Genomic DNA, 208720 nt, shown 5'->3' with positions numbered 1-208720 from the left:
TATGTGTTTTTCTCACTGTACAGCAGTGACACTGTTACTATAATTAGAACATGGTTGCTCTGTAGCAACATCTAGTGCCAGCGAGAGCACTCGCAGCACCTTTTCCTTTCCTGGCTACAATCCACGGAGTTGCTGGTTCTGCTGGCACAAAGCCACGGAGAAGTGAGACAGTGAAATGTGATGGACTGTGATTTGTCACTAATTCCCACTGTGATCCTGGCAAAATTGGTTCTTCTCTTTGCTTCAGTTCCCCTGGCTGTGAGCCTACCATGGGGAGATGTTGTGAAGATGAGTCAACAGTCCAGAGCTGCCTTGATCACAGTCGTTGAGGAGTGTGATAGATCTGTCAGACCCCATCCTTGGGCAGCAGTGTGTTACTGGAGAGGGATGGAGCTGAGTCCCAGGCAACAGAAAAACCTTAACTCTGACGGACCAGGAGGCACGTGCATGGGGTAGCTTCAGTGCGAGAGCTCCTAGCTGCAATCAGCAGCTCGTCTGTGCCTGCGACACCTCTGTGTCCTCTGGATTCGTGAACTCTCCGTGCAAAATGGAAGGTGGCAGAGGGTGAGGCTCTAGGATTTGCATAGAGGGGATTCGTAGCCAGGTTGGGATGGGCGACAAGCGCTCCCGCTCCTGCTACGAGAGCGTGTCTCTGCCAGTGCATTGGCTTTGAAGCCTGTGGAAGATCTAGTGGCCAGTCTGAGGAGATCACAAACTCTCTTCTGGCATTTCTTGCTGCTGGCCCAGAGCCCTGTGACAAACGTATCGACAGCTCGGCCATACATCAGCAACCCAGTCGTCGTCTTGCTGCTTCACAGCCCCTGGGAGGCGAGTGGGGACGCTCAGGGCAGGTCCCTGCTGCTTGGTGGCTTTGGGGGCAAGGGGCTCTTAGAGGTGGTGGCTCTCAGCAGGTGCCTTGTGCCAATTCTCAGGAGCGCAGAGCAGCCAGCCGGCTCTGCGTCCCCGAGCCGAGCGCGGGCTGGCTGCCGTCCTGCCCGCAGCCGCGGCGTGACGCAGGCTTCTCACCTCTCGGCTCCTGACGTCGCTCCGCGATGGCACATGTCGTCCTCATAAATACAAGCTGCCGGCACTGGGGCTGCTCGCCGTTAACAGGCAGCCTCGCCGTTCCCATGGCAACGCTGCTCCGGCAGATTGATTGTGCGCGGAGATTTCCAGCAGCTTTCTCCTCGGGTTCCTCGCTGCTCCCGTTTCGGGTGTCGGGTTGAGCAGAGATGAACCAGCCGGGGGTGGATGTCGTTTGTGCAGTGGCCTCGCAGTCACGAGGCGGCCTAACGAGGGGTCCTGCTGGGAAGGGCCCCGCTTGGGCGTGCTCGGGGGAGCTCTGCTAGCAAATGACCTGCTTCTCTCTGCCCTGAAGCTCTTCCCCTATTTATAGCTTACGAAACAGTGCTGCGCTGCCAGGGCCCTCCGAACCGCGGCTCGCTCCCTGGCGAGGCCGGGAACGCGCTGTCCTGCTGGTGCTGCAGGGGGCTGCCCTCCCCCCACCGCCACCTCTTTGCAGGGTGCACCCGGACAGCCCCCCCCTTGGGTGTGGGGTGGAGACTGTGGGGCTCCTGGGGTGGGGGGGCACCCGGAGAGGCTCCCAGGGGTGCCCCAGGGGAGGGTGTGCACTGGGGGGGGGGGTGTCAGTGTGCATGCAAAATGCATGTTTGCAGGTGCAAGGGCAGCTGCAGCTGTGCATCCAGGGGGGCAGGTGTGCACCCCCAGGATACGTGTGTACCAGTGGGGGGTAGGTGTGCACCCCTGGGCTGATGTGCATCTCGGGGCAGGTGTGCACCCCGCGGGGTCGACGTGCATCTCGGGGCAGGTGTGCACCCCATGGGGTCGACGTGCACCCCCGGGGCAGGTGTGCACCCCCGGGGCAGGTGTGCACCCTGGGTCGATGTGCAGCTCTGCAGCAGGTGCGCACCCCCGAGTCGACGTGCATCTCGGGGCAGGTGTGCAGCCCGCGGGGTCGACGTGCACCCCCGGGGCAGGCACTCGCGTGCGCCCCGCCGAGGGCAGTCCCGCGCGCCGCGGGGGCAGCTGCGCTCGCACCTGCGCGCGGCTCCGCGGCGCTCCGCGCGGCGGGGCCGGGCAGAGCCGAGCCGAGCCGAGCCGGGCACGGCCCCCGCCCTCCCGGCGGCGGCGCGTCCGCCCGCCCCCGCGCGCGGTGCCGCCCGCGCTCGGCTCTCCCGGGCGCGCAGAGCCCGCGCCGCGCTCCGCGCTCCGCGGCGGCGGCTCCCGGCGGGGCGCCATGGCCGGCGCGGCGCGCCCCGGGCCGCCGGGCAGCGCGGAGGCGCGCTGAGCCGGGCCCCGCGGAGCGGCCCTCGCTGCGCGGCCCGCGGAGGCTATGCGCGGGGCACGATGATGATCGACACCCAGGTGAGCTGCGCGCTTCCCCCCGCGCCTTGCCCCCCCCCCGGCCCGCGGCGCTTGCCCGGGGCGAAGGTGCCGCTCCCCGCGGCTCCCCGCGCCGCTCCGCGCCTCGGGCCGCGTCCGCGGGGCCCTGGCGGCCTCGGGGGGCTCCTGTTGGCCGAGCCCCTCCGGGGACGGGACGGGCCGGGGGGGCGCCGCGGAAGCGGGGCCGAAGGATTTGGGGTGAAAACGGGACGGTTCGGCGCAGGGTCCGGCCGGCTCCGCGGGCACGGCGGGTTCCTGCCCCTGCCCCGTGTATCTGCGGGGCCGCGTTTAACTGAACGGGACCGAGCGGGCGGGGGCTCTGCGCCCCCAACCCCGCCGCAGCTTTCAGGCAGGGTGAGGCAAAGGCACCGGGTCGGTCAGCCGGGGGGACGGGGTCCCGCGGGGGCGGCGGGAAGGGAAGCGGGCGCTGCCGGCCCCTGCCAGCCCGCGGGGGCGAACAGCGGGAAGGGCTGATCCTGTGATGGAAAAGTGAGTTGGGATCCATTTTTGGACTGGAAAAATGTGCGTACGGTGCCTCCTTGCACACCAAACGGGTCCATTTAGTCCGGGCCTCGTTTGCCTTGATCTGGACCTGTAAGCAAAAGCGAAATTAGCTCTGTGGAGGGGTGAGTGTTGTGGCAGGAGCTAGTGCGGTTTGGGTTGTGGCTTTTCTCTTTGGAAATGGGGGCTGGCAGCTGAAATAGTGGGGTTTGGTTCTTGGCCCTGCCGGGGATCGGGGTGTCACCTTGAACAAGGTCACTCTGCTGCCCCGGTTGTGGACTGGGGAGACCAGTCTGGCCGAGTGCTGGAGATGGAGAAGAGCACAGGTGTAAAGCTTGGAAAAAAGACGTGCAGGAGTTCGCTCTCCCTGCTGCATCTCTTCCGCCAGGCGCTGCGCGTTGCGTTCCTACGGAGTGCTGCGTGGTGAGGACGCAGCTCCAGCCTCCCCTTCCCCGTTCGTGGTTACGCGACCTCTGTTTTCTGCGTGGGTAAACTGAGGCTTGCAGAGGCATTCGTTGCGAGCCGCGCGTGGGCAGTGCCGAGGGCGTCAAAGGTGAAGTCCTGGCTCCCTTTGCGCATCCTCTTTGAAGAGGATGAGCTACGTGGTGGTTTCAGGGGGTGCCATACGTCAAAGGCCAGTTGTGTCTCAGACTCCCAGTTAAGAGGAATTTCCAGCTGCACCCGCAGCCGCACCCTGCCAGTTCTTATGGCTGCGCAGCTACATTTTTCGTGCCTCGTAAATGTTTCTCTCCTTGGTTGCTAAGGGAAAGACCCACACAAACAACTGGGAAAACCGAGTGCTGCAAAGTCAATAAGCTGAGCAAACAAGGAGGGTTTTTTTCATCTCTGATCTAAGTGCTGCAGGTGCTATTCAGGGCGTTGTGACACGTGAAAGAAAAGGTTCGTGTAAATTTTAGACTGATGATGTGCTTTTAAAACTGAAACGTGCATGTGAGCAGATGGGGCCTTCCATCCCAAAACAAGACCCCTGGAGCTGGTGACAAAACTGTCCTCTCGCCCCCCTGGCCGGCGGCTGGGGCTCGGGAAGGGGGGGCTGTTGCAGGGGTGGTTTCAGGGCCGGCTGTGTGTCAGCTGGCCACAAGGACCTTGTGTGCAGGTGAGCAGGGCTGCAAACGAGTTGATATTGGTGTCTGTCTTGCAGTCCGAGCGGAGGCGGAGAAGGGAGCCGTGTCTGAAGTGACTCTGAAGTTAACTCCTGGTGGTGCGAGAGGCGCTTTGCCGCGGCACCGAGGCAAGCTGGCAACAAGTGCTCCGGAAGCAGGAGTCCAGCTGGCAGCAGGGTCCGGGAGGGAGCTGGCGGGAGACGCGAGTCGCTGCCCGGTGCGGTTCGGCTGCTCCATCCGGAGCTCCCGCGTGTGCATGCGTGCGGACAGGGCACGTCGGACGCGAAGCGGTTGCTTCCGAGGATGCAGCGCCTGCTGCAGGCTCCGGAACGACTCTCTGCTCTCCGTGACTCTAATGGCTGATCTGACACCCGCTAGCTCAGTGCAGTGTCTCTCCTTCGGGGTCGGTTTGCTCTGCGAGGTCTCTTTACGGCGAGGGAAGGGAGGAGGTGTTTTGGGGGGACTCGGCTTTCTCTGGGCATCTTTGGGATTGTGTTTCATCCAGTGCTTCCCAGCGTTTCCACTGCGCCGTGCCCCACGCAGCGCGTGGCGATCGGACCGTGAGAAGCAGGGGCCCTGGTCTCGTGGGGGTAATCTTAAAAGCAGCTTGCACTATCCGTTAATGCTGGATAAAGCTTCGGGTGCCTTTCCCATTGCTATAGCAACACGCATCTCTCGGAGGCTGCCGGTGTGCTTTCCAGGCCCCGTATGCAGAGGAACCGCTTCAGCTGCCACCAAATCGCCGTTATTTAGGGAGCGAAGGTTGTTAATTGGCAGCGGCCCACAGCCGCTGAGGCTGGAGGCGTGAGAAACCGAAATCAGCTCCCTTAGGCTGATGCTCTGCTTTCAGCTGACCCCCTGCGCCAGGAGTTTCCCTGGGATGGGAGGGTGGCAAAGTGTATGTGGAAGCGTGCAGTAGCTAGGGGCCAGGATCTGTTTTTTTTTTTTTTTTTTTTTTTTTCTCCTTTCCTTTTGTTTTTTCCAAAGGAGCAACTTGTGAGAGTGTCGCCTGGCTCGCCAAGGCTTGCTGGGGATGGGGGGCTGCCTGCTTTTCCGCCTGCCTTGCTTCCGCGCAGGGGCTACCGGGGCAGGGGAGGGGTTCGCCTGGCTTTGCCAGCGGGTTTGCTTCTTCCTCAAACTCGCGTGCGTGTCGCTAAGCGGGGCCGGGGGGGCCCTCCGTGCCCTGCTCTCCCCCGTCGTGCTGCCGCTCGCTTTCCCCGCGCGAGCCAGCGGCGGTCCGCGGCCCCGGGGGCCGGGCCGCGCGGCAGATGGCACTGTTGTTTGCGCGGCGAATTGTCGGCTCCTTCCTCGGCCGTGCTGGGGTCAGCGGCGAGCGGAGCAGGGGCAGGGCGGGCGCTCCGGAGCCGGGCTCCTGCGCGGGAGCCGCGCCGTGGCGGGAGCCGATGATTAACGCCAAGGCGCTCCGTCCCGGGAGACGGGAGGCGCGATCCCGAAGCCTCGGCGAGACCTCAGCAAGGCCACGGCAGCCGCTGCGTCCCTCCTGCCTGGAGAAGGCCTCCGTTCAGGGCTCCCTTTGGTGCCGGCTCCCAGGGAGCCCGTCCGCCGGCTCTTCCTGGAGCTCCCGTCCCGGCCGTCCCTGGAGAGGTGCCTTTCCTGCCGCGTCTCTGCTGCCGGTGCTCGTGCAGCAGCGTTTAAACGTGTGGGTGAAGGCAGCGTGGCCCTGCCGCGGCTCCTGACCCATGGCCGGTTCCCCTGCTTTGGTTCCCGGCGTCCAGCCCTCGTGACGCCCGGCAGGATTTCACCCACCTTTTTTCCCTGGGAATTTGCGCTTTTTGTTGAGTGGTTTCTCGGGGTCCGTTTGGCTCCCAAGCGGCCCTGGCTGTGGCTGCACCCCGGTGCCCAGCGCCCACGGAGCGGGCTCCCTACTGGGTACCAAACGTTTGCTTTCTTCGACGATTTTCCCCCGTACTGTAAGATTTGGCCGTGGGTCAAAGGCAACGTTTGCAGAGACGCGCTGGCGCTCGCAGCGCGGCCGCGCGAGCCCGGTCGTGGCGCCCCGAGGGCGCGTGCTGGCTGAGGTTGCCCTTTGCCTTGCTCAGGCGGGTCTATAAAAGCAGAGTCTGGATGGGACCCTCTGGGTTTCTCAGGACATCCGCTTTTTCTCTGCGTCTTTCTTCCTCTACGGGGTCCCAATCTGCTTCCCGCTCCCTCGCTGTAAATCCCCGGGGGCAGGAAACCACCTCGGAAAGTAGCCGGCCAAGCAAAAGGGGCCGGGAGGCCGCGGAGGTGCAGTCCTTTTGCGAGCAGCCCGCCGGCCCTTGGCGACCCTCGGCAGCCCGCGGTGCGAAATAGGAGGCCCGGCAACGCGCAGTGGCGAGCGGGGCCGAGGCGGGGGGGGGAAGATGCTGATAAACGCTTCCAGCATCTGGAGGACGCGCGTTTCTGCCGATCTGCCTTCCTGCCGCGTGGGAAGCTGGGCCGGGGGGGGCTCCGGATGAGACCAGGCGCCCCGTCCCGCTGCCTCTCCGGCCCCACGGCCTCCCCGTCCCAGCCTGTCGCTTAGCAGCCTCTCCTGGGGGGCTTTTCCCTTCCCGCGTGGCGTTTCCACGCAGCTCCAGGGTCCCTGGGGCTGGCGGAAAAAACAGGCTTTTACATCCTGTGCAAGCCAGAGATCTTTCACATTGGCTGTCATCACAACCCGGGCGGACAGATACGATCTTGAAGCGTCTTGCAAATGGAAAGACTTTGAAATATATCCTTTTTCCTTAGGAAGTGGCAGTGAAGTTCACGTGCTCCCATGAGATGTTTAGATCTTTGGCTAAAGCGGCACCTTTTTTGACGGGAAACTTCTATAAGTACGAACAGGGCGGCGATGTTTTGGGGGAGATTAAGCAATATTTTCCAGTATTTCAGGGGCCAAATCCTGCAAACTTGCATCTGGGGGCACCAGTGCAAGGCTGCCTCGCTCCTGCACAGACGGGGCCGGGGATCTGCAGCCGGGAGCTTGCAGCCAGCTCCGACGGGTGTCGCAGCCCCGCTCCAGGAAATCCCCAAACGCGGGGGAAGCGGGCGCTGGGCTGGGTGGCTTCGTACGAGTCCCCCCCGCGCTGCTCCCGGGGCTGCCTGGAAGGGTGTTTAGTTAATAGGATTATAAAGCTTTCCTGTCGTTAGGCAACAGAAACGAGTGGGCGGCCTCCGGGGCCGGGTCTCATCCGACTTGCAGCGTGCGGGCGCTAGGCGGCCGTGCTGGGCGCTGGGAAGGGCCCGAGGGGCTGCAGAAAGGCCCCCCGGGGTGGAGGGGGGGCTCCTGGCGCGGCAGGTTCCTGCCGAAAGCGGAGGAGCTGCTGAACGCCCGCTGCCTCGTGACCCGAAGGGAAAACTGGTTTTCCTCCCTCTTGATGCTTGTTAGCTGTCGCTTTGCGTGGGTGGTTGGTGCTCTGCACGTGTCCGAAAGGCCGTCTCGCGCTCCGCCAGGGCTCGGTGCCGAATTAGTTTTGCCTACGTGGCTGTTGGAGGGAGCCCGGGAATTTGCTCGGCACGGGCCGAGAGCGGCACGAGGGGCGGCGCGTCCTCGCTTTCCGCGCTGCAGCGGGAAGCCGAGGAGACGTCCTGAGCTCCGGAGTCGATGTGCCTCGATGGGGAATTCCAGAAGCGATCCCTAGGCATTAAAGATCAGTGGGATTTGTTCTCGTAACGTATTTGGGACAAGACAGACGGATGTCTGCTGGGGTGTGCAGAAGCACCTTTGAGCTGGATACCAAGCTGCCTTTGATTTTCGCGGAGAAATAGGCATCCTCCTTGTTCGTGCTCTCCTGCTGCTCCTGCTCGGCAGCCACGTGCGTCCTTGGGCCTCTGCAGGCCCTTCTCGACCCGCCCCGCCGGCTTGCTTCAGAGGGATGCTTGCAGGTTGGGATTTCCGTGTTTTCCAAAGCAGATTTCCTCTTTCTGCTACTGGTGAGTATCAAAGGGGAAGAACTGTAGGGATTTTCCATTTGCCTTGTGCTCCTCATGCTGTTTTGTTTCCTCCTTGCTTTTCTCTCAGCGTTGCACAGTGAAAATAAACCATTCAGTTTTTGCGTCGTTTCTCCCCAGCGTGGCGTTCCCGCGCGCGCGCAGGATGCAGCGACGTTTGGCCTTGCAGACAATGCCTGGAGTTGCGGTTTCCTTCAAAAAACAAATACGCTATTGTGTTTTGCTGTGGGATTTCTTTAATTTCGTGGAAGCCTTTGATGCTGGATTTCATCAGGCGCTGGAGTCGGCTGGACGCGGGTGGGTTTTGGCCCCCGTGAGCGAGTCACTTGATGCAGGCAATGATCTGCGCGGTGGGAGAGGTTGGCCGCCAGGTTTCCGTTTACGCCATCGCAGCCGTGCCGGGCACCAGACTCCACGTGCCTGCGGATTCGCCACCGAGTCTCGCATCCGCCTACGCAAAGATTCAGTTGTCGTCCATCGCGGTGTGCCCGAAACAACGTGCTCGCAAAGGCGTTACGGCGCGGATGCGCCTTCGGGTCCCCTCGTCGGGTTGGGAGCGGGCTGCATCCAGCGCAGGGGTCACGGTTTATTTGCCCTGCAGCTGCTCTGCTCCTGCCAAGGCTCGTACTGGAAAACAGTTTTCCCAGTAATGGTTGCTAAGCAGCGAGGTCTCCTGATGGGTTTTATCTGCTCAGCTGGATCTGCAGGAAACAATAAAGCTCGTGTGAAATGAGATGGGGAGGCATCAGCGGCAGCGCAGGGCTTTCCCTCCCTGCCAGAAGTGGCAGCTGGGGCAAAGTGACTCCGGGGGGAGGTTCCTCCTCCGCCCCAGGCTGGGCAGGGCGTCCCGGGCTGGGGGCTGCCCCGTGTCCTTTGCCTGGGGCGATGGGTTTTCTGTTACCTCCACGGTTGTGCGTTTAGGGTGCTTTGCTGTCGCTGGAGGATCCCGGCTCACAGCATGCAGTTTCTGCTCGTGCCAGCCAGGGGCGGCGGGTGGGGTGAAGCCCCCGTTCAGAAGTGCCTGCGGCATCGCCCTGCCGGGGGCTTGATGCTGGGGGAGCTTTGCCTACTGCAGCTGCTGAAAGTCTCTGGATGAGAAATTCCTCGAAGCCACCTTGCAGACTTTTGTTGAGGGGCTGCTGTGTTTGCCGGTGGCTTTTGTGCAAGTCTCTGGGAGAGCTGGTGGGTGGATGTGCGAGACTTGGCTCCTGGTGAGGAGGCCTGGGGAGGTTTCACACCAGCTCTGAGGTGACATGAACACCAACAGCATCTCGGTGGTTGGGCTTCAGCCTTCCAGGCACAGCACGCCTTTGCGTGCCGTCAGCCCTCTGTCCACAGTGACCTGTGGCTGTTGGTTTGAGCTGGTTCTCCTGAGTGGTCATTCCTTCGTCCAGCCTGTTTATGCTGGTGGTTCCTCTGCTCCCGTTGGCGCTGGCCTCTCCTGGGACTTTGAAGTTTTGTCTTCCTTTGCGGTCTTCCTGCGTGGCTTGTGACTTTTCCAGAAGGGTTATCGCTTTGGCATCTTTGTGGTGGGAGGTCTCTGGGCCCCAGCAGAGCAGAGCCTGGGCCCACGCCAAAAGCATGTAGCAACCTCTGCTGTCCCTCCCTTGTGGTGACCACAGGGTCCGGGGGAGACCGGCAGAGCCAGGCAGACGGGACTTCTGCAGAAGACTTCCCCACCTCCTGTGCCGAGACTTCTGTTCCCGTGGGAAAGCTCAGCACCAGCACGGTGGCTTCCCGACTACCGTTGTCCTCAAAGATCTGTGCCCATCTCAGGGTGCTGGTGCAATCACTTATGCAGGCGCTTGCTCGTTGGCGGGTGCAACGCCGGGCTGGCAAAGCCCAGCTTGTTACTGGAAAGCTGCTGCTGGAGGGGCACGTTCAGCTGGGTGCTCTCGGGGGAAGGTCGAGTGTCCTGGAGCTACGGCTCGGGCTCGGGTTTGAATCACCTTTCCTGCAGCCCGAGGTCCTGCCCACGCTGGGAGCAAATTTCATCACTGGTGACGGCAGCATGAAGCGTGGGACCGTCGTCTACGGGAACGGGGATCGGTGGAGTCACCAGAACGTAACGCGCGCCGTGGTGCGGTGGCTCCGTGCCGGGGGTTTCCCGCGCTGTGGCTCTCTCCCGCTGGCGCGGGAAGGCCCGGCGCTCCCCGGGAGCTGGTCTGGGAGAGAGCGCCCGCGTGCCGTCGCGCTCTCCCGTCGGGACGGCTCCTCGCCCGACTCCCGATGGGGGCGGTGACCTGGGGGGGATCAGGTCTGCGGGGACGTCCTGGGTCCCGGTACACGTGTCGTGTAGCGTCGTGTGAGCTGCCGGAGCGCGGTTTTCAGACTGCTGGTCTGGTTTGCCTGCCCTTTTCTAACGGGGAGCCGTTCAAAAGCCTTTTCTCCGCTGGTGGTTGAAACTTTTGCCCAATTTGCAGTTAAAAAATTATTTACAGTTGCTTTGTCCCTGCATGGTCTCGGTCTGGCTCGTCCGTTAGCTCTGGCTCCCGCAGCGCGCTCGCGTTTCTCCCGCAAAGGGCCGGGCCCCGCTGTGGTCCCGCGCCCGGGCGTTTTGGGACGGCGCCGAGCCCCGACGGCAGGCAGCAAGGACGCGACGCTGGCGCGGCAGCCGGTGCCTGCCTCACCTGGGTGGCGCTTCTCGTGCAGAACCGACCCGCGAGCAAGGCGTTCACCAACGTTCACCTCTCGTGTGGCGCGGCTCTTGCAGAACCGTAGGGTTCGCAGGCGCTCTCCGCACGTGAATTATTCAAGCCTCGCTGCGGTCTGCGGAGCATAGGAAGGCGTTTGCCTGAGACTGCCTTAACGATGCAAAGCAGGGCTGGAAGGAGGGAAGGGAGGAGAAGGGGAGGCTCCGGCTACGCGCGTTCGTGCTCCGTCTCGCGCACACACACGCTCCCTGTCATCCTTCCAGCTCTGCCCGCCACAGCAGCCAGAGGGAAACGCCGTAGCTGCCGCAGACGCGGTTTGATCGTAATCGGAAGGCAGCAGCAGGCAGGACCTGTTGTGCCTCCGAGACAATGCGCGGGCTGCGCGAGTGCCGTGCATGCCGATGAGGCTGACGGCCTCGCGCCGGTGCAGCGCGGCCGCCGGAGCCGGCCTCCGAGGCTGCCCCGGGAGAGGGGAGGAGAGGCTGGGGGGGGCGGCGGCGTGCCGTGGCACGCTCGCAAAGGGCTGTTTCGCAGACCTCGGGAGCGCTGCTGGCTGCTCGCACGCAGGCACGCGCTTGCTCACACGCGCGCACACACAGCCTCTTGGTGCGGCTCCTTGCCGCTCTTTGATTTGCAAGGAAGGAAATAAGACGTCTCGGAGCAGCAGAAGCAGCAGCTGCTGGCAAGATGTGCCGACAAAATTGAGCAGCGAGAGCTCTCCAATCTGCTTGGCCGCCGGGGCTGGACCTCCTCCTGGAAGAGGAGCGGCGGCGGCGAGCGGGAGGATGAGCAGCCCCTCCATGCCCGGGAAGATGGAGGCGAAACCTTTGTTCAACGTGCAGAAGGCTCTGGTGCAGCCCGTGCAGATGTGCATGTTGGATATCCCCCTGAGCGTGCAGGATGATGATGTAAGTGGGAGGCGAGCGAGCTGCCAGCCGCTTTTCGGCGCGGGGGACAGGGTGGGCGTGCGAGGGGCGGCAGAGAGGTGCCGCGACCCCACCCCGGCGCCATGCTGGTGGTGGTGAAGTTCTGGCAAAGTTGAAGGTGCCGCGAGCCGGCGCCGCCTCCAGATGTGACGGCTTCCTCTCCGAAGCGATGCATTTGGAGGCAGACTGCGTCTTGCACTTGCAAAACCCAGAGCAGCAGAATGAAAGGAGGAGTTTGGGAGGGAGGGGAAGCGTTCCTCAGTGCTAAGAGACTGGTGGTGTCGCTTGGTGCAAGAGGGAGCGTTTGCTGCGCGTGCACGTGGTGTCGCCGCCATCCTGGGGTGGCTGCCGGGTGGGAAAGGTCCAGAGGCAGATTCGGCTGCAAGGCTGAACTCTGCACCCGCCTCGGCCGCTGTCTTGCCAGCTCTCGCTGCTTCACCCAGGCTTGGACCCTGCTCCCTGCTGCTGTGTTGCAGCTGCAGCAACATAGGATTTGGTCCATGAAGCAAAAATTCTTGCTGGCTGCAGCAGTGGGGCAGAGATGTGGAGATGCGCTCCGGTGAGGGACGTGGTGGAGGTTCCTGTTGTCACCTTAACTCTGCCCCTCGCAGAAATACACCACAAAGCTGACTGTGCAAGAAGGGACCGCGCAGTAAAGCTACCGAACAACCTGAAACAGGGGCAATGCTTTCCAGAGGCGTGCGGGGGGCACCTGGGCTGAACGATGAGTGCCCCGCTGTGCGAGGAGTTTGGATGTGATCCAGGCTCTGTTGAAATTTGAGGCAAAACTTCCTTTGATTTCAGAGCAGGGGAAGCTCGTGTTCTTGCTGTGTGTGTTCAGTGCTTGTACAGTCACTGCAGGGGCCTTAAATCTGAATTTTCTTGATGGTGAGCAATTAATATATCATGCTTAGTGTTTCCTTCTCTTAACCGTTATCTATATGTTTAAAGAGCTGAAATGACAAACAGGAACGCGCTCCCTTCCCTTGGAGGAGAGGATTTGGCGCGGGGCCGTGTCGGATCCCGGCGGGGCGGCGAGCAGGGAACGGCGCCTTGCCGGGAGCCTCCTGCATTTCGCGGCCCCGCTCCCCGGCAGCGGTCCCGGAGCCCGCTGCGGAGGCGGCTGCCTGCGCCGCGGCTGGGGAAGAGCCCGCGACGAGCGCGGCCGGGGCGCTGGCGGCGGCCCCCGCGTGCCGACCTCGCTGCGCGCTCTGTTGCAGAAAGGCAAAACAATTTTTAGGGCGTTGCGCGCTCTGTTTTAGGTTAGTTTCAGATTTTTGTTTTGTGTTTTTTTGCTGTTGTTTTTATGTCCCCCCCACACACACCACCACCACCTCCGGAGCTGCGGGCCGCCAGCGGGCTGCGGGCGCTGCCTCGCCGCGGGGCGTCGGTACCGTCGGCAGGACGTCCCCGCGCAGCCCTGGCGCCGCGGCCGGGGCGTTTGCTCCTCCGCGGAGGACGGAAGGGGTTAGCGTTTTCCTATGGAAACTCGAGCTGCCATGAGATCACGCGGTGAGCGCAGGCTTCCTTCCAGCACCCCCGTTCCCGCCGCGGCTCGGGCTCGGGCCTCATCCTGCTGGCGAAACGCCCGCCGCGGGGGAAACTCCACGGGGGAAGTCCGGAGTGGCGCTTCTCTCCGCGGAGCAACGGGGAAACTCCGCTTCCCGCGCGGGGCAGAGCGCCTCCCCTCTCACCCGCGCTTCTGGTCTCCGCCGGGCCAGGGGGGGGAGGCGTGCTGCCGTTTTTCCCCCCCCGGAATTAAGCAGGTTCAGGCTCGCGAGCCGCCTGCTGCTGCCGCGGCGGCTTGGAGGAGCGTGGGAACCCTGTTAGGCGGGCACGTGCGGGGGCCGGCACCCCGAGGGAGCTCTAATCGGAGATGAGGGTCTCCGTTTCCCGACGCCAGAAATCCCTTCCGACAGGGAGAGAGCGAAGAAGCGCTCGAGCTGGGGACGTGCTAGGGGACGGAGCTGCAGCCTGCTGCGCCTCCGCTCCAGCGGCGCTCTCCGTCCCTCCGTTTCATAATTCAGCCGGAGCAATTGCAAAATTTCCCGGAGAGCCTCTCTTGCTATTATGGGGAGGGATTTCCAAAGCTTTGCTAATAAAAGAGCAACAGTTTCTATATCTGGGAGATGGGGAAATCAATGAATGGACTGTTGCAAGTGATATAACGGCTTTTTGTGGCATCTCGGGCAGTTCCCCAGTGTGATGGAGCTTTATGGTGCGCTGTTTTGTCAGCTTAATTGGCAATATCCGCTCTTGGATAGAGCCCGAGCCGCGGGGCTGGTGGGGACGGTGCCGCCCGGCGCAGGCCTGGCACGTTGCTGCTGCCCGGCCCCGGGTTGCAGAGCGAGGCGCCGTGCAGTTACCCCTCTCTCCCACGCCCGGGAAGCGGCGATGAGGAGTTATCCGCTGTCCAAAGGGAGCGGAGCGCTGGCGGAGCCCGGGCTCAGGCGCTTGCCGTTCGGACGCCGGCCGGGCGCTCTCGCACCTCTGTTTCTCCTCCCCTGCGACGTCCTCCTACGTGCAGTAAGTTTGACTTCAAAGCGGTTAGCGAATGTTTTCCACTCCAGTGGGCTAATTAGTTAAATTACATTTCACATGCTAATTTATTCCTCTAATATTATTATTATTTTTTCTCAGCACGCTAGCACATAGGAGAAGATAAAAGCTTAGTTTGACCTTAGCACCGGGCGCGGAGGAGCCGGAGATGGGAACAAGCGATCGGTTCCCAGGTTTGCCGTGGCGCAAGGTTGTTCCCTGCCGTCTTCAGGACCCGTGTTCGGCTGAGCTTTAAGGGTGGTAGCTGACTGCAGCCCAGCCACCTTGAGCTTAACATCGTCCTCCGGCGTGGGGAAGAAAAACTTTTAACCGGGGGGCTGAGCGGTGCGGGGCCGGCGCCGGCATCGCTGCGCGCCGAGCGGGCGCGTGAGCCCGCCGCTGCCGGCGGCCCCGCCGCGAAGCGAGGGCTCCGTCGTGTTTATGTTGAAGGCTGTTTCTTTTCCACTGCCTCCGCACGGTAGATGTTATCGAGAGGGAGGAGCTGAAAACCAGAGCCGGGACCGTTTCCTGGCCACGACTGCAGTCGAAAACAACAAATCCCTCTATCCTTACCCTCGGCCAAACTCTCCCTCCCCCTCGGGTGAATCATCGCTCCGCGTCTTCAGAGGCGGCTAGAAACTATGGGAAAAGCCGCCCAAATTGGGTTCGTTCCTCGACCTCGAGGACGAGAATCCCGGAGCGCTGCGGAGCCTCGGGATCCCCCGCGCGCGGAGCGGAGCCCCTCCGGCGCGCTCTCGGCGCGCGCGCGCGGGGCTCCCGTGCCCCCGTCCGCACCGGTGCCCCCGTGCCGGAGGCGGTTCGTTCGCCTCGGGGGACGGAGAAGCGTCGCGGAGCTCGCCTTAAAACTGAGCGTTTACCCCGGGCCGAAGCGGTGGGGGGAAAGAGTTACGGTGGCGGAGAGCTGCGTGCGTGCGTGCCGCTGCTCGGCCCTTCCCGGCGCCGGCCGGAGCGGGAAGCGACGGAGCAGCCCTCGCCGCCGCTGGGAAAGAGCGATGGGTGCGATTAAAGCCGCGCTAGCTTTCCGTGTATTGCGAGCGCGAAGGAGCTGACGTTTCCGGTAATTGTTCGGTCTATCTGCTTTCGGGGTGTTTTTATAAGTGATCTCGTCGCAGCCACGCTTGTTAGCACTAGCTGCAGACCAGAAATCGCGAAGAAAATTGGGTGAAACGCCGCGTGCCGGATCCTCGGCTCGTGCAAGGCGAGGCGCTCCTCGCGGGGCCGCCGAGCGCCTGGCCGCGCGGTTCCCCGTCGTCCGTCCCCGCGCGTCACGCCGCGGAGCGGGGCTCCGGCACAGCCGGCGTGGCCCCGGGTCTCGCTGCGTGTTGGCGTCCCCCCAGCGCAAGGCTTTTAACGGCACGTTTTCGGTATTAAGGTCGCTGAAAGAAACGTCTCCGTCCCAGCCCTGGGGAGGTGTTTCTTCAGCCCCGCGCGCCCAGCGCAGGGACGGTTCGAGCTGTCGTCGCGCGCCGACGCGGTAATGCGAGGGACCACCACAGTCTGGTGGTTTGGGGCGGCTGGAACCGGTGATATTTTGTATTTTTGACTGCCGGCTCGTGCCTGCCCGGCGTGGTGCTGGGGCCCCCGGCCGAGGTTTTGGGCGCTGCCTCAAAGCGAGGGACGGTCGTCAGCGGTGCGTCTCGAGCCAGCACTCCTCCGTGGCTCTGTGCTGAGAAATTTCCTCCGCCTGAAAATGAAGTCTTGAAATTAGGAGCCCCAAAGGTTATCTGGGTCTGGAGGCTGCCTTGTCGTTCGTGAGTCACCCGACTCAGGCTGTTGCAGGCGTCTCCCGGGCGCCCGCGCTGCTCCTCGCTTCTCCCCCAGCTCCTTTGGCCGGTGCTCGGGACGCGGCAGCGCCCTTCGGCCGGGCCCCTCCGCGCCCTCGGAGCTCCTCCTGGCAGCCCGGGGACGGGGAACCCCCGGTCCCACCTCGTCGGCGGTTACCATCTGCGCAAAGCGCGCTGCGGCTCGGGTTCGACGGCGCTGGCGGGACGAGGCCTCGACCGGGAGCCGTGCAGGGGCCGTTCGGGCTGGACGGCGCGAGGGTCTCGGCAGCAGCTGGCTGCAGCCTTAGCAATGGGGGATCCAACGCTGCGGCCCAGGAAACGCAGCCAGCCTGAATTTCCCACTGCCCTGCTGGTCTGCAAGTCCCACCGGCCCCGGCTTGACGAGCAGCTTCCTTCGCTCGCCGCTGACCCTGCATCCGTCCGACGCTCGGGGCTCAGATTCCAGCTTTTCCCTGCAGTTACGGGAGGGGTAAAAAAAAAAAAAAAAGAATTTGTAAAACCCCCTTTTCTGCCGAAGTGAGGCTGAAGCGCTCGCGGTGTCTGCCTGCCTGCGTCCTCTCGCCCCACGGGACTTCTGAACCTGCTGGCCTGCTTCGCCCACGTTCGGCAGAGGTTTCGCAGATAATTAAGCTGGTGCAGATATGATGCAACTAAATGGCTGAGCAGAGGGGGGCAAAGAAAAATCTTATAAAGGCCTCAAAACATCTGTAGCATGAGTTCATGTATTATTAGACACCAGAAAATCCACGTGGGAGATGCTTCTTACAAACACTTTAACCACAAAAACATTTTCGTTCTCAGTTCGTACATTTTTAGGCACCCCAGACTGCTTCAAGACGCAAAACCCTCGGAAACGGGACAGAAGTAGTTTCAGTGCTCACAGGGTGACCTTTTTATTTTAATGAAAACTGAAATTCTCCGGCACTCAACGTGATCCCCGGAGCCAAGCGTTTAAGGAAAAGCAGCATAAATCATGCAACTCGAGGTGAAAACGGGGAAGGTCGGCGGCACGGCTTGGCGCAGCTCGGCACGGCACGGCTCGGCGGGGCCCGCGAGGGAGGCCTGGCCCGGGGCCACCGCGTGCGGCGTCGTTTGGAGGACCGCCGCTCCTCCCCGCCAAGACCCAGCACCAAAAGAGGTTTGCTGCCCGCGGAGAGACGCTCTGAAATAACTTCCCTTTCTAACACAATACCGAGCGGAAACCTTTCAAAGCGCTCGTTACCGAGGGGGAAATAAGTGTTTTAAACATCCTTTGTCTCAGCGTCTAACAATACCTGGGAACATTAAAAGACTTTTACGATTCCTGTAGGCTTTTCGCCCGCGTTGGTGCTCGCGGCCGCTGCGCAGGGCTCAGCGGAGGGGCTGGACAGCACAGCTTTCCCTTTCCAGCTCTTCCCAGGCTCCTTCCCGGGGCAGGCAGCGGTAGGAAGCACGTGCTCCGGCTACTCGAGCAGAATATTTCTGCGTCCGCTCCTTGCGTCCCAGCCCACGCGAGGGCGAGGCTGGGCCCTGGGGCCACGGCGCGGAGGAGACGTGGAGGCGCCGGTCCTGCTCCGGCCCCCCGGCTGCATCTCCCGGCCTGCCCGCGCTGGAGCTCCTCGCGCCGGAGCCGCTCGCTCCGGGCCTGCCGCCGCCTCTCCCAGCCGCTCCCTTTAGGTCACGTCACCTTTTCCGTCCGCTGGAGCCCGGCGCCGAGGTTTCGCTCCTCGCTTCGGGCCGAGGCAGCTTCCCGGCGGCTTTCCGCCGTGCCCGCGTCCGGAGGCGCGCTTGCCCTGGCGCTTGTCCCGCTGGAGTCGATACGGGGCCGGTGCCGGGACATCCTCTCCCGTGTCCCCCGTTAATGGGGGAACCGGATCTCTTATTTAAGTCACCTCAGTTATTTACCCGTGGTGTTGATGCACTGTACTGTTGCTTCGCTTACTGTCAGGATCTGGTATTTAAATCTATCGCATTTTGTTCCTGCACTGAATAACTCTGCGTTAAACCTAGCCTGTTTTATCCCGCTAGCAGCAGTATGTAGCTTTTCGGACGGATTTGGCGCTGCAGCTTGCAGCCCCCGTCGGTTCCGCACCTAACCCGGGCCCCGGCCGCGGTTCAGCCTCGGGCGACGCGTCGGTGCTGCCGTGTCCCGCGTCCTAGCCGCCTCGCGGCCCCGTGCCCGGCTCAGATGCCTCGTTCCAGCGGCAGGAAAACGTTGCCGGGAGCTGGGTCGGAGCGCGCGGCGCTGGCGTTTCCAGCGGTCGCGTCCCCGTGCCCGGCGCGGGGAGAGCAAGCGGCGGGGAGCCGCCGGGACCCGCGCTCGCCTGGCTGGAGCCTGGCTCTGTGTGTGTGTATATATATTTATATATAAAATATATTACATATATTACATATATTATATTTTTCCCTTTCCGTGCAGCCGCCCGGCCCGGCCGCGGGCAGGGTTTGCTCTCGCCTGGTGCTTCGGTCTGGCGGGGGGCTGCTGCGGGGCGGCACCTCGCAGGCCTCAGCAATGCCCGTCACTCATTGCTGTGCGGATTTTGCTTATTTAATAGAGATTCAGCTATTGCTCCTGGCCAAGTAGAGTGAGAGGAAGGTGCAGGAGGGAGGAATAGCCACGCGTATAGAAAATCCACCGTGTGCCTCGCTCTGAAGGCTGAAGAGAGGGGATTAAGTTATGCCCTGTAAATTCCTTTATAGGTTTATAGGGTCGCTTTTGGGAAGCGATGCAGCTCGAAGGCGGACGGGCTTCGTTGCACGCGTGTCCGTAGCCCGCGGGCGCTGCGGGGAGGCGACTGCAGCCCGCGGGGCTCTTGTCGCCTTGGGGCGCTCTGCTGCCGAAACCGCCGCCCTCGGGACCTCGTACGGCACCAACGTTCAGCAGATCTGGGTTGCGTCTTGTGTCTTGAGGGGCTGCGCCTGTTCCCTTCTTTCCTTGCCAATTTTGGTGGCCTCGTAACCTTTCTCCTCTTTTTTTTAATCAGTAATTTCTCTTTTCCCTGCTACTGTGCAGAAGACCCTTGCATGCAAGCGTGGAAACGTACTACAGTGACTCTCTGAGCACCTGGGAGAATTAAGTGGCTATAAACTGATTGCTAAGCAACGGAGAAAAATGTTTTCCTGCCTTTTTTTTTTTCCTTTTTTTTTCCCTTTTGGTTACGGTCACCTTAGGTTAAAAGAGCTGGCTGAAATATTCCAGCAGAAAGGTGATAGTGAGATAAAAGCTGCCTTTAAAGATGAACAGCTCAAGAAATTATAATAGTCTTTACCAGAGGAGCTCCAGTGCATCTGCGGCGTATCAGCCTTCGGCAGCCTTGATGCCTGCTGAACTCTTGCACTCTGCTGAAAATTATAATTCTGCGGCACGTGGAAAGGAAAAACGCCAGAGTCTGGAGCGCGTGGAGCTTGCTGGGACGTGGGAGAAGCTGAAACCGGGACTCCCCTTCGCTGCGGGGACGCAGAACAGCGAAGCTGCCGGGGGCACAGCGTCCCGCTCGCTCGCCCCGCCGCCAGCGGCCCCGGCTGCGAGCCTGCGCCCTGCCAAACGCTGCCGCGTCGCTTGGTGCTCTTCCCAGGAGCGCGCCTGTTAGCTTGGGCTTTCTGGGGTGTATTTTAATGCTAGGGGCTGCGTTCTTTGCCTCGTGGCTTCCTGAGTAATTCCTGTCCCCTCAAAGCGATGCGCTCTGCGCTGTACACAGCCGCGCTGCCTTTGCTGTTAAGGAGTCGGGCGCCGTTCCCCAGAAATGCCCCCGTAAAGCGCACCGTGGTCAGCAGCTTCCTGAAAGCCGCCTCGATTCCTCCTCCCCCCGTGCTGGCCTTGCTCTGCTGCGTTTTTAGAGGTCAGCAAGTTTGGCAAACAAAGGTTCGTGTTGTCGCTCGCCGCTCTCATGCAGGATGCTCAGATACCACGGCAAAGGGGACGGCAGAAGCACCGGAGTAGAAATATTCTTGCAGGCTCTGCAGTCTGCGTCGCCCCGGCTGGTGGTGGGGAGCCCGCGGGAGATGAAACGCGGGCGAAGCCGCGTGCTGGGCGCCGGCAAGCCCTGACCGCTGGCGGGTGGCCGGGAGGGGGGTGCTGTGCTGCGCTAGCCTTTGGGCACGCCTCGGAGGGCGGCGTTCCCAAAGGAGCACGGCGCTTGCTCCGGAGGCGCCCGCGGAGGACGCGGTGTCGCAGCGGGGCAGCGGGTGCCCCGCAGCGGAAAGGGCACCGAGCGCCAGGGGGTCTGAGCGAGGCAGCACAAAGCGTTTCTGGTGTTGCCCGAGGCCGGCGAAACGGCCCCGAGAAACGCCCAAAGCCTGGAGGCAGAGCTGGGCCGGCCAGGATCGGAAATGCCGGGCTGAGTGAGGGCTGGCAGTGGTTGTTGCTCCCCAAATTTGGGGAAAAATGCTCTGATCTGAGGTCTGATTGTGCCAGCCAGCGCAGGGACTTCATTTTTCCTTCGTAGAAAAGCTCCAAGTTTTTTTTTTTTTTTTTTTCCTGATCCTGGAATAGCAGAAGAGGTAGTGCTGGTTTATTATTATTATCAACGTTTTTATAATCAAGTCTTTCAGCTGAGCCAGGGCTTTGGAGAGGCGGGGGCAGTGGGAATGAAAACCTTTCACATCAAAAGTTGAATATCCGAGAAGCTGCTTTAGGACTCGATGCAAGCAGTAACGAACAGCCAGACTCTTAATTAACAACTCTTTTCGCTCGGTAGCACTCTTCCTCCGAAGTGCCTTCCTAGCAGCACAGAAAAGGGCTTCCCCGGCCCCCGCAACGCGGGGCAGCGTTATCGCCGCCACGTTAGAGCGAGCGGCGGTGATTTCCTAGCCTGCCTGGTGCCAGAACCCGGAGCGGAGGCCGGATCAGGTTGCGACTCCCACGTCAAACGCACCGGTTTCCATCGGAGACGGGTGACTCGGGTCTCGGCTCGCCTGCAAAAGCCGCTCTCCGTTGGCCCTTCTGCCTGATTTACCGAGCGGCCGAGCCAGGGGCCAGGAGCCTGCGGCGGATGGGTGCAGATCTGTGGTTTCGAGGTGCTCTGGCGTTGGCTGCGTGGGTTCGCGTTCGTTCAGCCCAGTGCTGATTGCAAAGCGGTGGAAAGAAAGTGAGGGATTTCCTGCAGCCCTCAGTTCCTGTGCTGGGCTTTATTTCTGCTCCCGGTAAAGCCAACGGGACGTTTGCAGCTGACGTCAGTGCAAAACGCTCGGTGTGTTGTGAAAAACTTTTTCTGAGTTGCCAGGTCAAAAATGATCTTGTATTTGTGTGTGCGCGTATACATTTATATATATTTAATGAATCCCACAATCGTTAATTATCTTCATAAAGCTACTGCACCTGGAGTCACGTGCATATAAAGTAATGGCATCTTCTAGATATTCTCCAGACCTTCATGATCATAGATGAAAAACCTGAAAATGTGATCTGAGTGTTCCCTTTCAGCTCTATGCTTAAAAGCAAATAAGAAGCCCTGAAAAGTTATTTGTTTTGAATCTCACGGTTTTCAAGAGGCTCATGATTGCTGAGTGTTTGGGGTTAGCTACGCTGAGCAAACATCCTGAAGGTGGGCTCCTGACCCCGCTTTAAGTGTTTTGCTTTTTGGACCAAGAAGGTTCCCAGGAGAGGAGAAAGGAAACTGGCTGGCTATTTTTAAGCCCTTGCAGTTGGCTTCCTGCTTTATATTATTTATTATCCATTATCAAAAGTGTTTCTCCTCTGAAATTGTCGCTAGTGGTCAACCAAGAGACCAGTGGAAATTACCCATCGACTAGAGCTGCATCTTTCAGTAGAGGTCAAACAAAGCCAGAGTGTGTTTTTTTTTTTTTTAGGGGTTTTGCCAGCTGAAAATGATTAGTGCTTTTATATATTATGTGCACTGTGGTAGTGCCAAACAATTCCAGTTGTGGGCCGTAATTTCATTGCCCGGAGTGCTGAACCCAGAGACCTCCGCCTCTCTCCCAGGGACCTCGCGGTCTGGAGAGGCAACACCGACCTCCTCCAGAAGTCACGCGGCGGCTCCGATTTCTCCGTGGCCGAGCGACGAGGCACGCGGCCGGACTCGTTTCGCAGCGCGTCTCGCGGCGTTGCGCGGTTTCCACGCCGCGAGACGAGTCCACGGCCGCCCGGCTGCGGAGCGGCGTCACCTCCGCCCGGCAGCTGTAAGCGCCGGGGTGAGCTGGGGCCAGCGGCGCTAAAGCCAGCGTCGCCTCCGCGAGAATATCCCTTGGGATAGTCCGGCGGGAATATCCCCGTTCGCCCAGGGAGCTGCCCGGGTGCAGGGCTGGGTCGGTGGAAGTCCCGCCGTCCCTCTGCCGTCTGGACAAGCGGGGACAATAACCCGCAATGGCTTCGTTCATCCTCCTGGCCTGGTAAATCGGCGAGTTTAAAGCCTGTTGCGTTGCTCGCAGCGTTGCCCATCCCTCGCTGCCCGGGCAGGAGCTGCCAGAGCCCTGCCGGAGCCGGCGTGCCAGCCGGGGCGCCGCGGGCCTGCGAGGCCCCCGGCAGTCTGGTGTTATTTCAGCTGGGTGGAGAGCTGAGGCATAAAAGCCTGGTTTCTGGTGGTGTCAGCAGCAGCTGCCCGGCCCCTGCGCTTCGGTTATCGGCGGCGCATGAGGAGGGAGGGAAGGAGAGGAGCTGGGGAGGGCGCGAGCGCGCAGTGCTCGGCGGGGGGAGCGATGGATGGCCGGCAGTTTTGCCTGTTTCTCTTTGCCTCTGAAAACAAAGTTGCGTTACGTGATTTCAGTATCTGCTTGGAGGCTCAGAGCCGCTTTAAATTAGGATCCATCACCTCCGCCCCCCCCCTTTATTTTTTTTTATTTTGGGGGGTAGTGGCCCCCGCAAACCGCAGGGGTGCTGTACGCAGCTATAGCTCGCATCACCCATCTCCCGGGACCGGTTCGCTGTCGGCGGCGCCTCCTCGGCCGCTGCCGGGCTCGGACCGGGCGGGCCGCGCCGTGCCGCGCCGGGCGGCCGCGGGGGGGCCCCGCCGGGAGCGCCGCGGCCGAAGGGGCCGGGCCGAAGGGGCCGGGCCGGGCCGGGCCGCTCCCCCCGGGCGGGCGGGCGGAGGCGGCCACCATCCAGCGCGGCGTTTTGCAGCCCTCGCCGGCTCCGCCGCGGCCCCGCGCTGCCACCGGCGCTGCTCGGCGGCGGCCCGTGCCTGCTCCGCCGGCTCGCCCGGGCGCCCGGGCGCGCTCCGCTGGCGGGGCCGGCGGCGGGGGATGCGGCGGCGCTGCCCATGGTGAGCCGCCGCCGCGCCGCGCCGCACCATGCCGCCGCGCCCGCCCCCGAGAAGATGTTCGAGGGCTGCCGGCGGGCGCGGAGCCTCTGGGGCGGCGTGAGGCTGGAGGTGGCCGGCGAGCGCAGCCCCGTGGTGCTGCACAGCTTCACGCAGCTGGACCCCGACCTGCCCCCGCTGGAGGTGAGCGCTCTGGGGGGGACGGGGGGGGACCCAGCCCGCTGGAGGGTGGGTGCATGCAGCGGCACCACGCATCTCCCCCTAGTTTGGGGGCTCTGCCTCGCTAGCAGCTCGGCCAAATCCAGCCCCGAGCTAGGTAAGGTGGTGGTTGTGGGTAGCTTGGCACACGTGTTGTTGTTTTATTTTATTCGTTAAATAAATAACGTGCCCCTGCTGGGTCTTTTTGCTGCTGTGCCATTAACTGGCAGGCAGGCTGCCAAAGTGGGCTCTCTGTTGGGAGAACCCAAAGAGACACTTTGCACGAAGACGATCGGGGTGGGGGGGGGGAGAGGCAGGTTGCTAAATCAGAGCCTTGTAATATTTTATTTGTGACTCGGGCTTGCTGCTGGGGGTGGGAGTCAGCTCGGATCCTAGCGGGCTGTAAAGGCAAAAGGCTTGTCCAAGAAAGCCACATAAGCGTCATCTGGGAAGGTTACGGGCGCTGACAGGACTCTACCGGAGGATGCAAAATGTCTGTGCTCCTCCGGATTCGAGCGTGGGTGGGTCAGTGCCGGACTGGCCTCCCCAGGGTCTCACACTGAGCAGTTGGTTGATGGCAGTTGTGAGTGGAGAAGGGGACACAGGCACCCAGAATACTCTGAGTCAGAGCTGGGATTTTTTTTCCTGGCAATAGATTATCATCCTCTGCATGCCAGGAATGTCATCGGTTCTGAGCAAACATCGTGGTAGGAGACTCCCAGCTGGAGGAAGGTTTTGGCATTCAGAGATGGTGCTTTCAGGGCAATGTTGAAGTCCTGTGAGCTTCCCTGCGCAGCCGGCAGCGATGCAGGGGTTAACAGCAGCGCAGGGCAGCAAGTCTGGTTTTGTTGGGATTTAGAGCCAGCTGCAGATGTGCTTCTCCACTCTGGCTACTTCTTACTGGAGTGGAGGGGAGGGGAATCACCACTAAAACCTTTTGAGTTACTGCACAGATATCCGGGGAGGGAAGCCAGCATTTAAATGGGTGATGGCTCTTTCTCCCGACGCTAAATGATCTACCCTGTAACCTGCGGTGGTGGAAAGTCTCGGTCAGCCATGGACAGGAAGGAATTATCTCAGGCTGTGGCTGCGTTGGTTCGCCTCTGGCTCCACTGGCAGGGGCTCATCAGCTCTGCAGAGAGCTCGTGGAATCGCCATCCAGCTTATCTCCCCCCATCCCTGTCTGCCCCTGCTTCTCTCTCCTGGGGGTGGGCGTACTGACATTGTTTGGAGTACATCATCTGGTTCTTGTTATGTCTGGCAGGAAGTCCAGCCTCTCCATCCCTCGGCGCTCCGGGAGGCTGCCTGGGCCGCGCTTTTGGCAGGGAGAGCAGGAGAGCTGGGGAGGGGAGAGGAAAAGAGCGGGTGATTCAGCTTGCTGCACTCCTCGACCCAAGGGAGAGGGCTGCTGAGCGCACATAAGCCTCTTGGCGCCCTGGCCGCAGGAGGCCCTCGAGTTCGGGGGTGGGTTTGGCTGCGTCATGGGGCTGCAAAGGCAAAGTTACAGGCACTCGGGGCAGGGAGAGAGCAGCTTTGCATCCCGCACAGTTGGCACTGAGCAAGCCCCTGCTCATCCGAGGGGCCAGCGGAGCAAGGGGTCTGCCCTGTAGACGTCCTGGCCCAGAGTTCTTCTCCGTGCCGCAGCACCCTGCCTTCCTTTGATCACGGGGAGAAGCGTGTTGCTTAATGCACGGCCTGTGCATCAGATTGCTCGGATTCTCTTCCCTACGCTGAATATGTGTCTGCAGACCAGTTACTCCTTTCTCTGCCATCCCTTTGCAAGCATTAGTAAGTCTCCCAAAGGAGACTATGGGTTACTGAACAGCTTGGAGATGCTCTGAAAGCTGCTGACCTCTGGTGTGCTCTCAATTGAGGGCCTCCACATTGCTCATTAGGCCACATCGGTGTTCATTTTGCTCACTGTCAGGCTCACTGAAAGAAAAAAGAAAAAAAAGAAAAAAGAAAAAAACAAGGCCTGTGTTGTTGTGACAACTGCCCTGGCACCAGCCTCGCATGCTTCTGATCCCAGGGTAAAATTGCTCTGCAAGGTTTACCCTGGACAAAGAAGGTAGATTATTTGAGTAAGAAACCCCCCGTGGCCTGTCAGTATTTTCTAACCTCCCTTCACAGCCTTGCTCTGAGCACCCCGGGGTGCTAGCTGCAGATCCAGGGCGAGAGCCCAGGGGCTGCCGCCTCCCGCCAGCGCAGCACAAGGCTGTGGCTGCCTCGTCCTTGCTAGGATTCAGCCGTGCGAGTGCTAGTGCCTTCACCAACATCCGTTTCCAAAGGGAGGACTGGGCTAGAAGCAGTTTGCCTCCTGGCTTGAGCTTGTCCTTTGGGACAGAGCTGTTTTTGGTGGACCTGTGCCAGCTCACGTGGTTGACAGGCTGGTCCCGTAAGGATGAGAGAATCCCTGGAAAGTTGCTGGTCGGGTTATGGGGAATACGTGTCTTGTCCTTGGCCTGCTGGTGCCTGTAGAGCGACCGTTGCTGTATCCCACAGCAACATTACTGATGCCATCTCCAGTGCCTTGGCTCGAGGTGTCTTATAGCCACTTGTCATTAAGGGTTCTTGCATCGAGAGCCCTTCATAATCGCACGATGGTTTTAACAGTGATGAATAGCCTGTTTAAACTAAAATGATTGTCTGAAATGATCGACTGAGCTGCTTTGCAAACCTTTTGCTTTGACCTTTCTGGTTCAAATCCAACTCAAATCGGTGGCAAGTGTCAATTGTTCCTGCCCTGTCTAGCATCCACAAAATGAATTTGGTGGTTCTCTTTCTAGTCCTTGTTGGACTGTATGTAAACACAACTGCAGATGACACAGGCTGAAGCTGTCATGAGACTTGCTGAGCTTCTAGACAAGTGGTCAGGGTTGACGCATATTGAAAAAGTCTGTATTGTTGCTATTCTGGCTGGATTTGTTTTCTGAACAATTAAGAGACTTTCAGTTGCTAAACACATCCTTGAAAGCTTGAATTACTCAGCTCAGATGCTTTGGAGGTCAGTGCTTATTCTTTATAGCTGGGAATGAGGCGAAGGAGGGACAAAGATATCTCTTAAAAGCCATTTTCTTCTAGCTTCCTGTGGTGTGCAGGGAGGAAGATCCTTTTCTCTCAGCATGCTCTCCTCTGCGAGGCACAACGTGATACACCCCTTGCAGTTTGCAAGATGAACATCATCTGTTGGTATTTCTGGGGTGGGGATCTACCTCCTGGCACCCTTCCAGTTGGTTTGGAGCCTGGCCGGGAGGCCGCGAGCAGGCCCAGATGCTGATTGCTGGTGGCTGCTACAGAACGGGAATAACAGGGGTGGGAGGGATGTTTTATGATTATTTGATATCATTTGAGAGAAGCTGGAGAGAGGTTTCTAAATGTGTTTGTGTAAGGATCGTATTACTTGGAGATTACTGTGCTGTTCCATAGGGGTGGGAAACCTTCCGGTGCTGGGATCTTGCAGAGGTTTTAGAGGATTTAGCACCAGCCTGGCAGCCCTGGAAAGTGAAATCTGTTTATTGACAGGCAGAGGGACAACCCCACCCAGGCCACCCACACGCTTGTGCTTTTCTCCTGGGGACTCCCTGCGATGGGGGAGGAAGGAGGTCCTGTACTGGTGTGTGCGGCTCCCCGGTTCAGGCATTTATTCTTCAACCGCCTGGGTGACATTACTGGGCAGGGGGGCAACTAAATGCCATGTCGGGGTTGCCTCTCCGGGGAGCGAGGTGCTCATCATCTGTCTCGGAGCAGCAGCCCCTTTGGGGAAGGGGCTACCCTTTGGTCCTACCTGGCCCGCGGAGAGCCTGTGGCTGGGCCGTGGCGTGCAGCTGGAGTCGCATCACGGGTCTGGTTTGGGTTGTGTCTTACCTAAAGGGAGTTTGCATTTTATTTTGCTGTTGCTAGACTCAGCTGAAGGCCTGACTGCAGTGAGCTGCTGGTGGCTGCCGTCGTGGGACGAGGGATCAGCAGGAGACGGAAGGGGGAGAAAAACCCGGTGTTGGCTTTGCCAAGCCTTCCAGTGCCTGTTCTGGGTATCCCAGTAGCTTGGAGGATTTCCATGCTTCCTTGAGTTGCACAGAGGTGAAGGGAAAGAAATACTGGCTGTTTGGGGCTGGAATGAGCTCAGATTTCCTAGCAAAAGAGCGAAAGGATTGCTGTGCCTGCAGGGACAGCGCGTCACGAGCCCAGCGCTGCCGTTTTGGTGCTGGGGGGCAAACCGAGCTGGAGGGCTGGAGGAGAGCCTGCTTCTCGGGGCCGCCTTGGTTGGTCTAGACGCAGAAAGGGCTCTGCCACCAGCAGCTCCTCCATCACCCTTTCCGGCTCTCTAATTGCCAGTCACTGCGTCCCCTGAGGGCCGTGTAATTGAAGGAGCAGAGAGCTTATTTAGGTCACTCCAGACCGCGTCTGAAGGCTGGGCATCCCCTGTTTGTGCTCTCCCTCGTGCCGTTATCTCAGAGCTGCCGAGTGACTGTTTATCAAGCGGTCGCTTTCCTTTTTATTTAAATATATATTTGCGGGGCTGTTTCAGTTCTCAAATATTTCTCCATCTCCCACGGACCCAGCAAGAGGGGGGAAAAAAATGTCGTTGCTAAGGAACGGGATTTGGATACAATGCTGGCTGAGCCGCGGCGCGGAGGGGGGGAGTTTTACCAGCAATTTCGGCGGGGGGGGCTGCGGGGAGGGGGAATTCCAGCGCCCGCGCTGGGCGCCCGAGGCCGCGCGTTGCTCCCACGGCACGGCACCTGCAAGGTCCGCGCGCCGGGAGTCGGCATTCGAGGTGCGAACGGAGAGCGCGGTGCAAGGGCTCATCCGCCCCCTCCCCGATCGATTAAATTTGTTTTTCCACTGCTGTTAACGTGCCTGGTGCCTAATTAGACCCAAAGACGGCGTTTGTGGTCAGTCCGAAATGTATGCGTGGTTCGCTGCGGGTGTCCGCGGGACCTTCTTTCCGCAGTGAAAGCGCCTGCGCGCTGGAAGACGAGCCCCGTGCGCACGCCGTGGTGCCCAGCAAGAGAACCGCGTCCTCGCTGCGCTTGCCTTGGGGACGGACGCGCGCGCCGCGGGGCTCAGCGCGCGCTCTGCAGTGACCACCCGCTTGAGCCGCCGAGCTGCCGCCTGGCCGCCTTCCCCTCCAGGTGACTTTGGTCTTACCGCAAATGGCCTCGAAAGGCCGCGGCCGCCCCGCCAGGGCGACGGCGGGGGCCGGTAGATACGCGACAGCTCAACATCGGCGGGGATGAAGCACGCGCGGAGGCAGGCGCGTGGCCCGGCAGAGCTCAAGAGTTTGCTTTCCTTACCCCGTCGGTATTTCGATGAGCTGCGTTATCAGAAATAGGCTGGGAGGAGGCAGCTCTCTGCCCCGGGGCAGCTTTTCAGGAGCTTTCTCGCGCCTCGGCAGCGGGTGTCGGCGGCGCCGGAGGCAAGAGCAGAGCCGCCAGACGCCCGGCTGCCTTCTCCGAGCTGACGGGGGAGGAAAAAAAAATTGTTTTGACTTGCAAACGAAGCAGATTGCATAGGAAAGTCATCGGAGGCAACTTTACGGGGAATGCTGAGGCATTATTTTTAGAGCCGCTCTTCTCCCTGCTAACCGCGGCTTTAACGCGCAGCAGCTGAGCCAAAGGCCGCCGCGGAAACCTGGTTTTTGGAGCTCTTGCTACCTGACTTACCAGAACTCCCTCCTGCGTGATGGAGGAAAACCGCCCGACGTTTCCCTGCTCTTTGGCACCTCCACAGAGCCCCAGCCACGGCAGAGCCGGGGGTCTGCCCAGCAGCCATCTCCGCTGGTTAAATGCCGTGCTAGGTTTGGGGTAACTTTGTAGCGTTGGAGCTAGCTCGAGGAAACCAGCTTTTAGCCAAGCGGGATGAAGCGAAGCAGGGGAGCGGCCGGGGCGAGCCCGCGACGCGGGGAGGAAACGCGGGGGCTGCGTCGCGCTCCTTCGCCGGGTCGCGCCCGGGAGGTCGCCTTGGGCTCAGGGCAAAGCCGGGGCTTCTGCTCGGAGGTGCTTGCCGAAAAGACTCTGCCTCTGGCCCATGGCTGGTGCTGTGGGTCTTTTCAATATTTTGGAATGGGTGTTTGGGTCAAGTTTTAATCGTGCTGCTTGAGATCCCTTCTCTTGCCGCTGCTAGCCGAGCGGGAGGGAACGATGGTCTGCACGTGCCTGCAGGGACCGTCCTGCCCTCCTGCATTGAAATCCTGATGTCCCCTGTCCCCGAGCCGAGACAGGTGATTGCTACAGGCATTGTTACGCCTTCGTGATCAGTGATCTGTTCCTTAAGTGGTGGGAGAAAATACTGTGACCCCAAAAGTCTGCGCTAGGTGGGGTTACTGGGAAGCTGGAGCAGCTCTGCAGGCAGCTGCCTGCTCCCTCCTCTGCCCGAGCCAGGGTTTTGGCTGGTCTGACTTTGGCTTGCCTAGAAATCCCCGTTTGGCTGATGCTGGGAGCAGTTGCAGGACCTGCACCTGCGGGTGTCCTGCTGTCCCCGTGTCCCCGACCCGCGGTTGCTGCAGGTCCGGCCAGGGGGCCGGGCTGGGGGTCCAGACCTCGCTGCTTGGGCTCCCAGGCACTTAACAACAGCTTGAGTTTTGTTGTTGTGTTTTGTTTTGTTTTCTCCCCGAAGGTGCCAGTTAAACTTAAGCTCTCACTTGCTTCAGCTGTGGAAATTAGAGCAACTTGGTTCGTTTAGCACCTTGATTGGAGCCCCCCAGGCGTTACCTCTTGACTCCTCTCTCCTTCCCTGCTTGTACAGCACCTAGTGCCTTGTTGGTGCCTGTTTAAGTAACGCGGCCGTGGCGAGATTTCCCTGATGGGGAAGCAGAAGCGCTCGCTCCTCCAGCTTCCCGGGGAAGGGAACAGGCCGGGGTGGGGAGGACCCTCCAGGAGGAAACCTCTCGCCCATCGGCGGCCTCCTCGAAGCGCTTGCGGGCGGCGGAAGCCGAGGCGAGAGCCCGGAGCCCTGCAGCTGGGAGGCGGCGGGTGTCAGGAGGAGGCTGGGCCGAGCCGGGCCGAGCGCGGCGGCCCGGAAAGCGCGCCGGCGGCAAACGGAGGCGCCCCGGGGGCCGGGGCAGCGGGAACAAAGGCCGTCGTTGATGCCGCCCCGCACGCAGCCCCCCGCCGCCGGCCCGCGCCGCCCGTTCGCCCCGCTTCGGCTCTCTGCGGGTGCCGGGTCGCAAGCAGACGCGGTTTCGCCCGCGCCAAGCCGAGGGAAGGTGGGACCCGGCGCTTCCCCCGCTCCAGCGGGGACAAGCTGGCACGCTGTCGATACTTTTTAAATTAATTTGTTCAGAGTGACAGGTCGGCTGAAAGCAGGGAGAGGAATGTGGCAGGGGAATATTTATTCAAGGCTGTTTCTCTGAGAATGTAAAGGCTTGATTTTGGGATAGACGAACTAATGAGCTTGCAAATGCTGATGTGTGCAAAGGACGGACATTGCCCCGGTGCAGCAACGAACAAATCTCTGCAGCATTTGTTTATGCTAAACGCCCCAAACACCCTGGTTAACCTGTGTTAAGCATAACATAAATATTAAGGGTAAGCATCTGAAGTGGGTTTTGAGGTACGTCAGCTCTGAACGCTGGCCCACGCGCTCTCCCTTTCCCAGCGCGTGTCCTGGTCCTTGCTGCAGCAGTGGCACGCTTGATGGGGGGGGCCCTGCTGAAACGGCACCCCAGGGGTGCAAGCGACAGAGCAATGCTCAGTCAGGTAGGCTTGAACAGCAAGCTCTTCGGGACACGGACCCTGGCCGCCTTTGCGTTTGAGCAATGCGCTATAGGGGTGTTGTACTGCATGTGACTTAGGTGCTACTGTACTCAAAGAAGAAAAAAAGGAGAAAAAAGAAAAAAAAAGGAAATTTTGATTTCTGCACTTTGATATTTCTTACAGATTTTCTGCTCCATCTTAGTGAAAGCTGAGCTGACTTGCAATGAGCCACTCAATCTCGATTTACAGAGCAGTGCGTATTAATTTTTTATACACCAGTTGTCACCAACCGTGTTATTCTGGTTTCACTTCCAGTAATTACCCTCTGGGCTGTAGAGGAGTTTGTAGCAGAGCAATTGCTCTTTAACTGAGGGCCAGCTGCGTCCCTCGTAGACAAGTCCGGTTCTGTGTAGGCGTTGGTGCTGAGCGTGGGTGCTGCAGAAACGTACGCTGAAGTTATCACGAACACGAAGCCAAGAAATGTGGAGCAAGCGCTAGAACTGCTGTGTTGGCTGGATCCTTTTGCCGTGAACTTGGAGAGGAAGCAAAACCTGCTGCGCACAAGTTTTCTTCTAAACTTGGGGGGCCTGCGAAGGAAGCCCTTCCTGGCACATTCCCTTCCAGGAACCCTCGGGGACATCCTCAGTGGCAGCGCCTTGGGCTGCTGCTTTTTCACTTACGATGCAAAACTCTAGGGGTTTTATATTCTTTATATTCTCTAGTGTGCAGAAAAATAGGATTTGGAGTAAAACAGTTATTTTGGCGTCTCTGGTGCTGTCACTTACAGGTGTTGTTCCCTCTACCCCGAGAAGCCCACCTGACCTCTGCAGCTCCCTTCAAAGTTGGTGGACAGCCAACACTTCTGAAAATCTTTGACTCATGATTTCCAGAGTGTAAAAACAGTGAAAAAGTTTCTCCATGTGATGAGGCTCTTAAATTCCTTCAAAAGCAAGCCCAGACCAAATGGGGCGAATTCAGTGTATCTGTCCTGCCTGGTTTCTGGAGCTAAGAGGCTTAGTCCCTAATCCTCGCTGCAGCCACTGACTCACGGCGTGCAAGTCACAGGACTGCTTTGTAACAGCTCCTGGAGCCGCGGCTTTCTCCTTGCGCGGCCGGGAGGGTGGAGGAGGCCCTGTCAGAGGGTTGTCTCCAACCGCTCCACGTTACGGGCACGGGAATTGCTGAGCTGGAGCAGACCTGAAGCCTTTCCTGGCCGGTGCTTTGGGAAGGGCAGCCCCAGATGCTGATAAAAGAGGAGTTAAAACCTCGCAAGGGGCAGATGCGGGGTGATGTGCCCCATCCCGGCATGCGGAGGAGCCTGTTGTGCTGGGCGCCGGGTACTGCTGTCCGTTCACCACCTGCGGCAGAGCGAGAGCCGAGCTCAGCGTGTCGGGAAATCCTGGCTGCGGAGCCAAGCAGCTGATGGGTGAGAACAGGCTCAGCTGTCGCCGCTGCCTCGGTAGCCTGGCAAAAACACCCCTGTTTTGCAGCGAATTTAAGTTTAGCTTCTGGCTCTTTTTCTCTTCTTTTCCTGTTTCCCCCTTTGGAGTTATTTTTTAATGGGTCCTTGGAATCGATCCTGCTCTGAAATGGCTCTGAGGTGGGCAGGAAGGAGGGCAGAGGCTGTTGAAAAACCAAAGCAAACGTGTGCGTGTCCGTGTGTGTTCATGTGCGTGTGACTTCTCGGCACTGCCACTGCACACAGGGAGCAGCCGGCCCCGGGGCGGCAGCAGCTCGGCAGTGTTGGAGCCCCCCAAGTCCTGCGCTCCCCAAAAGGAAAATAGTGTGAGATCAGTCCATAACTGGGGTCTGGAAAGTATCAGTCTGGTTCACCTTTGCCTTTCCAAACTGCTTGAGATGCACAGCTGCCTAATTGCCCAACTTTGGGTAATCCCAGGAGACTTTTTCCGGAGCAAGAGAGGAGCGGATGGGGTGATGCCGCCAGGCTGGGCGCTGGGGCCGCTCCCCCGCGCCGCTGCTGGGGCTCCTGCCTGGAGGTCCCCACCAGGAAGGGTGTTGTGCTGCATGTGCTTATTTGGGGAGAGTAGGACAGAGGGAACTTCTGCTTTTGTGGTCTTTATCTTGAGTTCACAGAACTGAGGTTGTTTTCCTTTCGCTAGATGGGGGTGGCTTTTTTTTTTTCTTTTTCCTGTTTCCTTTTACGTGATGTCGCACATTTTGGTTTACATAAGACGCCTCAAAGTTGCTGCTGCGCATTGCCTGGGTTCGGAATTTGCTCTAGTGAAATGAAAGTGCCCTGTGGGCTTGTGCAAGCCTTGGAGGAGGCAGCTCTTGGTGGGGCAGCTTTCTTTCGTTTCTGGAAAGGCCCCTTCAGCCCGTGAGCAGGAAGGCATGGCTTTGAGAAGGGACTTGGAGATCTTAAGGACCAGAGCTGTACTTTCTGTTTCGGGCTTTACCGGCCAGCTTTCATCAAGTCTCTTCAAACTTGTGCAAACACAGAGCTTAAATGAGAAGCTCCTGCTGATCTCACTGAGCCTCGGCTCTGCCTGTTCTTGTTTCTTCGCCAGACTTGGCTTCCCAGCGGATGCGGGTTCCCGGGCTGGGGATGTGCCATGGGCAGGGCTGGCGTCCGGTTTGCTCTCGCAGCTGGCAGCATTGCCACAAGAGGTGGCAGCAGCAGGCCTTAGGAATTGCCATCCCAAAATACTCTATGCTTTGTTATGTGCTAAAAGGTAACAGAGTATCATGAACATCTTAATCTTTCAACCAGCTGTTGTCCAGGGAGCATCGGTAAAAGCACTTTAAGTGGTTCTGTCTTCCATGTGTGCTGAAATTAATACCTTTTTCCAATACCGGTTCGTTATTTTGCGTCTTCGGGGGCCAATGCGCTGACCCAGGGGCACGCGGGACCAGAGCTCTTAAGACCTGGTAATTGTAAGATAATTGTCTGTGCGCGATGCGCAGTGATGTTGTCGTGCTCACATTAATCCTGCGCTTTGCTCCTGTCTTACTAAAACCACCTTAATGACTTGTCTCGAGGCCTTTTTAAAAAGCAGTTTCCTTGCTGATGTTTCGCCGCACTGTTTGGATCTTGCATCCTTTTCTCTGCAGCAGAGAGGAGAGGCGAGGGCGGTTTCCCTGCTCTTCGCCTTGCTCCTGCGCGGGTCCCTCCAGCCCTTTCCGCAGGCTTGCAAACCTGGCTAAGGCTTGGAGCTCTTCATTAAACCTCCACGTGAGGACGTGGGGTTCAGCGCTGTGCTGTGTCCTAGCACATTTGCCAGAGAGTAAAAGAGTTTATTGCACGGAGCAGGAATTCCTGCTCCGTGCAGTCACTGGCGCTTTGAAGCGTCGGCCGCGCTCCCCGTTGCTCATGCAGCCCAGGGCTATCTGCAGCTCGCCTAGGCCGGCGCTAAAACCAGGCGAGCCATCTGGTGCAGGCGTCGCGGCTCATATTTCAGGGGCTGAACTCCTGCAGAGTTCACTCACGGCTGCTTTTCCAAGAGCCTCCGCGGCGATGCAGAGTTGCCCCTGAGTTAACCAAACGTAGGTTTTTGTGCCCCTCAAACTGCAGCCCTTCAGGATGGGATTGCATACTGAACTGGAGAAATCGGGGTCAAGTGTTTGTTTTAAATATCCTCCCTCTTTTGCTGCCCATGTAGATATGCTTTGGGTCTCACTTTCTAGGGTGCTGAGTCCCTCCCATATGAATTTGGGTGGGAGATGTGAACGTCCTAAACGCCAGTGTGCTCGGAGTTGGTGCTTTCATTCAAGCTTTGCTGAATCTTTCTGCAATAGTTAAAGCCCGTGCCAGCTGGCCCCATCGCAGCCACGCGGCAGCAGAACGCCGACGGGACTGTTCACCTGCACCTCTGCTGCAGCGCTGTGCTCGGTGTTTTAGGTTGAACAGCCAGTGAAGGAGGATTCGTTTGCATGTGGTCAGCCGTGATTGTGCTGGTCGAGGCCTCACTCACGTTCCCTTTGCTTTGGGGTAGAAAACTCCTACAGATAACCGCAGTGGACACCTAAAAGCGGTAACCATTGCAGCAGTATTTACCAGCACTTGTATGTTGTAGCTCTTTTGAGACCATTTGGAAGACGGTTATCTTCAATCGACTTGCTGGAAGTTGTAGAGGGAAGTGGTGTGAGTGCCAGACCGAGGATTTTAGAGTTCTTGGCTCCTGTTAAGTGAATAAACCATAGTTGGAGGTTCTTTCTCTCCCCCAGTCCCGCTTCCTGTGTCTACTGGTGTGCAAGGAGAAAAACCTGCAATTGGTGCAGGTGTTGACCTGGGTCTTCATAGTCTCTGTCCTGCTGCTTTTTGCTTCCTTGGTTTATAACCAACATGTGCAGAATGCACAATCAGCATCTCAGAAAAACAGCAGCAGGAAAGAGGAAGCTCATGCAGAATATAAATAACCAAATTTTAAAAAGTACCAGTGTAGCAGTTCGCCTGGCCCTTGGCATGAGCTTAGCTGAAGACTGCTGGGAAGCTGCGTTCTCTGTGTGTGGTTTGCAAAGGGGGAACTTTGGGGAATATCACACAAGTCAGCAGGAAAAAAATGAATGAATCTGACAGTCTTGAATATAGGAAGGAAATGAGATTTGCTTCTACGCGCATCAGAATTAGGCGTACCCTCTGCATGTGACACAAAACACATGAGTGAAACCCACTGCAGTTATGGCAATACTTTCCACTCTGGTTGCACAGCAACTGCCAGTGATTCATTGATTGATCCTGGGACATTCTGTTCTCTCAATGTGATTTGATTTATTTATTAATTTTAATTGCATCCCAGCAAGCATCAGATTTTTTTGTTGATGCTTTGTGTCTAGAGTTCACAGCTGCTTAGCCAAATCTCTGTTGAGTTATTCTGTACCAGGGTCTGGTCATGCTGGATCTAGAGGTTTCCTCTAGCCAAAAGCCAGTGTAATGGGAAGCTACAGAGGAGAGCTGATTTGTAGGTTACATTATAATTCTAGGCAGAGAGACCAGGAGAGCTGATGTGAAGCCCTGGTCATAGCGATTTCCCTTCTCTATCATGTATGGTCTTGGGCAGTGGGCTTGCATGTCTGAAAAGCATCTACTGCTGTGTGCTGCAGAAAGGCACATAGCTAGGGGGACCAGGGGTCTTGTGGCTGCGGACAAACTGGGAGGAGATTACTTTTCTTTCTTGTTGTTGGAAGTGGTGCCTGCAGTTGGAAGAAAGACACTGTGGCTGAAACAGGATTCAGGCTGGTAGCATCACTGTAAGTCAGGTGAACTTGAGGCTTTAGCGTTGTAGGTGGCTCTCTTCGATGGCTGTGCCAGCCCTCACTGGCACTTACTTTCCAGTAAGGTTTCCCTGTGGCAGAGTCAGGAGTGATTCATCTGGCAGAGGAGTGCCTCGTTCCTGTTTGCTTTTGATGGTGAGATGGGGAGACTGAAGGTGCAAGGGGGAGAGAAGCCCAGCTCTCACCTGCCCCTTCCTTTGACGGTGTACCTGGCTTGCCTTCTCCTTGCTGAAGAGTTTAAACCCTGGCTGGTCCCGGGGTTTATGAGAGATGACAGAGCCTGGCACGTTCCTCTGCCTGGGTGCCTTGATGACGTCGTCTCCCCCACGCCGAGGCGATGTTGTGGGTGGGAGCTCTAGAGGACTGCTGGTGTGGGTGGACGTGACACAGGGCCGCGGGGAAGTGGGGAGTTGGCGTGGACTCGGCGGCTCGTTCCTGCCACTTCCAGTGCTTGAGCTGGGTGGTGTCAACCACCGGGGGTCTCAGGGCTGCCAGCCCACCAGTGCCTTGGCCAGCTAAGCTGGGAGGGTGCAGGGCTCAGACTGCCATGATCTCCAGCAGCCTGTCTCATCAGGCCTGGGGATTTTGCTGAGGCAAGAGGGAAATGTATTTTCACGTCTCACTGTCTAGGAAGGCCCAGGGGCACATGATGGTGGTGGGTGAATGGGTTTTCACACTTGAAATCCAGGCCTGTCTATGCTTGACAGTAAATTTATGCCATAGCTTATTCCAAATTCAAGTGTAGTAGCTATTCCAGGTGTAGACAACCTTAGTCCAGGTAGGATCAGAATAAAGACCAATAGGTGGACTGGTGCAGGCTCCTAGGAGGACTTCTGTCTGTCTTCTGCTGTGTGCTGGTACCTCTGCACTCTCAGTGTCACTCTGGAAGCCAAGACACCAAGGAAAAGATTTTTGATGTTCACAGTGCAGGCAAAGTTAGGAGCCTCACAACTTTTCTCGAGCTTCATCAAGCCAGACTGCTGAACGTTTTGCCAAGCTGGCATGAAATTAAATGAACAGGCTTAGTCGAATGTGGGGAAGGAGTCCAGTAACCCTGTCCAGATTTCTCCATCTTCATTTTTTACAACCATGAATAAGAGGCCTTTAAAAGTCTCCTGTTCTTTGAGCTCTCTGTGATTCCCTGCCTTAGTTTCATGCTAATAAGAAGCATTTGACTTGAGCACAGTGTAACGATAGCACGCTGATTGCTCCTATGATAATAAAAGATGGTGGTAAAGAGCAGGCTAGATGCGGGCTTGGGTCTGGCAGCTTGGGGCTGTTTGGCACTTTTTACTTAGTGTCTCCTAGGTTGACCTCTTGAGAGGTGCACCGCAAATGCGAGGACCTGCATCCTCGTCTGAAACTGTGGTGCTGAGGTTAGATGAGCTCTCATGTTCATCGGGAACATCAACCCAACGTGTCTCGTTTGCTCAGCAGCGGGTTCCTGGGGCCGCTGGCAGACCCGGCGTCATGCCCAGAGCTGGGGGGCTGCTCGAGGCTGTGCGCTCGATTCCCCCATGCATCAGGTGCATGGATGCCCAGTGGATCCGTGGGGCAGCCCACCATCCTGCTTGGTTCAAGGTGAAACGTGGGGGCCGAGGGAAGCGGGGAGCAGCATGGGACTGGGCTGCGGGCAAGACGTGGGCTGTTGGTTGATCGTTGCCACTCTGCAGTGATTTCTGGAAGCATCGGGCAGTGGGAAGGCCATGGGCTCTCCCGCTCCCCGGCGGGCAGTGTGTGCACGCGGGAGGGACCTGGCGCCGAACCTCAGCGCGGGGTAAACCCTCCCCCGGCTTAACCCGCTTGCCGCCTTCTCAGGCATTTTCCCGGTGTGGCGAGCAGTGTTTTTTGCAGCGCGTTTCACGTTTCACAGCCTCCCACCGTTTGGTGTGGGGGGTGGCGGGAGGGGGAGATCCCCGCCGCGATTGAAAGGATCTGGTTAAATCCTCTTAGCCAGAGAGCCCTGAGTCAGCAGCACGCTGGGAGGGGGCTGGGCGTTGCAGCGGGGAGGAAAACCGAGCTGTGCTCGCTGGGCTGGAGCCGCTGCTAAGGACCGTGCTGGGGCTCCGGGCCGGGGGGGGGGCGGAGGCAGGAGAGCAGCTGGCGAAGCAGCCCGGGCTCCTGCCTCGGGATCTGCCGTGAGAAGGATCCCCTCTTTCCTAACCAGATTTTAGGGAGTCTCCATCCTGCTGGAAGCAGAAAGCTGGGCTCCGTGGCCAGGGCGGGCTGTGGCCTCCCTCCGACGGCGCGTGCCTGGAGGTGCCGTCCCTGGGCGGGCGCAGGGACCTGCCTGCCCGTGTCCCGGGGTTTTCCCCTGCATTCGAGCTTCCCCACCTCAAGTTTGTCCCTCAGGGATCGGCCATGGCTACCTGATGCCTGCAGGCAGCTTGGTTTCATGGTTATTATTTATTGCATAAGGTGTGATTAGGCCGCAAGCGCCGAGGTGCTCAGCTGCCGCAGGGGCAGATTACCAGGATTACTGTCAGCCCCAGGGTGCGGTGTCACCTTAGGGGAAGGGCAGAGGCTTAGAGAGGGGAAAGCAGGTGGAGGTAGGGACGATGTGTCCGCGGCTCGGGGCACAGCAGAAGGACCATGACCCCCTGAGTTGGGGGGAGCGAAGGAGACCCAGAGCGGCTTGCAAGGGGCACAGAGCCGTGAATTGGGAGCTTTGCCCTCTGTGCAGGTCCAGGCTGGCCAGAAGGACTGATGCCACCTGGTTTGTGTGTCTGAAGGGGTGAACGAACCCCTCTGCCTCCTGGCTGTCCCCTGCAGTTTTCCGGGATGTCTCATCCGGGCCCACACGTGTATCTCTGTCACGTTTTGTCCTCCTTATCTCATGGTGTGCCTTGTTGTCCCATGCAGAGCTCCACACAGGAGATCGGAGAAGAGCTGGAGGATGGTGTGATCTACAGCATATCGCTCCGGAAAGTGCAGCTCCATCACACGGCCAACAAAGGACAGCGCTGGCTCGGGGTAAGCGGGGCTCAGCCTGCCTCCCTTCGCGATCCGCCTCCTCCACGTGCCATTTCCAGACTTTTCACTGCCAGAGACGCGGTGACCTGATGTACAAGCTTGCACGAGTCAGTACAAGCCCACGCCCTGCCCCTCTCCCCCAGGCACTGTTCGTGGTGAGAGAAGGGTTAAGAATTAGTCCCTTTTCTGTTTGTCCCTCTCGCTGCTGCTCAACAGCCTGTTTTGGCCAGGAGTCTTACCACGAGTCTTCCCACAGCTCGTATTCGCAGACAAAGCTGCTCCCCGCGGCTGTGCTGGGCTCGGACAGACCCAAGCTGTGCGCGCGGGGACATGAGGGGACCGTGCAGGGCACCGTTATTTCCATCTGCCCAACTGCATCACGTCGCAGCCGCTCGGCTGCACAGCCAATGACCCTGCCCCGGGCCTGGCTGTAACCCAGCTGTCTGCAGGCAGACACGGAGCAGAGGTGACGTGAGATGTGGCCGCTCGGGTTCATGAGGAGTGCAAGGAGGAGGTGATCATGCGGGTTACGGATCTCCTCTGCCCTTCCGCACATTCTTCATTTTTTTTCCCCTCCTGCATTTTTTTTTTTTTTTTTTTTTTTGCCCCTTCTTTCTCCTGCATTTCCTGAGCTGAAGGATTATTTGCACTGGGCAAGCCAGGAGCCAGGGCTAAGAGGGAGCTGATGTTCTCCCTACCAGAGACCCACATAGATAGACAGGGTAAGTTTAGCCCCTTTTCAGTACAAAAATTGACTTGTAAATAGAAAGAAGTCAGAGCACGGTGCAGCAGATCAGGTCTTTCCTCCTTCTTGAAGGAGGAGGAACATTGCCTGCCCTCACTTGAGCTTCAGTTTCTGTTTGAAGTGGGGATTTACCCCATAGTACAGGGGTGTCGGGAAGGGTCATGCTATGGACAAAGCATATCTCCCAGCTGCTAGAGCATCTGTGCTCCTGCCAGTACTGCTTCTGCCTTGGTGAGGTTACCAAGCAGAAGTACAGTGCCTGCAGATGCTGGGAAATGGGTTTCAGCAACATGAGGACTTTCCTGGGGCTTCCCAAGTGCTCAAGTCTTCTGCGCTGAGTTGCTGATTGTCTCTCATCCGAGGGGACCTGGCCTCCCTTTCAGCCAACTCTCTGCTTGTGATCCCTTGTGGCAGAGCAGCACCAGGCATGTCACGAGAGCCCTAGGTGTTGTGAGGCTGATCATGGTCTCACCTGGAGGAAGGCTCCGAGCCTAGATCCAAATGGCTGCAGGCTAAGCTGGTGGGGCAGTATTGCGCTAGTGCACGTCTGTCTTCATCCAGCCTACTGACTTCTGCTCCTGTCCTGCCAGTTTGAGAACGAGTCTGCCTTAAACCTGTACGAGACGTGTAAGGTGCGAACGATAAAAGCTGGGACCTTGGAGAAGCTGGTGGAGTACCTGGTCTCGGCCTTCAAGGGCAATGACTCCACTTACGTCACCATCTTTCTGTGCACTTACCGGGCCTTTGCCACCACCAAGCAAGTACTGGACCTGCTGCTCAACAGGTGAGGCTGGCCCTTGCCCCCTTGGCAGGGGAGCAGGCTTTTGCTGCTGTCAAACCGTGGGTCTTTGCCTGAATGGGATCTATCCCTTCTCTCTTAGCCCCACCAACATAAAGATTTTAAGTCCCCTGGGAAAGAGCTCTGCCTGAGCTTTCCTTGCTATTTTTTGTCATGCCATCTGCGATCCGAGCTGTCTTGCTCCCTCCCCGTCTCCTCCACATGCTTCATCTCCTTTTGCATTCCTACCCAGTGCATCTATCCATCCTGAGTACTGGGACATTGTTGGTGGGAGCACAGAGCTGGGGCACGTCTCCTGCTGTGGCAGCCTAGGGGGAGCATTGGGGAGGTTCATCCTGAGCCCCTGCCAGAGCTGGTGGGTGATATGGAGGGACAAGACCTGGAGTTGAGAGGCAGCGGACTTGAACACTCACTGTCTCCTCATTGCACTCCCACCAGATACGGCAAACTCCATGTGCAGGCGAATGGGGACCACGCCAGGCATGCTGTGGATGAGAGGATGGAGCTGAAGAAGTGAGTAGGACCTCGCTGTGGGTGTGGGCTGCATCTGTTTCTCCTGGGTTGCAGTGGCTCGAGTGGAGCCGCCTTTGGAAGGCAAAAACTTTGCAGAAGCTGGAGACAGGCTTCTTGCTGTGAGGTCAGGACTCAGAGTGTGGAAGTGGAGATGACACTGAAATGAGTTGCCGAGACTTGATCCAGTTCCCAGCTGAGGCCCCTGGGCTGGGAGGGTTTCCAGAACGGAGAAGTCAAGCTTAGCTTCTTGTTTTAAGCACAGTGCCACGTTTCCTCTCCTATCTAATCTTTTCTTGGGACTGGCTGGGCTGTTTGCCCTAGGGCAGCAAGTTAGAGATAGGTGGCTGTGGTGATAGTTCCTTAGTTGTACAACCGCACATGTTGTCCCACGCTCCTGGTCGCCAGGGTGCATGGGTGCATGCGGTTTCCAAGTGACCCCCACCTCTCACCTAAGCCTGTCCATGCTCCCCTCTCTCCCTGCAGCACCATTTCCTCCATCCTGGGTGCCTGGCTCGACCAGTACTCTGAGGACTTCCGCAAGCCCCCAGACTTTGCCTGCCTCAAGCAGCTCATCTCCTACGTGCGCCACAACATCCCCGGCTCAGATCTGGAGCGCCGAGCCCGCATCCTGCTGGCCCAATTTCAGCAGCAAGAACACAGCGAGACTGAGGCAGAAGGTGGGGGGCTGTTCCCCACTCACCGTGGACCATTTGGGGCTGCCTGTGGGGAGAGTGGTAGGTGTTGGTGATGAGGGTCTCCAGACCCTCGGGTCTCATCATATAGCTAAAGCCACTTAAACCCTAACTACAACTACATGGGGATACGTGGGGAAGTTAATCCAAGTGAACTAGAAGTGAGATTTCTAAATAGATTAGCTAATCTGCGTTTAATCCTCTGCAGATACTTGCATCCAGAATTAACATGACTGTACTTTCACCTGAGCCTAGTTTCTTGAGATGGGAAACCAGAGTGGAATCAAAAGCGCTTGAGCCTGGGATGTGGGTGTCTGCAGGGGGCTAGTGTGAGCCTCGACATGAGGGTCTGGGGGCTGGTGTCAGCCGCCATACGGTGTGAGGGCCCGGGCTTGCAGCAGCGCTCTGGCACTCAGCTTTGTACCGTGTCTCACACAGCTGTGGACCATGGTGGCTGCACGTTCCAGCTGGTGGAGGAGAACGGGCTCGGGGAGGGGAAGTCGGACTTCCTCTCCTTCTCTCCAGAAATGGTGGCAGAGCAGTTCACGCTGATGGACGCTGTGAGTATTCGTTCGACAGCTGACTCATTGGCTGCTGCGTGCTGGGGCGCAGTGCTCTGCCCACCTGCTGTCTGGGCACAGACCTTTCGTTGTCTCTTCCCTTGCTCCTCGCTGTGCCTTTTCCTGCTTGTCTGCTCTCATTCCAGAGATCTCAGAGACCCATCTCCATCCCTTTGTCTTCCAGGAGCTGTTTAAGAAAGTGGTGCCTTACCACTGCCTGGGCTGCATCTGGTCCCAGCGAGACAAGAAAGGCAAAGAGCATCTGGCACCCACCATCCGTGCCACCGTCTCGCAGTTCAACAGCGTGGCCAACTGCGTCATCGCCACGTGTCTCGGAGACCGATCGCTGAAGCCGCAGCAGAGGGCAAAAGTAGTGGAGCGGTGGATTGAAGTGGCTCGGGTAGGACTGCTCTCCGTCCTCACTGGCCTCCCACCTCGACCCCGTGCTGGGGTCTGCAGCACACAAGTCCCAGCAAGTGCCTTGAGTCTGTCTCCTGAAAGACAGCTCTGTGCAGGGGCATCCAAGTAGGGGTATGCTGCCCTTGAAAAAACAGCTTACAGGAAGGTTTGAAGTGTCACGTGATGTAGATTGGTGCAGGGCTGACTGTATTGCTTTAACACTGGGTCCTGCCGTCCCCTTGTCTGCCCCCAGGAGTGCCGCATCCTGAAGAACTTCTCCTCCCTCCGAGCCATCCTCTCAGCTCTGCAGTGTAATGCAGTTCACCGGCTAAAGAAGACCTGGGATGAGGTCCTCCGGTAAGCAGCACCTGCTGTGACGTTTCGAGGGAAAGGCTGCTGCCCCAGTGTTTCACTCTTTGTGAGGGGGGCTGATGCCGTAGGGTTGTGCTATAGCTGTGTCCCTTGAATGCATAGATGGGATCATCTCCTTGGTTCTGGCATCACCTCTTGGAGTGCGCCCAAATCCCAGGAACCAGCTTAACATGTCAGGGATCTAAGGAGGGTGAGGAAATAAAAGCAGCATTACTGCCTCCTCCCTTCCATGCGAAACACCCCTGGGATATCCCTCGAAGAGCCAGGCCCCCCTAGAGCTGCACGCGTTGACGGGGAGCACTTGGATGAGGAGTGGAGAGCTCCCAGCTGCACGGTGCTGTCGTTGCTCATTTGCCCCTTGGTCTCTCCCTGCGCAGAGAGAGCTTCCGCACTTTCCACGAGCTGTCAGAAATCTTCTCCGATGAGAACAACCACTCTCTGAGCCGGGAACTCCTCATTAAGGTATGGGGAAGCGGGCGCCCACCTCCCACGTTGCTGTATCTCTGCCGAGGAGTTTATGCTGATGCTGGCAGAATTTCCTGCCTCGCTACCCCTCTGGCAGCGCCGCCGCGGTTGAGTCGTCAGCACGCAGGCAGGACACGCCGAATCTCGGGAGCAGGCGGTGCATTTGGTGCCGGCATTTGCTGTGGGCGCAGGAGGGTCCTGTGCGACCTCCCGAGCCCGCTCCGCGTATCGGCGCGGCGGTGCGCGTGCGGGGCGGCACGGGGCTGCGCGTGGTCCGCAGAGGAACGGCTACCAAAAAAGCAGCTTGCTCGCTCGGCTCTGCCTGCGCGAATCCCGGCCGGGCCTGATCCTGCCTCCGCTTGCATTCGTGTGATCTCAGCGTTGGGAGGGACTCGACGCGCGGCAGCAGTTCAAGCCTCTGCGGGGCCCGTGGAGCGCGCCGGCTCTCGGGGACTCCTGAATCAGCCAGGGCAGCTTGTGTGCTGGCTTCAGAGGAGGCTGAGCTTCCCGCTTCTCCACCCAAAGTAATTTAGCAGGTTTGGGATAAGCCATTGGATACAATCCCCTGCGCCAGATGCCGGCTTCTCCCCAGAGGCAGCTGCGTTTTAACAGCCCGGTGCAAAGGGCAGCTCTCTCGGGCGTCCTCCCCGTTTCAGGGGGGTTGTGGAGGTCGTGGCAGGCGGCTGCAGGAAAACCCGTTCCCCACGGGGCCTTCCTCGGCGCTGCAGCCCAGCTCCCGTTTGGGGCCTGAGATCCCTGAGTCCGGAAGGGAACAAAGCATCCCATTGAGGAGCTGTTTACGCGCGGAGCCGGGAGCGGGAGCTGCGCTTCCGTTCGCGCGGGCTGTCCTCCCCGGCTGCCGCGAACAGGCTCCGCTTTGATTTCCTCCCCTGCCCCTTGTCTGCAAGGGAAGTTGTACCAATAAAAGTGGGTGTGAATTTCAGCTAATCTGTCAGTGCAGCTTCCCCCTGTGGATGTTTGTTATCTTTTGTCAAATGATCTTTTTTCCTAGTTCAACTCTGTGTTGTCTTGTAAGGTGATTTCGTGGCAATCTGTGGCTCTCTGAGTGTTTTTTTTCCTGAGGTTTTGAGCTCTTACAAAAGAGAAAAGTTCTTATAGAATGAAAGAAAAAGCTCTTACAAAATGAGGCAGTTTCTTATCTCTGTTTTACTGATCAGGAAACCTAGGCAGGGAGATAAAATAGTGCCGGGACCTCGCTAGCAGGGCAGGGTGGCACCCTGCCCTTCGCAGGCGGCACGGTGCCAGCCCGACGCGCGGGGCTGCGGCGGGGGAGCCCTGCTCCGGCGGGAGCTGCTGGGCGGGCGCTCTGACCCCCGCCTCTCCCCGCCATCCAGGAGGGCACGTCCAAGTTCGCCACCTTGGAGATCAACCCAAAGAGGGCCCAGAAGCGGCAGCAGCAGCAGCGAGAGATGGTGAGTCGGGCACAGCCGGGCTCCGCGCTCGCTCCCCACTGGCTGCCGGCGCCAGTCGGGCTCTGCGCTGACCCGGGTCGTCCCTTGCTGTCCCCGCAGGGTGTGATGCAGGGCACCATTCCCTACCTCGGCACCTTCCTCACAGACCTGGTGATGCTTGACACTGCCATGAAAGACTTCCTCGACGTACGTACCACCCTATATACCCTCTTCCTCCTCGTCTTCCTCCTCGCAGCCATCCCCAGAGCCTGGGGTGACATACAAAGGGCTGCATCCCTGTGCGTCCTCCATGCGACGCCACACCTCCCTCTGAGCGTCCTCCATGCGTACATCCTCCATGCGTACGTCCTCCGTGCGCCGGCCGTGGCGATGGCCCGCTCTCGCACTGCCCCTTGGTGGGGATGGCTCGCACTGCAGTGGCAGCAAGCCAGGCAGGCAGAGGGATATGGACAATTTTCCTCTTTGTGCTTCACACTGATGTCCAACTCTCTTTTTCAGGGAGGGCTGATCAACTTTGAGAAGAGAAGGAAGGTGAGAGCTTTCCGCTGATGACCCTATGGCTGCGGGGAGGGGAGGAGGCTGATTTTGTGCAAGCCCGGGCTATGCACGGCATCCCTTTGGGGGTGATGATCCCTTTTTTGCCTTTGCTGTCACACTCTTTATTTTGTGAGGGGAGATGCTGGTCGGTCATTCATAGGCATTTCCACGCGTGGGGCTGGGCTGTCTGGGGAGAGGGCTGAGGCTGGCACCGGGCAAGCAGAGCAGGTCTCACCACCTCCACTTCTGGCAGGAGTTTGAAGTCATTGCCCAGATCAAGCTGCTTCAGTCGGCCTGCAACAACTACAGCTTCACGCAGGAGGACCATTTCGTGGACTGGTTCCACGGCCTGGAGCGGCTGAGCGAGGCCGAGAGGTGAGCGGGAGGCAGCGCGTCTTGTCTCCTTCGGCTGCTGAAGAACAGCTTCCTCATCCTCACCGCCTCGCCAGCGTGGTGCTAGCCGCGTCGGCGGGGAGCGTGACGAGCTGAATCCCTGTTCTGTCCCCTCCCAGCTACGGGCTGTCGTGCGAGATCGAGCCGCTGTCGGAGTCGGCCAGCAACACGTTGAAGGCAAAGAAGAACACGGGCATCATCAAGCGATGGAGCGAGTGAGTGTGCTTGCGCTCGGCCGACGCGGGGCGGGAGCCCCTACGGCCCGTGGGAGCCTCCGGTTGCGCGTCGCAGGGCACGAAGGTGGCCGCTTAGCGGGGTCTTGCTCTCCTCCTTCCTCACGCCGCCCGCGTCCTTCCCTCTCTCCTGGCAGCCGGCAGCCGCCAAGCGCCGAGCCCTGTAGCAGCGGCAGCTCCCACTCGAAGTCCTTCGACCAGCTCAAGTGCGGGCAGTACTTGTGCAGCGGGGACGCCACCGACTCGGTGAGCGTCACGTCCGCCGGCTCCAGCAGCTCCGACGTGGAGGAGATCAACATCACCTTCATCCCCGAGTCCCCCGACTGCCAAGAGAAGAAGGTACGGGGCAGCCCGCAGGGCCCGGCCCGCGCCCCGGGCGTCAGCAGGCAGGTGCGCCCATCGCGCGGGGACGGCCCCTGCGGCTGGGGCCGGGGGGAGAGCGGGAGGGGGGCCCGCGGGGCTGCTTCCCGCTCGCTGTGGCTCGGGAGGCCCCTGGGTTTCCCTTGGAGCCGCAGGGCTCCTGCGTCTCCCCTCGGTCCCCCGCTGTCACGGGTCAGTGAGCTCCTCTGACCTCCCTCCCCAGCGCCCGTACGCCCCGTCTGCGGCTGACGGAGGAGCTAAACCCACCGTGTCCTCTCCGTTCCCTCTCCTCCCTGCCCCCCAGTTCTGGGAATCCACCTCTCTCTCCTCCCTGGACACATCGGGGATCGGCTCAGGCTCCAGCAGTGCCTCATCCTCTTCTGTCTCCTCCACGCCGGTGACGGCCTCCCGCACCCACAAGCGCTCGGTCTCCGGCATCTCCAGCTACTCATCCCTCTCGCTGCCCCTCTACAACCAGCAGGTCGACGACTGCTGCATCATCCGCGTCAGCCTGGCCGTGGACAACGGCAACATGTACAAGAGCATCCTGGTTAGCACGGGGCACCGGGCGGCCCTCCGGGCATGCGGGGAGGAGGCGCTGGTGGGGCTCCCTGCGTGAGGCCGCCGTCGGGACGCGGGGAGGGCTGGGACTGCTGCCGGGTTAAGGAACGCTCTGCTCTTGCAGGTAACGAGCCAAGATAAGACCCCGGTCGTTATTCGCAAGGCCATGGCCAAACACAACTTGGATGGGGACCGGCCTGAAGACTACGAGCTTGTCCAGATCATCTCGGAGGAGAGAGGTGGGTGTTGGGGTACAGGGGGCTCTCCTGGCCCAGGCTCCATCCCCATCTGGAGCGGGGGGAGCGCTGGGGCTGGGAGAGGGTGGCGGATGATGGATCCTGGTGCCTGGGGGTGGCCCCGGGCCAGCTCTGGGCCTCCCTTGGGACAAGGGCGCCTGGCTGATCCCCACCCTTGGTCGCTTCCAGAGCTGAAAATCCCCGACAACGCCAACGTCTTCTACGCCATGAACTCGGCCGCCAACTACGACTTCGTGCTCAAGAAGAGGGGCTTCTCCAAGGGGGTGAAGATCAAGCACGGCTCCAGCTCCACCCTGCCCCGGATGAAGCAGAAGGGCCTGAAGATCGCCAAAGGCATCTTCTAGCCGCAGCCCCGCTGCCACCCCTCACCGACGGGGCCTTGGGGGGGGCCGGCTGCTCCGGGGCCACCTTGGCACCGCCCGGCACGGCGAGAGGAGCCGCCCCGGCCCGCGGGACGCGGCAACGCGCCCCCCTTCCAGGGAGCCTCCGAGGCCTGGGGCGCCCGGCCGCCCGCGGCGGCCTCTCCCCGCACGAGCTCCCGTTTCAATCAGGTCTTTTTTTTTTTTTTTTTTTTTTTTTTCTACACAGGAAAGGCGGCAGGGGGATATTTCTTGTGGTTTTGATATTTTTTTTTGTTGTTGTTGTTGTCGTTTTTCTTTTTTCCCCTGTTCCTTTTTTAATCTCTCCATCCACGGTGCGACACTCGTCCAGCCGCCGGCCTGCCCCGAGCTGGATCCCGCCTCTCTGCCGTAGGTGCCTTGTGTCCGCGCGAGCCGAACGGCGACTCGCAGAGGGGCCGTCGGCCGCGAGCTGGCGCGGGGCCGTCCGCGGGAGGAGGGCTCCCCGTCCCGCCTTTGCCGGCTCCCGGGGTGCTTTTACCTCCGCATCCTTCCTCCCTGCCGCCCTGGGAGAAGCCCCTGGAGCTGGGGGGTGGAGAAGGGGGGGCAAGCCGGGAAAGGACGCGGCCGGGTCGCCGGCGGCGGTGAGCCCCGCGGAGGGAGTCCTCGAGACGGTCTTGCAGGACCCGCGTTCAAACCTGCACCAAAGATCAAACGCCGGCGGCTCCCCGGCGGGCGGGGGGCAACCTCGTGCGTCTCCGCTGAGCGAGGAGAAGCCCCTTTCTGTCCGGACTTGCGGAAAAAGGGACCTCGCGGGGCCACTCCGCCGCCGCCGGCCCCCCTCGCCCGACCCGCAGGAAGTGCCACCCTCGCACTGGGCTTTAACGAGACTCTTCCAAACACTGAACATGGAAGAAGCAGCGATGAGATTTTTTTTTTGGGGGGGGGGGGGGGAGGGAGGGGGTATAAAAAAAAAGTTTACTTTTTTTTTTTGGCAATATTTATTGGTTGTAAATAGAAGAGACAATTGTACATTTTACTAACCCAGCCTTCTCCTGCCCCGCAGTCCCTCTCCTTCCCCTTCCTTGTATTTAAAGCCGCCGGGAGGGACGTTTGTAGCAGCTGGGTCCTCCTGCCGCGCGCGGGGGGCACCGGCCCCTCCGCCCTCCCCTTCTCCCTCCTTCCTTCACCACTAACAGCTCGAGCAGGGCGCGGAGCTGCTTACGTTTTAACCACTGTCAAAAACACTAACCAAAGGGGGACTGTTTCTGTTCCTGGACCTGCTGATGACTCCGTCTCTTGTTTAAACACTTCCTTCCAGAGCATCTTTTTTATTATTATTTTTTTTTTCCTCCTCCCCGTTTCTTGTGCGTGTGTCCGTGCTGGTGTAACGCGGTCCAGGAGACCGGGCGGCACACGTTTGAGACGGCCGCCGTCGGGGCCGGGGGAGGGAGAGAGAGCGCCAGGCCCCGCGGCCGCGCATCGCCGGGGCCCGCGCTGCGCATGACGGGGGGGGGGGGGCCGGCGCCTCCCTGACGCCGCGGCACCGAGCTCGCCCCGCTCCCGCCGACCTTCGCCTCCTCTCCGCGGGCCACCCCCGCGGAGGCAGAAAGTGCCTGAGGTAAGATCCCCGCTCCAGGGCCGCCCCGGCCCGGCCCGCGCCCCGGGGGATTTTGTAACGCCGCGACGAAGGGGGCGCGCTGCCCGGTGCGCGACTTGTACACTGCAATGTAATTAGTCTTTGCAATAAAACGCCGATGCTCACGCGGCCCCGCCGCCCCGGCGGGGTGGCTGTTGTCGTCCTTTGCCTGTTGCAGGACGGACCCAGCTGTGCCGCTCGGGTCCCCGTGGAGGTGGCAGCAGCTCGAGGGCAACCTGGCCTTGGCGCGTTGGCCAGCTCTGCAGAGCTGAGTTCTGTTTTGTGTTTAACGATTTTGTGTGCCTGATTTCAGGCAACCCTGTTCTGCTGAATCTGTGAGTTGGTGGAGCTTGCACGTTTTCTGGTAGCAGTTAGTCTGATTTTACTCTGATACAAGCAGCGGTTTTAAGAGCACCCGTAACAGCTTCTCCTATGATCTGGAGACAGAGCTGTGCTGTGGTTTGAAGCATTGCACCTCCAGCACTCAGTGCTCATTTCTTACAAGCGGTTGGCATCTGTCTTTCCTTTTTTATAAACGCACAAGGACTTTGGTGGAGATTGCTTGTAAGTTCTTTAGATTCTTGAGCTCTACTGTGTAGATGGGGTCTGATAGCAGTTTTCTGCTCAGGAAAAATTTAAACATTCATGTCCCTGCAGGCTTCCAGGGCAGAGTAATAGAGAAGGCAATGGAGAAGTAAGTGAATATTGGCATAAGTGACACTGTTTTCTCTTGTTGACAAGACTAATAGGTTAGAATCCTCAGAAAATTTGAAAATATTCACAGAACGCTCTGAGGAGGTACTAGATCATAGTTTCCTAGGAAGAGCCAGAAAATTTTTTAAAAGGTTCTGAATCTGGCTCTTGAAAATATCTGCAGTGGTGCTAGAAAATTACTGGGAGAGTTCTAGATCCACAAATCATTTGAAAACACTGGAAAATACCTGAAAGGGTACAATATACAGGAATCTCTAGAAAGTACCAGGAGTTTTTCTAACAAAAGAACTGGCGTAATGCCTAGAGAACACCCAGAAGATTGCTAGAAAGTTTTAAGATCCAGTTCTTCCTTGAAAGCTCAGAGGAAAGACCTCCAACAGCATTAGGAAAATTCCTCAAAAGGCTAAAAATCCAGGAATTCCTAGAAAGCACTTGAAAAACTCTGAAGGAGGTGTTTGGGCCCAAAAAACCTGCATAGCAAAGGGAGAAATTCCTAGAAAACATGGAGTAAACTTCCAAGAAAGTGCAGGAAAAATACCCTGACATAGACATGGAGAAGCCAGAATGACTCAGTTATAAGCAAACCTTTAATGACATAGCCCTTTCCTTAAAAAGTTGTTTTTCTGAAAGCCCAGCAGTTCCTTAGCTTGTAGCTATTCCAGGGAGGCAGTAACAGCCTGGGGCAATTGCTGATAGACAGAATACCAGAAGTTCACATATGGGGATCTCAGATCCTGCTTCACTGAATCATAGCTTATATCGCTGTTGATTTCCAGGTAGTAACTGTTCTCAATGGTGTAGGGCAGCCAGCCAATGGGTACCTCTGAATACCCTTTGTTGGGATCACTGGAAAAAAAGGAAGAAGAGGTGGAGGTTAAATGTCATGATAGTTTGTCAACACAGCAAAACTTGCGTTGTCTGGTAATGATCTGGGCTGTGCTCAGGTGAGGGTTTAAATGAGTGCAAACAGAGAATTTGACACTGAGACACGTGACAGCAATTCTCTCTGCTGGGAATGACTTGCCTACCTACATTCCCCCGCCTCGTTCCCCACTAGCATCAGCCCTGGCAGCATGCAGCACCTTAACTCCTTTCTGAACTCCAGGGCTCAGAAACAAACTAACTTCAGCATTAAGTTTAAGCAGAGATCGTAAGTTTTTAAAATGTTTTTGTTGTCCCCAGTTGTTCTCTGGAGCAAGAAGATCCAAAGCAAACTCAATTCCTGGAAGATATAGGGCCCAGTTTACAACAGAAGCATGGACAGAAGGCACTCTTCTATGGGGAATTTCTCCTGAGAAGTTTAATAGATAAAAGCAGCATGTTGAAGTTTTGCTGCAACAAGCCTTGAATGTGGAACCAGAGCCACTCACCCTGTTCTGGCGAAATTGGTCCAATAAGCAATCATAGCTTTGGAGACAGTCCTGTGCTTGGGTAGGTAGCCTATGGGAGTGGAGAAGGGTTTCCCAAACACATACTGCAGGTCATCAGCATGGTCTGCCCCTACCCAGCTTGGGTAGATGGGCATTCGGGATGGCTGGGAGAACACATAGCTGTATGTCTTGGCACTCCTGGATAAACAAAAACAGACTTGCTAAGCAGCTGTGAGTGGAATGCAGAGAAAGGGATGCCTGTTCACAACAGTGGCAGAACCAGAGATTCTTCCTTGAAGATGCTTATGTACTTGGAATTGTTTAAGAAGTGTTCCCAGGAGAAAGCATCTTTCTATGCAGTAGTTTTAACTTCAGGCTTGTATCATCCAGCTTGATATATACCTTGTGGAATCAGACATTGCCAGGATAAAGTTCAGAGTTTTTTAAGAAGCAATGATTTGTTTTAATGGGGAATTAAAACAAGTTTGCAACATGATTCCTCTGCAGCATTAGGGAAATTCTTTTTGTAAAAGCTACATTTCAGTGTGTATTCAGTACCAAAAAACCCTGTCTCCTTCAAGTTCAGCACTTTTAACCTACTTCTCAGCACCTGGTGCTGAGACCATGTTTGCTGGCTTTGGGCTCTCTGAGGCAGACCTACTCACTGTGCATGCTGCTGGTGGAGTATCAGAGTCCACTGCGTGGGAATCAGAAAGATATAATCGGTAGCCACATCCACCACCGTCCTCTTCACAACCTCCTGGTCAGGGTTGTCACCCCACACTTGAGTGTAGAGAACATATGTTGAATTGGCTCCTCTCTCGCCCTTCTCCAGAGTAAGTCCTTGGATCAATTTATAGACCTCATCCCTGAAAGGACAAATAGTACCCATTACAAACCAGTAGTCTGAAGTGAGTCAAGGCTTAGGAAATGCTTTGCAGCTTCCTTTGAAGTTCACATCCAACCCTGCAGTTGGCAATGGTTTGGTGCAATAAAAGCAGATTGTATCAATCTATGTCTGAGAAGAAAGGCAGATCCTTCATGACTTTCTCAGCAGAACTGCTTGCATTCCTTTTGCCCTCAAAGGGGAGTCTCACAGGGCAGGCACTCAGGGCATCCAGGATGTGCTTGCTCTGCTCGGTTTTGCTGGCTTTTGTCAGAGCTGCCAGGCCTAGTGCTGGTGTTGAGTTCAGAAGCACTTTAAAGATATGTGGGGAGACTTCCTCCTAACTGGTCCCTTCTCTTTAAGGTACTGGTCTTAGCAATATATACCCTAAGCATCCTGGCTTGGAATGAGATCTTTTATTGAAGGTAGTGCCTGGTCCACTTGGCTCTAAGTCCTCAGAGTTTAGGGGGTGGGCAAGCTATATTAAAAATAAGTTTCCTTCTATTAAGAAAACCCTTCACTTACGCAGTGACTTTTACAAGTGGGCGGTTGATAGCAGGTACGTCAACCCCAGCAAACATGTGTCCATCCATGTTGTTGACCCCCGCAATATAGTCAATGTCAGCAGCATTGGCAAAGAGGTTCTCTGGCATGTCTGGGAGGAAGTCTCCATCAACAACAGGGGTGAGGGCAAGGTGATGAACAAGGGGAGCTGCAGCAGGAAAGACAATATAGAAGCCTTTAGGAGCTGAGAGATGACAGACCTGTGGCCTGACATACTCTATAGCTGAAGGAACTGTAGAAAGAATACACTGAAGTCATTGACAGCTTCAACAGTGATGTCAGTGCAGCCAGGACTTCACACAGCAGCAGGGTGACCATAGGATCATATTAAATGACCCTCATGCCTACGGAGAAGAGCAAGGGATCCACCAACTATGTATGGACAGATAATATCAACAAATCACCTCCTCCTTCCCCTAATCCCTTCCCAAAAATCTTAGCCAAAGAGAAAAGAGCAGAACTCCCTCCCCACCCCAAATGTCTGCACTAACTTGCTGCTAAGACAGCAGATTTGGCACAGTGCAGTTGCACAACACTGGCTTGGCCATTCTCTGCCCTAAGCAGGGCTAAATCATGGGGCTATTTACTAAGAGTATGAGGAGAGCAAGCAGGAACCTTTTGCGGGTTAGAGATCCCCCTACCCAACAAAATCACAAGCCTTCCCTACCTGCCATGATGGACCCAAGTCCTACCCTCAACCCCATGACTCAAGTGAAAATAGCAGGGTTGTGATGATTGTTGTTCTAAACTGTATTTTTAATTGCTCTTACTGCTTTCACAAAACACAGACTGCAAACAGCAGTTTCTGTGGTAAGCTTAGGCCATGCAAGCCAAGATATGGCCAGCAAGATAATTCATCTGCCACTGCGTGACAAACAGCATTCATTCAGCATACCATGGACCTGCCTATGGAGGGGGCACTGTGAAATCCCTCATTCTCCCCTGAAATACCCCCACCCCATTCCCCTTGAAAGGCTCTGTTTGAATGCTCTTGGTGATTTCCCCAGCAACTCATCCAAGTGCGCGGTGAGCCATGGATGGGGCAGAGAAGCAGTGTTGGCTGCAGACCAGGCAACTTACAGGGCAGGTTGATCAGCTCCTGGTGATAAGCCAGTGTCAGTGCTTTGGGGTCTGTGACTCGCAGGCAGCTGGCCAGGACTGTTGTGTTGTCTGTGGGGCAGCCCACATTCTGTGCAATCTGCAGAAGGAGCGAAAAAGAAACCTCTGAAGCCAAGGTCAGCACTGGGTTCACAGGGGGAGAGAGGAGGTGGTTTTTAATTTCAAAGAATTGTTTGCAAAACTCTGTGTTTGGGAGCATAGCTCCTACCTAGTTCCTTGTTACTATTTCATAGACACGAGCTTTACTTTGTTTTGTTTGTTCGTATTGTTTTGTTTTCTTCAAGCAAGGCTTTAACTTCGGGAGAGTTGCAGAAGCTCAGTGTGCCTAGGGATGGCACGGCCCCTGGCGGGCTGCTAGCCAGCATGCATCCCAGCCCACCTCTGCAGGTTGCAGTCCTGTTGCTGAGCTATGTGTTTACCTTTCGAGCCCAGGCAAGAGGGTTCTTCTGGATGGCCCAGCTGCACAGACCAACTCCACTCTGACTGATGGCTCTCTTAAACAGGCCCTTGTTGTGTGGGGACAGCATCTGTGGCATAAAAGAGAAACAGGAGGGTCTTCTGGTACCAAGTCCTGAAGAGAGCCTTGCCTGCCAGACTCAGCCAATCCCTGTCACAAGGGAAGACCCAGAGAGGCTGACAGCTCTTTCATTATTTAGTGGTCTCAGTGACCCCCTGTCACACCTCTCTCAGATCTTGCAGTCAAAGGTGAAAGATGGTGAGGAATGAAGAAAAGGAGCAGAGGGAGCTGGCAAGTAATTGTTACTTCACCAGAGATCCTGAAAGAGAGAAAACATGCTTGCAGTTGGAGGCCTGATTAAACTGAAAGGGAAGGAGGAGCTACGAAGAAAAGAGGCTCAGGATGGCTTTCCCTGCAGGAGAGGATGCTAGTCAGTGCATGGAACTCCCAATGAGGAAAGTAACCATGTTACTGCGGGGGTCCTTGCTACCATTTACAAAGCAGAGGAGCAGCTCCAATGGGCTTCTTCAATGACAACAAACCTGCAGGGAGACACTGACAGAGCCAGCAGATTCCCCAAAGATGGTAATGTTTTCTGGGTCACCCCCAAAGGCCTTGATATTCCTCTTCACCCAGGCAATAGCCATGTGCTGGTCCTTCAGCCCGTAGTTTCCTGAGCAACAGAAGGCACATGCCATTCAGCAAGGGGACAGTCAAAGCTGGAGATCGTGGCTCCTTCCACCCCGCAGCGTTAGAGACAGAGCCAGCTCCTGGCCTGGGTGCTTCTCATGTTCTAGATCTGCCATGAGACATAGTGTTGGAGCCAGAACTGGAGCTGTATGCATTCTCTGGTCTTCTTTGGACAGGGAGCACATTTGAGGGTCATGCCCTGTGTTGACACAGTGCAGACAAGCCAGGGACCAGCAACAGAGTCCCTTGAAGAGGAAGCAGCTACTGTACCTGGTGCACTCTCATCACCAGTGCTCAGGAAGCCCAGAGGCCCCAAGCGGTAGTTGATGGTGACTACAATCACATTGCCCCGCACAGCGATCTCCTCGCCATCGTAGAGGTAGTTGTCGAGAAAGTTGGCTCCCTGGCTACCTCCTAGAAGGAAGGCACCACCGTAGATCCAGACCATCACTGGCAGGTTGGTGGAGACTGGGAGATGAGAAAGAAATGCAGTGAGAGCCATGGCAGAGCAAGAAGGTGCTGCTCATCCCTGTGCCAGTTCACTAAACATCACTCTACTTGGACGCAGACAGGCCTCTTGGGGCAGATTTAAAAAAAAAAAAAAGAAAGAAAAAAGCCACTGCCTTTGTGGCATCCCACCTCAGGCAAAGTATTCACAAGGACAGCAAACCTATATGGGTTTGTCAGCCTTACAGGCTGACAAAGCTTGGGATACCAATGCAAAACAGGTAAAAGATCATCCCAAACAAACTCCTGTCCCTCCTTGCTAGAACACAGACTTCGATGTCACTGACGGAGTGCTATACAGGAGTCCCATATGCCCTGAAGACCTCTTCTCTTCAAGGACAGGATGTTTTTCAATAGCCTAGGGCCAAAAAACTCTCTGCTCTGTGCTGGGAAGAGACTGAAGCATCCAACAGTTTGCAGCTGAGGGCCATTACCTGGCATGGCTTCCTCCCCTCCCCGAGAAAATGAGTGCTTCTGTAGTTGCTCAATATGGGAACATTACTACTAGAGATGCTCTAGAGCAGTTCGTCCACAAAAGGCAACTGAGAATCTCCTCCCCAGATCTCTGCTAAGCACATACCTTGTTTCTTCTCTTGAGGGATCCAGATGTTCAGATACAGACAGTCCAAACTCCCACGGACATTGGTTTGCGGAAGCGTCACCTGCATGCAGCGTGGTTTGAAAGACGTTGCTTTCAGTGTTCCTAACAGGAGAAAGGGAAGACAGTAGGTCACCATTTAAAAGCAGCAGTTCCATCCTTCAGCTGCAAGCTATCTATCCATCCTCCCCTCCAAGAGTCCAGTACAGAGGGAACAAGGCCTCTGCAGCAACTGTGAGCTCACAGAAGGATGACAAACCAGTGCCCTTTCCTGCTGACAACTCTGGCTACTTGAGCCTCTTAGGAACAGAGGGGGACTTTCATACTCACCATGAAATTAAGAGCTTTTTTGTAGTGCTTCTTAGTATACAAAAGCAGGCAGCAACATCCCCACCCTGGTAGTATCAGACCACCAAAAACACAAAGGTATTCTGAAGCTACATCTTACCTTCCCAGCCAGGATGTGGTTGGGGATCTTCCAGAATATTTGTAGGGGCAGCAAAGGGGATCCCTCTGAAGATATCAATGTAGTTCCCAAAGAGTCCCAGCTTTTTATTCTCACCTTCCACAAAACCTCCTTCGGTGTGCACCACACCCAGCTAAATGTTGTCCCGTTGGGAAGAGAGAAAAGTAAATCCACACAGCATAACCTCTCATGCCTCTGGCTTCCCTCATTGCCAGCACCCATCAGTACCCAATAAGCTGGCTGGAGCATTCCCCTAGAAGGCCTGACTTGCAGCCTCCTTCCCTAGCTGTCCCTTTTGACCCCTATGGAAAACCGACGTAGCTGCCACTGGATATACTCTGGTACAAATGTCGGGCAGTCTATCCTCTGCAGCAGGCAGACAGCAGCAATTTCCCTGCATTTCCCAAGCATCAACAGCAGTAGTCGAGGACCTACAGCCTTCAGATGTAACCCGGGCCTGACATGATACAAGATTGTAAAAGGAGCATTTGGAAAATGGTGGTGAGAGCCTTTGGCATGTTTAGAGCAGGAGAGTACCCTACCTTTGCTGTCACGTTCTGCAGTCCCTTTTTCATGGGGTCCAAATCAGACTTTTTTTTTTTTTTTTTTTTTTTTTTTAATTCAGGCAGGAACAGGCAAAAAAAAAGTCTTGCAAAGCCATAGGAAATGGCTCTTTACTTACCGTTGCAGCCTGTGCTACCCCAAGGTAGCAGCATAAGGCAAAGCACAGACTCTCCCAGCGAGCCATGGTGCATGCACACATGAGGAGCCAGGCCCAAAATGCAGGTTTATATATATAGAGAGAGATAGGAGTGCAGCTACGTGTCCATGCACTTCTGTGACCCCGTCTTGGCTACAAAGTACACCAGAAGAGTGCCCCGGCATACTTGTCCTTCAGCTGGCTGAGGCCAAAGAGATAGGTTGGCATCACTGTGTGAGAGCCCTGCAGATGTTGCTTTTGCAGACCAGAGGTCAAACCTAAGGAAAGAGCTGAGTTTTATTAAACAAAAAAAAACAAAAAAAAACCAACCCCCCCCAAAAAAAACCAGGTTGGTTTCCTTGCATGCATGTAGTAAAACCTAGTTTAAAAGGCTTTCTTAATTTAACTCTTCATTATGCCCCTAGAACTACCATGTTTCAATTATCCAAACAGGGGTTATCCAAGTTACATTACTTATAACAAATCAAGGAGAAGGGTGATGCTATTGGAGAAAGGAAGCATTTTTTATTATTATTAAAAAAAGAAAGTGTTCTTCGGGGGAACTGGATATTCAACTTGTTAGAAATACTACATCTTCTTCTGTGTGGACAGGTGGTTTCTTAGCACCTGCTCTCCCATGGCTCAGTAAGTTAAAAATAATAATTTCCCTCTCGCAAAAGTGTAATTATGAACAGCTCCTTTTGCAGGCTCTGATAGATTTAAGCCAGCTTGCCTGACACTCCTCAGAGCCTCTTGATGAAGTGTCAGCAGTGAACTACTTCCTGTAGTTCTCCTCATGGAGTTAATTTTATTCATAGTTTCACCAGCTGACCCACATGATAGACCCAAGAATTTTGTGGTCTCCTAAGCTTAAGAAAAGGTTAATCAGTTGAATGCTGTCTAATTACAGTTGAGGTCAAGGGTGGCTAAGTCTCATATATTGGAGCAAACAAGAACAAATATGCTCTCGATGCTTTATAAGAGGCAATGAGATTTAAACTGAGGAGACCGGCCACCACGGTTGTCCAGGAACAGTTCATCCTTGTTCTGCATGCACACTGAAGCTGCAGTTTGTTAGAAGACAAGAAAAACACAAATTATGTAACAGCCACGGAAAACAGAGCAAGTGAAGGACCACTGACCTCATCTGAACTAGCAAGAACTGCAACAGTAAATGCCAGCTGGAGCTAGGCAAGAAAACAGTATCCCCATCGCATCAATTTTATGAGGGCTTTTTGGCCAGCAATTACAAAAATGTAGGCAATGGCTCCTAAACATCCAGAATGATGGCCATCAGCAGGTACCACATTCAGTGTCAGGTAAGTAGATGGCATCTTATTACAAGTTCTGCATTTCCACATCCTGTGCATGGTTGCTAATCCCTTAGCACTCAAGAAACTAAAAGGAAGAAGTCTATCCAACCGCAGCTAGGCTGCTCACTGAATTCATACGTAGTCCAGAATTTCTGTTTCCATTTCATTTTCACTCCCATCAGAAGGCTTGAAGTCCTCTTCCTCCTCCTCTTCATCATCCTCTTCCTCTCCAGACTCATATGTCAGCTGCTCTTTGCCATCTTCACTGCTTGTTGTACTTGAGAAAAGAGCTTAATTGGGAAGAAAGAGGGGAAGATATTACAATTCCTTTCTCACTGAATCCTGGGGGAATGTGCAGTAGGGTTCATAAATCAAGTGAGAGGAAGTCTGAAGGTCACAGCTAATGTACATCTTAACAGAATGTGATCAAAACCAGAACAGCTTGTTCTCCTACTCCAGGAATGCTAGGAGAACATCAGCAGGTTTGCACTATCGTGTGTCTTCACCTAGTTGATTGTAACATAATTCACTGGGATACTGTTTTTGCCCAGCATCACGCAAAAATAACTTCCTCATTTCTCCTTGTTCAAATAAAGCCATCAATAAAAAGCATTAAGTTAATTCTTGATGCCATCAACCAGTACATCTGTAAGGATAGTATCACAGGTAGCACTAGGCAAAGACATTTATAACCTGAAGGCTATGATACAGCAAAGATGAAATGGAAAACTATCACTCTGAGACATTTATAATCCCAACCCAGGACTGCAAATTCATCTCCCTCACTGTGATGAGCGGGAACAGAAAGAACACCAGATCTAGCACCATCATTTAACCTCCAAAAAAGAAGGGTGTGGATATGGGAACACTGCTGCCTCAAGGCCCACTGCAGTATCTTAATTCAGTCCACAAGCTCTTGATACCACCAGGAAGGCAGTAAGATGTTATTCAGTACTTAGAAGTTTAAAAGTACACTTACCAGGTCTTGTGGATCTGATTATCTGCTTTATCATCAGAGACATGGTATCTCGCAGATCATCACTAGTCTTTGGAAGGCACCACCCATCCCGTTCTGTGCATTCTGACTCTGCACCATCGTTCCGATGGATGATTTTCTGTAAGCTAAAAAGCAGCAAAAAGGGAGGAAGTGTTAGCCTTCTACAATCAGACACAGGCTTCACATGGGGCAAAGCAAGACTTATTTCCTTTACATTTCAGTAAGTTGGAATAGTATATTTGGTTATTCACATAGCTGTCATGAGGGAAAGAATTTCATGTGTCCATCGTATCTCTTAAGTTGCTGGTCAAAGAGAGAGAAGAATGGACTGGATATAAATAGGTTTTGAAATCTATTTTTAACAGAAGACTCTGCTGCCAGTATGCAATACCTCTCCACATTCAAGTCACAGAGCTGGTAGAACATCTGCCGATAAGGTGGTAAGGCTCCTTCTCGGAAAATGTAGATAGATTCCTAAAAAAGGGAAAGAAGGAAAAGATTTAATGTGTGTTTCTTGATATAACAGGTCAACTTTGACATAGATTGGAAAGTACTTCCTATGGGCTAGCTCAAGAACAAGGTACTTCCTATACAACAGTTCCAAGGCAAGGAGTGATGATCTGCATAAGGTAAAAGATAAAGCTAAATGAGGAATGCAGCAGTATTTCACTGCAGCCATAGTCACCACAGCACAAATGGGCAGAGCAAACATCACTTCTTCAAGCTGCAACTTTAACCATAAACTTTTACTACATAACAGTGGATCACAGGTTTCATGCTAGCAAAAAAGCAAAGAATAAAAACCCGAGACTCCTGTTACATACCTATTTTACCCTGCTGCACTCTAGGACAACCTGATAAACACATGGTGATATTTTGCACTTCACTGCTCATAAAGATCTCCAAATTTATCAGAAGGAAACAAAATACCTACTACATCTAAGACTAGGGCTGAGAGTACCAATCCCAACTTGCGGCTTTTAAGATACGCATTAAATAAACAGCAGGTTACAGTTCTGCAGTGAAAGATACAACTAGCAACTTTGCAGTTAAACGTGAGGACACCAAATCACTCACATCTCAGAGAGAAATCTGTACCCTTAAGTGGCTGACAAAAAAAGAAACATTCTTTTTTCTACTAGACTATTTCAAGATTCCTGTAGAAGAGCGTTAATACCTACCTTCAGTTTGTACCTGCTGGAGGAAGGCTTTTTTGAAGTGGATGCCCCAGAAGTACTGAGCCCTTGTTTCAGATCATGTATACTGACTGTATGACTTACTGAAAGAGAGACAGACAGACAGAGAACTTCTTTCACACTGTGGTGCTGTAATCTCACTTCTCTATTTTGATTCAACTTTGCTGGTCAGCAAAAATGAAACCAACCTAGCAACTGAGCATGTGTTGCTCATTCTGGAAAGATGTTACTGCATGGCAAACCAGTCACAAGAAAAGTGGTGAGTTTGGCTGTGTTTCAACCACAGCACATTTGTTGATGCATTTAGTACTTTCTATTTCTTTTCAAGAAGGGAGGGAATGATACTGCCCCCAATTCTGCGCTGCTCTGTTCACCAAACAGAATGTATGCTGAGTTCCCACTGTGTTGCAGTGAAGAACTACCGTACGCATTCACTGCAACGCCTTTGGTCCTCTGCTTCACTGTGTATTGTAGTTTCCTTTCCAGGACCCCATTTTGGGAGTGGAGCAGGAAATCAAGGAGTGGGACAGCTGCCCAAGCACACGGTACTTTTCTATAGTTATGATAATGCTTTTCTGATACATCTTGATTCACCTGGGTTCCCCAGGGTCCCTTCTACCTCCTACAGATGCTCTAGCTCAGCCAGCCAGGCATTCAGGTATCCAAAACTCTCACACCACTTCCCAGCAGAAAACTCTTCTACTGGTTTTAACAGCAGCACCATATTGCAACCTGAGATAAAGTTCCAGTTTTGGCTGAGCTGGAACACAGGGAAAGTTTTCACCACCTGCAACAAGGAAGAGAAAACCAAAGAAACACAAAATAGTCAGATATTGCTTCCGCTGGCTCAACCTACCTGGCTTTTTGACAGTGATGGGCAGACTGTAGTTATATGTGCTACGTTTTGCTTTCACTGGCATATCATTAGAGGCATAACCTAGAGGTGAAAAAAGAAAACAGACACTGAACTGAGGGCAAGCACCCTGCAGAATAACCCTGGGTCAATAACAGAAGTACTAGTGTGTGAAAGAAAAGTTGATCTTCACGGGATACACTGATTTTAGTGAGATGGGGAGAAGAGAGATACCAGAAAAACAAAACTAATGGCTGCACCACTCTCTCATGCACTCATCACACGACTTTTGAAAGTCATTTCCCTCAACTTGCCTTCTGCAAATTAAGACCAGGGGAATCCTATGTCCCAAGGTCTGCGACAGTGCCCTGGACAAACCGTTTTGAGATCCTTGAGAAAAAGCTACTATATAAGCAGGAGAATCTACTGCTCGGTGCCTCCCCAGAGCCAGAGAGAAGATGCCTGCTGGCATACACTTGGGCTCTGAACACATGGAGGAGAAAAGTCAGCCTGTTGTTCTCTGGGTTTGGAATGTATCTAATGAGGAAAAAAATACTACATAATATGAAATCAATAAATTTACAGAAGAAATACTGGAAACAATTGAACTCTAGAAAGATGTCCTCTCCATCAAAGAAGAAACTCAGGAAAAACTGTCTTTAGAGTTCAAAAATAAATAAAAAGAACTACAAGAATTAACCAGAAAGCAAAGACAGGGTCTCTGTGCATTGGGCCATTTTACCATATTTCATTCCACAGCGAATTCGGAAATCCAGGACTTGATAAATCTTTGCTTCAGGGTGTTTTCTGGGGTCATACCCAAACCTAACCCATAAGCTTCTCCAGGGACCTGTTAGCTGTGTAAACACACAGAGGGAGGATAGTTACTAAAGACAATACAGAGCTGTACAGTTTCTTAGCAAATTCTAGTATGTTCCCTCTTTGCCCAAAGATCTTTTTTTTTTGCCAGCTCTTTCCTCACTTTGAGCACCAGTATTCCTATACCAAAGCTAGAGGAAATCAAAGCATCTAGGTTGCAAATATTTGTGTTTTTACAAATTAACTTGCAAAGTCACAATAAAATGTTTCTATTTGGAAAATTCCTACTACTATTGCCGGATAGTCAGTCTGAGTGTTTGCTGTAACTGCAAACCAGACCAGAACCTGTTGAGCAAGCAGTTACTGAATCCTCCATGCTTTTAATTTCTGTTTAGAAGCAAGATTTCCCTTCTCTCTTTATGTAACATTAAAATCAGATTCTTAGTGGTAGGATCTGAGAAACTGTACAGAGTCAGGAAAATCCAATTGATCCTCCCTTCTCTTTACCTCCCAGGTGCCTGAAATAGGAACAAAAGCAGATATATCAAGAAACTTACCATGTAATAGGCCAAATATGGCAACAGAAGTTTCAGCTTGTCTGGATGAACACTGATAATGGCCTTGACTGCATTCCGAGACCAGACAGGACGGACTTCAAAGAGCTAAAGTAATACAGAACCAGCAGTGGAAACAGTGGGAAGGAAGTGAGTTACTAATGGCAATTTAAGTTTTTCAAATGAACTTTCTTATGTTTTAGCCTTTGGCCCACAATAACAGCTGTCAGAATGGCAACTGGCATAGCCAAAAGTAGAAGCAACCTTACGTAAGGCCAGGTGGCACAAAAAGGAACTTAGTGTACCTTTGCTGCAAAGACAGATTCAAAGCTTGACTTGCAAAGTGAAGTGAACACAGCGGTCTCAGTTTAGTCTACTGAGACTTGTCGTATCAGTCAGACTTCTGATCTGTTCTGTTGTTATCCTCAGAAAAACAGACCATTTTTATTCAACAGCCAGTCTCCACTCCAAAAAAGCTGGAGAGCTGGTCCAGCAGAAGGCAAACTGAAAAATTCACTTTCAGAACACAATTAACTCTGATGAACACAATTTCAGAGCCTTGGGTGGCATTTCAGATACAGGCCATTCATTTACTTCAGTGATGTGACTTTGTCATGCCTTATCTTATCCATTATTTACAAGGACAGCTACAGCTGTTCAAGACATCAAATATTCCCGTAAACTTGGCAGATTATGTCACCACAGCCCTTCTCCTTTGACAGATTAGGGAATGGAAAAAGCAAATGTATATTTTGCCAAGGTTACACTAGACATTTGATATGGAACTGGAATTGAACCAAAAGGCCCAGATTAAGCTCCCTGGTCTAGTCAGGTAGGTCCATATATTACTCTGCAGAAAGATTAAACAGGAAACTTTAAGTCAAGATCTCAAAACCTTCTGAGAAGCCAGTAAGTAGTTACAATTGCTAATGTACAAAAGATTCTTGAAGCCAAGAATCTTCCTGGAGGTCAAAAAAATGGCTGAATGCAGCTTTTCGTACACAGCATGCAACAGTACAGTGCTCAGTCCAGCTCAGGAATTTGTCATGTACCTTTCTCAGCTCTTCCTCCACCTTTTTATCCACAGGATTAGTGCATACTTTCTTCCAGGTCTGTACAGCAGCATCCAGTGGTTTAGCTGGGATTTCTTCATCATCAAAGTTCACAAAGATAGCATTGTGTGGGCGCCGGGCCCTGCTGAGGCCAATCAGGTTCTCACCAGATACTTGGGGATTGTTATATCCATCCCTAAGAAACGGCACAAAGGACTGGATTTGCTTTCTGCATGTGGCACGCACAGAGCTGTGGCCTTCACTGGAACATGCAGAAATGAGGTTTGTGTTCCAAATTTCCCAAAGAGAAAAGACACAGCTGTGTGAACAACAGATTTAACTTTGGCTTGACCTTTCTGTGGATTTTGGAATCACATACTGGTAATCACAAAAGATTCTTAAAAGTATTTTCCTTAAAACATTGACGAAAGAACATTTAGATTTTTTTAAAAACCTGCAAAACTACATCCAGTTGCCGTATGACAGAGCTCCCCTGTACTATTTGTCTGAAAACCCTCAGGCAGTTTATTGCTAATTTGTATGAAACATAATTGCAACACAAAAGGCTTCACTCGTATGGTTCACACCATATTTGCTCTATTGTAATTACTGAAGCTCAGGAATGTACAGGGAAATGGAGTTACTAGCTCAATCTGAAAATAAGATAGTATCTATCTGTATTTTTTCAGTTCTAGTGAAGGACTACAGTGAGAAAATGAAAGATGTGTCTTATGGGAGATATCACAGATTGTTTTGCCAGAAAAACAAACAAGAGGTCAGGAAGGAACAGCTCCAGTGAATGTGATCATGGGAACACATGGCATTGACTCCTGCACACTCTCCACTAAGCTCCATCCCACTAGAAATAAGCAGAAATCAGGGCTCACTACATCTTATATTGCATTAGTGTCCTAGGGGGAGGCAGTTATCTTCCTCATGTCAGTAGGCCACCTCACCTGACAAGTCCTCAAGCCAACTTTTTCTGAGGTTTCTGCTGCCCATGCTGTTTCCCAAGCACGCCTGCCGACATTGCACCAAATCAAAAGGGATAAAAAAAAGAAGATGGGAGTGGCATGAATGTGAAATGCATAAATGATGTATTGAATGCTGCTCTAATGCTTCAAGAGCACAATCTCATAAACCAAAATGCTGAAATCAGAATGGACTAGAGGCATCTACAAGCAACAAAAAGGAAATCTTAAATTAAAAGCTTCAATATTAGAAATATGTATCAAACCAGTAAAAGGTTTCATTGTCTGTTCATTCAGGAACCAACACAGATATTTATGATGTTGTGAGAAAAGGCACTAACCGGTGTTGTATATCTGGCCGATAAAAATAGTCAACAGGAGTGTCCAGACGTGAGAAAATTGGTGGAGGAATGTAGAGAGGTAACTCTCTATTGAAGAATTCTTCTTTCTCTGGTTTGAGCATTAGGACTTTGTCATACATAGAGGTTTGCTTGCCGTCAGGTCCAGAGTGCATTGCCAGGTACTGGAAGTCAGACATTCCTGTGAGAAACAAAAGTTAAGGCAAAGAGGTGCACTGTGAAAATAATGGTATTGCACAGAACAGTCAGTTCTCAGGGGCAGGAGCCTGACAAGTTTATGAAAAGTTTTATACAGCATGGAGGTTATAGAAGACTTGATTTTCCTTCCAGTCCTGAATTCTAAATGGAAGCATTCCCCTTTCACATAAAATGTGTTAGTCTGTAAGCCACGTGGACACAAATCAAGGTATTACCTTGAAATTTGTAAACAGTAGTGACAATCCCCAGAATTTCCATTTCAAACTTGACTTCAGTCTGAAACTGGTCTTCAGCCTCCAGCTGCTTCTTCTTCTTGGTCCTCCTCCTCACCTTGAGCAGCATGGTGGAGGTGGGGATGCGATTGGCACACACGGGATGGCAGTAGGGGTCCTTAGGGCGGAAATACAGCTCCAGCCTTTTCGCAGGGTCTGCATAGATCTACATCAGCCAGGGCACAGACACCCTCCATTAGCACCTCGGCTGCCCGCCTGCCCGCGCGCCAGGCCTCCTCCAGCCCCGCACCCTCACCCTGGAGGCCTTGAGCCTTTCTCTCCCCTGGCCACGGCAACTCCCAGCGCAGGAGGACTCGTGGATGCCGATCCTGTTTGCTCGGTGCTTCCTGGCCTGTCTCTCACGGACGGCAGCGGCCTGGAGAGGCAGCTTCATCCCCCGCCCTGCAGCCCACTGCCAAGGCCTGTCCCCGCTCAGCGGAGGGACCTGGGCCCCCCCGGGCTGCCCAGCCTGCGCGGCCACCCTGCCCCTCTCAGCGCCTTCCCGCGGGCCGGGCCCTGCGCCCCCCGCCCGGCCCTCGCTTCACCGCCTCGGCCTGCGCCCGCTGCCCGCCCCGCCTGCGCGCGGGCACCCCCTCACCCGCGACACCCCCTGCTCTCCTCCCAGCGTCCGCAGCACGGCGCCGACATCCCGCACCAGCCCCGGGTACTCCACGCACACCAGCCGCGGCGAGCGGGGCAGCTCCAGCACGGCCGAGCCCACCTCCCCCCATCGCCCGCCGCCGCCGCCGCCCGCCGCCATGGTGCCCCGGCGCCGCCCCGCCCGGCAGCCGCCCCCACCCCGAGCCGCGGCGCGAAGGTTCCGCCGCAAAACGGTTCCGCCCGCCGCGGCCCAGCCGAGCGCCGCCGCCTGCCCCGGGCTGAGGCCGCGGCAGAAAATGGCGGGCGCGGAGGGCGCGGAGGGCGCGGAGGGCGCGGGGCCTGGGCTGGGGGCCGCCGCCGCCGGTTGTGCGTCTCGGAGGTGTAAGGAGGCTGCGGGGCGCCGCGGCCCGGCACCAGGTCGGTATGTCGTGATTTGCGGCCTCGTGTTTCGCTCAGCCCTGGCTCCTCGCAGCGACGCGGCTGGTCGTTTCGTTAGTCCCCTGAGACTCCGCTGCAGGGCGGGCGCAGCCCGGACTATCCGGAGGTCCGGAGTCAGCCTCCCTCCCGTAGCTGTTGGGACTGGCTTAAAAATTGTGATTTGGGGGGAATTTTTTTTTTTTAAGTTCCTATGTCTTCAGCCTGTAGGGTGCAGTGGCACCACATTTCCAGCCTGTCCTCTGCCCTCATCAGGCTCAGAAACCGTCTCTTTCCTTGGCTCTGGCACTCCGACTTTAAGGATTGCACCTGGTTATTGCCAGACTCGAGTGGAAACCCCCCAAAAGCGTGAGAGGTGGCAGCACTGCCGCGGGAAACCATCCAGAGGAGCTGCCCTGGCTCATCTGTGCCGGCTCCTTCTCCGTGCTTACGGCAAGGGGCGCTTTCGGCCGGGGTTGTGCCCGTCCTGGCTAATACTTGCTAACTGAATGCTGTGGCTTGCACCAACAAATCCCCACTGGCACCATTTAAACATAATTTAGATGGCAGTAACTCCCTGAATGAGCTCAAGGGGAATTCAGTGCACACAGTGCCTGAAACACTGAATAAATTGAGACCGAACTAGTATCTTCCAGGAGTAAAATACTCCGGGGTTGCCATAGCGATCCGTCATTTCCATGTGCCTTGGTACCTGGAAGAACCTGCTGGCCTGGCGTTTGCCACCCATCCGGCCTTCCGTCTTTCACTTATTTCCCCCAGCTTTGCTGTGATGGCTCCCTCCATGCATCCCGCGGAAGAGCAGCCAGGCTCTGAGAGAAAATACGCCAGGCTACCAAAGCCCTGCAGCCTCCCGGAGCCCGCGGAGAAGGGGCAAGGAGCGCTAGGTTTGTCCTCTTTCCTACCCTGCACTCTTCCCACTTCACCTGAAGCACAGCGGTGGCACATCTCTGCTCTTCTTCTCAGCAAGCTCAGGCTGGATTGATGCACCCTGTTCACCTGCTCCGCAAGGAGTCGCGAATCCAGAGGGAGGGCTGGCTATGAGGCGCTCGCATTTTGCAGTTACTTTCCCGAAAGTCCTGCTCTGCTGCCAGAGCTGTCACCCTGGTAAGCTGCAGTATAAACCCCTCAGGCAGTATATACCTGCTACAAATGATGTATTTTGAAGGCCCTAAGGTTATATGTGTTTTCCATAGGTTTTACGAGCTGTACTTTATCGCTGAGGTAAATACATAAATTTTCATGAACAATACACAAATCCATAGCAAAGTAGGTCAGTTCTGCTTAGTAGTAGTTCTTCAGTGTCAAAACTTGGATCTTTGTGCTATTTAGTGATGTAAGTCGGAAAGAGTGTAAAAAACAGTGCAACACTAGAGTGAGCTTCAATTTATCCATCCACAGTATGCATACGCACAGTTCCTGAGTTCCTCTTTCTTTCTGTGCTTCCTGTTTTTGTTGCATTTAATCTAGTGAAAAGGTGCATCTTTTAAGGTGTATCTCTGTGTTTCACAGATATCAGAAGACACTCTGGGTTGAGACATTCCACAACTGTGACCTGTGCCCTCTGTAGATTGTGAACATTTTTATTTTCATTGGGATTTCATGGTGTTTTTTGGAAGAGTGAGCTCTGACTGGAGTGTCCAGGCTGAATGCTGTTAGGGTTATCTTCTAGCTAATCTCCTGCTGAAGTTTCTTCTATACTTTCTGTTCTATATACTCTGTGCCCTGAACTGTTAATATGAACTGTTAATATGTGTTCCATTTCGGAAATGGTTACAGCAGGAAACAAAATGTTTGTGGAAAAGTGCTATAGTATATAAATATAGGATTCAGTAGCCAACACTACCATAAGGTAAAGCATTATTTCTAGCTGCTGAGATGCCTTAGATAACTCATGACTTACAGAACATTTTTCCAGGAACAGTAATGTTTAAAGTCCCTGATACTGAGCTTCCAAACTATTGAAAATCTTGGTTAGCAGGGTTTTATTATTATTATTATTTGTACAGAGAGCAGGAACTCCTTCTGAAAATAGTTTGCTTAATGGAACTTTGTTCCAATACAAACCAGAATAGACTTCTGCTCTCAGTAATACTAGTGACAATTCAGATCAGCCCTGTGCAAAGTCCAGATAATGGAGGGCAAAATATACTTCATTTCCTTCCATGTTGTGTTCTCTTTTATCGTTGGCAATGTTTTAAGGTGTAAAGACTCCAAACTACAACCATATTTTTTGTGCTTTTTTTAAACCCCCCCCCCCCGAAAAGTCTTTGCAATGCCTGCCAGTCCTTGGATCACGTGACTTCACCAGCCTTTATCTCCCGCTTTTGAGCCACAGTTTTTCCCTGCTCATCTGTGTAATCTCACATTGTGATTTGTTCACTTACATGCTTATTTTTCTCCTCAAAGAAGATTTGCTGAATCATCAGGGAGGAGGCAAGAGTTCTAGAGGCAGCTGGGGGCCAGTGATAAAACCACGGCCACATCCAGTCTTCAGGGTTTGTAGATGACAACCCTTCAGTTGAAGGCCTGAGTCACATTCCCTTCCGAGCTAAGATTGCTGGGGACATTGGGATTGAGGAAGTGGGAGGTAGTGCCCTGAAATGTAAATTATTGATTCTGACAACTGAAAGGTTTTGTGTTGCCTTTCCTGCAGAATGTACAATGATGCCAGGAGAAAGCTAATGTACCTTGCAGACTAGGGACTAAATCCCACTGAGTGTCTTATGTTGGGCCTTCTGGCTTCTGTGCAAATACATAGTTAAGGGAAGGGAGATTTGACTGGAAATAGGTCAGAGTATGGAGTGCCTGGTTGTAGACACTCCACAGCAAGGTGTAGCATGAACAGAGATGTCTCAGGGCCCCCAGACATTCATGTGCCTGTTTATATTTTGTTGTATTTTGAGAGAATGCATCAAACTTCACTGGTATGACTGGTGAAATGAATTATGCAGTTATTTACATCACAGCTGGTCTGAGTTTGTCCCACTGCCTGATGATTACCGTAAGAGCTGGGAGCTAAAATGCCTCAGTTCATGTCCCAGGTTTTTCACTTACTCTCAGTATGACATTGGATAAGTCACTTTCTCTCTCGCAGACCTTCAGTTTCCTTGTCCATAAAATAGGGATAGGATGCTTCCATTTTGTGGATCCTTTTGAAATCTTTAGAAGAATGTGCTCTGTAAATGCAAAGTATCATTAATACCCCTGATTCCTCCAACACCAACTTTATGACATTACCCAGGAGACATGCAAAAATGGATGTCTCTGTCTTTCTAGCTAATTATAAGTTCCAGTTACGATAGTAAATCTCAGTTGTCCCATACACATTCACTCTGAAACCAAACCCCAGTCTCGTATTGTCTGCTCTGTCCTTAATCCAAGGTACTAGAAGATATGTTTTACCCATATTTTTGTAGGTATCTTTCAGATATCAGAAATGAAAGTCCCACTGATAGTGCATGATACATTTCCTAAGAACAGAGTTTTAACTTGAGATATTCCGCTTAAAATAGCACTTCAAGGAAGTAAGATAGCTAGTTGGTTAAGAAACAAGACTAGAAGTCCAGGTGACCAAAGTTCTATTTTTAGTTCTGTAGCAAATAATTTAAAGGGAAAATGAAGATCAGAATAGCAGATCCCAATGCAGGGGCCTTACTTCGATGCTTTGTGCAATTTGTGTGGGTTTTTTCACAATGCTGGGTGCCACTCCTGGGTAAGACTATTATACATGTGCAGCAATTATATCTTGTTCTTATCTGTAGATCTCAGAGTGTGTCTGTTTTATTATTCCCACTTTTCAGATAGGATACCTGAGACAGAGAGATGGGTCATGACTAGCTCAGGTCAACTGACAAAGGCAGAGCTGAGCTTAAAACTGTTCTTGTTTGAGCCTCATTTTCCCCTCTCCATGATGCCACAATATCACAGGGAGTTTCTGGACTCTGTTCTCTAGGCACTGTTATACCTGGGTGGCCATTGGGCCTGACTGATTCACAGTCAAGCTGTCACAGGCTGGAGCTAAATAAAGGGCTGAGCAAGGATGGCTGACTGACATGCTCGTTCAGCATGTCCACGGTCTCAGGATGGGACCATCATCTCTGACTTCCCCTTCCCCAAGTGAGGCAAGAGATAATTTGTATTTTATAGAGAGAAGAAAACACCAGACTTGGCCACTGACAAAAATCCCACCAAAGCTCCTAATATAGAAGGGTCTGGGAGGCAAGATAAAGTCCCATTGCTTTTAAATTATTCAAAAGGAAGGCAGAATCTGTGGGGTAGGCTTTTTTTTTTTTTTTTAACTCATCATTCTTGATGAGGAAACCTTGAACCTCAGACTTGCATTAGCCAACATTGAATGTGGATATTGTACTTAGAGCTTGCTTAGGAGCCTTTGATGCATGGAGGGATTAAATGACTTAGAGGTTGCTCATGGCCTGGAGAGCAGGCCCATAGATTATGGGCTGGAGCAGAAAGAACTGTGAGAAATTTGGCCCAGGAGTAGTGCAGAAACCACAGGGGTGTGATTCATCTCATGTCTACATACCCACAATTCATATTAAGCTCTCTTCTTGATCAGCAGAAGTAAGTGCTTTAAAGGCATGACTTATCTATCCTATTTTAGATATGTGCTTTAGGAGGAGCTGAATCACTCCCTAGGTATTTTACTTACCAGAAAGGGAGCCTTTGGATGACTAGCTCAAGTTGGAGATATCTTGGCCTACATTACTGCTGCAGTAGGCTTCCTGCCTCAGACAGCATGGAGGGGCTTGGGACAGCACTTACATCTAGGCATACAGCTGTGAATAGATGGTCTCAGGTTAGGTTTGGGTCTATCACTTGGGTCAGCTCTCAGCAAAATTTCCTAACATAGGCAGGACCCAAGTTACCAATTTGAATGCAGCCAAAGACTCAATGGTAGGCCTGATGCAGGACAACGGCTACCTATATGGTCTAGTACTAAATGAGTCCTAATCTGACAATAGGATGGTTTGATGAACTGAAGAAACACAATGTGTCTAAGGTGATGGTCTTGTGCCATCTCTACCCTGCTATGCCAGCATCCTCAGCAGGGAGGCCAAGTAGAGGACATGCCGTGCAGGAATTGGTCATTATCTTCCCCACCGTGGCTGAGGCGAACAGGCAGGGAGCTTGCACAGACTGTGCTTGTCCAAGGGAGCTCATCCAAACATTGGAGAGTCTCTCCATGATCTTCAACTATATTGATTTGGTTAATGCTGCCCTATTGATTTGGTTAATGCTGTGAATGGTATTTGGTATTTCCTTTTCTATTTGCTTGTTTTATTGACTGTTCTTCAAAAAAAAAGTGAAGAGGGAAACCAGGCCATTACCAGCACACACAAGCCTAGTGACTAGTGTTACTCTGAAGGGTTAGGTTTGTCCTCCTAAACCTGGGGGAGACAGCATGGGGGAGAATCGAAGAGGGGCAGTTTGCTCAGGAAGCATCTGAATTGTTTGCTGTAAATCTGACTCTCCCCTTTGGGCAGTGTTCGTAGGAGAAGGTTTGGCTGTGCATTCCTTGGGGCTCTGCATTCACATTTGCAACTTTTGTGTTGCACTTACAGGCTTATTTGCATGGATCAGGGCTTTGCTGCTCCTGCTCGGAGTGGCAGGAGCAAAGGGCTGACAGGCCTTTCCTGCCAATCTGTCTGTTGTTCAGATGAAGTGGTTGGAAAGTGCTCACTCTCCAGTTCCCTCTCTGGCTCAGGCGCTCTGATAAGGCATGGGTTGTCATATCTTGCCCTGGGAGCTGTTCCTCCTCCCTAACAGGCCCACTTTGCTGGCTGACGGTTAGCAGCCGGCAGTGCTTGATAAACTTATCAGACCAAAGCTGAGCCCAGTGCATGCTCAGCTCCTCCCCAGCCTCAGATTTCCCCATTCCTGGGGACTCTTTGCTCTTTGTCTGCTTTGCTGCCTCATAAGGTGAACAAAGATCACCCTTGGGCCACCAGGTCAAAATTAGCCTGAGGACCAGATTGAAAAAATGCTTGTATTTAAACTACTTCTTTAAAATGAAAATTTACAGGATGTTCTCAGCATCAGTGTCCTGCTCTTTCTGCTTGAATATTATTCATGAGTTGAAATGCTGCTGGTGTCTGGTTTTGTTCTGTGTATCTACTTGTCCTGTTTCTCTGCTTGTTTGGAAGTTTAATGATTTTAATGCTGGGGTCTAAGTGTGCACACTCGGAAGATTTCTTTGTAAGCAGTAATTTTACCAAATTAGGTTGCTTTCCTGGATTATGGTTCGCATTCGTTACTAGTATCACAGTAACACTTAGGAGTTCCAGCTGAGATCAAGGCTCCGTTGTGCAAGGCACCATATGTAAAAGATAAGGAGGGGCAGCCCGGTCCTGACTATCTTACCGTTGGAATAAACAAGTGAAAGAAAGGGAAGGGGAGAGGAGGAATTACTGTCCTCATTTCACAGATGAGTTGCTGGGTTTCTGTGAGCTTAACGGGGAGCTGAGCAACTTCAGAAATCCAGAGCTTGACGTTTGCCCGCAGTCATACAGGAGAAGTGGCAGATCTTGAGTCTCAGTCCAGGGTTGTAACCATAAGATCAGTGTGTGGCCATGGTGACTGTTACTTGAAGCATTCTAGTTCAGTAACTCCACTGCACAGATCTGCTTTTTCTTAAGTTTCATCTACCACAGAGGGATCTGAGTGATTTAACTACCCTTGAATTATTTTGGTGCAGCTTCTCTATTTTGTCTCTTCAGTATGGACATGCTATTCCAAGGCAAAAGTGGAAAAACAGCTCTGTTTTGCAGGCAGGATAATTGATTAAAAAAAAAAAAAAGTTTGTGGAGTATTTATTTTTTTCCCATATAGCTTTACAGGTCAAGTTCCTGTCCCTTCTCAGGCTAGGCTCTTTAACAGCAGGGAGGAATGTTTGCCCTGCACGGGAGAACATGCTTATGCAGCCGTTCCTGGGAGACCAACTAATGCTTTCAGGTTTCCACTTGTGTTTATGGGTAGAACTAACCTGCCAGTGGCAGGGTGCACCCAACATATCTCTTTTCACCTGTGATCAGCTCTGTGCAGCGCTGGGGGAATGACCTGCTGGGAGGTGAAGGGACTCTCCTTTTGTTATCGGTGAAAATGCTTTCTCAAGAAGCTGGGGGGGGGGGGGGAAGAGCAACAGGACTCAGCAAATAAATTCTTTATCCAATATGTCATTAACCCAACTGGAGCCTAATTCTTCTCTGTCTTTCCCATCGTTTCCTTCTCTCTTGCCAGCACGCACGACAACTTCAGAGAGTTTTGGCTTTGCTGGTGTTTCACGATGTGTAGGTGTACACAACCTGATGGTAAGCTCCGGTATAATGCCATGCTAGCCAGGAGTACGCCTTCTCTTCCTGCAGGTGTCCTGTGGCTCTGTCTTCATTGAGAAAAGAAATATCTATCTTATGTCTCAACTTAAATCCGTTCTTGATCATAATATTTGTGGGCTGGTGCTCTCAGTGTCTGAAAGCTGTCTGGAAGACACAGGCATCTCTCTCTTTCTGACAGCTGCCCAGAGGGATAACTTTGCATGTCCCTCATTTGCTAAACGAAACAGCCCAAAGACCAGGATTTTCTATCCCCTACGATAAAGGAATGAAGGTGTGAAGCGGACTGGGGAAATGCAAGGTTTAGGGAGGACTCAGAGAGAGGCAAAAACAATCAGCTCTTTCTTCAGCCACAAAGATTAGTTGAGATTTTGCTTTTTGTTATCTGTTTCCTTGATTGACTGGCCAGAATGTTTTTGATGCAGGGGGAGATGGTGGGAAAGGTGTTATTTTCAGAACAGTCAGGACTGGGCAGAATTTGCATGTTTGGAGAGCAAGGGCAGGGGTGTTTGTTTGAATTTAGTGAGACCAACAGCCTGATCCTGACAGGTACTGAGCGTCTTTGTGTAGCCGTTTTACGGGTTCAGCAACTCCTAGGGTCAGATTAGGTTTGAGGCAGAGTTGAGACCTTTGTAACACTGCATGCAAAGCTGGGCTCTATGCTAGCAGCAGGCCTGCCCCATGGTTGGCCCAGTGTTTGGAGCCAAAGGCTCTCACCCAGCCTGGAGTGGTGTAGTATGGATAAAACCAGATCTGCTTCCTTCCTGTCTTCTTCATATATATTTCCAGAGTTTCAAGCAGCTCAGCTGAAAGCCCAGGCTCCTGGCAGAGAGCAGAGCACTGGGAATGAGGTGCTAAACGCCTGGCAGGGGGCTTGGAACAGCTGCCTTGCCCTGCAGTCCTGTTGGGGAAGCCCAGCACAAGGGGGCTGTTACATCACAGCAGAGCACACTGTTTTCGCAGGGGCTGTTTCTCAGGATCTTTCACTTACATGTTCCTGATCTCTTGCCCCTGGGCAAGTTGGGACTCTCCCTGTATGACAGCAGGTTTCCTTGTAGTGAAAGCCCAAGCTGGGGTCTCTCCAGCCTCTTCTTCAGAAGATGGCTCTCTCTTAGGAGGGATTGCATGCAAACAAGGAGCTAGTTCTCCTCTGGGCTGCTGACATCCCTGTACCTATGAAATCTCCTTGGTTATTATATCTGAGAGGCTTAGAGATGCAGGGAGAAGCCAGGAGCATGAAAACCAGATCCAACTGAAAAAGGTGGCAAGTTTCTATTCTCTGAATAGAAACAGAAGGTCTAAGAAGCGATAGGGCTCAGGGAAGAAGGAGGTAGGCAGTATTACCAGGTGGTCTGAATGTGGCACCTTGTTACTCTTAAGGGAAGAAACTACGCTGCCTCAGCACACAGCTTGACAAGTGAATTTGCTCTTTGTTCCTTCTCAAGTCCCCTTCTAGCTTTTGCATTACTGTCTTGCTAGAGCTTTTGCCAGCTGGCCTGCTTCCATGGCCCCTGTTCCTGGAGATATGCTCCTAGAGCCAGTGGGAGTGGGTCAGCCTGGCCTCTTCTGGCTGCTTTGGCCTCAGATGTGTTGTGAGCGTGGCTCTGCAGCAGCGCGTTGCCTAGGATCACCTGCTGTATTTCTTTACTTACGGCCCATCTGTCTAAAGCAATCCTTACATCTCCTGGGGATGTGTTCACAGGGCTCCCACAAGTATAAGAGTAAGGCTGTCACTGCCTGCTCCAGGATAAGAGCTCTTCAGTAATCTCTAGGCTCAGTGACCGGGAGAGTGGTGAAAGCAGCTCCCTTCTCTGCTTGCCTGAAGTCCTGGGGAAATAAATGACAGGACTGGGCTGGTTTGCTCTTTGTAACAAGGGAGAAGCAAGCTGTAGGAGCACAGCCTTAGGGTGGCCCCATTCCAGGCCATGACTCCTCTGTCTCATGGAAATGCAAAGATAGCAATGGAAATCTAATGGATACAGTAGCCCTTGTTCAGCAGGCTCAGCTGATTTGTTTTTATGAGTGATTTTACAAGCAATCTTGCCATGGTGCTGATCAGCTTGTGTCAGCAGTTCCCTCAAGAATGGCCAGATTTGGGGAGCTTCAAATGAGAGTCAGGAACACCTGCTGTCCCCAGGACACAGACAGGGAAGTATGTGTTGATATGCCTGTGTGTTTTGGGGCTGGAGGGCATTAGCTACTGGGCAGTTCAGATGCTGACATGCTCTTTGAATATTTCTGTTTGCAGATTTTTGGACGACAAGGGAAATAATAAACACAGTTTTAATTTTTGGCAGCAGTTTTAATAAGCTGAAATGCCTTTACCTTGAGTAAGCTTTGTGCATGTGTATGTGCGGGATCATGTGTGCACCTGATGTCACAGTCAGAATTTGGTGACCAGTTCCTCAAGCCTAGGTTTTCCTCAAGTTGTACATCTTCCATGTACACCTTTCTTGGAGTCCTTGCCCTGACCACATTCTGCCATGACCCAGTATAGGGCAGCACAGTTTTAACAAGGGGACTTCAGTAACACCATCCCTTGGGCACACAGTCCTATGGTGTTTGATGGGGTTGTAGTTGCACAGCCCTATCTTGCTCTGAAGAATTGACTTCTGCCTGTTTGGGGCTCTGCACATATCTGCCTCTGAAGATGAATGTCCTCTGATCGCAGCCTTTATGAATGAGGTTCGTGGGGTGTTCTGTAGCCAATAGGCTCCTGGTCCCCACTTTTCTTCTAGTCACCCCACTATTTTTTTTTTCACTTCCAAGCTTTTGACCATATTTCTTTATGAGAACTCTGTTCTGCACGTGAATTTCCGTCTTGGATTTCCACTTGTGCATGTCAAAGCCTCAAGGCAAGAAGCCATTGTATAAGATAGTGCTGTATAAGATAGTGCTGTACTTTCTCCCTTCTCCTTTTCTCCTTCCATCCCCACTGCCTGCGTCTCCAGAGCTAATTACAAGCCTTTCTTAAAATGGATTTTTTTATATGCAGTGCTTCGTGTTAGTTCAGTTACTGAGAGGAAACAGATTTACCGGATAAATCCCAGCAGGCCTGTACATGTTGCCACTGTCTGATATATTGCAATAAAAATATACATTAAAATAAGTATAAATACATATTTACAGTGTACAAGGAAAAGCCAGGAGTACAGATACTGTTTTGAGTTTCCAGAGTGCATATTAATGACTAACAACTTAGGTACAGGATAAAAACAGGGGCAAGTTTAGGTCTTAATCTGCAGTTGAGAAAATGGCTTTGGATTTACAGCATTGTAACTGAAGATAGGAGCAGACCTCTTTTCTCCTGGCAGTAAATGAATTCTCTGTTTGTACCGTTTCTTTCTTGCCTGTGATGGCAGCTTTCCTTCTTAAGCTTTTGAAGTGAACTGATTAGTGCCACAGCCTGTTCTCCAGGCCAGTTCCTGCTCATGTCATGGTCCGATGGTGTGTTCAGGGGGGTTGTAGTCAGGGAGTGGTCTGTCCAGTGCTACAACGCCCTACTTACCTGAAAGCACTTGTCTTATTAATGCTATAATAACACTTTGCCCTTCCTCTGAAGATTTCAAGGGACTCTACAAACCTGAGTGGATGTCTCTGTGTCATCAGGTGTGGTGGAGAAATAAAAGCCCAGAGCAGTACAGTGTCTTACCAGGGGCTGTATAGTAAGAACATAGCAGAATTGAGAGAGAAACTAGCTCTCACTCACATGGTACTGAGACACAGAACTTAATAGCTTATGCCTTGTGCTCTGGCCTGGCTTTTTCTGGAGCTCACTTGGTTGCCACTAATCCAAAGATCTCTGCAGTACTATGTGGATGAGGAATGTATTCAGAGACCCCTGTTATCAGCTAGGGGAGCATCTGAGGAGCTATTTTCTTCAGTATTTTCCTCCTACTCCAAGCTAAAAATACAACCCTGTTAATTTGTCACCTGATCACAGTACATGCTCTGTTGAAAGAAAATGTCTTTAGGTGTTTGTTGCCAGAATTTATGACCTGGGCAAGTCTCTGCAAAAGTCGTCTCCAGGTTGAACACAGCTCGCTGAATGCAATCTATCTGCGTGCCCTGGCCTTATCTTCCTAACCATCAAAGCAGAACATGGTTAAGGCACCAGCTTGGCACAGATTTTTGGTGCCATGAGTCCGGGAGTTCCCACCTCCTTACCAGTCAATCTGATGAATTGAACTCTGCACACGGTGTAAATTCAGAGCGGTAGTGACCTTGGAGCAATTCCTCTGGATTTGCACTTGAGCAGGTGATGTCAGATCTGGCCCGGTATCTGCTGCAATTAAAAAGTGAGAGCTGCCCCTAGATCCTTTGCCACATACTGGGATGTGCAAGATCCTGGGTAGGTGCCTGATCACCAAAGCCAATGACATGGCTTTACCAGTCCCTAGGAGAATGCAGCAATATGACCTTAGTGAGTTGGGCAGCTCCGTGCCAGATGGAGACTCTACTTCCCTGGAGCATGCACTGGCAATGGGAGCTCCGGTAAAGACCTGGGGAAGTCCCTCATTTGAGATTGTGTTGGGTCTCTCGGTGCCTCCGTAGATCCACCTTGCGCTGGAAGCCCTTAGCACAGAGCTCACAGCTGAAGGGCTTGAAGCCGGTGTGCTTACGGCTGTGGGTGATGAGATTGGAGCTCTGGCTGAAGGCTTTGCCACATACCTGGCATTTGTGGGGCTTCTCGCCTGCAGGGCAGAGGAAACAGTAAGAAATATGTTAGCAGATGAGAGAAGGGAGTACATGGCACTTTTGCCCAGTCAAACATCTCTCTATGCAGGAACTGTGTAAACATGATGGACTTGGATTTGCTTTTATTTATTGTGAACACTTTGTTTCTCACCAGTGTGGATATAAGTGTGTTTCTTCATATCTGACTTCTGGTGGAAGCGCTTGCCACAGTACTGGCAGGGATAAGGTCGCGTGTCTGAATGGATCAGAAGGTGAGTGGACAGAGTAGAGGAACGTTTGAATGTCTTCCCGCACATCTTGCACTCAAAGCTTCTCTCCTGTTAGGGAAAGAAAATTGTGGGGTGTCAGCCTGTGGCTGCAGGACATGTGACAGAGTCCATAAAGTGTTAAAGCATTGAGAATAGTAGGCTTGATAAGCAAATCAGCTCATGGACTGATGTGCTAAGTACAGTACAAAGAGAATGAAAGGAGCATTACTTAGGCAAATGGCTTATGTCTTGTGGTCCAAACTCCTGTACCTTGTAGGAGAAGTTGAGGCACGAAAGAACCAATAGCAAAAATCGTTCCCTCCCATCCAAGAAATTCTCAAAGACAGTCTGAGATTTGTGAAACCAGAGATCTATTATCTGTGGTCGACAGAGCTCCTATCACTGTCATTGGGTGATGCAGGAAAGCCATTACATTTGTCATCTAAGAAATGCTGCTTCTCTTATAACGCAATAAATAACAGCTAAGGTCCAAGCATGCTTAAGCTTTGGCGAACTGGTTCTCTGGAAGGAGGTTACCCACCTGGGAGTGAATGTTGGTGTGCTGCTCCAGGCTTACCGCATGTCCAAAGCTTTTGCCACATACTTCGCAAGCAAAGGGCCGGGTCCCACTATGAGACCTTCGGACATGGACCTCCAGTCCATGGGGAGTGGAAAATACCTGAAAAAGAGTAACCTGGCAGTGATTTTCCATGAGGCAGCTGTGTCTCCATCTCTGTTTTCAGTCCCTTCCCTTTATTTGACTTCCATCTCATGGGCCATATGAACAGCATCATTCTCCAGTGAGGGGAATGAGCGGGTACTTGTTTCCAGCCAGATGCCTCGTGCTTTGATGTAACCCAGTGATACACTTATGCACATAATGAAAGTCACCCCAGGCCCTCCACAGCCCCAAGGCTCCCCTCTGTAACACACCTTGTTGCACTTCACACAGTGGTAGGTCTCCATGTCTGAGGAGTAATGCGTGCTGTAATCTAAAGGAGGCTCAGCACTTGGAAGGAGGTGGCTTCCATACAGGCTTACAGGGCGCTCCAAGAGGACTGACTGCATAGTGGAAGACATCTGTCGGTAGCTGTATGGCGAATGGAAGGCATCCCAAGAAAAGCTGGTTTTATAGAAGGTAGGAGTGCTTGTCGCATTAGTGCAGTCTTTGATCTGCAGCCCTGGGATGGCCATCTCTGAGTTTGTAAAGGAGAGGGAGAAGTGAGTGTCATGTCATTGCCTGCAAGCAGGCACAAGTGCAAAGGCGTCCCAACCACCTTATCCTTATGTAATGTCCTGTTTGACCTTGGGAAGGCATCAGTTACTCTTTATTCTTTGATTCAATCCCTACACAAAGTTTGTTTGATTTCAGTCTCAAGAAATTTTAAGGGAGAGGGGATGCTAAGGGAATACTAACCCCTACTAGGTTTACTTCATGCAATGCTTGAACAAGTGTCATGTGGACACCCACTTTCATCTGTATAGCATAGAATTGTGTTAGTCTATGAGGTCTGAGGGCTCACTCATCGGTTACTTATAGTCACAGCCTTCAGGGACATGCTGATCTAGAGCACAATTGTAGAGAGAAGTACAGAATGCTGTTCATGAGCTCTACCTGGGACAAGTCTGATGATCAGTGTCAAAATAAGAACTGTCATTTACCGAAAATCTAGACCCAGTCCTCAGGGCTCCACAGGCCAACCTAAACCCAACCTCTTTTTTGATTCTGGTTTTGAGTAGCTGACCTGTAGCTGAAGGGCCTGGCACCATCCTGCTCAGATATTGTGCAGGAATACTTTCTTCTTTCAGTTCAGAAGGGTCCTTTTCTTGCTTTGTAACTAGGCATTCTAGGTCCTGTCTCTTGTTGTCCTCTGGTGTCTTGTCTGCTATTGCTGTAATCACAGTAGTGTCATAGTTAGTTTATTCTATCTGATAAAAGAAGAGTCTATTAAGGGGGTTTGTGTACACATGTGCAAACTCATGCCTGGATATATATGTGTCTGTGCACAATTCCCTGAGTCAGAACCTCAGTGCAGAGGTTGATACCCTATCTAGTCAAAGCAAATCAATCCTAGAGGTCACATGCCTTTAAGAAGCATTTCCCCATTTAATATGATTTTCATTTATGAATGTAACTAGCAAACATTAACTTACTAACCTCCCCACCCCTCCTATCAGATAGTACAGAATTATTAAGCTGAATTTATGGACAGCCAAGTAGGAAAGCACAGCGAGGAGGTAACTGCTTACACAGTTGCAAAGGTGACAACAGAGCCTAATTGTCTCCTGTCCACACTCGCATTTCTCCCTGCTTGTCCCAGCCCTGAAGCAGACCAGCCAGCACTTGCTAGCAGTAGGCTTTATAGTAAGAGTCTGAAATGGACAGAGGTCCAGTGTATGTGCCTTCTCTCTGCCTGTGCGTGGAGCTGCGACTGGGGCTGCTGGAGGTCAGTGGCTATCTGTCCAAACGCTCTTGTGTTCCAGAGGGACACTGCAAATGGCCAACAGACGATGGGAAGGATTGAAATTAAAATGTCATCTCTTTTCTTCTTTAATCAAAGTTACCATAGGGCTGGACTCTAATTCCATAGTCAGGGCCAGAACAAAGGGTCAGTTGATTCTACATTTGAATAAAGCAAATTTGAATGGGGCTCAAAGGAAGATAAGTGCCCCGGCCTTCTGTTGCATGGATGACTGAGGGTGCAAAAATGCGAACCGGGAGGGGGACAGCAGGCATAGGCAGAAGGAAGGCTGGTTTGTGTTAATATAGCACATAGCAGCTGGCCCCTCATGTCTGTGTGCTGGGACTCCTTTCACAATCAGTGTTAGGGTATCACTAGTATTGTGTTGCTCTAGCTGTAAGCTTCCTTGCAAGTCATCAGGAGACAGTGGTAACACACAGAGGTAGAGAGGAAGATATCAGTCCGGAGAGTGTATGGGCAGTGAGCATAGCAAGCTAGAGATGGAGGTGGCAGAGCTGTGAGTTTGTAGAAGGCTGACAACCAAAGTGCAAGCATTTTTCCCGCTATTAGTTGCCTGAAGTTGGCTATCTTTCCCAAATATAAGTGAACAACTGCACACAGTAATCTTATATCCTGAGTCTTGAGGGAGTCCTGAGGGAGGTGGGAATCGACAATTAGAGTTAGAACTGAGAGAAAGCAGAACAGCAGCAGTTTCCATGCAGGTGGAGACCTGGCCACCAGAAATCATGTGCTCATTCAGGATTTCCAGTGCCTGTGTCTGCCCAGAGCGCTCCAGTGCAGTGGAGTGTCACTACACTGTCTCTGCAATCACTAAAGCCACAACCCAAGAGGAAACAAAGGGAGGATGTAAATTCAGTTTCAAGGTGACAGTAGGGATTTGGTCTGGGGAGCGAGGGAAAGAGGCACGCAATGGGGGGCATCAGTTTGTCCTTAGACTGACATCCCTGTGTGGAAGCCCTAAGTTGCTCTTTAACTCATTAACGTGCTCCCTTAGCTTGCCTATTGAACTATTTATTTGCCTGGGTGTATTCTTACAAGCCCAATGGATGGATTGACTCACCAGTGGAGGGAGGGGTTACTGGATCCCATGTGAATGTAGGCAGGTCATCTTCCACAAAGCGGTGCTGATGATAGGTGTGAGCCTTTTTGCTCTTCACCAAGAAGGAACGTGGCATTTTCCATTCACTGCCTGGGCAGAAACACAGAATAACTGCAGGTAAATCTCTGTGGTTCGTGGAGTAATTTCTCACTTGTTCTCCTCACAACCTCAGCTCTGTATGCAGCAGTGATGAGAAATAAAACCCTTCTGCTGAGGAAACATATAATTCATCTGAAGGGTCCCTCCACCCAGTCAAAGACAAGGAAGTGACTGCTGGAGTTTAGGCACTTGATGGATCTCAACTCTGGGGAAAACACAGCTCTGGAGGGGGTTAAGAGAAAAAACTTATTGCAAGATATTCTTTGACACTGAAGGTAGAGATGGGACTGCGGATTACAGTGTACTCCATTAAAAAAAAAAAAAAAGCTCACGATCTACCTCTAGATTGAGGCAAAGCATTAACAATATCTTTATATTATAGGAGGAGAAGCAGGCACGCTTAAGTGAGTGACATGCTATAGACCAAAAATGTTTCCATGGCAGAGAGACACTAGAACCCAGGATGTCTCTCTTGTTCTCTGCTCTGGTTACAGGACAGGGTGCACGTCCAGCATTATCATCCATGAGAGGACAACACAGCAGGGAGAACTGGGTAGAGATCATCCAGTCACCCCTTTGAGAGAGGCCTTTCCTAGTGTTTGTACTGTAACTAGAAGAAAGCCATCCCAAGCCATGACATGGGCTTTTTTGTAAAGTTGCTACACACATTATTATAGAAACAACTTATATAAAAGGGGAGATGCAATGAAAAATTCCAGCAGCCTTAATGTGTGGTGGATTTCCTTCTTGTTGGACACAGCTTGAATATTTTGTATTCTGGCTGACAAACAACAGTCAGAGCAGAGGCAAAGCAGAAGTGTTAAGTGAGAGAGGTTACCTTTTGGATCTGACTCAAATATCACAGACCGTTGAAATGACGGGTTAGGAACAAACATAAAATGCTGAAATTTAATCATACAAAATTCTCTTGCAATGCGTCTGGTTATCTTTAGTACCCAGAACCCAGCCCGCCCTGTGCGCGCTCCCCATAACTAGCAACCGTTCTCATGCAGACAGCATGACAACAGGCTCAGTGCTATGCACGGTGGTATCAGCTGGTGCATTATTTGCATACCTATTTGCATTTTCCTCTGTAATTGTTTGGGATAATGGCACTAAAAGCAAATCTTACTTTATTTTGTATGATTAGTCAACAGCAAGTCCTGGCTCTGCTGATGGGCAAGTCTGTTACTAAGCTTTGGTTTCTTCCTTGGGAGCAGTTGAAGTGTACTGTACTTATTTATTTAAAAAGGATGTAATTTGCACCTGTTAAATAGGAGTGATCTGAAACGTCTGTGTAAGACAGGGCAGAGCAGCGCAGGCTCCTGGAATCCCAAACAGTGAGAGACGGAGAAGATTTCAACTGGCTTCTCTTTAGGGTTCAAAAGCACCTGCACTTACCTCCATATACTAAATACAATTACATAGCCCAGTGGTGTTTTGCTTTAAGGTCCAAGGGCCAGATTTGCAATGGTGCTAAGGCTGCAAGTATGTGTACACTAGAATTTACACAGTAAAATCTAGTGTGGACAGGCAAATTCCTTAGCCCTGCTGTTTTCAGTGGGAGTCAGGTGCTCAGCAGCCTCAGTGCTTTTAGAAACCCCATTAGAAGATATCTGCCTTTATAAATCTGACACAGGATTCCCGCTATTTAATATACCACTTCAAGGATAGACCTTGGTGTCTGTAACCATTTTTTCTCTTGAAATGACTCACCTGTTCTTCATTGTTTTCCAAGAAATTTGCATGCAACTTGAGATAAATATGAGAAAAGAGAGGCCAAGACCAGATTTGTTAATTTAAAGTTAGAAAGAGGACATAGTAGTACTGGGTTGGAACCAGAAGTATATGCACATGAGAGAAGGGACCCTGAATCACATTTCTGCATTTACTTTCCTGTAAATGAGGTTCCTTCTAAGGATCGTGAAGTGTGTGTCTGCCTGGTGTAAGGCTGTGCGTGCAGAAATACTCCTAGCTTTGTACAAACCCAGGAGCTTTCTGAAACCGATAAAACCCCGTCAGTAGTGTGCTTCCCTTAGCCGAATGTGCCTCGGCTCTTAGCAGAACTGCTTAGCTTCGAGCGCGCAGCAGGAGCGTTCGAATCGCGCACTGGAGCCGCGCTGTGCAATATAACCGGACCTCGAGGTAGAGCCCTGCCGCAAGCGCTGGATACATGGAGTTTCCAGCCGTGTCAAAGGGATTTTCCTGTGTGGTGGACAGAACTGTGCCCACAGTGGAGGACATTTGTACCAGCAGGCTTGAGATATCTGATTTATCTGGCTGAATTTCCCTGGGCTTCCTGCACAGTGGAGAAGGAGGCTCCTCCAGCCGGTAGCTGAAGGTAGGGCGAAAGCAGGCACCCTGCAGTGCCTTCCAAGGAGTCTCTCTCTCTCCGCTGCCTAGAGGATGCTCACGACATTTGCCAGCCAGTTGGGCTGGATGAATTAGAGACCTGGAAGCCGGTGGTGTGAGCAGACTTGCACTATTGGTGATAGTACTGGTGGTAGTATTGGTGGTAGATGCACAAGCAATGGGATTTTTCTGGGTGTGTTTGCCCCAGCATAAGTAAAAGTCAAATTTGGCCCAGTATCTTGCCTGTACTGAGCACTGCGATCTTTAATGCACTACTGAACGTTACAAAAGGAAGTCACTTCCCCCACCCCATTTTATAGAGAAAACAGGAACTGGGAGCCCAAAGCGTAGTTAATTAACAACTGCATTGGACTGTGTTTGTGATTCACACAACCAAGTTAGAGGAAAACTAGAAGCACAGATTGTGAGAGAAAAATACTCTCTCTCCTTGAAACTCAGATTATCAGTAGCAAGTGATCAGCTGCTTCTAATAGCTAACTATAGTTCACAGAGAAAGTAGTGCTACAGCAAACAGACCCTGCTACAGCCAAAAAAATCACTGAAGCTCCCAAGAAAATTTAGCTTCAACCTTTGCTAAACCCCCCCCCCCCCCCCCGAAATCTCTTCCTTCCAATTCCTTTGGCAGTGGTTTCTAACCTGACTGGCAGCTGCACGAGCAAGTTCCTTGCTTGGGCAGACTGCCTGCCCAAAATGCAACTATCTTGGCATTTGGTGGATCCAGCACAGAATATAAAATCAGTATCCAGCTAGAACTGACGCTTGTGTGCCGTTAATGTAGCTGTATAATAATGTTGTAGTAGTCTAAGAAAAAGATAGGCAAAAGAACTCCAGGTAAAGAGGCTGCTCTGCTGTTTTGGTTTGCGGTACAGAGGAAAGCCTACATTTTCAGAAGTGGCTGGGCATGTTTGGGGTACTTGAACTTCTGGGTGCCTAATTTGAAGCATCTTAAAGAGGTTTGTTTTACCAATTACAATTTCGCTAGTCAGGTTAGAAAGTGTATGCGGTATAGCATGTTCCCCTCGCGCCCCGTGATGCTCTCTGGAGTGAAGTGGTGTTGGAACACAGAAGGCATTGCAAAAACTCCAAGGAAAAGGGTTTTTGTAGGAGGTACTTTCTGACTTCAGGATCCTAATTTCATTCAATTCTATGTTCCTTACGAAGCCCTGACTCCCGCGTCAGTGCATGGGAATTCGTAGTTCCCAAAAATACAGGATCAGGCCCTTGTTACAATTTTGAAGAAATCGGTATTCTCGCTGAATTAGATTTGGGGAGCTTTTCTTTAAATGGTTCCTTCAGTGACAGGATTCATAACAAGAAATAGTGAATTTGGGAACAGGTGTTTGCAGGACTGTACTGCACTGAATTGGGAACCTAATTTGCAACATACGTTCCTTTCTAAACCCGACCTTCAGTTTCCTCTAAGCTCTGCTAAGTTCAGATAGCCCTATTTTCAAATTTACACGGTTAATTGTAGAGATAAAAACTTTTTTCCCCACTACCCTCAGAGGAAATACTTAATCATTTTTTTAGTTTACAATTGATATATATCTTCGTATGAGTTCATCTATTAATAAAGTCTTAGGCTGTAAGAGGCTTATTTCCTTCCCACAGCTTCATTTGTATTTTAATCTTAATATTGTATTTTTCTGCTCTTTCTGGTAAAAATAAAGTTACCAAAAATAATGAATAGTTTGTCCTTTAGAAGTCTATACTTAGCCAGAGGTTTTCTGGGCTTCTGACTTTTTAAATATAAAGTCATATTCAAAAAGAATTTAAATTATTTATGACAAAATTAATCCTGTCTTCACTAGTCCACCCTTACAGCACTGTATGTACTTGGAGCAAGTAATTTGTATTTTTTTCTAGTGGAAAAATTAGCAGAACATTTTTCATTCTTGTGGTAAGACTGGGCAAATGGATGTTATACCAGGATTAACAAACTATAGTGATATTTTTGTCCAAGAAGTGGAATGGAGATGCTTGTACATCTATGTTATACCAAAAAAAAAAAAAAAAAAAGTTTAGAATGTAATCGCAGCCTCATTTAGGAACTTCATTTAGCACCTAGTGAAGTCAGGAATGCCACTGACTTTAGCAAGCTTTGCCTTGGGCTTCCAAGGATAAACAGACCTATATGGCACCTTCGAACAAATCCTATATCCCTTTAATGTATGCACTTGCTGGGTGAGCTTGTAAATCATTTGTTTTCCTGCTTGATGCACTGAATCAATCTGGTGGTATATAAGAGGCATCTATAAATAGCTAATTCCATATGCTAAAAATTATGTTACGGTAATGAGCATATTCTTAGAAAGGATGAAAAAAAATTATAGGTTTGAAGCAAAAACCCTAAGCAGGAGAGACTAAATTCTCAGCTAGTAAAATTGGCACACATTAATTGATGTCAGTAGAGCTGTGCCATTTTCTGAGTTTAAAGACCTACCTTTGTAAAACAGCAATTAAAAGAAAAAATATAGTATGTCCTCAGAGCTTAGGAACAAAGTCTGCATCTGGAAACTGTTCGTGCTGCATGGAGCTTGCTGGGACCCTTGTGTCTCACAGCATTGTCACATCTTTTCTATTTTGTTCTACTATTATCTTTCTTATATGTGCATATGTGCAATGTGAAATAAGTATATGTTACACAGTTGTAAAAGGTCTGACCGCTTGATTGAAGTAAACCATTATAAAGCAATCCTCAGGACAAGTGACTTAAGCAGGGGAATATGCTATATATTTGCAAACACAAGCAAAGAATATAAAAAAAAACTTATAAAAATATATCAAAAGAATGAATTAAACAATTACATTAAAAGTGTTTAGAAGAATAAATAAATCACCTGTTTGGGGGACTTTGCTTTACAGGATTCGCCTTGAAATCTCCCCAGACAAGCCCCAGCGAGACGCCTTCTTCTCTCTGGACTCCTTCTTCCACTTTTTCACTTAGTCGCTGTCTGCTGAAATAGACACTTCTCCTTTTTTCTCTCTCTGTTTTTTTTGCCCCTGTTCCCCTCCCTGATTTTTCAATCAGATTATTTGTGTCAAAATCTGGCGGTGAAAAAACAGCCAATAGAGAAGCAGAGCCCAGAAAGTATTTGCTTATCAAAACTTTCCAGGACTTTGAAAACTTGAAGAGAATTCACGATGCCCAGCTCTGAACCCCCAGGGTAGCACCCTTAGCTCTCTGGGACACCTTGGCTTTCTGCAGGAATACTCTTCGGTCATATTGACAAAGAGCATGACACAGGGAAATAATGTACCATGCAGGCATTTGTTATTTTGTTGTTTCTTAAAACGAATGAACAAAAGAAAAAGAATAGCTCTTAAGAAACCTTTATTTTTACACACATTCATCTACGCTTCATATCTTTCACAAACAGACACACCATCTGTCCCACATACACACACTCACACACTTCAGTCTCATAAACAAAACCATCTAGCACATATGCACAAAATTATTTTATTCTAGAAGGTATCTTTTATCTCTCCAATTTCCATGGAAAAAATGAATAAATACTTGCATAGTAATACCTGAAAAGGTGTATGTTAATCAGCCTCCTTTTTCTTAGGCGAATGTATGTGCAATCCATAAATATTTTACATTTTGCTCCATCTATATACAGCTGTATATAGGATATAAATATAGAATTAAGAAAGCTCATTAAGCAAGCTCATTAACAAGCATCTTTCCAAAAAAACTCTTCCAGTCAAGAGCAATAATGAGAATTTGCACTTCTATCACTTACTTGCAAAAAGGTTTGAAAATGGGTTTGCAAATGTGAAATAATTGACTGCAAAATGCCCTGTGAACACAGGGTGTAAAAAGTGTGGATAAAGCAGAGGTAAAATGACTTTTCCCAGATCACCTGATAGGTCTCCACCAGAGATGGGAACAGGAGCTGGAAGGTCTGAAAAAAGCAGTGATTTTCTTTTGAGAATCATTGACATAACCCTTATTTGGGGGAAAAACAAGAAGAGCTGATCTTCCCAGATACTTGCCCCCCCCCCAAAAAAAAGCTATTCCTGGATTTCACCTATTCTTTCTGATTTTCACAGTTTTTCTGACTGCATATGCCTAGTGGCATGTGCACTTTGTGTCCTTGGTCATCCCCTCCTGCACTAACAGCATACTCTGTGCTGGGTAGGATGTGAAATAGCAAAATTACCTTCCTAGAAGTTTATAATTTGAGATGGATATAAGTGTAAATATCCAGCTGTGGAATACCAAGTATTGTGCGCTGCCATCAGAGAAATGCCTTTATATCATGGAGTTTTTCTGTTCGTTGTGAGCCATCAAATGCATTTTGCTGTTTTCTGCAGTCAGTTGCATGAAGCCAGGATTCCACGGGAACCCTTTTCTCACCATAGCTCAGGATGGAGAAGGCACCAGGAAGCAGTAACTTTTTTCTGCCACGCGACAAGATGGGTTGTAGGGTGATGTTCCCCCAGCGGAGCAGACGCGGTCCAGGGACACTGGAGATTGCGCTGCGGAGGTGCTCTGGGCGGGCGGCGGCGCCGGGCCCGCTGCCCTTAGCGCTCTCTACTGGGACAGCCACAAGTCACAGGTTTTGCTGTCGCGCCCTGCACGGACGCGGCATTACCCAACGGCACCGGACAGGCTGTGCAATGGGCTTTGATGCAACTCAGAGATAGGAGTGTAGATTTCACCCAGATTGGGAAAGATTCAGATTTTGATCTTAACCCATCTGTCATTTACTGAACATAATTAATTCTTGTTGTTTATAAAGCAAACAATCCCTCTTCCTTTCCCCCCTTCCTCCTCCCCTCCTTATTTATCTAGCTGGGTTTTGCATGAAAGAAGCGTTCCCAAAGCATTGTGCTAGCAAGCTGATTTGCATCCTCTTAAACACAGCCATTTGAAGGATTACATTTCCCACTGCAAAAACAAGCATTGTAACCGAAAACCAAGATGTATATTGCAGCTTCAGGGTTTCATATGAAGAAAGCTAAAAGAATTAAACAAAACAGGAAAATGACAAGCTGCTGAAAGGACTGAGATGTTATTTCATGATACATTGGAGCCAGCTTCTGCCAGCCCCCATGAGCACAGACTTCCCATTGCCATAAAGTGGAAATGGCTGCAGTATCTGGCTCTTGCATTAGAGATGGGAAAAGCAAGTCAGCCACACAAGAGCCTACAAAAAACTAGCTATGCAAAAAATCTAGTAACAGGCTCAGGAAAACCTCCCCAGCTAGCTTATCGCAGAGGTGTTCCAAAGTCCTTTGGAGAAGGAAGATGACTACATCTGTTAGTTTCAGTGAACTATGGGTAGAGGCAAGTACAAATAAAATATCTGTATCAGTTGATTTGTTGCCCCAAGTAGCCATCATCTCCAAAAGCACAGATAATTGCATACACAGCGATAATTAAGATAATGGGCAGAGCTATTCTCTTTTATGACTGTTGTGATTTTCACTACCACAGAACACCCCAGAAGAGATGGGAATACTGTCGTACTCAGTACAGCACATGCTATATAAGCCATATACATGGCACATACATACATGCTGAGATATGCCTAGCCTTATAGTAAGGATAGATGTTGCAGTGTAAACATCAGAGATAAATAACAGGAGAAAGGGAGGATCCATCCTTGCTGATGACACAGCAGCCTGAGTCGTCTTCACTCCAGCATCTCTGCAGGTTATTTGTCTCAGGTTACCACACCTCAAGGAGAGCAAAGCTGCTCTGCTCACCTTAGTGCCACAGTCACTCTTGAATCACCAAGACTTCTAGTTGCACAAAGGATCCCTGTTGTGGGGAAATTTGGGCTCTCTTACCTTCTATTCTCACCTCCACGTGGCTGGTAAAAGCCCGGGATAGACACCTCCTGCTCAGCCTGTTTGTCTCAGCTTCCATTTCCCCTTTTCCCCCTTTATTTTTTCTCTGGAGTTCCTAAGGGGCAAAGAGCTGCAGAACAGCAGAGCAGTCAGGGAAGCCATCGCATTGGCTTGCTATGTTCTTACTCTTTGCTAGATTCCTGTTTATGGCTCCCGTTAAACTTGCCACTTTGCCTCTTTGCTGCAATCTATAGCAAAAGGTGATCTGAAGAAAAAAAAAACTGGGTACTGGACACAGAATATTGCGCTAGAAGGATGCAGTATTGTCATTCTTATTTTATATTCTTCTTAACTGTTATTATTTTTCCCTGTTCCATCTTCTTGTTTCAGGGGTCAGCAGAGAGAGAGCCATGGAGGGCTTATTTGGGCTCACAGAGGCATATGCCAGCCCAGACCCACAAGGGCCGGGGTGGATGAAGGGCGAGTTCTGCCTCCAGCTGAGAACTATTTAATTTTGTGCATTGCTGCGGGGTCTTCATGCATGTCATATGCTCTAGTGCATCCTGACGAGTACACTAAATAAACTGTTAAATGTGTAACTCAGTAAGAATAAACCGGTTAATTATAACACATCACATCAATTCTAATTCAGCCTTCTTTCCTTTCAAATATAGCAGCAACCGCCTCCTTTAGCATCCATGTTTTCCTTTGTCAATTTTAATGTTAACGGTAATTATATCACCTTAAATAACACAACTAATTGCTTCCAGTTCTTTTCTGAAGCTCGTCCTAATTTCCACTCTTTTCTGTGGCAGATTAAATAAACATGTCTTCTGTACAGCAGGAAAAAAATACCATCACTCAGTCCAGACTGTAATAAATATTAATTGTAATGCACCAGGCAGGACTAGATTAAAAACGTGCTCACGCCAAGCAGCTCTATTTCATCCAGAAGCAGGATGCCCTATTGCAGGCACAACATGAAGGGGACTATCTCAGGCCTGCAGGGATGAGCGCCGTGAAACGGACTTGCTAATGCCGCGGAAGTTAAAAACCAACAGACACTTCTCCGACAGGGCTCTAATCTGCTTTTATTTTTTTTTCATACCTACTTTCTACCCAGCAAATCTGATGTCCCTGTTCCCACTAGCATCTGAGAAGAATTCATATGGATTAAAGAATTAGATCAGCAGTTTGCAAACACGAGCCAGCGCAGCACCGCTGAACTCCCCCTGCTTGGGGGATGAGAAACGCCAGGACCCCACCGACGCGGAGATGGAAGCGCTGAGCCGAGGAGCAGTTGCGTGGCGTACAAAACCGCAGGCTGCCGAGCCTTCCCGCCGGTAACTTCCAGTCTTCTTCCCTAAACTCTGTGTTTTCCACAGGGGAAAAACAGACTTCATCAAAAAGTTATAGTTGCTGCATTTCAGAGAAAATAAATTAGAAAAGGAACGATCCTTGCCCGCGGTTTGCACGTGAGCGAAGAAGTCACGCAGGGCTCCTTCCCGGTGTACGTGGAAGATCGGTGTGAACGGGAGGGAGGACCGGCGGGGCCGCGGGCAGGGGCTCGCAGGGGCGCTGCCAGGGCGGGCGCCTCCCGGTCTCAGCCGCCGCTCGCGTCCCGCGCACTCGTGAAGGCGGGCGCGCGTGTGCGTGGGGGTCATTCGGCACGGCGAAGGCGGCTCCCACGCGCCTCGCGCGACCCCCGGGCTGCCCGGAGCAGCCGGGGGGGGGGGGGGGGCGCTGCCGAGCCCGCGGCCACGCTTGGGGCGCCCGGGACAGGCACCGCGCACCGGGCCGCAAGGGAAGGGGGCGAGAGTCGCTCCCCGGCTCGGCTCGGCTCGGCTCGGCTCGGCCCGGCCCGGCTCGGCCCGCCGCGGGCCTTGTTTACGGCCCCGCCGCGCCGCCCCGCCCCACATGACCCCGCCGGGGCCCCTGGCGGCGCCGCCTCCAGCATCACGCGACCTCGCCGCGGGCCGCGTCGCTGCCGCGCGGAGATACCTCCGCCTGCCGCGGGAGGCCGGCCGAGCGCGGCCGCGGCCCTCGCCCTACCTCCCCCTTCCCCAACCTCAGCGGGGAGATAAAGCTCTTGAGAGAGAACAGCCTGAGCGGGGCGGTGAGGGAACGTGCGCGGCGTCGGCGGGGGGGCGTGAGCGGCGGGGAGGGCACGGGGGAGGGTTGGAACTACTTTCTCCGGCGGAGGGATTCGAGGGGAGCGGCGGCGGCGGGGGGGGAATGGGTGGGAGGGGGAGGCAGGGCCAAGATGGCGGCGCCCTGTGGGCCAGAGGAGCCCTGAGTGGTAAACAGCTGAGGGGAGGAGAGGGAGAGGTGAGTGTGCTGGGCCTTCTCCTCCTTCCCCCAGCGGGGGCGAGAGAGGAGACACAGAGGGGGGTGTGGGAGAAGGAAGCAGAGAAAGGAAAGAGGGGGGAGGCATAGAGAAAGGATTAGGGGGAGGAGGCGGCAGGAGAAGGGGAAGGGACGGGGGGGGGGGGGGGAGAGGGGAGAAGGCACGGAGGGGAGTAAGAAGGCAGGCTCGGTCCGCCGAGCCGCTCGTCCCCTTCCCTCGTCTCCCAGCCAAACTTGGTCTTTGTCATCAGTTACCCCTGCCCTGTGTGACTGCCCGGAGGGGCCCTCCGGGCGCTGCCTTCCTGGAGAGATCCACCCCCCCACACACACACACACCCCTCTCAGTTATTTTTTTTTTTTAATTTATTTTCACTATTTTTTGTGCTGATCATAGAAAGAGGTATTGCACCTCCCTGTCTAGCCCTGAGGAGCAGTTTCCAGATTTCCCCTGCCTCAGTCATTTGCTGAGGGGGCTCCCTCATTTGGGATTAGGCATTAAAGCAGTTGTTAAAGGTCTTTCCTTCTGGCAAGAAAAGCTTTTCTTATTTTCTTGCTGAGAGGCAGTGTATTAAGTCAGTGTAATACTGGTGCGGATGATGTTTACTTCTGCAAGAAAACATTTTGCTTCCTGTTGTCACAAAGAAGACTAATTCAGAAGGTAGAGAACAGCTTTGTCTCTTTGTTAGCTATGAATGTAGTCTCTTTTATTGTTTTATCTGTTTAGTCAGTGATTCCGTCCTTGTTTATGAGTTTTTTACAAAGCAGCATATAAACACGTGCCTTAAAGGAATCCATGGTTCAAAACCCGCAGAAATGGACACACAAATGAGGATGAAGTTTTGTGCATAGAACTGTTTCAATTTTTTTTTCTTTTTAACTAAGTTCACAAGACTATTCCAGTAGTTGCTAATACAGAAGATCTTGATTCTTTATCTGATCTGATCCTCTAGTTATTGAGGCAAAATTGTTAGAAACATAATCAAAACACTGTTGAAGTGATGCTATTAGATGAGGGAAAACTTAGGCAGTTTACATGTATGAGCAGCAGAGGACTAGATACTGAATCTTTGAAAAGTCAAGCAGTTTGAATAATACTTGTAAGCACAGAGACCGCATACTGCTGTACCTGGTTTTACCTTGCTGTGCAGCAATAAGATGCTCTGGTTGCTTATCAAACACATCTTAGCCATGTTAAACTAAAATCGTGGGCTTAAAATCCTTTGCTGTGATTTTTTGTTGTTGTTAACAACCTAGTCAGCCCTCGATTAAGTTGCCTTTATGTGGAGTGACAATGACTTACTCAGATGAAAACGTAGTCAGAACATCTACTGTGTCATGTGATAAGCTTTAATTAAAATGATTTTATCTTTGGCTGTTTTTCAATATCAGATACTTGATTATTAATCACTTCAGAGTTAACTTTTATGGTGGATAACAAATGACAGCATTATTAAAGGGTTTTCAAATGAGATATATTGTCCAACTGCAGATGTTTTGAACAAACGTTTGGCTTTAGTAACTGTTTCTCGTTGAAAGATGAATGCAGGCCAAAATCAGAGTTGGAATGCTGGGATGCCCCAGCATTCTTGCAACTATCAAACACCTTCTTGTTGAATAAAAACTGATGACAGTAGTCAGTAGATACAGTCCGTATCTATAAGAACTGAATAATCTATAACACAAAGATTCATCTTTGGAGAAGATATGCTCAGTAGTAAGTCACAAAATCAGAGCATTTTTATTGTGCCCTTCTGGAGAGACAGGAGAAACGGTACCAGATTTTATGTTATGTCATAGCCAGGTTTATATTTTTTTAAATAATATTATAGCATAGGATCTTGATCTAGTATATAGCTGCTATATTTTTATGTAGTTTAATAAACATGATGGGGACACAGTAATCATAATATTTGCTTTGATAGCATAAGAATTTATTTTGATATCATATTAAAATACAGAGCAAGATTCTTGAATCAGTAGACAGCTGTGACTTTCCTGGGTATTATTTGCTTTTGTTTTTAATTAAAAAGTTTGACAGCATTCAGTATGGTTCTGTGTTCTGCTTAATGCCTGCTTTAATTCTTGGAGTAGTTAAAATGCCCAGACTGAGTATGGTAGTTAGTTTGCAATGGTTTCAAGATTTACTGAATTGCAGCCTAACTCTGTGAACATGTTTAAAGACTTCTGTTAGTGGAAAATAACTGATCCAGAGACTTAGGAGTCTTACACTTGTGTTATTGTGAAATTTTGAGCTCTCTGTTTACCTGTTCATAGTTTTAAAAAGATTCCTTGGTTGAACTTCTTTTCCTCATGTACTTTTTAATTAAATTGGCATAGAAAAATTTGTTGTTACTTATTTATTCATTATTAATATATTTTGTATAAAGAACTGAAATTATTTCCTTTCAAGTTGGCAAGTGGCTTGTTAGCGTGGCTTCTAAAAAGGGTTTAATATCAGCCCTACCACACTCAAGCTCTTTTTTCCCTTTTCCTGACATACATTGCTTCTTAAAATTTTACCCTCTGTCAGAAATTTGATGATAGCAATTAGCGTAATGTCTTGGCACAGCACAGTTTCATATGCATCTTAAATATTGCTGAATATTACCTTTTTTTTTTTTTTTTTTTTTTGTGGTCTTCCTCTTCCTGCTTCAGTTAAGCACCTGCAACAAAGTAGATGAGTGGATATACTAGCAAAGGACAGTCTTAGCTTATAAGGTAATTACAAAGTTTAGGAATGGGATCTTGTATCAGATCTTAAAGTAAGCAGAAAAGTACGGACTGCTGGAAGAAGCCAGTTCATTCAAAAAGCAGATGCTTAAATTATAAAAGCAGCTGTTTTTTTTTCTTTTCTTTTCACTGTACTGTTCAGTTGTAATGATCCTTTTGAATTGAGGTGACAAGTATGTAGGGTTGTTATGTCTGGGAGTGAAAAGGGTATGATCAGCTGCTTGGTGTTCTGTTGCCACCAGTGTGTTTTCTTTTCCCTACTGTCACTTTTCATCCCTTGCTTATTTTTGTAGGTACTGTCACTTCTATTATGGTAGTGTTTAGTTTATTTGTGAAGGAAACATTAAACTGAGTACTGTTACGAAATATGAAGCAGGCTTGGAATGTTGTATACCAGATGGGAGGGCATGAGCCTTACCCTTTTGTGACTGCAGAGCCTTTCAAAGTTTTGAGTGTGAGAGGCTGCTTTCTTAGCAATCTGGATTTTTCTTTTAAAATAATGATCAGTATAAACTATTTCTGTCTTCATTCATGGCTTTTGGCAAAGCAGTACCTGTGGTCCTTACTATACCAGCTGTAGAAATCAGGTGGAAAAGTACAAGTCTTGAGGTTTGACCTCACTTCATTCTAGGGTTTGATTGCTTACTGTGAAGCTGCCGGGATGTTGGTAATGGTTTTTGTTGATGAAATCTCCCTTTTTTTGTTGCTGGGAAGGAATAACAATTTGCTGGCATATCCCAAATTTAACTTAAGGTTAGGAAGTGTGATGAAATGCTGATGTTGGCTCACGCCCCTCCTGCTTTTCCAAAAAAGTGCTTCTGGTGTCTAGATTTCCACATTATTGTAGTAAATGGTAAGGACGTTATGGGAGGAGAACGTGTGTATGTTAAGTGTGTCCCCCTCCTCCCCACCCCACAGCGAAGCATAACTGGCACTACCAGCTGCTTTTTCATTTGGCTTGAGATAAAAATACACTGAACAGAAGAACATCTTCTCTTGACAAAAATACTTACAGAAGTCATAATCTTTTGAGAACCCCTGCTATCTCTTTCTCTGTGTAACCTTTTCAATCAATATTTATATTGATTCCTCTTTGGCTTGAGTTTGTAGCTTAACTGTATTTTGTTGTGGTTAACTTAGCTATCAGAGAGCTTTTTTTTAAAGCAGATTGGTTCTTGGCTTGTTGGCTGCTTCTTTCTCTCCTGTAATCTGGCTTGCCGGTTGTATTGATTCAAATTAATATTTTTATCAAAATTTGTCTTTGTGAAAGCTCTTAAACATAAGAATAAAAAGCTTGCTGATGGTGTTTGTATCTTCCATAGAGGCTAAAAATTTGTATTTTAAGTGGTGTATATATAAACAGATTTTTTTCACTCTTTGCTATTTAGTGACTTGGATATCATAATATATAACTAACTAAAAATGCTAGTGAAGGATTATCGAAAAGTTGCTGACTTTGATTTAATCCTCTCAGTTCCAAATGAGGCTGCATGGATGTTGAAATTCTTCTAATAGCAGAATGAGTGCAATAACTAGGGATGAAAGCATTAAAGAGATCCATCATGTATGCCATATATTTGGGAAGAAGGACACAGCTGTGATATGACAATGTAAGGATTTAAGGGTGATGCTGTTCACTGCAGATGTTATTATCAATCCTAAATACAAAATGCTGTGGTATTCAATGGATGATCTCACTGTTTTGCCAAGTAGTAGGAATTCCTTAGCCTGGCCTTTTCTGAGTTCTTCATCCCTAAGATTTGAAAATCCTGTCACAGATTACTGGTGGGACTAGTAATAAATCACACAGTTATCGTTACTTCTGGGAAATGTACTTCACCTATCAGAATGCTTGGCTTCCTCCTTGAAGTTAAATGCCTGTTGCCTGTAAGGTTCACCTGTTTCTGTAGAGAAAACTTGTGTCACGATGCGGTGGTATTGCTGGAATTTCTTGTGTTGTTTGTTTGTACGGGGCCTCACGGACCCAATTTGATTAGAGGGTCTCAGTCCTAGCACTGCAGATCTGCAACCTGACAATTAGAGCCTGCATTGAAGAAAATTGTGTGATTTGCTATTAAAAATTGGCTATTTGTTTATAGTTTGATGAACAACATGTACTGGTGTTGATACAACTCCAACAGGTAAACTCTTCACCTAGAGAAGTAAAATATATAATACTGTCCCATTTTTAGACTTACATTTGAATTCTTATAAATATTTTGAATGTCAGCTTTTGGAGTAGAGTTTGCTCCACTTTACTTAAAATACTTTGACAGTACTGATTGACAAGTTCATTTAAACTATCCTGGATTTATTGGCATAAGGTCGCTTCAGCCATCTATTTTAATTAATTTAGGGAGTCTGAGAAACTATTAGTTATCCACATGTATAGTTTTCGGAACTAGACTTGCATTATCGACCTTGTTTTCATCAGGTTATGGTGTTTGTGAGTGCCAGCAGGCTGACAGTGTAAAGTTTGAAAACTACTGAACACTTAAAACTAGTTCTGCCTGCAAGTGTGTTGTTAAACTTGGTTACCAGAGCTCATCTACTGTGTCTGCACAGGCATATTTCATGATTTCACCATGCCATATTTTTTTTTGTTTGTTTGTTTTTCTGGCAACATCAGAAATAGTGAAACCTGCTGTTGAGGCTTTTATTGGTGTTGTGAAGATCGGCTCAAAACATTAATAGCATTAGTAAAGCCAAAAAAAGGGTGGAGGGGAGGACATTCTGTTTAGCAGGTTATTGTCACTGCTGCAGAACTTGCTTTGGAAGTAGATTTGAAGAAAATAGTTGACAAGGTCTTGATGGGATGAAAAAGCAGAGACTAGTGTTTATGCTACTTTAACTCTCAAAACAGGTTTTGCTTGCAGCTGGTTTGAGGGTGTGGTCGTGTATCTCTTTTGTTAATGAGACTTTAACAACTAATTCATTTTCCTTAGAAAGATGATGAATCCATTCCTTACCCATAGCTGAGACCGTATCCTGATGGAAATTTAGAGACATCTGTTTTAACAAACCCTTCGTAGTTTCAAAAGTAATATTCTTGGAAATGAAGTAGAAGATTATTTGCAGAAACTGTTTTTTCTCCAGATAGTTCTGCCACTGTGTTCTGTGACTGCTTGAATACTGGGTATCTCAGTGTAACTGAGTAAATTATTCTAACAGTGATTACTAAAGACTAACAAAACAGTTGACTCCTGAAAATGAATAATGAAGTGAAAGGTTGACTCTTTAGGTTACCTAGAGGGATAGCTTTTAAACTTTTTGAAAGGGTGGTGTTGCTCTGAATACTGCTTGCCTTCTAAACTGTAAGCTCTTTAAGGAAGAATTTGAATTTAAAGTTTGAAAGCGTGCACGGTGTGGAATCAAAAAACCCCAAACCCAACCCAATTCATACTCTCTTGGGAAACAGACTAAGATCTGTTAGAAAGCATCCCTTTCCGCTGCCCCCCTGCAAAGTTTCCCTTCTTTATCTTTTATTCAAAGTCTTGCTCACAGTACCAGCCAATTTTTCTGTGCAGTTTTTAACATCTTGCCAATGTGATGTGAAAAGAGATGGCATTTATGTTTGAAACACTTCAGCTAACAGTCTCTGCTAGCTGCTTCTAGATGAACTGAAGATTTATTTTGACTGTTCAGCTATGATCATTGCAAGTGAGTTTTGTGGGTTCGTTTTTAATTTTGTTTTGTTTTTTATTTTTGCTAAAAGGCAGAGTAAAACTTAGACCACGTAGCTGTGTTCTTGAACTGTGATATTGGAACATTTTAAGAAAGTTTGTTGCCACGAAATGCCTCATGCAAGTGTGGTACTGTATTATCTCCTTTGAATTTGCAATCAGTGCCAAATTAAGTAAACTGATAGACTAGTGTGGCCCTAATAAAAGTGACCTTGGGCAGTTCTATGACTACTGAAATATGTTGCTTATGACAAAGTTTACTGTTAGGTAGGTTAACTCCTCCTGTCCAGTAACAATTTTGAACATAAGTTTTCAAGAAAATAATGTGTATATAAGTAATTGCAGCATTATCATGTAAAATAGAACACTAATGTCCTCAGCTAATGTGTCATGCTGCGTTGAATAGAGTGTGAAGACATGTTCTTTTTGTAGCTGTTTCAAGATGCACATAAGGTGGGTAAACCTGGAGTTTACTGCTGTTTCCTCTCTAGAGACTGTCAACTTAGAAGTATTCAAAATGATCCCTTATTTTTGTTAACGTTTTCAGCAACTAAAACTGAATTTTAATGCTTTTCCTACCGGGCTGTTTGTAGTTCTTATTTTCTGCTCATTTGAAATGGTAAATGAATTCAAGTATCCTTACCCTGTCCGGATTTTCCTTTTAGCATAATTAAACTAGGCACAAAACTTAATAGGGTAAGAGAAGGATGGTTTGTTTTCTTTTGGTAAGATTTTTACCTACAGTAAATAAAACTCTTTGTGCTGTAAACGTTCAAAAACTGATAAAACTACAATCTTGTGAAAGCTATCTAGTTGAGGCCCTTGGACACGTGAACCTGTCAACAGTTCTGGAAAGGGCAGCCATGCAGAACTTCTAGGTGTAGTTCAGACTACGAGTTGACCTTCCTCATGTGGGAGGTACATAACTCTGCTGTTCTTCGTGAAGGACTTAACATTGTTGTGAGTTCGTAAGGTTTGATGAGGAGGGAATAAACTGTGGTTTTTTTTTAACCATTTAATGCTTTTTTTTTTTTTTTTTAAGTGATCATGAAAGGTGTGTGGTTGATAGCATTGGAGACGGAAGCTCAACTCATCCACGGAACAGGTGTTGTATACACAATTGCAGTAAAAAGATCCCTTGCATGTAAACTTGTTACATATAAGTTCTACTTTCCAAAAAGGAAATGAAAAATGTTCACTAGCTGGAAGTAAGAGAAAAGAAGAAGCCCTCGTTATTAAGATTAGGTGTGATGACAAGCCAAACTCTCTCTGCCACTGGGAAAAGTTCAGCCTGTGTTGCTTGTTGACAGAGCAAAACTCGATTCATTTTGTGGTAGCTAGAGGGGATACCTGAATCTTTGCCTTGCTGCTGCATACGAGGAAGCCATCTTAAAAGCCTGAAATGGTTTAAATTTAGTCCTGCTTTGTAGTGTGAAGATGACCAGAGTTGTTATCTTCATGCTGTTGCTTTTAATAATCTGCACAGTTTTTGCACTATGGGGTTTTTAATGTATAACTCACAAATTGTGAAAATATGGCATATTGTGCTGCTAAGCTTGTGATTTTAGTTAGTATGCACAGAGTGACCAAGCAACAGCAGCTGTAGTAACCCTAACTGAGTTCCTAACAGCTGCAGCTTGGCTCCATTGCAAGTATTTAAGTATAAATCTAATAGTATGCAACAATGTAAAGCAGAGGGCAATGAATTTCTTATTGCTTATCTCACTACAGGAGTGGAAAAGGGCCCTGAGATGACAGATTGTTTCTAAAATGTGGACCACTATGCAGAATGCCTGAAAGGTTGATTGAGGAGGAATTGCTATAAGAAAGCTACAATAGAGCAATTCCAATATTTGCATTTTATTCAAGACTTTATTCTTACCTGGAGAGCAAATTAAAGAAATGTGGTATCAGAATGCTCTGATAGTCACAATATATCTATGAGCCAGGATTTTTCCATGAAACAGATTTAGATACTTTTAAAAAGAAAAAAGGAAGAAAAGCTTGTGACCTACTGTCTTCTTTAAAAAATTTTCTCATGCAGCTTTTATTGCAGGTGTGTAAACATTAGCAATCCTTTCAGTATAAAACTTTTAAATGGGTAATAGTGCAGAAAAGAAATAGAGAAGTGATGAGGGGTTTAAGATGGAAAGGAAAACACATTCCGCTCCTCTCCTCTCCTCTTCTCTTCTAGTCTGGTAGAGCTACCGATGAGGAACTTCCTGAAATTTTAACCTCCACATTTATGTTGCTACCTGCATCATGGCACAGCAAGGAAATGTTGGTGAGCTTCTCTCAATGCTGGATTCTCCAATTCTGGGTGTCCTGGAAGATATAACAGCTGCGTTCAAAGATAATCTCATTTGTGGTATGTATTCTTATACGGCATTGGAGGAAGAGTTTGGCTTTTACACCAATGAAAATAGAATAACTCTTTTTATTTTTCTATGAAACGTACTTCTTTGCAAATGCAAATTGAAGAAGCTCTCAGTATTTGGGATTCAGATTGCTTTAAGGATTGAGGCTTTTCTTCAGTCCATTTTACTTAATAACACACCTCTTGGAAGGTCTGTTATATAACTGTTAAAATGCTGTCATAAAATGACTGGATTTTCCTGTGGTATAACCTCAGGTTATGAGCTGATGAAACTTACTTTGTCAAGAGTATTTAAAAAGAACTTGGTTTCATCCGCTTCGTGGGAAACCAGTGGTATTTTGCTTATTCCAAAAAAATCCACCAACCCCCAAACAAAATGTCAAACCCAAATGCTCTTGAAAAAATGCTTTCTGCTAGTAAGGTGTCCCTTATGTTGCTGAAACTTTTTCAGAGGGTGAGGCAATGTTGCTCTCCTTAGGTCTGAACTAGTTCTCCTTTATCTATTGAAGGGAAAGAATGTCAAGTTACTCCTGATCTCTGTAGCTGTATTTGATAAAATACTCATGCAATTCAGACAATGAAAGATACTTAGGGTTAGACAGTGCCACAGTAATTTAGTAATTTTTTTAAAAAAAATTACTTTCCCACTGAGCTGAATACAATTGCTTGGTGAGAGGTCTCATTTTCTTAAAGGTCTGGTAACACTTAAGTGCTAGTTGGTATTATTAATTATGTAATAATTGTTATAATATTGTGCAACATTCCTATTTTGAGGAGTTAATTTTAGTATATTGAGAATGTACTTTTTTTCTTCTTTTTTCTTGTTCTAAAAAAACCTGATAGACCGTGGACCTATGCTTGTGAACAACCTGGTAGACTATTACTTGGAAACCAATTCTCAACAGGCACTGCATATACTGTCCACACTGCAAGAGCCTCATGACAAGGTAAAACAATCTTGATATTAAGTATGGCTGATTGGCAGATGTTAGACAGGTATTAAAGAAGGCTTTAAATAGTATGAGTTAGAAGTCTACTTTTCCATTCTCATATAGGGTTACCTTGTTATAGAGATGCAGTAACTCTGTAGTGAGAGTAGTTTTAAGGAGAGAGGAAAAAAAAACTTCAAACAAAGGACTTTGTGTTCTTTAAACTGACCTAGTTAAGTAAAGAGCTTCTAAAATGAAACTTGGAGAGGGGGGATTTACCTAAATATTTAATGCTGTTTGCAATGTTACTACTGTTTGTTTAATCTAGCCAAAAAGGACTTAGGGACTGTGAGAGCGTGTAAGCATTTTTAATGAGAGAATGACATTAGAACTTGTTTTACTTCTGTTTTATTTATTTATTAATTTAATAAATATTTTAATAAGTGCTTTGAAGTGCAATGGCTGATTCTGGACTGAGTAGTTTGCATTTCACCACCAGAAGACTTAAATTTATTGTTGGGTTTTCTTTGTTCTGTATCCTATATGTTTGTAAAATACCCATAATTTCTATAAGTGACAGTAGCAAACTGCTGAATATGGAGACTGATGAAAAAGAATGTATACCATTTAAATACAAAATCTTTCCTCCTTCTATTTCTCTCTGCAAAATCCTGTATCAGCACCTACTGGACAAAATTAACGAATACATGGGCAAAGCTGCTACCCGTTTACCTACACTCTCTCTGCTGGGGCATGTGATAAGACGACAACCGTCTTGGAAACATAAGCTTTCTCAAGCACCTCTCCTGCTTTCATTACTTAAGTGTCTGAAGGTAAGAACTGTCAGTGTTGTCTGTAAAACACTTGTGGACATGAGGTAAACATACTTGCAGCCGAAGGAATTTGTGTTCTGTGTTGGTGTCATTTGATTAAATTGTGGGAAAAGGGAGAAAATGTTGATAAAATACTGAAAACGCACCCCTTTTCTATTGAGACAGGCTGGAGTTGTATCTATGAGATGCTCTGCGTTAATCCTGTCATTATTGACGGTTGTGTATATAAAGATCTCTGTCACTGTTTAACTTTGAGTTAGGGAAAGCTACTAAAACATCTTCTAACATAAGTCAAAGACAGAGGGCCCTTAGTGAAGTTGGATCTTGTTATCTAATATGATACCTATCTAAGCAATCGCAGTTATCTAATGTGCACTTAATGAGAAGGACAATAACATCCCATTTGGGCATTCTGAAATTTGTGTGTGTGAGATAACATGTTCTGCTTTAGTATAGATGGACCCTAAAACAGATTATTCCATGATGAAATTGTCTTGCAGTGTGCATGCTTTCCCTTCTTTGCTGCGGACTTGCTAGAGTACAAGGAGGTGGCTGTCTCCTCATGCTTTGGTTTTCCCATCTGCAAATTTACCTATTCCCATACTGTACAATATGGATATTACAACAGTTATTAAAGTGTGGAAAGTGTCTTGAGATCTAGAGTGCATTGTCAGTCGTTTCATTTAGTTTGATAGTCAAGAGTTAATTGATAGCAGTCGTATAAGTCACATTAAAATGTATGACTTAATCATGTGTCAGTGTTCTTAAAAACACAAGAATTCGTAACTATTAAAGAAAAAATAGTGCTATCACAGGAACTTGTGGCTTGCCTGAGAAGTGTTCTGTTACCGCTTTCGGTGGCTCCAAGTGTGAAGCATGTCAGAAAGCTGGTAGGAGTGGAACAGAGATGTGGAACTGCTGGGGATGTGTTCAGGGGGACAGGAATGGACACAAATATGTGCTGTGAAAGGTTCTGTCTAACTGAATGAGAATGGAGGAGGTAGACTGCACAGAGGAAGAAAAGTGAGTGACATTCAATATATCATGGCAGCCTGTGTGGCTCTTGAGAAATAGTAAGACTAGCTCAGTAGCTTCTGACCACAGGCTGCCTTTGCTGTTTATGCCTCTCTCCTGGCAAAGCGAAGCCCATGGTTGTCAGCCGTTACTGGGGAAAGAGCACCTTAAGCTGGGGAAACAATTGGGGGCCACCTCAGGAAAAGATTTAAATACGTTCTGTTTCTGATCCTAAAACTCGGTTCTCTGTTACCGTTTCATCTAGCTAAAGATTTTTACTACTGCATCTCTTTCTCTCAGTGCAAGTCATGGGGATCTGACTATTGTTTGAATGAGTGCTTTATGCAATATTTAGCAATTGGAGTCATCAACCAGGCACTGTTTACGCTTGCATACCATACAGAGTGCCTACGTCTGATCTCAGGGTTTCAACAGTACTAAGTGTTTTTGGGGGTTTTTTTTGTGCATGTTTCTCTCACACAGATCTGCTAGCCTTTAATTTTGTAAAGCTTTAAATTATTATATAGATTGCTTTTTTTAATGATGATAATTCATTTATCCTCAAAAGTTACTGTGACACTATGACAGGCAGCTTGTTTGCAAGTTGCATGAAAATAGGTTTGCAGTAATTTAGAAGTTCACATTAAAGAAGATGTAAAAGAAGATGTGACCCTTGTGCTGATAGTTGGCCAACAGCGTGGAATACCTTGATCAAACTTGAAGTTTCCTAGGCTCTGATTGCAGTGTGTTCTTAACTCTGGGGAAAGAGGCCAGCATATAAGATGCTTCACATACCAGTGATTGTTCCTTTTTTAAGTCAAGTCTTTATACAGAGAAGCAATAGTTGAATAACATAGTAGTAGCAAAAATCCCTACTCTTTTTCTTAGGTTTATTGCAGGTGTGAGAGACAAGAACTTTGATTCACTTAAGTATACTAGGTTTAGGAAAGGCTGTTGCGAGGCAGAGTATTTTTCCATGATGCAATATTTGCTTCATCTTTGGAAAGAAGAAATTCAAATATTTTAACTAATGCAGGTTTTCTTCTTGCAGACTGACACAGATGTAGTAGTACTCACCACAGGTGTCCTAGTGCTAATAACCATGTTGCCAATGATTCCTCAGTCTGGCAAGCAATACCTTCATGATTTCTTTGGTATCTTTGGCCGTCTTTCAGCCTGGTGCTTGCAGAATTCAGGTGAGGTTTCAACTTTGCTGCATGCAATTGTGGTTTGTTGGTGTCCTTGTGACTCTTACACAGTTGATGAGCACTCTTTTGCAAAGTTATGAATGGTCTGATAATATTTAAACATGAGAAATGATGCATTAAGCCCACAAACTATTCTGTACTCTGATAGCTAGTGTTGGGTGGTGATTCTTTGCTCATAATTTACAAGTCATTTAGATTCTTTCATGTGGTGCTGCTGCCATTAAAAATGTCGCTGGACAGAAGTGCTACCTGGATGATAGTGCAAAAGTGAATCTGAGCTTAACAGATAGAGAAGGAAGAATTGCTACATTTGAGGCAGGTATTAGGGGAGTTGAGATCCCCAGGTATGAATGGGGAGGGGGCAGAAGGAACATGTAAGAGTTTCTTTTGATGTGTGACTGCCAGTAGTCATGAAAGTGTTGGGAAAACTAGTCTTTTCAGTTCTTGCAGTAGTTCTGATGAGTTGGTTTTGTTGAACTTGTACTGTGTCACATGGTTGTATGAAACAAGGCTAGGTTAAGCATGGAAACATGCTATTTAGAGGGCCATTTGCCACTGTCAAATAAGACTAAAACCTGCAGGACGAAGACAGCTGAAGAGTCTATTCGAGTCTGTTGTGATTGTTTTTGTAGAGATAAGCTTTTAGTTTTCATCTTTAAAGTGAAGCAACTTAATTTTTGTTGCTGTTTTTAATCATTCAGCCTTACAGACTGTCACTATCTTGATGGGTTATAGCTTTCAATTTGAATAGAAAATTCTGTGTTTAATCCTTAGAATGATAGGATACTGGCTGGAATTAACACATCATATCTAGTTTTTAATTTTGCTCTGAACTGATAAGTGTTGCCTCTTCTTGCAGAGAGCCATACAGCTTTGCTAGCAATTATTCTTATCTTAGAAGACTTCCATTTAGTATTTCAAATTTGAAAGCTCTTTGCTAATGTTCTTGGAAGTTTTCTTCTTTTTTCTGATTAATAAAAAAGCTTCCAACTATTTTTTTTCCAGGTCACGTGGCAGAGACTTATCTTGTCCACCTTCATGCCAGTGTTTATGCTCTCTTTCATCGTCTTTATGGAATGTACCCTTGCAATTTTGTCTCCTTTCTGCGCTCCCACTACAGTATGAAGGAAAACTTGGAGACCTTTGAAGAGGTCGTCAAGGTAAAATGCTGCTTATCTCCATGTCGTATGAGACAAGGAATTCAGAGTTACAAAAAGGAAATTATCTGCCAAATTAATACAATGAATTGATTTAACTAAGGGCTACTCAATAAAACAGAATCAAAACAGGCTATTGAAGGACAGAAATCTCATTTGGAAGCAAATGTGTTACATTGGTTTTATGTTAAAATTCTGACCAACTGGAATTGATAAGTTGCTCTTCAGCTTTGCATAGCTTAGTGTAATCAGAAAACGTTGTACTGATGATACACCTTTTTTTGCTTTTGCTCATCCAGCCGATGATGGAGCATGTGCGAATTCATCCAGAATTAGTGACTGGATCTAAGGACCATGAACTGGACCCACGAAGGTATATATGTTCACTCTGCTATTATGAGCAGCTTTTAGCTGCTTTTAGCTGATTAGCAGCTTTTAGCTGGATTATTTCGGAGGACTTACAGCAGAAACTTGTTTGTCAACAACAGTGTGTGCCTGTAGTGTCTTGCCATCTGTATCCATAGGTAACCAGGTAAACATGTAGAGTTTCTTCATTCAGGCTTACAGGTGGCATAAATAGTGACCTATCACAGCAGTGTTTGCTTAACGGAGATGTTTGGGCTCTAAATTAGTTTTTTATGTGGTATAGAATGTCTACTCCTTAGAGTTTAGTTTATTTTTTTAAGACATAATGATCAAGCATCCTCATAAAGGTCCAAAATAAAATTGCTTATAGTTAAATATAGAGAAACTTCTGCTGTTGGTGCGTTTTTTTTTCGCTTGAGATTTGGGTTATGTTCTATGCTGTGGTTTGTTGAAGTACTTGGTGGGATTTAAGTGCATAAAATGGCTTCAGTGTGTTTGTTTTGGTACCTAGATATTGGTTCAGTTAACAGATCAATTCTTTTAACAGGTATGTCTTAACATTATCAGCTGTATTAGTGTTCTTTAGAAATAGGCTCATTTGCCTGCAGCAGCACCACTTGCTGCTTTTTTCTTGTCTCCACAGGCCCAGCCACTGAAGAGGAGAATTTGACTCTTGTTCCTGCACAGTAGTGCTCTTGCCCTGCTTTTCAGAGCCACTAGGAAAACACTACTAAATGGGAACCTATTGAATATCACAATGATCAGTTTTGCAGGCTTCTTCCAGACAGGGAGAAGGGGAATGTGAGGAGGGCAGTACCACTAAGGAGTATGATTGGCACAGAACTATCAGTTGAAGCCTTTTGAGTTGGTGTCTCGCACAAAATATCTTGCATTCAAAAGTGACTCAGCTTTTAATAGACAGCCTTCTGTACTTTTTCTTCTTCACAGTGAACTTCCTTCCCCTCAAATATTGGTCAGATCAAATTTGGATGCTAAATTTAGTGAGAAGGGTTTTCAGAATGAAAGAAATAAGAATATAAAAGCATTTTCAAAACTTGAGGGGCAAAAAGAGTATGGATGTGAAACTGGCATTGCAGATGGTGATTGCTTAAGTGATATAAGATGGGTCACTTCTGGCCTGTCTAAATGTTGAAAACCAACATCTGAGTCTAGTTAAGCTGATTTCTACAGCCATTGAAGCTCAGGACCAACCAAGTCTTCGTATGCTGTTCCTCCTTTCCAGTGTGCTCCATGGCAAACCTTTCTGGATTTTTTTTTCAAAGCTGTTTGTCTCCAAGTTGGAGACCCCCCTCTCACGAGTCACCTGGTTGCAATTTCTGTACGTTGCCTGGTTCCAGTTTTGACTGGGAGCATGCAAAGCTGTCTGGAACAAAAGAGCCGTTCTACAAGCCAATTCCTGATATCTCCAGGAACCCTTGTTTGTAACAATAATTGACTAACTTACTCTTTTGGATCCAAAAACTGTCTGCAGGTGGAAAAGACTAGAAACTCATGATGTTGTGATAGAATGTGCCAAAATCTCCCTGGATCCTGCAGAAGCATCGTATGAAGATGGCTATTATTCTATGTCTCGGAAATTCTGTACGAGCTTAAAGCATCATCAAACTGACCCCAGTGCCAGCCATTACATTGACACACAGAGCAGCTATGGTAAGACCTGCCTGCCACCTAATGAGTACTGATTTCCTGGAAGAAAATGGGCCTTATGGCAGTGAGGTGTCTTACTAGTTTATCTGACTGAAAGTCCAATTCTTATACACCAGCAAAGTGGTGCATAAAAATAAAAATTTGATTTTTAAAAAATATGTTCTGGTCATGCAGACGTACAGACGGTTGGTAAAAATCTTTCTCTGCTACTGTTTCAAAACTGCTTCCCTCTTCTTCCCTCCCCCATCTCTCAACCTGTAGTGTGTAATATATTCGATGGGTACTTTCATGAGTTGGAAGAAAAGTTGGTTGCTTGTTAGCTGTGAATGTGTATATTGAATGGATTTGAACTGCCTTGTATTAAGTCTTTCATATTAGCCAGGTGAATCACTGATTTGTATTTGACATATAACACTTCTTAACTTTCAGGGACTTCTACCCCTTATTCCACTCCTCGGCTAACACTATCACAAATGCCAGGGCAGCTACCTCAGATTCTGAGCCCACAGTCAATGCGGCTGTCAACTGAGCCACAGCAGGTAAAGCAGAAGATAATGTGCAGCAAGCATTTAAGGATGTTTGCACTTTGCTCTTAGCTTCTCATAACAGTCTCAAAAATGTACTGTGAATCCTTCAGAGTTTAAAGTACATCTCAGCTTCAATACTCATTTGATTCCCCGTGTCAGAACCTGGATACAGAGGTTTTACAGTACAAATGTTCCTTTCTTGAGCTTCACCTATTCATACTTTCTGTGTGTTGCTTTTTACATAGGTTACCATCTGGAGCCCTTCTGCAGTGTGTGGTATGACCACTCCACCAACCTCCCCGGGAATTACCCCATCAGAGTCATCCCAGTCTGCATCACAACCTTACAGCAAAGCTTTCAGCACATCTGGTATGGGCTGCATTTCAGGATATGACTTTTTTTTTTCTTTTTATATTGCTGTCAGCTTTTTAGTGGGAATGCAAGACTCTACCTTCTGATAGGCTCAAGTCATTACCTGGGTGAACTGAGTGCCTGGTCACCCATTGCAGTGCTAATGCAAACGCTGAGATAGAAAATAGGTTATAGTGAATTAAGTGGCAGAGTAAGTCTGAATATGTCTTTTTAGAAACAGTGCCCTTTTACCTTGATAAGTAGTTGAAAGAAATTTAAGATGTAAATGGCTGAGTTAGTTTAAACATACAGTTCTCCATATGTGATACTCAGCTGAAATAAGGAAGTGGAAGCCTAACTAAGAAAACTTTTGCTCCCCCTTTTCAGCAGGGGGCAAAGGGACACCTTTGGGAACACCGGCCACCTCTCCGCCACCAGCCTGCATTGATGACTTTGTGCATGTTTCACTCCCTTCAGCTGCTGCCACACCTTCTAAAAAGGTATGATACATATTTTTTTTGCCAGCCAAATTAAATTTCATTTTTTTCATTGACTTGCCATATATAGAACGACCACAGACCAGAGAAAATCAAAGTAACCAACTTAACGTTTGTTGTATTGCAAAAAAAAAAAGAAAAAAAAATAAGTTTAGACAACTTAAATTTTTAGTTACTCAGTCTTCAGCACTGTTACATTGCTTTGTTGTTTAAGACGTCTGTCTGCAGGAACTTCTCTGTGAAAATGTCCAAGAGATTTGTTTCCACCAGATCTCCAATACAAAGAATCTGTTTGTTTTTACTTTCTTTCAGGAGGACAAACCAGATCCTGGGAGGCCTTTACTGTACCGACAGCAAAATGTCACAAACAGTGAGAAATCTTTGGGTAAACTCAGTTTTCCTCTCCCCATGTGCGGTAACTTTATTGTAAACAAAAACCTGGTTTTATTGATAAATGTTCCAATTGCCAAACACTTCTCCACAGATTTTAGCCCCTTCCTCCCTCATGAGTTCTTCATAGTTCCTGCATCCTGCACTAACTTGTGATTCAACTTTAAATCTTCCTGTGATAATTTTTGTTTCATTTTGACTATTTGCCTTCAGAAACAACTTGCAGAATTTTTTAACTAGCCCTCTTGCATTCCTTTGCGTGGGTAAATACACAGATCTACACTGAAGGATGAAAAGATTTTTTTTTTTTTTTTAAGCTGAAGCTTTCAGAATGAATTTTTCTTTAGAAGCAACGAGAGTATATGAAGTTGTGCTTGTTCAAGTTCTGTGTCACATATTCGGATCAAACCGTAAGGCTGCACATAAGGATAGATATGATGCTGTCTTTTAAAGGCTTTTGAAAAAAATTTGTTTCCTATCTACAATTGTATTGAGAGAATTTGAATACTTGAGAACTGTTTTTTTAGTCCTGTGGAATATTGAAAGCAACAGTGGATGGTTGAGGAACACAGCTTCTAATAGGTAAATCTAGATTCCATTTTCCATTCTGTTGTCTCTTAACTGTGACAGCTGTAGAAAGGGATTTTAGCACTGTCTTTGAGACCTCTTTACTGTTGATCATAATCATCTTCAAGGTGGAGGTAATACTGGAATTTAAAGCTGATTTTCCCTAGTGAAGCTTTTGGAATATGAACTTTTTGATTTACAGGCTAAGAGTGGGCTAGGTTTTTCACTGGGTTCCTAACCTGTGACTGAGCTGTGGGCATAAAGTTTCCATCCTACGCGCCTTAGTGTATATCTCCCTAGTAGCTGTCTCAGACTTTTGATCAGTAGTCAGCTATAGTCAAGTTTGTAACACATCAGCTTACTAAACTTCCTTTTTTTCAGATAAGCAATATCCATTTGTAGCCAGATCAGAAGCTAAGAGGAAGTTTAAAGCTGATATGGAAGCATAGGTCTCATGCTGCACTTAAGCTGCAACTTTTTTGTTTTTAATGGGTTCAACTGCAAACAGCACATCCCTGTTTGTAGAGGAGACTGCGTTTGCCTGTTTTGTAGTAACAGATCTTAATATTTCAAAACCACATTTCTGGATCTAGACAAACCAGTGATTAAACTCTGAAGTGATTTCCAAATGGAACAGGAGTTGGGAATGTTCCTTTTTTGAGGAGGAATCTGCAGGAGGGACAAGCTTTATTCTAAAGCCCTTATGGCAGTAAGAGACTTTTGTTTTGTAGTATGATAAAGTTGGACAAAATAGCATCTATACAGCTAACTTTTTTTTTTTTTTCCCAGACACACCTGGTGGTAAAAATTCAGTAACTTTAAGTGATCTTCCAGAATTTTTAGGAGGTTTGTCTTTTGAAGATAGCGCTGAAAAGGACAGAGAGGAAGGTAATTTCTTTCATCTTTGCATACATCCTAGCTGAGGAAATGTTTGTAATGTTGAAATACAAGATAAATAGATTGTGCTTGGTCATTTAGCCTTGCGTGATGTCACTGTTGTTCTCTGTACATTCTAGGTTACCTTTTGTATGTTCAGATCCTTTCTCTGTGAGCTCTGTCATTAATTCAAGATGTGTCATTTCTTAGAACTACCATATGGAATTCCTGTTGCAACCTGTCTTGTTCCTTTGAAAAGTTGCCCAATGCTAAAGACTTGTCCTCACAACTCGGACTTGTTCTCTTGAGTAAAAAAAATTTTGAATTGTTGTATTAGGAAGCAACTGACTGGAATGAGAAAGGACTTTTTCTGACAGAATTCATTGTAAGAGGAGACAAATAAAAAAAAATCATAAGAGGATCAGTGAATGAATTTATGATCGTTAGGTAGTTCAGCATCTGTACTCATTATGAGGCAACTTCAACTCTGTGCGGAAAATTGCTACAAAACTCTCATCGTGTTTTGAGAGCTTTCATAAAAAGCTCAATTTCCCCTTAAATTCTTACTGTGTTTTTTCATATTATTGATATTATGTCTGTAGAAGCTGGATGCATTTATTCATTTGCTTTTTCCGTGTTTCAGATAGGGAGTCTGTTTTTTGGTTTATTCCTTGTTTTTCCTTAAAATAGTATGTTGCTGTTTTCAAATTCAGGTGTTTTGCACAATTCAAACAGTTTACTTTCTGAACTTACTAGTCATCTTCAGAACTCAAGTATGTACTGTCCCAGTTTAAAAAAGGGGGAGGGGGGCAGGGGAGCAATCCTTTAGAAAAGAGGTATTTTGGTTGCTGTAATTCTAGCCTACCTTTAAGGTGAGTTTTTTTTTTTTTTTTTTTTTTTTTTTTTTTTTTTAAGGCACATTTTCATTTGCGTTGCCTAATTATGGGAGTTTTTTGGGTAGATGTTTCAAGTCAACCAATGGACTACTACAATATAAGAGCTACTTAAGAAGGAAGGAAAATTCATTCTGTCACAGAACTGTGGATTAGCTTGCGCCCCTCAGTTCTGAAGCACTGCCTGGTTCTAATTTTACTTGAGGGCACCTTGCAGGATTTGTTTCCCCAGTTAGAAGTCTGAACATGTATGAGGTGAACAGACACCTAAAGCTTCCACAAGAATTGGTTAGGGTCTAGCAGGGAAATAATGATAAGTATGTTGTCCAGAAATTAAGTGTAGTAAGCTCACTTGCCGACTAATACGTTTTCCCTCCCCCATCATTCTTCTCAGATGCAATATCTAAAGAGATCTCTGAGATCACAACTGATGCTGAACACATGGTGCCTAGAGGAGGATTTGACTCTCCATTTTACCGCTCAAATGAAAGTCTATCAGGCTCTCAAAAGAAGACCCATTCAGTAGTCTCTAGTGTTCAGGGACACAGTCTGACCTCTGAGCCTTTAACGTCTTCTCTGGACAAGCCTGGGCCTGAGAGTGCACGAGAAACACCCAAACAAACCTTTACTCCCATAGACAAGCCCTGTGGAGGCTCTGGTGAAAGCCCTGCTGGTAACAGGGAAGGAACTTCTGGGGAGACGAGTATACTCACTCCCAGCCCTTGCAAAGTACCAGCACAAAGAAGAGTGGGGTTTGGGAGTGGGCAGCCTCCCCTGTATGACCACCTTTTTGAAGTTGCATTACCAAAGACTGCCTACCTCTTTGTTGGCAACAAAACTGAAGAGCTGCTAAAGAAAGCCAAGGGAACCCAGAATGAAGACTGCATGTCCTCTACTTCTCCAGTAGAAGTACTGGATAGATTGATACAGCAAGGAGCAGATGCACACACTAAGGAGCTGAGCAAGTAGGTGACTGAAAAACCTTATTTTGCAAACTTCCTTGTTACTCTGTTTTTTGTTGGCTTTATTTGAATAACTATGCCTGAAAATGAGTTGTGTTCAGAAACTCAGAATGAAACCATGTCCTGTTACCCACTCTAGGGATTCTGAGTAGTGAATTTTTATATTTGAAATGGTAACTAGTTTGCTTGACATAAAAGGGGCTGTGGCCTCAGGGCTATTACTGTCTTTGCTAACTGAACTTAGGATGAAGAGCAGGGCTGATGGCTGTGTTACAATGTGGTTTTGGTGCCTCGGTTGGAGAAATCTTACTTTATTGGGTTTAAGTCTCATGCCAAGTTCTTAAAAGTAGAATGAAATGCAGAGGCCAACAAGAGATTGACACTTTCTTTTTATTATAAGGGAAGCTAAGAACTGGAAACTGAGATTTAAAGGTTATGTTCATCTACTGCTTTTCTTCATTTTATCTGATTATCCTGTACTCACCTTTGTCCTTATACTGTTTTCTATCTTCGAGAGAATTTTTCCTCTTTGACTTCCAAGAAATAACATCCTCCTTCACCATCTGCCCTTGCAACCCACTCCTTGCAAGGTTCCTCCTTGTTGTTGCTGTCAACTGACCATAACTGTTCTTTTATTAGACTGTAAGCTCTTTTGAGATGGGAATTCCATTTTGAGGTGAATGCAGAATGTTTGCATATTTAAACACACTGGTTAATACTGCATTTTAATTTTCAGATTGTCTCTGCCTAGCAAATCGGCTGACTGGACTCACTTTGGAGGTGAGGAAGTTTCTCTTATGTGTTTTGGCAATCTGCTCTTCTCATTATTAGACTTGTTTAAATAATTACCTACACACCATTTTTTTTTAATAAATAAGTAAATAAATAAACCAATACTGCAGGAAGATGGTGCCTTCATTAAGTCATGATTTGTCTGCCAAGCAGATAGGCATCTGTGTTTCAGTGCAACAAACTTTTTCCTTTTTTTCTTTGAAAATGAAACTAAATTCCCTGCAATTCTAGAGGCTTCTGCTTTTATCCATTTTAAGATCTGCTAACCTTCAGAGGGATGTTGATCCTGTAACAAGCCTTTCCAGGTTTGAAATACTTTAATGGTTATTTTTCTTGCTGCTTGACATGTCTGTCATAATACTGTGCTTTGAGGGATCTGCAGTGATGGTGAGCTTGGCCTTTTCTTTCTTAATAGAAGGAATAAGCCAATAGAAAGCATATATATGTTCAAGAGAAAGGAATACATTTGGTTTCAGTGACCACTGAAAGCATTTTTAACTTGTGGAGTTTGAGTAATATGGGGGAGTAAACATAGGATTAGAAACTTGACTGTCAAAGCTGTAGTCTTGTCTGCCACTTCTCTGCAGCACACTTCTGGCTAAACAGATTTTTTTTTTTGGTTGCTCTGGGGAAAAATATTTAAAACGTTGTGTTGCAGATCAAATGGAACAAACAGATTTTTACAATTGCAATTTCAAAGAATCTGTTTGTTTTAGAAAACATTTCTAATATGTGAAACAGGCATAGTACAGTTCAGTGATCTCTCTTCTGTCTTCTAAATCCCATCTAGGTTCTCCCCCTTCAGATGAAATTCACACACTGCGTAACCAATTGCTTTTGCTGCACAACCAGTTATTGTATGAACGCTTCAAAAGACAACAACATGCCCTTCGGAACCGGCGACTCTTGCGAAAAGTGATCAAAGCAACGGCACTGGAGGAACATAATGCTGCCATGGTGAGCAAGGATATAAATCTAGCAGTGACTTGAACACATTGGTGTTAGAACAAGTATTAATTGGCTTGACCAGAGTCTTTCAGTACTACTCAGTTAAAAAAGAAACCTCTATTAAAGTCAGTTTTTGTGGATTAGCGACGTGCACCATGATTACTAAAACCAGCAGTCTCTACTTGACTGTGCACAACTGAATTGATGGATTCCTGTGTGCTTAACTGCTGCTAGCCCTTATCTTTGGTGAATATTAAGATTTCACAGTTAGTGAAGTGGTTGCTTAATGCCTGTCTAGACTGCTTGTTAGCTTGTTATGTTATTCGAAGATGTTCATTTTCCACCTAATTCTCAAGTGAGGAGTAATAGCAAAAAAAAAAAAAAAAAAAAAAAAAAAAAAAAAAAAAAAAGCTCATATGTTTGTTTTCTTCCACGGTTTTTTACTATGATAAAATTCAAAGTTGTAAGTGTATTGAAGGATGGCCCATTACAGACTTGGATGTGTTTCATTCTGTACCTGTAACTATTTCTATAGAAAATTTCACCTTTTGAGAATCTAGTAGAAGGACCAAAAACAGCTTTCCAAATAACTTTTGGAAAACAGACTGTATTCAGTAACTTCAACTGTGAAGCCAAGATCGAACTTGAAAGCATGAGGTGCAGTAGAAGAGTATGCAATTTTTCAGTGTACCTCTGGATGTGACTTTTCAGCCTGTTCACTCTAGCACCTTTTAATCTCTTATTCAGACTAATCCCCTCCCCCAAAACCACTCCCTCAATCCTTAAGCACATTGTTTATATAGAATGTTCTGTGTAGGAAAAATATTAAGCTTGTGTGCTATTAACGTTAGTGCTTTACATAGCTACTAACTTAGGATACATGTTCTCACTGATACAGCAGATATTTTGTCTAATGTTTCGTATGGGGTTCTTGACAGAAGGATCAGTTGAAACTACAGGAGAAGGAAATCCAGGCCTTGAAACTGAGTTTACAGAAAGAGCAGGCAAGGTACCACCAGTTTCAGGAGGAACATGAAAATATAGTGGCTCAGCTTCACAGCCAAATAAGACAGCTGCAACATGACCGTGAGGAATTCTACAACCAGAGCCAGGAATTGCAGGTATGAAGCAGAGCACTAAACAAAGTTGTCTTATCTGTTTACTGAAGTTTTAAAAATAACCATCCTAATGATGTGGCATGAAATGTCTTAGAGAAAGTTGTGTTAAACCTGTCGCTGTGTTAAATGCATCTCCAACAGATATGTTGTCCTAATTCAGAATAAGACAGTGCATAATCAGAAATACCTAATTAGCCAGCCATTGTCCTTCTATAGTTCTGCTCTATTTTGTTCTGTCTTCAATTTGGAAATAGGAAAATGCAGTTTCTTAACTCATTTTGGGACTTTGGCAAGTGCTTAGTATAACTTGATTTACAATCTGGGTGGATATAGCCCTCCAGCCTTATGCTATTGCTAGTCTTTATTAAAATTTCAGAACCTTGAATGAGTTCCTTTATTTGAACAGACCAAGCTGGAGGACTGCTGGAATATGATTGCAGACCTGAGGTTAGAATTAAAGAAGGCTAACAACAAGGTGTGTCACACAGAATTGCTTCTTAGCCAAGTTTCTCAAAAGGTGAGAGAAATCCAGGGTCCTTCCCTGTGGTGCTCTGTGAACATAGATCAACTGTGACTCTCCTGTTGAAGTTTTCATTCCAGTCTTTTGATTCTTTTTAATTTCTTTTAAAGCTTTCCAACAGTGAATCAGTGCAGCAGCAGATGGAGTTCTTGAACAGGCAACTTCTGGTCCTTGGAGAGGTCAATGAGTTGTACTTGGAACAGCTGCAGCACAAGCACACAGACACTACAAAGGTACAGTGTGCAAGGTTGCTGACAAGGCTCTTAGGGAGGACTTCACTTAAGTTGTTTTCAAAGTGAAAGAAATGCTTCATAACTTAACAGATATTTTGTTCTGAAATTGATTTTTCAGGGTTTTAAGTTCATGCTTAAACTTCTGTTCAGCTATTTTTATGCACCATCTGATTATAGAATCTGTTCAGTACCCTTAGCTAAGAAGGGGATGTTGGGATACATGTGATGTCGCTTTTAGCCATTTGATGTAAATTCTTATCAATTTCTTCCTGCCACTGACTGTGAGACCAGAACTACTGTGATCTTACTGTAGTTGGCAGCAGACTGTTTCTGGTAAAGTAACATTCATGGATATATATAACCTAGGATAGTATTGCTAGACTTCCTACAAAGACCTTAACCAGGATTTTACCAGTGAGTGTGTATAAGGCTCCATTTAAAAGCAAGTAGTCTTACTCTTCTGTCGTATTTGTTTCCCTGTTAAGGAGTAGTATTAACTTCACCAAAACTTCTGTGGTTGATGTTGTTTTACTTCCTGACTTCAAAGAAACCTTTTTTGAGTTAGAAGCACAAAACTTTCACAAGCATGTAACTTTCTACAGAAGAGCAAGTCTTTGAAGAAGGTGAATATTAAGCCCAAGAAAGGCTTTTTACTGGCATTTGATAAAGGTCAAGTTTCAAAGACTATTTTACAATGAAATTTGTCTGTTCTGATCTGGTGCAGACTTTGCAAGCTTGCTTTCCTGAAAGGAACTTATAAGGAACATTAATGTGCTAATAAAGTCCAGTGATGTAGAGTTATATCCACAGAAACTTACTAGCATGCAGCCTCATAATACTCAGTTTTTCATCTGCTTTTAGAAATGCTTAGTTTATTCTTTCCTGCTTAAAAATATGCCTACTTAGTATCAGAAACGTGTAAATATTATTAAAAGTAACACATAATCAAATTACACTTTAACCTGTATTCTATCCTTCAAGGAGGTTGAAATGTTGCATGCTGCTTTTCGGAAAGAACTGGAGAAAGCAAAGTTCTGTGTTCAACAGCAAAGCCAAAGGCTTGATGCTTCCCAGAAACGGATAGCTGAACTGGAATCTCAGCTTGCTAAAAAGGACCACTTGTTCCTGGAACAAAAGAAGTACCTAGAAGATGTTAAAATCCAAGCGAGGTAGGAGTTTGCTAAAGAAAACTTCAGCAATGTATTGATACATGCATCTGCCATAGTTGGAGCAGAATTTGGGGAAATGGGAACTGATGGGTAGTGTGTGAGGGTTTTGGTTTCTCTTTCTGTTCAGAGGTCAGCTGCAAGCAGTAGAAAGTAGATACAAGGCCCAGAAAAGAATCACACAGGCATTTGAGCTGGAGATTTTGGATCTGTTTGGCCGACTTGAGAAGAGCAGCCTACTGAAAAAACTTGAAGAAAAAACAGAAGCAGCTGAAGCAGCAGAAGAAAGGTAAGAACGATGATGTAAAATATCTTTCAAGGAGCTAATCACCAGCTCCTTGGAAGATGATGCCCTTTTGTAATTCTTAGCATTTGGATGCATCATCTCAAAATATTTCTATTACTTCCCCTTTTGCAGTCGTCTTTAGCTTTCTGCCCAGATTACTAAGAGTCATTGGTAAAATTGGAAGCACTTACGAAGTGTTTTTCCAGTAGCTGAACTGTTACTCAAACCCTAAGACAGACTTCTGGTTTCTCTCGGAGAATTGTTTCTTCAATCTACAAATTGTTATGCCACAATAGGAATAGTAGTTTTACATTTGTCTACCTAAAATGACTGCCTAGTGCTGCACTTTGTAACAACTATTTGACTTGCATCAAAATCACTGTCAATAACGTGAGATTAATAGTTGCTCTTTAGAATGTGCTGTCAAGGAAAGCTGTTGACTATGCTGGTATTCTGTTTCTGCTAGGTTAAAGATGAACTTTAAGATGGCTAATTCCCAAGCAATAGTGTTTTAGGCTTGTCCAGACTTGCATTTACTCAAGAAATTGCAACCATTACACTTATGTTGATTATAATAAATGTCCTCTGATATTCCCCCATGCCTCCACCCCAAACAGCAATGCTTGAATGGAAAATTTGGTGAAGAGGAGAAATAGCTCTCTGGTGAAACAAATATGTTTCATACTAATTCTGAATAGACAGGCTCAAAAATGGACAATGTAGTCCAAGAAGGCTCAGCAATCATGTTTAAATTTCAACTGATAGACACAAAAAGCTGTCAAATCCTTTTTTTTCCCCAGATGGTACCTCTTTCTACACCAAATTCTGTTGCAGCATCAGGATAATTTCTTGCACTGCAAGCAGATTTGTAGCAAACACCCGTGCTTGACGTAGGTTTAAAAAAATAAAAAGAAAAAACCCTCTGAAATCCAAGCAAGATCTATAGACTTTTTTTTCTTAATGGTTTAGGATGTAGTTCCTCCTGCTTTGGGATTATTGTCAGCCTTGGACTTAATCCATCACTGGATGTTGCAAGGCTAAGTATGTGACAGTTACCTTTTTGGTTATCATCTGTCACTTCTGCTTTGCTACAAAACTGTGAAAGCAAAACTGATGTAGACTGTTGAAGTACATATGCAGTAACAAAAATGGAAAGTAATCAAAGTAACCTGCCTTCTCCAACATTTTAATCGTTCTATTATACGCTGTTGCTACCATTTCCTTGATGCTGTATCCTCTCTCCTTCCAAAACAGGCTCGATTGTGGTACTGAAGGTTGTGCAGACACTGCGGCAGGATACAGTGAAGAAACGATTGGTAGAAATGGAGAGACCAAACCTTCCAGCACTCGGGGTAGTAGTAGCAGTAAGGGTGGCAGCAGCAGTGAGCTCTCCACCCCAGAAAAACCCCAGAACCAGAGATTCAGCAGTCGCTGGGAGACATCCATGTTGCTGGAGCCCTCAACTACTGTTCCACTGACTGTAGGTTCACTACCCAGCTCCAAGAGCTTCCTTGGAATGAAGGCACGAGAATTATTTCGCAACAAGAGTGAGAGCCAGTGTGATGAGGAGGGTGTAACCATCAACAGCCTTTCTGATACTTTAAAGACTGAACTATGTAAAGATCCAAGCATGGAGACGAAGGCCCCTCCAAGCCCTGATAACCTTAGCCTTTCACCTAAGATCCAGGAAAGCAGTGTTGGACAGCTTCATATCATGGACTACAATGAAACTCATCATGACCACAGTTAAAAAGGAAGATAGTCAATCAGTGTTATTTTCATATTCTTGGCATAGAACAGGAGGCGTGAATGCAAGTTTAACTAAAAGCTTTTATGTTTCTTTGGTCTGAGCAGCTAGCTCATGCAGTGGAATAGGATTGATGATCAGTAATGGAAGATGGCTGCTGAATGAATGCAAAGTGGATTTTGGGGTCTGGAAGTGTAATGCCCAGCCTAACTCTTGCTTCTTTCTCAAATTCAGTCTTTAGCAGCGTGTACTAATTTGAAGGGATATCTATTAGCATTTGCAAGTATTTTTTTTTTCTTTCTCCTTGTCCCCAGTGAGCGGCTGCATTTATGGACTTGAGTGCAATATGAGGCCAAATTAACATTTGTGAGTCTACTATGAATGCTTTGTATTTCCTTGCAAGCTTCCAGTTTAGAGCAGTTAATTATGCTGCCTGTCCAGGTGACTTTGGTTATTTTTTTTATCCTGGAAGGGAGCAAAACTACAATTCCTAGCGCATTTGTCTAAAGGTCTATATTTTGCCTGTTCACTGTCCCACTTCCCTCAGAGTCCCGTTTTCATTAAGTTGGACTCCGATTGAATAACTGTTTAAAGAACGGTGTACCTCTGCAAAAACAATTCACACCCTAATTCATGATCATTGTTTATACTGTCCTTAACATTTCTTGGAAGCTGCATTTGAACAGATGATAAGGAACTGAAACTTGTAATGCAGAGACCCTATATGCTGAAGACTTGTTAAAACACTAGCTTCTGATACTTTTAATATTTTAAGTGTTTGCCTGACACACTTGTACTGACCTCAAACTGGTTTGTGTGTGAAGGCAGTTTGGGTGGGAGAAGAGGGAGATGGAAGATTTATGCAAATAGTTGAGAGCATGCAGAACAGGTATGTAATATAGCAAGTTGACAAAGATTTGCAGAAGAGCACGTTTCTCTAATTGGGGAAATGTTTGTGCTGCCTGACCTCCTTCAGTTCTGGGCTTTGTTCTCAGTCTGAGCAAGATCACCGTGTCTTTGAGTGCGAGAATTTGACTTCCTTCTTTCTGGGAATATGTTTCCAGAGTTGACTTACAGGATACAGTCTGCTTTGACTGCTTCTCTGCTCCTGTTGCAGCACATTTTACAGCTCAGTGACATCAGTTTGGCTGTAGGTATTACCCCTTCACCCTCATCCCCAGTTGCCCTAAAAAACTAGGCCATAGGCGCTGAAGAGGAAGCGTGCTAAAACTGAGAGTCGGAATTCTGTCATGGAGCCTTTCTGTGTCAATCATGTTTAAGCGAGAGAGGAGCCTTGTGTGAAGGAGGATTGTAGGATCACAGTTTGTCAGTGGTCGGAGCAGAATCTTTATGACAGAACAGAACCCACTGGTAGGAAGGCAGCATGCTTGTTTTAGACCTTAGATCTGTCTGGGTCCAAGCTTACTTAGATATAACATGCTAAGAATTACCCTGCACCTCACGTGGCCTCTTTTCTTAAACATTCTATGGGTGGCAGCTGCTGTTGAAGAATCTTACTCAGATATAAATCAAGTCCAAGTATACTTGCACTTGTAGTTTTGATTTCCTTCTTAACCTAAACAGGAACAGGAATCTGTCAAAGGCTGGCATTATGTTAACTTGTGCCTGACAGTACTTTTCCTCTCATTTCCATTTTTTTCTGTAACACCTAGGGTCTAAATACATTTCTGCCTCTCTAAATTATTCTCAGTGTCCTTTCAGTTCGTCAGTCCTAACTCTGAAAGTAAAGGTGAACTTCAGTGGCTTTGTCAAAGCTTGAATCTGCATGGAATAGAAAATAGAGAGTTGGTTGTAAGTGACAGATTGGTTTTGTCGACATGTCTGTAGGCTTTCTAAGATTTAGTGGTAGCAAATGTGATAGCATATGTTTCAGTAAGATTTGGAGGTCTCCTGCCCCTTGCCCCCACCAGATTCCAGCCCCTAAAAGTGAATGGTTTGCACATTGCCTTTGAAGGGCCTGGCTCAGCTGTTGCATGCAGCTGTATTACAGGAGTTCATTAGACCATCCTTCTGCTTTGCCAAGCCCTGAAAGAGTATCTTGCTTATACGATGACTTCACTTTTTTGGAGGAGAGGTTGTTTTTGTTGTTGGTTACAAAAATGCCCTGGTGGTGAAATGCAAGCTCATTGAAAAGGTGGCCTTTTTCTTCATTTTAAAGGGATTTTAGCACCAGGATAGTAATGGAAACCACTTTAGGTTTGTTTATGGACCACAAAGATTATGGAGGAACAAATTTTGCCTTTTTTTTTTTTTTTTTTTTTTTTTTTTTGTAAATCTAAAAATCATGGATCTGCTGTATGTAGTTAACTTGCAGTTTGTTTGAAGGGGTCCCATCAGTGAAGTGGAAACGGATTTTTTTTTTAACTGACTGCTTTTAGTTAAATCTAAAAATGCTGTCTTTGTCAAGTTAATCTGTTCCCTGCCTCGCTCTTTGTAAGCATGTTAAACAATCCACATTAAATGCCATAAATATGAAATACGAGGAAATGGTACAATCCTAAGCTAAAGAGAACTTAAACCAAAAGGAGGTTTTGCTGTCCTTATTAGAATGTTCTAAAATGTCAAGGCAGTTGCTTGTGTTTAACTGTGAACAAATAAAATGTATTGTTTTGCACTACACTCTGTTCGATTCCCTGCAAGCTGGCCTCTTCGGGACTGAGCTGTGACAAAACATGCAGAAACAATCCAGTATCGAAGCATCTTCTAAGATCAGAGTGCTACAATACAGATAAACGGTTCTGCCTTTTCTTATGTGGGGTTCCCTGTTACAAGCTTGTTTTTCTATATGGAGCCAAAGGCCTTTTTCTTTTGTGAAAAGAAACATCAGTGATGACAATGATAACTTGACAGTATAATCCATAATTCAATTGCCAACAATTCAGCAATGCGTATCTGTGTATTAGCCCTCTGTATGGCATTGTTCTTTTAGTCTAGAGACAACACAGTGATTAATAGATAAATTAATAGATGAAAATGTTAAGGACTTGCTTGCGAAGCTGGGGGTACTGGCAGAAGCTGGAAGGCTTGCTGTGTAAGTGTATGCATGCTTTTCTTTCTGTACCCTACCCAAGTGTCACTAAGCACACAGAAAGACATTTCTTAAACCAAGGGATTTTTCCTTGGCATTTTCTTATAAATTTCTTCTAAAAAATAAATGAAAACTTGCAAGGTGTCTTGAAGCAATTAAAAAATTCAAATGTGAATTCAAACATTTCAGTTAAGGACTAAGTGTAATTTTAATAATGTGAACAAGTGCAAGGAGATGGTACAAGTGACAAAGTCTGTCTGTGAAGATACTTTGGTTGAATAACAGTATTTATGTAGAATTTTATACAAAAGTTGCTCTAAATGTTATCTTGGGGTTAGGTGATACAGAAAGTTGTTTTTGAGTCTTCTATACTGGGATGAATTTTACAACCTGATGTAAATGAAAGGAAAACAAAACAGAAAGTGAATTTCACTTGCTGTTATCTTTTTTAATACATTTTGCATACCCCAGTAGAAGCTTAAGACTGAAAAGCTGCAGTTGCTAGTATAAAAGTAATAAAATATTCATTACGCGCAGAAGTAAATCCAAAAAGGTACAAAAAGAGAATGAAGGACTTTCTGTATTCTTTAATGCTAAGAAGTTCATAAACACAGCATGTAAATAACATTCAGTAAACATTAGGGGAGGAAGTACTTTAAATTCAGGAAGTAAAATTAATTATCTTTGATTAATCTTGATTAGTTGCATTTAGTTAGCTACTTGTGCAGTGACTTGGATTTTAAAAACATCATTACAAAATAGCGTAGAAAATTTACAAGAGTTGAACTGCCTTCTCCATACACACATACAAGCAAGGGGTTTGCTGATACAGTTTAGCTAAGACTCAGGTTTTACTTTTGAGACAAATTCTTACTCTAAATTTTGACTGATAGTTTTCATGTTCTCAGTGTATGGGAGCTTTACTGTTTGGGGTTTTTTGTTTGTTTTTGTTTGTTTGTTTTTTGAGCCCTGTTCTAATCCCAGTGCACTCCCTAGTTTTGGACTCAATTGGTGATCTTTAATGTTTGCCAAATCCTATTTCTGCTTTCTTCAATAGGGTCAGCACTCTCTCCATCTTACCAGCACAGCATAACTACTACAAAGTGTTTGGAAAACAACAAGCCAATTTAACAGGGTTGTGAAGAGCAGTGTTTTTCTGAAATTATCAGCTCCTTATGAAAGCTACTATGTGCAGGTGGCATCGAGTTTAGTACCTTGGGAAAGCAACCAGGGATGCTTCACTGCAGTTGTCTTTGTTTATGTGTTCAGTCTGTCTTAGGTGAAGGAAACATTAAAAAAGCATCTTTGGATTCAGGATTGAGTAGTAGGGTTGCTTTGGCTGCTGCCTTTCATCCATTTCCCAAACCTAACCGCTAGAGGCCCCAGTAAGTCTGCCACTTCGGTCAGCATGAACTTTAATTATTTGGGGAGAAGCTGAGTTTCTGTTCTCTCTTAAATTGCCCCCTCTCATTTCCTTAAGAGTGCACTATAATACCTGACACTTGATCTTAACTTCTTGGGTTATGAACAATATCCCCCTAGTTACAGGGTCTCAAATGCTGAGACAGATGTTTAACTTGTAGAATCTTTTGGGTTGGTCACAAGCTGACGAAAGCCTAGTTTGACCTTTACCTGAACTGGGGGGAACGTATAAGTCATTTATTGCCTACAGATGGCAGGATTCCACAGAGATCATCCACAAACAGCCTATATTTCTGCTCTAGTCTTTGAAAGAAAAAATGTTTATTTTCTGGGCCACCTGATAGATCTCCAGGTAAGTCAGTTTGGCACCCTGCCTGGTTTCTAAGTGTGTATCTAGCAATTTTATGCTCAGAGAGGTTAAAGTAAAACTTTATTGCAGTTCTATGTTTGGCATTTACATCCTGTTTATGTAAATTCTTCAAAAAGCTTGATTTGTAATAGAGAAAAACAATTCCTGCTGTATCTTTTTGTCTTTTGAAGTGTCCATCCACTCTGGAAGAGCAGAACTTGTATGGAAATTAAGTAATTTGTCTAGGTGTTTTTGTGAGACTTAACTTTGCAGTCTTCCAACAGATTCTGGTCATGTCACTACCAGTCTTCAGATTGCAAGTTTTATGCACTCATTTTTCTGCTTGTGCCTTAACGTTTTGGCTGCGTAAGACTGACTGAAAGCATAGGGTTAGGTTAGAAATGCTTATAAAAGATCAGCAAGTGCACGTTTCTTGCATGTATCACAACCTCTGTCAAGTACTAGTGAACAACTGAATTATGCAGGATTAGGAAGAAGGTTAGACCAGGTCTGATGGGACTGACAAACAATTTGTGCTGTGTTGTGCTGTGGCAGCTGATGGCAAACTACAGATGGAAGAATAACTTTGTTCTGAGAGACTGCATATTCAAACTTAAGCTATACGATAGTTTGGGTTGGGAAGTCTAGAAACAAGATCTGGGAATAGTGTCCCATCTGCCTCCACACTTGTCTTCTGTTAGTCCACATATGTACTTGGTTCAAAAAGTTTTCCAGCACAGCAACTGTCACTGGACACTTGTTTTTGCAACACGAACCAACAATAGGGCAGCTGCAAGTCATTCATTTTGATTTTTTTGATTTTTTTATTTTTTAGCTCCCTTCCTAAAGCTGCTGCTGCAACGTGGCTCTCAAAGCCTGAGGTAAGAAGGGTCACTTTTGCTGACTGTGGCCCATTAGTGCCTAAGAGTGACCTCAGCTAGCTTCGTTACCATTTTGAGTTGGTCACCAAGTTTTGGTTCAATTGGATCGTATCTCCTGAAAAATAATCCTCTGTTCCAGAGCAGGTGTATTATGTATCAGCATATGTGGATGAGGGAAAGAAAGTGCAAAAGAAGGTGGGGATATGAGAGGAATAAAAGTGCTCTTGAAAATACTTATTGTTCCATCTGAGCTACTGTTCTTTCCTACGCTCCCTCTTCTGTATCAGTTCTCCCTTCTCTTTGGCTGTCTGTTGCCAAGATCTGGTCATCTTAAGGCAAAAGCATTCTCACAATTTTAGCAAACTGAGTCAGGTTTGCATGGGGAAATTGTTTATTCAGGAGTGTCTTCTAGCAGGAGGCAAAGAACAGGAGCTAATTTGCCTGTGGGAGGGGAAAAGAGCAATCAGATACAAGGCAGACACTGCACAATTGAGAAATTAAGTTTGTAGTTAACCGTGCTTGAATAAAAAGCACCACAGAAGATGCATATTAGCTCCAGGGAATGGGGGAGAGCCTGTGACTCTGCTAACCCTCTCCATGCAGCTGGGAAAGAAAGCTGTTTTCAGAGAAACTGGTATAAAGTCAGTGGCTAGAATTGCAAAGTACCATTATAAAACCAGCATGAGACTATTTCAAATGCCTTGCAGTTTTAATGAACTAAGCCTCATAACATCCTTGAAAGGTAGGCAAGCTGGATACTTGTCTTGAAAAGGGGAAAGGACAGACCTGTTAACATGCAGTTTGAAGGGGAAACCAACTGAAAATGGCCACAGCTTTCTTGATCCATCTGCTCCCACCAGAATCCCATGAATCATGTCTAATGGAAATGACTTCCTGCTGTTAGCCTTGCAGAGCTCTGGGAGGGAGAGGGATGTTTTATTCAAGTTCAGGTACTGTCAATAAACCAAACTAAGTACAACATGAAATTTGTCCTTTACATCTCAGTAGCCCTACTTGACAGCAAAGGAGTCAAACAAATGTAAGGGAGGATGTTGAGAGTGGTGTGTGCTATCGTTGGGGTGAGACCCTGCAGGAAGCATCCAGCAGAGCCCGGTCAGTAGGGCTGAAGAACGCTGACCTTTCTGCAGCCAGGGGCATGCAAAGGAGACATCATTAATGTTCTGTCTTGTCAGCTTTGATTCTTTGGTCCGAATGACCAGGCATCTTCAGTGAGATCAGCTGCAAGTGAGGGAATTTTAGGGATAAGCCTAATGTGAATCTTAGATGTGCTTCTGAACCCACACAAGAGGCCTTTGCTGCTCTGCCATTGCACCCTTCAAACATTCAGGTTATTCGCACCTCTGGCTTGGGAGAGCAAGTATTCCTCAGAAAAGTCTGAGGGGACGTCTGTAAAGTCCCACTTCAAGTAACTTGCCCAAGATTCATTATCTGAGAAATTAGAATCTGATTAGTCCTGACTATTCTCTGCTCTCACCGCGAGGCTTGTCAAAAGGAGCACGTGTGATGCAAATAGTGGTGTTAAGATGACTTTTAGGAGGAGAGTGGAAATAAGAGATAGGAAAGGAGTACTTATCTGCCAAAGGCTAGGTTATAAGACTATCTCTTCAGAACTTGGATTTAGATGGGGAAGAACTCTAGTATTCATTTTGCTATCTTTAATCAGCCACCTCTATGCCAAAGATGCATGAACTTTGATTCTTTAAAAAGCGTGTTTACCAGGTGGCTTCCAAGGACTCTTAAGTTTCCCATTGTGATTTTCTGTGCCAGTCAGGTGCTTCTTTCTGATGTGCTTACTGCCCTGTACTTGCACATAATCTTTGTTACTAATTGAGGTCTGAGCTCCAAGATGGACAGAAGGTGGTTTAGGGGAAATGGCTGCCCTGGCTGGTACATTCTGGGGTATCTTTTTTTCAGAGACAGCACTTCCACCACTCACATTACACAGCATGTGCCGTGGCAGCTTCTCAGTGTGGGCTACCCACTCCTTCACGCAGTCTAGAACGATGGGGATGAGGCTCACTACACCTCCATAATGATTCTTTGCTTCATTACAGCTCAGGTGATTGACAACATCATGAGGGTATCTGTGGTATAGAAAGAAACATTTACCAGCGTAGTCCTAGCAATCAGCCATGGTAAGCCCACCAGTGCTATGCTGAGATCCACCGGGAAGAGCAGAAATGCACAGAGAGTGTTTCCCTTCCCTCCCCGCCCTGCCCAAAACAAAAGGCACTGACAGAATACAAGATATTGTAAAATCAGTCATGCCAAACATATGACATCCTGGCTGTTGGGCTAAATCTAGAGAAGTTCAAGAGCATGTGCAATCCCTTGCCCCACAGAAATTAACTATACTCAGAGCAGGAATGGGGGAGGTGGAGGTAAAGTACCTTTCCATTGCACATGACTTCAGGGTACTAACTAGCCTTTATATGCCCTTCTATCCACCAGGAATACAAACCAACAAAAAAAAAATCCTTTTGTGAATGAAGTTTGGTGCTGTTTTCTCTGTCACTATTCAAACAGCAGTGGAAATATTAAACAGATTAGGACCATCTCCTCTCACTAAAACTAGAAAGGTGCTGTGACAAAAACTGACAGAGAAGTCAAGTGAGAATATATGTTTTTGTGACAGTCCTCCAATATTGTCAATTGTCTCAAAGAAAATGAGCTGATGGAGAGACCTACTTAGCTCGGATGGCGCTAAGATCATTGCTGTGGCTAAGGAGCAGCTTGCATCTTTCCAAAATGCCGTTGGTTACACTGTTACCCGGATGCAGGGTTTCCAGATTCTGGCAAAGCTTGCTTAGATCGTTACAGATGTTCAGGAACATGCTGAGGATACGCTGGTCAGTGGAATTGTTACAGTGATGGTCCATGTAGGACTGTACCTGTACAGTGCAATGGGGAAAGAGAGGGTCATGACTTTTAAACTGCATTGTGATAAGCTGTGAAGGTGCTAAAGCAGTGATTCTTGAAGCATGTAACTTCTGTTAGTGCCAAGAAGCTGCCTTCTCTTGTGACCCTGTATGAGTGTGCGACAAACAGAAACTACAATACAGTGGCAGGTAGCAAGATTTCTTCAGCACACCTGAGACATTTGCTCATAGTTGATCAGAACTGAGGAAGCCTGCGGTACTGGATCTGATCTGCTCTTCAGCACACAAGTTTTCTTCCCTCTTTGAATAAGTATAGGACTGCTGCAGCCAAAAAAGTAGCTCTGCTGCAAATATTTCAGAAACAGGCTGGGTGTGAGGGGACAATTTCCTCTGTGCTGAGCAATGCACGTGTGCCACTGCCACAGCCGCTTAGGCAAAGCGGGGTGGGAGGTCAGGGCAGTGACTGAACTGTAAATATTCAGGAGTAAAAGTGTGGTTGTGTTTTCATATGGTTATTCTTTTGGCACCACTAGCTGTGATTACAAAACTAAAACCATTTAACCAGAATTGCCCATCCTAACTCACTAGAGCAATGTTATACCCTATTTGCCTTGAATATTTCTGTTACTGAGACTGAATGGTATTGCATGATGAAACATTATGCTGGAGATTAAGTACCTTCTCCAAAGAAATTACAAGAATTTCAGACATGAGTCATCAGAATACAAAATAAAGTAGCAGGTTTGCGATCATAGCTGGATTCTTACACCTTCAGTACTTTCTGTAAGATTTCAAGATAAGCATGCATTCATGTTCCAACATCAATACCATTTGCGCATACAGAAAAGCCATGCTATATACTTGGGCAAATTCTCTGCAGGTTTGTAAGAAAAGTAAAAATGGCTCCTAAGGGCCCATTTCCACTGCAGATTCCTCATTCCACACTACTCTCTCAGTGTATGTCCATGTGAGTGGCAGGATTTTTTATTGCTACTGTGGGCAGGAACAGTCCTAAAGAGAATAGCATTTTTAGCCAGGGTGTTCGTTAATGGGACTACAGGACTTCTTTTTTGCCCATATCAAGCCAGCAGAGAGTTAAGGCACCTGCATAACCAGAGTGAGGAACCAGGTCACTGGGCTCACTGGTGAGGTATATCTTTGCACGCTGCGTGAACAATAGTTTGCAAGGACTGCCCAGGCCTGTGTTCGTCAACCTCCGCTCCTGAGTTGCAGCCAGTGGAGCTCGGGGACAGCTCCTGTGCTGGGCTGATGTCATGATCACAGCAAGGCTCTGCAGCATGTGCAGTTGCTGTGCTGTTTGAATCTCTGGGTGAAACAAGTCGCTGAAGAATCTGTGTCACAAATCCGGATTTCACCTACTCCATGCTGTCGCCATTGCATGCTGAGGTGTTACTTCTCCCTGCTTCTCTAAAAAGTTTCATCATTCAAAACCAACAAGGCTTTTACATACCTTGTTGTATGTCAAAGGCAGCCTTTTTCCCATTTAGGATATATATATATATATAGATATATACACACACACACACATATATATATACACGTGTGTGTGTGTGTGTATTCATATATCTTTTTTTTTTTTTTTTTTTTTTTATTTAGAGTGGTTTCTGTGTTTAAATTCCAAGGATGTGGCTGCATTTGACCAGCTGGCAGTCAAGATAGCTTTAGGCATAGGTATTTCTCTGTTTCTTGCTTTTATTCATATGCTTCTCTATGCAGAATTCAAAGTCAGCCTTCAACAGACAACCAGCTCACTTCTGTGTCCCAAGTCTAATGACAACCTGGCTTTCACTCTGGCCTTGGCATGCATGGGAGGTTTGTGCCTGGGTTCTGCTTTCTCACATCCACAATTCTAATTTCTTTTTTCTTTCTTTTATTTTTTTAAGAGCACTGAAAGACAAAGGCAGAAGAAAAAACTAAGTTCTTCACACTATTTAAAACATCCCAAGTTATAAAAATTCCAAGACAATTCACTTACCAGCCCAGAAAACCCCTAGCCCACTTGGGACTTTCAGCCCTCAATCCATCATCCTATCTCTGTAACACAGCCATTATTTTTAATAAGCACTCTAGAAAGACAGAGCAGCACCAATACCAGGGGGAAGAGACAGGCATGCTGGTTACAATAAGTTAAGGATTACAGATTCCACATGTGGCTAGGGAAGGAAGGTTGGTTTGATTGGTTTTTTTTGTACCCTGTATTTCTGCCTATGCAGAGGCAGTGGAATGACAGTGTTAACCTAGATCATGAAGCGATGCTGAGCGCTATAATTCCTCCTCTGTAAATGGGAAAGTCTAATGCAAGTATTTCTTTCCCTTGCTTAATCTTTTGCCGCTGTTTTGTAGTTTTTACACACTATGTTACTGGAGAGGTTTGTGCATCTTCCCCTAGTAAAAAAACCTTATTCCTCACTAAACTAGATTCAAATGCATGACAGCATTATGTTGGTCCCTACTCCCATTGGCAGCAAACTTTGTGCTGAATACTTTGTACCTGTCTGATGCTTGCCACAGGTCTGATCATGTCGTGTGCATTCTCTCGGGTGCGTTGCAGCGCTGTGATAAATGTAAACTGCTGCTGCTGGAAGAGCCTGTAGTTCTGTTCTATGTTTCTTAGGGTCTCCTTTACCTCATTCATGTTTTCCCCTTCCTGGATTTTGGGAGAGAAGGAGAGAATGATAGAATGACAGAATTCTATGTATGTTACTCAGTCTTTCACCAGAGTTGGAATTGTGTGGGTCTAGTTGAAAAATAGGGGAAAAAAAAAAGAAAGTAAAAGGAGAAGATATATTGCGTCAAAGCTCTGCAGTCCCAGAGCCCCAAACAGTAAGTCCATGAGGTAGTAACGACGCTGCAAAAAGAGGTAGAGAGCCCAGAGGGGGCCACTGACAATCAGCTGCCATAAACCCTAGCGGGTCCGTTGTAAACATAACGTGCCAATGCATCGAGCACAGCGCTGTGAAAGGGCCGAAGGCAGAAACGCTCCCTCCCATCCGGCGTAAAGCTATTGCCCGAGCGGCTCAAAACGAAGCGGAGGCTGGCTCGAGAGGCGCCGGGCCGCGCCGGGCCGGGGGGAGCTCGACCCGCGGACGGCCCCCGTCCCGCCCGCCGCGGCCGCGCACGGCGCTCCCGTGCTCGGCTGCCTCCCTCCCGCCCCGGCTCCGCTCCGCTCCGCTCCGCTCCCCTTTTCGGACGTTCCCGCGAAGCACCAGCACCCCCGAAGGCCTCTCCCGCGAGCCCGGCGCCAGGGGGGCGGCGGCGGCGGCCCCGGAGCTCGGCTCTGGCTGCGGGGGCAGTTTTGGCTCTGCGGCTCCGGGCCCGGGGGGCCGCGGGCGACCTTACCGGGCAGCCCCCAGCGCCGCTGCCGGCGGGGCCTGGTTGTCGCCGCCCGCCCCGGCTGCCGTCTCCCCGGCAACGCGGCCGGCGTCCTCGGGGGCGGGGCCTTGTCGCTGCCTGATGAGGTCACCCCCACTGCCGCCCGGGGCGGTGGGGCTGGGACAGCCCCCCCTCCCCCCCGCACCACCTTCCGAAGGGGCGGGGCCCTCCCGCGTCGCGGGGTGGTGACGTACATCCTTAGCAACGTAGCGCTGCCGAGGGCTCGGTTGCTAGGGGCGGCCATGGACGCCCCCGCCCGGCCGCTGCCCCTGCCGCCGCCGATGGGCGCCTACGCGGAGGAGCGGGAGCTCTTCCAGCTCCTGCAGGTGAAGGAGGATCCGCCCGGCGGAGCCCCAGCTCCCGGCGGGGGCGGGGAGGCGCGGCGCGGCGCGGCGCGGGGTGGGCGCCCGGCTTTCCTCCCGGCCTCCCGCAGCAGCCGGGCCCGGCCCCGCGGCCGCGCCGGGGGGTCGTCGGGAGGCAGCGGGCGGCTCGCTGCCGGCGCCGGGCTCGCGGGGAGCCGCCTCGGGGCGGGCGCTTTCGCTCCGCGAGCACAGCGCGAAGGTACCGGCGAGCCCGTGTTAGAGTCTGCGTGTGTCGTTTTTGCAGAAGAAAGCGGCAGGCTGTGGAAGACGGGTGTTGAGCCCAGCACATGCAAAGCACGCTGGGCAGGACGGAGAGGAGGAGGCAGTAACGAATTACCCATTAAAAACAGGGATATGACGCGGTATCTGTATCTTGCCCTTCTTGAGACAGAGGCCAGTGGGGTAACGCACGTGTCGCACTTCCCTGCTAGCGTTGTGCGTGTGGCGCGGAGTCGTTGCTCCGCGTGCTCCAGCTTACCTTGGGCCTTTCTGACAGAGGTGCGTATCAAAAATAATAAACAACGCACTTCTAACACCCTGCGATTTCAGTAAATAAAAAGATCGATTCCCCTGCCTTAGGGGAGGGTATGCTTTGTTCTTTATGTTTTAACAAAAGTCCCTTTGTCAAGCATGGGGAAGTTTGTTCAAGGGACTAAATATTTTGGTGCTGTTCTTACAGGAAATTTTGTTTCTCTCCATACATACAAGTATTAACACTTCTTAAATCTCTACATCGTTATGGGGTCTTTCTGCTTCTTCAAATCTCACTGGGAAGCAGCAAACTTCCTTATCTTTCCTATTCTTTTTTTCTTACCTCTTCCCCACTCCTTTTTCTTACTGCCTTTTCTGGTAGTTTCAAGGGAATTTGGTATGATTGTTTTTTATTTTCATTAAGGAAAAATATGCTTGTATGCCATGAGGCATTGGAGACAGCTGCAGGACTTCACATTAGATAAAATACCTATGGGATTTGAGAAGAGAGTTATATTCCCCACACATTTCAACTTTATTTTAGCAATCTTAAGTGTACAAACAAACACAGCTTCAAATTACTGTCCTAAACATAGACATTTGCCAAAAACATGACTCTCCCCTAGAGAGTAACAGAACTATTTGTATAAAATTAAACTTAGATTAGCGGAACATAATAAAATTGGATATGTGTGTAAGTGCCCGTTGGACTTAGGCAAGAAAGAGTAGAAGTGTCAATCACTATCAGCCTGAACAGTTTTGAATCATAAGACTAGATTTTCTAGGCTTGTCATTTTTAAAGCTGCTGATAATTGTAGTACCAAATGCAAACTTTTTAGTTTAAATAAATGCTACTGGAAAGTAGTAGTTTTTTAATGAACTTCCAGTAACAATATCAATTTTATATTTTTACCGATTGCTATCCAGACCTTGAAACATCAGAACTTGCATGCAGAACAGTTTATAAACAAAAATAGAGTAGTTTAATAATTCTAATTAAGTGGACAAAGCAGAAAAGGAAAAATATGCTCCAATAAAAGACAACCAATCTGTTATGCCGTAAAATTTTATGGAATACATAGACTTTGCTTTCAAATATAAAAGTATTACAACTGATTTTTAGAAAAAAAAAGCCCTATTCCAGCGTTAGTATTTTAGTAGAAAATTCAAGTTTTCCAGAATATCAGTTAATGTTTTATATTTAATTACAGAAATCTTGGCTGTGCTAATATACTTTGTAAGAAAACCTATAGAGTTAGTGTCCCTTGTTATTCCTTGTTACCCAGTGTTATTCCTTTCTCTAATGGTCCAATCATTGCTGAAATCAGTGGAAAGATCCCCAGTGATTTTAGTGAGAGCTGAAGCAAGGCCCTGGGAAAATAGACTGAAAAATACAAAATGAGGGAAAGAGTTTAAATTTTTTTTCCCGTACTACTTAGGTAGGAGGAAAACTAGCGAGGTTAGAAAAGAATGTGAGATGTGCTGCTTTTGCTTGGTTGTTAGATTTGTGTTTTTTGCAGGTCTCATCTCTTCTGGAAGCATCTAGGCCACTGGGAACTTGTAGGAATATGCTTGAGAAGGAGGTTTAACTTGCCCTTAGGAGATACTAATTTAACTTGACCCTGTTTTTGAGATTCCTTGTACAGCTTTTGTGTTCATGCTAACTCAACCATTACATACACCCAACTATTCAAGCCAGATGTTTTGGGAGTTTGTATGTATCCTAAATAAGCAAAAGCAATAGGTTATTTTTAATCCTGGCAAAATTTTCACCATGCTTTTGTCTCAGTTTTCCAGTCTCTTATAATAGACTCCATATTCTCTGTTTCACTTATGCAAGGGGACATAAGAAAATGAATTAGCCTGTATAAACTCTTTGACATCCTTATGGTAATATTGCTGTGAAAATGAATGCATCATGATTGCATAGCTCTGTTAAGTTTTCTTCTGATTCAGTCCTATGTATTTTCAGAATATGCTTGAAGGACTGTTAATTCATAAGCCAGATGAGCCCATTCAGTATATGATAAACCATTTAAAGCAAAACAACGACAATGGTAAGTGAAAATTGAGAGACCATAAGTAGTTCAGCTCATCTTTGTACGTTATGAAGCTGCAGTTCAATTGCCAAATGATAAATAAAACTTTCAGACCATGTCTCGAGGAAAAAAAATGTGAACGTTTTGGAATAGTTATAGGTAAGATGCTTTTTAATTTCTTTTTTAGTAGATAATCTAATAAAAATGCACTTTAACAGTTATAACAATGAAACCCTCTAAGGGAATAACAAAGAGTTCTAGTGTATCAATTATTAATGCATTCTGTGCCCCATCTGATATTTCCTGTTGTCTTTAAGCTCGCTAATTACTCCTTTTGTCAGGTGTAAATTTGGTTTCCCATTCTACCTGGGCTGGCAGCTTTTGTGTTTTTTGATTAGTTAGTTACTAGCTGCTGTTAATGAGTTCCACAGCTCAGTGGCATCTCAGATGAAGGAACAGTGAGCATGCCTACTTGTATGTATAACAAAACCTGATAAATTGAATAGGAAGTCAGTATTCTGAACAATAAAAGCATGCACACTCAATCAAATTATTTGATTTACAAACTGTTCACCCTTAGGCAGATTATATTTGGATATGCACAACTGAACTATAATTTTTGTTCTGCATGAGCTGTCAGGAGTAGCTGGTGTCATGTTGCTTTGATGTTTCTTTAGAACCATAGTAAACCATTATGAAAGTTGTGCTGCAGCATCAATGAAATCATCACTAGAGGTGCTATGAGCTCTTAATACTTAGTGGTGGTGATCAGATGAATGTTGATTGAAATGCTGCTAAATATATATAAAAAAATAAATCAGATCCTGCAAATTGTGTCCAGCCTATTTGGATGAGGGCAGCATGAATAATCAGTCTGCGTTGTAGACCCATGGAAAATATGCACGACTTCATGCATTTTGATAGAAGGCTGATCATACTACTTCACATCGAGCTGAGATTTGTCCTTTAGCTCCACAGCATTATTTGAACAGAATTAGGCAGGTTTCTCTTTCATGACTTCAGTACTTAGAGGCTAAAGATAGAACTACAGCAATTGTCTGTCAACAGAAAATGCTGTCTCTCTTTGGTCTGGAAAAAAATCTATTAAGAAAGGGAAGGAACTCCAATTAAAATTAAAGTCTAAATGTTATTTTAAAAATAAATTATATGAAAAATAATGTAACAGAAAACTGTAAAAGAGTTTATTTTACTTTTTGATCATGATGGAAGATGCTGACTATTTAGAAAAAAATAAGATCTTATTAGAGCCCTCAGCAAAGCAATGAATTTTCATGATCTTGCCTTGCTAGACAGTTTTAGCCCCAGAGAAAATTTCAAACAGAGATGTGTGGAAAAGAAGCATTGCATCTATCCCAGGTGTGAAGTTAGAAAGCCTTTTAAATTAATAATAGGATCTAAAGTATGCTTAAAAATATAAACAAGTGTAATGATGATTATAGCTTACAACTGTCTTGAAAAGCTCTTAGGTTAAATAGACGGTGAAGTATTCATACTCAAACCTCTATGCTGTTGTTCTTTCAAGTGGTTCTTCTAAAAAACCTATAAGAACCTGATGAAAAATAATAGTTTTTTGGGGCAAAGGTGTCAATTTTGTACATTTTATCCTGGTTTGTGCTAATAAAAATGAGCTTTCAGGATCTTTCAGGATCCAAGCGACATTTTATGAATTCTTCCTTTACAAGCATACTCTGAAGAAACACAGCAGAGTTCTGCAGGCACGTTCATCATGCACTATGTACTTTTCTTGTTTGACAAAGGAATTCACTTACAGCTTAGGAAAGTTTTGTTGCATTAATATTAATTGTAGAATCTTTTGGACTTAAATTAGTCCAGCTCTTAGTCCAGCTGGTCTTTTGCATTATTCCAGGATTAATTTTGTTGTTACTAAAATTATCCTTGAATGTTAAATCTTAAGATTCGTTGGAAGAGTAAATCCTGTAACATCTCATCAAGACTAATCATGAAATAAAATATGATTTGTTACTGAAGAAAAAGACATTTTTTAGATTTCTCTGACTTCACTTAGCCGTTTGCACAGACTTCAAGTATTTAGTACTGATTATTTACTGATTTGAAGGGGTTAAACATTACATACAGTGATGTCCTGGTTGTGCCCTTGTGTCATATGTTTAGGGAGAATGCTTTAGAAAAGTCTTACAAGTGTGCAAATGAGTAAATCAGTGAATTACACTGACCCATCTGCTGCCAGCCACTAAGCAGAGAGAAAACCAGATTTAGTACAAAGTGAGCATTTACAGTAGCCCTGGGCAATATTAAAGCATGATATGGTGTATATAATAGTATGTTTCGTTTTTTATCAAACGTTTGTCCAAGAAAGCTGTGTATTAAAGCTTCAATACCTAAGGGTTTTCTTGTGAATTTTAAATCATGCTCCTAGTTAAACCTCAAAAGGATCTGTGGATGGAAAGGTTTTTTGATTTTCTTTGAAGTGGTTTGAAGAAGTTGATTAGTGTTGGCACCCGAGCACTCTTTTATGACGCTGTTTATAAATAATTCCTAAGTACCGGGCTGGAGTTTCAAGGTGTTAGATTAAAAAAAACCCTAAGATTTAATCACATTACATTTGAAAGAAATTAGGTGATAAAAACAGCTGATGTATCCTTTTAAAGTATTTTTCTACATTGTGTACTAGTTCTGTTGCACTTGCAAGAACCAATAAGGGGGGAGTTTTTCTTAAACCTTCCAAGTCAAATAACTTTGTAAAGATGAATCTATAATTTGGATTTCATGTATGTTTAAAAATTGTACCTGCCCAATAACTGCTTAAGCGCATGGAAGGCCTCATAAAAATACATTTCACGTCCTTACCTGTCTGCTGCCATTAGATGCATTGGCTGTCAAGAGCTGGAGAGATTTTTGGGTGAATAGATCCCTCAGTCATCTGTTTTGAGCCATGTTACTCCCAATAAATACTTATCAGTCCTTTTTATGTATGATCTGTTTTGTTCTACTTCCCCCTCACCCCCACCCTAGGGTATAAGGGAAAAACAGCAAATGTTATTATAAAATGACAACTCAAGGAATTGCAGCCCAAAGTGTGAGTTCATGTAAAAAGTCCCAAGCACTTTCCCCAAAGTTGCCCCTGTTTCCCTTGTTTTGTTATGCCTTTAATCAATTCTCAGTAAAGCTTAGAACAGTAGTGCTCATTGTGTTGTCTGTATGCATTAGATTAAAAATTCCTCAGACCAGGGATCTTATCCATTTCTTTTTCTCTTCAATTTCTTTTGCACAGTTATGGCAGTATACAGAGACTACTAAAGTGCATGGAAATGAGAAAGCTACTTGGGTGCCAGGAGAACATGCCTTTTTTCCCCCATCTTGCTGTTGCATGCCCCCACAGAGAAAGGAGAGGAACACACAGCAGAGAAACACAAGAAAGGATACATAGAGAAAAAGTGAATTTTAATGCTGACTAGAGAAATTGAAGGCAGCCATCAAAAGGGTAGAGAGAAAAGTGCCTAATTTTGCAATGTCTAAATCTCTGAATCCTGATTCAACCTATTTAGATGAAACCATAAGGTAAAGTTGTACTTTTGTGATGAGAGCTAAAAGCTTTTCCAAAGAAAAGTTTTATTACCCTGCTGTGTAAGGAGAATGAAAGAAGAAATAGAAGATCTCTAGAGGTCCATTCTGACCTCAACCATTCTATGATTGTATGAAAATAGTCACTTTTAAGTAGTCTCATCCCGCATGTACAAACAGAAGTATTTTTTTTGTCCTAAAACATCTCGTCTAAATAAATATTTTGGGAATAAAAGTCAAATTGACATAAAGAAATGTTCGGCTCTTATGTTTTGGTTCAGCAAGTAAACTATCCATGTGCTTAAATTGATATATATGCTTAAATAACATGTTTAGTCAGAGTATTAATCTCATTAACTGTGGAGATTAAAGGAAGACACAGCTGACACTGTCTTATTGTTCCCCCTTTTCCCCAGTGGAGCCCAATCCTGAAGTCTCCATTCAGCAGATTTCCAACCAAAATAACTGTTTCATTGTAATTACATTTATATTATGCAGTGTGATAGTGGGAAAGCAGCTGGAATTTCTGTTTTTCTACATCTTCACATATTCTTGTTCCATAGCTCCAAGAATTTGTATACTTGGTCCACCTGCCTCTGGGAAAACTACAGTTGTAAGTATGCTACTTTCAGTGTCGTAATACTGTCTGCTTAACTTCTTGCTTTCTGTTGAACTCAGTGCTTGTGGAAATCTTATTCTGAGAAAATGGTTTTTGGAATTGTCAAAGTGATCCAAGAGCAAAAGACATGTTGAAGGATAGCATTCCTAAGGATACTGAGCTCTGCAAGTACTTGCTTAGATAGTGCTAGTGATACAGCTGTTCTACAACAGAACTCTTCTTGGACTTATTTACACAGTGTTTTAGCAGGACTGATTAGCCTGGGAGTACCACCACAGCTACCTGCTTGAGGTGTTCCCAAATTGTTATTTGCTTCATTTGCCTGGCCAGTTCTCTCTCCTGTCCACTGGTACCACTTAATTGAAAATGTCAGAGTTGCGTTTGAACCACCAAGAAAGCTGACACATGGAAACTTTACGGATGATGATGATATATACATGCTAGGAAGAATGCTGCTTTCTTTAAAATCCATGTTATCTGATAGATAAAAAAGGCCTTATTCAAAGTTGTATAGTCTTGAACATCTTTATAAGAAACTGCTTGAAGTCACACATACAGTCTGTTCATTTAAATTGGAGGCTAGGAAAATGCTCTCTGGCTTTCTGTAGCATTCTGGAAATGTTTCATTTTCTTTCCAAATATTTCAACTTGTATTTTTTTTCTTCTTCTTCCCTCAGGCAATGTGGCTTTGTAAACATTTGGATGCCATACGTATCTCTCAGGAGACTTTGTTATTCAAGGATATATCAGTGCTGACAAAAGAAGCAAAGGCATATAAAGAAAGAAAACAGGTGTGTAAGAGCAAGTAATAATAGTAGTTCTGTATGTCACAGAAGAGGAATTATGTGACACTCCCATAATTTCCACTGCTATAAATTTAGCAGATCAGAGTAAATATTCTGATATCAATGGTGCTTTATACATTTGTTAATACATATATAGGTGCAGGGTCTTTCAGAGAAGAAGGGTCATCTCTGTGAGATAACATGATATGGACAAAGATAAAAATCTGTCAGGATGTAGAGTAGGAGCAGAAGGGGGAGACAAAGTAGAGTAGTAGAGGTCTTGGAAATAGGAACCTTAGAGTGGAGCAACAAAATTAAGAGAGGTCTAGGTATGCACAATATCATTTAAAGAATGTATCATTATTTCAGTAAACAAAGTTTGTTATATTTCAGTGTGTTCGACAATCTCAGTAAAATAAACATTAATTTCAGAAGTCTCCTTCAGTACAAAATGCTCTGGAAAATATATACAGAAAGAACTTTTTTTTTTTTAATATGATAAAGGTACTTATTAGTGCATGTTGGATTTTTCTATAGCATGATACAAATAACTTGGTGTGCTAACTCCAAGTCATAGGACAATACAGTCAGTTATTGAAAACCCTAGAAGCTCTCAGGCTGAGGAAATAGCAGTGGACTCAGGAAGTCATTCAGTTCTTGGATTGATGCAGTCTTACCAACCCCCACAACATGGTTTGCTCCATTCCAGGATTTGAATCTATTCATTGTGGGTCTCCTTAATGTTCAAAGGAGTTGGTTCTATGAACACTTATGGCCCGAGTAATGATGCTGATTTACAGTATTACTTGATCACCAGTGTCATTCTGTTGTTAAAGGCTAATGACAAATAGATCAGAACAAAATGTTGAAGGAATATCCTGAATACATGGGAGCTTCTCCGCTCGGGCATCTCCCAGGCATCTCCACTTCTGATGCCTGCTCTTTTAGCTGATTCCTTTCCCTAAATGTCAAGGAGTTCCAAGAATAACGGAATGGAAGAAACCTAGTTTTCTGTGACTCTCTGTGGCAAGACCACTAGTTTGAGTTTCCTTCCTCTCCCTGGTCACCTATTTTCCTAAGAATTGGAGGATCTTTACATCTGTGGGACTTCTCTCCTTCCCCCCAATAAATTTGGTTGAAATTGGCCAACCAATTCAGAAGTTGCTGAAAGGGCAAATAGTATGACTACATAAATTTTATTTCCTTAGAAAACCAGACTGGAAATAGACTAGTGTTTATTACAGTCAGTTAAAGAGTGAAGATTGGTGAAACCTCAAATAATGTATTTAAAGATCTGAGAGGGAAGAGTTCATTGAACTTACTGAACTTAATACCAAAAAGCTTCACTTTTGGCTATCATGATATAAAATGATCTTTTACTGAGAATATGCACTTTGAAATCTTTGTTCTAATTATTAAAGATTGTTTTACTAGATTCATACGTTTCAACTTACAGTAGGAAAATTTAAAACAAAAATTCCCTTTGGTTTAATTACTCTAATTATTAACATATTTCACACTATACAGATGCACTTTCAAGGGTGTCCTTTCGGGCTTATTTGATTTAAAAAGACGGATAGCGTGGAAGATGAAAGCCAAAAATGTCAAGGCTAATCAGGTAGTAAGGAGTGCCTGAAGAGAAGAATCTGGTGGTGTTTAAGTACTGTGCGGTGTTCACCTTTGTTTCTAGGATGTTAGGTGCTAGAAGATAGTCTTCACTAAATCACTTTCTTTTGTTCTTTTAGCGTGAGTGTGAGTCTTCATTTGTAACTCCCTAAACGAGGGAGTTACATATGGAAGGAGCTCCTGGCTTCCTCTAAATCAGTGGAAGCTTTACAGTGACTTAAAATGTAGCCAAAATATCATCTTGAAGAGCTGTGTTTCCCCTTGCTGATTAGTGTTGTTGGTTAAACCTATTTTTTGCTGTAAGTGACCCCTGGTTCTGCTGAAGCAAGTGGTAAACTTGACTCTTCTAACACACACAACATCCATTACCACTAATAGGATTTGAATGTCTGTTCAGGAACAGAACAATAGCTGTTTATACAATCTTTGTTACAACCATGGCATTAAAAAGTTGTAGTCCTAGCCAAAGCAATTTAATAAATGGGAAGAGAAAAAGCATGAACTAAGTCTGTGTTTTTGAAAGCCTTGTGTGAAGATCATAAAACACAATTTAATGTAATTAGAGGACCATTTCATGAGTATAAAGTTACTCTGACTAAATTAACTCCAGTGCCAAAGTTCGTTCATTTTGTAGGTCAGTAGGCCAGTATTACTAGATCTGGACAAATGCTGGAAAAAGATCCACAAATATTTGTTCATATATTTTAGTTACTTGCTTAGTTGAAGCATTTGAGTTCTGCTGGCACAGGAATTCATGGAAGGGGTATTTAAAATGCCTGTTTATTCTCCAAAGCTCAGTTTTTAAATTTGGACATGTAATCATGCACTATCACACACCTGGTCACTTACTAATGAGCACAAGCACAGCTCAAGTAGTGAATTTTAAATATTGAATGTTCAAAGCGAAATGTGAACATTCGGCATGTAAAATGTTTCAAAAAGAAGTCAAATATTTTTGAATATTCAATAAATTTGAGGAATCATGAGCTACCAATAAATATTCCATGAACAGAAAAAGGGACTACATTTTTGTATAAATCATTGCAAATTATTCCCTCATCTCTAGTTATTATAATGTTAATAGAAGGCACCTCCAAATTTTTTCTATAGAGAAGTCTAATGATGAGCTATTGCATGTTTCACTTTCCCTGTGAGCTGGATAAAATAAGAAGTTGAAACAACTGGGGTAATTGTGGTTTTGCAGGATGGGTGTGCTCTTAAAGCTATACTAAATTGCAGTTAAGGTGTTTTTTTACTGCTTCATGACTTAAAACTGCTGTACAGTTGCATCATATCCCTGTGCTTTTTAAGCAGAAATATAATAGAAGAGAGGAAAACCCAAGGCATCCTTAGCTATGCATGTTCAGCATTCTAATCTATTCCAGGATAAGTCACTGTGAAGGAACAAATAGGAACTGTACCAGTCTTGTGTATACATGAAAAGAACAGCCTTTCTGTGTGTCTTTATCTGAACAAGCTAAATTTAAACATTCATGATTTTTCAAAGTACTAACCAAACTTCTTCAAGCTTGACTGCTTTTCTCTCCCAGGTTCCAAATTATAAGGCAACCAACTTTGAAGATGTTAGCTGTAGCCATTTTCAGAACAAATATGTCCAAAACTTCCAATAGGAGCATCTAGAGAAAGTCCTTCCCCCTCTCAGACTAAACAAAAAGTGTAGCAGTTTTGTGAAAGAATTGCCAAAAACATCACTTTGAGGAGATCAGGCATGTAAGATGAAATATGATGTCACTGGAATAACATGGGACATTTAAAATCAGTCATGAATGAGTACAGATTTTCATCGGTATGGGAACAGTGATTAAACCAGTGTGTTTAGCCTATAAGCAAAATATACATGCATCTGAATATAAGAAAAATGCCGCAGCTTTTGGAAAATTTAACGTTTCAAACAGCAGTTCTTTCAGTTAAATGTACTGGATATTAGGTCAGGCGCAGTGTGCCTTGGATAAGCTCTGCTGTTATCTGTAGCTCATTGTCCGTTGTTGTGGATTCCTGGGAGGTGATGTCCCATCTATCACCTTGTGGTATATTTATGTGAGTGTTTATGAGAGAGAAAATATGAATGTGCTATATGATGCTGGATACATGTCAGATTTAATGTTTTCCAGTTGAATAATGAGGCATACTACAAACAGCCTATTGAAAGTGATTTTGTAGGCCACTGTTCAGTGGAAGGAAAACTGACTAGGAAATAAAACTGGAACTGAGCCACGGAGAGCAGGAGGAGCTAATACCCTGAAACACCTGCTTGTGTGTCCTTGATTGTTTTTGTGCAATAAACACTGCTCAAAACAGAGGACTTAGAATATAACTGCACTAGAAGTTAGTATAATTTTGGTTTAAGTTGGTTTGGCATGGCTTAGCAGAGTGGACTGCCGGCAATTGCTAGCCTCTCTCGACGTGACACATCAAAGAAGTAAGCAAGACGCTAGCTGTTCTTGATAGCAGCGTGATGCACCTTTGGAAGGTGACAGACTCAAAGCCACAGACCCAGACTCCAGCAGCGAGAGGCTGCAGGAGGCTTTGACGCACCACCCTATGAGACCTGCTGAATTTCAAGAAACACAGCAATTTCTTTCCCCTTTTCTCTGTTACCTGCTTGAACGTTGCCTGATGAATGGTTGATACGAAGAAAGGCACTGAGAGCTGGGGATAGCAGACAGAAACAAAACAAAACAGCCCCCTGCCACCCCTCCCACACACACCACCTGCCTGGGCCGTCTTGCCCATTCCACAGCCGGCTGAGGACTGTTCTCTGTTGTGTATTCTGGAGTGCTTTCTCCGGTCTACTTGGGAGTGACTTGTGTGACGGAGTTTCCACCACTCCTGCTGAAATTGTTTCATGAGCTGATGAGGATGATTATTATGTTTTTTTTTCCACATAGGCACATTTTCATTATGTCTAGTTACGTCCTTTATTATAACATAAGCCTAAAGAAATGCTCTTAGGATTATACCCTTCAGATTGGTTAGAATAACAGGTCTGTGGGAACCCATGATATATGTAGCTGCTTGGAATGAGGAGTCAAGCTCACATCATCTAAAGTTTCTTGTATTGATTGAAAGACAATGTTGTGACTAAGGACAGAGAGAATCCATCTTCAGAAGTCTTTCTGAGTCTTCATTTTACTAATTATGACAAAATGAATGAGACAAGGTGATTTGACTTAGTCAAGTGATTAATAGCTTCCCTGACTGATAGGGCCGAAGGTTTAGACTTTAGCAAGGCAAACTGACTAACACAGAGCTTGGTTAACCAAGTTCAGCATAGAAGCTCTAAGAGCAACTTCATCCTCTCTCCTGTCAGATAGCAAATACTGTCTTACAAAGCAGCTCTGGAAAAGGGCAAGATAAAAATTCATGAAAGAGCCGCAGAATGAAATAGGGCTTCTGAAAATCTTGGAGCGTACAATTTCAATCCTATTTCACAGTGCTGATTACAAAAATAAAGTAACTTTAAATTTAGCTTTCTGGGTAATGGGTAAGAGATACCAGGAACTATAAAACGAAACTCCTGAAGATCAGACTCTTGGTTTTTATCTATTATGTGTTTGAGATTCTGCTTGTTTCACATGATATCTGTTAATATCACTAATACTGTATGTGCTGACATATGAAGGAGTAGTGGGTCAGATACTTGTTACGGTAAAAGGGACTACTGGTGGATGTAATGTTCTTATGGATCTGTTTTCAGGTTTGAGGTCCAGTGTGGTAGTTAGTGTGCAAAATTTGGTGCTGTTTCTGTGTTAGTTTGCAAAAAGCTCGGATATGGGGTTTGGCAAGTAGAAATACGTTTAGCTTACCTTTAACATTGATTTTTGTGCCCTTATTAATTCTCTGATACATTGTGTTAATGACTTGGGGACTTGCACAGTTTAATTTATTTATTTATTTTAAGGAGACATCTCAGTTCACCTTTAACCGGAATGTGCCTGCATGATAAAATTCCTTTTGAACTCAATTGTGAATATTCAGCCTTATTTTTTTGTTCTTTCTTTAGAGAATTCCCAATGCACTTTGGGCCAATCTGATCCAGGAACGTCTGTCAAACGTGGACTGCATCAAACAAGTAAGAATTGCTCCTCAGAGGGCCAGCGGATAAGCACTTACACAACTCGTGCATAGTAGTTAGCATTCTGAGTCCCGAGCAGAGGAGGGAATGGGGGCAAATCTTTGGGGGCTCTGGAGTGAATTGCTTTCTTGAACATCAGCAGAGGGACTTTGGAGCTTTATTAACAGGATAAAGGGGAGGATGAGAGTATGCATATGCTAATCTTATAGCACAGACATGATCAAAGACTGAACAAGCATAGCTTTGTTGATTGCCTGGGGCAACTGGCGGAGTTATAGTGGACAAAGCAGATAAACAGAAAATATATAAAAATCAATAGACTGAGTTAAGTTTTTAGCTCTTACTGATGAAAGGAGAAAAGAGAGTCTAATGTTATTCTTTTCAATTTTCTTTCTTGCTCATTGTGTCTTTTTTTTCTCCCTGTGTTAGGAATTTGAATATATTCTCTTCTAGGTAATAATTAATATGCTCACTGTTAGCTTACAAGAATAGGCAGCTGAAGAGGTTTGGCTGCTGTATCCATGGATCTGTGGTGGTATTGTTTTTTCCTGTGTACTTAGACTTATTGTAAGTAGAGATTTTTCAAATAGAACCAAAAGAGAACTTAAATAGATTAATATTGGTTGAAACTAATGTCTGGACTCAAGGAAAGCAAAATCTCTTTTATGTATTTCCTGTAAAACCTCAGATGTTGTTATGGTCTACTGAGTCCATAATCAGTCCATAATAAAAGATTATTTGTAAGAGACATAATAATCTAACAGATAAAAATCTCTTTCTAAACAATATAGACTGTATATTATTTGATGTACTTCTTGAGGGGAAAAAAGCGCATAGTCCAAAGTAGGTTTTACATTCATGAAGGACTAAAGAACCTTTTTCAAGTAAATAATACATGTTCTTAAAACAGTCAGTCTGTCTATTAATTTGTGGGTCAGGAATAATTAGCCCTTCCTTACCTCATAAAGACGTTGCAAGGCTGGTATGCTTTATTAGACTGCTTTGTATCTTGACATCATCATCTAGCTTGCTTGTCGAGTGAAGCAGGGCCATTCGTTAATGTTTCACTGAACTTTAAAATTTGCTTCCTAAAGCTGTCTTAACATCAGACACTGAGAGGAAATGCTAAAAATCTTATATCCTGTGCTTCTCCCTGTATCTCTATAATTCTTGCTATGGTCTGCAATGATCTGCAGTTTTTTAAGCTTCCATTTACAAACAAACCCTGAAATAAACACAAGTAAATATTCAAGGGTTAGAGTATATAATGTAATGATATTTCCATTCACTTAAAATCATAATACTAGGGGGCTGGGCCATTGCCTTGTGGTTTTAAGATGGTAATTCTGTAGCACAGAGGTGTCTGTGGGTGCTGAGAAATATCCACAGTACTAGCAAGAAGAATTCAAAAATAGTTTTCTGCCTTGACTAAGGGTTATTGCTTTACAACTGAGATAGTGTAAATAATTGTCAGCGAGGTCCTCATGTGCTTCACTGCAAAGTCAATTAACTTTGCTTAAACCACTGATGAAAGTGGCTTTCAGTGGACCTGCTTTGTGTAAACTATATCAGATGGTGAAATTACAGTGTATGAACTGTGGAAAGGATAACTCGATCAGCATGGTAATGAACGGTTGAGTGGTGTAGTCTCTTAAACTGTTCCTGCCTGAGAAGTTTGCTAGAGGACACCTGTCTGTGTCATATTTTTGTTGCAAATATTTAGCCATAGAAAAATAGGTAGTATTTGACTCTCTTTAAGCAATAGGTTGGCACTAGCACTAGCTAAACTGTGACTTACCTTGCCAATCATTTGGCTGCGTGAGATGTGAATTCAAAGACTATCTGTTGGTATTTAAATGTTATTGGGAAACTCTTCACCTCACCTTGCCTCGTCTTGCAGATATTTAGCCCTTTAGACCAAATATCTGGTATTATTTATTGTATTTGCATACTAAATTCACTCAGGATTTAAGCCTCTCAGTTGGCAGGAGAACATACTTAAAAACACAAATATGTGATGTATCATCCTGTTTACTTCTGTGGCCTTTTGAATTAAAGAGTGTAAATGATGAACTCTGCCAAGAAACCACTATTGTCAGCTCTGTACATACTAGTAGATGAGCAACAAAAAAAGACTGGAGACAATCAACATTTTATATGTAAGCAGTGAAATGAGATACCACAGTTTAGAGCAAGTCAGGTTACTGTATGATTTACCATCTTGTCCTTGTGGCAAGATGTGAACAGCAAACTTTTTCTCTGGTGAGAATGTTTAAAATATATTTAAATGCATAGAAGTGAAAATAAGAAAGAAAGATGGTAAGCCCAAGAGTGGAACTGCTAACTGCTAGACTTTTGGCTGGTTTCAGTTTCTGTGCATAGTGGTTCAGTTTAACACTAACAGCTACTGAACCTGTGCTGGTGGTAGTTAGGGTATAGGGTAGGCAAGATGCCAGGGAACCCTTGGTGTTGTCAATAGCTTTGGTTAAATATTTTCTGAGGTGACCTCTCAAAGGTAATAGTTGCTCGGCGCTTTTGTCCTCTAGTGCTATGAGGAGGAGGATTGTTTTGGTGGCAGTGGTTGCAGCGAACTAGAAAGTAGACAAATAACTCTTCATTTTAAGGCTTTTATAATAGTAGCTATCAAATCACAGAATCACAGAATGGTTGGGGTTGGAAGAGACCTCTGGAGATCATCTAGTCCACCCCCCTGCTCAAGCATGGTCAGCTAGAGCATGTTAGACAGGATTGCATCCAGGCAGGTTTTGAGCGTCTCCAGAGAAGGAGACTCCACAACCTCTCTGGGCAATCTTTCCAAGGTGCTCATTCTGTCACATAAGTCACTTCCTCTGCTTAAAAGCAGACATGATTTCAACAGCTAATTTCTCCAGTGTTCACTGTGATACTGTTAAAGTGAATTTTAGTAACCATCAGTGTGTAGGCAAAATCTGTTAGTCTCCAAAGGCTGCATCCACCTATGCTTTTTTTGCTGCATGCTTTCTATAATTGTTGGCATTGTTCTTGTTCTCCTTGTAGCAGTGAGGGAAGGATCTCTCCATGTCTGTTGTTTTAAGTCATATAAACTCTGAGTAAAGTGACAAGAGAGTTCAAATGACAACAGCTGCATAGCATCCTGCCTACATTTTATGTTGCTGTCATTACCGCCAGCAGCACTGAACCAGTGCTGGGCATGTTACAGAACAGTAGGGGAAATAAAAACTTCCTTTAGAAAGTTTCCATGATGTTGAGCAGGAGCGGAGTACATATTATTAGTGTGATTAGTATTTCAGCTCCTTTTTGGAAAAACACATACTTGACTTTTCAAAAGTTGTGATAGCTTATTGAAGGTCATCTTATTGGTAGACAGAATTCAAGACCACTAAAATCTCCCCGTATTGTGCATCACTTTCACTTGAAAGAGGAGGACCTGTGCGTTTTAATTGCATCATTCTTCTTGTGTGAGTGTTAATGAAGTCAATACTGTGGACTTTTTACTTCATTGCCTGAATTTATGCTCTCTCTCTCAAAACATGAGTCAGCATTTTTAACTGAAAATGTGAATAGATTAGGAACAGTATGTTGGACCATAGGACCACCAGCTGTTTGTTTTATTTCTCCTTGTGGTGCCTTTGGGTTGGCATTAATTGCACAGCTTTCATCCCACTGATAGTAGGAATACAGAATTTTTTGTACTATTGTTTTGACACTCACAGGTTTATAGATGTCACAGGCATCCTCCAAGGAGAACATTTTTATTGATCAACAGCTCTTCTGAGACACTGTTTTGTGTTCTTCTAATACAAATGCAGTTAGGGCTGCAAGGGATCAGATGAGTAGGTCTTCCAGCCTACACAGAGAACTTATTGCAAGCATTATGTTAGAACCTGGGACTTGAACAGCTTATATGAAGGCTTTTCATCTGACTGTTGTCTAACTCTGGTGCTGCTGGCGTTGTGGAGGGAATTTATAGAACTGGGGAAAGCTAGTGAAGAGATTGCTAGATAATGAATTTGTGAGAGAGATAGCTGAGCATCCTTACATCTTAGGATGATTTAGAAACTAAGCCTAGGCCAGTGAGTCACATGAACTCAAGGGCAGAATTACTTCTGATTGATATTAAACAATTCCAAAGGGTAGTGACTGTCACTGAACTGGAAGGAAAACAATGCAATGGCTACTAGTTGTCTTTAGATTTAGATAGAGATCATCATGTTGTCTCTGTGACTCCTTCCAAGGACAGTGATGTTTCGTAAGTGTATCTGGGGAGGGAAGCTGGCCTCTTAACCTTCTTTTTTTTTTTTTTTTTTTTTTTTTGTTTTCCACAAAGAATGCGGCTCATTTTTTATACTGAAGCTACAGGAATACGTTGTACCTGGGGAATAAAAGGTTCCTTTCTAATGAGAAATTTGGTAAGGTGGAGCTTCTTCCATCATCCATGCTGCTAAAGCTGACAGACTGCAGGAGTAGGATTGGCAATAGATGTAGTTCCCTGTGCATTAGTTGGGTCAGGATCTTAATTGTATTATTATCTCTCTTTGATTCCAATTACTCCCCATTTTGGGAGCAGATAAAGAAGAGGAATCTAAAGCAATAAAGATTGTCAGCCAATAAAAAAAAATAAGGACTGAACGTCCAACTCTGGGACACTGAATTTGTTAGTAATAGTCATTTGTTTTTTATCATTTGGAATACTCAAATTTCAATAAGGGCTACTATCTCACATTTAAATTTGCCTATCTTTGCAATATTTATACTATTCTCCTCAGTCTACTATTTTCTGAAAATCTCAGAAATGTTGGTTCCACAGTAGCTATTATTGTGCTGTTTTGTTGCACTGTTGTCTATCCTCTCCCTTTCAATGTGAGAAAAATGCATGTAATACTTTTTCAAAAATACCAATGATGTTGTGGAAAAGCTACTGTGAAGACATGCTTTCCTAAAGGCAGCATTTTTCATGACGTTTAATCTTTATGCTTGTGTTTGAGAGTTCTTTCAGATGTGCCATGTGATTCAGCATTATTTCTTTACGTTATCCCTTTGCTGTTTGCATTATTCTGAGGCAGTGTCAGTTTTGGATTTTTAACAAATTTTGCAGCTGTGTAGGCCAAATAACAAGAGAGAACTGAATATTCAAGTCATTATTATTGAGGTGGAAAGTTGACAGAACATAGGTTTGGTATTACAGCTGACAGTGTGCCAGCAAAGGAAGGAGATTTGTGTTTGGGAATGACTGTGAGGGTTTCCTTTTCTCCAGATTCCTTAAATTTGGAGAGGAAAGTGATGGCTTTGAAAGTACTTCCCTGTTGCTGATTTTCAGTGTGCCATGGGTCTCCAAGGAGCACTTCATCTGACATTAAGGCAAGAGCAGAATGCTGTATTTATAGCAGCCGTGAGATGAGAAAGGATTGTGGTTCCAGCTGAAAGAGAGACCACAAAATAATGCACTGTAGAATTTCTCAAACTTTTAACCTTCATTCTAGCCTTGATGAGACAAGATGCCATCCATGCATGAAAGTAAGGTTACTGCTATCAAGGACAAAAAATAGATAGCTTCTTAAAGAAACAAATTCTTACCATGTAAAGTTACTAATTACACTTTAATGATAGTCAGGAGGGCAAAGAAAGACCAGTGTTTGCATAAAGCATGATAGGCATATTTTAAGTCAGGTCTTGCTCTGCTGTGTCTTGCTTCCTCTTGCTTAGTTCCCAAGCTGCACTCCCTTTTTACTTTTTTTTTTTTTTTTTTTTTTTTTTTTTTTATCTGTGACATCTGCTTGGAGCTTGTCCCTCCTGTGATACCATACTACTTGCAGCTGTTCAGACCTCCAGCTCTGAGCTGTGCATGGGGTGCCCTGAGCATACGGCCTTTTTGATGTGTGATAAAACAGAACCAAGCCACTGGGGGTATGGAGAGGGAATGCATCAGAATATCAATAAACCTGTTCTGAACAAAGCTGCAGCTCTGTGGTGGAATAGACATTTCACTGAACTGTCAAGTAGATGGATAATGTATTCTAATTAGGGATTGACTGATACCCTGGAACTCAGAGACCTTTGGAAATAAGATCCAAAATGCTAACTATTTTTGTAGTGTTTATTTATTATGCATGTTTAAAATTATTTTTTGCAAGAAGCTATTTATTGAGCTATAGTTTTCTACATTGCAAAAACTTTTAGCTATAAAATTGCATGTTGCCTGCTCTAAGGACTTTTGAAATTTGTATATAAGCATCATGAAGTTTGCTATATGTTGTTTAAAGAATGTCTTCTGTGTTTGCTGCCTGTTGCTTAATACTTGCTTCTGTTCTATAAGCTGTATAGACATCAGAAGCAAAGGGCTTTTTTTTTTTTTTAGTTTCCAGAAGTATAGCACTTGGAGTGGAGAAAATGAGCCAGATTTATAGTCTGTTTAAATTGGCATAGATCCGATGGCTTCAGGACTCTGATGCCTTTTCTCCCTAGAAGAGGATCTGGGCCTATGTATATGTTGTACAAACACAAGATATTCACAACCAGTGCTGAAATTCCTAGCATACTGCTAAAAATATTGTGCAGCCTTACCTCTCTCCTGCAAGTCCCAATGGATAAATTGATTTCTTAGCACCTGTGTGACCTTAGACAGTGGTTCATCCTAATTTGATAAAGCAAACACTGGGAGTGGTAAAAATGACTTGCAGTTACTTGAGTCTGTTATTTTCTACAGATACCAGCAGGATGACATGTTCCTGAAACCAGGCTAATTAAGGAATTTTAAGTAGTCTACTCTATTTTCTTGTATAATTGGAATGTCCCAATTTCCTCCTACAGAAGTCATGGAGATACATTTCTCTGAAATACTTCTAAAACCTTTGGACCCCATACTGACAGAGCTTCAAATTTATATGGGAGATAATAATGATTGCTAGCTAATGCAATATTAAAATATCTTCTTTATTTCAAATACAAAGATAGTCTTTCAGATTTATTATAGTATCACGAAGTTCTTTTGGGGTATAGGATATGGTGACAAGGGTCTGTGTAGTTAAGCAACTAGCAGAAAAATTAGGCAAAGTTTAGAAGATTCAGACTCAAGAGTGGTGAGCAGATTAGATTTCAAATACTGCATCACACAGACACTGAGTGAGGCTGCAGCACTCCTACAGTATTTCAGAGCTCTGTAAATGTTTTTTTAAAGATGCTCAATCCAACACTTAGCTGGCTATAACAAGGACTTAAGGGAGCAAAAGGCTCTTTTTTCTTTTTTCTTTCTTTTGCTCTGTTGCTTCATTAGCTTTGGGAATGCTGGTGCCATTACTGTGAGTTTTCCTGTATAATTTAAGAAAATAATGAAAGCATGCATATTTTCCTCTCTGTTCTTGGCATTAAATCTGTCTTTAGATTTGTTTAGCCTCTTTTTTTATACAGTGTGGGCTGGTATCCTTTTAAATATTTCAAAACTGTAGAAATTGTTGTGGGTTGTTTTTATTTAAGAGGGAAGTTTAGGATTGAAGTACAGGAAAAAAAAATCATTGTTACAATACATCAATGTCCTTTGCTCTGTGGTAGTGTTATTAGTGCATGTCGTTTCACAAAAATATCAGTGTTCTGTGTTTGATTTCTTCTGTCACAAGCATCTACAACAAAACTCAACTGCATACTTTGATTCACTGAAATGATTTCTCCCTAAACAGGTAAATGGATGAAATTCTTGCTGCAGAACATTTCATCTAAGTTGCTCAGTGAGACCGATGTTCTGAATATATAGGGAGGGGAGCCTATATTTGTGTTAGGATAGAGTGTATTTTGCACAGAGATTGCATAACAACGGTGGTGTTATTCTTTCATTGTCTAGTTGGTCCAGCTCCAGGTAGGTTAGTTTGAATAGCTACTTGCGAGTAAGAGTCTGTGATAATGGTTGCAGTGAGCACAAGCATATTCCGGAAATTAGTTACTGTTGAAAATATTTGGAATGTAGTGGTCTGTAGGATGTTTTGTTAGTAGATTAATCTTTTTTTTCTATTAACAAAATGATATTCCAAGCACTTCGTTTATATATGTACATATATATGTATACATATATATGTTTATATATATACACACACACACACACACACATATATCTTAGGTCCTGGTTCTTTTGTTCATGTTGTCGGGTAGTATGAGAAAATTGATCCATTCTTACATTGTCCTATTGTGAGATCAGAATGAAGCAATGTTGTACAAATAGCACCAGTGTGTTTAATCCTAAGTTTTTTTTTTTTCCTGTGTATTTCGTGTTCCAGGATCGATAACTGTTTCATGCTTTATTTCAATAGGGTTGGATTTTGGAAGGCTTCCCTGAAAACCAGGAACAGGCATGGATGCTGCAATCATCTGGCATCATTCCTGTGCATGTTGGTAGGCAGTACAAGGTTAATGTGAGATTGTATCCAGTATGTGAAAGTCTAGAAGCATTTTTACCTGGACATCCTAAATAATAACTTCAGTGCATATCCTGAAGACACCATAATTACTAGACAGTAGAGTGATGTTTCAGTATGGTTCAGATTCATTGAAGGACTTGAGCTAACCTATAAGACTTTAAATCCTGTGTTTTCCACAGAAACCCTTATCTTCTTGTACATTAGAGTTCTGTAAATTCAAGACCGCTCCAGTAAGTGTCTCTGAGCATTTAGTCGTAGTTCCACTTCTATTCTAGGAGTGGGTTCAAATTTTCTCTGATGTCAGTCTCTAGAAATCTACCTTTAGTGATCCTCAGAACAAATCAATTTCTTATCCCCAAAATCCAAATTCTTTCTTCCGTTGAATTAAAAAATACCAGCCTAGCAAATCTTTCTTCACCAAGTGAAATAGAAACATCTTGGTTTTAAGCTTGATTCTTCTGAGTATGGATGGAGTGTGGCTTAATTTGAGAGCAATGTTTCTTCAGCGACAAAACGCTGATAGACAAGACCTTGACAGCTGCCCTCATCAACTAGAACGGCCAGTTGTCCTAAATTAATAGTTCGAAAACCTACTTGCAATGTAAGAAACAATTAATTGTGTGGAATACAGCATAAAATGATAAAGGTAGAGCTTGCCAGTGGATCATGAACTTGCCAGAATGTTAGCAACCTTGATGAATTGTCACTTTGAATTTGATTTGGATGAGATTCCACTATTAATGAAGAATTCAGAATCACTGCAATAGAGTTAGGAAAAAATGTTTAATGTCTAGTACTTGCATGTATTTTTCATATAGCTAATAACATCTGAAGTCAAGTTTTGCTCACAATTTTATCTGTGCAACCAAGACCTGAATGAGAATCTTAAAGTGCAGTCTGTCTAGTTAATCAAAAAGAAGATTGAGAGGAGATATAATTTACGGTATATGAATATCTTAATAGTGAGAAAAGTGCCTGAAAGAGCTGTTTGATAAGGTAGAGAAAGTCATAAGAAACCTGTAATCAAATACATTGAAAAGAGAAATTAAATTATAGTATTTAACTGTGAAGATGATTAGTAAAAAAAACAATCTAGGAAAGTGATAAATTTTCCATCCTCTGATACTTTCTAGTCCAGCTTGGATACGTTTATGTGAGATTAACCAAAAATAAGTTTCATTGGACTCACTACAGAAGTATTTGGGTGAGAAGGAATTGCTTGTGGTATAGAGAGGATCACACTGAATGACCTGTGGATGCTCATAACCTAGACTTCTAGCCTGGATTCCATCTAGATAGAATGTAACCATACCTTGTTAATTGGTATAGATGACTGGGTCAGCCTGTGCTCATGAGTACTGGGCTGTATATTATTAATGAATATTTTCTCCCAGTGTACTGTTCAGTAAGTGGAGGAAAATTCTGATTAAAAGTAAAGTCAAGTATTTACAGATAGAATAATGGGAAATCAGGAAAACAAGACAAATGGAGACAAATGTGCTTGAAATACTTTCATCCATCCTCAATACCAGGATTCATCAAAACAGTTACAGGAAATAAAGCAAGTAACTAAGAAAAGCTATTCTTTCTGTTTTCTTCTTTTTGATACCTAGTTGTGCTTTATGCTCCAGACACTGTACTGATTGAGCGGAACAGTGGGAAACGGCTTGATCCCTTCACAGAAGGTGCAGTATACATTTGTTCTTGATCTCCACTAGAAACTGGAGTGTTACTTGGTCCCAGAAACATTATAATATCAATGAGATTAAAATTTAAATGGTACCCCTTTAAGAAACAGTAGGAATTTATAATTATAAATATGAACTGCTTGGAGAAGATATATGTCAATAGTATCTTATATTCTGTGACAATAAAATACAGGGAAATGTGAAGCTTGGTATTGAGCCTGCAAACAGTATGCTATTGCAGCATGGAATATTTGAAGATTAAATCTCTCCATATGAACTTATATTTTGCCATGTGTCCTTGCTAGATCCTGATTTATTCTGAGAGGCAATTTGCTTTCAGTTATCTCACATTGAATGACTATTGAATAGACTGAGTTCCAAATTCTCTATTCAGTATCTCTAGCAGTCCTCCAGCAGGAAATAAAATCCTGACATTGCTCAGTTAAAAAAAAATATATATGTTGGATGTTTTAGGAACAGAATTAGGAAGAATATTGTTAACTAAAGGAATGACTTTTATTTGCAATAAAGGAGATTTGCTTATAAAAGGCCTTGGTTAAAGTTCAGTCTAAGAGTTTGGAGAATTATCCCCCATTCCCAGCTCTTTCTCTATGAAGTTAGGTAAGTCGTTACTTGACTTGCTTTTCTAATTTGAAAAAGAGGGCTAACAATACTGTCCTTCTATCTAAGAAATAGCTCATTAGTGCTTGTAAAATACTTTCAGATCGTTTGACAAGAACAAAAACCATCATTACTACTACTGCTTCTCTAAAAGGCTTGTTTGAACTATGTATATGCAGCTCTGCAATAGAGATTGCAGTGTATACAAGGAAATGCATGCTCCTGCTGAGAAGCACATCATGCTTTCTTGACTACAAGGGTGGCCAGTTATCTTGGCCACTTTCTGTCTGTGTGTCTGCTGAATAATAGCCAGCTGTAAGCATAAGTAACAAGGGGAGTGCACAAATCATTGCTGTGCCACAACATAAGGCTTGAACAGACTTTGATATTGATTAGGAAAACTTTGGAACTGAATAAGACCTAGTAAATCATCTGCTTGATTCCTAATCAGTGTCTAACTTCTAGAGGTTTACCATACGACCTTTGACTGGCCAAGTGACCCTGTAGTGCAGCAGCGTTTGGTGAAACCAGAAGATACATCTGAACAAGAGACATCAAAGAAACTGCTGGAGTATCATAGAAACTTCCCTGGAGTTTTCCAGACCTACCAAAAATTTCTAAAATTAGTCAATGCAGACCAGCCTTGCATGGATGTCCTATCACAAGGTAAATATGTACCTTTACGGCAAATTTGATAGTTGATAAACTCTTATCTGAAAGCTAGTTAGTAGCCTTTAGAGACAGTTCCTAGGAATAGGATTAGTCAAACCTGATAGCTCCCAGCTGAGTTGTGTTCTTTCTAATACAGAGTCTGGGTTGTTCCTGATAATTATTTTACAAGACTAGAGTAAATACAAATAACTGGGAAGTCTTAGTTCCACAGTCCTAACAAGGGAGAGTTGACTCAGTAGAGTAAACGTCACTGTTACTTCTGTGAGAGACTCTCTTAAAAAGCTGCATCTTGTCTCTACTCTTCATCTCCCATATGTGTCTTTCACAAGTCTGATAACAAGAAGCTGGAGTAGTTCAAAGCTGGTAACATTTCATTATTTAAAAACTCTTTGTGCTGGAAGCTTTTCTTTTCAATGATTCTTGTTTGCTTTTACTTGACTTTAATGCAATCTGACTTTTAATGTTGATTTCAAGAATAAAATAAGTAAACTGGCAGAAAGACCAATTGATAATGTACTTCATAACTGTCAGTCTGTAGATGATCTGATATATACCAGTAATTTTGCATCTCAAAAAAGTCTTTTTTTAATGACAAGTGCTACACTTTTAAGATAAACAAGTAGGAAGTTTATAATCTGAATTTACACATTAATTACCTCTAAATTACTTAATTAAATTTAAAAGTTCATATCATCATTCATAAAGAATTCATGCCTTGAATTGTAAATAAAAATGTGAGTGCCTGAATATTAATTATTATTAATTAATAATGTAGTGAGATAAATTGAAAATTGGAATGAAAAAATCCTCTCTAGATCTTTTTTCTGCAGTGCATCAAGCAGCCAGTATTTTTTTTTTTTTTTTTTTTTTTTAAGAATAATTAGATGTGGAGACTGTCTAGGGGATCATTACTCCTAATTAACTTGGTTATTTACTGCAAATTAAGCATCATTTGTAAGCAGGGTGCTTTGCCTGTAATGTTTGTGCTTTTCAATACACTGAGTTATGGAAAATGTTCAGAATAACTAGAGCACTCCTTGGTTAGCTGATATTTGTTTTTGGACAAGTTATACAGCCAACAGACTATTTTCTGTTGTGGTTTTCATTTTTTTAAATGCATTTTTATTGCCACAGGTAAGCGATTAAAAACAATTAAGAGAGAGCATCTATATTAAGATTATAATGGGTTGTTTCATACAAATATAATGTTTTGTAATCTCTTAAATTTTATTGGAATTACTGATTTGTGCCAAGATAAGTGACATCAGAGTCAATTGTACAGTGTAGTATCCCAGCACAGCTTGTGGTGCTGGAGTAAGAGATGTGCAGGATCCCATGTGATTGCAGTTTGCGTCAGATTCTCAATACCCAAATTTACTCTCTAGAAAGAGCAGATCTGGAGTTTGCTGGAGCTGTATCTTTCTTACAAAGAGATTTCATAATGATCTGGAAGTATGTCTAGGAAAGGGTCCATAGAAGAACTGTTAGTATATGGCAGTGTTAAAAATGGTACTGATCCTTGTGCTTTTTTAATATGATATTGTGGTTAATACAAATGTTGATGTCTAACCCTGTCCCTGTTTTGTTAGGCTGTAGTATCATTTTATTACAAGGACTGTTTAGTCTGTAGACACTGTAATTTAAAATGTAAGATGTTTGGGCTAAATTTAATTCTATTCACTGCAACTGTAGAGGAAATTGAAGCATGTGCAGGTGTGCCTATGCTATCTTTAATCATGGTAAAAATGGCAGTCAAGATGCAGTGGCATGGCTTTTAGCTTTGGCCAGCAACTTGCAAATCAGTGTGTGATCTCTGGAAAGCTTACATAGTTTCTACTGAACCTTGAGCTGCTCACTTCACTGCTGGGGTTAGCAAAAGGGGTGTGGAGTGTAAGAGTGCTCAGCTGTGTCCAAATCTGATCATATTTTTTTCCTCACTGTCAAGCCACACCTTACTTTAGCTTCCTGCTAGTCCACCAAGTTCTCTTTTGCGACTGAATGAAGTTCTGATCTCTTTTATGCAGCAATTTTGATTATGCTTTATGTGGTCTGTGGTCTTTTTGAAGTTCTTATAGTCCATAGACTAATGTGAACATAGTATTTCCTGTGCATTAGAAAACACAGAAGAAAGAATATTGTCCAGCTAACAGAGTGGAATCAGACTGAAAATATCAAATGGCCTTTTCATTTTATGGAAAAATGGTGGACAAAAGAATAAAATCATTCTCAGTTATGCGTTGTCACTGCTCTGTTGTGTTATGTCATACTATACTACAAATATCTAAATTGTAATTAGGAGTCTACTAATCACATACAAAACTGGATAAATGTCATATCACTTTAACATCCTGAGTTTTTACGCTTAAATATTTGTTCAGAAACTGCAGAAAGTATTAAGTGTAATTATCTCCCTCTATAATTTCCGTGGTAAAATTGTAGCTATCAGACAAAAATGACTTCTGCTAAAAACAACATGGTAAAAGAGCACTTATTAATTGAATCCACTCTTTAAAATGGTTTGACATGTACTGATGAAAGACAGTATAAGACAGTATACGAGTGTAATGACAGTAAGATTTCTTAAGTGCTTCTCATTGTAAGTTGCTGCCATTAAAGTTTTATCAGAGTCCTGATTTTGGTTGGAGTCTCAAGATATTTCAGTGGTAAAATAAATGATGATGATAGTAACAACCTTAAAAAAAGAGAGAGAATTTAATCAGTGTTCCTTCTTTAACCAGTAGGTTATAAACCGCATTTCTTGTCTTCTGTCGTGTTCTAGCTCTCACCTATGTCCAAACCCGGCACCGATCAGCTGCCCCCTTTACACCACGGATTCTCTTTTGTGGACCCCCAGGCAGTGGGAAGAGCCTGCAGGCAGCACTAATAGCTCAGAAGTACGGTGTTGTCAACAGTAAGTTCTCAGTAAATATGCACTTTGCTGAATTCCCCCTTTTCTTTCTTTTTGATCATTTATCTTTTGCTGTCTTTCTTTCTTGCGCATAAAATTTCTCTGTTAGACCATCACTGTAGATGTCAAATTTTTGAGTGGTCTGAGAAGTATTTCAATGAAGAAATAAAAACCAATAAAACATGTATTCTGTGACAAACCATCTCTAACTTTTCTTTAGTCATCATTTTTTATACTCTTTAGATCAGTAGTTTTTCATGTATTACATTCTTGTTGTGCTCTGAATTCTTCATTGTATCAATGGATCTTTGCAGTTTCAGCTGTCTGGCCAAAATTGAGTCACTTTTAAAAGAGAATTTGCTCTGAACTATGAGGAGGACTCCTAGATTCTGTGCTTCTAAAACAATGTATTAAAAAAGGAAACAATTATCAAAATCTACATTATCTTTTTTCATGAGGGAGGCGCAGAATATGCTAGATGAGGCTTGTTCATGATGGTACATGCTGATGTTAAAAAATGCTATAATATTAGCACCCAGGAGGGTGCTAGGATCAATGCAATTTGCATCTGTGTTCTATAATGTCTTCTAATATTGGAGTAGCCATAAATTATCTTAAGCAACTGTCTGATGTCTGTAAAATCTGATGATCAGTCATATCCTCTTTGTTAACTAAAATGTAAGTTAATTTCATTTGTATTCTTTCAATTCATATCAAATGAAAAAAAAAAGAATGAAGTAGATAGTGGGGTGTTTTTTGTGTTGGGAGGATTCTTTAATTAGTGGAGCTAATTCTGTCCATACTGATGTAGCCAGTCCTTCAGTGTCTTCCCTGAGCTCCCTGGGAAGTCAAGTAAAAGAATTCACTGAACCTGGATTTGGCTTTATAAGTGAATAATAATTTCAAGATGTGAGCTGTACTGTTTTCAGTTACATATTTAGTAGAGCTGCCCAGAAAAGAAATAATTTTCAGGTTCAAACTAGAAACCTTCCAAACAACATATATGCTTTCCATACGATTATTCCAGCTAATGGTTAGGTGTTTAATTTTTGTAGTTCTCCTAAAGGCATGGAAACAATTCTGAAACTGTCTCTCTATCAATCAATCAGGGATCTAATTTTAGTATTTTTTTATTTTTAATTTTATCATTATTTTAGTATTTCAAAAATACTATATAACTCAAATATCCAATACACTTGAAAAGGGTAAATGTATATTATTTTAATCTATATTACAATACTGAAAACTACAAATAAAATTGATAGAACTTTTATGCTATCAGACGTTTTAATATTGCTTTATTTTATCTTTACATATTAAAAATTAAAGATTTTTAGAGATTTTTTCAGAGACTTATTGTTAAGAATTATATAATTGACTTAATTAAAAATGAAATGTGTCTTATAATGTGTTAAAAAAAACTGTTAGCTGTGTTAAAGATTGCTGTTCTCTTTTGTTTCTGAATACCTTTTCTGAACTACATTTCTAAAACTGTAAGTTTGATGTAGTATTTTCATCTAGGTCAAAATTTGCATTTTATTTTTTTAAGCAACTAGTATATAAAACAGCTGCTGCTCTCTTTACTAAATACCATTACCACTACTTCATCCATATGTTCAATTTCATTGTAAGTGTACTGTAAATCAATTATTACAAGAATTAAATATTTAAAACAGAGCTGGAAAACCATCATTTTTAGAAAAGTACTTCAGCATATGCTTAATTTCCAGACAGGCCATTGGGATTGAAACAGAGGCTTAAAAGTTTAATCCTATATTTAAATATTCTCACAAATTGGGTTGAATTTAATCATATACATATTTGTTGTCATAAGCTGGGTTCTATACACAGTGTTTGTTACATATTTAGACCATTTCCTGTGAGTATGAATTTGCTTCTCTGGGAAAAGTGGTGACTATTAATTTTTGTGCTTATTCCTTGTCACTTAAACACTAAACTCGTTTAACTTTCCTCAAGAAATATTCCTGCAGTATATTCTTACTCCTGTATGTTGAACAATGTGATAAACAATAAGGTACAGCGTTATTGTTATCTAATATTAAGAAAAAATGAGTTGGAGTTAGGACTTCTTGTGATGTTGTGCAAACTCTCCATGCCTTAATTCCTTATTTGTAAAATGAGGATGAATACTATTGTATCTAACTCATATGGGACAGTAAAACTTAGTAACTTTGCCCAGTCAAAAAGTGCTATACAACACCAAAACAATGTTAATTCATGTACAACTGTCCTGACCGGAACTTTAAATCTAGATCTCCTGGTGTTCTATGTATTTGAAGTCAACGATAATATTGCATTAGCACAGTTTTTTAAATATAATTCTTACATGATCATTAAATGATCTAAAGAGTCACTTCCTTGAACTGCATATTATCCTGCACCTCCAACAGTGCAGTTCAGATGCTGTTCAGCAGGTATAATTTTATTCAGTAATTAAAAGTTTATAAAAAGTGAAAACCACTAGCAATCCCTTGAGTTATTATTTCAGTAACATATTTGATTAGTCTCTTACTCTCTCTGTTTTTAATATGTTCTTTGCCAAATGTATTCTTTTTTATTCAATATTCTCCCCTGCTCAGTCTCTCTGCTTTTTGCTCTACTTGGCCAAAAGAAAAAAAAAATCAACAAACCCCCAAAACCTACAACTTTTATTTTATTCAGTGACCTTATTCCAGTATGCAGCTTCTGGGCTTTTTTTTTCTTTTCTTTCTTGCTTCCTTTTTAAAATTTAACCTTGTGTCTTTTTGTTCTTGCTTCCTCTTAGTTTGCTGTGGGCAACTGCTAAAGGAAGCTGTTGCAGACAAGACAAAACTTGGAGAACTCGTTAAGCCTTATTTTGACAACGGATGCCCAGGTAGGGCATGTTGTTGTTTCATTGCACTGTAGTTATAGAGCTGTGGGAAAAAATAAAATTGTGAGTGAAATATTCTTGGCCAGATTCTAATCTGAGTTACATGAGAGCAGTCAGAAAGCTGATTAATTCCATTTCATTAGCTGACTTAGAGCACTGTGTAACTGAAGTTAGATTTTTTAGTTCTCTGATTTCTTCACAACAAATCGCTCACTGTTAAATGCAGTTCAAATGCTTTTTCACATCCCAGAATTTGAATTCTGTGCTTTTTAATCTCTATATCAAAATCAGAATTCTTATATATGTGTACTTAAAAAATGTTTAAACTGCTTTCTAAAGCATAGTATCATGTTTCATTTTCGTTTAAGTTTCAAGTGGGCTACAATAAAGACTATCTGCTTTTATATGTATATTTTAGCTTATAAAATGCTACTGTAGATTCATCTACTTTCACATATACTTTTTGACTTAAAAATAAAGTTTCTGTGTACTTTATTTCTATCAGCATTTTTGGTGGTAGGAGGAGACTACCACAAGGAATACCTAAGCATATGTTGCTTTCGGAAGTCTCTCCAGTGATTTCAGATGAATCATAAATACTGTAAGCTCCTTAGGGCAGCAACTTAAACTTACAGGTTTGTTAGCTGTCTTGCACAAAGCTAGCTCTCTCTGTGTGGTAGATATTAAATATCAAAAAAGATCTGTAGTTCTGCAAGATAAGTTGTATTTCGGTAGAGTGGAAGAATGTTTATTTTGCCAAATTACAGTGGCTTGGGATGGGAGCTTTCAGTCCTGTTTCGAGCAATAGACCAAATGGCTACCAAAGAGACAAATTTAGGGAGACACACTTGGTGAAAATGGAGAAATCTCAGTTAAACTTCAATATGATTGGAATTTTGAGCAAACCTCTCAGAGCAAAGAAAAATTTTCATCATTTTTATTTTTGGCCATTTGATGAGGTGAAAAGCTGAAAAAGTCCCCATTTTTTTGCACAATAGCTTAATTCAGAGACTGAATTACACATATCTGAAACATGAGCCAATAAAATTAACTGAGATTTCCTTGATACCACACCAAGAGATTCAATACTTCACTAAGCATTTCAGAAAGACCTGTGGCAGCCAGCAGCTTGGGATATTCTGTCCCTCTGTCAGTCACTTTATCAAATGACACAATAATAATTTTTGAACTCTCAACTTCATCTCTAGTGAAAGAATTAGATTTATTCCTAGTACTGTAACTAACTGGTTTAATGCATTAATATTCTGTGGCAGACACCATATTGCTGGGTCGGGGAAGTCGTGTGGGGACCACCAAAGGGAAGAAGTGGCTCTGTCCAGCCTGAACGAGAGCAGCTGGGTCCGCTGTGGCACGGGCCCAGGAGCACTGGGTGCTGGACTCCGAGTACCCGTAGGTTGTGTTCGTTCACGGGTTAATGGCTCCTAGGTGCTGTTTCTGGGAGAGGCTTCCAGGCAGGCTTAATTTAGAGATTCTGCTAGCTAGAATACCTGGCTAAGTCAAAGCAAGAGATCTGTGTGTATATTAGTCACGATATACCCTGGGCCTTTATGGATGGGAGTAACTTCTGTATATGTTAGTCTGCTTGACCTGAATGCCACTACTTGTGCATGCCATCTAACTTGCATCCCGAGGTGCTTTCAGGCTTAGGACTTGTGTCTTTTTCATGGCATCTATTGATTTTGGAATCTTACGTATATACTGTTTCACTTTCTCCTCATTCCTGCAGAGCAGAGGACAGCCACTGTAAATACCTTTCTCTCTAGAATGCAATTATGGGTGAGATGAGAGTTTGGATGATCTATATTTTCAAAGATAAGTCCTTTAAGAGCTTTACCAAATGTGTGCTCTGTGTGTATTTTACAAATTTCACCTTAGCTATTAAGGTTCCTTACAGGAGGTACTGTAAGCATTCCCAGTAGGGTGAAATATTTTCACAGACTGTAATGTTTATCCAGTCCTAAAAATATACATGTCCTTAGTTCAAGGGAGCTATTTGCACTTCAGGAAAATGAAATTGAAGTTGTAATTCCTTTTTTCTCCAAATTAGAAATTATTTCAAATTTAGATAATTTTTTAAATATAACTTGCAAGGATAAAGCTGTACAGTGCTTCTGAATGTTAATGGGAGTCATAACTGTATTTCTGTGCATTGTGCTAAAAAATTCTCTCTTAGTTTTTGTTTATATGCACATATATATTATTTGGTGGAACATACTACAAAATTAAGGGCTGAATAAAAATAAATATTATATAGCAATATCAGAAATAATAAGTTCTGTCATTTTGCTAATCCTCCTCTCCCAGGAATAACAAAGAATGAATTTACATTAGTAAACACTAACAAGAATTCATTACTGCCCTCACAAAAAGCCTTGGAGAAAATGAAAGAACATAGTGTACTGAGGAGGAAAGATGGGCAAGACTCTCTGCTGTTCTAGTACAGAGTCACAACCAGGTTAAAATAGAGATTGCATTATTACAGATTGCATTAACAGATTCTTGCATTATTATTGATTACATACAGTCTCAAGAAAATCACATTTGATTAGAGCTAATTTAGCCAGTAGCAGGCAATGTTTGTAACTGGAAAAGCAATTACAACTTGATGAAAAATTTCGTTACATTTCTAGTTATGTACCAAGCAAGCTTAGTCCTTCCTGTGGGCAAGGAATCATGCAGGTGATATCATCAGAGTGCAATATGCTGGTACCAAGGACAGACTATGAGAAAAGTTGCTGTCAAATTACCACTAGTCAAAATCAAACGAATGTCATAAAAGCTTGAGGTATGCCTCATGTATCCTTAAAATGATTGCCTTGGGGACTGATCTTGGTATGGTTTCCCTTCCTGTGGGCACAACTATTTGCATGTAGTTAAAGTCGTTTAGGATATGCCAACGTGATATGTTATAGTGTCATAAAAAGGCATAGAAACTAGCTTATTCAGAGCTAACTTTTAACTGAGTTATTGCAGCTGTCCTCTATCTATTCTGTTCTAGTTCTGGTCGACTTACTCAGATTTCTAGTTTTTAGGATTCACAAACATTCTTTAGATTGTATTTTCATGTATGGTTTCTTTATATACACTACAACTCGAGAAGAGCCTAGCCAGATCTATTATTCGCTGCAGAAGGAAACTCAGTGCATTCCCATTTTCTAGTGTTTACTGTCTCCTGAAGATCCTACCTCTTGCTTTATCAAACTCCTCCATTTTGTGTATGGGTGATTTATTTTGCTTGATGAAGGCAGTGTAGATATCTTTAAGACCATTAATTTTTAAATTCCCAGGCTATCTTATGCTACGGTTGGTATATTTATATACATATATGTATGTATATATTTAAAAATATGTTTTCAGTGAAAAGTTCAGCAACCTGACTGCTTTTTGTCATCATAGACACAGAGTTGTTCTTTGGATAATTAAATGCACTGCCTTTCCTTTAGGATACTGTGGTTTTCACGGAGTACTGGGCAGGCAATGTTACTGAATTTATTCTGGGCAGAAAATTGGAGTTTGATACTAGTTTACCATGTTAAACTCCAATTTCAACTCTTGTTTTATCTCTTGCTAATGCCATGGCGAAGATTTACCACGTTCCGTTTGCTTGCGCAACCTAGAAGAACTCCCATTTGGAGCAAGAAGCTAGCTTAGTGGCCAAAAACTCCCCAGGCTGCAAGAGAACTGATGTAAATCAATGCATTTAGTATGATTCCTTCTGAAATGCTGTGAAGAGACTGTTCTGTAGACTAGTTCTCCCCTTCTGGTATTTCAGCATGTGGACAAATGATGCACGTGTAAGTAGGTAGGCAGGCCATTCACAGACCCGTTGGCTCGATGAAGACCTTTATGCGGAGCTTGTGTCCCCAGATCATGGTAAATCTGAGGAGGGCTGGACTGCATCCTGGACCTGTTTCATTGAGATCATTAATTTAATGCTGCATCTGCATTATCTGTGATCAAAATTTTTAAAAGGTCCATCAAAATTTGATACCCCAGGAGAACATAAACTGCAAGAAGTAGAAGAAGTATGGTTTCCCCCCCCCCCCTTTTTTTTTTTGAGTCCCTGATGTTTGTCCCAGGAGATGTTTGCATTTTATTAATGAAAATGCAAGTGGCAGCGTTTTGACACTGGAATCATCACAAGAAAAGGACAGGTTATCAGTCAAATGAAAAGAAATCTGCATGTCATTCTGTTGAATTTTTTCATGTCTTCATGGTGAAATAGCATGAACTACAGTAAATGGAGCCAAGAAAAATGAAAGGACGGAAAACCAGCATGCAGTATGGGGGTAAATAAACACCCCCAAACAGTAAGATTCTGCTTTTCAGCTGGGAGAGCTGGTATTAGTTTGGGTAATGACTTTCTCCACCGAAATGAAGATTCAGGTGGTAAAGAGAGCTGACTCATGGTAGACAGATAACATCCCACTGTTTGCAGCCTGTTAGAGCTGAACACACACAATCGGTGTTGTTTTTCCCCCTTCCTTTTTCTATTTTTTAAGTAGTAATATCTGAAGCTGTCCCCAATGGCATTCTGCATGTGGGGGGTAAAATCTGGAATTCCCTAATTTCTCCTATTTTCTAATAAAAACTATTACTGTACAAATGTAGATTTTTTTCCCCTTATTTTCAATTGGAATGGTATTAAAGAGGTGCTTTTTGGTGTAGCCTGTGAAAGTTGGGATCCCCTGGTGATTGTGATCACAGCCTCATGGAAACACTTTTTTTTTTTTTTTTTTGACATCAAATTAATATTCTCATCACTAAGTGTGAAGTAAAGATTTGACAATAGAGGAGCTTCCTCTTTGTTAAAAACTTGCAAAGAGTTTCAGAGTTGAAAGGCTGAGTAAATCTTTGTATCTGAGGAGGTAAGCTTAGTGTTATTTCTTGTTTTTAACAGCGCTGTACTGGCGAGCTGCAAGCTGTCTGAACATCGGAGAGAGACCCTTTGGGAGCTCCATTGGTTTTCAGCAAGTCTTTGCATGCAGTGTGTTTGTACTAGCTGAAGACAGCGCATGGCTCTCTAAATAATTTACAAGTTGATTAATAGACTCACATGGGTATAATTAGAAGAGGGAGAGACAGCAGCTACAGTAACGGGTACAGTGCTTGGGGGAACTAGAGACTTTATTTTTTTTAAAGAAACTTTCTAGGGTGCTGGGCGTTTGAAGATAAGTTGGGAAGAGCTCAGTGCCTCTTCTCTTTTGAAGTGGAAATAGGACAGTTTGAATCCGTCGAGTTTAATTTTTCACAAGCTTTAGGGGCCCTGCAGTGCAACTCCCTTTTTATTATTGAAAAAAACTCTCCATTTTTCTTTCATTTTTCACACACATGCACACGCACACAGAGTCCAAACAGTAACTAATAAACAAATTGATTTTCTATTTTATTTGTTAGTTTTATAACAATGCTGTATGTTCACCTACATGTGTACCCCCATCACAAATATAATGTGTAAAGTTGCAGAGGTATTTATGAATACACCATTCTTTAATTTATGCATTTTTAAGAAACCTTCACCTCTTTTTGACAATGCTTTTGAAGTAGCTCCGTTTTTCAAGTCAAACTTTTGACTTTTCCACTGGGACTGCTACAAAGGTTTTTTTTATGGAAAATAGATAGCAGTCTTTTTTCCTACCAGGAGAAAATTGGTGGTCAAGAGAACAAAATAAAATTTAAATATACATACATACATACATACATACATATATATATATATATATATATATATATATTTTAAGATGTCCATACTTTAATAAAAATACAGGGTTGTAGAGTAGAAAGTTTCACATCTTCTTTCCTGAATTTTACTACTATTTTTTGTGTATTGAATCACTACAATATAATAGTCTCCTTTTTCTGTATTTGAATATTACAGAATATATTCTCTTTATTCTGTACAATATGCAGCAACCAAAATTGTCAAATCTAGTTACTAGGTATTCAGATCTGGAGTAACAGTGGAGAGAATCAGTTTACAAAGATATTTTTAAAGGCCATCCCATTTAAGATAAATCTGCTGAAAGCCAGTCCAGAAGAAATATATAGTGTACCTGATTTTATTTAAAATATTCTAGTGAGGTTGTTTTCTGGAGCAATTGTGGTGATCAGTTACTTAGTGGATGTGGATATAGATATAAAAATGTTACCAGTCTCCTGGTTTTGCAACAAGCTTATTGTTGTTGGGGTAATGATACTCCAGTACTTAGTCATCCTAACTCACATGGAAAGTGCTGCTGGAGAAGTGAGTTTGCATGAGTAAGGGAGTAAGACAGGGTGTAAGTTGTAAAGTAAGTTATAAATTATAATATTGTGCACCACCAAAGTGCCACAAAACCCTCATAGATTCAAGTGAAGTTTAGGCTTGACAAGATTGGGCCCAATGACTGTCAGGGACTTTTAAGAAACAAAGCACAATATAAGTGCAAGGTGTTGATCTTTTATATTTATTTGGATCCTTACTGTTGACAATTTTTGAAAAAAACTTAGGGATGAGTTGTTTCCTTTTTTTATTTTTATTTTTATTTTTTTGCTACTCTTCTTGCAGCTTAGCTGAATAAACCACTAGCTGATGAGCAAAGGACTAGTGACTTGCATTCTATTTGCTTTTTGTTTTGGAGTTTGGGATGGATAAATCGTATGAGGTTTTATAGGACAGCAGGAAGGGAAAACGTATTGCATATTAGCCACCTCCCTTTTATGGTGTTTGGAGTTTAAATTAAAAGTCACTGGGTGTCATCGATACAGGATGAGGCCCTGTATGAAGTAGGTGAAGTAGGCTTTTTTTTTTTTTTTTTTTTTTTTTTTTTTTTAAGATAAGCAAGACATTTAATTGCTCTTGTGCATGCTTTACATTTTTGAAACATTGCATTCATTCATGGTTCTCTACATGACTGCAAAATGAGCCAGGCTGGTACAGGATTGATTGCCCCTTCCTAATTTGTTCAGTTTACAGGGCTGAATGCCCCTTCCTTACGGATGGTATGTATTGGAGGAAAAGCAAAGGGAGAGGCAGGGCAGCTGGTACCTCTGTTACGGAGCGAGAGCACGAGCTGGTGCCAGGCATCACTGAGAAGGGGCAAGAAACCCGTTAACATCCTTGTTTCTCATCCAGTGATAAACCAATGTGTGGTTTAGAAAGCAGAGATGATGTTTCTTCCCTCCCTGGTATTAGACTAAGCCTATTCTTTTTGAATATTATTACTGTTAAAAAAACACCTTTGTAGGGCAAATTCTGTCCAGTTGCAAGCTCTGTACTTTTCAGTGGAGCTAAACCAGTTTAAAAATAAGGAGGAAACAGGGACCTTTGTTGGCAAGTCTGACAGTGATGGATTAGCTGGGTTAGAATTGAGCTGCTGTTTTGTGTGTAGCTGTATTACCTCTGCAGAAGCTAAAGGAGTAAAAAGAAATAGTACAAATCTATGTTTTCTTCCTAATCTTAGGAACTTTCAAGTTAGAAACATCTCTGTGAAGTAATTCAGAGTAATCTTTGTGTAGCAGGTGGGTAACCAGAGGCAGACAGCCTGACTCCCTCGAGCCCTGCTTCGGTCAGGGAGAGGGCTCGGACGCGAACCCGGGTGTGCGGATCCTGACCCCAGCGTCAGCCCGCTAGATCGTCCGGTGGCGCTCGCATGGCTTCTGTCATTAGGCAAATACACAGAGACATTGAAAACGTTGCAGGAGATACTTTAAGGGCAAAAAAGGCTTTTCGTGTCTCTGTGTTGGGTTCCTGATTTAGACTGAATTTCCATTGCTAGATCTGAAGATGCCACTGACAGGTAAAGCAGTGCAGGGGGCTGGAAGCTTATCTGGTCAGTAAATGTGATCGAGACATAGATTCCTGAAACTCTGGCTTGGTAGCTCTGGGAAAGAGTGGTGACCATCTTTTAACGTGTATTTCTGAAAGTCTTAATTTATCATATATTTTTGATTAATGATTTAGGATCATACATGCTTTAAAATGTCATCGCTTCCTCTAATACAACTAATTGCTATTTTAAATGACAACAAACCTCAAAAAAACCCCGTCTCTAATATATTCCAAGACAGAAAAATACCCGCAGATGTAGAAATGAAATATTTTATTATTATTTATTTTGTGTTTATTATGTGTTAAAACAATTATTCCAGTTCTTACAAGATGTCATTCTCAGCACTGTTTAAATATAAAATGTGGATGAGTGGAGACCGTAGTAGCAATTCTGTATGAATATTTCATTCGATGAAATTACTGAGTGTTACGGTACTTCGCAACTGCCGCATCAATATTGTTATTTTATCTCCTTTTTCTTCCTACCTTCGCATTAGCTCCAAAATCAGCAAATAGCGATGTTCATAGGTGTTTCGTGACCGAACCAGCGGGTATGTGTAATTAAGGAAGACTAAGGCGTCTGCTGAGCAGCCTCCGCGGGCGGAGGCGGCGGCGGCCGCGCTGCCTGCGGCGCCCGCCGCGCCCGGCAGGTGGCGCTAGAGAACAACCAACGAGGGCGGCGGCGGCGCGCAGGGCGCGTCCCGCGGCAGCCGGGCGCCCTCGCCGGCACCCTGCCCCGCGCCCTGCCCCGCGCCCTGCCCCGCGCCCTCCCGGCCTCCATCGGAGGCAACACTCTCCTTCGCCTTGCTGCATCTGGGCAAAAATTACTCTTTTTCCTCTTCTGTTTTTTGCGTTGAAGACACGTTGGGGATTATCCTTATTATTTACAGTAGACAAAATTGGCTGTGTGCTGGGAAATGGGGGAAAAAAAAAAAACATTATCACAACTCTGGTGTATTGGCAGGGTTAAACCGAGGTATTGGTTAAATTATATCACGGTCAATCACTATTAGATCGTTCTCACACATTAGAAGCAAATTGATGAGATCCCTGAGGACCTTAAGGTGGGCAAGGAAACAGTATTTTTCTGAAAGACTCAGATAGAATGACCCATTGTGAATAATCCAGAATTTATAGTGCAATAAGATATTCATATCTCACACTTTGCTAAATTTAGAGTTGACAGGACAAAGTAGCCTTTGGCGGTAGCTTATACTTAGGGCAAGATGTTAACTGTCAAGTACTGGGATCAAGCCTCAGGCATCTGAATTAGCAGTGAAAGTCTTCAGGCCTAACTAAAAAAATCTCCAAGAGAAAGGTAAAGGGTAAATGGACAATATTGTCAAAAGGACATTAAACTTTTTACAGCACAAAGCTGACAGAATTTATGTCTGCCAGCACATTTGTGCTGTACTTAGAATCAAGGATTTATAGGTTTGGAGAAGTGAGTCAATACCCTTGAAAAGTCTGTTTTAAAGGGAGATATATGGAAGAAGAATCAATTTAAATATGATAATTGTATAGCTTGGAGCACTGACTGCATTGGAGCTATTGGTGAGTAGTGTCTTATAATCTCAAGCAGTGTTTTTGCCTTTCAGACTCTGCCTTTAATGTTCTGTTACTTTTGTCTTGAGCAAATGGTATGATTTTGTCAGCTGATTGCCTGTTATGGTCCTCTATTAGTCCTGCAAATCTTGGGTTTGGGTAAGAGCTAATAGGCCACACTCCTGTGAGATTCATGAGAAAGTACTTTTCATGAGAAGTACCTTTTGCCTGTGAAAACCTTTGAAGCTATGGGAAGTAAAATTATTTTTTAAATGGACCTACTGAAAGTGCTGATTGACAGTGCTGGAGACAGAAGATCTCTAGGTGTCCACAGAGCAGTTCCAGCGTGAATAGCTGCACTTTAAGCTTCTGTTCCCTATGCCCTGTCTGATCTTACCCTTGAAGGGATTAGATCACTTAGGTCCACATCTACTAATTCAGCTCCAGCCAAACAGGCTGTGGAATAAAGGAGAAGTATGTGGTACTGACATCAAGCAAGAATGTATGCATTAAAGAATTACATTTGTGTATGGAGCTACTTGTGGCCTGGTTCTGGTATCTCTGAGGTTTTGCATGACCTTAGTCCACAGCTACATACGGTCTTGCAGCACGTTATCACTGTAGCTCAGCTGCTCTGCAGCATTGCTTCCGTGGGGTGAATTTTACTCCTCTACCTTCATTTCTCTCCTTAATAGAGATGTGCTCCCACATTCCCACTTTACCTAATAGGATATCTCTCTTTGCTAGCAAATTGTAATTTTTACAAGAAACTTATCTTTGGACTTCTCTAACGATAAAGTAAAGTCTCTCTAGAGCCTCATTCCCCCAACTTTCAGACACAGAGTTGGAAACTCACACAAGCTTATGTTGAAAAGGAATTGATTATTCAAAGCTCTTGCGCTTCATAATCTACTTAAAACATGTAGATTGACTGTCTCATCAGAAAAGCTCTAAATTTTGCTTTGCTAGATAGCCCTCTGGGTCATGTGTTTGAGACTCGGAGACCCATGGCTAGTTACTGACAGACTATATGCCACTCCAATTACAGGTTATTAATTTCCCTTGCATTCAAGAGGCAGTTCCACATGGGTGAAAAGGAATACCATATGGCAGAGTTCTTCATTATCTACTCAGTTTGTACATCAACAAAATAAGAATAATACTGATTTCTTTCTTCCTTTTTCTCCCTCCTTTTTTTTTTCCGCTGGTCTGTGGAAGATGTTTTATAGCTTTAATGTAGCTGTTTTAAGTGCGACTGTTCCTGTTCAAGGGCAGCTGATGTACTTTGTAATGCCACTGAACAGCCAACAAGCTATGTTCCCTTATTGTGTTGAAGTGATAGGTATGTTTGCTAATCAAGAGGAGAGCAGAGCTTGCTGTCTGACTTGTTTATGTTTTATTTCTCACCATCAAGCTTTAGAGGGAGACACAGGAAATATGTAAGCATCTATATTATTCAGTGATGTATATGTGTTACAAGAGTGTACAATCTAAAGTGCTTTGCTGATATTTTCTCATCAGTTATCACTGAAATTATAAACATCCCAGGGTTGCCACATATACCTAGAATTACTCAAGAAATACCTAAGAAATACTATTAGCTGGACCATTAGTTAATTGTTACTTCATCCTGTTGCAATGTTTTTCCTCTTGTGGTTGCTTCAGTCTTGTTCAAAAAGAGCCACTGAAGTGTAGGAATTTGGTACTACCAGTCTTCACAGAAGGCCTATGGGATGTGACTAGATCCCATCAAAATTGCTTTTGAGGTTTATTCTAGTGTGTAGGGTTTCTTCTTCCCCTATGTAGGATGGAAGCAGTTTGGGCCCTGAAACTGGAGAATCTTCTAAGATCTGCTGGAAGCCCAACACCACAACATACCCACTTATGTCTCTGTGCCATTCCTGGGACTTTCAGCCTCTGCCCTGATTCCCTGCTCATCTTACAGGACTGAGAAATGCCTCCTCTCAGCTCTGGCAGCAGAAACCTATTTTTATGGGGTTCTGATCACAGATTAGTAGGTCTCATTCAACTTCCTTGCAAAGTTGCCTTTAAACATTCTGAAGGGGTTTCAAAAAACACATAGATTAGGCCTGTTAGTAAATCCATGTTAATGATTCCAGTAGGAATCCTGATAAAATGACATACATCAAGACTGGAAGTTTGCTGCAGCCAGAAATTCAGAAGTACCAGGAAAATTCCATCAATCTTTGTATATAATACTATTTGCGAAGGAGAAGATGGGATATTGTTTTTCTTTTTTTTTCACTGATGGAACTTCTTGATTTTATATTAGTTCATGTAACTTGGAGGGTAGAAGAATGTACTTGCAAAGAGCACTGATATTATCCTGCTATCCCCTGTATGCCTGCCTGGAGCTGAGGTCTTAGATAGATGGGTGTCATCTGTCTAATAACATTTTTGCTTTCTGCTCCAATATTATGTAGTTAATTTTATGAATCTCATTATAAAAAGGAATACCTAGTTTTGCACTGTCATTTTGCACTCTTTCATGTAGCTGGTAATAATTGTATTCCATTCCCCTTTTCTTTTAGCAGCTGGAGATAGTACTCTGCTTAACTTGTTTTTTTATAATGTGAAGTGGATATCCTCAATTAATACACTAATCTGTTTTCTAATTAATTCCCTGTGGTTTTCTCCCCTTTTTGCTGGTACATTGAATCCTGAGTGCAATTCTGTAAACTCAGTAATTTGATTATTTAAAGGAGAAGTAATGAATTTCATGATAGAGGTACAAGTTTTTAGGAAATGTTAAATTTCAGGAAGCAAATGGATTCTATTATAGCCGTTTAAAACCTGCTTGCGTCTCAGGCTGTAAATGTGCACTGACAATAATATACTCCACTGAAATGCAAGCACATACCTGTCAGCTATTCCTAAAGCAAATTGCATTGTTAGGATCTGACGCATACACTCTTCTGCAAGGAATTCTTGTTGTATTTTTGTATGCAGATGCAATGGCAGGATGAGTATCAAAACATCAACATTGCATGATGTGGATTTATGTAGTCAATTTTATTGCTTGTTTCCAGTAGAGGCAACAGTGTATTAGACATACTGTACAAATAAAGAGGAGGGACTCTCATTGCTTCTTGAAAATTGCTTTGGCTGCTTCTCTAGAAAGTAGCTTGAAGTGTTTTTACTGACTTTTTTTTTTGGGGGGGGGGTTATTTAACACTAAACCCAGAACACTGTGAGAGTCCTTTGAAAATTGATAGACGTTTTTCTTGGACTTTACCATTTAATTCTTTCATTAAAAAAGAAAAGGAAAAAGAAAAAAAAAGACGTTAAGCATCTTAATTGAAATATTTTACTTTATGAAGGCTATAGTGAAAATATGCTGGATACCTTTTTACCAGTATGTCCTGTTAAATAAAATTTAAAAGCTGCATAATAATTCAAAACCCAATCAGAGTCTTGCTGATGTTACTCTCTTGCACTAAAGATAAATAGCAATAGAGAAAAGAGAACTTTTATTTCTAAAATTAGAGAGTCATCAATGCAGTAATTACAGTAGTTGAAATACAGTTATAAAAGCTTCAAGCTTTTTGATAAAGCAGAGAAATATTGTAACTAGCCTGCTATGGCAGAACCATTATCATCTGCTAAGTTAAACAGAGTATGCTACAGATTCTTTTTTCTTCTGTTTTAGAGTTTCCTTTATACAACTCCAGTCATTATTTTTGCATTTTTATAAGATTGTATCATGCAGTTCATTGTTACATCAGCCTAGTGTGGTTGAGAGAAAAAGTACATTGTAAAATTATGTAGGCATCGGTTTTTACCATCTGCTTTGCTGTGGTCTTGTGGCTTCTGATGAAGTTTCTGTGATAGCACAGTCAACAAAGTCGACAATAACTCCTATTTCCAAAAGTGTATCGAAGATATATTTTTTTTTATTTTAGTTCATGTAGCAGTTTAATCAGAAAGAGTAGCATATTTCTTGCTTAATTGCAGACCCTGTATACAAAATAAATTTCTTCTTTCTAATCGTTTACAGTCCCAGACAACCTTGTTGTAAAGATCCTGACAGAACGTCTGAACACACTAGACTGCGTGACCAGTGGTTGGGTGCTTTGTGACTTCCCAAGAGACTTAGAGCAGGGAGAACAGCTGCGAAAAGCAAGAATTATTCCAAACAGGTGAGATATACATTTAGCAATTATGATATTACATTTTTGAAAAGTAAGACTATGGAGAGATGCAGAGCTAGAAAAGGGGTCTCATTCCCAGGGCGCAGGAAATAGAGCATTGGCCTTACAAATCTTTCAGATGGCCAAACTGTGGGAAAGACTAAAGTTTTTTTTCTCTGGTTATTTGTTTGAGTTGCCTCTAAACTAAAACCATAAGATGTGGATTAAAGGTTGGATTATATCAGAAGGTATATTTTATTTACAGCAGGAGGGGATCTACATCTTCTTAGTTCAGGATTGGCATAGCATCACGGAATTTATTAGTATTGCGAGGAGCTCATTATGAGTCTTCTGGGTTTTATGAAATAATTAAAAACAACATATGAATTATATTTTATTTGATCTATAATGAAGCGTTCAGAAATGTAATATAAGAGAAATGAGCAATGAGAACTGTTATGACTGCCAGGCTAATAGATGGGGTTACTCTTCTCAGCTGATTCAGAGGTGCTGAGAGTTTAAAATGCTGGTCTGCCGTGAAAGGGAGAGGCTTTTTTCCTTCCCCTCCAGAAGTTCCAGGTTCAGTTGATGCCATTGGCCAACACAGTGGCTGGCCCAAAGGTACATGTTGGAAATTTGTAGCCTGTATGCTTCCAAGGTGCTTATTCTTATCTAAGAAGCAGTACTAGAAAAGATGTAGTAACTACATATATGTTTAAGCTGGCAAATTTACTCTTCCTGTGCCTTCTCTGCGGTTGCCTTTCCGTGCCCTTTCCTTCCATAGAGGGTACAGTGGAAAGAACTGAGAGGGTTAGACTGAGCTGGAGAGAGATAAAAGGAGAGAGAAAAGGGAGGGTGCCAGAAGTCATGCCATCAAGGCTTGGAAAGGGAAGTACGTGAAAACAGCAGTGCTATTATTTATTAAAAATAATACAAAATACATCTTAAACAGAAATCCATTTCATGAAAAAGGGAGAAAGATTCTGAAACTTATGCTAGGTTCAGTTAAATATCACTTCCCATGGAATATTCTTCATATGCATAAAGTAGGTCCTGCATCCCTAAACACGTATGTGAATACATGAGATCAGTGTGAATACTCGTTTGTCTCAGAGTGTTGCTTTACAGAATTGAGATCTTAGCAAGCAAGGAGGAACAACTGGTTATAAAATCCTGTGTACAGAGATTTTGCACTCATCCATTTGCTCAGCTTCTATTCTCTTTAAAAAGCTCTGCACATTCAAATTTGCATTAAGGATTTGGCCCTTACTATTTTATACAGGGGTTGAAGTAAGGGACAAAAATAGACATCATGCTACCAGATTGATTTTGGAGCTGATATTTTCCTTGAAACTATAGCAGTAGGTATACAAGGAAGAGAGGGTGATTATAAACAACAGGACATATTGCAGCATAGGATAGCAGGGCAGTAATTCAGTTTCAGTTGTGATGCTAGTTATAAAACACTATCTGCAGAGGTAGTGTTTCTGACATCAGGAGAAAACTCTGATAGAATTATAGCCTTGAAATCAATCTGGGAATAGGATGCAGAAATCTATAAATCAGACACAGAACAATCTACAAAGTCTCAGTTTTAGGAGGGCTCTGTTGATGAAATTAGATTAAAATAAATTTACATATATATCAAGTTTATTATTAAAATCTAGTCACATCAGTAAACAAAATTATTTGTGAAAGAGTATGTTACCCTGTGTTTTGAACTCAAAGTAGACCTCTTTGGCTGATCAGAACATGGAGTTATTGTCTGGTTGTCAAGTCATAAATCTATTCCTTAGACCTAATAAATGGTTAGTGTTCAAATACTATGTTTTATCTGACTCCTACCTCATAAAGCTAGTATACATAATACTAAATTATACAGCATTGAGCAGGATCAGTCTCCCAGCTCCTCCATCTTATGGAAAGAAAAACAAACCTAGTAATTGATGGTTGAAAAGAAGGAAAATAAAGTTATTTGAAAACAAACAAAATGGGCTATAAAGTTTGTTAAAACGTAATAATAAAAAAACTCATACAGCATCAGCCACTGCATCCAAAGAACTGCCCTGGAACAAAAAGGAAAATAATTCATTTCCCACTGAAAATGTAAGATATAAGGTTTTTCTTAAATTAGAATTTGCAGTAGAGGAAAGACTTGCTTACAGACTGGTGCAGAAAGACCTGGCTTGTATCAGGCAAAACCTGTCTTCCCATAGCACGTTGCTTTCTGTACTCTGAGAAGACCTGTATGCCTTCCGTGTTCCTTCATGTGAAGCAATTACTGCTTAAATGGACAGGATCCTGATCGTATTGAACTGTGGCAGCCTTTAGGGCAAATAAGAAGCTGAACGTATTAGTGGTCTCTCAGCTATCTAGCAAAAGAACACCATTAACCACTTAGTGCCTAAAGTAAATGGGAGTCCAAATACAATTACAGGTTGGCATCTAAAGCTCAGAACTACTACTGCTAAGAACTGAATTCAGTTTCTCATCCAAACAGGTGTGAATAGCTATTTTAGCTTTTTTATTGTGAATACTTGAGCAATAACAGAAAATACATAGTTCTGCTCTAGACACATCTAATATAGAGAAAACTCTATTCAGCTGCTTGTAAAATCTTGCTTACACCTGTCTCCATCCTAACAAATGTTTGAAGTAAAACTGGACAAATTGTACTTCAAGATATGTCATAAAAAAAGAGGCAAAATGTAAATCTCAAGGTTGGATTTTCTTAACAGCACAAATTGAATAAGGCAGATCAACTGCTCTCTTGCAAACTTACAGTTAAAATAATATTCACCAGCAATGTTGTCATCTGTTATATATCTCTTGTAATTAGCTTCAGCTGGTTCACGACCAGCTGTCTGCTGGTCCCAGGCCAGTTTAAGGCAATCAGCAGTTTCAGGATTTCCTGAGCCAGAGGGTCATCTGGACTGCTGTGTCTAATAGCCTATGTTCATTGACTTCATAATCCATTTTTCAACACATTATGTTTTTGGCCTTCAGCAAATCGTATGGAAAGGAGTTTCACTTTTTAACTGAGTTTCACAGAATCATGCTTCAGTGTATTTGTTTTAAACCTCCTGCCTGGGGATTTCTTTGAGGTTCCTTAGTCCTTCTAGTATGAGAAATAGTTACCAATGCACCCTGTTGAACCTCTCATAACACCTGTTTTTATAAACCTCTCATATCTCCATTCAGTCATCTCTCCTCTCATCAGAGCCTTGGTCTGTTTATCCTGTCCTTACCTGGAAGTCATTCCATTCCTGTGATCATCCTATCTCCCTGTTCTCTACTTTATCTAGTTATTGCAACTGTTTCTTTTCTAAGGTGGGACAACCAGAATTGCATTCAGTTTTCAGTTTCCCTAATAATTACTGATATTCTCATATTCTATCTAGTGATAGATTTTGGAAGACTATTTTGTGTGTGTGAAGATTATGGTAAATATTTTTAGAGTGTCTCTTTCATTGAAAATATGCTTAAAAATACAAAGTGTCATAAATCTCAATTAAGTGCGTATAAACTCAGCAAGAAGAAGCCTATGGGCCCCTTACCTCAAGATCTTCATGATTAAATTTGCAGCCAAGTTTGTGTTAAAGTTCTCCTTAAGCTGATAAAACAACTCCTTACCTTTGTTCCCATTGTATCTGTTTGTCCAATCCTAAATTCTTTCCCAGTATAGAAATAAATAGCAGTAGCATCTCCAGTGCAATTTTTCTGGTGCTGAACTTCAAAAAAAAAAAAAAAAAAAAGGATGTGCTCGTATCCCCAATTTTGTCACTTTTTCATATAATATTTTTAAAACTCGTTTTTCATCACATTACTAAGAACCTATAATCAAACAGTTTAGGATAATGTAGTTTCTAATTTCTAAGTCAGAATATGTGAATATGTGGAGAACAAAAGGGAAAAATCAGAATGGAAAAAAAGATCTTTTTTAAAAAAACTATTTGGTCTTTACATGGGGCTTTCATATTTCTGCAGCTGATCTCAATGTGGATTAGGGATAATAAACAGCCTATTAATGGAGGCCTGAACTAGGAAATGGAGTTTGAATCAGCAGCAAAATTCAATGGCTGGTATAGGTTAATAACTCCATTACTACCAGCTCTCTTCTTTAGCCGTTTGAAGAGCTAGGTGTTAGCCTTATCTTACTCCTCATTAATTGAGCTAATAGAACCCCAGTGACCCTACCATGCTGCCATTATCTGAGAGTTTACCAGACATGGACTGGAATACTTATCACTGAATATATATTCCCGAGATGCACTTTTTGAGATATTTTTGTTAAAGATTGGCTGCCTTCAGATTCCTTTCTTTATCTTCATTTCCTTGCTGCCTTTTGTAACAGCTACGTATTTGAAAATTACTGGAAATGACTTAATCAAGGAACAAGCTAAGTCCCAAAATAGTTGCATCAAGGTAACATAACACTGATTGGATTATTCTGACATAGAAAATCTTACAGGGCATTTTTAAAACTTTGGCCTAATTTAAATGATGGATACTGTGTATTTATAATAGATACATTTTAAATTAATGGCATAACAAAGCTGATGGGTAACAAAGAAGTAATCTTAGACTGATCTCTTATTTTCTACTCCCTTTCACAAGGAAAAAAAAAAAACAGAATATATACCAATGACTCAGTAATCAAAATACTAAATCAGTACAACAATATTTGCTTGCCCCAGAAATAGAGAGATTGTGAGCAAGAGGCTTTCCCAGCCTATTTTATTCACCCACTTTGCATAGTATAAAATGTCCAGGTAGCCTATTTAAGATGTGGCTTAAGCAATAAAGAAAGTCGTAAAATAATAGGCAGATCACTTCTCTGTTTCAGCCATTCTCACTTTCTCTTCTGATTAGAAAGCTGTTCCCTCCTATCAGACCTGCTTAGATGGTAGCTGGTTCACTGGTGGTTATTTTCACTAAAGATAATTGTTTTCCATTTATTATCACTTTGCAGGTCACTGCTCCCACCCCCAGCTGCCCTCTTCCTCCTCCTTCCCATGCTCAAGACCAGCCAGCCAGACGGACGTGGCACAGTTTAAGGGGCAAGTGATAGACAGCTAACGGGGGCAGCTCAGAGACAGATTCTTCTTGAGGCCAGTCAGAGGCTTACAGAATAGAAATATATTTTGGGAAATGTGCTTTAGGTGATGAATTCTCACTTTGTTCCCCACTCCAGTGGTGGCCCTTGTCCCCTCAGCTATGCTGACTGTACATTAACTGCTTACATAGCCGTGGTCTGACGGAGCAGAACTCCCTGGCTGGGTGATAAGAATGATGATAATTTTTTTCCCCTAAAATCCATTCTAGATTCTGTTTTCCAGGCAAAATTAACAACTCTTCCTCTTGCCTGGACTGACAAATGAGTCATCTGTTTCACTGCTTTTAGTGGAATCCATTTGATCCACAGTTGTACTGTTTTCCATGCCACAATAATTCTGTCATCGTGTGGTCTCTTGATGCAAGTAGTTTGAGACTTACCTTTTTTATAGAAAAGGTTTTAAGTCATTTACATTCATTTCCTCATTTGTTTCCTGACCCCTTGCATCTATTGCAAGAGGTGTCACTAAACACTCCATAATGGGTGAAATATTTCAGAGAAGCATAACTATCCCATTAGTTTATAAATGTGTATAGAAATGCATACATTCCTCTGTCATCAAGGCTCTGTTAGGCAGTCACACCCACAGATTACTTTAGAGTGACAACTCTTTTTCCACATTCAGTGCAAAAGCAACATGCACGAAGTCTTTTGTGTGTGCTGGCAGAACTAGCAGAAGCACCTCCTTGCACAGATCTCTAAGGTCTGGTGGAGAATCTTTGCTCTCTGTTCTCTCTCTCTCTCCTCTGGTAGATTATGCTTTGTCTTCCCTCATAAAATAGCACTGATCCTGGTAGAAGCTGTGGCTGTTAAGGAATCCAGTAGATATGAAATTGGATCATTACAGTAAAAAGATTCTGATGTCACCTTTGCAGCCCTTACTGCACATTCTGCCTGATTTATAACCTTTCTATCTTGGGTAAAGCAATTAATATGCATCTTGAGTCAACCACAGCAAAACATCAAATATCATTTAAAAATCGTTTTATGGACTTTCTGTAGGATGCTATGTTGACTGTCACAAGCATCACTTCTTGTTTCTTACTCTGCTCCAGCAAGAATGGGAGGTATTTTTGGCTTCAGTTGTTGGAGGCAGGTATTATTTTTAGATGTTACCTCATGCAAGCGCCTTTTGATGGCTGGAGGTTGTTTGGTGAAATCCTGGATACAGCAATTAAGGAGATCTCTGATCTCAGCAAGCTTCCTAAGGCTCCAGGAAGAGAAAAGAAAAAATGCTTCTACTTCTAAGTGAAGATTTCTGTTAAGGACGCAAAACCACGTGCACAATCCTTTCTTTCTTTTTGATGCTGAAAAGAAGGATATTTTCCTACAGCAGCTACCTAACACAGATGAAGAGACATTAAGAAACCCGAAGATTTCCTCTCCTGATTTCCTTCATGTTGAAACTATTTTTCTCTAAAGATGCCACCTGTAGCAGGGTTTCCTTTCTGAACTCAACACTTGACTGGAGAGAGGAGGAGAACTCTGTAAAAGCTGAAGAGTCTGGGCTACTTTTCACCTCTTTGGCAATGGTAGCAAGTTTTAGATGAGACAAACCAAACCAGCAAAATCTCCGTGCTTTCTTTGCATGGGAGCAGATACAGTTAGACTATGAAAGCACTGGGCTTAGTATTAATACTTTCAGTGCTACCTCCCAAAATGTCATGAAGTATACACCCCTTCAAGGCAGTGCCAGTGTTCCTAGCTCCTCTTTTGGCTCCCCAAATTAGATGCCTGCATAGGAGCAGCAGTTTGATCAAGGTAACTTTGAGAGTTTGTGACATTGGTACTATTTGAACCTTGAAGAGCCAAAGAACTTTGAATGATGTCAAATTAGTCTTTGCAGGAAGCTGTCTGTTTGAACACTTCACTCTCTAGTTTGTAAAAAAGCTAGCTAAATCAGGTGACATTTTGGAAAGAGTCATGATTCAGGATTCTCTGACTTGGTCAGTAACACAAGAGTTATTGTGCCCTTATGTGCACCTGTTCACTTCAGGGCAAACGACTGGCTTGTGTTTCTGCAGAAAAAAGTATTTAATATGAAATACTTGTATGAGGTTGTCTCAAATTCCTGAAAGGAACTGAAGATCTTTAGTGAATCCAGAAGGTAAGTTTCTCATATGAAAACCTTTCCCTTAATATTCAGGAAACTAAGATGACGGATTTCCTGTGTTCAGTGCCTTGGGAACCTAGACATTTTCATTCCTATCAGAGGAAAATATGTTGCTCTGAGAAGGAGATCTGAGAAGTGCCTGAAAGAAGAACCAGACTTTAAAAAACCAAATTCACAATGACAACTTCGTGGTATTAATCTCCATAAATCAACAGACAGGGACAATTCGAGGCCTTCACATGACACACAACTTCTGTTCAAGAAAGGAAATGAAAAAGTCTTGGGAAAGCAAGTGCTAGTCAGATTATCTAACCTTTGCTTTTCCTCGCTGGGCATTCCTTGCTTTGGTGGCCTCACTGAACTCACAACCTTGGTTTCCCCCCAGGTCGCCTAGTTTGCTCCCCAACTCTCTAATAGGATCCAGCAGTATCCAAGATGCTGTGTGAATGTTGTAGTGTTGAAACTGAGAGGCCATCCTGCAGCTCATGTTTGAGACTGTTTGCTGTTGAACCACTTTTAACTATATTAGCCAATGTTGCTATGAAGGAAACAGTGTAGCTACGTGCTGCCATGTATTATCAGTTGCATTTCATGGAAAGTAATGCAGATAAATCTCACCAAGGTAAAACATGGTGTACTTTGTCAATTCTGAATATTTCTTCATAGACTAAAGCAATCATTTTCAAAATTTTACGTTATTTTTTTTAATAGCTCAGCCGAAAAAGGACCATATGTCTGCAAGTCTGATTTTGCAGGATTTAGGAGGTTTTTATAAGGAAGATACTGGTATCAAGAACTGTCTGGAACCAGAACAATTTTTGACTAATAGTGACTGAGAAGGAAAACTTCAAATATAATGGTGTGGCAGCATTTAATTTACATGGAGAAAAAGCATGCACATTCATAAAACTATTTAGAGTTTTGCCTATGTGAAGATTGTGGATGGAGACACTTTGTAACTGAGGAAGCATGGTGGGTAAAGGGATTTTTTTTCCAGTGTTATCAAGTATCTGAAAGTTTTTAATGTTTTTCCATTTACTTCTGTGTTTGTGGTAGTAAAAGTTGTCTGAATATTATTCTGAGTAAATGTAGAAAGGTCATCCTTACTTCTGTTTGGGTTAAAACTTAGTTTATGAAAGGCTATTGCTGCGTTTGCTATCTACTTTTGAGAGCACAAGGGCAATTACTTATAGAGGAACAACATCAGGAAGGTACATTACCTTTGGACTCTGATTACTAGAATTTGGGCACTTTGGAATAAAAACTTGGGTCAAGCTTATGCCAGCTGTGCTCTGGTTTAATAGTCTCTTTGAATCTGAGACTCCTCAGAGTAAGGCATTACTGTGAGCTAGTGTGGCTGGCAAAATTGGCCCGTATTGAAAACCACAGGCAGAGCAGGCATTATGTTTCTTTTACTTAGATTCTCCAAGCTGAAGATCTAGGAAGACAAGTGCATCAGTCTGTAGCAAATATTATACAACTTGGGTGATTAAAACTGTCAAGTAATATTGCATATTTAATGGAGACTGGTTTGTCATTACCGTGAGGATTAGAAAGTGTAATCTTCATTAAAACATCAGTGGATTTACTGCTGTTTGCCTTGGAACAAGATATTTGCTCGGAATTTTCTAGTAAGTAAATTTAGCAAGTGCAAGGCAATTTAGGAGAGCAGAGCTGAATCCTGTCATAGCTTATACTGAGGAGAGAAGTTGCAGCGATCCCTTGTGTCTGACAGATGCACTGGATCTAATTCTATTCGTTTGGATCACCAGCAGTCACATAAATATATTAATCACCATCACTTAAATTGGCTTCCTTTGGCTCAGATGTAAGTAATGACCTGGTGTTTTTGCGCTATGTAAAGATCATATTTTCTGTCCTGAAATGTGTAATGTTTAGAAAAGTCTGTGTTACAGAACTCTGTCCTTTGTAAGGCTTCAAATGCATTTTGAGTAAGACTTTTTTCTCCCCCATAGAAGCTTTTATCTTATTCTTTTCTAAGATGTACTGTATTTCTGTAAGACTAGTATCGTAGTTTGCACTTGATCTGATCTGAATGTTGATTAATATCCCGCTGATATGCAAGTGAATAATCTAGAAAATGGTATGTCCTTTTGGTATAACTGTCCAAAGATCACAGGACAGCAGATTAAAAAATAATTGTCTCATTTTACTAGTAAATGCTGCCATTTTTGTGAATGTGAGACTAGGGACAGGTTATTTCAACAAAATTTGTGGCCAAAAATAAGAGTTTGTCCTCATGTACTTGCAGTGAAATCAATGGATTTGTTCTGGACACAGATTTGTCCCCAAAGTAAAAAGAGAGAGAAAAAAAAAGTTTACTTTCTCCTTTCAAAAGTATAGTTTTTTCACAGAATTCTGTTCCCAGCTGTGCATCTGTAACCTCCGTGGATGAGACTGCACGAATATAACTGGAGTAGGAGCAAGCCCTTAGCTTTCTTGCCACCATTCCAAATATAACTGCAGCTTGAAAACTTGCTGCTATTTTTTTGGTTGAAAATGTTGCTACAAGTCCATTATACTGAATCCAGGATTATATTAACAGTCAGTCTCATCTTCCTTCCTCTCCCTTTAGTTGTGAATGGGTAGCTGAAATGCTTTTTGCTTGGTAATTATTAAAGAATGTGTTGTATTCCAATTCTATAATTCTTATACTAAGTATCTGCGACTCAGAAGAATCATTCTGCAGAACACAACAAAACTTGCATAACCTATGGTGGCAGAACAGGAGCTTGGACAAAAAAGATCTAGGACTAGCTCCAATTCTTAAGGTCTTCTTTATGTCCTTCTTTTGCTGTATATTTGCATTATAAGTATAAGAAGTTCAATCAGTACAGCTTCCAAATAGTCCCTTCTTCAACAACATGAGCCTAGCTTCCTCTGATTTGTTGGGCATCATCTTGTTTTACTGCTAAGTATAGGAGAGCTCTGTGTTTGAGCTGAATATTTGTTTTTAGTTCCTGCCTTCTAGAGAATTTCTGCAGTGGTTCCTAAGTTTCTAATCATGCTGTCTTCCTTTCCCCTACCCCTACCTGACCCTGTTATAGAGCTCAACTGTTGTTTTACCTTGTTGATGTTTTGTCTATATTTGCTTTAACCAGATGCCCCTCTTTGCATGCAGCACTGGGACTCATCCCTTCTCTCCTATCAACAATAATTAGCCTTGTAAGACTAATGGAAGAAATCGTGTCTAATTACCCTGTTGAAGGACCAATTATGTTATTAACATTTGTGGGCTATAAGCTAATGATGAGGAGAGCCTCTCATTTGCATAGCATTAAGTTAATTGAGCTGGAAGCTATGGGGTGGATGGTGGTGATGATTGCAGGATTCTGTTACAGAATGGATAATGATGACCAGAGCAGGACGATTCACCTGACAGGTTTATTAATTAACAGCTATCTGATTACCTAGAAGAAATGGCAAGTGGCAGTCCTTCTGAAAGAAGCTGTGGTATTTTTTTTAATGAAAGATGCTGTATTGTTGCTAATATTCTAGGGTGATTTATGGTAATGGCAGCACAAGCCCTTTACTGGGAACCTACACAAAAAACCTGATCTCGGCCTCCTCTGCCCTTGCAAAAAAGCCTTATGAATGTCTGATATTTCTAAATACTGCAATTCTTATAGTGGTGCATGAACTAGTGCTGTGCCAGGGATTTGTTTGGCTGTATGAACAGTTCACTTTGAAAAATCCTGAATTGTTATAAAATCTGCAGGTCTTACCCTTGGAATTTTTTTCGTTGTTGTGTTATAAGGGATTCTATGTTGTATTAGGGAGAAAATAACTACAAAACTCAGCTTTCAGATTTTCCTGGTGTGTACAAAGTGGAAGTGAAGGTGAGTGCCCTTTACCTTCTATTTGTTTCTAGATACAAACAACTGTACAAAGATATCAGGCCTTTTAAAGAGCAAGAATCTTTTTTATTTAAAACAATTATAAGAAGAAAAATCTGTCTTTAGCCTTTTGATTAGACATCAAGTTCTATCTGATGAATTCCAAACGGACTGAAACTTACAACCAATTCAGACACTCTTGCCTGAACAAGTACAAAGTATCTTTTACACACACAAAAAAACCCCCACTCTGTTTAAAAATTGCCTATGCTGATCAATCTGCCATAACTCTGAGTAACTTGCTGCACAGTTGCTCTCTGTTAGAAGTGCACACTGCAGCTCTGAACGCCTTTGAATGTCCAATACAGCTTCCCAGTCAGTAGGTCTCATTAGACTTTTTTTTCTGCTATATTGAAGAGCCCATTATTAAATCATGTGAACTCCAGACCTCGCCTGCTGACTAAGATACCCAGTTCATCCTGGAACAACCTTTCACCAGACATGTCTCAGGGGGGCGGGGGGAGAGAGAAAAAGAAACATTTCAGAGAATGACATTTTGTCCGCTAAGATAGTCTGATAATTAGCACTTCAATAGTAACAGATTTGTGATGAGTAGAGATCTGTAGATTAAAATCTAATCACCATTATTTTGCTGTTGGAGAATTTATCATTCACAATTTTTTCCTGTATTTTGTGATCAGCATTTTCTGGATACAAAAGAGCTAAGAACATGGCCTTAATCTGATACGGCAAATGCACTTCGAGGCCAAAAATTTAGTTTACTGGACATGTACATACATGTCTAAATCACTGCTTTTTTAAAAAAGGAGAAGAGAGGAGAATTGGAAACTTGGAAAAAAGATGAAGCAAATAATCTGGGAGAATACCTCTTGGAGGTGGCTGCGAGTCTGATGTGTTTGGTGGCCGCGACTAGCAGCTGCCGGTGAGAATAAAGGATCCAGCTGTGAACGCTGGTTGAGGAAGAGTGACCGTGCAGCTGTGGGCACCTGTGTGGTGTGGAGCAAGCAAATGTTTGTGCAGCATCTAAAAGGAGCATCTTCCATCATCTTCCATCTCCTTCCGATGTGAGATGATACAGACCCTAATGTCCATATTTGTGTAGAAATTACCTAAAAAACTTGTTCAGGGAACATGGCACAATGAGTATCTGTGCTGAAATTTAAACCAGACATCCTCCCGATCTTCATTAGCTTTCTGTAATCGCTAACCCACACAGCCACTGTTAGAAATATCTTTACTATATAAATTAGTTTTTTCTGTAAGGCATTCAGTACTTCACTACAATGCCTTGCTGTATAAAATACACAAACACAGCAGCAAGCCAAGATCTGATAGATCAGGAATTATGTATTTAATTCAGAGTTCTCTATAGAGTGCTCGTAAAAGCTTGATCATGATAGAGGGGCCCATAAACGTTTGGGAACATAAATATTTCTGTAGGAAATGGCTTTGTGAAACATTTAGTTGTTGAGTAATAAGAAGAACAGAGAAAATCAGATGAGTAGAAATCTCTAGGTACTAATCTGATGGGTTATATATGTTGCAATGATAATAGTGTTGAGAGAGAATTTTTATGGGACCAGTACCAACAGATACATGGAGTCCTGCACTTTTACTAATATTTACATCATATTGTGCTAGCACCATTTGCTCTCTCTGCTGCTCCAAAATTCAGCTGTAAAACCCAGAAAAGCAGTGGATAATACCTAGGAGTTCAGAGCTACTGTGCTATTTGTCTGCCCATGAGGGCAGAAGTCCTCTGAACTCATACATGTAAGCTACCTGCTTTGAGCAGGAAAGGGAGAAGCCTTCAAGTCTCAGGCCGTGATCAGATGTTCACTAGAGGAACGTGTTCGGCAGTTTGAGATGTACCAGCCTCTCCAGGAGAGCCGTCGGATTGAATTATATAGAGGACCTCATCCACCTCAACCACATTAGCTAAAGCCATTGGTGAAAGCTGCTTAACTGACACTGGCCAACTGTGCATTGCAGCAGTGGGGGAACACTCACAGTCCCACCAACCGGCTCTGCTGCTGGGAAAAATCTTCTGTCAAAGTTATTCAGGGACCTACTCTTCTCCTAGCAGGTTGTGGGGCAGTTTCTGTCAAAGGACAGAAGAAATAAGCTTTTCTGGAGAAAGCCTGGTGTGGATGGAGGCAGTAACCTCCAATCTGCTGCAGCCAACACAACGGCACTAGAAGAAAATACATGCCTGAATCCTCAGGCACCTTTTTACTAGTATAACTTGACGTTTCCAGTCATGAAGGGAAACAGTGGAATTAGTGGCAGAGAGACTGGTTGCACTAGAACATGATTCCCACTTGTGATCAGGAGTATTAGGCAACAGCCTAAAACTTCCACTGAAGCCAGGTATTTGAGCTGCTCTGCAAGCAGGTCAGCTGCTGTTACAGACTTTCAGTAGAGGAAGGTGGCTGCATGGGGGGAGCGAATCTGATCACACTGTCCACAAAATCTACAGAAAGCCAGGTAGTGTTTGGTATCAGGGAAGGACTGCAAGGTAAAATGTAATACATGAGGATTTCAGGGGAAATGGTGCTCTGGCTCTGTCTTTTGCTTTTCTGGAATATCCAGAGTTCCAGTTAATATTTGAGTATTTAGGCGACAGTCCAGCTAGACAACACAGGGAAAATATTTTAGAAAACTATACATCAAAAAATATTCTAAATGACCAAACTGTAGAACAAAACATTCTGGCAACACAGCTGGTGCTCTTGTCAGTCTGCAGATGAGAAAATCGGAAGAGAACCACTGTGAAAAATAAAAACAACCTAGGAAGAGCTAATCAGGTTAGAAGGGATGTTTGGGCTGTGAGGTTTTTTGAGGGCTGTAGCGAAAAATAGAATAAGATTAGAAAATATTTGTCCATCCTGTATGACAGATGTAGGAGACGACGTTATTTGTTACTTCTGTTCTTTCCTCTGAAAACAGCAGCAGCAAAGAGCTGGCAGGCACAGTGAAATGCAGTTAGCAAAAGTAATGGGAGTTGAAAGTTTGACCTTTTGTGATGGAAATTTGATATGAAAAAAGTGTCTTTTGATAATTTCTCCATCCAATCAGATATGGGAGATGTCTTGATCCTGTTTCCTCATTTGCATGCTGACTGATCTCATCTGAAAAACCAATCATTCAGAAATATTGGGACATCAACAGAAATGTTACAAGCAAGGAGCTGTTTTATCTGAGAGGTCTGCAGGTTGTCATCTCATGTTTTTCACTCCAGTGGCCTGATCTCTTCTTCATGATTCCTTGTTTTTATTGGCAGGATAAGCTGAACATATTGAAATGCAAATAGCCTTTTCCACACTGAACCAAAATATGGGAGTTTTTCTGTGTGTGATTGATTGTATCCAGGACACTTCAAAAGCAACAAAGAAATAATTTCTGCATTGCTTCTGATTTCTTGACACTGCCAGGTTCTGATGTTTCCTGTTAGCAATCATTGGCAGAAGGTGATTTCTGTGCCTGCGTCTTACCTCTGCTTCTTCCCCCCACCCCTCTTCAAGGGCCATGTGTTGATGCAGTTTCCCATTTCTGGGACAAGTGTGTAAGGTCATTTAGCTTGTGTATACATACATGCACGTGTGCTTACAAGTGATTATTCCAGGTGCTGAACTAGTGTCATAAAGGTATTTAATGGATTTTACCAGATTGTAGATGTGTTTAATCCAGTAAGGGTATAATTCAAAGCCTTGCCCGTCTTTGCCTTCAGCTGTGTGCCTAACTGTCCAGATGATTATCTGGCTACTCAGATTTCAGATCCTGGCACTGCCCACTTAGGTGAGTTTAGCATCAACTTTATCTCCCAAACAAACAATTTAACCTTTCTTTTTTCTAGAACAGGCAATCCAATTTCCATTTTACTCAACCATGCAGTGGGTTAATGACAAGCTTTCCTGCTGTGTAACTGGTGTTATTATTCCTTATTTCAGAGACCGCTTGTTAAACTAATGTCTTAAGCCAAAATTTTGCATTACTTAACCCAGAAACTAGGAACAAACTAATAATATACAATAGTTCTAAATAAAAGAAGTGAAGATGTGATTTAAGATAGTTCTTTTCTTGCATAATACCTTTTTAACATCAGGGTCAAGCTGTATAAAAAATCTTTTTTTTTTATTTAAGTATCTGAAGAATTTTTTTGAGATTTAAAATTATCTGTGTGGTATAGCAGATGCAACTGAGGCTCTTAAAACCCATTAACAAAAACAAAACACCCCCCCCAAAAAAAAAAAAACAGTGAACAAGGAAAGGCTTATTCTCCATCTGGACAGCACATAGCCTGCTAATCTGAGTGCTGTCCTGGCATGTAGGATGTTCTGTTCAGTCCCTAATTTCGGGGGCTTCTTAGGGTAATTCTGCTTTATTGAAAAAAAGTAAGCATTCGCTGAATTTAAGTGTCTTGCATCCCTGGTGAACACCCGCATCATTAAACTGCTAAAGTACTCTGCTTTTTTGTTTTGATTTATTTATTTATACAAAACAGAACAATTCCAACAGGAGGGCAGAGGCGGGTGTTTTTTCGTTTTGTGTTGTGGCACTTTGCGGGGTGGTGGAGGACCCTTGTTCAGAACCTAACGTCAAAGTGAACTAGCACCTTTTGAAGAGTTACCTTGAGTGCCAGCTGCTGGCTAGCCCTACCTAACAAAACCTTCCTTCAGACTGGTGTGGTTTTTGCACAGTTTTGCTTCTGGCTAATCAGCATGCCCTCTCGGGCTCTCTGGAGCTGCCAAGTTGAGAGGGGGGTTTTCACGCTCCTTGCTGTAAGATGGGGCGTGTGAGGAGGAAATGCATATACCTGGGTGACAGGCTGGAAGAGGAGGTGTCGCAGGGGCCACTCTGCTGCGACTGCTTTCCAAAGCTGTCTCCTGGAGGGAATGGGTGCAAGGAAAGGGACAAACTGGATTATAAGCTCTATATAATAGGGTATTTTGAAAATCGTTCGGCTCGCGTTTGTACAGCATGTTGAAATGTAAAGCCCTGTGTTAGACAGTAGGTCAAGAATCACTGCAGTGCTGCTCGGGTGGGTGACAGTATGTACCCAGTTAGGGACCCATAAAAGTTGGCCATCCTCATCATCTGGCCACAGAATTGGTGTGCTAACCTGGCTTTTTCTTTAGTCTCTAGTCACTAGATGTCAAAGTCTAACCACCAGTCTGTGTGCATGCGTCATGTTTAGCTCGTTGTACCTAATTTCTTCAGCAATGAAGGTATTGCTCTGTGTGGGTTAAGGATTTTGCCGCAGGAAGAACGTGCTTGTTTTTGATGGAGGGCAGGAGTAGCTCGGCTGATAGGCGTCTTCGGTTCGGGAGGGACGGCTTCATCAAGTCCTGTGGGGGCGAGCTTTGTAAAACACCAGAAATGGTAAATCTCCCCGTTGCTTGTGTAATAAGCTGGAGTTGTTGGTCTGAACAGCTAGCACGACTCGGCAACTCTCTGAATTAGGCATTGAGCGTCTTCCCCGATGGGAAATCAAACTCCTTCATCTCTCATGTATTTTAGAATGTGGAGCTGTGTAAGTTAAAACACAATGTATTATTCCTGATAACCACCGCAATCTAGCTGGTCCCTGCTGGAGTTTTTTTAAGGATACTTCCCTTTTCCTCTTCCTTCTCTTGGTCCCCAGTATTAAAAAACAATAAATGCATTCTAGTTTACCAATATTTTCTCTGCAGTGAAGTCAGAAGAGAATACCAGTGTCCAAAAAGTTGTAAAACAAAAGACTATCATATGTTGCACCTTTTAATCATGTAATTGCTGAGTGACATTTAACTCTGAGGCTTTAAGTTACTCCTTTGTCAGCCAGCCTTCTCCTTCTGCCCCTCTCACTCCTCCCTCCTCCCAAAGCAACCTGCTTTTGCAGAGTAGTGCTTTAACTACACTGAAGTTTGGCTGGGCTTCTACATATTACAGCAGCAACACGAAAGCAAACAATTGAAGTATTTGAGAACAATGAAATATGTATGGCTATCTGTGACAGCCTTATAAAGCAGAGCAATTAGCCGCGTAATCCGAGAAAGCCAATGCGACCGGCAGCCCACGGTTCCCTATTAGTTAAATGCTTTTTGTACGTCCTCATCCCATCAAATCAACTAACACTTCCTTTAATTGGTTCATGAATTATACAGCTTGGCTGCATTATAATTTAATCACCAGTAAACATTCCTGGGGCCCGCTGTAAAGTGTATAGCACTCATTAATTCCTTAATTTCAGCAGATGGAAGGGAAGATCGGATGAACGGTGGCAGTACAGAGCGCCTTGGGCAATGGAAGAAGGAAAAAAAGGTGGGGGGCCGTTTAGGTTTTTTAAGGGCTGTCAGAAACTCAATCTGTGAGCTGTCAGCAGCCTGGACCCGTTTCCCCCCCGCCTCTCCCTGCCTTCACCCCACCTATTGCTGCAAGTGACTGACGGATTCATACGGAGGCTTGTCAACCCGTCTTTAAACATCAAGCCAGCGGGTAAACCAAGCCCAATGTAAATTAATTCTTGTCTTACGGGCCCCCCTTTCTCTGTCCCCATGAATATTTCATGGCGGGCAGCATAAATATTAATTCTAATAGCTCTGCACAGTGGTTATTATTTCTGTTTTATGACAAATATTCATAAAATATTCAGGACCCTTTTTTAGAACATTTACACACTTGATTGTGAAATTTTCCAGCTTCCTGGGGACACAGTAAACATATTGGGGTTCTCTTGATGGACTTTTTTCTCTCTTAATTAATACTGTGCCACATTAATATTTAATAAGATTTAGTTTTCTTTTCCCCAGAAGTGAACCCTATTACATTTGAGGATTTATTTGACAGTATTTAAACAGGGAATTTTTATTCCCTATTATGAAATTGGTTTCCTTTGACGCACATATAAAATGGCACATTATAACCCATTCTTTTATTCCCTCCCCTTGCCCCCAAATCATATACTTTTAGGTGTTGGTTCCTTTATTTATTTTATTTTATATGACAAATATCCTACCAACAACAAAAGTTAGCGTTTAAATGATTGGGGGAGGGGAGCTGAATGTAGTGTTTCGTAATAGCAGTTAAGATTAAACATCATTTACTATAAATTTGATTCTGTTTATTCAAAAGGAAGAAAAGTATAGCTTTCCTTGTTAGGAGCAGCGGATACTAGAGAAAAGCTGCAGACAGGTAGCAAAGACATCAGTTCTGATATGAGTTTGCTAGTACTTAACCCTGGAATTCTTGCTCCACTCAGTATTTGCTTTGCAGAATCACAGTTACTGTAGGGGAGGGTTGCAAGCCTGTAAGAAACATGACTGCATTTTGGGGGAGTGGATTTAGGTTCCTGACCTCAGGCCTCTGGGGCTGCAGAGGCTTTCGGTTACTGAGACTGAGTTTGATTAACCTTACAGATAGTGGAAATTGTGCCAGCCACATTACTCTAAAGCAGTGCCTGCTGCCATCTTATTCCGTGATTCATAAAGCGCCGCTGGAATGAACTCCAGGGGGAATGCAAAGATGCTGGAATAACAGCTCAGAGTAAGAAGGAGGCAAAGAATAAAAATGAGGGGAGAAATGTAAAGCGGTTTTGAATGGAGGTACTAAGGCATCCAGGCCGCTGATTAGGTATGGAAAGAGTTAACGTTACCTTTTCAAAAGAAGCTTTAAAAATGCGTTGAAGCCCCTACAATGAAAACATTTCCTCTGCAGGTGTGTGCTTTACACTGTGCTTATGTAACATTCACACAGCAGCTAGTTCTTCAGCCCACTGTCGGGTGGAATGGCTCTCGCTGCCAGCAGGCCTGGGCTTCCTCGCTGGTGTAAATCCGCCTGACTCCGTGGAGCTACTTTGCCTTCTCCCAGCTTGAGATCAAGCCCATTGTTCTGCAAAACAGGCAGAGCAGCTACCCAGGGAGACAGCGCCTGTTCCCGAGGTGTAAGCTGCTGTGGTACCTGCTGAGATGCTGCTGAGCTACTCGGGACAAGGGAGGGACTCGGCTGCCTGGGCTGTCGGAGGCTGAGCGTGTCCAGCTGGGGGATGGAAAGCATCTACCAGAGTCATTACTCTGCTCTGCTGGTGGAGGGAACATCTGCAGCTACGGAGGATGTTGTTCATCTTGCTCCCCTGGCCAGGAGCTGTGTACTGGGAATAGTGCCCCACTTAGCTGCCTTTTGTAGTTATTTGACAGAAACGCAGCCATTTGAAAAGAAGAATGGAAATAGCCTGTCATCAAGTGAGTTATTATGGGAGCTCAATGAGCAAAACACTTGTGCCCATTAACCTGTGTTTTAGAGTTTGTGCAATGTATTTTCCCTTATGGTCAAAACTTAAGAGAGTGAAATTACTTCCCAAAATAGAAACAGGCATCAAAAGGTATCCTGGAACTTCAAAGACATTAGTGAATCAAGCCTCCCAACAGCTCCTTCTATAGATAAGCAATAGGGATCATTTAATCCATTACACTGAGGTGCTAAGTCAGTATCTAGGTAGGATGGAAACAAAAGATTCGTGTCTAGGTAGTGGTGCGGCCTTCGAAGAGTGTTTCTAGCCTGTGCACTTCTGGGCAAAATACCTGGTTTATAGCTGCACTGAGAGAAACCAAAACAACATGGAGAAAAGATAGATGGGATCTATTTAATCCATTTAATTTTTAAGAGGGGATTTGGGATGCTGAGTATAATTACGGGAATATAATGTGGTCAGGATCCTGTGGTTGGGCCCCTGATTCTTGTAGTAAAGGTTTCAGATTTGAGGTGTGACTATACTACAAGAAAGGGAATGCGCCTTACAGGAACTGATTAATGCAAGTCAGATACCTTGAAATAATAATAATAAAACAGTACAGTAAGATGATGTGGGTTTTAGCTGAGAGTAGTCACTTGAATTCAGGTCCCTTCAGCTAGAACCAGGATCTTGGTTTGCCATATTGCTTTTGATAACTCAAGTGTGCCACCTGAGAAAAAGAACTTTTTGCAATGCAGAATTTTTCTTGTATCTTGCCCAAGTTTGCCTGGTTTATTGTCCTTGTATGACCAGGCAGAAGTCTGTACAGTTTTAAATACAGAAATTTTTAACCCCCCAAAAAAATTCAGTTTTAGCAATGGATTCTACAATTTAGCTAAATCAGGGGGAGTTGTTAGAGATGGTACTTGTCCCTCTGCTGGTTCAGTCCATAATGCCCCCAAGGCTTTTCATCATTTTGCAAGAGCTGAGTTGAGCTGAGTTTCTTCGCTGCCTGCTTTGGCTTTGTTTTATGAGTCAAAGTTCATTTGTGCCAATGATCACATAAAGATTTTACCTGTGGAAGCTTTTCAGAGAGTTACAGCATCTGTACACTTCAACAGCCTCATCTGGTTTTCAGCTTTATATCTCAATTACAAAAATTGTAGCCATTGCTTTGCCAGAAGTAAGTCCTCTCGGAGAGCTGTTTTCCTAGGGGAATTGTGCCATAGCATCAGATAACGTATTGATATCTCCATATTGTGTAAAATGTACTGTGCCTTATCAAAGGCTCCATTTTCCAGCCTTGGTTTGACATTTTCTATTTGTCTGCCTGGAAAAGAGGGTAAGTTTGGGTCCCTTCCTCTCCTTCCTCCCCTTTTTCACTCTCTCTCTCGGTCTCTTACCCTTTCTCTCTTGCTCTGATTTAGCTAGGATTCTGTCAAAGTTCTGACAGTAAAGTTTGCCGTAACTTCAAGATCAGACAGCAATCTGATCTTCATGTTCTTTTTTTCGAAGCAGACTGATGTGGTACATTGTAAACTGCCAGGAGCACTTGCTAATTTAGTAGTTAATGACAGTCACAGAGAGTGTTTTTCTTGCCCCTGGAGAGGTTTTAGACACAGCTGGGGTAGATTTGCCACTATCAATTATGTACAATTTTAAACAAGAATTGGCCAGCAGGGGCCTCTTTTTTTAGGAAGTGCAGAGCGTGAAGAATGGGAATATGGCAGCTGGTACCTGCCTATGGGGGAGAAGATATATAGGATTCAAGAAAATAAGGAAAAGATTAATAGCTTACTATTTTTAAAGTTGCAGTTTCAACTTAAAAGTTTAAATGCTGCAATAAAAATTATCCATTTTTTTTTTAACTCAAGGATCTTAACTTTATTGCAAAACTTAGTCTGGCCCCAGTGTAGCTGCAAGCACATCAGTAGTATCTGTTACTGGTCCTAGCTTGTTTTTAAAAGCCAGCTAAGGAGTCAGGATTTTGCCATAGATATAATGCTGCATTCTTTTTTCATCCTTAAATGAAGACAAGGTGTGAATGCAATTGGATTTAATGATGTAGGTCAACTTTCACAGACAATAATTACATGAAAGGGCTTGGCTTTGGGCTCCAGTCCACTACTGTCAGTTCAGAGCAAGTCCAGTTAATGTGCGATGACAAGGACGAGAGTCTCACCTAAGTAAATAGCTCGAATCTAGAACAGTCAACATCCAGATTATTCATCTGGGTCAGCCTCGTAAAGCAGCTATGTTTAAGTTACAGGACCAAAAGCTGTGGAAAGCCGTGGTCTGCAGGCAAAGCTTTGGTTCTCTTGAGATGTGAAGGCAGCTGGTGAGGCAGGGAGCTGTCTTGGAAGGTCAGTACCTGTCTGGGGAGGAGAAGCATCCCTTGATCGTTACCTCAGTCATACCAGAATTAAAGCACGCAATATGTAGTTTGTCATGGCAGCCTTCCTAATTTTTCCATTACAGATGCTTTGACTTAGTGCCATTATATCTACAAAGCAGGAAAACCAAAAATATTCTCATGAGGCCAGGCCTCAGGAATGTCAGTTTTAAATAACTTGGATTAACTAGGTTGTTTGCCATCCAGAACTAACACCTTGGGCAGGATTAGATAAATGCTCTTGTGTAAGTGAAAAAACTTTCTTCATCTACCATATGGCAGTTGCACTTTTTTTTTTTTTTTTTTTTTTTTTTTTTTTTTTAAGAAAACTGTTCCATAATCAGTCGGACTTGAAATAAAACTACCACCACTATTTTTGCCTGTCCCTTCGCCGTTTGTGCAGGGAAGCTGTCAGAATGGCCTAGTGACCTCAAGGTGTTGGAAGACACCATCCAAATAATCAAATGCCAGAAGTGATTGAAATAGTCCCTGGCTGGCAGCTAAACATCATTGTATTCCTGCTGGGTGGGAGCCCCATATATTTCACTGGCACCCAAAGGTGGGCTGGTTCTCAGAATAGGGCCTTTGACAACGAGGGTGTCATCAACATTATTACTTTGCCAGAATGTTATCTCTCTAATGTGTCTAGAGGCGGTAAGAGATGAGTTCAGTGATATAAAGTACAGAAGGAGGCAGGATTCTAACACAAGTTATTTATTTTTTTTTCCTTTTAACGTTTGTGTTCATGGTTTTAGTATTTGTGAAAGCTAGCTGGCAGGACTGGACCTTCTCTCACTTCTCTCTCCCAGGAGCGCGAACAAAGGAGAGGGAGCAGAGCTTTGCTCGCGAATCACTTGGCGTTGGTCTAGCAGCTGGGTTTCCGCTCCATCATACTTACGGGGACGTGTCCGCAGACACCTTGGCTGAGAGAGTCTACCAGGTTATACCCACAGCACACCAAACTGAGACTGGGTGCTGATGATTTTTGGTTGTCCCTAGGTAGGAGTTGAGCCTGTGATACAGGAATGTGAGCTTGTCCGTACAGCTCCGGCCGGTCCTCCCTGGTTGTGTGCCTGGCAGTCCTGCCCAGTGACGTTCGCAGAGCTGAACTAACGGCTTGCCAGCTCTGAAAGAGAAGCAGTGCTGGATGCTAATCTGGCAGTATAATGTAGTATCCTTTGATATGAGGCTGTGTTTCCTTGCCTCCCTGTCTACCAATTCTAATGACATCTGTTTCATATTTTCTCTTCATAGAAGTTGTGACACATTACAACATACAAAGCCTGGCTGATTCCTAAAGCGAGCTTTAAGGAGGGTGCATTTATTTGAAAAATATTATACCCTGTACATGAAAGGGGCCAAGTGCTGAACCCAGTGCTCGCTGGGAGCTGGTTCGGTTGCTACTCTGAACACTGGTCGGAGGCTGTGGATACAGCCCTGCATCTTATGAGGATTTCAAGGAGCAATCTGATGGTAATGTCACCAGGACGATTGGAGGTTCATTCTGTGATCATCGTTGTAGTAGCCTGAGAAAGGGACATGGGGCAAGGTGTTGCTCAGGAACACCTTGAGAAGCTGACGATATATCATATACTGAAGGCTGCAGAGAATGCGGGTGTGAAAACAGGCTTTACTCCCATGAGTAAGCCCCCTGGGGTCACATAATAGACTTTGCATTGTACGTGTCTCTGTCAAAATGATAATAAAGCTTTCTAATTGGAAGTATTTTTTGGAAGTATTTTAAGTCTAGTCAGTAGTTCTGTGTATGTGTTTTCCCCCTTTCTTTCTTTATTTCTTTTTTTTAATCCTTTTTCCTGCTTTTGAATGATTTTAAATTGACAGCCCTGGGGAGTGATGTTTTCTCTTATCCGTAGGAGATGTGCAGTATGGCAGGGCAAGGCATCACACCTTCCACTGGAAGGACCATAAGATTAGGAGTTTTTGCTGTTACACTGTATATTCTGTCTCTGCTGCTAGACAATACATAGGGGGGAAAAATCCGTATTAGCAGAAATGTCTATACTTTTCCTCCTGCACTCTTCCTTAATGGTGACACCAGACTGGCTAATAAGAAGCATCTTGTATAAAAAAGAAAGGAATCTCAGACAAGGCTTTCAGAGTTCATTTTGTTGGCAGCTTTTTAAGTGGAGTTTTTTTAGGCTCTTCTTTTTCAAATACCATAATACTTTTTGAGCTAGTAACTATGAATTACAACAAGATTTCTTGATATGCCAGGTTATAATCCTTTAGTGTTTTTGTTTATTTCAGAATATAATAGGAAGCCGTATCAATTATCGTGACTGTATAAATGTTGTTCCTCTCTACTAGAATATTCATCTTGAGATACATCATCAGATGTTACCTGTTCTGACAATCACGTTTTTGTGCCATTGTTGGGCAACAGAAACAAAGAAAAACAAAATGTTAAGAGTGTAAGGGATAAAAGAGTGTTGAAACTGTTGTTCTTTTCCTGTCTTTGGAACCTGCAAGATCTCGAATGTTTTATTCCTGGCTGTTATTTTGTTACCACAATGTGACTAGAAGTCAGTATCTGTAAACATTTGAAAAGAGAAATGATTTTCATAACTTTAAATCTTACAAAGGATTCTAGTAATCTGTTATGTGCATGCAGAGGTAAAGCTCAGCCTTTCATCTGGTCTGATCCCACCCAGTCAGTATAAAATGTTCCTTTGGTGAATGTCTAAAGCATACAGTATCTTTTGTGAGAGGCAGACAAAAGTGAGAAGAGGAAGTCTGGCCTTTAAGGCAGCAGCAGAGGAAGGTGTGTTAGAAAGAAAGGTGCACTTGCAACCTTCAGGCCTTGTTTGATTGGTAAAAGTTTATTTCCATAAGTTTTCAAAGGAAGCCTTATTCCTTGTTTTACTTTGGAAGAATTGTTAAAGGTGATCCCTGTCCAGCCCCGCTTTGCTCTGGCATTGGAATGGTTTCTCCATTGACTGTGGGACGCTCCCCAGGCCGGGGACTCACGTCACCTATCCTCAGCAGTGTGGTGAGAATTTTCTGCTGAAGAGTTTTGAACTAGAGTATAAAATTAACAGAATGATTATAATGAACTGACAAGGAAGGGTCGCTTTGGGATGGGCACAATAGTTTATGTAACAGTGTAACGTGCCTGGGGTTGATAGTGATAGATAATTTCTGGTTCAGCATCCCTGATTCGAATCAAGGCTCCTGTGTATGATGTGTGAAATAAGTTGGCAAGTCCCACTCTGTTCTCTGGTGAAAAGCTGTTCATAGCAATAACCCACACCGTTGACACTGACTTTTTAACATGCTGAGCAGTGTCTTGTTCAAACTCAATGGGAACTGCAGATATTAATCTTAAAATCCCACATTAATGTTTCCTTTCTTAGGAGTCTCAAAAGAGAGGCTTATTGTCAAATAGCTTCTCACACTGAACTGCCTCCCATGTCCTAGCGCTGGTCTCTGCAGATTAAAGCAGTAGAAGGGACAGGGAATTGTCAGCATCATCATGTGGCATGAACTAAGGCTTATTACTTGCTCTGCTTTAAAGGATGCATGATAGCAGTAGGAGATAGGCGGACTCACACTTTGGGACCATGTGGGGAGACAAGGGTGAAAGAAATGAAAGGAGGCTAAGACAGCAAGCGGGGAAACCCTTTTACAGGCAGTAAGTCATATAGCACTGCCATGAGGGAAGAATATTGGCAGGCAAACTGTTTTTCTGTCCTTGGCAGGACAGCAGCAATTTTCTGCCTACCTTTTGCTCAAAGTCGTTGTGACTGGATTTACTAGTTCAAATAAGTAGCTGAAACCGGAGAAAGTTGAAGGTAACTGCTGCATTTTAAGTGGAATGTGACACTTCCACTGATGGGGGCTCCAAGTGCAGCGCCGTCACAGGTGTCCACACTGCGTTGTGTGTTAGGCCCCTGTGCCTAGCACTGTACGTGTTGCATAGCAAAGAGCTCCTGCCTCAATGAGCTTGGAGGCTAAGTAAGATGTGAGGAGAAGAAGCAGAGAACAGAGGTGCCATGCATATGCTAATCTTGCATGGTTGGTGATCTTGAGCGGTACTGTCATTTCCATGTTCATGCGTGCCCTTCCTTTAGGGTAAGGATTAACTCATACTCAGAAGGTCACAAGTGCTGTTCTCAGGATGTTAATGCTGTTAATTATTATGTTCTCCGTAGGGTATTTTTCTTCAATCTCCCCTATGAGTCCATCATGGAACGTCTGTCTCAACGGAGGATTGATCCGGTCACTGGGGAAAGGTTAGCATTGGTGTCTCATGTTTGACAATTTTTAAGTCTGTCAGTGAGATGAAAGTGTCAGATAGACTTCACAGAAATCTGAGGAAATTCAGGAATATCGTTCTCTTGCTTAGGGATTCCTTAAAAGAAAGGTTAAAAATTTCATAGCTACTCAAATACCAGCCTACCTACCTGCTGCAGCAAGGTCCTAGTCTCAGACTAGTGCATTTTAAAATCCCTGAGAGTGAAATCTACAGTAGCAGTAGCTCAGTTTTTATCATATTAATGGTGACTAAACTGGTGGGTAAAATAATGCTGAGGGAATATGTCTGAAACCTAGCCTAAATGTAGGTGGTTTTCACCCATTCCCATGGGAAATTTGAAGGTTTTTCCAGCTGGGGAAGAGGAAATCTTGCTGCACTTTACTTCCCCCAGCTCCTGTGATGGTTCTGTGTACTGAGAGACATGATACAATTCCTGCTCAGTAGAGCAAACACGTTTGAGTCAGTGAGTCACTGCAAGATTTGGTTCTCAAACACGGCGGTTCACCTCACTGGCAGTCACATCACCTTATTTCATCAGTGACCTTCAGGTTTACTGTCTCTTCCGCCCTTGTTTTCAGGGGAAAAGTAACAGTGAAATATCTTCCTAAATACCTACTGGATTTGGTGCTGGATTTGCAACTTTTGCTTGTGGTCTATTTTTATGATGGACTTCTCAAATAGACAATTCTCCTCTCTTAAATTGTAAACCACCATTTTACTTTTTCTAATATTTCAGTACATCCTATTGAATCAAAGACAAATACCAAATATGCAAAAATTAAGGCCATAAATATTGGACTTGTGTCAAAGTGATAGATGATTATTCAGACATTACACTATAGGTGCAACATTAATTTGCAACAGCAGCAGTGATTTGCTGTAACTTTTTCCTTTGTTTTAGTAATAAGTGATGCAGTTGTTCAGAAAAAAATTAACATTATGAAGCAAATCATTCACACATCTTTGCATTTCTTATCATTAGGATTAGCCTGTTCAGTATCTGCTCCAGTTAGCACGCTTTCTTCTTCCAAAGTCTGGGTTTTACTCTTTCCAAATTCATTGTGAATTGAATTGTTTTAAATGCTCTATCTAATTCCCAGCATTATGTTAAACCTGCACCACTGACTGCAGTGTGGTGAAGAGGGTGGGCTTCAGCTGTGCTCTAAATAATCCTAATGTGCAATGAGCACTGCATTCACATCATCGTGTCGGCAGGAACTGTAATGCAGTTCAGTACAGAGACACAGAAACTCTGTCTCTCTCTCTCTTTTTTTAATATGTCTCAGCAGTTTCAGAAAATTTGGCTCTACAGGAAGAAGGGTAAATTGTTTTTATTTTAGGCACAGGAGACACTTAATCAGTGTCAGCAATTTTAAATATCTGTTTGCAAATGAGCTTTTAGCAGTTGTTGGAAGCCTTTGACAATATAGAAACATTGTCAAAGTACTTCTTAGTCTCAGCTATCTGGGCAGACTGAGCTGGATCACAACACTGCTGCTGGGCTCTGGTGATGAGCACAAGCCTCTGACTTGCTGAAGACTGCTCACTAGATGAGTGAACCCACAACTGTGAACTCAGCCCAGCCAAGCCAAATTCTAGTGTTTTGGAAGTTAGAAATAACTAAAGCTTAGCTCAAAGTGAATTAACCTTTTATCTTCAGCAATCATAAGAAGATATTGAGAATTATAGTCTACCAAGTGTCCTCCCAGAACCAGAGACTGAGGTAGGGCGTTGGTATTAACTTCTTCCACTGACCTTTAGTACTAACAGAATTAAACCTGCTCATAGTGAGTTACCAAGAGGGAAAACATACCTGTGTTTCGAGCTCGACATTGTGGTGGTTTGGAGTTTGTGTCAAACGAGGCTTGTGCTTCAGTTAGCCTTATGCCATTTGCTGGAAGCACCCAGCTGTATGCTTGCTGAAGGGAAATACTTTTGCCAATTGCATTGGCAACATCAGCCCTGTTGCTGGCCTTTTGAATTGCAGCAGGGAAGTCCCCAGTGCCTGAGACTCTGAAACACATTTTAAGATACAGATCCTTCAGCGGTACTTGGACGCAGGGCCGTGTTTGCACTCATTACCTCAATGCAGAAAGAGCACTCACAGTTTGGCAGTTTTTTTCTGCCTGATGTCAGAAATATCATCAGCCTAACAGTAAACAACAGCAAAGACTTTTAACAGATTCTAAGGGTTAAGGGTATTTTTTTAGATACCAGACTGAGAATCAAAGATCACAAGTAAAACGTGTATTACTTAAGGATTGGATCTGGATGAAATATAGAAATGTTTATGAGCCTGGACTATTGGGCAGAGAATAGAGATTTTTCTGTTTGCACCTTGTGCAAGGTGTATACACACCAGCAATGGTCTCTGTGGGGCAGCTCAAGAGAAGCTCTTGGATCTCAGGTATCTGAGGTTCTTGAGATCAAGAACACCAGAAAACTTACTCTGAAATTTCCAGTCATCCTTTTGAAACCCTGACCTACAATGATGCAGTTCCAGGGACCTAGGACAAGCAAAAGCATAGGAGTTTCTTAGGCAATGGCTGCTATGTCTCCAGCTTGAGCTGAAGTGGTGGCATTTGTATCTCATCTCTAGATACCACACTACATTCAGACCAGCTCCAGCACTGGAGATCCAAGCCCGTCTCAAGCAGAACCCTAAAGACAAGGAAGAAAATATTGAGATGCGCCTGGAAGCCTATTACAGAAATGTCAAGGAACTGGAGGAGTTTTATGAAGATGCCTTTTACGTCAATGCTGACCAAGACCCTCGAGTTGTCTTTGAGTTTATAGAAAGCTGTATCATTAAGCCCCTTCCACGCAAGTCCTGACCCAGGAAAAAAGTTGTTTTGTCTTTTCTGGCATACATAATTAAATTATGATTTCAACTGCAGATTGCAGTATGAACAAAAAAAATTAGAAGGCTTGTAATTAATAAGGATGATTGCTTGAAATCTCTTGCATGGACAGTTGGTTTTAAACTTTTCTCTGCAGTGTTTGCAGTCCTATCACTGAAATGGCAGGTTTTCAAAAGAGACCAGAACTCAACCAAGCTCTGTCTAGGCTGGGTTGTAATTATGAGAGTAAGAAACCATCCTTCACAGGGAAAATTTCAGTTAACTTGAGATCTTTGTTTTGTGATCCAAGCTATGAAGCCCTGGGGCCAGGGAAGTTCATATGTTTAATTTACGTATCTTTTTCTGATTTTGTGATTCAGTGAATGGCATATTTGTCTTAACAATGTAACACCTATGTAGCCAATTTGGAATATTAAAGCTATTAAATGACTTTGTGTCTTAATTCACTCAGTATTCTCCATCAAAACTACCCTGGCACTACCTGTTTGCTTCGCTGTGAGAGCCTGCTGCAAGCAAGCACATATGTGAAAAGAATAACGGAGCTTGCAGATCAGTAGTGCATTTCCCCGAGAGACAACAGCAGTGCTTTACAGCCAGGAGACGGACGTTTGCACTCCCATGTTAACTCAGCTTGCTCAGGTTCTCACAAACAGCTGGACAGTCACTCCACTGATGCACCAGCCTTCCTGTTGCCCTGGCCTAACCCTGTTGCTAGACAGGCTCACGGAAAGACTCGGAACAACTGGAAATAACACCGAGAGTCACAGGAAAAAGGGTTGCAGTTGCGTTGCATTCAGAGCCCAGTTAAGGATGTAATGAGCCACAGGAGCAGCAAGGTTACTAGATTGTGTTTTCCTGATGGAGGAAGGCTCTCAGCTTGTTCCAGAGACTTCTCCACGGCAGCCACCCCCGTACCTTACTTCCTGCTGGTGGAAGGCTGCACCTGTGGCTGCCTTAACTTAGCTGTGTCTGGGCAGGTTGGAGCCTGGTATTTTGGCTCTGGCCAGGTCAGCTTGCAGCAGGTAAGTCTTTCTTTGCCAGAAGATCCTTGGTGAAAGGTATGTTACAGCACTCTGTTATCTAGCTCAAACTCTGATTGTGGAAATCTGTATCATGAATTATTTTTAATGAAGGGATGTGATTTGTTCCTGTGATTCAGAGAAGCACTGAGTTTGATGCCTCTTTTATATATTTCCCATTTTTTACTCTCCCTTGTGTATGAGTGTGAATTCTCAGCATAAAGATGATACAGAAGGTGTTGAAAAGGGACTTGTCCAGGGAACTGGGAGGAGCTTCACCTTTCTCCTTGAAGTCTCTGTGCCTGGGAAGGGGCAGGAAGCATGTGCCCTCTTCTTGCATAGAGCACAGGCTTCCAGGAGCCTTTTGGTTTCAGATGACTTCTCTGTTCTGTATTGCTGTGGGTAGGTTTGTCTCTTTATGGCTGTCATTGATCATGTATGTTCAAGTCTATATGGAATTCTGTAAGGACATACGTGCAAAATTCCCTCCTCATTCCTGTAGAGTAAATGCAGATGAGAAGGTGCTGGTTATGCAAATAGCGCAAATGATTATATTATTTTGAATGATCAGAGTTTAACATCTGACTTTGCAAAACCTTTGAGGGGTTCAGATAAATGGAAACTGACTTTCCAGCCTTGGGGGCAGCTTTAAAAATCTTGAAATATGTTTGTCTGAAATCTTCTTAAAGCAAAAACAAACAAACAAACAAAACCCTCTGGCACTAGCAACCCCGGTTGAGTCCTCTGTGCCTGGTGTGCTGAGACATTCCAGCCTGCAGCACCAGGCTGTAGCAGTGGCTGCTCCCACTGCACACAGCCTGACCGCAAACCCTCCCCTAAGGCTGGGCCAGGGCATTCATAACAGTTCTGCCTGTTACAAATGTGCTATTTGGTAACCTACTTGAGCAGCTGTTTTTTGTGCTATTGCTATAAAGATATGGTGTAGCATTCGTGCATAATTGGGAGGCCTTCTATTAATAATACATGGGACGCTCATCTTGCTAATATCACCTTCATCTGAGTGTTCTTACTAAATATTTTGATAGATGAAATGGATAGAGAATGTATTTAAATACTGTTTGTACTGCAGCTAGGGTACAAAAGGGACAGTG

The 208720-nt window shown here is 45.2% G+C and overlaps 7 protein-coding genes across 35 annotated transcripts; 4 read left to right on the top strand and 3 right to left on the bottom strand.

The window, feature by feature from the left end:
- The first annotated feature begins 2314 nt into the window (after nt 1-2314).
- Nucleotides 2315-49595, top strand: RALGDS (ral guanine nucleotide dissociation stimulator). 6 transcript variants are annotated; one of them, XM_062591220.1, is made up of 18 exons: nt 2315-2385; nt 39064-39174; nt 40510-40703; nt 41157-41231; nt 41715-41965; nt 42362-42483; nt 42668-42883; nt 43136-43239; nt 43632-43716; nt 45075-45152; nt 45252-45338; nt 45651-45683; nt 45943-46064; nt 46202-46297; nt 46453-46705; nt 46980-47225; nt 47361-47475; nt 47662-49595. In XM_062591220.1, the coding sequence occupies exons 1-18, from the start codon at nt 2368-2370 to the stop codon at nt 47835-47837; spliced, it is 2382 nt and encodes a 793-aa protein (XP_062447204.1). In that variant the 5' UTR covers nt 2315-2367; the 3' UTR covers nt 47838-49595. The 6 variants fall into 6 exon arrangements, with proteins under 6 accessions (XP_062447204.1, XP_062447202.1, XP_062447205.1 ...); XM_062591218.1 differs by lacking the exon at nt 2315-2385 and adding an exon at nt 11227-11523; XM_062591221.1 differs by lacking the exon at nt 2315-2385 and adding an exon at nt 23063-23260 and having other exon boundaries at nt 41715-41908; nt 46453-46654; nt 46899-47225.
- Nucleotides 49596-50753: 1158 nt separating this feature from the next.
- Nucleotides 50754-66837, bottom strand: LOC134148752 (general transcription factor 3C polypeptide 5-like). Of its 6 annotated transcripts, none has more exons than XM_062591222.1 (12): nt 58684-58986; nt 57524-57819; nt 56824-56974; nt 56358-56480; nt 55541-55738; nt 55123-55253; nt 54543-54650; nt 54085-54202; nt 52966-53152; nt 52220-52423; nt 51555-51752; nt 50754-51030 (listed from the first exon to the last, which is right to left on the bottom strand). In XM_062591222.1, the coding sequence occupies exons 2-12, from the start codon at nt 57602-57604 to the stop codon at nt 50838-50840; spliced, it is 1692 nt and encodes a 563-aa protein (XP_062447206.1). In that variant the 5' UTR covers nt 57605-57819; nt 58684-58986; the 3' UTR covers nt 50754-50837. The 6 variants fall into 6 exon arrangements, 4 of the variants coding, with proteins under 4 accessions (XP_062447206.1, XP_062447207.1, XP_062447209.1 ...); XR_009960271.1 differs by lacking the exons at nt 50754-51030; nt 51555-51752; nt 52220-52423; ... (4 more) ...; nt 55541-55738; nt 56358-56480 and adding exons at nt 59834-59976; nt 60243-60325; nt 61033-61130; ... (5 more) ...; nt 66069-66291; nt 66803-66837 and having other exon boundaries at nt 56887-57819; nt 58684-59144; XR_009960270.1 differs by lacking the exons at nt 50754-51030; nt 51555-51752; nt 52220-52423; ... (4 more) ...; nt 55541-55738; nt 56358-56480 and adding exons at nt 59834-59976; nt 60243-60325; nt 61033-61130; ... (5 more) ...; nt 66069-66291; nt 66382-66668 and having other exon boundaries at nt 56887-57819; nt 58684-59144.
- A 132-nt stretch (nt 66838-66969) lies between these two features.
- Nucleotides 66970-92769, top strand: LOC134148513 (collagen alpha-1(I) chain-like). Of its 6 annotated transcripts, XR_009960232.1 has the most exons (5): nt 66970-67146; nt 67920-68044; nt 68124-68264; nt 79362-79458; nt 92438-92769. XR_009960232.1 is itself a non-coding variant. In XM_062590680.1 (4 exons), the coding sequence occupies exons 1-4, from the start codon at nt 67022-67024 to the stop codon at nt 92497-92499; spliced, it is 453 nt and encodes a 150-aa protein (XP_062446664.1). In that variant the 5' UTR covers nt 66970-67021; the 3' UTR covers nt 92500-92769. The 6 variants fall into 6 exon arrangements, 4 of the variants coding, with proteins under 4 accessions (XP_062446664.1, XP_062446660.1, XP_062446662.1 ...); XR_009960233.1 differs by lacking the exon at nt 79362-79458 and having other exon boundaries at nt 66970-67142; nt 91705-92769; XM_062590680.1 differs by lacking the exon at nt 79362-79458.
- GFI1B (growth factor independent 1B transcriptional repressor) lies at nt 70264-88502 on the bottom strand. Of its 6 annotated transcripts, none has more exons than XR_009960231.1 (8): nt 88350-88502; nt 82999-83127; nt 81201-81347; nt 80389-80651; nt 79997-80134; nt 79359-79524; nt 78677-79203; nt 70264-70336 (listed from the first exon to the last, which is right to left on the bottom strand). XR_009960231.1 is itself a non-coding variant. In XM_062590673.1 (7 exons), exons 2-7 carry the CDS (start codon nt 83111-83113, stop codon nt 79025-79027), a joined length of 1008 nt encoding a protein of 335 aa, XP_062446657.1. In that variant the 5' UTR covers nt 83114-83127; nt 88350-88502; the 3' UTR covers nt 76791-79024. The 6 variants fall into 6 exon arrangements, 3 of the variants coding, with proteins under 3 accessions (XP_062446657.1, XP_062446658.1, XP_062446659.1); XR_009960230.1 differs by lacking the exon at nt 70264-70336 and adding an exon at nt 76791-77525; XR_009960229.1 differs by lacking the exon at nt 70264-70336 and having other exon boundaries at nt 76791-78791; nt 78929-79203.
- Nucleotides 92770-93321: 552 nt separating the features above from the next.
- On the top strand, nt 93322-124136 carry TSC1 (TSC complex subunit 1). 6 transcript variants are annotated; one of them, XM_062591245.1, is made up of 23 exons: nt 93322-93430; nt 101116-101178; nt 102268-102441; nt 103294-103397; nt 104060-104212; nt 106278-106422; nt 107440-107594; nt 107891-107964; nt 109450-109628; nt 110055-110164; nt 110398-110521; nt 110891-111003; nt 111313-111385; nt 112747-112845; nt 114121-114691; nt 115425-115468; nt 116271-116437; nt 117367-117549; nt 117953-118063; nt 118177-118299; nt 119281-119468; nt 119596-119754; nt 121006-124136. In XM_062591245.1, exons 3-23 carry the CDS (start codon nt 102336-102338, stop codon nt 121499-121501), a joined length of 3477 nt encoding a protein of 1158 aa, XP_062447229.1. In that variant the 5' UTR covers nt 93322-93430; nt 101116-101178; nt 102268-102335; the 3' UTR covers nt 121502-124136. The 6 variants fall into 6 exon arrangements, with proteins under 6 accessions (XP_062447229.1, XP_062447232.1, XP_062447233.1 ...); XM_062591248.1 differs by lacking the exon at nt 93322-93430 and adding an exon at nt 93561-93642 and having other exon boundaries at nt 110894-111003; XM_062591249.1 differs by lacking the exon at nt 93322-93430 and adding an exon at nt 93561-93642 and having other exon boundaries at nt 111313-111370.
- A 1259-nt stretch (nt 124137-125395) lies between these two features.
- SPACA9 (sperm acrosome associated 9) lies at nt 125396-133650 on the bottom strand. Of its 2 annotated transcripts, XM_062591251.1 has the most exons (5): nt 133460-133650; nt 132612-132767; nt 129909-130111; nt 129157-129304; nt 125396-127640 (listed from the first exon to the last, which is right to left on the bottom strand). In XM_062591251.1, exons 2-5 carry the CDS (start codon nt 132753-132755, stop codon nt 127632-127634), a joined length of 504 nt encoding a protein of 167 aa, XP_062447235.1. In that variant the 5' UTR covers nt 132756-132767; nt 133460-133650; the 3' UTR covers nt 125396-127631. The 2 variants fall into 2 exon arrangements, with proteins under 2 accessions (XP_062447235.1, XP_062447234.1); XM_062591250.1 differs by having other exon boundaries at nt 127573-129304.
- Nucleotides 133651-133734: 84 nt separating this feature from the next.
- Nucleotides 133735-207001, top strand: AK8 (adenylate kinase 8). 3 transcript variants are annotated; one of them, XM_062590906.1, is made up of 13 exons: nt 133735-133818; nt 136298-136382; nt 140492-140541; nt 141225-141338; nt 146983-147051; nt 155349-155430; nt 157070-157141; nt 158231-158431; nt 161217-161348; nt 164131-164220; nt 177612-177753; nt 203625-203705; nt 206328-207001. In XM_062590906.1, exons 1-13 carry the CDS (start codon nt 133735-133737, stop codon nt 206560-206562), a joined length of 1437 nt encoding a protein of 478 aa, XP_062446890.1. In that variant the 3' UTR covers nt 206563-207001. The 3 variants fall into 3 exon arrangements, with proteins under 3 accessions (XP_062446890.1, XP_062446891.1, XP_062446892.1); XM_062590907.1 differs by lacking the exon at nt 133735-133818 and adding an exon at nt 134287-134352; XM_062590908.1 differs by lacking the exons at nt 133735-133818; nt 136298-136382 and adding an exon at nt 134288-134352.
- Nucleotides 207002-208720: the final 1719 nt, after the last annotated feature.

The sequence above is a fragment of the Rhea pennata genome, chromosome 18 (genome assembly GCF_028389875.1).
Source record: "Rhea pennata isolate bPtePen1 chromosome 18, bPtePen1.pri, whole genome shotgun sequence".
Taxonomy (NCBI): domain Eukaryota; kingdom Metazoa; phylum Chordata; class Aves; order Rheiformes; family Rheidae; genus Rhea; species Rhea pennata.
This window is presented reverse-complemented; position numbering and strand designations above follow the sequence as displayed.

Bases quoted from the DNA above. Each gene is read 5' to 3' on its own strand.
- RALGDS (XM_062591221.1), top strand. From the start codon at position 23,078: ATGGTGAGCCGCCGCCGCGCCGCGCCGCACCATGCCGCCGCGCCCGCC. The intron at 42,484-42,667 runs GTGAGTATTCGT...TTTGTCTTCCAG, and splicing joins AGTTCACGCTGATGGACGCT to GAGCTGTTTAAGAAAGTGGT. The intron at 45,684-45,942 runs GTGAGAGCTTTC...CACTTCTGGCAG, and splicing joins ACTTTGAGAAGAGAAGGAAG to GAGTTTGAAGTCATTGCCCA.
- LOC134148752 (XM_062591222.1), bottom strand. From the start codon at position 57,604: ATGTGTGCATGCACCATGGCTCGCTGGGAGAGTCTGTGCTTTGCCTTA. The intron at 56,975-57,523 runs GTAAGTAAAGAG...GACAACATTTAG, and splicing joins GGGTAGCACAGGCTGCAACG to CTGGGTGTGGTGCACACCGA. The intron at 54,651-55,122 runs GTTTGTTGTCAT...TTTATGCCACAG, and splicing joins CTGTCAGTGTCTCCCTGCAG to ATGCTGTCCCCACACAACAA.
- LOC134148513 (XM_062590676.1), top strand. From the start codon at position 67,022: ATGGCGGGCGCGGAGGGCGCGGAGGGCGCGGAGGGCGCGGGGCCTGGG. The intron at 68,045-68,123 runs GTTTGTCCTCTT...TCTTCTTCTCAG, and splicing joins GAAGGGGCAAGGAGCGCTAG to CAAGCTCAGGCTGGATTGAT. The intron at 68,265-91,704 runs GTAAGCTGCAGT...TTCTTGTTTCAG, and splicing joins CTGCCAGAGCTGTCACCCTG to GGGTCAGCAGAGAGAGAGCC.
- GFI1B (XM_062590673.1), bottom strand. From the start codon at position 83,113: ATGCCACGTTCCTTCTTGGTGAAGAGCAAAAAGGCTCACACCTATCAT. The intron at 80,652-81,200 runs GTCAGCTACTCA...TTACAAACTCAG, and splicing joins GCCAGGCCCTTCAGCTACAG to AGATGGCCATCCCAGGGCTG. The intron at 79,204-79,358 runs GTGAGAAACAAA...TCTGCCCTGCAG, and splicing joins ACACACTTATATCCACACTG to GCGAGAAGCCCCACAAATGC.
- TSC1 (XM_062591245.1), top strand. From the start codon at position 102,336: ATGGCACAGCAAGGAAATGTTGGTGAGCTTCTCTCAATGCTGGATTCT. The intron at 107,595-107,890 runs GTAAAATGCTGC...TTGCTCATCCAG, and splicing joins CCTTTGAAGAGGTCGTCAAG to CCGATGATGGAGCATGTGCG. The intron at 114,692-115,424 runs GTAGGTGACTGA...TTTAATTTTCAG, and splicing joins CACACTAAGGAGCTGAGCAA to ATTGTCTCTGCCTAGCAAAT.
- SPACA9 (XM_062591250.1), bottom strand. From the start codon at position 132,755: ATGAATGAGGTAAAGGAGACCCTAAGAAACATAGAACAGAACTACAGG. The intron at 130,112-132,611 runs GTACAAAGTATT...TGCACTGTACAG, and splicing joins CTGTGGCAAGCATCAGACAG to GTACAGTCCTACATGGACCA. The intron at 129,305-129,908 runs GTAGGTCTCTCC...TCTATACCACAG, and splicing joins CTTAGCGCCATCCGAGCTAA to ATACCCTCATGATGTTGTCA.
- AK8 (XM_062590906.1), top strand. From the start codon at position 133,735: ATGGACGCCCCCGCCCGGCCGCTGCCCCTGCCGCCGCCGATGGGCGCC. The intron at 157,142-158,230 runs GTGCAGTATACA...TCTAACTTCTAG, and splicing joins GCTTGATCCCTTCACAGAAG to AGGTTTACCATACGACCTTT. The intron at 158,432-161,216 runs GTAAATATGTAC...GTCGTGTTCTAG, and splicing joins CATGGATGTCCTATCACAAG to CTCTCACCTATGTCCAAACC.